This window comes from Salvelinus fontinalis, chromosome 4, assembly GCF_029448725.1.
Source record: "Salvelinus fontinalis isolate EN_2023a chromosome 4, ASM2944872v1, whole genome shotgun sequence".
In the NCBI taxonomy this organism is placed as follows: domain Eukaryota; kingdom Metazoa; phylum Chordata; class Actinopteri; order Salmoniformes; family Salmonidae; genus Salvelinus; species Salvelinus fontinalis.
Genome location: NC_074668.1, coordinates 61430990 through 61719347, shown reverse-complemented (window position 1 = coordinate 61719347; position 288358 = coordinate 61430990). Strand labels below are relative to the sequence as shown.

At 42.6% G+C, this 288358-nt stretch overlaps 10 protein-coding genes across 13 annotated transcripts in view; 6 read left to right on the top strand and 4 right to left on the bottom strand.

Annotated features, from left to right (window-relative positions):
• Positions 1-96242: 96242 nt before the first annotated feature.
• Positions 96243-110256, top strand: LOC129854144 (cadherin-5-like). Its single transcript, XM_055920897.1, has 12 exons — positions 96243-96956; positions 101539-101760; positions 101904-102183; positions 102279-102395; positions 102558-102725; positions 102914-103092; positions 103519-103769; positions 103865-103998; positions 104154-104263; positions 104364-104466; positions 106301-106546; positions 107382-110256. The coding sequence occupies exons 2-12, from the start codon at positions 101539-101541 to the stop codon at positions 107864-107866; spliced, it is 2295 nt and encodes a 764-aa protein (XP_055776872.1). The 5' UTR covers positions 96243-96956; the 3' UTR covers positions 107867-110256.
• Positions 110257-121904: 11648 nt separating this feature from the next.
• On the top strand, positions 121905-167628 carry LOC129854143 (protein BEAN1-like). 2 transcript variants are annotated; one of them, XM_055920895.1, is made up of 7 exons: positions 121905-122456; positions 123752-123826; positions 125002-125130; positions 145604-145818; positions 146080-146277; positions 147114-147255; positions 164215-167628. In XM_055920895.1, exons 4-7 carry the CDS (start codon positions 145776-145778, stop codon positions 164606-164608), a joined length of 777 nt encoding a protein of 258 aa, XP_055776870.1. In that variant the 5' UTR covers positions 121905-122456; positions 123752-123826; positions 125002-125130; positions 145604-145775; the 3' UTR covers positions 164609-167628. The 2 variants fall into 2 exon arrangements, with proteins under 2 accessions (XP_055776870.1, XP_055776871.1); XM_055920896.1 differs by lacking the exon at positions 145604-145818 and having other exon boundaries at positions 121906-122456.
• A 1094-nt stretch (positions 167629-168722) lies between these two features.
• LOC129854136 (uncharacterized) lies at positions 168723-171627 on the top strand. Its single transcript, XM_055920888.1, has 2 exons — positions 168723-169339; positions 169671-171627. The coding sequence occupies exons 1-2, from the start codon at positions 169004-169006 to the stop codon at positions 171009-171011; spliced, it is 1677 nt and encodes a 558-aa protein (XP_055776863.1). The 5' UTR covers positions 168723-169003; the 3' UTR covers positions 171012-171627.
• A 33-nt stretch (positions 171628-171660) lies between these two features.
• On the bottom strand, positions 171661-177423 carry LOC129854138 (thymidine kinase 2, mitochondrial-like). The gene is made up of 10 exons (XM_055920891.1): positions 177176-177423; positions 176455-176492; positions 176266-176340; positions 176086-176139; positions 175913-176002; positions 175672-175745; positions 175491-175579; positions 175318-175397; positions 175110-175190; positions 171661-173839 (listed from the first exon to the last, which is right to left on the bottom strand). The coding sequence occupies exons 1-10, from the start codon at positions 177348-177350 to the stop codon at positions 173753-173755; spliced, it is 843 nt and encodes a 280-aa protein (XP_055776866.1). The 5' UTR covers positions 177351-177423; the 3' UTR covers positions 171661-173752.
• Positions 177424-177485: 62 nt separating this feature from the next.
• On the top strand, positions 177486-180644 carry LOC129854141 (chemokine-like factor). Of its 2 annotated transcripts, none has more exons than XM_055920894.1 (5): positions 177486-178056; positions 178690-178837; positions 179298-179453; positions 179576-179671; positions 180040-180644. In XM_055920894.1, the coding sequence occupies exons 1-5, from the start codon at positions 178001-178003 to the stop codon at positions 180145-180147; spliced, it is 564 nt and encodes a 187-aa protein (XP_055776869.1). In that variant the 5' UTR covers positions 177486-178000; the 3' UTR covers positions 180148-180644. The 2 variants fall into 2 exon arrangements, 1 of the variants encoding a protein (XP_055776869.1); XR_008759241.1 differs by having other exon boundaries at positions 177487-178056; positions 179576-179753.
• Positions 180645-180795: 151 nt separating this feature from the next.
• On the top strand, positions 180796-186662 carry LOC129854140 (CKLF-like MARVEL transmembrane domain-containing protein 3). The gene is made up of 5 exons (XM_055920893.1): positions 180796-181157; positions 183457-183612; positions 184225-184320; positions 184773-184890; positions 185700-186662. The coding sequence occupies exons 1-5, from the start codon at positions 181038-181040 to the stop codon at positions 185729-185731; spliced, it is 522 nt and encodes a 173-aa protein (XP_055776868.1). The 5' UTR covers positions 180796-181037; the 3' UTR covers positions 185732-186662.
• Positions 186609-203474, bottom strand: LOC129854139 (CKLF-like MARVEL transmembrane domain-containing protein 4). Its single transcript, XM_055920892.1, has 4 exons — positions 202510-203474; positions 195653-195829; positions 190991-191089; positions 186609-189414 (listed from the first exon to the last, which is right to left on the bottom strand). Exons 1-4 carry the CDS (start codon positions 202693-202695, stop codon positions 189250-189252), a joined length of 627 nt encoding a protein of 208 aa, XP_055776867.1. The 5' UTR covers positions 202696-203474; the 3' UTR covers positions 186609-189249.
• A 761-nt stretch (positions 203475-204235) lies between these two features.
• Positions 204236-218901, bottom strand: LOC129854137 (cytoplasmic dynein 1 light intermediate chain 2-like). Of its 2 annotated transcripts, none has more exons than XM_055920889.1 (13): positions 218517-218901; positions 217670-217743; positions 217376-217492; positions 216989-217219; positions 213524-213690; positions 211369-211462; positions 211102-211237; positions 209958-210069; positions 209792-209851; positions 209128-209172; positions 208874-208991; positions 208126-208254; positions 204236-207494 (listed from the first exon to the last, which is right to left on the bottom strand). In XM_055920889.1, the coding sequence occupies exons 1-13, from the start codon at positions 218609-218611 to the stop codon at positions 207388-207390; spliced, it is 1485 nt and encodes a 494-aa protein (XP_055776864.1). In that variant the 5' UTR covers positions 218612-218901; the 3' UTR covers positions 204236-207387. The 2 variants fall into 2 exon arrangements, with proteins under 2 accessions (XP_055776864.1, XP_055776865.1); XM_055920890.1 differs by having other exon boundaries at positions 204236-207489; positions 218517-218899.
• Positions 218902-238170: 19269 nt separating this feature from the next.
• si:dkey-56m19.5 (skin secretory protein xP2) lies at positions 238171-244872 on the top strand. The gene is made up of 2 exons (XM_055920887.1): positions 238171-238406; positions 242577-244872. The coding sequence occupies exon 2, from the start codon at positions 242585-242587 to the stop codon at positions 244301-244303; it is 1719 nt and encodes a 572-aa protein (XP_055776862.1). The 5' UTR covers positions 238171-238406; positions 242577-242584; the 3' UTR covers positions 244304-244872.
• Positions 244873-286269: 41397 nt separating this feature from the next.
• LOC129854132 (NEDD8-activating enzyme E1 regulatory subunit-like) overlaps positions 286270-288358 on the bottom strand; it is a 6843-nt gene continuing 4754 nt past the window's right edge. Inside the window, exons 15-20 of the mRNA XM_055920881.1 lie at positions 288250-288289; positions 287929-288015; positions 287728-287820; positions 287472-287586; positions 287219-287268; positions 286270-287095 (exon numbers count right to left, since the gene is read on the bottom strand). Of these exons, the coding sequence (XP_055776856.1) occupies positions 286986-287095; positions 287219-287268; positions 287472-287586; positions 287728-287820; positions 287929-288015; positions 288250-288289 (495 nt within the window). The 3' untranslated portion in view covers positions 286270-286985. The remainder of the gene's footprint in view (positions 287096-287218; positions 287269-287471; positions 287587-287727; positions 287821-287928; positions 288016-288249; positions 288290-288358) is intronic.

Below are 288358 nucleotides of genomic sequence, written 5' to 3'. Positions count from 1 at the left end.
TTGTACTTTTTAACGCACTCTCCATTGTAATATTTTAATCCACCTCTGGGCAGCATGTGCTGGCACCGCCACCCGAGCAGCGGGGAGGGGTATAAGGGGAAGGGATAAAGGGGGGGAGGGATAAAGGGGGGGAATAGGGGGGGGTGACACCCATCCTCTTTCTTTCTACCTGTCCTTGTTTTGTATGTCTTGTTTTGTAATAATTGTTTTGTACCCAGAACTCTGGATCTTTTTATTTCTATCTGCTCTTTTATGTTTAGTTAAAAATTGTATACCTGCCTTTCATACCTATACACCATTCCTGTGTGTGTTCAATAAAAATATTTGAACGAAAAGTCATCTTAAATTGGAAAACTTCTGACAGACTTTTGGACTTCATAGCACTCCCAGAAAGGCATAAATTATTGAGTTGTCGTTAGTTTACGCACATGACTCTGCCATTTTGCGGTATAAATTCTGAATTGTGTATTTTGTATAATTCATTTCATACATTAGATTATACTGGACTAAGCATCATTTTTCATTAATCGAAATTTCGTGATATGGAACTTTTAAGTTCCATGTATATGAAAATATCTACATTTGTCAGTCCAAAATTGCTTTTTAATTCTGTCATGGAAATAATTGTATTTCCTATTACCAAGTCATCTATGCCTTTAGTTTCCCATGTGGACCAGTTTATCGGTGAATTCTGAAACGCTATCCAAGGATTGTTCCATTGGGGTGTGTTTTTGGAAGAGATATTGTTTTTTGTAGAATCCGTTTGATTTTCTGCCATATTGATGTAAAACTTTCCTTTTATTCTATGTGTTTTATTTGCCCATATAAAGTCTGTTGTGGCCAAGTATACTTTTTTAAAGAATGTTTTCGGTGAGATTATTGGTATTACCGAAACACTTTCCGAAACACTTTCGGAGCCATGATCGTCTTTCATATTTTTGAGTAATGGGATAAAGTTATCTTTATAAATGTGTTGTTTGTTGTCACTTATTAAAGCAACCTATATTTTTTTGTGGTCCACTTAAAGGATTGCTGTAGAGGAGTTATTATTTTTCCTATTGCCATAATTTTATATTTTTCCACGTTCATTTTAAATCATGAGATTTTAGAGTATTCAGAATATATTTTTAACAAGGGGTGCATGGAGTTTTCAATATTGGTCAGGTATATCAGGAGATCATGGGCAAATAAGTTTAGATAAAGCCCTATTCGTATGGGACTAGTATGACTATAGAACGTTGGTTATGTATTTATTACCCCAGCATGTCCTGTCACACCCTGATCTGTTTCACCCGTCTTTGTGATTGTCTCCACCCACCTCCAGGTGTCACCCATTTTCCCCATTATTCCCAGAGTATTTATTCCTATGTTCTCTGTCTGTCTGTTGCCAGTTCGTCTTGTCAAGTCAACCAGCGTGTTTTTTCCATGCTCCTGCTTTTATCAAGTCTCTGTTCTTCTAGTCCTCCCAGTTCTGACCTTTGCCTGCCCTGACACTGAACCCCCCTGCCTGACCATACTACCTGCCCTGACCTCGAGCCTGCCTGCCACTCTGTACCTCCTGGAGTCTGACCTTGTTATGATCTTTTGCCTGTGCATGACCGTTCTCTTGCCTGCACCTTGGATACTAATAAATATCAGAGACTCGAACCATCTGCCTCCCGTGTCTGCATCTGGGTCTCGCCCTGTGCCCTTATAACTCCATCTTTCATCGAATCAGATTACTTATTCATCACATTTGATGTTGCCAATTATTTTAATGATTACTTCATTGGCAAAGTGGGCAAACTTATGTAGGAAATGCCAACAACGAACAGTGAGCCATCATATTAATGTATGAAAACAAATAATGAAAGAAAAGCATTGCAAGTTTGAATTATGTAAAGTTAGTGTGGAAGAGGTGGAATATTATTGTTATTAATCAATAATGACAAACTTTCTGGCGTTGATAAGATGGAAAACTGCTGAGGATGTTAGCTAACTGTATAGCCACTCCTGTAATATTTTTAATCTGAGCCTAGAGGAAAGTCTTCATCCTCAGACCTGGAGGGAAGGCAAACTCATTCCGCTACCTAAGAGCGGTGAAGCGGCCATTACTGGTTCTAACAGCAGACCTATCAACTTGCTGCCAGCTCTTAGCAAAAATTGTGTTTGATCAAATAAAATGCTACTTCGCTGTAAACAAATGAACAACAGACTTTCAGCATGCTTATAGAGAAGGGAACTCAACATGTAGTGCTCTGACACAAATGACTAATGATTGGTTGAAAGATATTGATAATAAGAAGATTGTGGGAGCTGTACTGTTAGATTTCAGTGCAGCCTTTGATATTATTGACCATTACCTGTTGTTGAGAAAAAGTATGTATTATGGCTTTTCAACCTCTGCCATATCATGGATTCAGAGCTATCTATCTAATAGAACTCAGAGGGTTTTCTTTAAAAGAAGCTTCTCTAATGTCAAACATGTGAAATGTGGTGTACCGCAGGGCAGTTCTCTAGGCACTCTACTCTTTTCAATTTTGACCAATGCCCATGGCATTAAACAAAGCATGTGTGTCCATGTATGCTGATGATTCAACCATATACGCATCAGCAACCACAGCTAATGAAGTCACTGAAACCCTTAACAAAAAGTTGCAGTCTGTTTTGGAATGGGTGGCCAGTAATAAACTGGTCCTGAACATCTCTAATCTAAGAGCATTATATTTGGTACAAATCATTCCAAACTCTAGACCTCAGCTGAATCTGGTGTGGCTGTTGAACTAGTTGCGGAGACTAAATTACCTGGTGTTACCTTAGATTGTAAACTGTCTTGGTCAAAACATATTGATTCAATGGTTGTAACAATGGGGAGAGGTCTGTCTGTTTTTGGACACCACACTCCACAAAGCAAGTCCTGCAGGCTCTAGTTTGATCTTATCTTGATTATTGTCCTGTCATATGGTCAAGGGCTGCAAAGAAAGACCTAGTTAAGCTGCAGCTGGCCCAGAACAGAGCAGCACGTCTTGCTCTTCATTGTAAACAGAGGGCTGATATGAATACTATGCATGCCAGTCTCTCTTGGCTAAGAGTTAAGGAAAGACTGACTGCTTTTATAAGAAACAATGTGTTGGAAATTCAAAAATGTTTGCCTAGTCAACTTACACACAGCACTGACACACATACACTTACCCCACCAGACATGCCACCAGGGGTCTTTTCACAGTCCCCAGGTCCAGAATTTTTTGGGGAGAAAACGTACAGTATTATACAGAGCCATGAGTGCATGAAATTCCCTTCCATCTTATACTGTACAGCGCAAGTGAACAACAAACCTGGTTTCAAAAAACAAGCAACACCTCACGGCACAACGCCTCTCCCCTATGTGACCTACTTGTGTGTATGTACTGACATGTATGTTTAACTGATAGATGCACACACACACACACACACACACACAATACATGTTAATGTTTTGAAATGTATGTAAATTGTAAAGTATTTTGTCTGTAATGTATTTTTTATTATATGTCGGACCCCAGTAAGACTAGCTGTCATATAAGGGAAAGGGGAGTTTTCTTATTTATCAGGATGCCTACACCTCTGCTGTTACTACGGTAGGTGGCAGCATAGGCCTCTCCAACCCAGCTTCTCTTTAAATATTACATTTCTCCTTTTTTTTTTTTTTTTTTTTAAATGTAACTCTTGCTGGAAAACCACATCTGCTGACAATAAATGTTCAAGAACGTTATGCTTTTTTTGCAATCATGGAGCCCATGAACATTCCATGTAATACGTTGGATTTTGTTGATAAATTGGATTTTGTCTGATCCGTTTATCATTGAAGAACCAGATAACAACATTTTGCAGACATGTTATATGAGGGCGGTGGACACTCCATGGAATGGGAGAGTCATAGTATGAATACATAGTTATTATATACATTGAATATATAGAACATGTGAACATGTAGGTTGAGCAGACATTTAACAGAGAACACACAAAAAACTAAGAAAAGTAATTCCATGTACATTAAGGCGCTGTGCCTTTTTAGGACTTTTAATTATAACAACGATATAATCTTAGGTGTAATGGCAAACACGGAATAATAATGACTTTAAATCCTCTCCTAATCTGTCCAGAATTCTTATTCATTTCACAGCAGGTTTGCAAGTCTCAAAAATAAATAAAAATACATTGTAGTATAGATAAATGCTTCCTTCCCTCTCTCAAGCCAAACATATCCCTCTCCACCTCCCCCTATCAGTTTTCCTCCCCCGTTTACCACACCCAAGCTAAGCTTGTCCCTACCTCCCTTCCTCTGACACACTTACACCCAGCCATCCATGGACTTATTCATTCATTCTCAATGTTTTCCCACACAACATATGCATCCACACACCCATTCTCTCCCACCCTCCTTATACTCTTACTCACACTCCCATTGATGTACACACACACACACACACACACACACACACACACACACACACACACACACACACACACACACACACACACACACACACACACACACACATACACACCTGGATAGCCTTTAACTTTTCATTACTCTTGTTTGCATCTCCAAGTTGCTTCTTGTCTTATCCTCTGGGGGAAGCCACGGCTTATTGGATACGTGGCCCCACGTCGCTTTACCACCTGATTGGTTCGCTGTTGTACATAACTGGTCACTCACAGTCTCCTTATCGATTAGAGGCTTAGATTAAACTTTGTTGTCTGGTTTCTACACATAACCACAGTTTTGTCGATACAAAACGGAGCTACTCACACCTATGCATCCTATCGATACGCGCATGAGCCTCCCTCCTCAAAATTCACACCCCAAAATTTACACTATACTGTGTGCCAATTAGGAATGAGGGGGATGATTAGGTGGCCATGATGGAATGTGGCCGGGTTGGGAATTTAGCCATTACCCCAGGCTAAACATCCCTACTTTTAATAAGCGCCATGAGATTTAGAACGACCACAGAGAGTCAGGACACCCGTTTTAACGACCCATCCGAAAGATGGCACCCTACGCAGGACAATGTTACCAAACGTAATCAAGGTTTGAAATCATTGTTTTAGTCAAATATTATATCCGTTTAGGCTTCTTGCGGTCAATTTGCAGTAAAAAAAATATTTGTATTTATTTATTATGTTCTGGCCACCCGATCATACGCTCAATAAAAAAAATGGTCCTGCGGCTGAATATAGTTGATGCTCCCTGCTGTACAGGCTTCCTTCTTTTCACTCTGTCAGTTAGGTTAGTATTGTGGAGTAACTACAATGTTGTTGATCCTTGCTCAGTTTTCTCCTATCACAGCCATTAAACTCTGTGAGCGGTTTTCTTCCTCTCTGGTGTATTGAGTATTGACTGGGTGTATTGATACACCATCCAAAGTGTAATGAATAACTTCACCATGCTCAAAGGGATATTCAATGTCTGTTTTTTAGTTTTTTTGCCAACTACCAATAGGTGCCCTTCATTGCGAGGCATTGGAAAACCTCCCAGGTCTTTGCGGTTGAGTCTGTGTTTGAATTTCACTGCTCGACTTAGGAACCTCACAGATAATTGTATGTGTGGGGTACAGAGATGAGGTAGTCATAAACACCTTTATTGCACACAGAGTCCATGCAAGCTTTGTGTTAAGCAAATTTTTCCTCCTGAAATAATTTAGGCTTGCCTTAACAAAAGGGTTGAATACTTATTACCTGAAACATTCCAGCTTTTAATTTCTTTAAAATTTGTACAAATGTCCACAAATTCCACTTTGACATTATGGGGTATTGTGTGTAGGCCAGTGACAAACAATCTCAATAATACTTTCTGAAGGCACTGTATACTGTATGCTGATATTGTGCCAAGAGTAAATAGCTGCATGTAACTCAGCAGCTATGAAGAACATGAAATCACTTGACTGCCTGTTTGTGTCATGCTTATGTTTGCAATATTGACAACAAAGTTTGTACGAACATGGCAATACTGCATTTTGTGTAAAACATGTTAATAGCTGAATGTAGCCTAACTAGCCTCCTGAAAAATAACATGAAATCAAGCTTATGCTCAATAACCTCCTGAGGCATAGAATGCAATAGTTTGAACAGTTTTGTGTACAACATGAAGTTTGTAGGCTACAACATTGATCTGACAAAAGCGTCAAGGAGGGGGAGCTGCAGCGGAGCACTCAGCACAGCAGCTACTGTAGGCAACTGAGTGGGCACTCAGCACAGCAGCTACTGTAGGCAACTGAGTGGGCACTCAGCTACCTAAAAGAAAGTCCTGCACATGCGCAGAAATATTACGATTCTTTTGTCTGGGCAAAATGGGATACAGAAATTCCGTATCCGTAGCTATTCCGTAAAGTGTACTACTATAGGTGTCTTGTTAAAGCAACATTTTAAATTGCAGTATAAAGTCATCAACAGAAGTTCCACACGTATTTTAGAAGAGATTCCATATTTTAACTATTCAAGGTGACAGGAAAGTTGAGACAGTGACAAGATTATAATTGGTGAGAGATGTCACACTTACACCTTGTCATAAGTCTATCTGTATGTCGTTCCATTATGGGCACCTTGATGCTCTCAAATGACACCCAGATGAACTGTCTCACTGAAAATGTCTCTTTCCTGTACGTCATTCACTTTCTCCTAGTACTACTCATAAGAAACTGACACTCTGACCACATAGACACACGCCCCTCTCGAACAATGACAAGTGGCCATTCTTGAATAATCAGCTTGACAATACATAGTAAGATGTGCAAATGCAAACACAATCAAAGCAAAGAAAGACCTTTTATTTATCCACTGTTGATTTAACTACTGCCTGGCTCTCTTGTTCCTCCGTATTTACGCTGTTTAGACGCTTGGCGTGTTTTACTTTCATCTTCCTTTCTCTTATTCCCCCGGATTACCTACGTGGCCAGCTGTGTCGGATCAAAGTGCTCACCAGGCACACAGACTGAGGACCATTAATGTCTCTCCCAGATATAATATTGTGCTCATCAGGCTCGTCAGCTATGACATACAGGCCATGTCAAAGCCAATGGACGGTAGATGAAAGGACAGTGGGAGGGGGGTGCAGGAGAGGAGAACGCTGCCTGGGTGTTTAAAGAGGGATGAGTTTATCATCCTTTGCTATGGTCTCTCAGTCAATGCTCTATTCAACCCCTCTACTTTCGTTTCAGTGTGTGGCTCCTTTGCCTCTATTAGACGCCCACGTCTCAAAGTGTCATAGGCAGGAGAAGGAAACTGAAGAAAACAGAGGATGATTATTTATCTATGTAGTGAACTTGTTTTATACAGTATTTGTTGCTGTGCAATTATTTAACAATATCCTGGAACTGGCCCAACATAGGGTTGACATTCTGAACCAAAACAAACCCTAGCTTCTGTTTTAGTTGATATTCAATGTATTCTTCTTCGTTTTATAGATTATTTGCTCTCTGTTCGCTGCTAGCATCCAGAACAACACTTAATTAGAAGACATCTGGGTTTGTCATACTGCAAAGATGCACAGCCATTGAAAATGGCATGTTTATGCCAAATAATTTGACGGTTGCTTGAGTTTGCGACTTACCCATAACACTATGGATAATATCCACACAACAACAACAAAAAATGTGATGTTAAGCGACAGTATATGGAGGAAACCTTGTATGCAGACAGTCTGCACACTGTCTCGTTTGCTCTGCCTGCATCAACGTGACAAGAGGGGATTCAAAGTAATAAATAAAGATCCTTGAGTGAAAGTGAGAGTCTTGAGAGTATGTAAAGTCACAATTACCAAAAGATATGACAGATTGGCATGGTTCGGTCCTCCCACTCATGTCAGAATTGAAACCAATGAAAAGGTAAACAAGATAATTGGAATAAATAATGGTGGAAGGAGCAGAGCGGGAAAGAAAAGGAAAACTCGATATAAAGGTTTGTAGAAAACTATTACCCACATGCATCTCTACAATGGCATAGAGAATGTAAGGCTTAAATTATTCTAGATGCATCGAAATGCTCTCCATTCATCTTAAGGACTTAAATGAGCTACCAATGAGCTACCAATGTCAGAATAACTCAGAGTGGAACTCAGAGTGGAAATTCAGGGTCAGCAGAATATTTATTTATTGGAGAAAAGAGAGAGAATGTAAGAGGTAGAGTGGCCTTCTCACCAAGTGTGTTTCATTTGACCCTGACCACTATACCGCCAACTGAGCTCAGCTCCAGTTATAAGGGTAGTAAGCTGTAATATATGCCATTTAGCAGACGCTTTTAGCCAAAGCGACTTACAGTCAAACGTGCATACATTTTACATATGGGTGGTCCCAGGAATTGAACCCACTACCCTGGCGTTACAAGTGCCATGCTCTAATAACTGTGCTACAAAGGACCACACGCTGTGATGGCATAGCCAACCTACCCATCAAATCTCTCTCACTCTCATCACCTCAGCCCGTGGACAAACCTAGCGCCGGAACTGCATAGCTCACGTGCCAGACCCGGCCTCCTTTGTATGGAATGCCTTCACTGTCCAAACTGAATCTGTCAGGCTATTATTGCATCTCACTAAGGATATTTCCCGCTCTTTCACTCTGTCCGTTGGTGCATGGCTAGTCTACGTAGAACCCTTGCCACAGAGTGTCTACATGGAACCGAAAATAGTTCTACCTGGAACCAAAAAGGGTTTTACCTGGAACCAGAAATAGTTATCTTATGGGGATAGCCGAAGGACCCTTTCGGAAGCCTTTTTTCTAAGAGTGTAGAGCTATTCCTTCTCAGGAAAGGGTTCTACATGGAACTCAAAAAGATTCTACCAGTGTCAGAACTGCAGTTAACTAAATGTATTCTGAAAAATCATAGACACCACATACACAATATTCAACAATCTGCAGATTGGGTTGATTCTTTCTTTGGGACAGTGATTGTATATCTGCCTGATGCAATAGTCAGAACTTTTGCACAAGTAAGACTATTTGAATGCACTTGTTTTTAGCGTTCAGTGAAAATCCATTGAGTCCAATTAGTTTTGGACTATGTTTTAGAGTTGAAATGATCTAGTTGGGTCAATGTCAAAACAATATTATATCGTGCCAAAGCTGAGGTGTCAGCCCTGATAAGCACAGTTGAATAATGTGTATGTGGTGTCTATGACTCTTCAGAATCCATTTAATGCACTGCAGGTTTGACACTGATATGCGTGGAGATTGCCTTGCTGCACACCAGCTGACATTGAAAAATCTGCCATTAACCCATAATATACATGAGTGAAGTTCTGATCAGCACTTTAGAATGTAAATTAATGCGCATTAATCATGTCAGCCTCTCACTGTTGTTTTTTTCCAATATATCTTATATGATCGTATCAGTTCTGGGCTTTCATATATTCTAGTACTGTATATCTATAGATCACTCTTCCTATTGTCTTTCTCCCTGAGCACTGTGTCTGATGTCCCAGTAGGGACAGGGAGGTATTAGAGGATTTCCAGAGCAGGGAGAAACATATGGTTGGATGTGTTCTGTTTCGGGCATTATACTGAGCCGCTCCTGTAAGCTGCTTTCATCGTGGCCGAGGCTCAGCTGGAAGAAGCATCAGTGCTCCTCTAATGCGTGGTGTGCCCACAAAGGTGCCCGTCTTGTCTCAGCACAACTGCTGCTGGGCGCACAGGACTTAGGACGGAGTCGAGCTGGACAGGAACCATAGCTGGCATTTAGCTAAATAAAATGAGTGTTGTTGCCAGTGTCTGTATTTAGACCACTTGAGTCTTGACATGACAACTGGTCTACTCATTGGTCAATTGGTGTGTGAAGCACGGAGGCTTTGTCACCCACTAAATGTTGGTCAGTACCGACTCAGTTTACAAACACAATTATTGCACATACACTATTGGAATATCTTGCCGATTAAATGCAATTTAATAGTTGCTGTTTACGTACGATTCCCATCAATCCACCTTTTGAATCCTCATTGAAGAAGTTTGCAGTCTTAAAATGAAATGCTGATGTCTGACAGTGAGTGTCATTTCTGACAACCAGGCAACTGGCATAAATACTTCCTCTCCCCATAGAAGCTGTTAAAGAAAGACAACAGGGAGCAGATCCTTTCTGATCAAAGGGCAGACAGCGTTCCATCAAGCTTTCCACCTCCACATTCACCTGCCACTGTCTTCTCCATCATAGCAGTGAAAGCAAGAAGAAGCTGTTACAGATACTGTGCAGATATTGCCCTTCCAAACTGCAGAATCCAAATGATCAATACTTCCAGGTAAAATATACAACTAATTTCTCTCAATATAAAGCTGCCAGAATGCACTTCCACCTATTCCTTATCATTCCATTATTCAATATTGATTGTTCCCACATTTGTTGGCAATGGACACACATCAATACAGTAGTTTACCCATTTAATTCCACCCACCTAAACTTTGATGAGTTTAGGCCATAAGAATGTGCTTCACTGTATGAGGGAGGGAACGTCGCACAGCATGTGTACAATGTTCAGTATGGTGAACTGTAAGGTTACCTACAGGAAGTGATATTTAATTGCAGCCTCAAATGTCAGATCTTAAAAAGAGAAACCTATTGCACGTGGCATGTGCTTCTCACACAGAATTATTTTGTGAAATAAGAACACATCTTGCCATTTAATCAAGACTTAGCTGCCCTGAAACATAACAAGGTTGTTCTTTCCCCCACTGCTGAGAGAGACACAAGAAAGCCTGATTGAACCTTGAACGCAAAAACCCACCTAAACAAGCCTAAATCCTGGGAAAACGATCAGCGCTATGTTCACCGACAACCAAATTAAACATGTAAAGAAAATGACATTTTCCCTCAAATCAAACATGAAGGAGGTTTGATAATGTTGTGAGATTGTTTTGCTGCCTCTAGTACTTTAACGTGTGTAAGGCATCATTAAATCAGCAGATTATCAACGTGTTTTGGAGTCCAATATTCAACCATGTCCAAAAACTGGGTCTCTGTTGAAGTTCATGGTTCTTCAAGCAGGATAACAACCCCAAATTTTTATCCCAGGAATTATTCAAGAAGAAACGCTGTACTGTTCTGGAGTGGCCAGCAATGAGTCCAGATTTGAATCCCATCAAAAACCTACTGTATGACAAGATCTTAAAACAGATGTTGGTCGAAGGCATCCCCTAAACATTGAAGAATTGAAGCAATTTGCAGCTGAAGAATGTGCCAAACTGCCAGTAGAAAGGTGCAGCAAGCTCAATGATGGCTAGAAGAAGCATTTGTCTGCAGTTATCTTGGCCAAAGGCTCAGCAAACCAAGTACTAGCTCCGGGGGTGCCAATAATGTTGTCATTGTTTTTATTTTCTAAATATAAATATATTTTACTTAAGTTTCCCCCATATACATTTTAAAAATCCAATAACAAGATGTGGAGATCAATTTTTTTTTTAATGTTTCTATGTATTTTAGAAACATAAGGAATTATTTAAGAAAAGTGCAAGGGTGACAATATATTTGGCTGTGACTGTCTTTGATGTCAAACAAGAAGAGAGATACACTATAATAATTATACAGAATAAATTAAGGCAATTTAGCTGACAGAAAAAATGTATCCCTGTAACGGCAGATATCCTCCTCTTCGTCTGAAGAGGAGGTGTAGCAGGGATCGGACCAAGACGTAGCGTAGTAAGTGTCCATGGTTTTAATATAATAAACTGAACAAGACACAATACAAAATAACAAAAGTAAATCTAACCAAAACAGTCCCGTGTGGCACAAACACTGACACAGGAAACAATCATCCACAAACCAACAGTGAAAAACAGGATACCTAAATATGGTTCCCAATCAGATACAACGCAAAACACCTGCCTCTGATTGAGAACCATATCAGGCCAATATGACAAACCTAAACATAGAAACACAGAACATAGACTATACCCACCCAGCTCACGTCCTGACCAACTAAAAAAAGACTAAACAAAGGAAAATAAGGTCAGGAACGTGACAATCCCCCATATTAACGAGAACCTTAGATAAACATAATAATATCATGTCGGTATAGACTCAAGATCCAAATGAAAATTATGTTTTTTCTATTGTACTTCAACCTATCAATTAGAATATATCTAGATAATTAGAAAATAGAGGGGGAAATCAAATATGCAAGACAGGCAGATAGATTATTAATTTTCTTATATTTCCAGTATTTAGTCAAATTAAATCATCAACACTCTTATATAGACTGTGCCTTGTTTCACTTGTTTTTTTGGTGTGGGGATGTTTGTTGGTTCAAAGCTGTCTGTTTTAATTTGTTAGATGTGTTAGTGACCCACTATATCTACAGCGTGGTCTTCCCTACCCTAAACTCAAGATTGATTCTCAGCCCAACCAGAGGTGTGATTCCTGAGGAGTTGTGGTAATTTCTCCTCCTCCATTTATCAGATGACCTCTCCCTGTCTCTAGCTGCTCCTCTGTGGGTCACTGTTCCTCCCAGACATGCCTGCTCTCACTTCTCTGGCTTTCTGCTCACCTTTGATATCCCCCACCGCCTCACTCCTGTGTTCACAGGCATCAAAGCTTCCACGTCGTTGCCCAGCTGTGACGGAACCTCTCAGAAGTGGGACCTGGTGCCATGATCCTGGAGCCACAGGCACTGCAGCCTCAGAGCAGGCCAACCCAAACACCCACAACCTTCTCTGTCTCTGTACTGTAGCTGAACTGATCTGTGACTCACTGACACTGAAGAACAACAACAGAAAAGTTCCACCAAAGTATCTTTAAAGAGGACCAAAATGGCTGTCATTGTGGGAGGGTAATGCTGTATTACCCTGTGAGGAATAAGAGCACAAAAACATTTAAATCAGATTCAGAATAAAATAGACTTTATTTGTTTACATTCACATCACACACCACCTCCTTAGTTCAATGAAAGGATAATTAATTTGGGTTTTAGAGTCTTTTGTTAATCAGTGACTCAGGCGTAGCCACGTTGTCAGTGACATTTCAGTTGCAATGTGGAATGAGACCACCTTAGTTATAACTAATTAGCGCCTGAAAGTAGTCAGAGGATACACTGTGCTTCCGAGGCAAAGGCCTTATTATCATCTTGTTTATTCTCAGTGGGACTTTGCAAAGGACTTCTTGTCTTCCTCTATCACTTCACCTAGATAGCAGTGCCTTCAATGCAAAATTACATGCTCTGTTGCTCAGGCCAACAGACAACCAAGTCACTAATGTATCAGATGCAATCCAATCAAGTTGTATATATACATATATACAGTCACAAGGAAACCATCTCAATGAAATGCTGGGTTCACAACCGAGCTGTTGCTGTGTTTATGAGATGTTATTATCACCCGATGTTGCTTGTTAAATTCGTTGAAACGGTTCCCAGACCTTTATTCCTCTAGATAATATGCTGTTTATTTCCTGAGCTATAATGAACCCGTTTCTCTTCTCTCACCACAATGTATTCTCTCCCCCAGCACAGTGCTATGAACTCTGTCTGGTATCAGCAGTGGAGAAGGCTGAGGTGAGCCCTACGGGCTCCTACACCCCATATGTTGGTTTTACATGGTCTGATCTGATTCCGTCAGCGGGCATGTCCTTCACAGGGGACCAATGGGCCCGCACACAGGCTCTCTCGCCGGTCCCTCTGTCACCTTTCCGCCTGACCGGTCTCATTAGTAAATATACCGCCAGAGTTGGGCTCCGCCAATATTTTAAACAACTGGGTGGTAGATCACCTAGTGCCTTGTTCAATTTATTTTCTTTCTCCCAACAATGGCGATGCAGTGTCTTTGTGATGTGCCTAGTGTGGACGTGGACATTATTGATGCTTTGGGCTTTGAGCTTTGTGGGGGGGCTTACAGCCCACAAAGTCATAATGCTGTCAGTGGTGTTGTCCTTGGTGGGACGTTAAGAGTTCATCTGGGATCCAGGATCAAGCTCCTGTGACAACAGCCATCCTTTACAGTACATCACACAGGGAGGCAGTGTTAGATACTGGTTACTGGGGTTCTATACATATCACTATTGGAGCTTACGGAATAGTAAAAGATGACAGGAAAAGTCCAGTGTTCTAAAACTTGATCCCCAACAAGATGAGTTAATATACAGATTGATCTCAAATAGGCAAAAATAAAGAGTACAGGGATTCTTCAACTTCATTTAAGTCAATCTCTGTCTTCAATCCATCTTCAGAAAAATATCAAATATAGCATTGAAGCTGAGGTTATAGCTAACCAAAGCTGTATTAAGCTAGTTTACAGCTAGTGGTTCTGATTCTACTTTGCTTGCCTCTCAGGAGACCTAACTAAAAACCTAGCTATCGCTCATTCTACCTAGGAAATAAACACCATAGGTTCCATAAGTTCATCATTTAATGTATAAATTATTCCTTCTATGAGACAAGGTGTCTACTTTTGACCACAACTTTATATTTTGCTCATGCAAAATAGGTTATTTTCTTGTTGTTTTTGTTATTTTCCTCTAAATAGCTGTGTGAGAAATAGTATGACTTTACCCCCAAAACAGACACAGTTGGTTTAACTCACATACCAGCTAGTTCCACACAGTAGCTTGTATAACACATGTAGCCCAGATAGTCTACACACTCCAACACATAAGTGTAATAGTTACTATAATCAGGGACAATGGAGTATAGAAGGAGTATTGTGGAGACAGTGGTTTTCCAGTGTGTTTTTATCTAGGTCTACTTAGGTATCTACTGTACTAAACAGTATTACTTTATATGGACCCATCTCTATTATATGAAAACCCATTTGATATTTGCATGAACAAATAGCACATATTCAATTTGGTTCACATTATTTCCTTATCCTTGCTTTGACAGAGTGAAGATAAGTGCCAGAAGAACCATATGGGAGAAAAGCCTTGTAGCATTTGAAACTGTATAAAATCTCCCTTCTACAAGTCACATGAGAATCCTGTTGAATGTCTGAGTGCGCCCTCTTCTCTCTCCATTTCTCTCCAGCCCCAGCCTTGATGGTCGTTTCATATTCATGCTCAATTTCAGATGTACATAATTGAGGAGCGAGCATGCGTCTTGGGGGAAAGGTCTGCCCATGTACAAAACACAAATGGATGAATATTACAGGACTTTGAGAGTACACAGGTTCCGGCTGAATACACACAACACCCTGTTCCATCCCACTTCTTGCCGCCTTCTCTCCTGGAGTCATTAAAACATAGCAAGTGCATGTGACTGCAGTCACAACCTCAGTCAACACTACACCCTGCACTATGAGCTGTGAGAGCATATGCATCCAAGTCTACTTTGCCAATATGTGTTACGAGAGATTTTTCTTCAGTGTTGAACAAATCCCAAAAATGCAAGCTAACTTGAGACTGCATTATGGAAGGTGAACAAAGCTTGATATCAGTGTTGGGCTTCTGACGTTGCATTGAAGAAAGCCGGTCTGAAAACTCTAAGGACTGCAATGATGGTGCCAGAATCATGCTGGGAAGTAAGCAGTACTTTTAGAATAGAGAAAGGTGCAGAGTAAACAGCATCATTAAGATAAGAGGCTGGTGACGCAGATGGGGAGGCAGAGAGGCTAGTGTTGATGGCTACATTGCAGATCAGTGGAGATGGAGACACAGATCTGTAAGAGAGCCTGCTTTCACCTTATTGTCGGGAACCATAACATTAGCCTCTGCTTACCAGGGAGTGGTATGTTCTAATCGTTGCTCAAATCAAATCTGAAGCAGAGCTTGAATATAGGTGGGGACGTGGGAGGGCTATGTAGGGGTGTTGCTGGACTGGTGCCATGGTGTGATATGGCTCAAGAGCTTCTTCCTGCTTCATGAGAGTGCTATTTATCCTCTAGTGTATTCAACACCTCTGCTCAGACAAGCACTTTCCAAAGGGGCACTGACTCAACCTCGGCCGGGCCATTCTGATAACAGAGTAGGGCCAAGTTAAAGGGGGTCTGCGTCAGCTATTTTAAAATGGGAGCCTCGGTATACATGGATGGGATCAGCTGCTCGATCATACACCATTTGTTTAGCAAGGGGGAAGTGGTTTAACGATCCCCACAAAATAATATGTTTTAAATGCCTCTTACAGTTATGAGATACCATTGTCCTCTACATTTATTTTCTGTCCTCTGATACAGAGTAAATAATGCTTTCGCTGAGGGCAATTTACCAAGAGTGAATTGAAATGCCATGGTATCCAATTATTTTGTCACAAGACATCTCAAAAATTGGCCGAGTAACGGTTGACTCTCCAGAAGCCGATGAATGGTTATTGTACTAGCAGTGGATTTTCTGAGAGGCCCTTCCTTCTAAGACAGAGAAGGCCACTGAGGCTCAGTGTAGAGCCCCATACATAAAACTCATCACTTTCTTCAGCTCATTACCCTGTCATCTCAAATAAGGAGCTCTCATTTCCCCTCAATGATAAACTAATACCGGAGCGGGGAGAGGGGTCTGCCGGGAAGATGTATGGCAAAGCAATTAGTTAGCCTCAGAGTTACAACACATCCTCTCTACTGTATGTATAAAAAGGCAATCCCAACAAAGGGCCTTGGCCCTGCATTTTAATATTTTAGACGTTTAATGGTATGACATTACTGTCCCGGGACGAAATCCCTCTCCATTCTTTGTCGACAGTCTATAAAACGTGGAATCATGTTCAATTTAGCTAAACAACCTATAAATCTTCAGCAACAGCCCCCATTAGTCCACTCCTACATTCTACAGCAGCCTCTTATCGTAGTGTTCCGAGATTATGCCACATTAGACTAGAGTATGTGGCTGTCTACTGAAACATTTGTTACGTCAGGATCATCACTACATCCTTTCACAATAGAACATGGTTTATTTTCTTTCTTTTTAACTGGCAGAGTTCTTAAAAGCATTGTTCATTGTGAGATGCCCTTGATAATGTTTTGTGAATTTTTATTGTCACATTTTCTTTTCAGTATCTGAAAAGGTAAATATGGCTACAGTGATATTACAGTGATCCTGCGAGATTCTGGCAATTATGGATACCATTTGTATGTCTCTGCGTGCAGTATGAAGGAAGTTTGAGGTAGTCTCGCAACCCGATGTTGAGTAGCATTAGTGCAATGAAGTCTAAAGGTACGCTAGCGTATGTTACTATCCACAAGTTCATCTGACTCCGAGTACAGTATGTAGAAAAATGGCTTAATTGACAGAATCTCACAGTATCCCTTTAAACAACTGATGTAAATAAAGCATCAACTACACAATTGCAATATTTTCATTGGGAAACACAACGTGTCCTACTATATTTATTGTTAGTATGAGAGTGTGAATTTGTACCAAAAAAAACACAAGATGAATAACTGCTTTGAGCCTTTCTGGCCCAGATCCAAGCATGTGTGTTCTCTTATGAGAGTGATGTCAGATAGAAAGCTTAAGACAAGCATCACTTGGCTCTACCATCCCAACATTAAAGTCATCAAGGGAAATCTTGCTCTTCATCCTTTGACATGATGAGGGCTTCAGTTTAATGAATAAACAGCTGCTACCGTGTGTTTCTTTAAAATGGCTTAATACCTTTATGTCCTTCTAAATCATATGTTCCTCATTGCCTCCATATCTTTTTAAAATGTTGTCCAAAGTTTTTAGTTTTAGAAGCTTTGGGATTTGTGGACAAGACGGTCATTGGGACACTGTGCATCCAACCCAATGCTTGTTCACAAATGTTTTGTACCACCATCACTCTAGTTATCAGCAGTTTTCAATGCCTGATGAAATATGGATGTGTGTTCCTATAGGACCATGAAAGGAAAACGTTACGTGTGCATGTCCTTTTATAGTACTGGACCCTTGCCTTTAGCCTGTCGTGATTGAAGTGCAACAAGTGCCTTGAGGCTAAGTTAGGCATCGCTCCTCTCCACTAAAGCATCTGTGAAGATAGCCAAGTAGAGGCTACTGCATGTGAATTGTCACTCTCTGTGACAATACTGAAAACAGATTAAATATTAAATACAAAATGGCCTGAAACATTCTTCCCTTGGTCCATAGGGGATTGCCGCTATTTCATTATATATCTAAAAAAGATAAAGTGCCACTTCTAAATCATTGCACAACGTATAACAAGCCCCTTTGCTCATCCAAAGACCTGTCACGTCAGCAGTCCAGGCGAGGGGAAAGTCACCGTTAAGCCAGCTTTTAAGGTTGTTTTGTTATTTTCCTCCCCTGCAAAACTAACAAGGTGACATAAAATGATATACATTATTCAGCCATATGTACTTAGTCTAATGGAACAAAGTGAATGTCTTCTTTTCCCCCTCTTGTTCCCATCTTTACCTCGTGTAAAAGCGGAACGTAAGATGCAGTCACAGGGACTCCAACAAGTGTGGCATTCACGAAAGAGAGGGTCCAAAGAATGTCAGCTACACATTTCCCCCATTCTGCCAGAATCAGCACATTCCAAAATCCATTAGAGTTGCCTCTGAAAAGTAAAGATATGAACTTTTTCGGATGGAGCCCAACTTTGTGCTTTATCTCCATCACTAATGGGGCCATGGGTTCAGTCAATGGATTACATTTTAAAACTTTTAAATATTATCCACTGAAAAGATAGCATCATCCCTTGGACATTAAAATTCTTAATTCATCTTCTACTTTAAGGCTGACTTTGTGCAATACAGTTGGATAATGTGTTTATAAGGAGGAAAGCACTGTTCTCTATGCTCAGTATTTCTGATGCTGTGTCTATGCTGTATTAGTGGTAAAGATTGGTAATCTAATTCAATGCCTGTCACAGAATCTAACCACCACACGTGAGAACCTGTATCATTTAACAGCCTCACCTCATTATGTACGAGGCTAATTGTGTTGAATTGTACAGTTTACTTGATGATACTTCAGGGTATTTGTTTAATTTCTATTATTTCCTTTGCTATTGCACCTCACAGGTTGACAAATGTGTTTTGTTACGTTAATATTGCATGTGTGTGTGTGATAATAAGCTAAATTCCCACTGAGCTAAAGATTGTGTGAATATTATGGGTTCACGCAGTGTGTGTTTGAGTCACCAAGGCTGAAGGACTTTACAGATAGATAATATTGGTTACAAGCTGCTGTTTGTGTGAGATGTGTTCTTCATTAGTATAGTTCTGGGACCTTAATATCCTACTATCCCCCATAATGCCCCTAATGTCACGTTCCTGACCTGTTTTCTGTTGTTTTTGTATGTGTTTAGTTGGTCAGGGCGTGAGTTGGGGTGGGCATTCTATGTTATGTGTTTCTATGTTGGGTTAAGTGTGTTGCCTGATATGGTTCTCAATTAGAGGCAGGTGTTTGACGTTTCCTCTGATTGAGAACCATATTAAGGTAGGCTGTTCTCACTGTTTGTTTGTGGGTGATTGTTCCTGTGTCTGTGTCCGTTGCACCACACGGGACTGTTTCGTTTTGTTCATTCGTTTGGTTAGTCTGTTTCTGTTCGTGCGTTCTTCGTGTTATTGTAAGTTCTCATGTTCAGGTCTGTCTACGTCGTTTTGTAGTTAGTCAAGTGTATTTTGTGTCAGTGTTCGTCTCGTTTAATAAATTCATTCATGTCTTCATACCTCGCTGCGTGTTGGTCCGATCCATGCTCCTCCTCATCCGAGGAGGAGGAATTAGACGAACGTTACACCTAAATGCAGATGAATACATTTTATGCTGTCTTCATCAATCATACATCACAGTAATATGTTACATAAGCATGAAGGACACAATGTGCATAATTTATTCAATTCTAAAGACATGTATTCAAAGACATTCTTTGAAATTCACATGATTTATTTTTAATACAAATGTTGAATTATTTTGTTTACTCATTTCCTGCGCTCCTTACCAAATAGTTTAATCTCTACTATTTTCCTCCCAGTGGGACACCAATGATAATGTTTTCCTAGATAAGTATGCAAATTGACAATACAGACAATTGACTGTGCTGTTTTTATGGGCACACCATTATTATTATTATTATTTGATTTATTTTGATCAACTCTGTGGTTTGTGGATGAACCCAAAAATACATACTGGTTAAACAAACACTTTGGGGTGAGCTAGACGAGGAAACTGAAGTCCAATACAAAATCCTGTATTTAAATGACATTGATCACAAACGTATTCCAGAGGATCCATCAATTGCGTTTAATCTAATCTCTTTCTGTCAGGGGTAGATTAAATACACCCCTTAACGCATTCATTAGTAGTAGACAGCTGCTCTAACTCCACACACGCACGCACACACACACACACACACGAGAGGGCAAGAAACCAGAGTATGCATGGGGACAGATAATGGTCCATAGCCCCTGTGGCCTCCCTCTTTCCCCCAGCTGTACAGGCCTAATCACCTCAAGCACAGAGCACCCTTCACACTCTTATCAGAGGAGATCAGAAATTTCAGGTGAATCATTATAAGTTCTGTTAGAGATTCAGAGCGCTGTGGCTCATTCCAATTATCACTTTATTTCTCCACCCTGGCTGTCATTTTCAGATTTGGACTCCTTTATAAGCCTGGTATTAACAGGTGGAGGGATTCACATCACTACACACTTTTCGGACAATTTAATTCCAACATTCTATATAGTGAATTCACCTCTGCTTGTGTTGATTTTCCATCTATTGAATGAAATGGAAAAGTTTCTCACTGCACAGTTATTTTGCTGTGGAGAAATAGGGCAATGTAATGAAGATCTCGTACAACACTGTGTACTACTCCCTTCACAGAACAGCATACACTGGCTCTAACCATAATAGAGAGAGGAGTGGGAGTACACAGCGTTGTACGAGATATTCAGTTTCTTGGCAATTTCTCACATGGAATAGCCTTCATTTCCCAGAACAAGAATAGACTGACGAGTTTAAGGAGAAAGTTCTTTGTTTCTGGCCATTTTGAGCCTGTAATCGAACCCACAAATGCTGATGCTCCAGATACTCAACTAGTCTAAAGAAGGCCAGTTTTATTGCTTCTGTAATCAGGACAACAGTTTTCAGCTGTGCTAATATAATTGCAAAAGGCTTTTCTAATGATCAATTAGCCTTTTAAAATGATAAAATTGGATTAGCTAACACAACGTGCCATTGGAACACAGATGGTTGCTGATAATGGGCCTCTGTACGCCTATGTAGATATTCCATTAAAAATCAGACGTTTCCAACTACAATAGTAATTTACCACATTAACAATGTCTATACTGTATTTCTGATCAATTTGATGATATTTCCATGGCCCAAAAAATGGTTATTCTTTCAAAAACAAGGACATTTCTAAGTGACCCCAAACTTCTAAACGGTAGTGTAGGTAGGCTGCAATTTGAGTATATAGTTGCGCATGTTTAGCGGTTCACACACGTCCCTGTGTATTCAACAGAAGCACAACATAAGAAATTAATTAATGTCAGTATTGATAAGGGTGTGTGTGTGTGTGTGTGTGTGTGTGTGTGTGTGTGTGTGTGTGTGTGTGTGTGTGTGTGTGTGTGTGTGTGTGTGTGTGTGTGTGTGTGTGTGTGTGTGTACGTGTGTGTGTGTGTGTGTGTACGTGTGTGTGTACGTGTGTGTGTACGTGTGTGTGTGCATGTGTATGTCCATGTGTTGAAGGCATAGGGAGAAGGGAGCTATTGAAGTGTGACAGCCTTCCAATCAGGCAGGGCGACATGCAGGGCCTGTCGACGGGTCATCTCTATGGAAGGCTCAGTGGGAAGGCCAACACCTCTGATTAGGGCTGTGTCAGAGGAGGGAAGGGCAAAACAGCCATGAGAAATTAAATAGTAAGAATCCATAATTTCAGGACTGGTTGTATCCATTAAACCACAAATTGGATGCTACAGCTTGTCTGACTTGTTTAGTGAATGCTGACAACAAAATAAATAGGAAAGAAAAACACAAATGGCCTTTGATTTTTGCTTAACCTCCCCCATGCCTTGGTGGAGGTCTGAGAGAAATGTAGAATTACATGCAGAACCTATGTGTGGCTTAGCCACCTCAAGGCACACTTCATTTTGTGTCACATTCTAATTGGTAAACAGTATAGTGGGATATTGATCAGGCTTAAACTGCCTTCATTTATTACGTTGATTTGTAACTCAGGCAAATCTGTGCTGCTCTATGACCGGGAGGAAATCTATTTGAAATACCCCCTCTGACAGGACAACAAATGTGTGTTACTTTTTGGTAATTGCCTCCTTACTGATAAATTAAAGATAATTAGTTTAGTCCAGGCAATACCTGCCAACATATGAATCCTTGCAATGAAGAACCATATACATGTGTGCGTTTAGAAAAATTATGATATTGTCAAATATATATATTTTACTTTTGGAATGTGTATACCACATCACTAGTGTCCTATTTTAAAAGATCATGCCTTCACACTTCACAATTATGCTTGCTCGCTTTTGATTTGATAGTTATATTCAATACTTTTTGATAAATATTCATGAAGTCTATTAAAAAATTAAAAATCTAAACACACATATGGTTCTCCATCTGTAGGAGTTATACAGTATGTTCTCTGATTCTGTTCAACACTACAGTTAAGGCTCAGTGCTTATCAGAAAGAGGCTTGACAAAAGATGCTCAAAAGACAACTGTCACAACGGTTATCTGAGATCCATATAACCTCTTGTTCTCAGAAAAACAACATTCTTCACATTCCCAGTAAGACTGAAGTGTACTTTTTTACAACTGCATTAGTACTCAGTACTGTACAGATGTGTAACGTCTTTATTCATTTTGCTATTCCTTTACCCAACAAACCTTGTCCTTAAAGTGTGCTGTCCAATCATTATGAAGAAAAGGCTCAGAGCAGGTGCAGGTTTGTGTTTCAATATCCTTTCAGAGGCGACAGAAAGGGAGGGGGAACTATGGTGAGTGACTAGCAGGCTATAGATCACTCTGACATATTCAGATACGGAGCCTAGCCTGCTAGCTTCATGAACAAATGAAGTTACCTTTCAATTACACCCGGGCCAAAATGATTTATGTTTTTAAGTTTTAATTTCAATTAACCAACCTGTTTAGCCAATGTCCTGTTGTATACTCAAGTTAACAGCCAGGAAGAAAAACTCAATTACAGCTTACAACATGTTGATTTGGTATACAGAAATTGGCTAATTCATTCTTGTCTGGACACATTTCTCGCTCGCTCTCGATTACAGTGTATCCTTAAATCTACTTACAACGTCCACTGTGCATTGCAGGTTCATTCCACCCACAAATAATTCTTTTTTGGAGTAGAGGTTTTTATTTCCTAAATTAAACACTTCGTGTATTGAAAAGAGAGAGGAAAATAATGAGTGAAATAAAAAATGAAATTGTCTTCCTACGGGACAGGTGGCTATTAGAGAGAATGATAGTAAGCAATTGAGTTGTCTGATGGGGACTTACAACATGCAAAATCCTCTGCAAGTTGTGGAGAGTGAAATTGTTTTTCTCTTTTATGTGGAACCACAATTTCACAGCACATCTATAAAGGAGATGAGGGTTAGTGGCCTTCAGGTACACTACACTGACCTCAGCAGACCAATCCAAGCCTAGCCGAAATGCTTATGAAGGGGGATTCAGAGCTACATGTAATCCAATAAGATAGTGATTGCTTTTGAATACACAAGGAACTGATGAGTACAGGTATTCCCAAAGAGTATCAAATAATGCTGAGCCAATAGTGACGTGCGTATTGTAATCCAAAAGGCTATCAGCCAAGGAGTGAATTTTATTGAGAAGGTACCAATGGGAGTTATGTAATCGACTGAATTCAGCTTTTTCACTTACATTAGGAAAAGGAAAACATGGATGAAATTATAGATTTACCTCCTGTATTCTTCTCCCACTCACTTACACATGCTACTTCGCTGCAAATAGAACAGGTATGTAGTCATATTTAGATACAACAGTATACCACTAGAATAAACTTAACAGAAGTGTGTGTTTACATAGGTGACTCAAACAGTTATAACAGAAGTATTCAACATATGATTAATCATCTCTCTCAGTCAGATGCCAGAAGTTGACAGTGAAGTCCACCAAGCCATGCATCTCACGATAGCCATCAGGAGAACCAAGGCACTGGGTTTAAGGTTTATAGGAATACCAATTTAAATGATAACAACCAGAGGAGATGGGGCGTGTGGATGATTATACAACGGGTGGGTCTTATCCTGGATGCTGATTGGTTAAAACTGCATTTCAGCCAGTGTCTATTCCACAAGTTACCACCGGCTAAAGCTATGCTATTGAAATGCCTATTTACTCTGTTCCATCTGACTGCGCAATCCACTGTCTCATCAGCCCAGCCAGGCAATTTATAAACCTGATCTCCACTATAAAAAGCATCTAGACATTATCTCCTATTTCTTTTAGACTAGTATTTGGTTTTCAACAGCGGAGATTTGCTGTCTGTCTCTCCGACATTTGCAACACTGTTTCAATATTGAAATTCGATCTCCAGCTGTCCCGTAGTAATGAACATGTTGGGAGTTGGGATAAGACAGACAGGCAGACAGTTTTTCTCAGCAAGTCGAAATCATGAATCAGCTGAAATAATAGCTTGCAGTCTTTCCAGCTTCAGTTTGAAGTGATTGTGTTAGCTTTGTTGTTGGCTAACTCCTCTGAACAACAGTGTCCAATCGAGAGAGCACATTCTCTATACCTGGCGAAATAGTGCATCATTAGCTCATTGTTATGGATGTATCCAAATAAATGTCACTAGGAAACCGCTTAAACAAACGTGGAAGGATGAAATAGCATGAATACATTCGTCAAAATAATGTTTTTTTAATCAAAATATGTCACTCATTATTTGAATCCCCCCAATGCCTGTGTTTGGAGGATATATTGGCATGGTTTGCCATATCCCTCTCTCTCTCTCTCAACACCGAGAAGCCGGTGTTTGGAGAACATATTGGCACGGTTTGCCATATCCCTCTTTCTCTCTCTCTCTCAACACCGAGAAGCCGGTGTTTGGAGAACATTTTGGCACCGTTTGCCATATCCCTCTCTCTCTCTCAACACCGAGAAGCCGGTGTTTGGAGAATATATTGGCACAGTTAGCCATATCCTTCTCTCTCTCAACACAGAGAGGCCGGTGTTTGGAGAATATATTGGCACAGTTAGCCATATCCTTCTCTCTCTCAACACAGAGAGGCCGGTGTTTGGAGAATATATTGGCACAGTTAGCCATATCCCTCTCTCTCTCAACACAGAGAGGCCGGTGTTTGGAGAACATTTTGGCACCGTTTGCCATATCCCTCTCTCTCTCTCAACACCGAGAGGCCGGTGTTTGGAGAATATATTGGCACAGTTAGCGAGAGAGAGAGAGAGAGAGAGAGAGAGAGAGAGAGAGGAGAGAGAGAGGAGAGAGAGAGAGAGAGCGAGAGAGAGAGAGAGAGAGAGAGAGAGAGAGAGAGAGGAGAGAGAGAGAGAGAGAGAGAGAGGAGAGAGAGATAGAGAGGAGAGAGAGAGAGAAGTGTGGGAGAGAGAAAGAGAGGAGAGAGAGAGAGAAGTGTGGGAGAGAGATAGAGAGCAGAGAGAGAGAGAGGAGGAGAGAGGGAGAGAGAGAGAGACGAGAGACGAGCGAGAGAGAGAGAGAGAGACCCAAAGGCTGAAAAATGCCTGTCATCCTATTTCAGTTGTGCGGATTGTGCAGGCACATGATGAAATGCCATAAAAAGGACAGTGGGAAAAATAGGTCAGACGGATTGAGCTCTTGGCTTCATTCGCCAACATGTCATCACCTAAGGAGGAAAATGAAGAAAAATTGCCCTAACTAAATACATGCTTCAGGATAAAAAAAAAAAATTCTGTGCCTATTCTGGCTACATCCTGTTTTCAAACCATCTGCGGCTGTGCTTCATGGCCTCCAAGCTCAAGATGTAAATTCAACTGTTAGAGATTGTAGTACCATGGGACACTTACATTCTAGTAATTTAGCAGACGCTCTTATCCAGAGCAACTTGCAGTAGTGAGCACATACATTTTCATACTTTTTTTGCCCCATGTAAGAAACAAACCCACAACCCTGGCGTTGCAGGCGCCTTGCTCTACCAAATGAGCCACACAGGACCCATGATTTATGAATCCTGGAGGTGAGTTGGTAGGGCGCTAGTCATGAGATCAGAACGTAAGAGAGCTGCTTTGTTCCTACAGCTCTACAGTTATAAAATGCAAATGACATATGCATATGCAACAGAAAAAAGAAGAAGAAGGCCCTAACAAACAAATATCTTACCCTTGGATAGACCACATAGGGCATTCTCCAAGTCTCCACCTGTGCATCTAACAGGCTTACTTGTGCTAGTTTACATTTGAATCGAACTCTCACTGCAGTCTTACCCCACCCAGGTCCAACATCAGTTTGCTCTTTCATTCATTTCCCTCAGAACAAGAAATAAGAAAGTGTGTGTGTTCAGAGGACTGCCCTGGGGGTTGTTATTTCAACGCAGGCCCAATCCCCTCGCTGACGTCCTCCCACTCTCTATCACCTTCCCCACGTGGAATTCCATTTACCAACTATCCATTAAATATCACAGCGCCGCTATGTAGAGAGAGAACACCGCACAGGACCTCGTTCCACCAGCACGTTCAACTGTGTCAACAATTATTCGGACTTACTAAGGAAAGGGCCCTTTCTCATAACGTCAATAGATATTTCACTGAAGGCCTTGTCGGTGTATGAAAAAGAACAAGTGAAAGAAAAGCATGGTCTTGTGTTGTGAATCATCTAATTGGCTGTGGGTTTCAACTGCTCTAAGTATCAAACTGCAGGAAATGGTGTAGTCTCTGCCATCACATTTAAACCTCTAGAAACATGTCAATAATAACTGGTTATGAGCAGACAGCGAAGGGCTGAGCAGACAGGGGATGCTATCTCTCTCAGAGAGTTGAAGCATGAAAGATGACTGACAGGTTTCTGGCTCTTAGTATCTACAGCTCCCAGAGGGTGATATGGCATAGCAATAACAACCATAAATACATTGTATGGAGGAGGTGCCAGGCAAAGGATGGGTCCCTCAGGAGTTTCTCCCTACTCCCACCGTACTGTAGTCTACCTCTCCCTCTATCTATTGGAAAACAAAGGCAAATGTTGCATTACTGTGGGGCCATGGCAAGAGAATAGGTTCACTGGGGTTTGAATAACCCAAATAGAGTCTGGGTCACCTTCCATGCCCCTGCCACACAAAGATACACAGCCCAATGAGAGAAACACACTTTTGTCAGTCACACTTTAGTGCACTTTAATGATGGTCAGCCTACGAGGCGAGGGCCTTGTTCCACTCCGGCTGGCTTTATTTGTGATCTCTCTTCTTTTTACACATATCTGCCGATTTGACACATTTAAGTGCACTTAAACACAGATGACTGAAACAGATTGTCACTGTGCAATAAATAATATATCGGACATATTTGAAAAAGACAGGGACATACAAATCTTATAAAGACCATGTCAATCAACGCTGTGCATCACTAAAAGGTTAATTCAACATGAGCTCTTGGGATTAGTAAACAGTGATCAGATTTACATTATGGACAGCTTTTTCAATTGGACTTAATTGAAATGTCTACCTTTACACAGTCCCTATGTTAATAATGTGCAGCATCAATCATTAGATCTTTGGCACCTATCTCATTATCTGGCCTAACTCAAATGGTCTACCGGTTGGGTTTAATGTAAGGGAGATCCATCTGTTTTAATGAACCTGTATGCCGGTGGCTGAGGAGAGGAAAATCAGAAAGGTGTTCTCCACTCACAGCTGGAGGGAGGCAGCAATTAGATTCCCTGTGTCAGATTGTGTTAGTGGCATCGCACCAAGGAAACAGGCAACAGGGGGAGGAGCTCCTTGCTGCTCTGTTCAAATGAGAAACTCCGTGTTCCAAGTGATAACGTGTCATCCTGATGGCTGGTAGTGATAGGTTGGGAGGAGCTGCTCGCAATAGTAACAAAACATCTCCTGCAGCAGTCTCACCAGATGGAGAGTCATTCACAGTAAGGCTTGTTGACCAGGGATGGCCTCTCTACACTGACAGCAAACTATTTGCTCCTTTCTCCACACAAATAACATACATTCAGAACAAGTCAATCCATCAACAAATCAGCAGGTACCTGGCTTCTGGGACGTATTGGCCACCTGGCAATTCTGGCAGATACCAGATGGGCTGGACCATTTCTTTGTTGGTTGGGTTGGTCGAAATTGGCATTCACAAAAATATTTTTTTTTATTAAAAAGGCCTGTTAAGATTATATTTTTTAAAGATATTTGTGCAATTTGTCTTTTATACTAATCTGTATTGAGCTTTTGCCGCCCCCCCTAACAAGATGGGAAGGCCAGGTTTTCTGATAGCCTCAGCTGAGGTCACACAAACTCGCACTCAAAGTCAAATGTGGCATCAGCAAAGAGACCTGCTCTGACTCTGTCATCAATTAGACAGCCAAGATCATGGATCGTAAAAACGGAAAGAGTGCCTATAAATGTAGAAATAGCATATTCTACATTGTCACCTCACTCAAAACTTATTTTTGGGGCGGCTAAAACCATGATTTAGTCAAACAGTAAATTGCATTATTCTCATGATTCCTGTAATGAAAGTGTCTGCCCTGCCCCTGTGCCTCTTTTGCTGGGGCCTGCTGCTGTGATGAGGGAGCCACTCTCCTCTCCCCCATGCACTTGAGAGAAAAATGTGTTCTGATAGTATAACATTTCAAAATGCAATTGTGGGAAAAACACAGCTTTGGATGCTTCATTCCCTTTTCCCTGTAAAATAGAGGATGGTTTCAGCTTTCTGTAGGTATAATTTGTATTTCTCAACTCTCAATATTACGCTCAATAAAATTCGCAACGGCCATTTTGAGGGCATAGGCCTATGGGTAGTACAACAGTAAAAGCTACCAGCAGCGGGTATTATATTTAGAGTTAGCCATCTAGTTGTATTTTCCGTTTCCACTTCCTCAGGTGTTGAATTCCAAATTAATTAACCTTTGATTAGACAGGACAAACCCATTTTCACAATTTCTGATATATCATGAAAATAAATAAATTCCAGCACGCTTTTGGACTCATTCAACAGTTTTGACCTGATTAATTAGAATACTATTGGAAATTAATTTTGAAAGTTCCATTTTTACTCCTAAAACATAAGTTGAAAATGATGCTGTTGAAAAAACTTTTGATAAATAGCTCAATGTCAAAACACAGTTTAAAAATGTCCAAATCAATAATCAATATTCAGAACATTTTATCAAATCATGCTTTGTAGACAACAGGTGTAGACTAACGGTGAAATGCTTATTTACGGGTCCATTTCCAACAATGCAGAGCTAAAGATAAGACTGTATATATACTATATATATATAAATATAGTGAGAGTTTGTAATATATTGAAAACCTAAACATAACATTTACTACACATAAAGTATATGCCATAGGCTGGGGAACAAGATAATCACACAAACGGCATTGACAATCCCATTACACAACATAAACATCATGAATGAAAGTAATGAAAGAGACTTGCATGAAACGAGCGGTGCCTTGTTATTGTTTGTGTGTTGTTCTCCACAGACAGGCACATGTATGATTAAGGTCACTTGTAATGACATCACCTCCCCCAACACCTCCTCTGCCGCCACTGTGTGGCTGTTTATCTTTTCATACATTATCCATTCTGCATTATTTATATTCCTCAAACAGCGCCCAGCCATCATGCACCAGTGTACTGTAGCAGTGCTCCAATGCCACTATAACCTTGCCTAGCGTTGAGGACACAGAGACGGAGTGAGAGGAGGAGGAGGGGGCTCTCCACTGAAGCTGTAAAAGCCAAATCCCCAGCTGCCCTTTTGTGAACTGGGCCGCTTAATGCATTTTGAGTGTTTCTCCATGCCTACAAGTCCACATGGTGGAGAATGCTCACAATGGGCAGGTCAGAAGCCTCAGCTGACATCCCTGAAAGAGTCTTCACTGATTTGATCGCACTGGGGATAAGAGGGTTGCAGCTATGCCACTTTGGTTTGCTTTTCCCACTCTGTACCACAGAAATCTAAATCCCTATATGGCCAATTCAATAATCATTTAGTGTTATAAACTACTACATAATTTCGGAGACAATTCCATCACAACTCTGGCGTAGAATTTTATCACCATCAATCAGTGCCCAATGTCCATTACTTTCCATGTGGATTTTTTGTCAATTCATGAATTCAATGTCCAATACATGAATTCACAGTGAAAATGAGTTACCCCAAACCTGAAACTAAACATTCTGAAAGTCTGCATTGTTTTCTTTACAGTTTTTTTTCAGAGTTGATAACATTGGCCCTGCTTGGAAAGCACGGAAACACTTTGGCTCCTAACCACGCTTCTACTTTATACTCTCATAATGAACCTGTTCATAATCTCATCAGTCATCTTTAATCCTGCAGGAAGGTAATAAGGTGCTTCATTATCTCTCATCATATAGTCCAACACTGTTCAGAGGTCCTGGGTCTTTGTGTCCTGTCTTAGTCAGATATGAGTCATGCAGCATTCTGGTTGGCTGTTGTCTTGTGGCGACTCATACGGTCACAGATCAGAGCGATTATGAGTTGGCCTGATTTCAAGTGGCAGATCGGCCTCTAATCTGTCGCTTTGTGAAAAGCCTTAAGATAAAAATGAATCAAATGCATTTAATTTTAGCTTTATCCACTCACATTTTCCCAACCAGAGACAGTCTGGATGATTAGCATTTGAACTGCTGTCCAGTGGATCCTATTCTGTTTGCCAGTGTGGCTTTAAGTGTATTTAGTATTTGACAGAATGAAGCATTTCCAAAGTAATTACTTACATCCTTCACGGAAATGAGTTGCCACAAGCCCTAATACAGCAGCATATTGGGGAGATCAACAGACTTACTCATACTGTTAGTTACAGCAAACCTTGCCTTAGGCCTAGGGTCATGCAAAAAGTTCAGAATTAAAAGAGACGCCAGAGTCTATGATCAAACATGTTAGATAATTGGGTTGAAGATACTCTGACTGTTGTGGCCCAATTCATACCATTAACAATGGTATGTCAATGTCCTTTTTTAGAACATAATTATTGAGGAATCATTTAGGATAATGTCCTCATGTATTTGGTACCTCACATGGCGCAAAGATAGGGCATTTTTCTCCCATTCAAATGGAGACTATACGCTGTTGTTTGATGTTCTAAAATCAGGCAACAGTGTTTTGCACTGAAAATGACAAGCCATATTACTCACAATACACGTGTTACCCATACTGAATTCTCAATTTTTTACTTTGGTGCGGTTCTTTGTGTGTGTTATTGTCAGTTGCATTTATCAGAATGGGAAAAGAGCCAGACAAAGGGCAAAAGCCATGGAGAAGAATAAAATATTATTTGAATGCATGTTATAATTGCTACGTACATGCTCAGGTCATTGAACCTCTCATCTGGTTCGCCAGCTTCCCTCCAATCAGGTTGATGGTTTCTGAGTCTGAAAGGCAAACTTTTGGCCTGCATGTGGAGAGACATTATTTGCACCTCAATGTGACCTTTCCCCCACACCTTTCCTCCCAACGCTGCCTCCAAACAAGAGGGCAGCACAGTTTGAGGCCAGAACGTTAATAGAATCAGGCACAGGCTGAAGAAAACTGCATTCGCCCACACCACTCAGGTCCTCACAAGGTTAAAATGAAAAGAAGTTAACTTTTGCATTTGTTGTTACAGCTCTGTATGAAATGTTGCATGCAAATAACAACAATAATGAAAGATGATCTAATTCACCCAATTGAGTAAGTCGTTTAGTAGGTCAGTTCCACATCATCTAGTTGATGTGATATTAGTTAACTTGATATTAATTGGATGATAATGAATTTTCATGAATATGGTCAGAAACGTATAATTTGCTTTTCGATCTGCTGGTTTCAGTATCCAGTCAGTATCATTGCTAGGATGAACACTCAGAAGTGTTGCTAGTCAACTCTTCCTTAGTAAACTTGTAGAATGAAAAGGCTAAATACATACACCCACCTATTCAGTTTGCACTGTGGGTTTTGATAAAACTATATGTTCCCCCAGCAGGTAACAAGGAAAAGGTTATCATAAACTGCCTGTAAGTGCAAAGAGAAAAAGCAGTAGGGGAACTGAAAGATCGATGTGTGCTATTGAGTTTTTCTACTTCTGTCAGAAAAGCAAGGCAGTATTTTTGACATCCTCCTCAACACATGGCCAAGAGAAGGGGAAAAGCAATTGAAGGTCTCCTTCAAGCACTGGGCATTACTTTTATGTGTTTGTTAGTTTGTAAAGGGGGTCCAAATGGAATTGTACAAATGTTCACCGCAATGATGGCTTAAAATGCAATACTGGGGCCATGCAATAGAAAGGTGAGCGCTAACAGTATTGTAGCTTTGAGGGGTTGTGATTCTTATGCCAGTGGGGGACCATTAATATCATGGACATTTTCCAACTACGTTCCAATCAATCAAAACCTTTTTCCCCGCAGCTTTTATCCACAGACCTCCCATTAATCGTAGGATATTTTTCTTTCTTCTTTTGTAAGACAACTTTTCACTTTTTCCTCTTCCCTTTCACTAAACACTTGCTTTCAAAAGAATACTAAGTCATGTCTATTGTATTGACCTCAGCAACTTGCATGGCTAATGCTGTTCTTTAATTACAAGTAAGTATCCATAACTGAGTAGTGGGTATTATAAACACTGAAGTTGCATTACATTTTTTTGGGAAGAGTTTTAGAGTAAATCAATGGTTTGCTTTACTCAGTTAGAAGCAAAAGCTTTGTGCACGATCAGCAACGACGAGCCCTCTAGAACTAAATGCTTGTTGTTTGTCTTTTGTTTGCCAGTTGTGCTGTCTAACAAGCAGAATAACTGTGAAATTGGCATGGACCGTGTTAGATTGGACAGGTACCATTTGTTATGCTACAACCAACTAAAGCACACAATCAATTGGGTCCAGTACTATTCAAAGCTAATGAAGAGGCTGTACACACACCATGTTGACCTCTACTGACCTATTACTGTCATTTTACAGTAGCATGTATTTTTACAGGCCTCGCTCCTTAGCCCCTTACACACGATGTTGCACGTGAGCATGTTTACCATTACATGTATTCAAATCAGTTCAGAACATACTGTATAGGAAAGTGCACCAATTACGACAATTAAGTATGACGATGATTGTTGTTGTAAATGGCATGCCTGAGTGCTCTTTAAATAACTTGACGGTATCGCACTGTCTATGTCCTTTAGTCATTACTGCCAGCTGCATGTTAGGTAAGCAATGGCTGTATATATGAATGGACAAAGCCTTCGATCACGTGACACTATTCATTCCTATTTGAAGACTAAATAGCGCATTGAAGCCAAATGAAGTCGGTTAAGATGGCGTTTCATGAAGACACCACATGCGCAGTTTGAGCTACTCCAGGAAGTGACATTGCAGGCTGGCTCAGTGAGTTTTCAGCTATTATTGTGACTGTTGTATACATTCCACCTCACGCCAAGAAAAATAACAAACTGGCATTTAATGAACTGTACAAGGCTATAAACAAGCAGGAAAACTTACATCTGGAGGCTGCTTTTCTAGTTGCCGACAATTTTAATTCAACGTCATTAAGACATGTGATGCCCAACTTCAATAACACATCTCCTTCGCCACTAGATAAAGTCCTAGAACACTGTTATTCTACCCACAAGCAAGCATACAAGGCCCTCCCTCGTTGGCCAATCGGCAAATCAGATCCTGACTCTAGTCCCGTTTCCTGTTTCCAAGCAGAAGCTTAAATAGGAAGTACCTGTGACTCGCGCCGTTGAGAAATGGTCACCAGAATCAGAGACTATGCTACAGGACTGCTTTGCTAGCGCTGATTGGAATATGTTTTGAGACTCCACCGATAACATCGACGAGCTAACCACCTCCGTCACCGGCTAAACTAAAGTACAGGGCTACCACACAGAGGGCTACAGCTGGAGCCAGGAAGAAATACAATAAGTCCCGTTATGACCTCCGCAGAGTCCTCAAACGAGCAAAAGAACAATATAGGAATAAGGTGGAATCATATTACACAAGCTCCAACGCCCGCAGCATGTGGCAGGGGCTACAGTCCATTACGTATTGGAAGACCCAGCCGTGATCTGCCCAATGATGCCTCTCTACCAGACGAAATCAAATGCATTTTATTCACGCTTCGACAATAACAACATCATACCGGGTGTGAGGGCCTGCCACCGACCCAGAGGACTCAGTGATCTCGCTCTCCGAGGCCGACGTGAGTAAGGTCTTTAATCAGGTCAACACCGGCAAGACCACGAGGCCCAACGGTATTACAGGCATATTCACATTCTTTTTCAACCTCACCTTGCCACAGTCTGTAATCCCCACATTTTAAGATGCCCATCATCATTCCTTTTCCCAATAACTCTTAAGGCTTCATGCCACAATGACTACTGCCCTGTAGCACTCACATGTGTAATCATGAAGTGCTTTGATGATGAGACAATGAGACGGTGAGCACGCCCACATCAACGGAGCTGCAGTGGAGCGGGTCGAGAGCTTCCTCTGTGTCCAAATCACTAAGGACTTAAAATGGTCCACACACATGCGCACAATCGTGAATAATCTCTCAGGAGGTTGAAAAGGTTTGGCATGGGCCCTCAAATCCTCAAAATGTTCTACAGCTGTACCATTGAGAGCATTTTGACTGGCTGCATCACTGCTTGGTATGGCAATAGCACCACTCGCGATCGCATTATGCTACAGAGGGTGGTGTGGACAGCCCAGTACATCACTGGGGCCGAGCTCTCTGCCATCCAGGACCTCTATATCAGGCGGTGTGATAGGAAGTCCCGGAAAATCGTTAAAGACTCCAGCCACCCAAGCCATAGACTGTTCACTCTGCTTCCACACGGCAAGCGATACCTGTGCATCAAGTCTGACACCAACAGGCGCCTGAACAGCTTCTATCCCCAAGCCATAAGACTGTTAAATAAATAACTAAATAGCTAACACATTTACAGGTTGCTACACACTCACGCACACTGACACTCAATTCTTCATTGGCTCACTCACATAATATGCACATACATTTATACTGACTCAACACACGCACACCCACTCACATACAATCATCATATACGCTGCTGCTACTCTGTATATCATATATCCTGATGCCTAGTTACCTTACCTATATATATATTTACAGATAGAACCAGTATCCCTGCACATTGTAAATATGGTACTAGTACTGACTGACACGGTATATGGTATGCTTACTTACTTACTTCCTCGTGTTCTTCTCATTTCTTACTTTTATATCTCATGTGTTATTGCTCTACCTTGTGTTATTTTTAGTATTACATTGTTATTGATTACTGCATTTTGGAGTTTAGAGCATCCAAGAAAGGCATTTCACTGTACTTCTGCACGTGACATTAATACATGAAACTTGAAACTTACTGCCGACCGGGGTTCTGCAGGCTGCGATTAGCAACAAAATTATCCTTATAACATCTTCTGTGTGTGATTTTAAAATAATAAATTCAAGGACATACATCTGGTGTATTAGAAGCAATTATTGGTACCATGATTGTCTTAGAATTTTTTATTAGTTTTACATGAAGATTGCCATTGTTCCATTCACTATAATGGGGGATCCTGTTTTCTCTTAACAATGCATGCAGTTCTGCGGTCGGTCCTTGAACTTCTGTGGTTTCAATGAGAGGGGGAAGTCATTCTCCCCTGGAGGTAAGGCAGATTTCCTGAACTGCTAAACCTTTACCTGTTATAAAGAATCTATAAAGTTTTTTTAAAGGCTCTACGTTAGCTGTATAAATATGTCCTGTGCAGATTTGCTCTGTTGTATAACGGTAGGTGTTTTACAGTCCCTTTGCACACGTTCACCTATCAAGACACAGCCGTAGTAGTGATGTTTTAGCTCTATCATATTGTTCCATCATTCTCTGTGTGCAGGCTGGTCAGGGATGAAGCATTGGTCCGCAGCTGGAGTTCTTGCAAGTTCAGCAGGGCCAGTAGGATGGATAGGAGTGCCTCTCAAAGCTCATATGAAAGGCATCCTATCCCGTCCCTCTGACATTTCACATTTTGCACTCAAATCACCCACAGTTCTGCTGACATACACAACGCCAGCCAGTCAGCCCCTAGGAGACCAGAGGGCATCGCTCAAAGGACAACTCCCTGCTACCAACAACAGACACGTTTTCAGTGTGAATAATTTTTTATAATATTTCATATTATTGGGGGAAAACATCCAAACTTCTATTCTACAGGTGTTGATTAGTTACTAAATAAGTAGGTCCACAGGAAAAGGACTCAATCCAAAAAAGTATGTTCAAGCCTAAATGTATAAATGTATCATATCTAAGATATCAATTTAGTTTTGTTATTCTGTTCCATTCCAGATTGCCTGTACACTTATGTGTCTCCTAGACCGACAGCAATCAGTAAGATTCTTGTCATAAAATGTCATAAGCATAAATTACACCGCCTCACTCAGTGTTTTGATGTATATTAAATTGTCTGTGTCTAAATCGATCACTATACAAGGCTCTGTGCGGGTGCAACAACTCACATTACGGCTGCAGCTGTTTATACAATAGTGTCAATTTATAAGTGCTGTTTACTGGGGGATGCAATGTGCACCCATTTAGTCAAATGAAGATACATGAGCAAGGTAGCAAACTGAAAATACCACAGAAAGACAGGGGTCAGAAGTGAGGTTCCAGTTCAAGGGTTTTCTCCAATCTCCCTTTCTCCTGTGAGCCAATTGGAGAAAAGGTGCGTGACATCTCATTTGTAGAAGATTAAAAATGTCAGACAGGGTGGTTCACTTTACCATCACATTGTAAACATTTCTGACACACTGGTTTCCCTGGGAATCTAGTGGCATCTAGGGACCCAAAGACAAGTTGTTTACTTCATGTCTTACAGCTACTGCAATAAAACTGTCTGGTTTTTCATACCGCACTTTACAGAATCCAACCATCAGAGTTCCCTTTGCTGTGCAATTATTCTGGCCACATATGCATCTTTAATAACATACAATGAAAAGCAATCAAGCCGTGTGGTTTTCCTATAAAAAGCAAATATGACCAGATGAGAGAGGGCTTTTCATTGGTATTCTTTAAAACACATTTTAAAGAGTCTCTAGCATGTGTTGCCAAAATGTGCAACGCTTTCGATATTCTGCTTTCAACATTTTTCTCCAAGGTGTCAAAAAAGTGTCTTTCAACAGTGATACATATATAAATAACACTATACCATTGTACTCACGCACACACACACACACACACACATTCAAGCATTCCAACAGACAAACATTACACATTCACATATGAGCTGAGAGAAATGACATCGACAAAAATTATGATGTCGGGGTGAGATTTGTGAGGGCACCAGGGGCTTTTTGAAGTGAGAACCACAGTGAAGGTTCCAGAGTCCATCTGGGCCCAATCAGGGTTTGCGGGTCCAGGCTGTCGCCAGGGAGATCAGAAGGACAATCCCACAAGACATCTCACGATCACCCAACTCAAGTTGCATTCTGAGAGAGAGACGGTGGGAGAGAGGAAGGAGGGGTGCAGAATGACAAGCAGCCTTGCTAGTCTCTCAGGTTGTACAGCAGCGTTTTTTCAGTACTCGTTATTCATGTTCTGGGGATCCAAGGCCAAAAATATCACAGGCAAAAGCGCAGAATGAACAGCTTGACCATTGTGCCCAGCAGAAAAGGTGGCAATTAATCAAAATCTGTAGTTTTTTCCCTTGATTCCCCTTCGTCTGCTTTTTCTTATTTTAACAGGAAGTTGAGTGCCATGTAAAAGTGTATCGTTGTTAAATGACCAGCAACAGTCAAACTTTGCTCTGAATCTCTTTCTTCTCCCTGCAGCAAATAGCAAAAGATTAAGTGGTGGTCTTCTAGAGAAGCATATGGAAACTTGAATTGAAAAATGTCCCTCATTAAGCCTTCAGCCAACTGCTGTCAGAGTCAGACTGGCCCCGTGCTGGTGACCTAGGAGTTTGACAGCAGTCCGCTTTACTCAGACAATCTACTGTATATATCACTCACTTTGAGGCAATAGGCTGTGTGCTGGCAGGAATCGGCAGAGATTCAGCACTCGTGTGGATTAATTAATTACTCCAGAAATGTTAACAAGGTCAACCACGTCCTCTGCCGGGAACTGTTGAAGAGGTCAGAGCTTGTCATTAAAATGCCTCAGTCGATGCTCTTTTAGATTCAAACATTGAGTAACATTGAGCAGGGCTGTATTATATCACCAACATACAAAACAATATGCAACAACAAACCAACATAAATGGCAAACAGGCATCAAGGGTGTTGTTGTCTGCTAGTTTAAATTCAAAAGTGACGAATCTCTGGAAATGACAAGGCTCTCAAGCCTGGCCTCCGACCACTAAACCCACAACACATATACACAAATTCCTTCAATCATTGCATGTCGCCTCTCGGTTTCAGAAAAGTTATTCTGTTTACAAAAAGCAATTCATGTCATTACTTTGCCCCCAGTTTCATGTTGTACCAATACAAAGGATATCATGGAAAGTCACGGAAAGTGCAATGGGCAACAAAGCTACATATTCAAAATAACATAAATCAATTTCAAATCCAACAACCTAATTAAAGAACAATGTGTTCATTTAAACTGAAGTGAAAAGTAGATGTCTTTGTTCAATGTGTGCTGATGCTGGATGATAGTTTAAGCGTGATATAGGCAAACACCTTTAAAAATCCCACACAAGAAAAGTGAAAGTTGGATGTGTTTGCACAAGGTCAACCATACAGTACGTAACTGTCGCTGGAGGGTGTGCATGCTTTCTTTTTTATGTTCTTATTATTGAGTATGTGTGGGACCTTCACACCCACTAAGCAAGCTACAGCGGAAGCAGAGCTGCAAGCCCTGCAGAACCTTGGAGTGAAGCAGGCCAGGCTCATTGGCAGAAGGTGGCGAAACCGGCCAGACCTTTGAGGAAACATCTGTCCCGTGAGTGTGTCAGATCGAGCTGGAGACCCCCACAGCCCCATGGATCTCTGTAAAAGCCAACAGGCCCAGAGACACTGTGTTAATTCTCCCCACACTGATGTGGTTAGAAGGAGGAGAATGATGTCTTAGCAACGTGTGGGATAGTAGGGATTGGGGGAGGTAATTATGTAGGCAAGAGCAGCAGTGAATATGGAGATTTTCTCAAGGACAAAGACTTCTAGCTCTTCTATGCTGTACTGCTGAATACAGCGTGTTATATTCACATTGTTGTGGCCTTTTATTATGTTCATTTCACATTTCAAAACAGCAATTGTTTTTTCATCTCTGGCTTCTTGTTAGGCAGATGTACTTTATGCGTGCAGCATGTCTGATGTGGTGTGTGTTTGTGTATGTACGTGTATGTGTGTTTGCGTTTTGGCAGCGTTCTGGGAGTGTCCAGCTCAAAGACTAGCAACCACCAGTCTGTGTTGAGCATAAACTTTTGAAACGGCACCTGCTGTCTGATTGGAACCCAGCAGAGCAAAAGACAAACAGTGATAGTCTCCGGGTTTTTATGTAGGCAGGGTGTAAGGTCAGCTGACAGGAGACTGGCCCTTTTGCCATGAAAAGGTCAAACATATGAATGCTGTCTGGGAATTGAAAGGGAATGACCTGGACTGAGAGTTTAAAAAAAGCTGGTCTAGAGGTGAGGTGGGAGAAAGATTGGCTAGGCTATAGGCAATGTTTTTCTCCAGGGTGAATACATCACCTGTACACAGAACAGCAACGTACACAGGGTTATTTTTATTTACGTCAATAAAAGGTGAAAAAGTCCTGTGTGATATTTTTACAGTCAACTCTGCTGCTGTGTGTACACTTTCTAAAATGAAAGCAGACTTTAATTGTGATTGATCCTCAGTTGGTAGAGCATGACGCTTACAACGTCAGGATAGTCAGTTCGATTCCTGGGACCACCTGCATGTAGAATGCATGCACGCTTGACTGTAAGTAGCTTTGGATAAAAGTGTCTGCTAAAAATCATTACAATGAATATCACTCAATGAGAAATCCTTTACACAATATCTAACAATAACAATAAATAGCTATAGGCAGAAGCCTGAAAAAATACAATCATACTGGTTTCCAAACTGATTCTATATTGTTTTGACTTGGTCAACATCGGCTACTGGCAGGTGTAAACTTGGCCGACATTTACAGCACAGGAGTGACTTTGAAAAAGCCATTATTTCCGTTGCCGGTTCATGTTCCATGACACCCATGGCTGTTGAATCTTCCCCCCAGGAAGGAGTAGTTTGAGATTCCATAACAATGTGAAAAATTGTGATTTCCAAAGCCAGTCCAGTGGCCCTCTTAAAGGCACTAACGGGCCCATCGCTCTGATGTCCTTAGCCCGTCCTCCATCAACACAAGTTGACAGTGGAGCCTTGAATCTTGAAATATGCCCTTTCACACAGCTCCGGCTGGGGAGGGATCCAAGGATTCGCACATTTCCCAGGTTACATGGTCACAACAAGCCTTCCCGCTCTCTCTGGGGGAAAAGCAGAAACACGATTGAGCTGTTTGTCATTTCCATTCCCCACATCAATCCCAGCCGACGTGCCTTGAAAATGGGTGTGTGTGTTTGGGTGTTTTGTGCTTGAGAGAGAGAGGAGAGAGAGAAAGAGAGAGAGATAGAGAGAGAGAGCAAGCTGTTGGTGGTGTATGTGTGTGTAGGGGTCAGCCTGGAGCCTATTGTTTCTACTTGAATGCCATGGAGAAACTGGCTGATCTAGGCCTCAGTAAGGAGAGGGACAGGGGTCTGGGCTGCCAGATCGCTGCAGTGAAGGTGGCACAGCTCTCTGAGTCATTATAGAGAGGAATCCTGAGGGCTACAGCGAGGAGACAGATGGATGCTGAAGCCATGTCCAAGCCAGGATGAAATCTGCTTAAATGAGTTCTGGAAAAGAAATGTAATATGACCTAAAACCCCATGCACTGGAGGGCTTGTGCTCTGTTCAAGACTGGGCATCAACAGCAATGCCTTCTGAATGACTTAGAAATACAACATATAAGAATACATTCCTTGAATCCAAAGTGAAGTCTTAGCAGCACGGTGCTTGTAAAGAGTACATACAATTCAAGGCACAACTTAAATGATAACTTATGAAGTTATTATTGATGACTTATAATTCAATACTAACTCTCATTGATCAACTTCCAGTAAGCAAACTATAAACCCAGTGGTTTTCTGGCAATTGCCACAATGTTTTGACTTTTACAAAATGCAGACAACAATGGAGGTAGCAACCCAAAAGTTAACCGAGCAAAGTCATGAGACTCAGATAAGGAAATAAACGTATTTGGGGAAAAACTCCAAAATAATTCTAATGGATTGGGTTAAACAAGACAGGCAAGGCTGAATTCCATTCTCTGTCCCTTTTCCCTATCCAGTTGGAGAGACATTGGGATGTCTTGGAGCATGAAATTAAATATTAGAGACTGCCATCATTGAATTGTATCCCATTCTCTGGGAAAACCATGATGACTAAAACAGGAAAAGGGCAGGGAGGATTAACAGTTTAAGTCTTATTTACAGGAAGACAAAATGAGCCATAAAATGGCCTGTATCTCTGATGGGTTAATCAATGTAATGCATTTTAAATAGTGGCTTTCAGTTGATTCATCAATGCAGTGAAAGGCCATGCAGTGGAAGGCCATGAAGCTGAAACCACAGACAAAGAGAATTGGAACAAAACAATGGACCATGACAAAGTATACCTACTTTGGTATAGGGTTCCTATCCCAAAGAAACAATAAAAATACGTAGACCAACCCCAAAAGACCACAATCTGCTGGGTTAAAATATGTCTGGATCCCTCTATAAATTGTGTGCAGTGCGGGATTAGGGAGGCAAGGTGCAGGCCCTTATTTTTGTTTAAATATAAACATGGACTTAAATATGAACAACATTTGGGATCTGAAGCCCTAAGAGCAAGGTGCGAATAACGGGGGAGCCAGGGGGCGCCCAGCTCCCCTGAATGAGACGTTCGCTCGCCTAAATGAAACAAAAGTTACATTTTGGGTGGGTCTCTAAATAATGCTAATTTAACCATTCTCATATTTGTTTAAAAGGTAGTGGTAAATATTTTTTTACAGTGGTAAATATGAAGAAAAAAAAGCTTCCAAATGAAACAAACACCCCCACCTCACTGTCATGGTTTAAACCATTTATTTCTATGTGGCAGCACTGTCCACATAGAATTTCGGCCTCAGTTTAGCTCTTTTACGCATAGATTTTATTTTGTACTTTTTAACTTTCGCCATTTGTTTGCCATGCGTCCTTGATAAAAATAGCCTGTGCCTTTATTCCAATGCATTTTCAGAGATCTCCAAGATCCAGGATTTGTACAGGGTTTAAGTTCAATGTTCTAATTCAACACTGTCCTAAATGTCCTTAAATGTAAGGAAGGAAAGGCAGTGTTTTGTCACACGGTCTGTGAAGACTCCAAGCATTAACTCATGAATTATGGACAACTCCCGAATTAGGGTGTAAAACATGTTTTGATTCAACTCATGTATTATATTGAATGTAGGCTACCTGTTCTGCGTGTGTTCATGTATGCAAAATTGCCACAGCTTACAGGGTAGGCTACCAGCAGTGGTGTAGGCCTAGTGTAGGAGAAACTTTTACCCACTTTTTTCAGAAAAATGCACTGTTAGTAAAGGGAGCGTTATTTTTTTTTACCCACCAAGGTTTTTACCACTACATCACAGGATACCAGTAGGCCTATTAGAAGTTCATGGTAATACACATTGTGACCTAGTCTTTCCCGGGACAGTTTCAGACCCATTTCAGGTGTCCCGACTTTTTAGGCTACTAAAAATATGAATATGTCAGCAAGACACATTAATTAATGTAGGCCTAATCAAAAGCAATCACTGAATGTCATTAGGCACACTTCTTGGTGTTTTGTAACAGATGTCTATTTACATTCATCACTGGACTGTGTTTTTGTTTACAGTCAGTAGCAACAGCAAGACTTTAGATCATTAGAACACATTTGCCAAAGGCCACAAAATAGACCTGAATGGATTTCTGCAAATATGTAAATACCACGAGAGTCCTCTTACATTTGGGAACTTCGCAGTCTTATTGATCAAACAACCATGAAAAGGTAGGCTCACTCTCCCTCAGTTATGCACATCAACAAGATCAACAACTAATGCTAGCCTGAGCTAGATGAGCTAAAATCTAACGAGGGAACATTAGATTAACCCTCTCAAACTAATTCAGCTAGTTGGTAGTCAAAAATTGCACTTATAAATGATGGGGAATAGTAGCCTGCCCGTATCTCCTGCAGCTTGCCTGGCAACGCATGCTTGTCCCAACCTATGTTTTGACAACTGAATGGGAACTTCCCTGCCTGCCCACCCATTTAATCGATACCAAATAAATTTGATTGACAACTAAGGGTGCATTTGTAAATTGCCTCCAGTGTGTTAGAGTGCATTCTGCATTCAGATATACAAAGCGTTGTCAGATTGTTAGAACGCACACTGCACTATTGACACTGGATGCTATGGCTGAAGAGTATAGCTGATCCGAGCGTTCCTCACAATGGCAGTCAAGCACCCAAGCTAATTGGCTAAAGTTGGATAACTTGCTAGCTACTTCCAGACACAAATGAGAGAACACCTCACTCTGACCATTTTACTCGCCCTAGCAGAGCTGGTTAGGCTGTTTACATGTTATCTAGAGCGTTAGTGACTAACTGTGCTGCTGGCAACAATTTAATAACTTTTTTCCCTCTAAGTGGTTAGAGTGTTGGACTAGTAACCGAAAGGTTGCAAGATCTTATCCCCGAGCTCACAAGGTAAAAATCTTTCGTTCTGCCCCTGAACAAGGCAGTTAACCCGCTGTTCATAGGCCGTCAATGAAAATATGAATTTGTTCTTAACTGTAGTCAAATAAAGGTAAAATAAATCAGTTTTTGTCCAAAATATTCTGTTATTGAAACTGAACTCCATGGGTGGAGGCAGAAAACAATGTACCAGGCCAGCTGTGATTTACAACTTGATAGCAATTTTTTGGGACTAACTTACCAAGAAATGTGAATTGGTGAATTATATTAATGCATTGAACCGCATCCATTTATTCTGCCAACAGTACCTTACTGTACGTCATGGAACATTGAGTCAAATAGAAGCCATTTTTTAAAAACCTCATAAAGTTGGTTTTGTAGCATGAACTGGGAAATTGATATTTTTTACTGATATTATGATTGTCTGTTTGTTTCATATCAGCAAAGTAATTGCGTTCTCAGTTACACTTTAAATGAAGTCTTTATTATTAGGCCCATACATTTTTGGGGGGACTTTCTTCCCAATACATTTATTTCCTTATCTGAGTCTCATGACTTTGCTCAGTTAATGTTGGGTTACTACCTCCATTGTGGCAATTGCCAGAAAAACACTGGGTTTATAGTTTGGTTACTGGTAGTTGATCAATGAGAGTTGGTGTTTATTTCTGAGTCATCAGTGACATCTTCATAAGTTATCATTTAAGAGTTTAAGTAGTCAAAGTAGTGCCTTGAACTGTATGTACTTTTTACAAGCACAGTGTTGCTAAGACATTACACTGGATTCAAGGAATGTATTATTCAATCAGGGAAAGTATGTTGTATTTCGAAGTCATTCTTAAGTCATTACTGTTGATTCCCAGTCTTGGACAGAGCACAAGCCCTCCAGTGCATGGGGTTTTAGGTCAGAATGTCATGATGTAATTTGCACTCTGCCTAAGAGGTATCATTTCAAAGGGAAAGAAACCATTTTGTATATGACTTTGGTTAGATTTTTGGACTGTTAGTATTCATGGAACTTATACCACAGGAATTCCCAGTCATACATCATACACTTCCTGATTGGAGGGTGACCAGAGTAACCCCTCCTGTGTGGGAGGAGTGAGGGAGGTTTGGGTGAGGGAAGGCGCTCACGGAAATGGCTAAAAGTGCACAGGCTAAACTACATAGCCCCTTGAGTGTGCCGTGGCCATGTCAAATCAAATCAAATGGTGTTAGTCGCATGCGCCGAATACAACAGTGAAATGCGTACTTACGAGCCCCTAACCAACAATGCAGTTTCAAAAAATACAGATAAGAATATGAGATAAAAGTAACAAGCAGTGAAATAAAAAAAAGTGAGACTATATACAGGGGTGTACCGATACAGAGTCAATGTGCAGGTGCACCGGTTATTTGAGGTAGTATGTACATGTATGTAGAGTTATTAAAGTGACTATGCATAGATGACAACAGAGAGTAGCAGTGGTGTAAAGAGGGGAGGGGGGGGGGGGCACCGCAAATAGTCTGGGTAGCCATTTGACTAGATGTTCAGGAGTCTTATGGCTTGGGGGTAGAAGCTGTTTAGAAGCCTCTTGGACCTAGACTTGGCACTCCGGTACCGCTTGCCATGCGGTAGCAGAGAGAACTAGGGTGGCTGGAGTCTTTGACAATTTTTAGGGCCTTCCTCTGACACCGCCTGGTATAGAGGTCCTGGACGGCAGGAAGCTTGGCCCAAGTGATGTTCTGGTCCGTTCGCACTACCCTCTGTAGGGCCTTGGGGTCGGAGGCCGAGCAGTTGCCATACCAGGCAGTGATGGAACCAGTCAGGATGCTCTCGATGGTGCAGCTGTAGAACCTTTTGAGGATCTGAGGACCCATGCCAAATCTTTTCAGTCTCTTGAGGGGGAAAAGGGTTTTGTTGTGGCTCTGACTCAATGTGTTTACCTTCCACATCGTGGCCCATAGGCCTACTTTCCATCTCAACCCTTACAATGAGCTCAGACCAGACTGACTAGGAAGAAACCTCAATCAGAATGCATTTAAATATGAGCTACTGTATGTAGCTATAGTTACTCTCATTTGTCTATTCAGTTTAATCTCTCTCCAATCTCATGACTTTAGACAGTTCCCATTTTTTGTGTATATCTACTGTCTATTATTAGATTGACTAATTGTCACTTGTTACAGCACCACCCGTTCCATACTCATTTTTGCCCATCATTGATCACACAGCTTTCTGTCCAGTTAAGCATGATATATACTGTAGGTCATATCCACTTGATGAAAAACACCTGGATGTCATCCAGCACCCGATTAGAATGCTGGTGTGACGCCGGTCCTTTGAAAACTAAGGTCATGCCAGCGTGCACCATAGGAGCTCTCATCAGAATGCATATCGCTCCCATCATCTTATTTAACCTTAATTTTTAAATTCCAAAATGCCATCGTTTGTTTCCCAAGTGGAGGTGATGGTCTACCCACTGAGCAAAAACTGGTTGAATCAGCATTGTTTCCACATGACTTCAACCAAACAATTGAGATGACGTTGAATAAACGTGGAAAACTGATTGGATTTGCCAAAAGTCATCAACTTAAGGGAATTTCATATTTATTTCACCCAACTTTGAACCTAAATCCAATGACAGGGTGAATAATTATGTTGATTTCATGATGAATCCACGTTAGTTGGCAACTCAACCAAATGTAAATTAAAACTAGACGTTGAACTGACGTCTGTGCCCAGTGGGTGCTCTCCACAGACTCCAGCGGATGCAACAAAGCCCCTGCATCTACCCTTTAGGAACTTTGTATTTCTAGGGGTTGTGTTTCCTTCCTAACATGATTTGCAAAGTGACATCAGTGCAGTTTTTGTGTTGCTCCCTGCTCTGTCTGTCAGGATGAGTTAGTCGGGAAAATGTGAACGGAGAGCTCAAGCTCATCGAAAGGGAAAACGATGCTACTGAGCATTTTGTTGAACAAAATCACTTTGCCTTCATTTGCATAATAATCCAATTAATGTAATGGATTTCATGTAAATTACTGAAGACAAATATTAATCATTTGAATATATTCTGTACATGTATATCAGTGCAAAGTGTATATTTGCTAGACCCATGGAGTTCTCTGCAGATGATTGTTAATGACTAGACTGCCTCGCCGTGCTATTCTATCGTAGAAAACTTTTTGACAAAGTAACCCATCCACATAATTTTAAAACACATTACTCATGATAAATGTACTTTTCCTTTTTGGAATCCATTTGCTATCCATGCCTTTTCAGAGAATAAACTTAAATATGTGGTTTAATCATCTTGAGTTTAAACAGGTTGGGAGTGTCAAACATGATTGTAGGCACTGGGTGTGCAGAGCTTGGAAGTGGTAAGGGAAAATCACCTTTGTTTGCCTGAGCTGGGCAGGCTGTGAGAGCATAGCTTGTTCTCCTATTAAACCCCTAGACTCCTGGGTCTGATCACTGGAGCTCACGAATACAGTTACTGAGAGGCCTACGATGACGGAATGCAGGAAAGACAGACAAGGCTTTCCCTAACCCTGGCCCCATTGCAGAATGTCTGGGAAAGCCATCAGTGTCTCAACGTGAGTTCCCTCCACTGGAGTCTGTTACGGGGTAACTAGAAAGGGCCATCGTTTTACCCCATTTCAAGATAACACAGATCACATTATCATACAGGGTGGAGACTAGAAACTGTTTAATCAACTAAGCAGATTATTGTTGTGCATCTAATTATAAACCGATGTTCATCTCGGATGCTTAGGGAATAAACCTGATTATGGATAGAGAGAAAATTACCCTTTAAGCTAAGCAGATGTGTTCTTTTAAAATGGCAGACAGGAGAAAAACATATGAACTTAAGTAGGCTCTCATCACAGAAACATTTTAAGAAGATGACATCCCATAATTGTCTTCTAACCTAAATTATGGTTGTTTGTTTTATATATCCCTCTAGTACAACTACATCAATATTTCAACAGTATGAGCAGTAGTCATTAATTGTAATGTTTTATTATGAAGATACTGCCCCGAGGCTTACAACAATGTGATTGTTAACATGCAGTATACTGTAGTACAATAGACTACTACAAAGGAATTCACATCTACAAGATATGAACCATTAAGAAAAGCGAGACAAATGGGAAAAAGGTTGAAAAGATACCGCTGTCAACCAAAGAGAGCACCGTGATGTGTAACGTGCACGCTAAGAATCGGGAAGCAAGTACAGGGAGTGAATTTAATAGATAACGGAACATGGAACAAAACAAGAAACACGAGTAGCGTACAGACATGAAACACAAGAACATAAACAATAACGCCTCGGGAAAGAACCAAAAAGAGTGACAGATATAGGGGAGGTAATCAGGAAGGTGATGGAGTCCAGGTGAGACTCATGAGGCGCAGGTGCGCGTAACGATGGTGGCAGGCGTGTGTAACAATGTGTAAACTGGCAACATCGAGCGTTGGCGAGGGGGAGTGGGGGTAGACGTGACATGATGGGTCATATAATATCCTTCCTTTTCGTTTGTTGATATGTTTACTGCCTATAATGACCTCAGAATCATGTTATGAACTGGGACACAATCGCTCCATGAATCTGTTACGGATATAAATAATCTCAGACAGACACACATCAAGACATTCTGTCTCCAATTACAATACACAGTACTTGCATTGAGTCACCTTCAGCAGTGAAACCCATCATGTTCTGCCTATTCAATCAGGATTAGATCAGGCGTATGTTTGACCTACATGGACCAGAGCAGACACAAGACATGATGGAGGACAGGAGAATTCAGAACCCCAAGGCAAGGGCCAGAGTCAGAGTGTGGACATCTCTACAGCTCTACAAGGCTCTAGGGGGCTGACATCCACAACAAACAACTATACTGCATCAGTTGACCTACAAGAAAACAATAAACATACATAAACCAACAGTGTATTCAGTTAGTCAGAGGAAGGCTCTTTACACTTCTTCAATGTGTCAAAATGTGGGAAAAACCGTCAGGGATCGAATGCCTTGTAACTGGCGGTCATCAGAATGGTAAAAACAAGTAATTCACTAGGATGGAACCTAACCATTATTACCATACTATAAGACTTGACCTATTGTGGGGCCTCCCGAGTGGCGCAGTGGTCTAAGACACTGCATCGCAGTGTTAGCTGTGCCACTAGAGATTCTGGGTTCGAGTCCAGGCTCTGTCTAGCCGGCTGCGACCGGGAGACCCATGGGGCGGCGCACATTTGGCCCAGCGTTGTCCGGGTTAGGGGAGGGTTTGGCCGGCAGGGATATCTTTGTCCCATCGCACACTAGTGACTCCTGTGGTGGGCTGGGTGCAGTGCACACTGACAGGGTTGCCAGGTGTACGGTGTTTCCTCCAACACATTGGTGCGGCTGGCTTCTGGGTTAAGTGGGCATTGTGTCAAGAAGCAGTGCTACTTGGTTGGGTTGTGCACAGCTCTCGACCTTCACCTCTCTCCAGTCCGTATTTGAGTTGCAGCGATGAGACAAGACTGTAACTACCAATTGAATACCATGAAATTGAGAAGAAAAAAATATGTACAGTGTACATGTTGGTCCCATGTTTCATGAGCTGAAATAAAAAATCCAAGAAATGTTCCATATGCACGAAAAGCTTATTTCTCTCAAAGTTTGTGCACAAATTAGTTTATATCCTTGTTAGTGAGCATGTCTCCTTTGCCAAGGAGAATTTGACAGTACTGGCCTCACAACCGCAGACCACGTCTAACCACGGCAGCTAAGGAGCTGCACATCCGGCTTCACCTGCTGAGGATTATTTCTGTCTGTAATAATGCCCTTTTGTGGGGAAAAACGAATTCTGATTGGCTGGGTCTGGCTCCCCAGTGGGTGGGCCTATGCCCTCCCAGCCTCACTCATGGCTACACACCTGCCCAGTCATCTGAAATCCATAGCTTAGGGCCTAATGAATTTATTTCAATTGACTGATTTCCTTATATGAGCTGTAACTCAGTAAAATCTTTGCAATTGTTACATGTTGCATTTCAAGTTACAGTATAATTTTAACTCAACTGTGTGGAGATGTGCTCCCGGTGCCATAATGGGTTTAAATTATGCATGTCTCCACTGGCATTTTACAATGGGATTTGTCTACCACTAAGTTCTCATCTTTATAATCTTTGTCTTCAGAATAAATGCATTATGGAAATGTAGCTGAGAACATCTTGGTGCGGGGGGGGGGGGGGTATAGCAGCAGCAAAGTGTCTCAATTCAATGTTCCTGTAGGTCCTAAACACAATAGAACAGATACTTTATACAGAACCTGTGGCTCCATTTCCATCATCATCATCTCACTAATCAAACGCTTTCTAGCATTTACTCCCATTTAATTCCCACTTCTTAAAATCTGAAATAAACAAATAAAACTACCTCTGTGGTGTGTGGGATTCTAGTAGCCCGTGGAGGCGTTTTTGATGAGTAGCAATCTCTAGTTCCAATGCTGTGCTTTTTTGTTTACTGGTAGCCTACCACATCAAAAAACTTGGCACTGAATATAATTATTCGGTGTCCCAAAAAAATGCTATCAGGATTAGAATTTCACACAGAGGATTAGATTTTCAAACAGTTGTTTTTTTTCAAACAGAGAACAACTGTGAAAAAGGTTGAATAGGAGAGCAGAAAACCCCACGTAGGTTCCACGTATGTGTGCTAACACTGTACATCTGCAGCCAGGCTTTTTCTTCTTCTTTTTTTGGTGGTGGGTGGGGGGAGGGCTCCTGGGCCAAATTATGTCTCCCAAGCCTGCTTGAATTGCTCAGCTGCTACAACAAAAATAAAGAAACCACAATTTTCCACCCAGGGCTGTTTCCAAAAATAACAAATAAGCCAGGAGCCTTGCACTGGGCAGGCAGGGGCCTGCTCGGCTCTGAAGATTTGGGTTTCACAGAGTCTGGCAGGACGGGCCCCAATGCATTCGGTTCATATTAGTCTGCATTGTGGCTTGCGGGCACTGTGCTCTTCCAGGAAAAATGCTGCTTTTTAATCTCGCTACTGACCACACCCTTTGTGCCTCGTCCAGCTTTTACATTTTGTGCCTGGTAGTTCGAATTTCAGAAAGCGGCATTGGGGGATTTGGTCTGTGTGGAACAGTTAACTCTTCATTGTCTCAATGTGAAGCAGCTTTATTTCTACTGAGGCAATCCTTATCAGAGAATACAAGATTGTCATCAATGTGTCTTGCCTCATTTACTGACAATACATGAGTGCCATGATATATATGATATATCGTAAAGCAACACAGTAACTTTGAATCATCTAATCCCCAGCTTTCACACTGTGCTGTTCCCAGTTCTCTGCCTTTAATGCTACAGTTGGAAGCATGGAGTGATAGCCCAGCTGGCTTGTGGGTAATAGAGATGGTTGTTTTATAAATGTGTCAGGGGGAGCGAGCTAACATTTAGAGTCTTCATCTGAACACAAACTGACAGGCGTTGCTGCTCCATCTCCCCCACCTCCTCTCTGTAACATGCTCCCTAACAAAGCAGCAGGTTCTCTGTGCTTCCCTTCCAGACCACAATAAAATCTGTCGGATCTAATGCGATATGCCACATGGCTGCAATATAAAATCTGAGACAACTAGAATTTGTCACTGAACACCTACAGCAGATTGCCATGTTGTGCTATTGCTCCCAGTCGACTAAAATGAATACTATGATCCCTTCCATACGTAATTACCCACAATCCCCCATCGCCTTTTTAAAAAAAATCCTGTGTCACGAAAGGGTCAGACACTCTTAAATGTTCAAGACCAGTACGCTATCAAGGGCCAACCATGAGAGATGTTTTGAAAGAGGTGGGTAGCTAGAAAATAGTGCTTTATTGCACTCACTCATGCAGAAATAGACAGATACACACAACTTCCCTCACACTCTCATTCGCAGCACCTAGCAAAGCAAAACATACTCAATACAAAATGTGAGTCACCGCTGCAGATACAGCTCACCTGATTCTCAGATAAACAGATAAGACCCTCTACAATGTAATCTAACAATTCAGTTCCTTTCTGCTTTGAGGTCGTAACATATTTCCCACCTTCCCCTTGAAGATAGAGACTGAGGGCCCCTCATTCAGTTAGTGTTTCTAAGATAGATTGGGTGCTGAACACAGGTGCTGCTCAATACTGCATTACCTGTTTGTTTTTTTCTCCCCTGCCTCCCTCTGCCAGACAGGTCTCATCGGATCAGTGACAAAGTGACTCCGGACATGATCTTTCTCTAAAGACTCTGTGGGTGAAAGATGAGCTCTAGGAGTCAAATGGACATGCCGCATGCAGACTGTGGTTGTCTCCCTCTCTCTCTCTCTCTCTCTCTCTCTCTCTCTCTCTCTGTAGGGTGCTGCAACTTCTAAAAAGGGAATCGATCACATTAATGTCTATTTGTCATTTTTCTTAGTCAGCTTGTATATGTTTTTGAGCAGGTCTACTTACGAAAGAGGTCCTTCTTGTCCATATGAACACAGCCAAAGAAAAACAAGGGAAAGTTCATTTGGATCTTAAAAAACACACACACATAAACTAATAGAGGACGCACAGGAATTGAGTCCAGGCACGCACAGTCCTCTGCTGTGAAGGAACCAAAGACCACATCTCTGAATGTAAAAGAGCAGACAAGAGGCACAGTGTTTCTGAGCAGCCTACAGGGGCCTTATCAGTGCCTCTGAACTAAATAATCAGGGGATGTAATTGCACGCTCCAGCTGTAACCTGGTGACTCCTCCACTGTCTGATCAGCACTCTGGCCCCCACGGGAAGTGGGGCTTAGTCTAAGGAGAGGCCCCAGACTTACTGCCCAAGCAGTGGAAGCAGATGTGTCCCACCCCTCCTCCTCCCTTCTCCTCCTCCCATTCTCCCCCTTCTCCCCTTGCAGTAGAGCAGTCCTCCTCGTAACCTCTAAAGCTAGTAACCCTCACATTCCAAGATTCCTCCCTGCAATCACACACTGCTATATATGGACATGGATTAGACTGTCACTAGAAAAATCCCCTCACAACTAGGCAAGGGTTGTTTCTCATTAGAAATGTTCCTTGGAGCACATGTCACCATGGACCACATTTCGCCAAGCATATCTGTAATGCTGAATATTTATAGACGATGAACTGAATGGAAAATCTGTTCAAAATAAGAGAGCATCATATTTCTCAGTATAGCAGGAGAAGCAATACTTCATTTTAAAGCAAGAAAGAAATGTCTCAGCATCTGCCACTTATTTTACATGAAAGCCACAGAGGACAAGGGCAGTGCCTTTTTATCAAAATGTGAGTTTCCAATCTATTGAGGGACCCAGCCAGAGGCATAGGGGGGGAGGATACTGTGTGAGTATTTCAATGTGAAATTCCATCCATCCCTGATCCTAATGGTAGCTCATCTATATCAATGAGTCTCCTATTCGCTCAGCCTGAGAGATTTCTCCATTTTCCAGCGAAGGGGATGCTGTGAGAATCTTGATTGGAGAGTGACCTTCCACTGATTCATTGTCCTGGGAAATATATATTTGTAAGGCAAAGGACAACATTGTTTTTTCCCACCAAAACATTGAGGTAATGTTGAAATGAGGTTGTGGGTTATGTTGATCTTGGCTATACCATTCCCAGACATTTTTAGGGAGGGGAAGTCATTCCGTATTTCCCGTCAGCTAATAAATTCAATCTCTAGTAAAGCCAGTGCCAAATACCCCAAAAATAGTAACAACAATATTACAAGAAGCCTCACTAAGTGTTGAAGTTATTTTATTATTTTTTATTTTATGTTTTTTTGCCGGGTTTAACCCTGACCTCTCGGCATACCAACATCATTCCCACTGATCTCTTATGATGGTAAACTCCCATTGCATTACACAGTTATCTGTATCAGTCTCCAGCATAATTCCTATTCCTCAGTCTACAGGGTGATTCATAAAGGGGGCTATACTCCCACATTAAGAACAAAGCATGTTGTATGGGGAGTAATGACTCAATAATTCAATCATCATCACTGTAACTTTTATTACACTGACAATGAACCCAGTGTCAATGATGTACTGTGGTGTGAGCTGATGAAATCTCTAAACCACATTGAAAAAGGCACGAGTTTGTTCATAGAGGTAGCCTCCAGGTATACCTCCCCACACAGTGAAATACAGGACTATGCTAGCCAGTGTAGCTTAATGACCTCTCTGGGCCTGGGTCTGGATTGTGATGGTAATGTATGTCAGCGCTAGATGTGTGGGGTCATTTTAGCCACCATACTGCATTGTGTAGAATCTGTTACTTCCACAAAAATAAACAAGTGAAATATGGAAACATAATGGTAAGTGCAGTGGCACGACCTGAAATCTCCTTTCGACTGCATACCATCTGTGTCTGTCTCTCTCTCTCTCAAGCCCTATTCCCCCTTTCAAAGCTCAACCAACTGTTTTGTGTTTCTGTTTGTTTTTTTATTTACCTATCCTCATTTGAATTTAGTGTCATATCAGATATTATGCTGTATAGTCATGGTAACCTTAAACATACTGATGTACAGGTAGGTCCTGTGTAATGTACATTGTGTGTGATGTTTGTGTCAAGGTTATTGTTTACAGTGGCCTCTGTTTAGAGGGGTGTGCGTGATGTCAGTGTGTATTATGGGATGTGTTAGAGGACACTGTGCCACTGCTGCTGGTTACTGGTTAGTACTGATGAAAGGGGATGGCAGGGATCAGGCTGCAAGCAGACCTAGCATTAATGGGGCTGTGTGCTCCAGCCCCTCATTCCCCTCTCTCTCTCTCTCTCCCTCATTAGCCGCCAACACATGGGGACACACCTCAAATCAATACGCCTCCACTGGAGCCCCTGAGTATCTCTGCCCCCTCACAGACCCTCTCTGAACCCTCTCAGACCCTCTCTGAACATGCACATCCCTGGCTATAAATATAGCAGCTGGGTGGAAGTCCTAGCTCAGTGTCACAGCGGGGGCGTCACCAGCACAGAGACAAAACAACAGCCCAAACAAAGCAGCCTCTCACACACTCAGAACACCAGGCCAGGTTGTTAATTGTTCATGGGGATGTTCAGGTAGCACTGGAGGGGAGAACAGAGCAGTGAGACAGCAGGAAACAAAGAAGGCCCACCGCCTGTCTGTGCAAACTCCAGACGCTGATGAGATCTTAGCATGGGTATTAAATTCCTGTAATTGCAGTTGACCCTTAATCATATTATGCCTGGACTGATCTCCCCCGATACGAGCGTTCAGGTGATAATGGTTTCCTACAGATCACTGGATGCCTCGGCACAGACACATTCTAGGGATCAGATTAGCAGAGCAGATGTTCGTCTTAGACAAAAGGTGAAGAAGAGAATTATTAAAAAGTCAACACATATCTTAATTGGTCTTCTGTGTGTATGGCAACATATACATTAGGCTACAAGATATTCTCTTTTAAATAAATATTGAATGAATATTCAATATCCAATTAAAATGTCCACAAGATATAATGTAACGTTGAAAAAATTAGAGGTAGGTGATACTAAAGTACTTTGTTTACTGATTTTATCTCACTGAATTTGTATTTCCATCACCCTGAGCCCGCCACAGGTTGTATCAACTGTCTGTGCCGATGCAATTCCACAAATCAAGAAGACGTGATGGTTTTATAGTGTGTGTTCCTCTGTGCATCACGATGAGGGCTTAGTATTAACCAATGGCCTGCATGTCCTTTGTTGTGCAGGAATGGCAGAGGACTGCTTTCTCTGCTGGTAATAAAAAAGTTCCTACTGGATGACAGGGGGTGCGTGGACGTCTACAGGAGGAAATGGCTTATGTTTACCACCAACAGCCTTCTAAGGCCGTGTGTAAACATCTGCATTAAAATTGCCTCATTGTACATGGATTAGTGTTGTGCCAGAATTGAATTCTGATTGAATTCTTTCACCTTCTGGAAATACCATGACAATCTCTAGATTTGGGGAGACGGTGTACTGTAACGACTACAAAGCTTAAACAAACATATTATGAACAATGCATAATATCAAATCAGAGAAGAAAAGAAACACCACGTGTACGTTTAACCATTTGTTAGAAGAGATGAATGTGAAGTCTCTGCGTTAGGCTCTGCTCCTTCAGGGTAGCTCACCGCCAGAGCGAAGTGTCATATAAAGATGATAAAATACCTACAGGCAGTGAGCATGGTCTGCTCTAGCAATCACCTGCAGGAAGAAACACAGAACCCAGAAAACAGCAAGCATCCCGAGTAACCGCTAGTCCAGGAAGGCTATATGAAGAACAAAAAAATGTGTCTGTGATTGCCATCCCGAAAAAACAATCTACTCTGAAGATTTAGGATACCGGTAGATATGCTCTGGTACAGTATGCTCACTAACACTGTCTTCCTCAGGAGTGAGACAGGATGCAATGTTGTTTCCATATCCAATGAAAGGGATGATACATTTAGATGAGCTTTGAGTTGCATATTGGGGATGAAGGCCCTGTGAAAATGATTCATAATCTGTCTCGAAACTTTCAGCCTCAACTATGGGTGCAAGGACGCTATCTTTTGAGTTACCACTAGAAATGGCAAAAGAAAACATAAAGGAACTGTAAAAGGCTTAATCTGTGTGGACTGCAGCCAAATACTGTGGGCAGGCTCTGCTGCAGTGGTGGAATCAGGAGAACCCAGCTTTGACTCCCACTGACAGAATTGTCAGAATTACAAAATCTTCATTATGTTCATTCACAACAAAACAAATATTTTGCTAAATTATTTTCTGCTTAAACAGACTCTGGTTGGGGAATTGATTTATTTATTAGCCATAGATCAAATATATAAAATGTGTATGCTCTGGGTATGATTTATACTCCCATTTTGTGATATCCAATTGGTAGTTACAGTCTTGTCCCATCACTGCAACTCCCGTACGGACTCGGGAGAGGCGAAGGTTGAGAGCCATGCGTCCGAAACAGGACCCTGTCAAGCCGCACTGCTTCTTGACACACTGCTCGCTTAACCCGGAAGCCAGCCGCACCAATGTGTCAGAGGAAACACGGTACAACTGGCAACCGAAGTCAGCCCGGACATCCCGGCTGGCCAAACCCTCCCCTAACCCGAACGACGCTGGACCATTTGTGCGCCGCCTCATGGGTCTCCCAGTCACGGCCGGCTGTAACACAGCCTGGGATCAAACCCGGGGCTGTAGTGACGCCTCAAGCACTGCAATGCAGTGCGTTAGACCGCTGCGCCACTCGGGAAGCCAAAGTATTTATTTTAACCATCAATAACATATGAAAGCAGCTTCCATTGTATTAAAGCCATTAGACGCAGTTTATCATAGCACACTACGTTTTATTACGGCCGATATGTTCAGTACACATCACTGAATTCTGTATCAGAAAGTAGGCTGGCCCTCTATGAAGTCTTGTAGATCGATGCATTGCACTCTTCTTGTTTATAAAGCCCTCCTGTATAAACTTCCTCCGTATCTTAGCTCATTGTTATCTTATAGACGTACGAGATACCAGACCCGGTCTCAGGGATGGCTAACTCTGGAGATCTCTTCGATTTCCACTGAGTTGGGAAGATCTGCTTTTAGTTTTGTGTGGAATGACCTCGAATGCACTTTAAAATTGGAGGAATTGGTGCCTCTATGGCATTTCCGATGGCTGTTAGGTGACCTTTTCACTGAAGAATGTGTCTTTTTTTATGAGTGTGTTTTGCTTTCATGTATTGTTGTGTATAATAACGTGTATTGTAATGTTTATATGGATGTGTAGTTTAATGTGTATATTGTATTTTGATGTGTATTGTTGTGCTTAACAGGGCTCATCTAGAACAGAGACCTTGGTCTCAGCATTGACTCACTGTCAAAATAATGGTTAAATAAAATAATAACTATTTTGAGGACGTGATACTGGCTTTGTTCCTATGCTGTCTCATGGGGGACAACCATCAATAACTCCCACATTGAACCACATCCCTAAGACTGAAATCTTGTTTTTCTTAATGAGCAACAGAGAAACACATGCGGAATCGGTGCGTTCAGTCGCTCTTTGAAACAACAGTGTAACAGCTTTTTTATAACAAGAGGCTGCTGGTCTGCCTGGGTGTCAGGAGAGTAGTAGGGAGATGGTAGTAATGAGGGATTCACTCATTTAGCCCTCTTAACGAGGTTGATATTGACAACAACTTCTTACCCCAGAAGGAGTTTATTCCCAGCCTGTTATGGTAAGTGCTAGTCTTGCGTTGTTAATGTTGTGGCTAATATGCTAGCTCTGGTTTCAAATGAGATTAAGGCTGTTTTCTTTCCATTGCCCCACTCCTAGAGGAATAAGTATGAGCCGCCAGCCACAAGGATGACTAGATAAACAAAGATCGTAACCCCCTCAAGTTTTGGAATCAGATTCCAATTTGACCTTTGACCTGTTGAAATAGGCTTTGGGGTGTATTTGACCTCTTCTAACGCAGAGTGAAATACACACTGAGCTAACAAAGCACATGTTGTTCTAGTCTGTCTTCTGATTGCACCCTCATTATAGGAACGAGCAGAGAGAGGGAGAAGGGAGGAAGGAGAAGGGAGTTGGAGAGAAGGGAAGTGGGAAAGGGGGGGTGCCCTGGCATGAGAATTTAACAATTATGAACTGATCTATCAAGTTGAACTTAGAGAATTAAGAATTATTCAGTGATTTTGTGTCAGTGAAATGCAGTCCTGGTGTTTCCTTATGTGACATTTGATACAGAACATGGCACCGGGAAAAGAAATCAGCTGCTGTTTTCAGGTGGATTGTTAATTGATTTGAAAGGAACGTTTCCCTAGTTGTGCCAAATGTTTCTTCCCTCACATCCCATGTGACGCATCATCAGCAAGAGACTGTGCTTTCAAGCAGATGCCAGTAGACCAAGATGTATGTGTAGACGACGTCCCCTTCGAGGCGATGGCCTAGCATACAGTACGAGTGTGTTTCTTGCAATCACTGCTCACCACATTTCCTCCCCCTACCTTGAGAGCAGCATGACATCACTTGTTTATTACTGTAGGACACTATTCCCTACTTCCTTCCGTTTATTCTTTTGTTACTATACACAGCAGACCCTGTTCATGAGTCTAAATATAGCCAAACACCTCCCAGGCCATATTTGATTTTTAATTGGGTCTTCTCTGCTCACTGTGGAGATGAAGGCACAAAGCAATTAAGGGCCTGTGCTGGAATGCAGGTAGTACAGCAAGCTACTCACACAGCTACTTGTCTGCTGCTCACTGCTGGCACTCTGACTGCTTCTCAGGCTCACACAAACATCTGCAGCACTTGCTACAGCTACACGGTCTCTCCCTCCTCCCCCCAAAAAGTGAAGAAACGTTCTCAGATGTCTTTGGTCGCGCATCTATTTCCATCTATTTGATCTATTTCCTTTTTTTTCTTTCACATCCACGCTCGGTGTCTTGTGACATCACAGCCCGGGCTGTCATTGTCTGTACACAGCCCAGTTTTTATTTTGTGGTTATTTATCTTCTCGTTTATTGATCTGTCTTCTGATGCATCAAGAAAGGGTCCTTAGAGAGGAGAACTATAGATGAAGTCATACGTTTTTCCTATATCTGACTCCTTACGCTTCCCATCTTTCTCCTTCTTTCCTTCCTTACGTCATTCCCTGCAGTGAATTTCGGCGAGGGATGTTTTGTTCACAGGCAGAGCTGTGAGCTCTAGCCGTGACTCCATAAAGCAATCACGCCATGCAATCCCTTCCAAATGCAAAATTGCCTGGCGCTAACAAACACACTCAGGTAAAGAGTGGGTTCCTCAGCAGCCAACGAAATTATACAGGGCTCTTTGATTTGCAGAGATCAAAGACATCTCGTCTTTATTTGAGTTGAGATGAGAGAGAGGATTTCAGGAAATGGTTCTTACCAAACTGCACATTCCATGGCTTGACATTTAGTAGATATATTTACCACTAAAACTCCAATCAATGGATGCCAGTGGAACTTACATTCAGTCATTCGGAAGGAAAATACTTGGAAAAGTTGTGTTTATCCTTTCTCATGTAAAAAATATAGAACTTAATTCCTTGGTGGGTTATGAGAACAAATGTGAATAAAAAACCTTTAGAACACGATTTACACTACACCCATCTGTTCTGTAGGCTACAGGTATTTTCTCTAACCTTTTTTCTCCTCACGTTACTAGACTGCAGCAGTTGGCTGCTCAGTGCTCCCACTTCCTGTATTCTGACCTTTCTTCAAGTTAATCTCAGGTCAATACTGAGCAATTTGTCATGATGGTCATGTAAGGGACTTCTTTTAATCTGCTCTTTCCCCCCCCCCCCTGTTTTGAGTCTGTGTCTCTCCTCAGTCTGTGGGCCAGAAGGCCCCAAAACATGTTTCCTCTTCTGCACTTTCCACCAGAAGTGCTGATAGGCAGCAAATCTACAGGGCTGCTGAGAACAGAGAAAGAGAAGAGGAACATCGCCAGAGAATGTTGCCACAGGCAGGCAGGTGAATGTGGAATGTCACCTTGCCCTCAGGGGTGCCACCCTCTCCCTCCTCTCCTGTCCCTCATTTCCCTCCCTCCTCACCTCCTGTCCCTCCTTCTCCCACTAGAGGATGGAAGGACTAAGCAATAGAGTGAGCCGGAAATTCAAATTTGACGACTGTTTGGCTGCAGAGACAGAATGCTCGATGTCCAGCATATGTTCAAAGATTTGGTTAATAAATTATTCAATTAAATGAGTACCATCTGCTCTTGATGCTGCAGCAGAGAGAGAGAAGGGGAAGGAACCAGTATACCCGTACAGCTGTGTCTCCTAAACCCCAAATTAACCCACTCCTCATCCCGCGATCTCATTATGACCATGCGGCCCCGTGCCATACAGGGGACGGATGACTGACAACCGGAAATAAAGTACTGCATGAATTATTCATCCATAACCTTTGGCTGACAAAATTAGATTGCATACTTAACAACCCTGTCCACTGCTTCGCTCCATTTTGAGCTTAGCCAGGGTTAATTTGCACGCTAATGAATAAGATATAATGAACTTGGCTCAACAGAGGTTCATTCAAATTGTCCTTAAATGTTAACTTTTTCCTCACTCTTACTGTTCTGCCTCTCGAGGCCCCACAGTAATTCAGCTTCCACAATGTGTTTAATGCTCTCGTTGCTTTATAAGAGACCCCCAAAAAGGTTAATTGTGAAGCCCCAGAGAGAGAAGCAATTGAAATTCAGCTGTAAAATGTCCTTCCCGCTCTCATTATTTACCAGAATTGTTCATGTCTACGAGAAATATTTTGCAGTCCTTTGAAGACCAAACTGTCATACGTCAGATGTAAGGCAAAGTGACTGTATATTGAAAGTTGGATTCAGTCAAATGCTTGTATGAATTCTACAGAAAGGGCACAACAATTTCATCTGCAATCTATTTCAAATTAATTGTGTCATTAACCCTTTACACTTGTGGGAATTGGCCTATATGGATAGGGCTAAATTGAAATGTTTCTTACAGAAGAAATATGAAAAGCAAATGCATAAGCATAATAGAAAGGAGTCATGAGTGTATTCAGGTGTGTGTTCTGCGGGTGTGTTCTTCACAATAGACAAGCAAAGCATTTTCAAAAATGTCCCAATTAGCGGAGGAATGGGGGCAACTTCTTGACGCATGCAGTACTCAAGTTCCGAACAGCTGTCAGTCAAAACCCATTCAGCTCTATGAAGCTCAGAGCCTGAGATCTGAAGTAATTTATAGCATGTTACTGTACAGCCACTGCATTCCAATTTAGGCGCTTATCAATCGGCCATTTTCAAACCGTAAACGGGTACAACGGTAAAGGGTTAATACAAAAAGCATCAAAAAACAAGACTCACATAAACGTGCAATATTCAATGTTTTAAGCATTGTTGAATGACTCATCCATCGAAACAGTGTAATGCCTGCAGACCAAGTTCAAACTAGTGCTCTGAGATTGAATATGTTACTCTTATCGCCGTGTCAGTTACAGGAGAGGCTGGGTTTTGACAGGCTCCATCTGAAATATTGTTTGATGTATTGGGTTGGTTATTGAAGACTGGGTTGACTTGACGCTTGGGCTCAATTTTCAACCTCTCGCTCCATTGTCAGCCACTGGCACCCAATTCAGCTCTGTGCCAACGACAATGCTCAGAAATATCATCACGCTAACAGATTAGGCTTTTCTGGAGGTGAAAGCTATATATTAGAGACCATCGAAGCAGACGCAGGATGCCCATGACCACTTGAGCATGATGCTTCTGGGGTCCTGTCTGACAGTTCTCCTAGAGAAAATATATCTGTTTGATAGTGTGAAATAAGTAAAGCCCACAGATCCCTGGTACGTGCCTTGTGTTTTGGGTATTACATTTCAACCCACACCAGATCACTACTCTTCACTATGATCCAGACATTTGGTCTAAAGGATATTACACAGCACATAAAAGTCAACTGACAAAAAGTTGTACATCTATGAAGATAAAATGCACATGTGTTGTAATGTACTGTAACTACCTGGGTAACAAATGGGAATCAAATTCAGAAATAATGTATTGTTTTCATTGCAAGATGTTGCCATGTGTCATCCTGTTTGTTAATGGTGCTACAGTGCGGTAGACCAGTCAATATGGCAAGGCAAAATGCTACCGGATCTTCATTTAACGTTAAGCAGTGTTAACATTTTCTTCATATATGATTTCACGGTTGGCTGCGTATTAGCATGGAGGCCTTGGTTAGTCGGTGAAATAACCAGGTTTATAAATATGAGGTTTCCAGAGGAATGAGCCGACCATGTAGAGAACAGTGCCTCAGCCCTGATCACCACTGGCTTTACTCAGTCTGACAACCCAAACTGGTCAGAACACTGATTGGCTACTCTTTACCCCCCAATGCCCTCTGTGAGTCATGGTGTGGAGAGAGTAAGCATTTCCAATTACCTTGATGGTACAGTAAGATGTATGGATGAAAACCTATAGTTACCCCTCCCAGAGCTAACAGACGGAAGACAGACACTGCTTATTGTAGCAAAGAGTAATCATACACAACTGGATACCACATATCTAGTTACTGTATCTTACCTTGGAAACCTGTGGGATTCGGTATGATTTACTTTATATCGAGGCTTGAGAATTGTCCTGGAAAGTTTGAGTTGGCTAAGTTGTCTGACCTAAGGATGTATAGGTGTACCTACATGTATTAAAGCTGAAATGAAAAATCTGACATAACTGATGGGTGCATTGAGCACAGGGACAACACTCTGCCTCTCTCACCCAATATTGATTCAATGATATAAATATCCTACATGGTTTCAAAATGTTCTCAGTATATGCCATCCACCAACCCCCTTTCCCGGGCTCTGTCCTCTGACTGTGCTGTCTATGCTGTCTGTCCCTATTGAACACTTACTGCACGGAAACACCCGCCATACCTCCCCCTCTCTCTCCCCCACACACACACACACACACACACACACACACACACACACACACACACACACACACACACACACACACACACACACACACACACACACACACACACACACACACACACACACACACACACACACACACACACACCACACACATATTGATTTAAACAAAGGTGACTCGTCATCACTGCTGCAATGGCACCTGAGCTAATGAGAAAAAAGCTGTTTCTATTTCCAACAGGAATCTGTGGTAAGATGAGGACCACCAACCCATTTTCCTCTGGTTTCACAGAGAAATTGCCTGCCCTACCCCCCCCCCCCCCACTCCGTTTCTTCCCTCTTCTTTCATTTCGGAGGTTGGCTTTTCCAGACGTTTTACTGCCCCCTTCCTCTCTCCTCTGAAAGACCTGCAGTGTCTTTGTCGGCAGGTCATTTCTCTCATGATATAATATCAATATTGTTCTGTAGTGAGCAGCATGCTTTGGTCAAAATAATGGGCTTAACTATAACTTCCATGGAAACGACACTCTGGAGGTCGGTAAATAAACATTTAGTATGAATAACAGGGCTGGGGTCAATTCGAATTGAAAGCAGTCAATTCAAGAGGTGATTTGAATTCAAAATAAAGAAAATTAAATAACTTTTGATATAAATAGCTTTTATTGAGTAGTAATTGAAAATGTATGCAATTATTGACTTGTAATTTCAGTTTACTTCCTGAACTGACCGCCTTCAATTCGAATTTACCCCAGCTCTGATGTATAAATACATTTGGAAAGGGATACAGTAGAGAAAATAGGGTATGAAAACATACCATCTTTTTTGGTATGCAAATCTTTCATATCACATTGAGATACAATTAGGATTAAAAGTGTGCCATCAATTAATTAAAGGGTACCAAACACATTCTTCACAATGTCTCATTTGCTCACTAGTAACCCTACTAATTCAAATGCATAATGTATGCAGTAGTATCAAAATAAGTCAGTCAGACTTCTTTTAAATCAAACTGCTTCATTATTCCGGATCCATAACCCCTCACTTCCGTCCAGGGGGAGCTAACAGTTACCATTCTCAAGGTGGCTGTCAGGTGCTGGGGGTGAAAAGTTAAAGACGTCACGCCTGTTGACATCAATATAAACTGTGTCCTCTGATTCCTCTCATCATTAGAGGCATCCTGGCCGATCTTATGCATAGCAATCAAGATGGTGACGACGCCTCGAATTTTAAACACTAAGCTCTGTGATTCTTCTCTGGTCACCGCTCAGTCCCCGCGTGACATCTGCTCTCACAAACAATAGAAAGGTGAACGGAAAATCACAGAGTTGTCATCCCTTTGAAATCTAAATTCTGATTTCGGTAAAAATGGAGGAAGTGCAAGCTACACTCCTACTGCAAAGGAGAGTAGTGAAGTGAGTATTTCGGCTTATACTGACTCAGTGGTGCAAAGCACAGGAAATTGCCGCGTTGGTTGGCTCAAACCCTCTCTGTCTTTTACCTGGTTATCAGAAAACAGCAACATTTGTGAAATGAGGCACCGAGCATGAAGCGCCGTAACCAAAAGTGGCATCAGAAGTCACCTTGGTAACCGTGTCTGCCTGGCAAATGAATTCGTCTGAAATGCAATCCCAGTCTATAACTGCTCTACCAGAGTGGTCTTTCCCATCCATTTCCACTCACAGTGGACAGATATAAAAAAGGGTGAAGGGATGATAAGGTGAGATTGTGTGTGACCACTGCATTTACAGAACATGGTGGTGGAATTTGGTGTTGGCGCCAACATAAATGGCTGTTTTCCCACCTGACAGAAGAAGAAAAATAGAGTGACGTGCGAAGGAGAGACGTGCTGTTGGAACACTCAGTACGCATCTAATGACATCGCACACAGCAGGAGGAATAAGGGGGGATCATTTACCAAGAAGAACAAATGACAGGTAGAATAGAAACACACCTGGTAGTGAAGGTTGACAAATATTTGAATTGCAGACAAGAAAAGCCACATCAAAAACAAAGAAGACGATCTCATCTTTGGCTTTACACCCGTATGGAGAGTTGGTCCACACAGAACATAAATAAAGAACCTCACATACAGTATATAGTACAAAGGGGTAACTACTCTCTCACACACACAGATACATTTATACCGTCCACACACTGATCCAGGGGGACTCTTCTCTACCTCAGGTTGTTTCCACACGTTTACCATGGGCCATCTCTCAGGGGCAGTGTGGGAGGGAATCGACCACCGCCTGCCTCTTCCCTCTCACTGTGAGATGAGAGGAGCTCAGCTCTCCACCTCCGTAAAGAGCATTCACTCAGCCTCCCTGACCCTTTCTGTCTGAGCAATACCTGCTTTAGCCTTCCTGTACTCCTCTTGAGCCCTCCTTCCCTGCCGCCCCTCATCATTCCTCTGCTTTTGTTTCCACTCAGCACAATGTTTGTGCACAGTCCGGTTCTGTCTCATCTGCTCTGCCTCAAACTCGAGATCTGGAACTGTGAGCAAGGTGAGCAGGAAGGCCATTGACGTCTGTCTCCCCCACGGGCCTGCGTTCCGACTGTGTCACAAAGGATTACCCAGCAGCCCTGGAAGCCCAGGTGGCAGTGGAGCCGACGGCAGGGCGGGGACTGTGTGATCTTTCCCCTCTGACTCCCACTGTCAGAGCAGATGTCTCTGCCCACTGCTTACAGCAGGGTGATGGACCAAACCACTGAAGCTCCATGTCGCTAAAGGCTGGCCCTGCTCAGCCGCAGAGCTGAGTGTAAGATCATCTGTACATGTAGGCTATCGCGGCTGCAGCTCCACCAGCCACCAGTCAGCAATTAGCTCTTCTTGAACTCAAAGAGAGGCTGTGACGTTTCCACTCTGACTCAAGTTTCAAGTTTTAATGTCACATGCAGAAGTACAGTGAAATGCCTTTCTTGCAAACTCAACCAACCACTGTGTGGCTAGTGAGAAATTCAACTGTTGTTCTGAGGAAGCATATCCCAGATCGATGGAACATCTGTGAAGTCTCATAATGCTGCCGGAACAATTATTTTTTGTCCGGCTCTCTTCTGGTGTGCCTTGACGTCTGCTGCCACTAGTTATTGGGGTTGTGGAGGTTGAGCATGGATTTTTATCCATCCATTAAGCTGAATATGTTGGAGCTATTGTCAAGCTGCTCAAGTGTACTGTACTGTGTGGTCTGAATTGTGCAGCATTCAATTGCTATACTTTCTGATTAGTGGAACACAGAGAACACAGCTGCCTTGACTCTGTTTCCCTCTCTCTCTCTCTCTCTCTCTCTCTCTCTCTCTCTCTCTCTCTCGGACGTGGCTAAAAGTCACTCAGGGGAAGCAGTGGCTCTGTGGGAGGGGAAAGGAGAGGAAGGAGAGGGAGGAGGGTGGGTGACTGCTGCCATGCATGCTCCAGAGCAACGTGACCTTCCGGGTGGCAGTCAGACAGATGTGTCGCAACTGACAACGAGGACAATCCAAAGACAGAGACAGGAAACCGGATCCCAGGTTCACCTGAGTTACAATCTGACTTTCACATCCTGTCTCTGTGTGGATGACCTCAGGAAGCATTATGTCTAACCTTGAGCTCCACACAGCTGTGGGTGCAGGTGCACAGAAACTCTGCCCATACACATTCAGGAGGGAGGGAGGGCACTATCAAATGACTGACCTCAGTCATTGGCACACACCTGAGCATCATAATTCCTTCAGCTATAAATATGACTTTGAAATACTTGTTTGCTATAAAGTATATGTACACTTGACATTTAACTATGCAGTATACAGTACATGAAATTACATAAAACCTGTCAATGATGCTGTCCATGGCATGCTTCATTCACTTCCTACAGTATATGTAAATGACGTTTTTATGTTAGCTCAAGTGTATATGTACACTTGAAATGTAACTACGCAGTGTATATGAAATGACATGCAATCTGTCAATGATGTTGTCTATGAAATGCATCATTCACTTCGTACAGTATATGTAAATACAGTTTTTATGTTAGCTCAACTGTAACCGAGTGTGAGTGATAAATGTGAGCCTCTGCATCATCTGAAACGTGGTCAAAGGAGCACCTATCATGCGATGAACAGAATAGGAGAAAAGCAGCGGGGAAACGCGAGGGAAAAAATGGCTGTATTTGCTCTCTTTCAGCGGGTAGATTGTCCTTCACAGTTTGATGAGTTATGAAAGAACTTGTTATAAATTGGAGAGAACCAGGAGGAGGGAGATTCACAGCAGAGCGGGCCTCATAAATAACACACACCTGAGACAGAGGAGGGAGGGAGGGGGAACCAGGACACCCGACTGCTGCATATACATGGACTTTACAGGCTGTGCATGACTTCCAATAAACAGAGCTCAGGTTGGGGAGCAATCGATAAAGCACCACACCAGAACCGACTCTTGTCACATTGTCTCAGCCCATCTCCAGGGTATGACAGGCATTATCATAAACTCTGTTTCCGCGACAGCAGAACTGTGGACCCCCTGCTTCCCTAGCCACAGACATTAGGCTGACTGGCAGTTCACACCATATACTATATGTTGAACCAATAGAGACATGGGTCTAGTGGACAGCATTGTGTTAGGTTGTTGCCAAAACAGGCCTATCACAGTTGTGTTTCTAACTCTGCACAGGGAAAGGCGGCTGGATGGGGGGGGGGAAATTCTCATGTCTGGGTAGTACATTTAGCTGACAGCCATATTTTCCCCACTCCACTTCTTCATTTCCACCCCATCAAAATATTTAGACTTGCAGCCAAATAAGGAGAATGGAATAGTTGAAATATGGGCCACCGGATCGTCCCCTGCCTCCATTCCAGAGGTAGGAGGTCCATCTAGCACAGATGGGACACACATTCGTCTGTGTGGGAGACACTGCCTTGCTCTGGGGCTCAGTACATGTTTCACTAGTCGGTCTGACTGTCTGACCTGTGCCATCAACCTCGTACCAACACAGCATGTGAACCACCAAGGGGCAATGAGTCATACTGGGTGATTATGAGTCTCCATTTTCTTTTCTTTTCCTTGTTCATCTGTATAAAGACAGATCAAAATGAAAACTTCACACTCTCTCCACAGTATGAAAGGGAGCAATTAAAGCCCTCTCTAGTGCTATTCACCTGCCTGAACTCTGTCATTCTAGCTCTCTCTCTCTCTCTCTCTCAAAGGCTACGGAGGAAGCATACAAAGAAATAATCAGGAAGACTCTTCAAACCAGCACACATCATCACAATGAGTTCCACCAGACAGATAGGAGCATTCCTTATTATTTTGGATCACGTATTGTAAAACACCTAACGTTAGGTGGCTCTATTCAGTTTACCTCTTATCCAACAGGGACTCAGATGGAGCTGGAATGATGGAGGCAGGCAGTTTCCATAGCCAGCCAGGGTGGCGATGACTCCGAGAGATCCACTGCTCATTTTGTCCTTGGGCTAGATGACATCTGCCTGCTGGCTGCCACTGGCTGTCACTACTGACAGAGTGCTGATGGGGAAGGGGTTGAGTGGAGGGGGTCTAGGGTGTGAGGAGGGGAGAGGAGAGAGGCTGTTCCCCAGTGATCTCTCAACCCCCACCAGTCTACCCCACAGGCTTGTGTGTGTTTTTAATAAGCGGGCCAACGCTTTCACAGCCCTCAGATAAACAACTAATGAAATCCCTCTTTGCCTCTTAATCTAAATACCAGCGTGCACCTTGGGCTCTGGAGCAGACTCCTGGCAGGAGCCTAACCTGCTGCTAGGAGCCCTGCTATTACCTCTCTCAGCACGGCTCTGCTCAGCACAGCCCAGCACTTCACACAGAGGATAGACATGTGAAAGAGCTAACACAACAACACAGTCATCTCAGCCTCTACCACGAGCCACCATAACAAGGCTGACCAAGTACCATCAATAGACTAAGGAAGTCTCCCATAAACCTATAGGGAACACTGTGGCGATAAAACCATTTTATGGCTAGCTGCGAGAGTTTGCTTTGTTACTAATGGAGAAAGAGATGAAATAAGTATGTCAAGTCTAACAGCCTGGTCTTGTACCAAAGGCATAAAGGGGCTGTATATTTTTGCATGAATGACAGGTAGCGTGGCCTTAAATAATTCAGATGCACCCTCTCTCTAACATACTGAAATACACCCTCCTAAAGTCCCTGCTCACTTCTCCAGCTCACTCTCAGTTCCCTACTCTGTGCTGGAATCACTATTGGCAAATCGATCGAGGCAGGATTAATTGTAATTCAAGGTCTATTACCATCGGCACTGCCTGGTTTGGGTGCTGCCCACTGTAGGTGGGTGTGGGGAGAGGGAGAACGGCTGCACTGCAGGTGGCTCTGGCCCTCTGATTATTAAATAGCTTTTAGATCGAATTGATAAATCACTGGAACCTGTCTCACTGTATCTCACCAAAGATCTAAAAAAAACTGATAGAAATTAGTGAAAGGAAAGAAAAAGGGGTGGGAAAAACAAAAGGATTTAGAAAGGGTTTAGGTGACAGTAAACTATGGAGATATGCTGCCCCCATGAGGCGTGATGAGGAACAGAGCATTTAACAAAGGCAACGTTATTAAATTGTGCATGTTGATTCCAGCTGTCTCCCAGCCAGAATTTCTGGAATGGCTCTGACAACTCTCCGCTCTCTTAAATGTCACACTTCACACAGGCTATGTGATCAACTATGATTTCTATTTACCACAAAAAAAAGTCCTAGGATTAGGATTAGGTCTAGGATTAGCATAGCAAAGGCGGCCGCCTATTTGACCTCTGTTAGAGGGAAAGGGCATGGCTGGCTAGTGTGTGACAGTATGTCTGGCCACTAAGAGAGAAACTGTGTGAGTAGATTGGGTTCATTCAGCTCTTGGGAGTCCCACAGCCCACAGAGACAGTGTTGGGGATGTGCCATGGCTATACAATGGCATCATACTGTATCTCTGCCTCATCTGGGCCCCTTAGTTCACTCTGATTGAGTCAAGGGGTTTCACATGAGAGTTACAGACAGTTGGACTATGTATTGTAGTTAGATCGGCATGGTGATAGACCTGTGGATCTGAGCTTGCTAATAGGAAAGGTTTTACAGACAATGACAGCTTTGAGGGCACAATGACATTATCTTTCTCAGCCACGTTTCATATTGTTGAAACAGGTTCAAGGTTTGACATGGTGTTTCAAAAGGTGAAGCAAAATACACTGTGGTTTCACTTGGAGCTGTAAAATACCTCTTATATTTCAGCTGCTCTATTTGCTTTGAAGTACTAGGGAAAAGCTTAAATATTTGTTGTGTCTGAAGGATTGCACTGTTGGGTTCTCTGAACTATTTCAAAGAGAAACATTGATTTTGAAATGCACTGTTTTTGGATCTCAAACAGTCTCGAATCAAACGCTTGCCTCGTGGTAAAAAAAACAAAGCTTGCGGTGTGTGCTGTACCATTGCAATTTGTAAGATTTCGCTGCCTTTTGGGGCTCCATATTCTGTCCACAAAACAGCCTAAGCAATGCCCTATCCCGTGAGCAAAAACTATTTTGGTATTGCTGGGCTGATTACCTGCACTGCACAGATAAGACCAAAGAGTATTGTGGTGTATAGGGAATATACCTGGTAGAGTTGTTGTCTTTGGGGAGTGATGAACACTGCGATGAACACTCCATAACTCATTTTCATTAATGTATTGGCACAATAAAGACGGCAGAGACGACCAGATCTAAAATAAGAACAATAAGCAACAGGGACGATGACTAAAAGCCACACAATCCCAATCTCAAAACTAGGCTACATCCAATATAAAATGGCTGGCTGTTGCTAAATTCATTCAGTTTCTCTCAAGCATTTGCAAAGGCATTATTATTATGGCCATTTCAGAATGGTTGGGTCATAATAGAGTTCCCTCCACTGTTTTATTGTGGAAGGCAATCCGTTTGTTATTGGTTGTCTACACGCCTTTTTCCTGACTCGATTCATACATTAAACCAATGAAACCTTGGAGCCAAATTTCAGTTTACACAAAAGCGTATGAGAGTAAGTGGGGAAAGTAGTTCCATAGCCTTGCCAGCAGATAACACATCTGTAAGAGCTGCTGTATGTGTTGGTTTTAATGCATGTTGTACATGGAATGATTCATTCATGGATGAATAAATGAGACGCCATCTCCTTCTAACTCAGTTTAACAGTGTTCGTCCCTTAGGGGATTGGTGTCTTCGCTGTAGATTTACAGATAACACGCTTAGAATTCACTTACGAGGATATCTACTTCCTCCTGTGTGAGGAGTTGAGTTTATTACTGCTCCTCTGTGCACCACGTTTGTTGTCACATGCAACACTAAAGGCACACCTTCTGGGGTTATATTGAAATCCTGATTGGCTAGGAGAAAGAAACACTTTCACCATTTACATTTACTGCCACAGTCAGGCCCTCTCTGTTATACCTCTGTTATATTACATTGACATGATGCCCTTAAACTACGGAAATTAGATTTTCTTTGGGGGGGGCTGATTTACGCCCCGCAGATTAGTTCGTTTTTACATTTCCATTAGTCCCTGGTAAAGGTCACAGGAAATGTTGAATCACTGTGCCCCATTAGCTGGCTGTACATTATTTAAGCACTGCTGAGCCTCTAAGCATTGTGTTTTCCATTATACTTCTCATGAAGAATGAATTGAGGCACATCAATATTGTGAACTATGACTCTCTCTTAAGCTACCGTCATTTACAGAATTTCTGAAAGGAGCACATCAGGATATCACCATTTGGCTTTTGACAGAGTTTTCTGAATCTTGTCTCTGTTTCTGGACTTCAGTCTGTCTCCATCAGAGCAGAGTTTTCCTTTCTATCTCTTTCTGAAGCAGCATCAGGGGGCCATCCATCCACAGTGATCCCGAATAGATATTCAAATAAATAAAGAAGTAAAAGTGTTGCTTGGCAATGGCTCTATAAATTAGTCATTGTGTGTCTGCCGAGGCTGGTTGTTAGTCAGGGCGTTGTGAAAAGGAGTATCTGCTGGCTGTCTGGATGGTTGATGAATGGAGAGGAGGCCCCCAAGGAAGGAGGCGCTTAATCACAGAGTCAGTATAATTTGTGTCTGAGCAAGCCAATGACAGGCCTCATTTTTCCAATTTGTGTCTGAGCAACCAATGACAGGCTTTATCTTCGCAATTTGTGTCTGGGCAGCCAATGACAGCCCTCGTCTGCCTTTCTGTAACGGCGGTCCTTCTCTTCGGTCGAAAAGGAGGAGTATTGATCGAACCAAGGCGCAGTGGAGTTTGAACACATATTTATTAACGAAAAAACACGAACTTGAATAAACTAACAAAACAACAAACGGTGTAGACAGACCTATACGACGAACTCACATAAATACACGTAGAACGCACGAATAGAGAAAACAGGCTACACAAAAACAACGATGAACAAAACAAACCGAAACAGTCCCGTATGGTGCAAACAATTACACAGACACGGAAGACAATCACCCACAACGAACACTGTGACAACGCCTACCTAAATATGACTCTTAATTAGAGGAACGCCAAACACCTGCCTCTAATTAAGAGCCATACCAGGCAACCCAAAACCAACACAGAAACAGAAAACATAGAATGCCCACCCAACCTCACGTCCTGACCAACTAACACACATAACAACTAACATAAATAGGTCAGGAACGTGACACTTTCTCTACACCTGAGGAGCTGATACGAGAATTCCGAGCAGGAAGCCGCAGTGGTCGTGTTCGAATCGTCTGTCATTATTATTTATCTGGCTGTTCATTTATTCACTGTCCAGCATCACCTATACCTGTATCTCGTTGTTGATGCTTGTTCCATTTTGCCTTTGATTTTGTAGAGCGGTAGGGATGAAACAAGAGAAGTTGTTGTTGTTTGTTTTCCCTCTGTGCCACTGACAGGAGATGCTGTGGATCAGAGTATGCATCACAGTGAGCGGCCACTTCAGTCAACATCATGGTAAACAAGTCGAGCCATCATGTGGATGAGGGGCTGTGAAGAGGGGCCTGCTGGGTAGGCCTGCTGGGCACGGTTTGGACACTCCCCTGTGGTGGCTACCACTGAGGCCCAGCAGGGGGCGCTCTCTAAACAGGCCCCACTGGATGACAGTTGATTAGGTGTTCCCCGAGCGAGGAGCAGCACCACTGAGAAACTCCCTGGATCCCCTTCCTCTGTTCCATCCAACCCCCTCGAGAGGAGAGCTGCTGCCTCTCATTTACGGTCCGGTGTCAACACGCCCACCCTTTTCTGTACTGAGAGGGCCGGTGGGGATACTTCTTAGTTCCTCTGCTCTGCTGTCTGTATGAACAGCCCTGTCTTCAGTGGACATGCTAGTCCAGTGTAATACTGCAAGGTCTACTTGCATCATAGAGACTACATGTCAGATTATAGAACTCACAACAATAAATAGCAACATGGTGTACAACATCACACCTCAGAGTGCTAATGACGGCGCGGTAGTTGCCTACTTTTGGGGTGAGTGCTCAACTTGATCTCAGCCAAGCAACTCAAGTGTTTGCGCTTAAGACTGACCTTCTCTTTGAAGGAAGATCACAAGCAATATTTGCGAAGGAAACAAAAACCACTCAAGTGGTTAAAAAGACATGACACATTTACTGACATAGAAGAGGCTCTCTTAGCACAGGAGTCAGGTGTTCACATCCACTTTGGAAAAAGAACACGTCTGATTATCACCAAGATCAAAATGGTTTTATGATCCCAAAGTATGCTTGTAGTTGATGAGAGAGTTGAAAGCAAAGCCATGGCAGATTTCAAAAAATATATTCTCATTGATCTCTCGCACACAGACAAGATAATGCATTTCAGCACTTCAGCGTCATCTAATAGTAGCTTACATTTGTTCCTGTTTGGTAGGTCATTTAAACTATTCCCACTATGAATTGAAATTAATCTGAGAGCAAGCAGCAATTAAAAACCACATAGGCCTTTTTGAGCATTGTACATAATGTATTATTGATGATTGGGCATTTTAAAACAAATTACCTCCATGACTCAAAAACGCTTTGGACGGAAAGCAGAAATGAAGAGTTTGTTGCTCTTCGTATTGTGTTAGAGTAGTAGACGTCATCTCTCTGTCACTGTCACCAAGGTACTGGTGACCATCTTTGGAATGTAATCTAAAAATAACCAGATGTTGTTCCTATAAAGACGAGAACAAGGCTAATTGTTTTTGTATGTCTTCTTAATTTGGTGACTGAAACATTCTTCATGTTAGATTAGAATAAAAGAACAGCACCACTTGAACAAACGCAGGGGCGTCCAAGAACAAAGTGTGCCTGTTGTTTTCCAAGGCTTGTTCCTCGTCTCTAAATGCATCATGCCACAGCAAGTTGAGGGCCCATTTGCAGGAACACTGGGCTTAATTGTATTTTAATGTGGGTTCCCTATAACAGGTCAACGTCTCCCTCATTTCATCTCATCCAGCATAGTTAAACCATTAACCCTCATTAAGATCAATGGATACTGCTCAGGCAGGAAGGCAGCTAAGTGCTCTGCTTCAGCTTCTTCAAAAACTGCCTTGGGATCTTTCTGAGACACACGGTGGGAAGAATCACTCCTGCAATCACGTTGAACTAGTCAATCAGAGCAACATGCTCGGCACACAGTCAGTAATGAACGAAAGCCGCCCCCCGCCCTTAAAGCCCTCCCTCCTTCCCACAAACCACCATCACAGCGCAATCTAGCTAGGCCAATCAATCTGGCCCAATTGAAATGGCTGCTGTCTCAGTGACTGTCAGTCTGGTGAACCTGCCTGGCACCAGAACACTCACACTCAGGCAGAGAAGGGATCTACTCTACTACAGGTGAGTGAATCTAAAGGGAAGGATGTGACACCAGGCCATATAATACCACTTAACTGACTCAGGCGTTGACTTCTAAACACAAGGTTGAGTTGAATTTCATCTCCTCCCCCGGCCTCCCTTCTCTCTAAAGAGTTGCTGAGTTATCAAGGACGCCAGCGTGTGCATGAAAGGGTCGCTAAAGATTTTGTCTTGTGGCATAGTGTCTGCCTGGACTTGGTGTTAGAGGAAGGCCAGCTCCATTAAGAAGCCATTGTCCAAAGCCCAATGCCATTTCATTTGTCAGATACACCGGGTAAGTGCCTGTGATATATCATCTCCCATTGCCTCCCTGATAACAGGAATGACAACGAAGCACTTTAAATGCCCCTTTCCCAGAAGCCTCAGCTAAGGCCAATAACAAGCAGAGAATATTGAACATACACAAACACATAAGTGCTCACAGCAGGGTTAGAAAACAAGTTAAACCTTTCACCGAATTGATAGCTTTCAAGTGAGAGAGCATTTTACATGTAGAGGATAACTTCCATTTACCTGTATTTAAACGCTAGTTTATGGCATTTTGTCTGTTTAGAAAGATTCAAAGCCTTGGGAGGTAGGGGTGCTGAGGGTGATAGAGCAATCTCTGATAAAATCACCCCCCCCCCCCCAAAAAAAAAAAAATATATATACAGTTGAAGTCGGAAGTTTACATACACTTAAGTTGGAGTCATTAAAACTTGTTTTTAAACCACCCCACACATTTCTTGTTATTAACAAACTATAGTTTGGCAAGTCGGTAAGGACATCATTTTGTGCATGACACAAGTAATTTTTCCAACAATTGTTTACAGACAGATTATTTCACTTAAAATTCACTGTATCACAATTCCAGTGGGTCAGAAGTTTACATACACTAAATTGACTGTGCCTTTAAACAGCTTGGACAATTCCAGAAAATTATGTCATGGCTCTAGAAGCTTCTGATATGCTAATTGACATCATTTGAATCAATTGGAGGTGTACCCTTGGATGTATTTCAAGGCCTACCTTCAAACTCAGTGCCTCTTTGCTTGACATCATGGGACAATCAAAAGAATTCAGCCAAGACTCCTTGGGAGCAATTTCCAAACGCCTGAAGGTACCACGTTACTCTGTATGCAAGTATAAACACCATGGGACCACGCAGCCGTCATACCGCTCAGGAAGGAGACGCGTTCTGTCACCTAGAGATGAACGTACTTTTGTGCAAAAAGTGCAAATCAATCCCAAAACAACAGCAATGGACCTTGTGAAGATGCTGGAGAAAACAGGTACAAAAGTATCTATATCCACAGTAAAACGAGTCCTATATTGACGTGACCTGAAAGGCCGCTCAGCAAGGAAGAAGCCACTGCTCCAAAACCTCCATAAAAAAAAGCCAGACTACGGTTTGCAACTGCACATGGGGACAAAGATTGTACTTTTTTGAGAAATGTCCTCTGGTCTGATGAAACAAAAATGGAACTGTTTGGCCATAATGCCCATCGTTGTGTTTGGAGGGAAAGGGGGAGGCTTACAAGCCGAAGAAAACCATCTCAACCGTGAAGCACGGGGGTGGCAGCATCATGTTGTGGGGGTGCTTTGCTGCAGGAGGGACTGGTGCACTTCACAAAATAGATGACATCAGGAGGAGGGAAAAGTTGGTGGATATATTGAAGCTACATCTCAAAACATCAGTCAGGAAGTTAAAGCTTGGTCACAAATGGGTCTTCCAAGTGGACATTGACCCCAAGCATACTTCCAAAGTTGTGGCAAAATGGCTTAAGGACAACAACGTCAAGGTATTGGAGTGGCCGTTACAAAGCCCTGACCTCAATCCCATTGAAAATGTGTGGGCAGAACTGAAAAAGTGTGTGCGAGCAAGAAGGCCTACAAACCTGACTCAGTTACACCAGCTCTGTCAGGAGGAATGGGCCAAAATTCACCCAATTTATTGTAGGAAGCTTGTGGAAGGTTACCCGATACTTTGACCCAAGTTAAACAATTTAAAGGCAACGCTACCATATACTAATTGAGTATATGTAAACTTCTGACCCACTGGGAATGTGATGAAATAAATAAAAGTTGAAATAAATAATTCTCTCTACTATTATTCTGACATTTCACATTCTTAAAATGAAGTGGTGATCCTAACTGACCTAAGACAGGGAATTTTTACTAGGATTAAATGTCAGGAATTGTGAAAAACTGAGTTTAAATGTATTTGGTTAAGGTGTATGTAAACTTACGACTTCAACTGTATATATATATATATACTGTATATATATATATAAAGAAAAATGTACTATTTCACCAAATTAGTGACAAAAACATTCACCACCCCCACATCCCAAAAAAAGTCCCGCAGCCATGCAAAGAGTGTCGCAAATAAATAATATATATTTTTAAGAATAATAAATCATTTCACCTAATTAGTGACAAAAACATTTAGCAACTCTACCCCAAAACATCTTCCCGCGGCCATGGAAAGAGTGCAACAAATTATGTTTGAGAGCCCACTTAGTTTCTGCAACACTGTGCAGATGTTGTATTTCAGTCATGCACAGATGACAGGCTACATTAATAAACCTGTCGAGACAGCCTCCTTTCTGATGGCCTGCTGAGCACAAAAAGGAACAGAATGGACAGATTGTGGCCAACCACTTTCTGTTTGTAGTGATGGAGGACAGTTTGTTTGGGACCACTTATGGCGTCTAAACCACAGAGCTTCGGGTTTGTTTTGATCTTTTTGTTTCTCCCGTCTGGCCTTTCCTGCTGTGCTTCACAAATTCCAATTATTATTAAAGGATCAAATCAATGGCCCAAGCGTCTAAATCGCTGGTGGACTGGACAGCCTCTGGATTTCATTTTTCTCTATGATGGTGGGAGGCAGCTCCAGGGACAATTAGTTTACCCTGCTTTGCCCTCCAATGAGACGAGCGCTAGGAGCAAGTCTCTCTCCACAGTTTTTTGTGGAAATGACAACTCAGGACTGGAGCTAATGATTTTTTCATATTTTTTCTTTAACCTGAGGACTGTCTTGAGGTGCCCGAGTGTCACTCGATCCAAAATGACTCTCTGGGCTCTGCAGTGGACTTGTCACCTCTTGCCTTCTGCCTCCCTCTTATTGCCTTGTACTTTTGAGTGAAATGAAAGGCTGGTGGCAAAGACCAGCCATGCAAGCAAAGCACAATTCAGCTTTCAGAGACGGAAGAGCAGAAAACCACACAGTTCTTGCATAGAGAATGGAGAAGGCGGGCAGTGCTCCTTAACTGCACCAATGCCACTCTAAACACCTCGCTGCACGGATGAAATAGTTGTACAAGAGGACTGTATGACAGGAGCCTGTCTTAAAACAAGTTCAATCTACTGATGTATCTGTTAACAAAACAGATCCTCTTACGCAGCTTTATCACTAAATGTATTTACAAAACTTAAACATGGACAAGTCAAAGTGAGCTTCCTGTCTTCTGAATAGTTTTGCAGGGAATCAGTTACAGTAGGTGAAGAGTTAAACCCAGTACACCAGCTCCCACTGAGAACACTGCATCGTCTAGTTCCCCAGATTAAAGAGCCATCAGCACATCATTTGCACATCTAATAAGCCAGCAGTAAAATCACACACACAATGGCTGCTTCATTAATAGTCTCTTCAAGTGCTTTGAAACACAAGATTTTTTCATTCTGCTTATTATTCGCTTGAAATGTATCCCACTGAGAAACATTGCTGTTCTCTAAACTCAGACAGTTGTGTTTTTCTCCGCTGAAAATACAAAACTCTCACTAATTAGGACCTTGGTGACATATGGCAAACACTGTCGGGAGATTTGCCCCTGTTTTTCGGTGCATTTCTTGTGTGTTTAATGCACCTTGAGCCCTTACCAAAGGCACTGGGGGCGTTCCTGTTGCTGAGGAAAGTTATTTCATTAGTGTTATTAGAAAGTGGCAGAAATGTAAATTGGTAGCGATGAATTAACAACCCCTCTGGGAGGCGGAAGCCTAAGCTTGCTAATATGCAATTATGATAGCCAGCTTTGCATCTCCATCACACCTTATCTGAAGGTGTGAAACCAAGGAATGGAGGGGCAGGAGCCGGGGCCATCCCAGCATCGCTGCGCCACGCAGCCAGGGTGTGCAGTGTGTGTGAAGGGAGTCTCACTGTTAAGGCCGACTGGATTAAATGTTCCGCCTGTTCATTGAGAACAGTTTGCTTCCATGCCAAACAACAGCTACACTACAGAGCAGTGAGAGCTCTCTCCCTCCTGCAATGGAACTGAGTTCTCACTCAAAGTACCCAGCAGCTTACATCCCATAGCTCTCATACCCATACGCAAATTATATGTTGTACCTCATTCTCTCTAGACACTGTTAATGCAATATACAGTATACAAAAAAGTGGGTGTTAATAAGCTAGCAGTTGTAATATATGTTCATTTGCCATCATCTGTAGCCAAACCCTATGCATACTGTGGCTAGTCATAATAATCTACGCTTCGCTACAAAAGAAGATATCTGAAAGTGACAAGGTGTCTTCCTAATCATCTTCAACATTTCAATGGCATCATTTAGTAAACCTTGAATCCACTTTGACGTGGATGTTTTATTCTACTTCTGCTTTGATTAAAACACAATTAAACTATGTTGGTTGTGTTTTGTTCTGCCAATTGCAATTGTTTGCCATTGTGTTCTCCAGACTGCAGAACAGACTGCTGTTAGATGCTTTTGTATGAATATGACTTATTACACATACAATTGAACTGAAATTGATGTATCATGTTCTGTTGTCTCCAACAAAAGAGTTCATTTGTTTTACAGTTGCCAAAACAGACCTGACAAATTCTGGGCATTGCTTGACAGAAACTCGGCTGACGTTTCGAAGCCTGAAGTCTGTACTATAACTACATGTCTCCGGTTGTTGTTTATCTATTTTTCTCTGTCCAAATGACAAGCTTTTCAGGCAGGACTCCAACTGTTCTGAGCAATAGGCTAGTCCAATATCCGTGTGGTTGTTGATGGACAGATAGAACAGCATTCCTTATGAGAGCCCAGAAATTGTCTAACAAAAAGGATAAATGATGGTAAATTGCTGCCACTTTGCCTAGGAGTTATTTTTAGTGCTCAATTAAATATGATATCACTTTTAAATAGGCCGCATGATAGGCTTTGTATTACCAGCGAGTAGATCATTGTAGTAACATAGCTACTGTCAGTTTTTGTCAACTTTATTCTAGGCCTGTGTGCAGATTTATATCCCTGAAGTTTGAAAGATGAGCAGAAACCCTGCTGCAAGATACTTCTTATGTCAGTAAATCCTGTAGTTATGACTGACATGTCAGCAAATCCAATGATCTGGATTTATAGGGATTAAAATATACATTTTATTGCATTAGAACGGTGGGATCAGCTGCCTCCATAAAATGCAGTTAGTCTGAATTGCATCTGGGTAAATATTTTTCTCTTGACCAACAATAAAAAATGTGATATATTGCTAAATGCCAGGATTTAGCATCCGAGGGAACATCTTTTATCCTGCCTATTATGTCCTGGAGAATTAATATGGTGCATGTTCACAACAAATGATTCACAAGCTGTGCATTAAGCCACAAATGGGCCTTCTGTTTTGATATGATGTCATCGAACGCTGCCTTCGTTTCATTGCAATCATTTGGCAGCACGTATCTTTTCATCTCAAGCAAATGCTGACCCATATCTCTTCTGAACGAGCCGGACTTGGCCTTCTCTTTAACTCTGCCATGTTCAAACAGGTTGTATTCTTTGACTTGGAACAGTAGATCCTGCTTGAAGACCGTCCACTTTATATCCCCTCTTCCCTGCTGCCGTCTGTAGTGGTAAGCCCAACTCATGTTGGTAAGTGAGTGTGTGTTTGTGTTTTAGTCGGCCTTCTCCCTCCTGACTGGATCAGAAGTCCTCCTCTCTCTCTCTCTGGAAGTTGTGTGAAGTTTAAAAGGATTATGGCAGCACAACAATGATGCCCCCAGCTGTAGGGGCCAACTATAGCCCACTATACCAGCAAACCACGGAGTGATGCCTTTGCCGGTAGCTTTCAGGAGAGGGAGCATGAGCTGCCAGACGGGGCCAACCTTTTGGAGCTCAGGAGAGTTAAGTCCTTTATACTGGAGGTGCAAATAATAATAGTATGTCTTTTTACAAGCCAAGGAAATATAAATGCATGATTTGTGACAATTAAAACATTATTGGTGAATAACCTCACATAGAGTTGAGTTCTATCGTGTTTTATAAAACAGGTTCCTGGATCCTGGATGCTGATTAGTTGATATGCAAAATACCATGATGTTGTCCTCCCGAGTGGCGCAGCGGTCTAAGGCACTGCATTGCAGCGTTTGAGGTGTCACTACAGACCTGGGTTCGATCCCAGGCTGCGTTGTGACCGGGAGTCCTGTAAGGCGGTGCACAATTAGCCCAGCGTCATCCGGGATAAGGGAGGGTTTGGCCGGGGGAGCTTTACTTGGTGCTCTAATGGCTCCTTGTGGTGGGTCAGGTGCCTGCAGGTTGACTTCGGTTGTCAGTTGAATGGTGTTTCTTCTGACACATTGGTGCAGCTGGCTTCCGGGTTACGGGGGCCGGCGTTAATAAGCATGGTTTGGTGAGGACGAAAGACTCGACCTTCTCTTCTGACCCTATTGGGGAGTTGCAATGATGAAACAAGATTGTAATTGGGGAGAAAAATGGGGTAAAAATGTTAAAAAATACATCATATAAAAAAATTCCATGATGTTATAATCTCATAATTCAACTGTCCTGCAGCACAGGTAGGAAATTCATAAACTCCATCTCCATTGGGAAAAAGTGTCTACACATAATTTCTTCCATGCTACTATCTGGTTTGCAACAGTTGAGGTTTGTATAAACCTATGAGTCTGCCTCTACAACCTGTGCAACCATGTATAATTTTACAAATGCGATCTCCCGTGCCAGTAGCCTAGCTAGCCTAAGAATAATCATTCATTTTATATAACGGGTGGGTCTAATCCTGCATGGTGAATGGTTAAAACCGCATTCCAGACGGTGTCTATTCCACAAGTTACCACCGCCTAAAGTTTAATATGTTGAAATGCCTATTTACTCTGTTCCATCTCACTGTGCAATCCACTGTCTCATCAGCCCAGCCAGGCAATGTATAAACTTGATCTCCACTATAAAAAGCATCTAGACACTATCTCCCATTTCTTTTAGACTAGGATTTGATTTTCAACAGCGGAGATTTGTAGAAACCTTGCTGTCTGTCTCTCCGACATTTGCTACATTGTTTCAAAATTGAAATTTGATCTCAAGCTGTCCCATAGTCGGGATGAGACAGACAGGCAGGCAGCTTTTCTCAGCCAGTCGAAATCATGAATTAGCTGGCATCATTTTTATGGATATATATACAAAGTAATGTCAATAGAAAACAGGTAAAATGAAAAAAAGTGTAGCTAGTTTGCAGTTTTTCCAGCTTCAGTTTGAAGTGATTGTGTTAGCTTTGTTGTTGGCAAACTCTACTGAACAACAGTGTCCTGACAAAAGAGCACATCTTCTATGCCAGGAGAAATCGCACATTAGCTCATTGTTATGGATGTATCCAAATAAATATCACTACAAAACAGCTTCAACAAACACAAATGCAGCTACTTTGCTGTTATTCTGTCTGCACTGTTTGGCTGACTGTAAATTAACCATAGTTGGTTAGCTAGCAAGCAAGGGATAAGAACATCGTCAGCCAGTATGACAATGGAACATTTAGAACGAACGACTGGGTCACGTGTCTGGCAACCAAACCGATAGAACGAACGACCAGACAGCTTGGATAGCAACTATATCTTGTGTTTAGCAACTATATCTTATATCTTAAAATAAAATAAAAATATGAACATTTATCAATCATTATTTTAATATGTTGGTAACCTGTTGTATAAAAGAGATAATGCCCTCAAAACATTATCACTTAAATGGAAACCATAAGCACTCAAAATTCCATTCATTCATCAGAAAGAGCAAGATGGAATGTTCTGTTCCTGAATAATTTTTGAAACTAGGCACATCAGTTAAAAGAACAAAGTCTTATTTTCAATGACGGCCTAGGAACAGTGGGTTAACTGCCTTGTTCAGGGGCAGAACGACAGATTTTTACCTTGTCAGCTCGGGGATTCGATCTATGCAACCTTTTGGTGACTATTCCAATGCTCTAACCACTAGGCTACCTGCCGCCACAACTACACTGTATCTTCTAGCACAATGAGAGCAGTACAGTGAGAGCATTTCATGCAGACCATTCATAACCATTAATTTCTAATTTATATGTTGTGCAGTCAGAACTCCTAACCATTGCAGATCACACATTCATTTGTGGTGCAACAACCGGCTAAACCCGTTCTGGACTCTCTCAGGAACAATCTGGCTAACAGTCCCTGAATTCCGTCCAATTTGCCAGCGTGCCACTCCATGACAAGCAAACACATCAGTGATAATTATACAGCCCGGCACTCAGCCTCTTCAAATAAAACAGCCAGGGCCATTTTGGAGACGCTCCAACAGGGGCTAGGAATGTGCAGACAGGGACCCAGAGTCAGAAGAAAGCCGCTGATGAAGGTGCATCAGACACTTAAATGGTAGTCAATGTCTTCATCCAAGGATCCTCTGATTATTTACAGTGAAAATCAAATGGTTAAATGTCTCAACACTATCCCTGCTGTAAGCAGGACTGCCATAGATAAAATAACTGCAACACATTAAAGATGCTGTAATGGAAAATAAATCCACAAGATGGCGACTGCGGGCTTTGTAGAATTCCAGTGCATAATCTCATAATAACACATATGTCTGAAGTATTCATTTGTTTATCACCCTCTCTACAGTACAATAAACTGAGTCTTAGGCTCTGGTATTTCTGCATCTTGTTAAAAAGAACACAGCTAATGGTGTGGGATTGTAAACTGAATTGATTCATGTTGAGAATCATGCCAAGCAGAGATTAGTAACAACCATAGGGGTCCAACAATTATACTCCTTTAAATATGGGCACACACTTAAAAGAGGCCTACTGTATTTCACAAAGACATGATGGACAGCTCGCAAAGTAACCTTGGTTATTTTAAAAGGAAGTAACTAACTTCCCCACTCCCTCCCATGTCTTTTTTCATTCTTCCTTTTTCAGTGTGCTATTGAATTTATTTTCATGTGTGCAAGAACAAGGGGTATTGTTTCCTTCTTGTAATGTTAGAAGGGTGGGATGATGGAACAAAGAGAATCACCTAGACTAGACAGACACTCTGTGCAGCGGTTTAATCAGATCCCCTCAATGGGATTGAGGCCCAATTTAATCTGGAATAAAAGCGATTATCAGGTCGGAAGGTGTGGAGACTGGAAATTGTGGGGAGAAGTGGCTTTAGCCAAGCAATCAAGAGATGAGAAAAGATAAAGGGATTAAATATCTCATGATAATCTTCCACTTTGCATGGCCTGCATGGGTTTGTAGTCGTTTGGATTTTTCATTTCTATTGTCGATACCGTTGTTGATATGAGGGAAGGAATGAAAAAGAGGTAGTGCTAATGAAAGACGTATTCCGATTAGAGGAAAACATCACGTCATAACATCATAATACCTACAGTGCCTTCAGAATGTATTCACACCCCTTGACTTTTTCCACATTTGGTTGTGTTACAGCCTGAATTTAAAATTGATTAAATTGAGATGTGTTTGTCACTGGCCTACACACAATACTAAATAATGTCAAAGTGGAATTTTGAATTTTTACAAATTAATGAAAAAACTTGAGTCAATAAGTATTCAACCTCTTTGTTATGGAAAGCCTAAATACGTTCAGGACTAAAAATGTGCTTAACAAGTCACATAATAAGTTGCATGGACATTTTTAATGACTACCTCATCTCTGTACCCTACAAATATAATTATCTGTAAGGTCCCTCAGTCGAGCAGTACATTTCAAACACAGATTCAACCACAAAGACCAGGGCGGTTTCATTGGTAAATGGGGTAAAGAAAAAATAAGCACACACTGAATATCCCTTTGAGCATGTGGAAGTTATTAATTACACTTTGGATGGTGTTTCAATACACCCAGTCACTACAGATATGCAGTTGTCCTTCCTAACTCAGTTGTCAGAGAGGAACGAAACCGCTCAGAGATTTCATCATGAGGCCAATGTTGACTTTAAAAACAGTTAGTTTTTTAAGGACTGGGGAGTATTTCAGGATTTTTAAAAAATGGAATGGAGGTAAGCACAGGCAAAATCCTAGAGGAAAACCTGGTTCAGTCTGCTTTCCACCAGACACTGGAAGATGAATTCACCTTTCAGCAGGACAATAACCTAAAACACAAAGCTGTAATATACACTGGAGTTGCTTACCAAGAAGAAAGTAAATGTTCCTGAGTGGCCGAGTTACAGTTTTGACTTAAATCTACTTGAAAATCTATGGCAAGACCTGAAAATGGTTGTCTAGCAATGAGCAACAACCAATTTGACAGAGCTTGAAGATTTCTTTTAAAGAATAATGGGCAAATGTTGGAAAGTTCTTAAAGACTTACCCAGAAAGACTCCCAGCTGTAATCACTGCCAAATGTGCTTCTATGAAGTATTGACTCAGGGGTGTGAATACTTATGTAAATTAGCGATTTCTGTATTTAATTTTAAATACATTAACAAAAATGTCTAAAAACATGTTTTCACTTTGTCATTATGGGGTATTGTGTGTATATGAGTGAGATTTTTTTTAAATTGTATCCATTTTGAATTCAGGCTGTAACACATCAAAATGTGGAATAAGTAAATGGTTATAAATACTTTCTGAAGGCACTGTATATCACGCTATTCCTCTAAGCCTCTACTGACTCCCATTTAATCTTGGGATACTGTACTGAACACCTATTCACTCAACAAAGGTTCCCTTTCATAAACGAGCAACGGGTCAATGAACCAGCATCATATTCCGAGGTGTGCAACGAGGCATCTTTAATTTCCTGTTTCTGTTTCACTCCTCATGACCTCAAAGCATTGAGAAGGCTAGAAGATGTAACCTCAGGTCTACTGTGGCCTCTGAAATCCAACCACGTATTCACCAGGGAGCCAGGGGCCCTTCACGCTTGATGAATATGTGGAGCATATATACATGTACTATGTATGGTAGACTAAACAGTACCCAATTGCTATTTTTACTGATTAGCACCCATTAATAAGACTATTAATTCCAGCCCCTAAAAAGAAAAGCCCTTTCTTTGAGCAAGCCACACAACTCCAGTCCACAGGAGGAGAAAGAGGTCATTTCTACCACAGTCAGACTGATATATACCAGGTAATTCGTAATAATCGTTTACTGTTTTTGTTCCATATTTTAATTGATAAGTGTGTTAAGTTAATGATGTGCTTCCGACACTCTTCCTCGAGCTCAGTTTCTCAGACCCAATTTTATGCCTGAAATTGGGGACACAATGAGGCAGAGCGAGCGGGTTTAATTTTATTCTTATGTTTGGCATTCATTATGCATGAGTTTGTGTTTTGCATGGCTGTAACTTCATGGTGAGTGGGTAAATTGGAATGGAGTGCCATTCGCTCTTTCTTTCTTTCTCTCGCTCTGTATTTATCTCCCTCCCCTCCCCCTATGTCTCTCTCTCTGAGGGTAATCTGCTACCAACCCTGAGAGGGACAAACAAAAATGATTCATTATCCTCTCAAATAGCTTTTATCTCCTAGGCAGAACCATTTGATTATTTTCTATCAATGAGCTTTGCTATCAGCACGGCATCTTTGTGGATGCAAAAGAAGTCTTATTGTGCCATTAAAAATCCACTGTGTTCAAAAGCAATTACTCAAGTTAAAACAACTCCCTCTCTCAGGCAGAAACCAATGGGAGGCAAGAGCTTTCAATGTCTAGAATTAGGGAAATAATGACATTCATATGCAGTATTAATTAGGTATATTTATAGAGATAATCCACAATCAGTAGGAGTTTGGTTTATTTATGAATCATGCTTCAATTAAGACTGTGGCCTGCGGCTACTGACAAAGGGCTTGGGTATCCTGCCTCTGTCCATGACTGTGTCTGATAAGTCATTAAAAGCCAGCTCAACCTTTAATTCCCCAAGCTTTCGGGGACATTCACAGAAATATCAGCTCTCGTGATGTTTCTGTTTGTTTTCTCTCTATTGTGGCATCTCGTGTGGCATATAATAAACAAAATGTAACGGCTGTCGAAGTCGTTCTCCTCCTCAGACGAGGAGGAGCATGGATCGGACCAACACGCAGCGAGGTATGTAGACATAATGAATTTAATTATAATAACGAATACGAAAATACAAGACAAACTACAAAACAACAAACGACGTCAACAGACCTGAACATGCGAACTAACATAAAACGAAGAACGCACGAACAGACTAAACAAAACGAAACAGTACCGTGTGGTGCACAAACACAGACACAGCAACAATCACCCACAAACAAACAGTGAGAACAGCCTACCTTAATATGGTTCTCAATCAGAGGAAACGTCAAACACCTGCCTCTAATTGAGAACCATATCAGGCAACACATTTAACCCAACATAGAAACACATAACATAGAATGCCCACCCCAACTCACGCCCTGACCAACTAAACACATACAAAAACAACAGAAAACAGGTCAGGAACGTGACACAAAAACACTAGCCCTTTGCCTTGAGTCAAATGTAGAAAGGGTTGAAGTGTGGCTTTGGTTTAGGGCTGGGCAAAGCACTACAGCTTCTAAATCCATACATCTAAAAATCCACTTAAGAGGCACACATTTCCTCTTCAATTACCTGGGTCCAAAACGTTTTATTTTTCCTGGCAATATTGGTAAGAAAATGTAGGCTACAATGCTAAAGTGGATCAAAATCTGACACAAATCATTTTCCCGTTATCAGTCTTTGGATGTCCACTCTAATAACAGGCTTAAAAGTATTTTCTACGGATACCGTGGATGATCCCAACCTTCTATCAACAACAAGGGAATCCATCCTGGTCAAATTACTCCCCTGAACACGCCAGATATGCCAGCTGCTGTTGTGTAGCTATAGGATCAAAGAGCTCTCCAAACCTAACGTTTCCATTTCATTTATAAAAAGCTTATAGCAAAGTGAATCGGACTTGACTGAAGTGTTTCATTTGAAATCAAAGAAAATACTTTGTACTATCAAATACTGCCATTTTCAGCCTCAGTTTAGCCTTTATATTGTTGAGGTTCAGAGGCTACCCTGTGTTGGCTACAGTAAGCTACAGGATAATAATATGTAGAGGTAGAAGAGCAGTGCAATGAAGCTTGTAGATATTGAGATGAGCTGACTTAAAATAATGTGTATCACTGCTGTGAGCGGGGGCCAGGGATTTGTGTGTCAGTATGTGTGAGGATGATTGAGGGTAACCCCCCTCTCACTCTTCCCTTCCAGATGGAGTCCTCTTTACTCTGTGTTTTGGATGACTAGGCCACTAAATTGGGTTTTAAAGCTGAAGAAAACAAACGGTAGCGACCCTTTCGATATTGATTCAATCTTCTTTAATAGTCTGATAATCCCATTGCTTGTCATATCATCCTTGCATGAGTGACCATCATTTCAATTTTACAAGCCATCTCAGAGCAGATGAAATCAAAAAAAATAACATTGTCAACAACCTGTTAAGGAACTCTATGGAAATAACTTGTACTATTGAATATTTTAATTGGATATGAACAAGATTGGAGAGGTGATAATCTGATTTTGAAATGTCTGATTAATTAACTGCCAAGCCACTTCATTTGGCCAGGTAATAATAAAAATAGGTACATGTGGGAGACTTTGGTATCGGACAAGAGGATTCAAACAGATTGTAATGTAGAGGTAACTTTTGACCAGCAGTGGAGGAATGTTGTTGTTGTGCTAGGTCAATCCCACTTCCTCCTATTGAAACAGTAGCTACATCCCCCCTTAGAACCTTTAACCTTGATCTTCCTTGTTGAGAAAATGGAAATCCTTTGGATGGCACACAGCTGGCCAGCTGAGAACTTTTGTTCCCGCAGATACAGAGGCAATTATGCCAGTGACAGAGAGATTGTGACACAGTATGTGTCAGTCTGTGTTTGTCTATGATGGATACATTTTGGCTTACATGTTTTTGTCTGCATTTGTCTGTGACTGAGTCTGTGTGAGGGTGCATGTGTGTGCGTGCCTGAGTGTACGCATCAGTGTGCAATTAGACAGCAAACGAGCAAAATGCATATACTTTAAAGCAAACCACTTCCCACAACAGACGAACATAGCCTACGCTGAAAAGCTAAGAATTATGTTGCATCTTTGTTCCTTTTCCCAATCAGAAATTAAAAGGCCGGCTTTGTGGGCTGCCCAGCGCATTGGCCAGAGAGGTTATGTTGTAGAAATCAACTGCAAGATTGCAAATCTGCTCCCTAATTAAACGAGAGCAGATAAACCGCTCCCCGTTGCGGCCGTTTTGACAAGGTTCAAACACAGAACATGAGCTCCCGATAAGTCTGGGAGGAAGACGAGGCTTGACACTACGGAAAGGACTGTGAGGGCTGGAACTCCTTGATTAGGACTGAGCAGATGAGATTACCAGAACTACTGATTTTCACAATGTGTAATAAGACAACGAAAAGTATTTGTAGTGTAGCTGATGTGAGGACAGGGAAGTGAGTCAGGGCATACATTCTACAGTACAGACCTACAGTATGCATCATGGGAGTTTGGACGTCATGAGTTAAAGGCAGATGTGTGACTAACTACCCCAAATATTCTATACTGACTATTCAAATCAAATCGAACTTTATTTGCCACATGCGCCGCAAACAACAAGTATAGACTTTACCGTGAAATGCTTACTTACAAGCCCTTAAATAACAGCGCAGTTCAAGAAGAAGAAAATATTTACCAAGTAGGCTAAAATAAAAAGTTATAATAAAAAGTAACACAATAAAAATAACAAGGCTATATACAGGTGTCACCAGTAACGAGTCAGTGTGCAGGGCTACAGGCTAGTTGAGGTAATCTGTACATGTAGGTGGGGGCGAAGTGACTACGCATAGGGGGGGTCAATGTAAATTGTCCGGTGGCAATTTTATGAATTGTTCAGCAGTCTAATGGCTTGGGGGTAGAAGCTGTTGAGGAGCCTTTTGGTCCTAGACTCGCTCCGGTACCGCTTGCCGTGCGGTAGCAGAGAAAACAGTCTATAACTTGGGTGACTGGAGTCTCTGACAATTTTATGGGCTTTCTTCTGACACCACCGATTATATATCCTGGATGGCAGGAAGGTTGGCCCCAGTGATGTACTGGGCCATTTGCACTACCCTCTAGCACCTTACGGTCAGATGCCGAGCAGTTGCCATACCAGGCGGTGATGCAACCGGTCATGATGCTCTCGATGGTGCAGCTGTAGAACCTTTTGATGATCTGGGGGCCCATGCCAAATCTTTTCAGTCTCCTGAGGGGAAAAAAGGTTTTGTCGTGCCCTCTTCACGACTGTCTTGGTATGTTTGGACCATGATAGTTCGTTGGTGATGTGGACACCAAGGAACTTGAAACTCTCGACCCGTTCCACTACAGCCCCGTAGATTCTTCACGGGGGCCTGTTCGGCCCGCCTTTTCCTGTAGTCCATGATCAGCTCCTTTGTCTTGCTCACATTGACGAAGAGGTTGTTGTCCTGGCACCACACTGCCAGTTCTCTGACCTCCTTCCTATAGGCCGTCTCATCGTCGGTGATCAGGCCAACCACTGTTGTGTCGTCAGCAAACTTAATGATGGTGTTGGAGTCGTGTTCGGCCACGCAGTCGTGGGTGAACAGGGAATACAGAAGGGGACTAAGTACACACCCCTGAGGGGCACCAGTGTTAAGGATCAGCATGGCAGACGTGTTGTTGCCTACTCTAACCACCTTGGGGCGGCCCATCAGGAAGTCCAGGATCCAGTTGCAGAGGGAGATGTTTAGTCCCAGAGTCCTTAGCTTAGTGATGAGCTTCGTGGGCACTATGGTGTTTAACGTTGAGCTGTAGTCGATGAACAGCATTCTCGCATAGGTGTTCCTTTTGTCCATGTGAGAAAATGCAGTGTGGAGTGCAATTTAGATTGCGTCATCTGTGGATCTGTTGGGGCGGTATGCAAATTGGAGTGGGTCTAGGGTGTCCGTGAGGATACTGTTGATGTGAGCCATGACCAGCCTTTCAAAGCACTTCATGGCTACATGGGTGTGTGAGCCACGAGGCGGTAATCATTTAGGCAGGTTACCTTTGCTTCCTTGGGCACAGGGACTATGGTGGTCTGCTTGAAACATGTAGGTATTACAGACTCGGTCAGGGAGAGGTTGAAAATGTCAGTGAAAACACTTGACAGTTGGTCCCCGCATGCTTTGAGTACACATCCTGGTAATCCATCTGGCCCAGCAGCTTTGTGAATGTTGACCTGTTTAAAGGTTTTGTTCACATCGGCTACCGAGAGCGTTATCACACAGTCATCCAGAACAGCTGGTGCTCTTGTGCATGCTTCAGTGTGGCTCTGCCTCGAAGCGAGCATAAAAGGCATTTCGCTCGTCTGGTAGGCTCGTGTCACTGGGCAGCTCGCTTCTGGGTTTCCCCCCTTTGTAGCCTGTAATAGTTTTCAAGCCCTGCCACATCCGATGAGCATCAGAGCCGTTGTAGTAGGATTCAATCTTAGTTCTGTATTGACGCTTTGCTTTTTTTTTTTTTTCCCCCTTTTCTCCCCAATTTTCGTGGTATCCAATCGCTAGGAATTACTATCTTGTCTCATCGCTACAACTCCCGTACGGGCTCGGGAGAGACGAAGGTCGAAAGCCATGCGTCCTCCGAAGCACAACCCAACCTAGCCGCACTGCTTCTTTAACACAGCGCGCCTCCAACCCGGAAGCCAGCCGCACCAATGTGTCGGAGGAAACACCGTGTACCTGTCCCCCTTGGTTAGCGCGCACTGCGCCCGGCCCGCCACAGGAGTCGCTGGAGCGCGATGAGACAAGGATATCCCTACCGGCCAAACCCACCCTAACCCGGACGACGCTAGCCCAATTGTGCGTCGCCCCACGGACCTCCCGGTCGCGGCCGGCTGCGACAGAGCCTGGGCGCGAACCCAGAGACTCTGGTGGCGCAGTTAGCACTGCGATGCAGTGCCCTAGACCACTGCGCCACCCGGGAGGCCAGACGCTTTGCTTGTTTGATGGTTCGTCTGAGGGCATAGCGGGATTTCTTATAAGCATCTGGATTAGTCTCCCGCTCCTTGAAAGCGGCAGCTCTAGCCTTTATCTCGATGCGGATTTTGCCTGTAATCCATGGCTTCTGGTTGGGATATGTACGTACAGTCACTGTGGGAACATCATCAATGCACTTTTTGATGAAGCCGATGTCTGAAGTGGTGTATTCTTCAATGACATTAGATGAATTCGGAACATATTCCAGTCTGTGCTAGCAAAACAGTCCTGTAGTGTAGCATCCGCGTCATCTGACCACTTCTGTATTGAGCGGGTCACTGGTACTTCCTGCTTTAGTTTTTGCTTGTCAGCAGGAATCAGGAGGATAGAATTGTGGTCAGATTTGCAAAATGGAGGGCGGGGGAGAGCTTTGTATGCATCTCTGTGTGTGGAGTAAAGGTGGTCTAGGATTTCCCCCCCCCCCCTGGTTGCACATGTGACATGCTGGTAAAAATTTGGTAAAACTGATTTAAGTTTGCCTGCATTAAAGTCCCCGTCCACTAGGAGCGCCACTTCTGGGTGGGCGTTTTCTTCTTTGCTTATGGCCTTTTAGAGTTGGTTGAGAGCGGTCTTAGTGCCAGCTTCGCTTTGTGGTGGTAAATAGACAGATATGAATAATACAGATGAGAACTCTCTTGGTAGATAGTGTGGTCGACAACTTATCATAAGGTACTCTACCTCGGGCGAGCAATACCTCAAGACATCTTTAATATTAGACATCGCGCACCAGCTGTTATTGACAAAATCACACACCCCCCCACCCCTCGTCTTACCAGAGGTAGCGTCTCTGTTCTGCCGGTGCATGGAAAATCCCGCCAGCTCTATATTGTCCGTTTATTTGTTCAGCCACGTCTCGGTGAAACATAAAATGTTTTTTAAAATTATGTCCCGTTGGTAGGATAATCTTAATAGTAGGTCATCAATTTTATTTTCAACGATTACACGTTAGCAAGGAGAATGGAAAGGCATTGGGAGTTTACTCGCTCGTCTCTGGCTTCTCAGAAGGATCCCCGATCTGCGTCCCCTTTTCCGGCGTCTTTTCTTCACGCAAAAGGCGTGGATCTGGGCCTGTTCCAGTGAAAGCAGGATATCCTTCTCGTCGGACTCGTTAAAGGAAAAAGTTTCTTCCAGTCCGTGGTGAGTAATCACTTTTCTGATGTCCAGAAGTTATTTTCGGTCATAAGAGACGGTAGCAGCAACATTATGTACACAATAAGTAAAAAAATAAGTTAAACAAAACGCAAAAAAATACATAATTGCACAATTGGTTGGGAGAATGTAAAACGTCAGCCATGTTCTTCAGCGCCATCTTAAAAATATATATATATATTTTAAATGACCTTCTTTACAAAGTCTTCATCAAGGGTAGATACAAAGTCCTAAAGGCACATTCCGTATACTGTATGATTTCTGCATCTGATTTCTGATTTAAATTAGCTATGTTGGGAATAAAATATCAATTGAAATATGACAATTATAATATCTGTTGGTTTTATTGGTCCTGTAAATGAAAAATTACAGCATTTTTGACAAATGAAGAGCTTTCTCTTGTAGTTACCCATAATGCATTGCCTGTGCAGTTTGTTTTTGAGAGAAGGTATGAAGGGCAAAGTGCAACACCATGATGAAACGCTATGGCAATTTTAACTCTCTCAAGTCTAAAAACCTGAAGGGAATATATTCTGGGAATTAATGGTTTCAATATGTGAGTCTAAGGAAAGCAACATGAAAGTGTTGCCTAAGTCTATTTTCTCAAACAACTAAGCGGCTTTCTCTTTCATTTTTTCAGAGCATCGCTTCAGGTTTCTTCAACTCCCCACATCTCACTATCATAAAAAAACAAGCCAGTGTCAAATGCGTTTGGATTGTTGTCGGTGTTAACAGTGGAGTGCAAGCTTGTTTTTCGTTTTAGAGGAACTGTACCAAAATATAGTGAATTTGTGAATTATATCTTGGTCAAAGCAGTCAAATAAAATGTTTTATTACAGCACTACATCGTTAAAGTGGTTACCCGTTGAACTGTCAAGGTAACATGACCTAGATGTCATTTTTATTTTACACAGTTAGACATTTGATGTCATTACTTTCAGTGTTTAAAAACATGGCATTGTACATTGTATTCCTTACTGAATGTATCCAATTCCCTATTTCCACTCGATTGTATCTTTTACCTCGTTTTATTTAGAGTGAGCATCCAGCCACCACAGTCTAGCTGAGCTGAATTAACACTGATTGTATTGGAAGCATAACATTTTCCAACTTGAATACTTAACCAGTGAAGAGGAACGCTTCCAACATGTTGCATAATTTACCATGATCCCCCCCCCCCCCCCCCCCCCCAAACACCAGATCTAGAGTGCATTGTAGGCACCATCAGTAACCCCTGGAAGGTGAGAGGGGCACAACCCTCTGCATCAGGTTGGTGTCATTGAAATAACCTCTCGCTGGCTGGATTGACCGAGCCGAGGAGCTTGAAAAGTGACGAAAGTGGGGGGCAATCACAGAGTCAGGTAAAACCACGGGGAGAGAAAAGAAAAGAACCCTCTACAAAAAGCAGCACAAAATAATTCAGTGGGGTGTCAAATTTTGAAGAATGCATAGTGTTAGAGATGGGAGGGGGGATTTTTTTTATTTTGGGATGGGGGGGGGGGGTTATAAAGTTGGTTCCTTCCCATATCTCAGTCACACAGCACACCTCAGGCACATTCGCATTGAGATCAGTCAGATAAGTTATTGTAAACTGTACGTCACCCCCATTCTCTAAGGGGCTATACAGCGTACTGCTTGCCCAAAGCAAATGAACTATGACAAGAACCCTGCTATTTTTAAAGAGCACACTTCACAAGGCATTGACTCCCCTTCGCTGGCTGTGATGAACATCAAGGATCACACACCAAGGACTGGACAGGGTTAAACACTGTCTCAATGGTCAAGACATCAGTGTGACACAACCACTAGCTGACCACTTGAAACAGAAATTACTGCCAAAATGGAAAATGAGAAGAGCTTCCAGTAATATCATTAGGTCAAAGCACTGCTGCATTCCACGGAGCGTCCTCTGAGTCCTACAGAGAGACTTTCATTACATTTCCCAGACACATGAAGAGTATCTGAGTCTCTGCATAGGCTACATGGAAAATCAAGCTCCCTTTCCAAGAATCATCCCCTGGTCTGCATATCTCAGTCACACCTCTCACACTGTCACATGCAAGAGGCCAGTTCAGATCAATGTAAAGTAACACATAACATAGTTATAATATGTATGATTAAATATCTACTGCTCTGAGAAGTATGTATATATATAATTATGTCTATGGTCTGCATGGCATTTAGGGGGATTTAATTTATTCATTTTGAACTTTTTATTCTAGAGGCTGTGCCTTAAGCACGGTCCCCCCCTGGAACCCTGTAGATTCCCATGACTATATCTAATATCTAAACAGCTAAATAGCTATGTGCATAAAATCATATCTCTCTCTTTAAGTGCACAGCTATATACAGAATATATCTACAGAAGAAGCAGATCCCCTCCCTCCTACCAATTACAGCTAGAACCATGACCCCTGCTGTGACAAAGGATGGTGTAATTTTCTTGTAATACAGACCCCTATAATTATAATAATGGCTGCTTTCTTTTGAGAGTCCATTACCAGAAGGAAATACCTACAAGTAGCCATCAAATAATGATTTCAAATGTAAAGTGAGGTCAAAGCAGGTGAATAACGACAGAAGAATAGAACAGTAAGAGACACGGAGAGAGACAGGAGGGTGATTTGCTGCTCCCACTGCAGGGACGGCTACTTCATTCTAGAGCTACTTGTCTGTCTGCTGTCTGATCCACGAAAACGTTGAGAAGAGTTACGGTTGCCAAGCAGGAAAACAAACAAACAAAAGTCAAATAGTCTCTCTCTCTCTCTCTCCCCTAAGGTATCATCCTAGGTCTTCTGTCAAATAGGCTTTCTGTCTCTTTAAGACTAATCTCACTAAACTGACTGCCTCCCTTCAGCTCTACAGGGTACAGCTCCAGTCCAATTCCCCAAATTACAGATGATGCTCAAGGGACAAGCGAGAGAGTACTGGAGAAAGCCCACTCATCTCACTTACCGACTTAGACAAGATCTCAGAGGCAGATACGCCGCCGTAGCCCTGAAAAATGCAATACCACTATGTGGGAAATCTCATGGGATTAACGTCTATAACCTGTTTATCATAAACTTTGTCCCATAGGTATGAATAATGAATCTCTTTGCTTTCTCTCCTTCTTTTTGTGTTTTCATCAAGAAGGCGAGAGCAGAAATGTAATGTTTCTCACACCGCTCTGCCCCTCCACGCGCCACAGTCTGCCTGCCTCTTAACATGTGGCTGGTGCTCTCACCGCCTCCTCCAGTCACTTCAGCAGCGACGTGCGGCGCTGTGATACACGCATCGCATGCCTCCCTCTCCCCCCTCAGCCCAGGCTCTGCTCTTCAGGCTGCAATTAGGAGAGGAGAGGGACTATAACAGGAAACGTGACCAGGGGAACTGGGCTGATCTCTGTGGCCACTGGGCTGGCCTGGAAGTTCTTAGTCCTCTGAGAAGAGAATCTGACAGGTCCACAGCCAACAGCTAACATTACTAATGCTCTTTCACCCAGGATCTACCTGTGACTTATACCTGCCTTATACGAATTGGACGAGCTAAAAAGCAGGAGTTCAGAAAATAATTAATCTCTGGTAAGTCATTCCAGTCATTTATACTGTATGAATTGTTTTGTTTCTATTGTAATTTTTGTTACACATAACATTTTCTAATTTGTGTGGATATGTATAAAATGTATGATTTAAATACCACATCGATACAGTATGTTGTATCTTGTTGCGTCTCAAACTGATATAATCTATTACCACAACGGACAACAGCGACTGATTTGATAACATTAGCCCCGAGTGTAAGGCTGAACCCTCGAGACAATTTGATACCAGATTGACTATGTTGATGTGTGCTACACTAATACTCTGTAGCCATGAGGGAGAAATAAATCAAAAGAAATCCTGAAACCATCTGTGCATCTTGAGTTACACAGTAGTGTACAACGTATTGAGTCTTGTATTCTATGACGTAAGTGTAAGGTAACTCAACCTCAGATATCGTTTTCCTTTCAAAAGTAGGCAAACATAGCATTGTATTCATTTACCTATACCAGATTTATGACAGTGTTAACAACATTGAATTGTTTCGATACTGTACATAGATCGAGATGCAGGTGCTCCAGGACTAATTGTTGAGACTTGAAATGATGCCAATGAAGCCGAACATACAGCCGAACACTAGGATAGCAGTTCAACTCGTCAAATAACATCTATCGACGCTGGACTAATCCTTATAGCAAGTATAATGTCAAATAACTGTGGTGAAAGAGCTCAGAGAAGAGGTGTGATAGATAGACACTTTCTGTCAGACTCAGAGAACAAGTGCTGCCAGAGAGAGCCAGTGAGTCCAGTGTGATATTGGGTGGGTGAAGCAGGGCTGAGGAGACGGCTCATCAGTGACAGACGGAGTTTCCTCGAGGAGTGAGTAGGCAGACAGATTATTGGAAGCTGCTCTGTGATTAAAGCTGTTTTAATCTACAGTGGGCAAACACACACACCCACACACACATATTGTACGTCACTTAATTCTACAGTATCATCACAGTATTGAGGCTTGCTTGATAGTTGATCTTGGATAGACAGAACTCAACATAATGTGTATGCTGAGTGTTTGGCTTGATAGTACCAAATATTGCTTATTTTTCGACTAATGTTACAGTACAGTATATGATTAGAGATTTCAGGTGCATCAAGTCAGGTTGTATGAATATATCCATAAACTGATGAATTGATATGGATACTCCATATAGCTTTGTGTGCTACTTGGGGTTGGAACACCAATTGTCTCAGGCATACCCGCCTGTGAACTGTGTGAGTCATAGCCTACTAAGATGAATTCAAGCTGAATAATGTACAGCGTATTTCAAAATACAGTACCGTATTCCTGTTTTTTTCTACAAGATTAGCTGCATTATTGAAAACTTCAGAAAAATGTCTACATGGTCATCAAATCTGACATTTGCATAGACAGCATTTAAAATGGCACAGACAGAGAAATTGACTTACAGTTATCATTGAATGGCATTCAAATGAAAGGTCAATGGACTCGCTTTGAGGAGAACAAGAAACTGATATTCTGGATATAAGTTTGCCCATGATTTAAGAGTCAAAATGGGATTGATCCATTTGACCTAGGTATAGCTGAGGCCCTGAATGAAATACTTTACCATTGTCCGATAGCATCCTACCTAAACCAACTAATTTAACACATAAAAATCCCATTGTTGTCTCCTTAACTCTCGCTACTGCTCAAGAAATTGTCAAAGAAAGAGAGAGCCAGAGAGACTGAGAGAGAGGGGGAGAAAGAGAGAGGGAGAAGAAGACGGGGGCAGAAATTGAATTGCAGGAAGGGTGTGAGGCCACAGTAGCATTAGCTTAATGATGACCCTTCATTAGAAATGGGAATGTTATTTCCCAAAGGCATTGTGTTTACACTTCCGCTCCTTGATAACAGACCAGACATCATGACCTCACTGGGAGGACTCACTGTAAGTACCCAGTAACAGAACAAGGAGATATTTAAAAAATGCAATTTTGGACATAATGAGCCATCCATGACTACTAATACAGCTGCAAACAGTGACGATTGAGGATGTCTATCTCTAAAGTGCCTGGAGTTTTAAAAAGTTCTCTCCTTTAGGGGATAAACTTCAGGGCGTGGCAGGAAGGACATCGAATGACGCACAGTTAACACATACGATTAGGAGTAACAAGACAACCATATATAGGAAAGTTTGGTTGACTCTTTACGTTACAGCACAGAGTAAATGTTTTCCAACAATTTTTTTGATTTGTTTATATATACACTGCTCAAAAAAATAAAGGGAACACTAAAATAACACATCCTAGATCTGAATGAATGAAATATTCGTATTAAATACTTTTTTCTTTACATAGTTGAATGTGCTGACAACAAAATCACACAAAAATGATCAATGGAAATCAAATTTATCAACCCATGGAGATCTGGATTTGGAGTCACACTCAAAATTAAAGTGGAAAACCACACTACAGGCTGATCCAACGTTGATGTAATGTCATTAAAACAAGTCAAAATGAGGCTCAGTAGTGTGTGTGGCCTCCACGTGCCTGTATGACCTCCCTACAACGCCTGGGCATGCTCCTGATGAGGTGGCGGATGGTCTCCTGAGGGATCTCCTCCCAGACCTGGACTAAAGCATCCGCCAACTCCTGGACAGTCTGTGACACAGATGTGCTCAATTGGATTCAGGTCTGGGGAACGGGCGGTCCTTAGCGTCAATGCCTTCCTCTTGCAGGAACTGCTGACACACTCCAGCCACATGAGGTCTTGCATTGTCTTGCATTAGGAGGAACCCAGGGCCAACCGCAACAGCATATGGTCTCACAAGGGGTCTGAGGATCTCATCTCGGTACCTAATGGCAGTCAGGCTACCTCTGGCGAGCACATGGAGGGCTGTGCGGCCCCCCAAAGAAATGCCACCCCACACCATGACTGACCCACCGCAAAACCGGTCATGCTGGAGGATGTTGCAGGCAGCAGAACGTTCTCTACGGCGTCTCCAGACTCTGTCACGTCTGTCACCGGTCCTGCTGCTGGGTTGTTGCCCTCCTACGGCCTCCTCCACGTCTCCTGATGTACTGGCCTGTCTCCTGGTAGCGCTTCCATGCTCTGGACACTACGCTGACAGACACAGCAAACCTTCTTGCCACAGCTCGCATTGATGTGCCATCCTGGATGAGCTGCACTACCTGAGCCACTTGTGTGGGTTGTAGACTCTGTCTCATGCTACCACTAGAGTGAAAGCACCGCCAGCATTCAAAAGTGACCAAAACATCAGCCAGAAAGCATAGGAACTGAGAAGTGGTCTGTGGTCCCCACCTGCAGAACCACTCCTTTATTGGGGGTGTCTTGCTAATTGCCTATAATTTCCACCTGTTGTCTATTCCATTTGCACAACAGCATGTGAAATTTATTGTCAATCAGTGTTGCTTCCTAAGTGGACAGTTTGATTTCACAGAAGTGTGATTGACTTGGAGTTACATTGTGTTGTTTAAGTGTTCCCTTGATTTTTTTGAGCAGTGTATATATATATATATTTTTTTTTAGCCCTTTTTCTCCCCAATTTCATGGTATCCAATTGGTAGATACAGTCTAGTCTCATTGCTGCAACTCCCGTACGGACTTGGGACAGGTGAAGGTCAAGAGCCGTGCGTCCTCCGAAACACAACCCAACCAAGCTGCACTGCTTCTTGACACAATGCCCGCTTAACTCGGAAGCCAGCTGCACCAATGTGTCGGAGGAAACACCGTACACCTGGCAACCTTGTCAGCGTGCACTGCGCTCGGCCAGCCACAGGAGTCGCTAGTGCGAGATGGGACAAGGGCATCCCTGCCAGCCAAACTGTTTGGCTAACAGACAACGCTAGGCCAATTTCTCACCGCCCCATGGGTCTCCCGGTCACGGCCGGCTGCGACAGAGCCTGCACTCAAATCCAGAATCTCTAGTGGCACAGCTACACTGCGGTGGCCCAACAATCTCTAGTGGCACAGAATCTCTAGTGGCACAGCTACACTTGGGTGGCCCAACAAAGAAATTGACCTGTTCTGATAAATAGCTGAACACAAGATTCAATAAGATATGGAACAACAAAACGTGATGAGATATTTACCTGCCAAGTTCATTACCTCAAAGGCCAAGATAAGCCTATTGTCAGTGTGGAGAATATAAGATACTTTCTTATCTGTGCTGTATGGGGTTTTAATGAAAGTAATTTGATTGTAGTAGTTTTTGGACTTTAGAATATGATATTAAGCTATTTGGGAACATTTATGAACCATAATCCCCCTCATCTTAATATCCACTGCTAAAGGCTGGCAACAATAAGAGTGGAATAATCCAGATAAAGGATATTATCTGGGATGGACTGCTTTAATGCTTAGTTATCCTCTTGGCCACAAAGAAAGTGTCCATTAAAGAAAGTGTCCATTCAACTTTTCTAGTGGAAAACTCCCAAAAGTGCCAACCCTGCCCATTGGGCATGCCAGTCAAGCTTAATTAAACGCACCTGAAGTAATAGCTAAGCAATTGAAAGAAGACAAATACTTTTTGAGCCAGTTGTGTTGCCTGAGGCGTGAGTGGTCTCAATGGCCCGAATTTAATTCTCTGCTTCTCCCTTCCTTCAGATGATGAGACAGTCTGCATGGAGGCAGATGACAGCACCAGAGCTGTGGATGGGTCTCTTTGCCTTGGCTCTGACCCTCAGTCTAACCATGGCTGAACATATGGATCAGAGGCCAGCACTCCAAACCAGCCCAGTTCTCCACAGGCACAAGAGAGAGTGGTTGTGGAACAACCTTTATGTGGAGGAGGAAAGGCCAACCTACATCCAATACTATCTTGGAAAGGTATGTCGTTGTTTTACCATGTAGGTGTACTCTTGGAGGCTCAGGTGGAAAGCCAGAGAGTTGAATGAGGATATACAGTAATGATATATCTGATAGATCAGAATGTCTTATCTTAACATTGTCATCTGTTTTTCTATTTGTAGTTAAAGTCAACTAAGTCTGGTGACAGGACACACTATGTCATTGAAGGAGAAGGTGCCAACACAATCTTCAAAGTGGATGAAAAAGGAGACATCTTTGTCACTGAACGATTGGATCGAGAGGTGAAAAGCAAATACAATCTAACGGCAAAGCTGCTTGATGCCAGCAACAAGTTGCTGGAGAAAGAGGAAAAGTTTGTGATCCTGGTTACTGACATCAATGACAACGATCCAGTGTTTACTAAATCGTTCAATGCTTCTATCAAAGAGAGATCCAAAAGAGGTACAGGAGGTCAAATCCTAAACACAAGGATGATTATGCTGGATATTAAAGAATGCTTTTGCTAAATCACTTCTCTTTATTTCTTCCCTGTGTAGGAACTAAAGTGATAGAAGTCACTGCCACTGATGCAGATGATCCAACGACTGCAAATGGAGAACTTGTTTACAAATTATTAGAGGGGGGAGATTTCTTCAATATAGAAAGCACAACAGGTAGGAGATGTTCATTCATTTGATACGTCATGAAGTCCATTGTATCTTCATCTCTTTTCAATATTCTTTCCTAATAACCCCATATTCATTTACTGTTGTGTTCGTGTCTCTGAAGATGCACGAGTCATGAATCAAAGACTAAATGAATTTTCTTCATTTCAGGGATTATCACTACCAAGTATGAGAACCTGGACCGTGAGACCCAGAGTAGCTATGTGGTTGTGGTTCAAGCCCAGGATCTGAGAGGAATTAAACAAGGGGGCACCGCCACCACCTCTGTCAGCATCGCAGTCAGCGACATCAATGATAACATAGCCACATTTACCAAAAGTAAGGGCAAAAAAGAACATCCCTGACAGCTATACAGTTATAGCACATTGACAATTATTGGTCTTATAGGAGATAAACCTAAATATGAACGATTGTTACGGAATTCCTGGCAGCAAATTAGGGATTATTCTATAATCTCGTCCCTCAGAAGCTTCTCTTACTATCACGTAGAGTGTCTTTTTCCCTAGGTTCCTATGTATTTAGTGTGAAAGAGGACATGAAGCGGGGACAGAGAATAGACACCATGGTCCTGGAAGACAGAGATGAGATCCAGAATAAAGACCCCATCTTCACCATAGCACCTTCATCTGACATTTTTGAAATGGAGCGCAGTCAGATCAAAGACGGCAACCTCATGCTGAAACAGGTATTTCACTCGTCCTAAACTGTTACTTTTTTTTTTTAATCACAAAAAAACGATCCACATTTTTGTCTCTATAGTGCAACCAGGTTTAATGCTTTCCTAATCTGTCCTAAACTCTACTGTAGATATGAGCATTACCGAGTGATGCATAACACTAAACTATACAGTAGCAGAGACTAAAGAAATAAGACCATGCACTCTTTGAAGCACATATGAAAATGAATGTCCTTGAAAGACTCCTTGAAGACCATTATTAAGTAATGAAAATGAAACTACTTAAAGTATTCTGCGAAAAAAAAGTATTAGTACAGCCTGTACATTATAGATAACGATGTAGGGAATATGTATGAGAGTGACACATTTGCTGAAGATTATACGTATAGTACATGTACTGAGTCTTTTCCTTAAAGTTCCTTAACTACTTTTCAGGGACTGGATTATGAAACCAAGAGCAGCTACACGTTCTTTGTGCATGTGAGGGAGAACCACTTGCAGTCCCCTGCGGATAATAAGGACAATCCATTGATCAAGGCCCAGGTGACCATCCAGGTGCTAGATGTTGATGAGCAGCCAGAATTCAGCAAGAGCATCTACAACTTTAATGTCATAGAGGAAATGATGGTCAATAATATTGGAGTCGTTTCAGCCAGAGATCCTGATCAAGCCAACAAGGCCATACGGTACTCCAACACATTCACATGCTACTGATGCTAGAATTAACAGCACTTCTTTTCTGAGAGGTGATTTCCACAATGTTTCAATACGCCCTCTACAGGTATTCCATTGAGGACAAGGACAGTCCCATTGGTATCAACCCCATAACTGGACAACTTTTCACAGTGAGGAAGCTGGATCGGGAGCTTGTAGCCAATCACATGTTCCAGGTTAAAGCTAAGGAGGAACCAAATGGTATGACATTAGCCATAATCTTTAATCTCATTAACAGCAAATACACATGTATTGCGTAAAATGTAATTCATGTCCAATTTTTTTTTAAATCTTAATAACTAGTATGGTTTAGGTATTTCCCAATAATAAAATAATGTTTCCCATCTCCTCTTCAGGACTGGAATCTTTTGTGAACGTCAACATACTGGTCATTGATATCAATGACAACAAACCAGAGCTGTCCATTGAAGAGATATTCGTTTGTGAAAATGATATGGCTGGCACGGTAGGATTTTTTCCAGAGTTAGATGTCATCTAAGCCATCAATCATTAAACTTTTCTGAAAATTGCATTAAGTCTTTTTTAAATGTATTCCCCTCACACAGGTGATTGGGACCCTAAGTGCCACAGACAAAGATGATAATTTGCCCGCATTCAGCTTCACGTTGGGGAAGCCGAACGCCAACTTTTCAGTCATCAATAACAACGGTGAGAGAACTGATCATTTCTATGCATGAACACGTGACAAGTGGCACCTTTATTATGGCACCTTAAGCTGTGCCGGCAGAAACATTGTAGTAATGTTAAGCTGTTGGTTGTTGTGAGGGGCAGTGAAGTGGGTATAACAGGGAAAATGTGGAGGTGAATGGCTGGTTCAGATATGTACTCAGGATAGCACTGTGCTCCCCAGTGGCAGAGGAATCAGCCTGGGCAGCGCTCCGTTCTAAAGCTATCTGACGTCTGAACGTTCTCCATCTAGTCGGGTGGAAACGAGAACAGAAACAAACCGCTGAGAGTCCCTGAAATATTCATGATGTACAAGCTCTTTAAAACCAGCAGCCCTTCATTACATATTTGGAGAGCAACAGTGACGACCTCAGAGGCACTCTGGCTGGGGAACATTTTCAGTGCAGCGCTGGGGTGGCCTGGTCCAGTCTGTGCTGCCTCGTTGGCTGCACTGCATAATGAACTGATGTGACATTTCACCATGTAATGATCAGCCAGGAACACAGAACACTGGGAGTAGGCTGCACATTAGCCCAGTGCAACTAGAGAGAAGGTCATAGCAGCGGAAGACCAGAAGAACAGTGAGAAGTTGTTCTTACATTAGTGATGACGTGCATGTCAAGGCCATATCTCTAGCTTTGATGTACTGTATGCACTACAGTACATCCTTCATAGCTTCTATTTCTGAATGGTTATATACTGTAACTCTACTGAAATGAGGCCAACCAAATTGAACATAGAAACTGAGCATGCTCATTTTATATCAACATATACTGGCACCTAAAGCTCATGGAGATAATCATGTCTAATCCACATGGGACTAACCATGTGGAAAAGCCTAATTCCTATATCGAGGTTCGGAGCACATTCAATTATCCTGCTTTGAGGATTCTTACCTACTGCGATTTTAGGGATTTTGTTAGTGCGGAAAAGTTTCACTGACACATAAACCCTCAGATTCAACAGTGTGCTTATTAGACCTATATCTATCCTGCCCTGCCTTTCTAAAGTCCCTCGCTACATATTCATCGCCAGACCCACTGCTCCAGGTCATCTATAAGTCTTTGCTAGGTAAAGCTCCACCTTATCTCAGCTCACTGGTCACGATAACAACACCCACCCGTAGCATGCGCTCCAGCAGGTATATCTCACTGGTCATCCCCAAAGCCAACACCTCCTTTGGCCGCCTTTCCTTCCAGTTCTCTGCTGCCAATGACTGGAACGAATTGCAAAAATCACTAACTTTAAACATCAGCTATCTGAGCAGCTAACCAATCTGTAAATAGCCCATCCAATCTACCTACCTCATCCCCATATTGTTTTTATTAACTTTTTTGCTCTTTTGCACACCAGTATTTCTAATTGCACATCATCATCTGCACATCTATCACTCCAGTGTTCATTTGCTAAATTGTAATTACTTCGCTACAATGGCCTATTTATTGCCTTACCTCCTCACGCCATTTGCACACACTGTATATAGACTTTTTTTTCTATTGTGTTATTGACTGTACGTTTGTTTATTCCATGTGTAACTGTGTTGTTGTTTGTGTCGCACTGCTTTGCTTTATCTTGGCCAGGTCGCAGTTGTAAATGAGAACTTGTTTTCAACTGGCCTACCTGGTTAAATAAAGGTGAAATAAAAATACAAAAATTGAGTAGATGCAAAAGTCTGCACCAAAGTAAATTGTAGCTAAGAGCATTCCACCATTGGAACCAATGCTATGAAGATCCATGTAATGTATTCAAATGTCCTCCAAATTTAACCATGGCAAACCTCTAATAACTAACATTGTTTTATGTCCGCCTCTCCTAGACAACACGTCTAACATAGTGCTGAAACATGGAGGCTTCAGCATGGAGGACTCCGGGGATTATGTAATAGAAATTGGGATCAGCGATGGAGGCAGGCCTCCCATGAGCAGCATCACCTCTCTGCCTATCAAAGTGTGCAGGTGTGACAACAAGAGGATCCACACCCAGTGCAAAGCAGCCCAACTCAAAATGGGTGTCAGTGTCCACGCCCTTATTGTTATACTGGTGTGCATCCTGACTATTCTGGGTGAGTCAATCTCTCCTCTACCGTATACAGCCCTCTCCATTTTAACTGGCATTCTATTACACCACTGTCCCTGATTAAGACATGTTGTAAAATAGAGCAATCGTCTAAGACATAAAAAACAGGGATCATTAAACAAGGTACTTCAGCTCAAGGTGTTCTTGGGTCAAATCAAGATGTGTTTACGACACAAGGACAAGGATAGGATTTATTAACGATAAATGTGAAAAATTCACATGATGGGGGATGTGCAACTAATTTCAATCTATTGTTTGTTTATTTTTTGGGACAAAGTTGAAGAGTTTTACCTCAGTATCTGATTGGATAAATAACATTCAAGAATGCAGGACAAGAGAAGTAAATAGTGGAAGGAACGGGAAGCATTGAGCTGAATATTCTCTTTGATACTTTCTCTGCTGTCTTGGGAGAAAGCCATTTGTCATATTAGATGAGCCATGTGCCAGAGATGTTTTATCAAAAGCTCATATCTGAAGCAGAGAGCAATCGCACTGCTGCAGTAGGCTTCTACAAAAGCAGATAATGTGGGAAAAACATGAGAAGAATGGGAAGGCTAATGAGAAGATGATCAGTTATTCGGCTGTCTTGTTTCCAAAGACACAGAATGAAGTGATGATTAACTATTAAACATTGAAGTCATTATCATACGAATCCCAAAGAAATATACTGGAGACCCATTCGACAAAATATTTTCTCACACCCGATTTAATTTAACTCATGAAATATATATATATTTTTTCCACTTCTTTCTTTTTCAGTACTTATTAAAACCCCAAACTGTGTGACATGGATATTAAACATGTTTTCTTCCTCGTTCCAGTCATAGTGATCCTGATCGCTATGAGAAAACGTCACCAGAAGGATGCCCTGGTCACTCTGGGTAAGAGTGAGATCCACGAGCAGCTAGTGACGTACGACGAGGAGGGCGGTGGGGAGATGGACACCAACGGCTACGACGTGTCCATCCTGATCTCAGCTCAGAATGACGGCAGCATGAGGCAGGGCCCCAGCCTTTACGCCATGGTGAAGAAACCACCAACCGCGTGCAAGGGAGACATGGCCGTGATGATCGAGGTGAAGAAAGACGAGGCTGACCATGACAGGGATGAGATCCCCTACGATACCCTGCACATCTATGGCTACGAGGGGCCAGAGTCCCTGGCTGGTAGCCTCAGTTCCCTGGATAGTTCCTCCACGGGCTCTAACCTTGACTATGACTTCTTAAACGACTGGGGCCCTCGCTTCAGAACCCTGGCTGAGCTCTACGGGGTGGATGGGTCTGAGGGAAGTGACTCCCCGTATTGAGCACACTGAGCCTAAAGACCAGCAGGCAGGACGTCTCTCAGCTCTCTCAGCTCTTCCTTTGACTAAAAGCACATCGGGATTAACTTCTTCCACTAATCCGTCCAATCATAGCACACTATGATAGGGTTCACTCAAGCGTGTGCCAATTTTAAGTAATTCTCTCTTCTTCTCGTTCTTTTTCCTCTTCTTCTACCTCCTGTTCCTCCTACTCTTACTTCTCCTTTCCCACTCTTTTCCCTTGTTATTATTATTATTATATTATTATTTTAAAGAAATAGTGCTTTTATTTCCTTTTCTTTAATTTATTTGTTTCTGTCACGTGAATTTGACAACAAAGGGAAATAGATTTGGTGTAAAGAAAACCGTTAACATTCCACAACTGTGCTTCATTTATTTGTTTTACATTTATTTGAGGTTTCAGAGGAGATTAAGAAATGTGTTCGATTTTTTGTTCGATTTCTTGTCCGATTACTCACACAGAAATCTGTATACCTTAATTTTGATTGATTGTGTTTTTTTATGGTTGACTAAACCAACTGTAGCTATGTAGAGAGGGTGGGTCATTCAGTGAGTCACAGTGGCAGTTGTCTTTCAGACAGAATTACCCTTCTCACCAAGAGCTACTATTGTCCAGGGAGCCCGGCAGGAAACAATGATAACAGAAGCTCTGAAATAATTAAAGTCTATTCCCAGTTTATTTGACAGGACTCATCAACACATCAATTGTTGTGGATAAAGCCCAAGTCTCTGAGGTCCACTGTAACAAAAGTATTACAACCAACTCAGGAAATGTGAAGTAGCTCAATAGTCCTTTGGATGACCACAAAGTTATCTGAATAACTTTAACCTTTCATCCTAGAGCTACTGCTTCAACATCCCACTTCAATATTCTTCTTCAACATACTGCTTCAACATATTGCTTCAACATACTGCTTCAACATACTGATTCAATATTATTCTTCAACATACTGCTTCAACATACTGCTTCAACATACTGCTTCAATATTCTTCTTCAACATATTGCTTCAACATACTGCTTCAACATACTGCTTCAACATATTGCTTCAACATACTGCTTCAACATACTGCTTCAATATTCTACTTCATCATACAGCATGTGCTTCTGCTCCATTTGCTGAAACAGCTTAAAATAATGAGGGCAATCTACACAAGATCAAGTTTATCATTATCGCTATTGTCCTTCTTGACTGAAGACATTGCAAAAAGAGAGCAAAGGTTTACCCCTGTTTTCATTATATTCCATTTGCTTTCGAATGTGGACTGTTTGTTGTATACTGAAGATTTTCCTGCATGGCACCACTTCTCATAAACCATGGATACAATATGTGGAAGCCATCTTACCACTTCCCTGTCTGGATCATATACACGGAGAGCTGGACCCCCATCCTTTTTCAAACACCAGAGTCCGCCCCTACACATTACCCAAACAAAACACTGGAATCAGCTTCCTGCACATATGTATGTGAGGAAGCAATTTTCCTGTCCTGTTATCTTTTAAAGTAAACCAACACATTGCAGCCCGTTTTCCTGTTTTCCTGCCTGGGAAAAACCTTTGGATAGGGCAAAATAGATAGAGAACAATGTAAGAGCCATGATGGCTTTAACAACAATCAACATTTAATTTCTGTGTTGACCATCTACCAAAGATCAGTATGGTGAAACCTCGGCATACAATAGATGCCACTGGTAAACTGTGCTGTAATGTTATGTCTCTAGTACTCCATTTCTATATAACATACCTGATCTACTTCGTTCCATGCTATTAATGATCATTGTCTGCGCACAACTCTATTCTATTTCACAAGCTCTTACTGTTAGTGGTGCTTTTCTGTAAACCTTACGGCAATAAGTAACTTGGCAATACGGGATCCATGTTATCGAGATTGTGAGTACTGGAAATATAGTTGTCTACACTGTATATAGAAATGTGCCTGAATATTGATATTGGTCTCACTTCCTTTTGCGTTTTTTCAAAATTATTTTACTTGACACTGGTCTTTGTCTGCTGAGTGTAAGCGTAAAATATGTTGTTATTTTTTTTACACTTGTAGTGTAATTGATATGTAATTGTGCATTGATTGATGCTATATGTATGTGTGAGTCTACCTGTGTAAATACACTTCAGTGGGTGTCATTCAAATGCATTCCTTTTGTATGCAGCTAGGTCATTCTGTAGGAGAGCAATATGTGCCTTGGTTTATGATCATTCTCTCGATGGTGAACACAATCTTTTCTATGGTTTGTATCGTGTAAAACAACAACTTTTTATTTAGTACCAATTTTGTATGTGTAAAATAAACGTAGCACTCAAAAGTCCAAAAAGTGAGCTTTATTGTTTCAAAAAAATGCAAGAAGGAATAGAATAATATTATACTAAATGGAATTGAACTGACTAGTTTAGCATAGCATAGCTTTGATACTTGGTACAAACCATGGTCCGTTCTAAGTTTTGGTTTCTGTGTTCTTCTGTAAGATAAAGAACAGTATCATACTGCCCTTATAGCCATCTATGTTGGCCTCTTGTATTTGTAAAGTCATTATTGTATGAGAGGGTTATCTTCAGGTGAGGCTCAGTCTTCAGATCCAACAGCAGCTACAGTCCCTGAGGTCTAGAAAGTATATGGGAGGACTGGGTGTGTGTGTGAGATTGCAAAGATAACAGAGAGACTAGGGAAAATAACTCAGTGATGTCATGCCTCAAACTCCCGGGATTAAAAGAAAACAGCCAGCAGGGAACTTCCTGAAGCTTCACATGTCCTCACATTTTTTAAAAGGCCCAGGAAAGTGTTGGGCCTCTAAGGACCTGTGATATATGGTGAGTGCCACTGTGCATTTGGGCCATATGAGTCATTGTTACAAGACTGAGAAAGCTATGTGCTTAAAATACTTTGATTTGTTACAGTTGGGATCGGTATCATGGACCGGAAGACGATAACGAAGGTCTTCCTTGGAGTCTTCAAGAAATATTGCATCACAATTTCCAACGTTCAGAAGCCATGTGTCCCTTTACTATCCTCATTTGCACTGTGAACTGAGGCCGGAGGATTGTGGACCTTGAGCAAAAATCTCTTCATTACAGCACAGGAAGTCCAAAGGGGCAAATTAGAGGGAAAATGTGTCATTTTGAATGTTTGAATAGGCCACAATTTGGCAAAAAAACTATTACAATTCAGTTATAACTTACCTGTGGGTCAGTTACACTCAGCTATGGGTCAGTTTCGGCTCCCGAGTGGCGCAGCAGTCCAAGGCACTGCATCGCAGTGCAAAAGGAGTCACTACAGTCCCTGGTTCAAATCCAGGCTGTATCACATCTGGCCGTGATTGGGAGTGCCATAAGGCGGCTCACTATTGGCCCAGTGTCATCTGGGTTTGGCTGGGATAGGCCATAATTGAAAATAAGAATTTGTTCTTAACTGACTCGCTTAGTTAAATAAAGGTAAAATAAAAAATAAATATGTTTCAACAGTGCTGAACTGAATAACTGGCAGAAAGGTGTAGTTTGCCCAAGTGAACACTAGGGGACAGTAAAATGTTGCAGTGCAGGAGGTAACATTTTAGATCAACGGCAATGCTTTCACAGAGAATAGATTTACTCTCTCTATTGCCAGTGGAGGAACAATGTTGCTTTTTAGCCTGACCACTTGTTGATTTTCCATCAATTCAGTGTTTGCCGTCCAACATAAAAACATACACAACTCAAATTCTAAACAAACTAATTCCGAGACATGCTGGAACTATGTCATGCCTAAATCCTAGAACAATGATGAGCCACTGCCTTCAAACAGTCAATAATAACAAAAGCCAGGAGAATGTGATAAAATCTCTCAGGGGATATACCTTTTCCTGTCCAGTCCATACTGCTACGGAATGCAATTATACAGAATTAGTTAGGGTACGTCTCCTATTCCTGACCACCCTGCCCATTCATACCCACAGACTATCTAACCGCTCCACCTGTTTCCTATGTCTCAGACAACCTTTCTGTGTTTGCTGCCTAGCAGACACAAAGATAAATACAACAGCTGGGAATGAGGGGCACCAATACACACGCACACACACACACACACACACACACACACACACACACACACACACACACACACACACACACACACACACACACACACACACACACAATGACACTGAGATAAAAACACAATTCAATGCTAAATGTAATTGTCTATCTCTATATTCATGGTTTAAATAGTTATGTTGTTTTGGAGGTATTTTGTGCTACGGAGGAATGAGGATAAAGGAACCCAGGTCTTCTTCTCATTGTCACTACAACTACATAGATAAACATGGCTGAGGAAATATCCAATATGGCAGTCCCATTTGTACATGTCTGCATTGTTTTAAATAGACAGCTGGATGGCTTAAATTATCCCTCTTCTAATTACCCCTGCAAGACAAATTCCTCACTTAGGAGCGTGTGCAACATAAACACACTGACACTGCTGTGGTTCCTGTCGGATTAATGAGACAGGGGTATCAATTATTAACTATCAGGCCGCGACAACATCAGCGCATCTAAATTTGTTGTCACGTCAGCAACACCCTGGGGGCAACGCCCATCCGCTCGACCCGCACCCCAGCCCTTTGGATTGACAGATCAAACAGACACCGTGTGAACTGAGATGACACCAGCATCTGATCTGGAGATGTGGAGACAATCACCTGAGGGAAGAAGCCCTAGTACTGCCATACATGGTTGTTTCAGCCTCAGTGGACTAAAGGAGTTCTAATGGCTGAGATGAGGAACTAGGGGGAGTAATGGAGAAGTCCCATTACCCAATAAACACCACCAGGGAGAAATGGACTAGCTAGACCCCGAGACCATAGCCCATTCATACATACTGTAATCTTGTCCTTTATTTATCCAGCTAGTTGCAACTAGTTCCACAATACTCATGTGCTCCAGTGGTGCCCCAATTTAATAATATCAATAATAATACATTTGAAGAGCGCATTGACCCACGGTCAATTTGCAAATTTCATTACCTACTGGGATTGAGGTTGGTAGAAATACTCTGACAAAGATACAATGGTTCTCCCTCTGTTTTTAGGCAACTCGAATTTGTGGGTTCATTCAAATGTGAGCATAAATGCATGATAAACATATACATGACATGAGATCAAATATTAATACCATGCACCATGCTTGCTGAACAAATTAGCTCAATAAGATAGATAATCAATGCAGATCTTCAGTCCATGTGCAGCATGTTACATTTCCTGCTGGGTGTAACATAATGAAGCTGGATTGGATGGGATCTGAAATGACTGCGCATACATACAGTGCATTCGGAAAGTATTCAGACCCCTTGACTTTTTCCACATTTTGTTACATTACAGCCTTTTTCTAAAATTGATTAAATTGTTTGTTTCTGTCATCAATCTACACAAAATACCCCTTAATGATGAAGCAAAACCATTTTTTTAAATATTTTAGCAAATGTATAAAATAAACTGAAATATAACATTTACATAAGTATTCAGACCCTTTACTCAACACTTTGTTGAAGCACCTTTGACAGCAATTATAACCTCAAGTCTTCTTGGGTATGACGCTACAAGCTTGGCACAGGTGTATTTGGGGAGTTCTTCCCATTGTTCTCTGCAGATCCTCTCAAGCTCTGTCATGTTGGATGGGGAGCGTCACTGCACAGCTATTTTCAGGTCTCTCCAGAGATGTTTGATCGGGTTCAAGTCCGGACTCTGGCTGGGCCACTCAAGGACATTCAAAGACTTGTCCCGAAGCCACTATTCATTGTCTTGGCTGTGTTTTTAGGGTTTGGAAAGGTTTCGCCCCAGTCTGAGGTCCTGAGCGCTCTGGAGCAGGTTTTCATCAAGGATCTCTCTGTACTTTACTCCGTTCATCTTTCCCTCAACCCTGACTAGTCGCTGAATAACATCCCCACAGCATGTTGCTGCCACCACCATACATTACCGTAGGGATGGTGCCAGGTTTCCTCCAGATGTGACACTTTGCATTCAGGCCAAATAGTTCAATCTTGGTTTCATCAGACCAGAGAATCTTGTTTCTCACAGTCTGAGATTCCTTTAGGTGCCTTTTGGCAAACTTCAAGCGGGCTGTCATGTGCTTTTTACTGAGGAGTGGCTTCCGTCTGGTCACTCTACCATAAAGGCCTGATTGGTGGAATGCTGTAGAGATGGTTGTCCTTCTAGAAGTTTCTCCCATCTCCCTAGAGGAACTCTGGAGCTCTGTCTGAGTAATCATCAGGCCCTTCTCCCCCAATTGCTCAGTTTGGCCGCGCGGCCAGCTCTAGGAAGAGTCTTCGTGGTTCCAAACTTCTTTCATTTAAGAATGATGGAGGCCACTGTGTTCTTGGGGACTTTCAATGCTGCAGAATTTTTGGAGTATCCTTCCCCATATCTGTGCTTCGACACAATCCTGTCTCGGAGCTCTACGGACAATTCCTTCGACCTCATGGCTTGGTTTTTGCTCTGACATGCACTGTCAACTGTGAGACTTCATATAGACAGGTGTGTGCCTTTCCAAATAATGTCCAATCAATTGAATTTACCACAGGTGGACTCCAATCAAGTTGTAGAAACATCTCAAGGATGATCAATGGAAAAAGGATGCACCTGAGCTCAATTTCAAGTCTCATAACAAAGGGTCTGAATACTTATGTAAATACATTTGTAAAAACCTGTTTTCACTTTGTCATTATGGGGTATTGTATTATTTTAGAATAAGGCTGTAGCGTAACAAAATGTGCAAAAAATCAAGGGGTCTGAAAACTTTCCGAATGCACTGTACATGCTGAAGCCATCCCATGTGCATACATATGTCATCTGTCTCGATTTATTTAAGGGCTAGCCCTTCCTTACATAACGTTACATGCTTGCAAATGGCTCCTGATTAGAATTGATTTGATTTCATCTCTCCAAGGAGGAGGAGGTGGACTGAAGCAAAATGACAAGTGAAGGTCATGCAAGTGAAGGAATTTTGTTCCCTTGTTACATCCTCTCTTTGTTTCAGATTTGATCTCCCTCCTTATCCCACATCCTCTCACCCGAAACATGTCATGCTCATCTTTCATGCACAACACAACAATGTTACTTAGACAACGCTATTCATTTTAATTTTTTTACCTTTATTTAACTAGGTAAGTCAGTTAAGAACAAATTCTTATTTCAATGACAGCCTAGGAACAGTGGGTTAACTGCCTTGTTCAGGAGCAGAAAGACAGATTTTTACCTTGTCAGCTCTGGGATTCAATCTTGCAACCTTCCGGTTACTAGTCCAACGCTTTAATCACTAGGCTACCTGCCGTCTTCCAAATGACAATAAAGCTTTTCCATATTGGATGGCAGTCCTACATGGGAAGGAGTGTAACATAAACTTTCTCCCCTCTCGCCAACCGGAATGTATCTTCCACCTCAATGCCTTCCCAGAGTGCAATCAGATGGCCTCCTGTTTTCTAGTCTTTCACCTTCTCCTTACTCACACAGACTCTCAAATAGTGTACACATACAGTGCTAAGACACACACACTTTGTCATCCAAATGTACCAAATCTCCCATATTACTAGTAAGAAATAAATCCTCTGCCTCAAAAATCTTATGTATTCTCTCTCACACACACACAGTAAAATCCCTCCTGTACTTCGTATAATTTTCACATACTTAATCCATACAAAGTTAACAATGTGATGTGGTGACTGAACAGAGATTACAGATCAGATGGGCTGTGTGTGCCCTGAGCGGTCTGTGTCCTACCTGTCTCTCTCACGTGTCACTCCATATGGCGTCTGTCCACAGCAGCAGCAGTCCAGCTCCAGGGAGGGCAGGGCATGTCATCGCTAGCCATACTCCTCTGACCATATGGCCCCAGCTCTGAGTCTCTGGGGAGGAGAGAGAGAGTGTGTCTGAGTCCAAAAGCTAAATCCAAATCTTTCTGTATTATGTAAACTGCAGTTGTGGAAAAGTCCCATGGTACGAACCCCTGTAGAACATAGCCTTCATAGTGGGATTAATAAATATGAAGACTGTATGCTATAAATTATTCCGCTGTTCTGGCTAAGGGAATAACAATGTCCTGATATGACTCTGTCAGAGCACAGGCATCTGAGGTTATGGCGCTGAAATCTGACTAATCCTTCACTTTGTCTGATTTAAAGGGACCTGGTGAATTGATGTTAAAGCAATAGCTTTTGTTTACGTATATATCCCTGCCTGACACCTCAGTAAATAAAGTCGGCCTGCTCACATCTACAGTGTACAGCAACACACCATATGGGTATCTGTTTTGCTCTATATCCCCATCGGTGTGAACGTTCATTGTTGACGTGAAGCAAAGAGTTATACACTCTTCTTTTTCTGCCGACTAGGAATAAAGGACAGAAAATACACTTTAAAATCACAGACGGGCCAGTTGACATCAACAACTAACTACACAATTATCACATTTCTATGTCACCATAGAGAGATAGGCCTATGGGATGCATCTGAAAATACAGTAGGCCTATTCCTTTCTTAAAAATACCCTCACTCCTTCTTCCACTTACAGTATACCTCTGTTCTCCTTACTTTTCAAATCTACAACGACATTGCATAATCCATGATGACATTTTTAAATGCCAAGTAAACATAGTGCACCTTTTTTGCCTTTACAATAGCATGCTTTGGTGAAGGTATCCTTTCAGTGTTAAGTAGAGAGACTTTGCCGTGCGCCAACGGTAGTTTTACAGGCTGAAATATTTATAGCTGTGTGTGCTTGCTGATGCTGCTGTGGAGATGAAAAACGACTAGCAATGACTGAGCGGCATGCCCATCAAGCCCCCAGTCACCGCCTTACAATTCCCTTATCACAGCCCGCTGTATAGGCTACTGCCTCTCTGTCACAGCCAAAACACTGAACAAGGTGACAGTAGTCACCAACTAAATGCGAGATCATTACCTTGACCTCCACCATTGATCCTATCTCTCTGCTCAGAATGTGCCAGCGTTAATTAAAGCTCGTCCAGGCTGTGACACTGTGACATCCAACACAAAAACGTCAGACCATTACCTGAACACCACAGGAGGTTAGTGGCACCTTAATTGGGGAGGACGGTCTCATGGCAATGGCTGGAGTGGAATCGGTTGAATGGTATTAAACACATTAAACACATGGTTTCTATGTGTTTGAGGCCATTCCATCAACACCGTTCCAGACATTACTATGAGCTGTCCTCCCCTCAGCAGCCTCCACTGCTGAACACATCTCAGGAGGTGAGGGAAAGAGGTATAGATTATCTATCACTTTAAAGGAAAACTCCACCCAAAAACTATATTTTGTTATTTGTTTCATTATCCCATTTTTGATATTGTCCCAAAATGTTTTGCATGTCAGCAATCAGGTTTTCAAGACATATAACATTAAAAATACAGAAATAAATGTTTCATCATATTGAAAAATATTTTGGGCAGTCGAAACAATATTAATATGTTCCTATAACGGCGATGTTTGAGGATGTTGCTACAGTAGCCTATTGCCACGTCAAAGTGGTGGTAGGATACAGTAACCAAAAAACGTTTGTAACCACTGGCCTAGTGTAAGAAATTGTAATAGAGACTGGAAACTAGTAATAACTACATTTCAACATAAGCCATATTTTATACAAAAATACACATACTCCTCATTTCTCTTGGACATATGCTGGACTTATTAAGACACCAACTACAGACACACATAATTCCCCTCCCCCATAATAACCACAGAACACACCCAACCCATGGTTGGAGCTCAAGACAAAGAACTATCTCAGGAACCAATGGAACGTGGACACCAGGCCTGTTCAGGACTACCCAAGACCCAGATCGACCAATTGGAAGGCCAGACTCGCAGATCTACCTACTTTGCTTGTTGTCTATATAATACTGTACAATTCTTGAAACTACCTCTTTTCCGGACGGTTCAATAAGAATCAGACAGAAAGAGCCTTGCTGCAAGATTTTACTAAGATATCTTTACATGTGATTAAACGGCCTTATTATAAAATTATCCACCTCGTCCTATTGTCTCCTCTTGTTCTCCTGTCAACAGTAAACGTTTTACTAACACTAGCCCTAGACTCCACCAACCAAACATGAAACTCTTCAACAAATTTGTAACGCTCACAGAGAGCACGCATATTATTGTTTATGCTACTAGTGACATTACATCTACACAAAAAAAACGACTTATTGGAACATTGAAACAATTTACTGTATGATCTAAAAGTTACATTTAATTTCCAACCTGTGTTTGATGATTGCCATCTCTGGTATTGGCGCGCTTTTTATAGGGTGCGCGCAACATTAGACTAATTCATCATTGGCCTATAGGCTCACGTCAGTGACGCCGGTAATTATTCCGTTATGGATGAATGTTGTTACATTGCAAGTGATTCCTTTCTGGATAAGACAGTGACTGCAGTAATTATTTTTCATGTCGGATGTGTAAATGTTTGTTTGTCAGATGTTAGGTCTCTATCCAATTTTCGACAGATTTTCATGCGAATATTCTAAAATCGGCATAAAAACAATATGCACATTTTCCCACCAGAGAAGTGTTTCCATCAAATTGACTTGTTGCGGACACAAGGCTGTGAGGGATGACATAGTACACATAAAAATAACTTTTGCGGTTAAATTCCCATGTACCAAAAAAAAAAAGTTTCCATCGCATTTTGAACTCCTCGTGGTTTTATCCTACATTTTTGGGCGGTTTAGATAAGAGAATGCGCCCATTCTGGTCTTGGCATGTGCGTTCTGGCCAACAACACGCAGAGACAGTGCAGTGGGTATGCCACCTATATTATGAGATTATTATGGATATAAGAGCGAGATTATTTTTATTTGTCAAAACCAAGCATTGGTCTTTATGTCACCAGAATAAGACCTTCGATAGGAATTGGAAATGTGCACAAGTTTATCAGGTGCACTTTCACCACCCTGTGAAGTTCCTCATAATTGATTTCATCTATAGCGTAATAAACCAATGCAACTGCAGCCCACAACTCGGGGCGTTTCTGCATGTGGGTGCAGGAACGCCCTCTCTTGAGCATTGGTTCCTTCAAGAACACCGCCACTTCCTCTCCTCTCCCCCTTGAGCACACATCTTCATGCTTGTGTGACACTTTTGAATGTCAGTCAAAAGGGAAATAAAAGTATTATCTTAGTTTTTTTAACAGAACTGTGGGAAAACAGTGCACGACAGGGAGTTGCCTTTTACTAAAAGGTGGCGCAGTGGTCTAAGACACTGCATCTCAGGGAACGAGGTGTCACCACAGTACCTGGTTCAAATCCAGGCTGCATCACATCTGGCTGTGATTGGGTGGTGCACAATTGGCCAAGTGTTGCCAGGGTAGGCTGTAATGTAAATAATAATTTGTCCTTAACTTACTTGCCTAAATAAAAAATACTGCTGTGCCACATGGGAGCCCCAGTTTCACCCATCTCTAATAAACTGCATGCTTTCCTGAGTTGTAGTGGGAGGACAACATATCATTATGTGACTCCTAGTTTACTTAGATATGATTGTTATCATATCAATATATGCACATAAAGGTGTTTCTGCTGCCATAACTTCCATAATTAATTTTACAGACACAAAAAGATCCCACCTTGTCTAGCATATTTTGTTTTGTCTACATTTGGAAAGTTTACCGGCCTGTCATGACATTTTTTTTATTGGGCATGTACTTTATTTGCATAAAAAGTTGGATGTACTGTAAACCTGTTTTTTTAGGCTTCTTTAATGTGCCCATTTTGACCGGTCTTTGAAAAACCTAACTCTTTCTGTGTTTATGGTTTAGCCCGTTTTGGGAGTGTCTTTTCAGGCTATATACCATCCTCTAGTCATTATTTACATTTTAGTCATTTAGCAGATGCTCTTATCCAGAGTGACTTAAAGGAGAAAATGGGGTTAAGTGCCTTGCTCAAGGGCATTTCGACAGATAGTTCACCTAGTTGGCTTGGGGATTCAAACCAGATTCGAACCCTTTTGGTTACTGACCCAACGCTCTTATCTGCTAGAACGCTTGTTATACTTATTGCTCAGGTGAGTGAGTGGCAGGCCTGTTTAAGGCTATTAAGCATTTAGCCTTTTCGAGTTCAGTAGATTGGTTTGTATTGTATTTAGCTTCTTGTAAATATCATTGAACATTTTGGTAAATCACTTTTTGCACTAGACCTATCATCACCGGGCTGCACTCTAAATGAAACTGGCTGTATTTGCACCATATCTGTATTCTCTGGCTTCTCTGTGTTCTCAAACCCTCCTAACTGGACTGGCAGATCCCGGTATATGGTAACACAACGGATATGTTCTCCTCTATCAGATTACCTCTGCCCAGTGGTGGAAAAGTACCCAATTGTCATACTTGAGTAACAGTAAAGATTACGCAATAGAAAACTAGTAAAATTGAAAGTCACACAGTAAAATACTACTGAAGAAAAAGTCTAAAAGTATTTGTTTTTAAATATACTTATCTAAGTATCTAAAGTAAATGGATTACCTAAAATATACTTAAGTATCAAAAGTAAAAGTATAAATCATTTCACATTCATTATGAATTGAACCATTTTCCTGCTAAGCATTCGAAATGTAAGCAGTACTTTGGGTGTCAGGGAAAATGTTTGGAGTAAAAAGTACATTATTGTCTTTAGGAAGGTAGTGTTTTAGAACACCTACTCATTCAAGGATTTTTCTTTATTTTTACAATTTCCTACATTGTATAATAACAGTGAAGACATCAAAACTATTAAATAACACATATTTAATCATGTAGTAACCAAAAAAAGTGTTTTGGACTTGAGATTTTTCAAATAGCCACCCTTTGCCTTGATGACAGCTTTGAACAGGCTTGGCACAAACTTTCCCAAAAATCACAAATTCAATTTTTTTTTATCCTGGTTGAAAGATTTCCAGGAATCTTCGAACTGGCATTTCTGGAAAACCTGGGAAGTTTACTAGAATTTTGCAACCCTGCTTGCAAGTCATATTATGCTGGCTTGCAAAGTGATGTGTAATTCCTATTTGAATCCAGCCACAGTTATATCCAACAGTTGACATTTTTATTCACCCGCAACCTGCATTCATAATAACTTCCAGGGTCAGAAACAGTGTGAGGAGACCTAAGCTATCTAATCTGGAACAACAATTTCAGTAACAGGTGCAAAAAAAATCTAAATCTAAAAAATCAAAAATGCCTTTGGGTTTACAGTGCATTAATTTACAAATCCAAATAATATCAAGTTTATGGGATGGATACATTGTCCTTATGATGTACACATAATTACAATTTCCCTCAGCAGACACACATAATGGGAAGAACGTATCATAATATACATCATCAGCAAGCCTTTCTGGCAATGCATTATATCGCCAGTAGGGGGGGCCAACACACCTATCATGGAATATTTGTAATACCACACATCAACTTTACGAATTGTTTTTTTTATATTTTTATTTAATTTAATTAGGCAAGTCAGTTAAGAACAAATTCTTATTTACAATGACGTCCTTCCCCAGCCAAACCCTAATCCGGACGACACTGGGCCAATTGTGCGCCTCCCTATGGATCTCACGGCCGGTTGTGATACAGCCTGGAATCGAACCAGGGTCTGTAGTGACGCCTCTGCCACTGAGATGTAGTGCCTTAGACCGCTGTACCACTCAAAAATGTAACACATTCCTAATATTTTTTGTCTTGCCCATTCACCCTCTGAATGGCACACATACACAACCCGTATTGACTCCAATCTTCTCTTTTTCAGTATCCTCCTATGTAGTAATAAATGAATAAACAGTGAATAAAGTGGATAACAGTCGAAATGTGTGGATGTCAGAAGACAGTTCACAACATAATAGCCTTTGTCTGCTTGAGAAAACGGAAGAAATAAAATTAATACAAATACTGTAAACTTAACATTAAAACAGACAATTTTGGTGCTCTTACATCCTGGGACATTCATATTGTATTTGCCCGGTAATCTGCAATATGGTATCCATCCAACTACCCTTATGTCATTTGTAAACAAACGCCAGTGTTGGCACATGACTGTCGCTATCCTCTTGTCATCCAAATTAAATATCATGGCATTATAATACTGTATGTTGGATAACTGAGCGCTGCAAACGAGCTACTACGTTCGCAGCCATGGCGGGACATAGAAGATGCTTCTTGCTGCAGAGTGTTTGATTTGACGGCTTTTAAAGGCATTTTGTTTACATGCTCGATGGTTACACTGTGAATTTTAGAAAAACTCTAGTATTATCGAGTATCTACCGGAAGTTTAATGAGTGATATACATGCTATTTTGCCCAGGTGGACAATGTCTCCGGTCGACGGCACGCGTGTTTGAGTTTGAATTTGGACCAGGGAAAGGTGTTCTGAGGGTTTTCACACCAGATATTAATGTCACCGTAAGATATCGTAACCCTTTTAATCACGATGTTTTCTTCGAATTAAACAAGTAATATTTCTGCTGGCATTGGGTAGGGAGGCTATCCGAAATCGAAGGACAAGAAAACACCTGCATTACATGGGGATATTTTTATACCGGTTGGTGGGTACGTACTGTATCACTCTTTCCTCTTGTCCGATAAACTGTTGAATTTTGGTTTATAGACCTGTGATCTGCGTAGACTATTCCAGGTTGAGCAGTTGCTTTTTTAGTTATTCTGTGTTGTGGGTACACCTTTAAAGATGTTTCACCATTGAGATCATGGCATCCATGCGCCCTGCTTGGGCTTTCATAGAATGTTTCCAAAAAATGTATTGAAGTCATTCATATTTTCTCATTATTACGTTATTAGTTTGGTTCTTGTCCAAGGAAGGCCATGAATTGATGACTGACCCAAAATAGGCCAAATTGGGCTGTCACATAGGGCTCGCCCAAGATTGATGAGCATAGTGTATACAGGCACCAAGTGCTATGCACCTGCCCCTGAGGAGTATGTCGAATCTAGCTAGAGAGCATTGCATTTATCTTCCAAACATCCCCAGAATCTATATGGTACAGTACATGGAAACAGCTCTGTGTGGAACTATACTTGTCCAATTTAAAGGGACTATCTGCATTTGAAATGTCCATGTTACTGTACAGTAGGACAGCCAGTTTAGAGGCCCATCTGGTTTCATATGCAATGTAAGTATCTTTCCTAGTGCTCTATTAGTAGCTGTAGAGGATGATGCCAACCCACTGACTATGTTACATAATGTTCATGAGAAGTTATTACAATTCCATTGATTGTCCTCATTTCCATAATCCTTTTTGGGTTCTTTTTCAACATATTGATCTGGGTATCCAGAAACTGTCTGATACCGAGTTGGTTACACAACCAATCAACTTAATTTCTGCCTTTGATAAATAGAAAAAAGACAGAGCTGACAGTGCAAAATGAATGAATAAAGAACTATAGATTTTTCTGTGGGGGATATTAAAGTCTTATCTTGATCTTCACATTTTAGCTTGTCAATAATACTGTCACATCACCATAAAGGTTGGGCTTTGATGTTGTGAGATAACTGCCATGACTGTCTGAATATCTGATCTGTAGTCAGCTCTGATGTAGTTTTGCCTCAGACTGTAATGGTCATGGCAGCTTGTTGACCAAAGCCAATATGCATTACTGTCTTTGTCCCACATTCTCCTGGACCTGAAATACCAAGCCAAGCCATGGCTTGTCCAATCTCTGCATTAGCCTCATCGGGCCTGGGCAGAAATGCCAAAGAGGCATGATGTGATGTCAGTCAGCCAAGAGGGAATAACACCTCAGTCATCATAAAACAAAGTTGACAGGACGACAAAATGAGATTAATGCTTCCTCTCTCTCTGTTTCATTATTGCCCTGTACTTCGACAGCTCTAGCACTGCACACTCCCCTTGTCTGTGGCACCTCAAACGCCATTGAAGTTGTCAGGAACTACTCCAAAGCCTGTGAGTTTTCCCTGTGTTTTACATGATGTTCCAATGCTCAGTACAGTATTTAAGCATGGCTTCTTATACAAGGAATGCACAGGTTATATCATACATGAGTGTTGATATATTAATGTATGGTGTGTCTAATGTATAATACAGGACTCGTGGTCCGTGAACGGAGTGTACTAGAATCTAAGAGATTTTAGCTGCTGCCTGGAAGATGCAGCGTTATGTAAGAGCACTATGCACCTTTGGTTAGCGTGACATTATATACTCTGCTTTAAACAGGACATGAATGGCAGGGCTTTGTGATGGCAGGCAGTACAGTCATCCTTCATACAGTGTGCACAGAGTAAAAGTCTTCATATATGACTCACCTCATTTAATAATAAAGACACACATGCCCAATACTGTAAGTAATAACACACGTATAATACAGTGCTTGATTCATTTACATATTGATTTATTCTAAACAAGAAAATGACATGTACATTTCAAGATAACCAATCTGAAGCAGATTTCAGTGTTAATAATTTTCACCAAGTTACAAATCCAGTCTCCAAACGCCTTAATGTGATACTTTGGGATTTTTGCAATGAGGCCATTTTTCTACTTCCCCAGAGTCAGATGAACTCGTGGATACCATTTTTAATGCCTCTGTCTCTAGTATGAGGAAAGTTAGAGGTCTTTTTGGGGGCCAATGCTAATTAGCATTAGCGCAATGACTGGGAATCTATGGGTATCTGCTAGATACCCATAGACTTCCAATCATTGCACTACACACTAGTTAGCAATTGCGCTAGCTCTAGTTAGTAACTTCCTTCAAACTGCACGCAGAGACATAAAAATGATATCCATGAGTTCATCGGACTCTGGGGAAGTAGATAGATTCATTGCCAAAATCCTGAAGTATCCCTTTAATATTGCATGTAGAGGGGTCCTGGTATTGATCGGATCACTCAGACCCTGTGGTCATGTACCAGAAAAACTAATGAACACAGGGCAGTGTGGGTGGCCCCTTGGCTGCACACCACACACAAATACACACGCACACACATGCATGTGCCTCAGGCGTTATAAACAACAGGGAGCCTGTCACTCACATCACCCCCCCCCCCCCCTCTCTCTCTGTCTCTCTCTCTCTGTCTCCCTCCCCCCCTCACAATCTCCCTCCCTTCTGCCTGCCCTTGCAGATGAGGACATCGCCCTTCTGTGCAGAAGAGAGGAGCTCAAGTTCGGCACCTGCCTCATTAACCGGCTGTAATGTTACTATAAGAAGGACTGTGGAAGGGAGTACATGTTGATGAAACTAATCTGCTCAGGTAAGGGACATATCCTTGCATGTTTACTGCACATTTTCTACGTGAATTGTCTTAATGGTACTTGTCACGGTGTATACTAGACTGATTATCCACATAATATTATATGTGTAATGACTAAGAACATGTAACACTGCCTCTTTAGAGAGACAATAATAACCATGGCAACATATGTCTGGGATGTGATTGAGAACATCTGTTTCTGTCTTTAGTTGATTAAATAGTGTAGTTGTAAGCTGCCTCTGGCACTCCTCTTCAGATCATCAATTTCCCTGACAGAAATGCAGACCCCAAGGCCAATGTCCAGAGAACTGAACCACTTAAATAACAACCTCAGGTGTCTCAAATCTATAGTGACTTCCTGAGGTGGTAGCCATTAGTGTTAGCAGTGTTGATTGACATGATTTTATTATATCACTGTACGTACAGCGTTATGGGAATACACATCCCATGCTGTCAAAATGACACAAAATGCCGATTCCTGCTAAAAAAAATAAACAGATACATTGATATTACCAACACGGGTTGTCATCCATCCTCAAAATGTGATGTTCCAGGCCTAATACAGTGACACAAACATGGTTTGTACATCAGTAGTGACCACGTGTTGCCTTTTTGTGTTAAACATCGGCCTCAGGGAAAGACTGTGCCATTTTGCCTTTTATATAACACCATCTCTGAAATATGATCTATTGGCTGCTAGGTAGCCTCGGTCCTTTATAAGTACCTTTCCAGTGAACAGCTTGTCCCCTCGGCCACGGTGTGTTTACACCCGCCACTAATGCAGCCTGACCTTTCACTAAACTGTTTGCAGAGAGAGAAAATTGTGCCCACAAACGGCTGCAGTCAGTCAGTGGAACCTCGATACGTCATGTGGTCCCTGGCACTCTTCAGAAGAGCTCTAATGAGCCACCGAGGGCTCCTCAACCAGCCACAACATCTATCTCCTGACTGACTATTGGGAGAGGGCTGGGATCAGGGAGGAAATTGTTCCCGTTAAAGCTGGCCCTTGTGTGATTTTATGGCATCCGTATTCTACATACATAACCATTGACATTTGAATGAAGTAATATCAAGATGAGAGGAAATGTTTAAACTCTCTTCAAAGTATTTAGCATGTTTAGACTGCACACAGACTGTTGTGTTGGTATCAATAAACTAAGCTGTAATGGGAGTTTTCCCAGTGATGAAGGGTGGTTAAACATATACAGCCTTGCTGGCTGCTCTGACAATCATAGCTCCTCTCAAAGTAATACTCACCAATCCCTGCTCTCCTTCTAATCTATAATTCACAGCTCATCCCCCTCACACCTGAAATGTCACCAGCCCCCTAGGCTGTGGAAGGACTTTCGGTGGACGGACTCCCCGCTCTTGGGCAAGCTGTAAAAAATGAATAGAGAAAATAAATAGATAAAGAGAATGGAAAAGCAGGATCTTTTTAGGTTCCTCTATGGACATGCCACTATGCCCAGCACAGTCCTCTATGTTGACACTGTAGCTGAGGACTTTCTTTGATATTTTGTTGGGGGATCACCCATCAACATGTGGCTGGCCAAGTGTGTTGCTACTATTTCAGTACCTCAGTGTTAGGTGTAGAACTTCACTTTCCACAAACAGATCACTGAGAATGTCTTCGAGAAATGAATTTGCCATCTTAAAAATGTCTTAGTATCTGCTATCATGACATTCAGATTACAATCTTTATTTCTTAATGCATTTCCTTTTGAGGACCTATAATATAATACATGTGTTAATATTACAATTTGATATACTTTTACATTTAAATACATTCAATGGATGAATCCTCTCATCTTGATCAAATACATGTCTACTAATTGTATAATGTACTAATTCAGATATAACATGCTTCATGCTGTATGCCCAAGCATACTATTTGCATTGTTTGCAGTGAATAGATAACCTCCAGCATCCTGAATCTCCTGTTAACCTTTCATTAGTCACAGTGCAGATATCTGCTTCAGCTCTCAAATGAAAGCACTGGCTCTGTGCTCCCATGTCAAATTAAAGAGTGGAGTGGTTTTCATGGATACAGCACTAACCTCTTCACTTTGTTCTGTGTATTCTTTGTCATAGTCATTCACTTCCAAGAAGTATCTTCACCCCATACTAGTGTGGCAGCGACACTGTATTAAGTTGTTATTTTATTTCAGCGTTCTGATTGAGAAAAGGGGCTTCAGTGAAGGATAGCTCGCTGAAGGATAAAGGATACAGATGGGACATCGGGCTCTATCCTTGAGAAGGACACTTAGCCCAAATTGTTTGTCTAAATATCCAGCTGTAGAAGTGGATGATATGTAAATCCATCCATCTCCCAGTGGATCAGGGCATCTGTTGAGAAGGTAAATAAATAATGTAAAGAGTAGCAAGTGGCTGACTAATGCTGTCACTTTGCAATCAAGCCCCTTTCCTGATTTGACCTTCTCGTCACCGCTGCCAAGGCAGACCTATGACGGTGACGGTGGCTCTGGATCCCCCTGGAGTGATCCTGCTCACCCTGCTCATGCCCTGCTGGCTGTCTGTCAGAGTAGGGACATACAGGAACAGACAGGCTCGACGCTGTGGCTGCACTCCCCAGACCACATCCATCGCCACTGTAATGTACAGTTCCTCAACATCCACAACAACCGCCGCTCCTCTCTAGCAGGAAAACACCAGATCTTGTAATCTGTGTTATCTGGTCTGTGTGTACTGTCATTTGTTGGTGTGTGAATACCTGTTTGCGACTTGTACAATTTCTGAGATGTACAAGCTGGGATGATGATTCTATGCTGAGGGAAGGTTTCAACACAATCAGTTTGAGTTTGTTTGGAAAGACAATGCATGTAAATGTCAACGTACAACATCCAAACGTGAATGTGCAATCACACCAATCATATCATACGTACGCTCTAATTATAATGTGTTTGACCACAGGATGTAATGCTATGTAAACATACATTTGAGCAACACCTATTATGAGGCCTTTTCACAGACAAAAGTTGAGGCACGTCGTCTTTCCAAACCTTATTTCTATGGCCACTTGAGTTGTTCTCTCTTTAAACACTTTCAATTATCTGTACGTCAGAATGTATTCAATGATGTACACTGAGTGTACAAAATATTAAGAACTCCTGCTCTTTCCATGACAGACTGACCAGGTGAATCCAGGTGAAAGCTATGATCCCTTATTGATGTCACCTGTTAAATCCACTTCAATCAGTGTAGATGAAGGGGAGGAGACAGGTTAAATAAGGATTTTTAAGTATTGAGACAATTGAGACATGGATTGTGTATGTGTGTCATTCAGAGGGTGAATTGGCAAAACAAAAAAGTAAGTGCCTTTGAACGGGGTATGGTAGTAGGTGTCAAGACCTGCAACGCTGCTGGGTTTTTCACGCTCAACAGTTTCACATGTGTATCAAGAATGGGGGGTTCCTAATATTTGATATACTCAGTGTATTTCCTTTTTATCTTTTGATCAAAGAGCCAATCCTTTTGCACCCTTTGCATCTTAATAAGTATGATTGTTTATCCTAGCAAATCATGTCCTCAGAAAGAAGCACCTGTGTCAGTAAAAAACGGGACCGGATTTGAAACGGTCTGTTCCAGTTCAGTGCACAAGATCTACGAGTACAATGGTACCCATGATCCTTTGCTTATCCATCAGAAAGAACCCCATATTTTATGAATTATGAAAATATCAGAAATTGGCACATTTGCACATTTCTGTTGCATTTTCACTTGGTCCAAGTATGACCATCTATATGCATATTAGGAGATGTGATGAGATTTTAGAATATTGAGGGTGGGGATAAAATACCAAGATGGTTCTGCTTCAGTTCCCTTGTCACAGTAGAAAAAAACAACTATTAAAGGCATTGCAGGTGGCCAGATAGTGGTGGCAGATGTCAGGTGAATTCTCCCTGTGCCTTTTGGAAGGAAGCTATTTTCTTTGCAATTAGTGGCCAAGCTTTCTTAATGGCATCTAATAATTGCAATGGCAAACTGCTGTGGGGTGGAGTGAGTGAGACAGGAGGAGGATGGAGAGAATTGGTCCTTTATGAGTGCCTTTATTCACATTAATTGCTTTAGACATGTTCCTTTAATCGGTCACTTTGTCTATGCCTTGTCTATGCCTCACCATTTACAGCAAACATGATGAGAATGAATGTGTCTGTGAATACGATGCCTGGAAAATGGCTCCAGAACACTGTCGGCAGAAGAAACATTATTGTGTTTTGGTCTAACACCCCAAGCATCTGTTCCTCCACACATTGCAAAAGCAATGGGATTTCTCAAAGCGGGAAATGTGCTTACACATGCCATACCCAATTCACAGCTGTGGATACAATACACAAAGGTCAGTAGTGCCCTATGGCAAGCCTGCTTCTCCCTATACCCAGCTGTACCCTAGGGCCCAGGTTATAATTTACCCTTGTATTGTGTCACCCCTGTATGTTTTAAGTTCCCCAGGGTTTCAGATGAAGACCTGTAGTGTACAGTATGTTAGGTATGGACATCCGTCTTCCCGTCAGTTGAAAAGTCAGGGCAGATACAGTAGGGGGGGGATCAGGGGTTATTACATCAACTAGAAGCTGGGGTTATTGGAGCCGCTTTAACCAGATTAAGAGGCTGCAGTGCAGCTTCATCCCGTGGGCTCAGTGTGCCAGCCATGACAGTGAGTGGAATCAAAACAGCCAAATCCCACTGAAATGGGCCCTCCTGACCCACTAAACTCAGAGGTCTGGATAATGCAGGGCCAGGCCTCATTTATTTATTTATTTATATTTAACCTTTATTTATCTAGGCAAGTCAGTTAAGAACATATTCTTATTTACAATGACGGCCTAGGAACAGTGGGTTAACTGCCTTGTTCAGGGGCAGAACATCAGATTTTTACCTTGTCTGATTAGGGATTCGATCTAGCAGCCTTTCAGTTACTGGCCCAACGCTCTAACCACTAGGCTACCTGCCGCCCCATACCCTGGCTGTCTGTTTGTTTGGGAGGGGCAGCAGCCATGGCCCATACATGCAGGTTTATCCCTGGTACTCCTCTAATCTGGGTTAACTGACATGGGGAGAGCTCTCTTTAAATGGCCGCCCCTCCTCCCAAAGTGTATAATTATCTTAGAGGGATAAAGTGCAGTGAAGTCATGGGCTGTTTACTGTCCTTGACAGTGTTTTAGGACCGTGGTTGTCGAATTTTGGAAAAAGCTGACTATACACACATAGTTTAATAACAATGAATTTGAAATATACTGTAGTTCTGATCAAGAAGCGAAGTTGTATCTAATCGGCTAATGCAATGTTGAATGTCGTATGACCTTGAGCACTAAACCTTTCAGAGGCTTTGTGTGCCTGGAGTAATCAACTGTTCTTCAGAGCTCACTTGAATCACATGGATAATCATGATAACCAAAACCTGTCCCCCGCCCCGCCCCTTTCTGTCTCTAGCATGGCATCACAGTAAACCTGGTCCCCTGAGGAACTCTGTAGATGTGTAGCTTGCTGGCCGCCACGGGCAATCCAAACTGGTTTGATCCAGAATGAGTGCAGCTCAATTATTCACTCACTCCCTTTCGGGGTTCGGTTGTCTAATTTGTCTTTCCATGGATCCCCCTTAGAAGGATCTCCGTATGAAGTTTCCCACCGGCTGGAGCCTCTGGCAGAGCTGGATAAGGACAGGATGCCTGTGCTCTCAGACACCTCTAAGTCGCAGCCAATTATGGCGTAGCGGATGTCAGTTTTGACAGACTTATGCACTTTTCACCATTTCATATCTTCCTGACAGTTTCCACAACAGCTTGGAGTGAAGCAGCTTCCTTTACCTAAATCCACAGAGGCTGAATACTCCACAATATGAATGGAAATAAAGTCAGAGGCTAACCAAACTCAAGAGGACAGTGCATTTTCTTCTTCAATATCTCCTTATTCTTGTAAAGCCAGGCACGCTGGAGGGAGGCACAGCCAATCAATGATTTAATCTTGTGATCTTCTATTGAATTAATAGAATCAAAAGGCATCAACTTTCATTCTGCAAGTTCTTCCCTGGTCGCTGTGTTTTGGTGAGCCAATACCTGCCACTGTTAGATAACCCACTTGTAATGATAACAATTTATTCTGAATTGAAGTCTTCCATTTTATGACATGACCTAGCTCTTCTCCTACTTTGAGTTAGAATCATTTCCTGTAGCTGTTGTGTCATGCTGCTGCTCCTGTGATGTTACTGTTGCATGAGGGACATACAGTCCCACCCAGGTTTGGCCCTAGATTTGTACAGGAAATGACTCATTCATACCTAACCCCATTAAGCCACTTTAGACTGATGGTGTCTGGACTTCTGGGATAGGAGCACTGTCACACCTCCACCTCAATGGGAGACAAACTAATCACATTTCATTTTCTTGTTTTCACCATGGCAGCCTCAAGGGAATGGACAGACGCTTTATTTTCCACACCGTTAATGTCTGAATTGGTGAATCAATGGCAGAGCTACAGGGCTCCACTGTTTCAATGGCTCAGTGCTCAACATGTATCTGTGATGGCTCTATGTGTTATTGTCTGTTAAGGGGGATTTTTCCCTTTTCAAACGCTACTCTTCTGAAAAGTGTCCAGTCCAGCAGAAATGGGGTAGGGATTTTGAGTAATTTCAAACTGCTGCCAGGCAGATGAGCAAAAATATCTATTTTAGGATTCATCATGTATCTAATGTGAAATATGCAAAGACCTAATTCCTCTGACTCTAATTCTGTTGCAGTGATGTTGACTGATGGGATTGGGTTAATGGATCTAGAATAGTGAACTATGGTGATGCCGCGACATCACACACGTACGCACACATGCACGCACACACAACAACAACGGACCTCCTTGTAAAGGAGTAGGGTTGGATGTGGTAGAACACTGGTATAATAGTGATCATCTGTGCCAACCCTTCTGTGGTGTATTAATAGGTGAGGCAGAATGCACAGAGACTTATATCCTCTATGATCCAGTTTGACCCAGATATTCATTCCCCCTCCACGGCTCTGTGACCCACATCCAGTCAAATCCAACTTCCCTTCATGTATAATATTGTGGATGGTGTTATGCTGTGAAGGTAGCTGTCTTATAAAGGGCATTGTGCCCAGATACAGTATTAGGTCGCATCTCTGAGACAGATACAGTTCATTTGTTGTTCCATGCAGATGTTACTGTTTTGTATCACCTGTAATCTCAATGAACTGTTTCAATAGAATAAACTGAATAGTTAATGTGTCTTTGCAAAATAGGGGCCACTGCTATCTATCTCTTTCATGCATATCAGTTGGGATCACAGGAGGCTGCTGAGGGGAGGACGGCTCATAATAATGGCTGGAATGGAATAAATGGAATGGTATCAAACACATGGAAACCACGTGTCTGATATGTTCAATACCATTCCATTGATTCCGTTCCAGCCATTTCTATGAGCCCATCCTATCCAATTAAGGTGCCACCGACCTCCTGTGGCTGGGATATCGTATGATTGAAGGTGTGACAGGGCCGTTGTGGAAGAGACTGATGTCTATTGTGCTTTTGCTGTTCTGTGGATTGCTTGCTCTCCTTTTTACGCCAGCCTCTGGGTTTTAGAATCAGATCTCTGGTGCTTTGTCTTACAGCCAGAGAAACAGCCAAGACCATGCAGTAGGCAGGAAATGGGTCACACCATGTATTGTGTAAAACATAAAGCACACTGTGGTTTGCTGTCTTTGTCATATTGAATACAGGGGCTGACGATAACAGAGCTGGGTACACGTGTGTTTGTTCCTATTTCTTCATAGCTCTGTTTTTGTGTACTGTCAATTTGTCTGTGGGTCATATTTGATTGAGTTTGTGTGTGAGCGAGAGAAAAATAGAGAGAAAGAAGATAGATGAGAAAGAGAGATGAAAGAGAGAGCGAGATGGGGGAGGGAGAGAGATGAGAAAGAGAGTGTAAAGGAGGGGGATAGGGAGAGGGAGAAAGAGAAAGAGAGCGTGTGGGAAAGAGTGTGTTAGTATTTGTCCCCCTGGAGCTGTTGCTCTGTGCAGTCACAGTGTGCCCTGGCCTGGTCAGCAGCTGTCGTGTCATCCAGACTCCAGCCTGATTCTGATGGTGCATCAGTCTCATGCTAAATTGATTTGGGAGGGTTGCTGTGGAGATGGCTGCATGGCTGACAGACTGCCCAGTAACAGCAGTCCCATCCTAAGTCACAGTCAGGGAGCAACAGTGACATCTCAGCCCTGGAGGCTCCTTTTAACACTGAATGTGAAAGGAGGGAACATCACTGCGACTATCAGATCCATTATAACCCATCCATCAACCAGCCAGCCAGCCAACTGAGTCTGTCTACCACAGGGTGTGCGAATGACTTCTTACCACCCACTAGTAACATGCAGGCAACGGGTGAAATTCTAAGATATTATCACACACAGAAGCTGTTATATGGACCCGGCATGGCTTGGCTAGTATGTGTGGTATGTTCTTACTATAGTATGTATAAACAGGTGTAGTCAAGATATAGTATCTTAATTTGATCACTCTGTTGTGGCTGAGTGTTTTCTTGCACCAAAGGAAATTCAAATGAGCCTTGTGATAAATGCATTCACAGAAAACCAGCAGTTCTCTTACTTTCTCACTCGCTCAAACGCACCAGACAGAATAAATGCCCTACTACTGTAGGTCCTGCTACTGCGACATTCAAATGTACAAAAATGTATCTGAAATTCGGCCATATACATCAACAACCATAGTTTTATATATCCTGAACAAAAAGACGCAACATACAACAATTTCAATGATTTTACTGAGCTCATATAAGGAAATCAGTCAATTGAAATAAATTAATTAGGCCCTAATCTATGGATTTCACATAACTGTGAATACAGATGCATATCTGTTGGTCACAGATACCTTCAAAATAAGTTAGGGTCTTGGAACAGAAAAAACAGCCAGTACTGTATCTGGTGTGACCAGAATGTTGTCCCACTCCTCTTCAATAGCTCTGCGAAGTTTCTGGATATTGGCGGGATCTGGAACACGTAGTTGTACACGTCGATCCAGAGCATCCCAAACTTGCTCAATGGGTGACATGTCTGGTGAGTATGCAGGCCATGGAAGAACTGGGACATTTTCAGCTTCCAGGAATTGTGTACAGATCCTTCTGACATGGGGCCGTTCATTATCATGCTGAAACATGTGGTGATGGCGGCAGATGAATGGCACGACAATGGGCCTCAGGATCTTGTCACGGCATCTCTGTGCATTCAAATTGCCATCGGTAAAATTAAATTGTGTCCGTTGTCTGTAGCTTAGGCCTGCCCGTACCATAACCCCACCGCAACCATAGGACACTGTTCACAACGTTGACATCAGCAAACCGCTCGCCCACATGACGCCATACACGTGGTCTGCGGTTGTGAGGCCCAGTTGGACGTACTGTCAAATTCTCTAAAATGACGTTGGAGGTGGCTTATAGTAGAGAAATGAACATTAAATTATCTGGCAACAGCTCTTGGGGACATTCCCACAGTCAGCATGCCAATTGCACACGCCCTCAAAACTTCAGACATCTGTGGCATTATGTTGTGTGACAAAACTGCACATTTTAGAGTGGCCTTTTATTGTCCCCAGCACAACGTTCTTGATATGCTACACCTGTCAGGTGAATCGATTATCTTGGCAAAGGAGAAATGCTCACTAACAGGGACGTAAACAAATTTGTGCACAGAATTTGAGAGAAATAAGCTTTTTGTGTGAATGGAACATTTCTGGAGTCTTTTATTTCAGCTCATGAAACATGGAACCAACACTTTACATGTTGCGTTCATATTTTTGTTCGGTGTAACTTAATAATAACTGTCACACCCTGACCTTAGAGAGCCTTTTTATTTCTCTATTTGGTTTGGTCAGGGTGTGATTTGGGTGGGCATTCCAGTTTTCTATTTCTTTGTTGGCCGGGTATGGTTCCCAATCAGAGGCAGCTGTCTATCGTTATCTCTGATTGGGAAAAATACTTAGGCAGCCTGTTTTCCACCCTAGTTTGTGGGATCTTGTTTTTGCACAGTTGCTGTATAACCCTGCAGAACTTTACGTTTGTTTGTATTTTATTTATTTCTCTCTCTCTCTCTCTCTCGCTCTGTGTTTCAGAATATAAATTATCACGACAAGATAAACACTACATAAAGAGAGACCTAATACAACAACACATTACAACACAGCATGGTAGAAACACAGCATGGCAACAACATGGCAACACCACAACATGGTAGCAGCACAAAACATGGTGCAAACATTATTGGACACAGACAACAGCACAAGGGCAAGAAGGTAGAGACAACAACACATTACACGAAGCAGCCACAACTCTCAGTAAGTGTCCATGATTGAGTTTTTGAATGAAGAGATGTAGATAAAACTGTCCAGCTCGTTCCAGTCGCTAGCTGCAGCAAACTGAAAAGAGGAGTGACCTAGGGATGTGTGTGCTTTGGGGACCTTTGACTGGCAGATGTGGGTGTTGTATGTGGAGGATGAGGGCTGCAGTAGATATCTCAAATAGGGAGGAGTGAGGCCTAAGAGGGTTTTATAAATAAGCATCAACCAGTGGGTCTTGCGACGGGTATACAGAGATGACCAGTTTACAGAGGAGTATAGAGTGCAGTGATGTGTCCTATAAGGAGCATTGGTGGCAAATCTGTTGGCCGAATGGTAAAGAACCTCTAGCCGCTCGAGTGCACCCTTAGCTGCCGATCTATAAATTACGTCTCCATAATCTAGCATGGGTAGGATGGTCATCTGAATCAGGGTTAGTTTGGCAGCTGGGGTGAAAGAGGAGTGATTACAATAGAGGAAACCACATTTTAACCTTAGCATGCAGCTTTGATATTTGCTGCGAGAAGGACAGTGTACCATCTAGCCATACTCCCAAGTACTTGTATGAGCTCTAAACCCTCAGGGGTAGTAATCACACCTGTGGGGAGAGGGTCATTCTTCTTACCAAACCACATGACCTTTGTTTTGGAGGTGTTCAGAACAAGGTTTAGGGCAGAGAAAGCTTGTTGGACACTAAGAAAGCTTTGTTGTAGAGCGTTTAACACAAAATCCGGGGAGGGGCCAGCTGAGTATAAGACTGTATCATCTGCATATAAATGGATGAGAAAGCTTCCTACTGCCTGAGCTATGTTGTTGATGTAAATTGAGTTGAGGCTCCTGAATTCCTGCTTTCATGTGTCAAAGCCTGCAGTGCCCTGCTCATCAATTACCCATGAGCCCCTGTGTGAGTATCATACCCACCTGAGGTCCTGGCTGCCTGGTCTGGCAGTAGGTGACCGGTAGAGGAGCGAGAGGCTTCGTGCCAGGCCCGCGATCCGGACATCCTTCCTCACTCCACTGGTGATTTGACATGACTGCTTAATGACTACTTCAACCAAGGGCCCAGAATCAGACCTGACATTTGCTCAATACAACCGGAAGCCGCTCTACTTAGCGCCTGCCGACTAAACTGATCTGCTGCTGCTAACTCACAAACAGACCAGAGAGACAGAGACAGTACTACATGTACAGCCCTTCCTTTGTCATCAACAAAACCACATACTGAAGAAAAACACTTTGTGGGGAGAAGCAGACAAGATTTTCTTTCCTTAATTTTATATATTTTCCTTTATTTAACTAGGCAAGTCAGTTAAGAACAATGATGGCCTACACCAGCTAAATCCAGACAACGCTGGGCCAATTGTGCACCAGCCTATGGGACTCCCAATCACATCCAGTTGTGATAGTGCCTGGAATCAAACCAGGATGTGTGTAGTGACGCCTCAAGCACTGAGATGCAATGCATTAGACCGCTGCGCCACTTGGGAGCCAATGTTTCAGATTTTTGACTGTAACCCCAGTGTTACACTAGTCATACACCCTTATGTTATAGTGATGGGGGGGGCGGGGATCTGTACAGTTACATGTTTGGAGATATTATTTTTTAAGATATATCGTATCTTTTTGACAATATCGCAATATTATTTTTGCCCTAGTTGGCTGTGCAAAAAGACTAGTATTTTTCCTTCATAGCTTTTTCTTCATCTTCTTTTTAAATAGGGAGCCAATTTGTTTTCAACACTCCATGACTGATCAAAACTTGTTTTCCCATGTTTCTCTCTTGTCCGTCTGCAGCAGACATATGGTGAGCAATATGTTTGGAACATCGAATCGCAATAAAATCACAGTATCGCAATAAATATCGTATCAGCACTTAAGTATCGTGATAATATCGTGTCGTGAGGTCTCTGGCAATACCAGCCCTATTATGTTATATTATGGACATTGTGTTTCCATAGCTAGGGCTGACAGTAGGAAGAGCAGAATCAACAACCTCTGCATAATCCAAACAGTTGCTTTGTGAGAAGGTGTTAAATTTCACAGTAAGCCATTGTTAAGTAAATGCCAGCAGAAAAGTACCAGTGGCCTGGCTTTGGCTCCAAGTGAGAGCAGGTCCGCCGGAGCCATGGCCCAGTGAGACACGGGTGCTGGCCCGCATAGACGGAAACAGAGAAGTCTGAGCCTTTTTGTGTAAAACATTGGAGTAAATCCTTTTTGGAAATGCACCATGAGTGAACTGCTATGTCTTTGGTCTAGTTTGTACTTTTCAAAAAAGGGCATGGAATGTTACTAGTACACCCGCATTGTGTTTCTAATTATCCCTGGTGCCACTTAGCAACACTTCAAGGTGTACCAGTTGTACATGTTGGCTTTTTGAAGCGCAAGCTACTGCAGTATGTGCTTTGTAGTGTGGCTAAGATCGATTTCTGCTCAATGAAGCAGGCTCTCTACCTTACATTAGAAGAATGGATTGCGGGGAAAGCATTTCTAACAGTCTGTGGTTCTTTTCCACGCAGTGCTGTCCATCCCCCAGACTCGTCATACAGTGTCTGTCTTCATAAGACTTCCGCTCACCCTCTCATGGCATTGAAGGAACACATTTGTGATGAGAGGAGAAAAGCTGTCACCCGGGCAGAGACAGGGCAGTCCTTTCGCTCGTCCCCTCCACAGTCCTCTCCTCTTCTCTCACTCTTCTTTATGTGCCTCTCTTTTCTTCTCCTCTTCTTCTTCTCATATGTTGCAGTCTTTTGGTAAGCGCTGTAGACATCTGACATGTTCTCTTGTTACTAGAAGAGGGAAATGGTGTGTGTGTCCCTGCCTGTCGCTTCTGTTATCCCCATGCTTAGTGTTGCAACGGGAAGTTATATTACTGCAAACCTTCTAATTTTACAAGTAAACTACCAGAATTGTGGTATCTTTCAATGATTTTATGTAATCTATCGCAAGACATCTAGTGGCCCTTTTTGTTACTTCAGATTTGTACAGGTGTCTGTAATTATCTCTGGCCCTCTGTGGCCTTATCACCTTTTTTTGTGGGGGGGGGGGGGGGGGGGGGGGTGACAAAGCTGTTAAACATTATCCTAAATATAAACCATCACCTTTGTGAATATCATTGGTGTTAAATATGAGGGTTTCAGCATGAAATGTCCTTTATATTTTTTTTCACACACTTTTTTTATTTTACTATGTCAGTTTGTTGTCACTGTTTTGCCTTCAAACTGGTGGCAGTATCATCAACAGTTGGAAGAGTTGCAGAGTTAATTGAAAATAATGCCATTGTTGATTCAATGCTTTTTTCATTAGTTATTTTCGAGCTATTTTCGAGCTATTTTCTCTTGGACCATGTGGTCTATCAACTAGAAACTCATGGACAATATGGAACTATAAAAACGTATACTAAATATGAATTGAAACATTTTTGAAGTTATTGAACTATAAATGACCAAAGTTACGATAGATTGTCATAGATTTTCTGTTAATTACCGAAATTACTGAAGATTCTGGGAGCTTTGGTAAACTACCGCTATCTTCGCAACCCTACCCGTGCCACATGGGACACACTCAGGGAAATAAGCAAAGCGTTGTGTCACCTATTAAATCAAGTGACAAATCTGTGTGAGTGGGAGTCCCATGGTGGATCGTGTTGCTTGTAGGAGGTAGCAAGGCTTGTGTGACGTAAGACACGGAACTGCCACCTAGTGGTAGTCATTGTTCTGGCCTGGGATATCAGCCTGTCTTCCAGTCCCCGAGTTGTTTATTTCCTGCTCAGAGGACACCTTCGTCTTTGGAGATGAAGTTGGGATGTTGTTGTTATTGAAGCCTATGGGGATTGCTGATTTAAGTCAAAAATACTCTCATAGTCCTTTTCATTCATAATACCAATACATATTGTTAAAGGTGGATGTAGAGCTAGATATTTTTCTTCTTTTTAATGTTGTTATATTTCAGAATTGAAATAAATAAATATCGATATCCTTGAGGTCAGAGCAGAAATCAGGCATCTGCAGAATATCTCTGCTCTTCTCTGGCATACAATAGGTTCATCTTCTAGAGGCATGCAAGGTGACATTTGTGGTCCTCGTCACCTTGAGAGAATGCCCACGACGTCAGGGAGGACTGTTATCGTTGAACGCAGGGAGAGGAGTCCTTATCACCCCTCCTTCTATAGGGCCATATCAACGTGTTTTACACTCTCTCCACATAGCCATGTACCTCTCGTACTGGGTAATACACATGTAATACGACAGCCTTCATCTTCTCCTCACTCTGCATTCCCGCATGGCCCAGTGACCATCACCATAGATCACACAGGTTGTCACCTGCACAATGTACTCAGTGATGCATGTCCCTTATACATAAACATAGTGCAGTCATCTTCAGTACAATTTTATATATATTATTTATTTTAGTTAACCTTTATTTAACAGTTGCCGAAACACATCCAGACATCCTCTCAGGATCAGACTGACATCTCAATGTTATGGTCCCTCTAGCTTGTATAGAGTCTATAGACTATTTAAAGCAGGCCCTGTCACCGTCTATCAGTATCATAATAGTCACCTTAGATCCAGCAAGGTTTCACGTGGGTAGACAAGCATGTGGCCAACTGATGCACCGGATGGGGCCTTGGTGTGTGCCGTACATGTCAGGACAACACAGGCATTAGAGGGATTGTCTTGTATTGGGGTCATACAGGAACTTGCTGTGTGTCCTGAATAACATCCGCTGTTGCTGCAGTACTGTATGTTTGTCGTGTCCCACTGAATCAGCCTGGTGTCAACATATTGAACACGAGGAACTGCAGTGGACTTCTTCTCACAACGTTGTACATACCAATGTGATATGTGATGCATATGTTCAAATGGCTACCCGGTAAAGTGTGAATTGGCTTATAAAGAATTGACCAATTGCCATGTGTTCAAAAATGATCAGCACCTGCTTGGGTTGGTGCTGAAGATGTGTTAATTAGCTATGGTTCGTCTTCTGTGTTAAAACATCAAAAAAATCACACTGAATTCACACCAAAGTTGTGGTTATCATATCTTAAATCTGTCATTCGAGGGGGAAAATGAACTTCATAAGATTTTATAGATTTGTTTATTTGTGTTATCCGATCTCTCCTCTGAGAGAGACAGAGATGCTGGTTACATGTCATTTAATATTGTTCGGTTCGTATCCCACTGTTTTATATTACGCTCCTATAGCAGTGATGCTGTTCAACACTTCTTTATCCTAGCATCTCCTGAGAGTAAAGCCTCTGAGTTCCTCTGTCTAACCAGAATAATGTGCCATGAAAGATGCCCTCGCTCGGTTTTCTTCTCCCACTCTCTCTGCAGCTGGGGCCAGGCCTGCTAACCCCACAGGGCGCACAAACATCACACAGACACAATTTATAACAATCACCTCTCCCGCTCTCTCTCGCTCCCCGTGCCTCTCCTCACACACACGCACTCTCTCGTTCTCTTTCGCTCTCTCTCTCTCTCCCTTTTTCTCTCTGTCTGTTCCTCTCTCTCACACAATCTCACTCACGCACCACCGTTCATATTCCCGGAGTTATCATATTGAGGTTGATACCATCGTACAGTAGACAGTTCCACTGTTTGAGAACACCAAAGTCCTCTGAGAAATATATAGTGTGTACTACTTGGCTTTGTCTGGATTACAAAGCACTTGAGGAGGAACGGAATGATATTGTGAATTTAAATCACTTTATCGATGGGTCTGTTTAATGTTCAACAGAAAGACAGGGCAGGGGTGGCAGGATAGGAGTGGAGTCTTATGGGAGCAAACATAAAGACAGTGGGAAATGCTTTCTAATCTTATGAATCTTGACCAGGGAGTACACAGCTGTCATATAAACACAAAGGCACAAGGGGACAGACTACCACTGTTAGCAGTATTATCTGAGCATGAGGAAAGGACATTTGGACTAAATGTGGGCTATAATTATTGTAATCTGTGGTACAAAACTGGAATGAGTCCTGTGGGAGAAAGGGAGGGTGGATGAGAAAGAGAATGGAAAGGGAACGGTGTGTTCAACACCAATGCAAAGTTGAAGAAATAAGCATGAAACGGGAGTGATCGAGAAAAGGGAAGGATATGTTCTTTCATAAAAATAGGAGAAATTGAGAAAGAGATTAAGAGAGGGAGGGAGAGAGGGTACATTGATTATATACGGTACGTAGTCCTGGTGTTCTGGACTGGTGTGACCCTCTGCGTTGAGCGGGCTGGCTGTGTGCTCTCTGTGAGGTCCTGTGTCAGGGGCCCAAGGGCAGGTTTGGAGAAGGTCAACAAGACGTACTGCTGCATGGAGGAGCAGCAATCAAACACAATCAAAGTGCTCCGTAGACCCAGGCCCTGACAATACGCCATTCACTCAGCTCAACAGCAGACACGCGCACTTACGTACACACTTGCTCTCTTTCTGTCTTGCTCTCTCTCACTCTCTCTCACTCTCTCTCACACACACATACAAACAAACCCAGCTTCACCTAAGACATTCTCTGGAGAATCCTCCGCAGCACATCCTGTATCATGCACATGGGCAATATGACGTCCCAGACATGTGTCTCCCAATGTGAAGCACAGCCAGCTGGATGACCCAAGGCATCCATGGCGCATTGGCTACAGCACTGGGCCCTGGAAACATGGCCATGTGGCACTCTGCTGCTGCTGGTGCTCTCAGAGATGTCTTTACAGGCACAGCACTGCAAAATGCATCACTGACTGGATAGTAGGACTGAATCCATACTGCTGAATTCAGCACATACTGTATCAGGACTACCAATCACTACTACCAATCGGTAGGTACATGGTGTCAACTAGGAGTTTAGCAGGTGAATTACTTAAACAACAAACTATAATCCGACTCTTAACTATTTGGGCAGCCATGGCCCTCTCCAGTATGTGAGATTCATGAAGAGCAACAGCGGAAGTTTGCTCAAATTATGTTTCTTAAAGGCCTCTTAATGACAGAGCAAAGGCTAATTAGCATTACTGTTTTGGGCAGTGAAGAATCACACGCTGTATATATATGTATCTCTCTCTCTCTCAATCAGATATCATATCAAATAATACAGTTATTATTCAATAGTGTGTGATTGCAATGCATCACTGATCTTGTGATTGATTTTGATGTCTCTACTCTCTGCTCATTTATTTTCCTGGCCACCTTCTTTTAGATTAAACCAATCTTTATAAAGCATCAGCTCGGGGAAAAGAGTCCTGAGAAAGCATTGTGTAAGCAGTCCCGTGAATCATATATAACCATAATGAGTTGCCCTGTAGAATAATCCCATTAACCTACACTGTGATATCGCCCTTTATTGCCCTCAGACCTTTCTCTGCATTAACACTGACCTCAGACTTGTTCCAGATCAGTATTAATGGAAGACTGGACTTTATTTTGACACACCACAGACACTGTATATCAATTACCTTTAGGATAACTTCAGCTCTCCTTTCAATTAGGAGGAGAAACCCTCGGATGGAATTTCCCCCAAACCAATCTATCAATGTATTCATCAATTTAAGAAATCTGTTCATTTATGGTTCTGTAGTGTAAGACACAGCCTGTGGAATCATTATATTTGCATAGCTAGTTCACTCCCAGAGCAACAGGAGAGGAGCAGCAAGTAGTCCCTTGTTTTGATAACATCGTTGCAATGATGTCAATGTGCCCACTAGCCAATCAGGATGCCCAGCAAACCAAAATTGGTTCTGTGAATGTACCCAGAACATTCAATAGGTTTCCCCAAACGTTATAATAACACAAAAACTGTCCAGTTGTGCTGATGATTATACAATGTTTGTATAAAACATTCACCTGATGTTGCAAGAATGTTCCCAAAACAAAATGTTGTTATTACATAACCTGGAAACCTAATAAGAAACTTAGGGTAAAGTTCTGTGGTGGCTGTTACAGATGTTGTGCACAATATCTTTGTGAATGTTAGAACATTCCAAGGATATTTCATAAAACATTAAAAAAACATTTTGATATCATAAACATTTATTTGAATGTTTTTGGGATGTTATCTTCCTAATGTTAAAATTTAATGGCAATATAATTTTGTGGGAATGTTCCTGGTTTGCTGTGTGGCCACTGCAGGGATGCAGGCAGCTACAGTGCCTTTGGAAGGTATTCAGACCCCTTGACTTTTTTCACATTTTGTTATGTTACAGCCTTATTCGAAAATGGATTAAATAAAATAAAAATCCTCAGCAATCTACACACCATACCCGATAATGACAAAGCAAAAACAGAAATACCTTATTTACATAAGTATTCAGACCCTTTGCTATCAGACTCGAAATTGAGCTCAGGTGCATCCTTTTTCCATTGATCATCCTTGAGATGTTTCTACAACTTGATTAGAGTCCACCTGTGGTAAATTCATTTGATTGGACATGATTTGGAAAGGCACACACCTGTCTATATAAGGTCCCACAGTTGACAGTGCATGCCAGAGCAAAAACCAAGCCATGAGGTCGAAGGAATTGTCCGTAGAGCTCCGAAACAGGATTGTGTCAAGGCACAGATCTGGGGAAGGGTACCAAACAATGTCTGCAGCATTGAAGGTCCCCAAGAACACAGTGGCCTCCATCATTCTTAAATGGAAGAAGTTTGGAACCACCAAGACTCTTTCTAGAGCTGGCCACCTAGCCAAACTGAGCAGTCAGGGGAGAAGGGCCTTGGTCAGGGAGGTGACCAAGAACCCAATGGTCACTCTGACAGAGCTCTATAGTTCTTCTGTAGAGATGGGAGAACCCTCCAGAAGAACAACCATCTCTGCAGCACTCCACCAATCAGGCCTTTATGGTAGAGTGGCCAGACGGACGCCACTCCTCAGAAAAAAGGCACATGACAGCCCGCTTGGAGTTTGCCAGAAGACACCTAAAGACTCAGACCATGAGAAACAAGATTCTCTGGTCTGATGAAATCAAGATTGAACTCTTTGGCTTGAATGTAAAGCGTCACGTCTGGAAGAAACCTGACACCATCCCTACGGTGAAGCATAGTGGTGGCAGCATCATGCTCATGCTATGCAGATGTTTTTCAGCGGCAGGGACTGGGAGACTAGTCAGGATCGAGGCAAAGATGAACAGAGCAAAATACAGAGAGATCCTTGATGAAAACCTGCTCCAGAGCGCTCAGGACCTCAGACTGGGGTGAAGGTTCACCTTCCATCAGGACAACGACCCTAAGCACACCGCCAAGACAACGCAGGAGTGGCTTCGGGACAAGTCTCTGAATGACCTTGAGTGGCCCAGCCAGAGCCCGGACTTGAACCCGATTGAACATCTCTGAAGGGACCTGAAAATAGCTGTGCAGCAACTCTCCCCATCCAACCTGACAGAGCTTAAGAGGATCTGCAGAGAAGAATGGGAGAAACTCCCCAAATACAGGTGTGCCAAGCTTGTAGCGTCATACCCAAGAAGACTCACGGCTGTAATGGCTGCCAAAGGTGCTTCAACAAAGTGTTGAGTAAAGGGTCTGAATACTTATGTAAATGTTACATTTCATTTTTTTATTTTTTTGTATAAATGAGCAAAAAAATATAAATATATTTGCTTTGTCATTTTGGGATATTGTGTGTAGCTTGATCAGGGGGAAAACAATTTAATCAATTTTAGAATAAGGCTGTAACCTAACAAATGTGGAAAAAGTCAACGTATCTGAATACTTTCCGAAGGCACTGTACGCCAACACATAAACAGCGTGACGCAGTAGACTACTCTGCTAGATCTTCAAATCAACACACAATGCTCACTGTGGATTAAAAGATGAACATTGATTGTGATCAACACAAATATTTTATAACCTCAATTATGGCAGAAATTCCTCAGCAGGGAAGAGATGAATAGAGGCTAATATGATTAGCATTTAGACAATGGTCTCCTCATAAATAAATTGATTAGATTTCTTGTCTCCTGTTGATGGTCCCCAAAAAGATTTTCAGATGCCAAATGTGGCAAAGATAACACTGCAGCTTGTATTATCTCGGCTTGCACTTGGATATTGAATCTGTCTGTGTCACTATCTGTGTGGTGTTATTTGAGTACTTTTTATTTATGTTGTGTGCGCTTATTTTGGTTTCCCTCTAGTTCTGATGAAAAGGGTGAAGGGGATTTGAGAAGAGCCACTAATGGCTGAAGTTGGGTTTCTGCCTCCTGAGCTGACATGAAAGAGTTCCACCCCGTGTATTTAAAAATTCTAACGGGTTGAGGATTAAATATTAAACACTGCAGACTTGAGAATCTATTCCTCCGCTGAGGAATGAAAATCTTGGGAGTGTTCCTGACCTGCGGTCCACAGAGAGGTATGTGTATGATGAGAAATATCAGCTTACATGTTTCTCTCCATAGGGTCATGGAGGCAATGTCTCACATTGACATTGCCACAAAGGGTTTGAATGTGTTTTTTATCTCTACTTTCTCTAATTCTCTCACCACTCTCTTCTCTCTATCACCTCCCTCTTCCTCCCTCTTCCTTCTCTCCACACTGTCCCTCTTTTATTCCGTTCTTCCCTGCTTTCTCTTTTCTGTGGCTGGGCCCCACCTGTGGTCTGTGAACTGTGCAGTGAGCTCGAACCAGAGCAGTGCCCATGAGTACCCAGACTGCCGTGATGGGGGCAGCGAGGCCAGCCTGCTGGTGTCACCGCTGGTGGTGGCTGGCATCGTCATCGGCCTGGTGCTCTTCCTGTCCTGCGTTACCATCATCGTGGGCAGCCTGCGCAAAGACAGCCGTCTGCGCAACCCCCACCTGCGGGCCAGCTATGGTGAGTTACAGAGAGTTGTCCACCGATGAGGTCAGTAGGTGTGTTAGAGGCCCGTTCATTTATAAGCTTTAGTTTATCCGTTTTCAGTTGCAAGTGGTTTCATAGGTCTTATTTACAAATCCCTGGGACAAAATGTATGGCCATGAATTTTCTATGCTACTTTTCCCATAGCTGAATCAGTAGAAGATATCCAGTTCAGTCTTCCAATGAACACATTTCACCCTCATGGCATTAATATGCCACATTTGGCATTCTCCAGAGCTGGCATTTAAACCAACCAGTGCTCTTCTCCTGAAATCTCATCTAAAGGGACCATACTCTGCCTGTGGGGTTGATAACGGAATGGGAAAATAACAAAATATTGCACCAAACTGAATCGCACACACACACAGCCAAAGCCATGTCTGTGGAAGGCCACTTGGCCCAATGGACTGGGTCCCATTGTCAGTCCACACAGAGACAGCACAAAAAGCTCAAAGAGCATCCTTTGTGTGAGGACGCGGCCCCATTCTCCCTCTGCCTGGCCAAAGGCTGATATACCCAGATTATATCACACTGGCTTCAATCACAGCCCCTGTATCTTCAAGGAGCCACATGCCCTTAGCCTTATGTTTCATAAAATATTCTGACTGCTCCAGTGTAAAAACAGTACAGATAGACTGCAAAAATAAATATTTACTGTAAATCTGCTTATTCAGTTCAATGTAGGATCCCTAAACCATGAGATACATAATTCAGTTGAACTGAGCACAGAGCATATTTACAATCCTGACTGTGCTATAGTTCACTGAGAAAAAAGCTATTGTGCTGTATTAGACTGCCTTGTCTCTCCACAGCTCCGGATGGCTTTTCGTACGGCGGCTCCATCGGGGAGCTGAGGTCAACGTGTATCGAGGAGTTCCCTCCAGCGTTTGACTTTGATTCCTACGTGGAGACTCTATCACAAGTCAATGTGATGTATCCAGACTCCCCGCCTCAGTAAGTCATTTAACTCTACTGTATTACCACCCAAATGGCATTACCATCCTATTCATTCCTTTGGTCACCATCATGGCTAGATAAAGGGAGTTTTTTGATGGTGTATTTGCAGTTATCTTCATACATTGTGATAAATGATGGATGAGTAATGATCATAATCACCACTATGGAGGGTTACCTCTGGGTAATCCCCAGGGGGTGTGTGTGTGTGTGTGTGTGTGTGTGTGTGTGTGTGTGTGTGTGTGTGTGTGTGTGTGTGTGTGTGTGTGTGTGTGTGTGTGTGTGTGTGTGTGTGTGTGTGCGTGCGTGCGTGCGTGCGTGCGTGCGTGCGTGCGTGCGTGCGTGCGTGCGTGCGTGCGTGCGTGCGTGCGTGCGTGTGTGTGTTAGGATCTGACTATGATAATGATGCAGGACCATTGTGAAGGTACAAGGTAATGGAATGGAGAGATGGGCTGAGGAATAGAGAGCTGTAGTAAGGAGTAGATGTGAGAAGTGGTTTTAAGAGCTCTCTAATCAATCTGAAGATCACATTATCGTCCACCATAGTGGAGAGCCATAGTTGCTATTATGGGCTTTCTGTACTTAGTGCACTCTTATGGTTATATGATTGAAATGTAAAGGGTTTTGGAATATATAAAATATGTATTTCATTTGCATTCCAGTTTCCATGCGATAGCTGTGGTTCTCTAGCTCAATTAGTAGAGCACAGTGCTTGCAAAGCCAGGATAGTGGGTTCAATTCCTGGGACCACCCGTATGTAAAATGTATGCACGCATGACTCAGTCACTTTGGATAAAAGTGTCTGCTAAATCATAATGTATGTATCATACATTGCTCACCTTATCAGCAGCAAACAGTTGTGGGGATTGTGCTTGAAGATTCTTTTAAAAGCCTTTTTAGTTTCAATTTGCCAAGATGCCTGTCCTCTACCCTCCTAGTGTAGTCTTTGAAGACATACAGTAAGAAGACAGAAAGAGTAGGAGAGATATGAGAAAGAGAGAAAGAGAGGGAAAGAAGACTCCATTTACATACCAGCCTTACAATTCAGTTCTCCTGCATGCTTGCTGAGTTAGGTCAGGCCTCGGTAACCTCTCTGAGGTTGAGTTGAACCATGCTGTTGTGTCAAGTCGTTCATTAGAGCACTGTTGCACAGCTCAACTCTTTCATGGCTGGGTGCTCCGCCTCTACTCTAAACTCACCGCCCGGCGCACAGCCTGCTTCGCTCCCTGAGCAAGCTTCTGGTGCTGCTGGTAAATGCCACTGCTTTGCGGTGAAAGACTCCCGGTGTGTTTGATCTAAATGGCAGCCCAGCTAATTGGCGTCTTTAATAATTCAGCCGTATTCCTCTCTCTTGCAGTTTGGTCTGCCATCCTTTCTAAAGACACTTGTGATGATGCCAGCTGATAAAAGAAGGTGAAAGAAATGAGAGTCTAGAATACATTGATTGTAATACATGGCACAATAAACACTTTCTCACTACCTCTCTCAATGAGAGGAGAGGATCGCCTTAGGTTAGTGTAACAAAATGGAAGCAAGCTCAACCTGAGAACCAGTCTTGACAGTTGGTTTAAAAATGACTTGACAGATAGAACTCAATGTGTCGGGGTACTGATGGTGTTAAATCCGCAGGGGTCAATTCTGGGTCCTGTACTTTTTACTGTTTACATTAATAATATGACCTTGTCTGTAAAGAATTGTAACCTGCACTTGTATGCCAATGATACTGTTGTGTATGCTATTGCCCCACAGTTGACCAGGCTCTATCTGAACTACAGTCTACCTTCATCGTATTACAATAACTTTATGAAATGAGTATTGAATGCAGGTAAAACTAAGTAAATGTTGTTCTCTAGGGTGGATAAAAACAATTCTGATGATTTAAACATATGTACTTTGGATGGTGTCCATATTGATCGTGTCCCTGCTTAGAAATATCTGGGCATTTTGATAGATGAAAAGCTGTCTTTTAAAAAGCATATTGATGACTTAGTTAAGAAACTGAGAATAAAAATGGGCTTTTTCAACTATATTCAATGTGCGAGACTTGAGGCTGTGATTAAGAAGTTGGAGCTCTTCTCTGTCTGTATTAACAAGGACAACACACAGGTCTTTCCATCATTGTATGATTTTTTTTGTGTGCAAATGAGCTCAAGCTTACGGACAATGTCAAATGTGATGTAGCGAAGCACCTGAGTGAGTTGGGTGCGCAATTACGCAGGTACTTTCCCGAAAACGGATGACACAAACAACTGGATTCGTTATCCCTTTCATGCCCGGCCTCCAGTCCATTTACCGATATCTGAACAAGAGAGTCTCATCGAAATTGCAACAAGCGGTTCCATGAAAATGTTATTTAATCAGAAGCCACTGCCAGATTTCTGGATTGGGCTGTGCTCAGAGTATCCTGCCTTGGCAAATCGCGCTGTTAAGACACTTATGCCCTTTGCAACCACGTACAGTTGAAGTACTCATCACTGCATTCTCTAACCAGAAAACGGTTGGCTCTTTGATGTCCCGTAGGTTGATAAATTGCTATGTTTTCATATATAAAGCCCTTTTACAAAAACTCCCACTGTACCTAACATGATTACTAAACTTTAGACACCCAGTCTCAGGGATGGCTAACTCTGGAAATTCCTTTGGTCTCTACTGAGTTAGATAAATCAGCTTTTAGTTTTCTTGCACCTTATAGGTATAACAATCTACCAAATGTTCTTAAATTTGATGTTTTGGTGCCTCTAGGGCAATTCAGAAAGCTGATTGAGGACTGTACTACTGATGAATGTGTTTTTCTTTTTGCTTGCATTTTGTATTTATATTTTGATGTGTGTATTTTCTGTCATTTCTGTAATTCAGAGCTCATTTTTAAAAGAGACCTTGGTCTCAGTATGACTCCCTGATAAAATAAAGATCAAATAAAAATAAAATAATCAAAAGGTTGTTTCCTCACAGAGAGAGGTTAGGCTACGAAGCAGTTCTTTATTCCCTGTTTAGGTTCAGTGTGCTAGAGTCTAGTTAATGCACTCTTTCCTGACTGTGGTTGGATGACATAGGAGGAGGATGATCCTGACAGTCCTCTAAACCTCCACAGGCTCAATCTGCAGGTCTAGACATCCTGCCAGCCTCCACCACATCATCTCCACTCTGATCTCTGGCTGACACTACACCTGCTTACTGACTACTGGGCTGTGATTACATCCTAAACTGCTCCTGATGATTTCACTATCTTGGAATGACCCCATGTATTTCAGAATGAAGATAGAAAACAAACCTGAGAGGAAATTCAACCTTTCTGTAACTATTGTAGATGGACAGACTACTCTGTGGGTTTGGTTTGAAGCCACCCACCTTTCCCTCCCCTCCCTCAGGTATAAAGATGAGATAAGATAATTAGGTGGGTGCTTACATTTGTACTATTTCACATATGTGAATTGGAAATACATTTTTTGCATATCACACTTAAACACCCTCGGGGAGTGGGGTCAGAGCACAGGTCAGTCATTATTGACCGGGACCCTGAAACAATTAGGGTTAAGTGCCTTGCTCAAGGACACATAGATAGATTTTTTACCTTGTCGGTTACTGGCCCAACACTCCTAAACGCTAGGCTACCTGCCGCTCAGGACTCCAGGTGTGTGTGCGTGCGTGCGTGCGTGCGTGTGTGCGCGGTTTGTTTATCCGGCTCAATTCTGCCTGCTTGCCCTTCAAGGTTTGTTTCACAGAGTCACAATGTTATTTGCATTTATATGACAGTTCCATTAGTGCGGCGGCCCCTGTGTACGGCCCTGTGAGGGGCCTCTAAAGAGGGTGAAATTACCTCTCCCTCCAGAGGAGCCATCTGAAACATCAGGCCCTTTCCTGTTCAACAAAAAATTATGAAAAATATGGAATATAACATGCCATAGACAGGACTATTAATGTCACTGAATAGTGTGTAAGTCAGTTTGGCGTTATATCAATCTACTCAATTTCTGTATAGATAGTAATGTCCTGCCTCATTTATTCACTGGCCTTTTTCATCAGATAAACCTGTAGGTTACATACAGTATGTAAACGTAGGCTAAAGCCCCATCTATAACTGGTTCTATCATGCGTCTCTTGTCCTGATCTTATCCACATTCTGATTGTGCCCACATTTTTAGACAGTTGTAGAAGATTAAAAGACGGATTGTGATCAGGTCTTCCTGACCAACTCCGGAGGTAGTCAGGCACGTATTGTGTCTCAATATCTTAGTGTACATGGATCTGGACAGTGAAACCATTTAAATCACCATTATCCTGCCTTCTAAAATCATCAGTCAGGTGGCAACATTGACTTATGACATCAATGTGTCTTAAAATCAATAAATACATATATTTTTTTTAAATAAGGGAGGGACCAAGAAATCTGGTCAGAATTTGGACACAGTGGATGGATAAGAGACATTTAAATACCATGTGTAGGTGTATATCTGAAAATATTCAGATCAGGCCACAGGATGCATGTTACCACCAGGTATAAACAAGGCTTACAAGAGAGAGATTGAGTGGGCACGAGTGAGAGGAAGAGGAGGTTTAGCCAATCGTGTCTCTTCACATGAAAAACACAAGTCTTTGTTCTGCGCTAAATGCCAACACCAGGTTGTTGATAGCTTGTCATTTAATGAGACAGATATGCAAATGATCAACAGATTGTCAAAAACGGTGTTTATCTTTGCAGTGTCACAGCTACATCTAAGAAAGTCCTATGCTAACACAACGTATTTGATGATAAGACCAGACTGGATTACTAGCTTCTTCTTGGCAAATTGTCAAGTAGTGCTTTCAAGCCTTTAGAGAGCTTGTGTTATTATTGGTTTGGATGTTAGGCTCCACTGTTAGATGGGTTTAGTGGTGGTGGTGGTGGTGGTGGTGGTGGTGGTGGTGGTGGTGGTGGTGGTGGGCTTGGTTGTTGGTGCTGAACAAGCCACTCTGTCAATGCCGCTGCCTCTCATAGCCTCCATCCATCTCTGCTATGCTGTGGAGGGAGGGAAATCACTCCTCATATTAACAGAGGCATGATTCCTGTCTGAGGCCTAATGTGCCTTTATCACTCCCAAACTACGTCTTCTCAAGCTACATATTCTTCATTGCTGTTCCAATTAACGTGGGAAACATCAACCACACCACAGGAATGTTTTCTTATGTCTGAATTTAGGCTAAGATGTGTCAAAGATTGAGGTAGATTTAGATCATGAAGAATATCCAGTTGAAAATAGAAATATCTAAATGTGGGCTGAGGACCAGTGCATTGGAGAGGATAAAAGAGAGAGTGTGTTTTGTAGTGTACATTGTGTGCATAGTCAGGGATAGGAGGCAGCGGGGTGGATTGGATGGATGAAGTGAAAGGCATGTGATGCTGGGCAGTGCTGCCATTGCCACAGATGGCTGAGGGAAACTACAGAGCTTACACCACCTAGATCAGCAGCTCACCTGGGGAGCCCGTGAAGGAACTTGCTTCCGCAGAGAGAGAACTGGGCACATCCCAGCACAAATACCCACCCACACACACACCACACTGTTATATTATTTACATACAGTAACAGTCAAAAGTTTGGACACACCTACTCATTCCAGGGTTTTTCTTTATTTTTTACTATTTTCTACATTGTAGAATAATAGTAAAGACATCAAAACTATGAAATAACACATGGAATCATGTAGTAACCAAAAAAGTGTTAAACAAATCACAATATATTTTATATTTGAGATTCTTCAAAGTAGCCACCCTTTGCCTTGATGACAGCTTTGCACACTCAACCAGCTTCATGCGGTAGTCACCTGGAATGCATTTCAATTAACAGGTGAGCCTTGTTAAAAGTTCATTTGTGGAATGTCTTTCCATCTTAATGTATTTGAGCCAATCAGTTGTGTTGTGACAAGGTTGGGCTGGTATACAGAAAATAGCCCTATTTGATAAAAGACCAAGTCCATATTATGGCAAGAACAGCTCAAATAAGCAAAGAGAAATACAATCCATCATTACTGTAAGACATGAAGGTCAGTCAATACGGAAAATTTAAAGAACTCAGTCCTTCATGGTCAAATTGCTGCAAAGAAACCACTACTAAAGGACCCCAATAATAAGAAGAGACTTGCTTGGGCCAAGAAGCACGAGCAATGGACATAAGACTGGTGGAAATCTGTCCTTTGGTCTGATGAGTCCAAATTTGAGATTTTAGGTTCCAACCGCAGTATCTTTGTGAGACGCAGAGTAGGTGAACGGATGATCTCCACATGTGTGGTTCCCACCGTGAAGCATGGAGGAGGAGGTGTGATGTTTCCGGGTGCTTTGCTGGTGACAGTGTTAGTGATTTATTTAGTATTCAAGGCACAATTAACCAGCATGGCTTTTTCAACAGGACAATAACCAAAAACACGCCTCCAGGCTGTGTAAGGGCTATTTGACTACGAAGGAGAGTGATGGAGTGCTGCATCAGATGACCTGGCCTCCACAATCACCTGACCTCAACCCAATTGAGATGGTTTAGGATGAGTTGGACGGCAGAGTGAAGGAAAAGCAGCCAACAAGTGCTCAGCGTATGTGGGAACTCCTTCAAGACTGTTGGAAAAGCATTCCAGGTGAAGCTAGTTGAGAGAATGCCAAGGGTGTGCAAAGCTGTCATCAAGGCAAAGGCTGGCTACTTTAAAGAATCTCAAATATAAAACACTTTTTTGGTTACTACAAGATTCCATATGTGTTAATTCATAGTTTTGATGTCTTCACTATTATTCTACAATGTAGAAAATAGTAAAAATAAAGAAAAACCCTTGAATGAGTAGGTGTGTCCAAACTTTGGACTGGTACTGTATACACTGAGTGTATAAAACATTAAGAACACCTTCCTAATATTGACTTGCACCCCACACTCCCTTTTGCCCTCAGAACAGCCTCAATTCGTGGACTCTACAAGGTGTCGAAAGCGTTCCACAGGGATGCTGGCAGATGTTGACTCTAATGCTTCCCACAGTTGTGTCAAGATGGCTGGATGTCCTTTGGATGGTGGACCATTCTTGATACACACGGGAAACTGTTGAGAGTGAAAAACCCCAGCAGCGTTGAAGTTCTTGGCACAAACCGGTGCACCTACTACCATACCCCGTTGAAAGGTTCTTAAATCTTTTGTCTGGCCCATTCACCCTCTGAATGGCACACATACACAATCCATGTCTCAACCTGTCTCCTCCCCTTCATCTACACCAGTGGTTCTTAACCTTGTTGGAGGTACTGAACCCCACCAGTTTCATATGCGCATTCACCGAACCCTTCTTAATTGGAAAAATAATCTGATTGAGAGCTGCGAAGATATCAGCCATGTACGCTAAAATGAGAATGAACTCAGAATTTTTGAAGCAATCTGCATGACAATGTTGGTGTTCTTGCAAAAACAGGGCTAATTCCACACGCACGGCAAAAACACGATTCAGCACCTGTCCCCGGGATAACCACCGAACGTTAGAATGGTACAGAAGTACCTCGAATTCAGAGCCCATTTCTTTACACAGCTCACTGAAGATGCGGTGCCTCAGAGCACTAGTTCGCACATAGTTCACGCATTCCACTACAATTTGTAATACTTCTGACAGTTTTGGAGGCAAGGTTTTTGTTGCCAACGCATGCCTGTGCAGAATACAATGCGTAACAATGATGTGTGGTGCATCGGCTTTCACTAGCGCACCAAAACCAGACTTTCTTCCCAGCATGACTGGAGCTCCGTCCGAACAAACTGCAGAAACCATATCCCATGAAAGATTGTTGTCTTTGAAGAAGTCATCCACAAGTTTCTTCACATCGGCTGCCTTAGTTGTTGTTGTAAGAGGCTTACAAAATAAAAAATCTTCCTTTATCACGTCGTCTTTCAAATAGCGCACGAATACAGCAAGCTGGCTTAGATTGGAAACGTCTGTGGTCTCGTCGAGTTGAAGGCTGAATTTTGCCTGGCTTGAAATCAGATCTGCAACTACTTGAGCCAAGATGTCTTTGCTCATGTCCTCTATTCTGTCGCTGATGGTGTCATTTGAAAGAGGAATTTGGGATAACTTAACTTCAGCCTCTTTTCCCAGCATGATATTCGCCATCTTCAACACAGATGGTTCTATGAGTGTTTCACCAATGGTGTGTGGTTTGCCCTGCTTTGCGATCAGGTAAGCAACTTCGTACGATGCTGTGAGGATCGGTTTGTTGATGGGTACAAAGCCGAGAACAGGCAGAGTAGCCTTTTCATCGAATCTGGCTCTCTTCGTGTCATCACGAATCATATGAGTCGGATGTGTGTCTTGACCTCCGCCGAACCCCTGAGACTGACTCACCGAACCCCTGGGGTTCGATCGAACCCAGGTTAAGAACCACTGATCGACACTGATTGAAGTGGATTTAACAAGTGACATCAATAAGGGATCATAGCTTTCACCTGGATTCACCTGGTCAGTCTATGTCATGGAAAGAGCAGGTGTTCTTAATGTTTTGTACACTGAGTGTATTCTAATTTAAACACACACGCATGCATTCACACACACGCACAAACTCACACTAACATCTACAGGTATATGCACAATAAGGTATGCACAGCACATTCATAACCACACACTGTTGCTCTTGTACGTAGCTCTACAGGCATGGGCCTCTGACAGAGCCAGGGAGCTGAAAGAGTGAGCTCCCTGTGCCAGCCCCACAGTGCAGTGGACAGACCGGGCCATATGCTCCAGTCAGTGCTGTCATCTCTCTAGAGCTATAGGCCGGAAGCCAGAGGTCCTCCCTCTAGTGACCCACACCTCTCCTTGGGCTTTGGAGTACATTGTATACCTATGAAGATGTATATAGCGCTTTACGTCCAACTTTTTGACAGCCTAACGCACCTGCATTCATGTATCATAGTTGTGAACGCCTCTCCAGGCGTTGGAATGTAACACATTCTGTGTCATATGCACCACAGGTATTTCTGGAGAAGTCCCATGGTTCTCCATACTGTAGTTTCATCCTATGACAAATTATGCCCAATTATACAACTGTGCTCAGGGAAATGAATGTGTATGCAAACATACATTTACCTAATTTAGCAGAGTGATTTACAGGAGCAATTAGGATTAAGTGCCCTGCTGAAGGGCACATCAACAGATTTTCACCTAGTCAGCTCAGGGATTCAAACCAGTAACCTTTCTATTACTGGGCCAATGCTCATAACCGCTAGGCTACCTACCACCACATACAGCATGTAGATTATTGAAAACAGCAGTAGACTGCAGGCAGGATTGATTAGACAATCTAAACAGGGCTAGGCTGTAGCGGTGTTATATCTTATTTTGCTAGCTAATAATTCATTATTTGCAGCATGCAACACCTTGTGTTAGCATCCTAGGGGACTTATAGTTCCCATAAGGGGGGCGACTGCAACGTGCAAAGTATTCTCACCCGAATCAGAGAGGGGATTCTGAGCTTAGTGTAACACTCATGAAACCCTGGCATGAAAACAGCTAGGCCCTCAGGTGTCCACAACGCTACCATACCTGGCAAAGAAATTCTGGAGTCTCTCGACAAACGTCTGTATCAGCGTGTTGATTTAGAGCGAAAAGCCCTATTTTCAATGTTTATGTGGTGCTGGTAGTTTATTGCACCCTGAAGGGATTAATAACATTGCTGAGCTGTGTGATGAATATCAGACACACGTAAACAAACACACACACACACACACACACTTCTGCAAGCTGAGACTCTCACCCTCTTTCCTGGATCAGCATGATCATCATTTATTCATAAAAACGAGTAGGAAAAAAACCCGCTGAAAGTATCCAGGGCAACAGCTGATAACTTTATATTCCTTCTGACTAGAGTTGACTAACAATATGGGTTAGAAAAGATAGAGATATGTGGGTATTTGTCACGCCCTGACCTTAGAGAGCCTTTTTATGTCTCTATTTGGTTTGGTCAGGGTGTGATTTGGGTGGGTATTCTATGTTCTTTATTTCTAGGTTTTGTGTTTCTATGTTTTGGCCGGGTATGGTTCTCAATCAGGGACAGCTGTCTATCGTTGTCTCTGATTGGGAATCATACTTAGGCAGCCTGTTTTGCCACCTTAGGGATTGTGGGGTGTTGTTTTTTGTTAGCTCTGCGTAGCCTTCAGACGTGACGTTCCTTGTTCTTTTGTTCGTTTTTTTGGTGTTCGGATTTAATAAAGAAGCATGAACACGTACAACGCTGCACCTTGGTCTCATCCTTCCGACGAGCGTGATAGAACATCCCACCACAAACGGACCAAGCAGCGTGGTAAGGAGGACTGGACATGGGAGGACATCCTGGATGGCAAAGGATCCTGGACGTGGGAGGAGATCCTGGCCGGAAGGGATCGCCTCCCATGGGAACAGGTGGAAGCAGCTAGGAAGGCGGAGGCAGCTAGAAAGGGGGCCCAGCGTTACGAGGGGACACGGCTAGCACGGAAGCCCGAGAAGCCACTCCCAAAAAGATGGGGGGGGGGGCACACGAGGAGATTGGCTGAGTCAGGTTGGAGACCTGAGCCAACTCCTCATGCTTACCGTGGGGAGAGTGTGACTAGTCAGGCCCCATGTTATGTGGCTCTGTCTCCAGTGCGCACTCATAGCCCGGTGCGCTAAATTCCAGCTCCACGCATTGGCCGGGCTAGAGTGGGCATCCAGCCAGGACGGATGGTGCCGGCTCAGCGCATCTGGCCTCCAGTGCGTCTCTTCGGTCCAGGATATCCTGCGCTAGCACTGCGCACTGTGTCTCCGGTGCGTGTCCACAGCCCAGTACATCCTGTGCCAGCACCCCGCTGTTGCCGGGCTAGGGTGAGCATCCAGCCAGGAAGGGTGGTGCCAGCTCTACGCTCCAGACCTCCAGTGCGCCTCCTCGGCCCAGTATATCCTGTGCTGGCTCTACGCACAGTGTCTCCGATGTGCTCTCACAGCCCAGTGCGTCCTGTGCCAACGCCCCGCAGTTGCCGGGCTAGGATGAGCATCCAGCCAGGACGGGTTGTGCCAGCTCTGCTCTCCAGACCTCCAGTGTGTCTCCACGGCCCAGTGATGATCCATGGCACGAAGCATCCAGTGATGATCCATGGCACGATGCCTCCAGTGGTGATCCGTGGCACAAAGCCTCCAGTGATGATCCGTGGCACGAAGCCTCCAGTGATGATCCGTGGCACAAAGCCTCCAGTGATGATCCGTGGCACGAAGCCTCCAGTGATGATCCATGGCACGAAGCCTCCAGTGATGATCCATGGCACGAAGCCTCCAGTGATGAGTCATGGCACGAAGCCTCCAGTGATGAGTCATGGCACGAAGCCTCCAGCGACGGCCTCAGGTCCGGAGCCTCCAGCGACGGTCCCCAGTCCGGGGCCCGCGACGAGGATCCCCAGTCCGGGGTCGGCGACGAGGGTCCCCGCACCAGAGGCGCCACCAAAGTGGGGTGAGCCAGAGGTGGAGCGGGGTCTACGTCCCGCACCAGAGCCGCCACCGCGGATAGATGCCCACCCAGACCCTCCCCTATAGGTTCAGCTTTTGCGGCCGGAGTCCGCACCTTTGGGTGGGGGTACCTTCACGCCCTGACCTTAGAGAGCCTTTTTATGTCTCTATTTGGTTTGGTCAGGGCGTGATTTGGGTGGGCGTTCTATGTTCTTTATTTCTAGGTTTTGTGTTTCTATGTTATGGGTATGGTTCTCAATCAGGGACAGCTGTCTATCGTTTTCTCTGATTGGGAATCATACTTAGGCAGCCTGTTTTGCCACCTTAGGTTGTGGGATGTTGTTTTTTGTTAGCTCTGTGTAGCCTTCAGAACGTGACGTTCATTGTTCTTTTGTTGTTTTGTTTGGTGTTCGGATTTAATAAAGAAGCATGAACACGTACAACGCTGCACCTTGGTCTCATCCTTCCGACGAGCGTTACAGAATTATGTACAGTATTTAGTACAGCGTTTCCCAAACTAGGGGTCGCAACCTCATGTGGGGTCACCTGATTTGAAAATGGGGTTGCGAGATTTACTGGGGGGGGAAAGCGCTTGGTTCATAGAACCACGGTTAAGTAAGTAACCTCCAGTAGCCGTTATATGCGGTTGTAATAAACAGAGCGATTTCTGTTTTCTTCCTACAAATGTCGTTCTATCTTTAGAACGGTTTAAACTCCAAAATATTATGACCCCATCACTGAACGATAAGACTATCCAGAACACGTATGGGTTTTCTGTTTCCCTCTACGATGCCCACAAGCTACGCTGGTCTCATTAGAACAGGGTGGACAAGACCAGGCACTAAATCAGACTGGGGTGGAAAAAACATTATCAATGATTATGTTCTTTTCTACACAGAAGATCAAACAACATTATTGCCTGATGATCTTCTGAACTTCAATACGTTTTTGATGTCACTTCAAACCATACTTCCTTCAGATTGAAATAGTGTCATAAATAGTGTCACTGATATGTAATAGACTTTCATAGTCTTAAATAAAAAGGTAAACATTGGCTGTTGATTCCATCACTTTTTTTACATGGTGGTGTTGCAAAACATTTTTATGTCAAAATAGGGTCGCGGCCCCAAATGTTTGGGAACTCCTGATTTAGTGCTTTTGAAGGGCCCCAGTGCTCGACAGTGATTACTAGCAAAACAAATCCTTCTCTACCCACAACATCAGAATACTTCAAGTAGTCAGATGACACCTGGTCAGTTTGTTCTGATACTGCCCAGTTGTCTACACAGCTGTAACCAATGATGCATAAGAGTATGGAATACAATCTACTCGATAACAGAAAGTTACCAGAGAGAATTTGAACTAATAAGATAATGCAATATTTACTAATAAGAAATGGGGCATCATCCTCCTCTTCAACTCTTAGAAGAAAGTATTTGAGATAAGAAAATAAAGTAATTGAGAGATACTGTATGCATCACCACTGACTGCCATTTGTGTCATCACCTCTCAATAGTAAGTTGGCGTTTCTGTGCCCACTGCTTTAACATTGTTGTGTTATGCAGTCATTACATAACAGAGCATGTTACACATGCAGAACCAGAAGGAGGATTTTTTTGTTGTTGCTTTGGTTACACAGTTACAAAGTATGTCAAATGCTCTCACCTTTTTTACAAAGTATCTAAGATCACTCTCACCTTTTTACTTAAAATCGTTAACCAATCTCTTTCAATGTGTCGATCCAAGTAGAATAGGAAAAAAAGGTGAAAAGTTTTAGAATAAAGTCAATGTTGTCTGTCAGGTTTCACTCTGAATTTGTACTGCTATATGGCAAATTAATGGCCCACTGTAGTCTTGCATAGAAAATGGCCTTATAAACCATTTTTGTACTATAGCACCGGCTAATGGCAAGTCCTGTTTTTGTCTGTAACCCCGGATCATGTGAAATGTTTCTGTCCTGCTGTGTTCTGGGGACATTAAGTCTGTCTGAATGAGCCGGAGCGCGGCCGGAGTCTAAAATAGCTCTGCACGCAGGCAGACAGGCAGCACTCTGCAGCACAGTGATGGAGGGTGGAGGGAGCAGTGGCCGGGGAGTTAGTCAGCTACGCGACTCATTTGAAATCAAGCAGTCATTACTGAGGCTCCTGAACAGCACCTTTTACTGTCCCACTGAGCACAGAGCACCAGCAGAGGAGAGGACCCGCTACCTGACTCTGTATGAGTCTCTACGAGGAGCAGATACCTGACTGTATGTCTCTATGAGGAGCAGATACCTGACTGTATGAGTCTCTATGAGGAGCAGATACCTGGCTGTATGAGTCTCTATGAGAAGCAGATACCTGACTGTATGAGTCTCTATGAGGAGCAGATACCTGACTGTATGAGTCTCTATGAGGAGCAGATACCTGACTGTATGAGTCTCTATGAGGAGCAGATACCTGACTGTATGTCTCTATGAGGAGCAGATACCTGACTGTATGAGTCTCTATGAGAAGCAGATACCTGACTGTATGAGTCTCTATGAGGAGCAGATACCTGACTGTATGAGTCTCTATGAGGAGCAGATACCTGACTGTATGAGTCTCTATGAGGAGCAGATACCTGACTGTATGTCTCTATGAGGAGCAGATACCTGACTGTATGAGTCTCTATGAGAAGCAGATACCTGACTGTATGAGTCTCTATGAGGAGCAGATACCTGACTGTATGTCTCTATGAGGAGCAGATACCTGACTGTATGAGTCTCTATGAGAAGCAGATACCTGACTGTATGAGTCTCTATGAGGAGCAGATACCTGACTGTATAGGTCTCTGTATAAAGAGTAGCTCACATACTTTCATTTACCTCAAACCCATTTGAAACCATCCAGAATAACGTTTAGAACAGAATGGGGCAATGCGGTGGCAGAAAATATACACTGAGTGTACAAAACATTAGGAACACCTTCATAATATTGAGTTGCACCTCCATTTGCCCTCAGAACAGCCGCAATTCATCAGAGCATGGACTCTACAAGGTGTCGAAAGTGTTCCACAGGGATGCTGGCCCATGTTGACTCCAATGCTTTTGACAGTTGTGTCAAGTTGGCTCGATATCCTTTGGGTGGTGGACCATTCTTGATACACATGGGAAACTGTTGAGCGTTAAAAACCCAGCAGCATTGCAGTTCTTGACACACTCAAACTGGTGCACCTGGCACCTACTACCATACCCCGTTCAAAGACACTTACAGTTTTTGTCTTCCCCATTCACCCTCTGAATGGCACACATACACAATCCATGTCTTAATTGTCTCAAGGTTTAAAAATCCTTCTTTAACCTGTCTCCTCCCCTTCATCTACACTGATTGAAGTGGATTTAACAGGTGACATCAATAAGGGATCATAGCTTTCACCTGGATTCACCTGATCAGTCTATGTCTGTCATGGAAAGAGCTGTTATTCCTTATGTTTTGTATACTCAGTGTATATCTAATACACTTTATAGCTGGACTGATATGAGGTCAATTGTGAATGTTCCTACTGTTCAGCTTAGCTAAACCTTTTACTGGAAGCCCTGTGTAGAGGAAGTAGAACTCTCCTCCAGTCTATCATTAATAAAGACCTAATTTACTCCGGCTCCCAATACCTTCTCTCATCATTAAATCTCTGTGTATCACCCGGCCCAACCCGGAGGTGACAGGCTTAAGTAATCCACAGCCACAGTGCCATTTGCCTTGCTTCCCCACACCCGCTCTCTGAGAGGGTGATACTGTTTACAATTCCACAGATTCAATTATCGCACTGTATTTTCTCTATTCCCAGATATCCCCTGGGGTCAGTGTCGTGGTGGTAGAGGGCGATTTAGCGGTTGGTCTACACATATGATGATGGGCCGTGGCAAACGTATCTCACATAATGTTATACAAGCCAGTCGGCCTGACTGACACCATGTCAAACTCTTTCTCTCTTTCTCTCTCTGCTTATCAAATCAAATGTTATTTGTCACATGCGCCAAATACAATCGGTGTAGACCTTACTGTGAAATGCTTACTTACAAGCCCTTAACCAACAATGCTTTAAGATGTTAAGGAAAAAAGGTGTTGAGTAAAGAATTGATAAATAAAAACATAGAAAATAAAAGTAACAAATAATTAAACAGCAGCAGTAAAATAACAATAGCGAGGCTATATACAGGGGCTACCGGTACAGAGTCAATGTGCGGGAGCACCTGTTAGTCGAGGTAATTGAGGTAATATGTACACGTAGGTAGAGTTAAAGTGACTATGCATAGATAATAAACAGAGAGTAGCAGCAGCGTAAAAGAGGGGTCTGGGTAGCCCTTTGATTAGCTGTTCGGAGTCTTATGGCTTAGGGGTAGAAGCAGCTAAGAAGCCATTTGGACATAGACTTGGCGCTCCGGTACCACTTGCCGTGCGGTAGCAGAGAGAACAGTCCATCCCTAGGGTGTCTGGAGTCTTTGACAATTTTCAGGGCCTTCCTCTGACACCGCCAGCCATAGAGGTCCTGGATGGCAGGAAGCTTGGCCCCAGTGATGTAATGGGCCGTACGCATTACCCTCTGTAGTGGCTTGCAGTCGGAGGCTGAGCAGTTGCCATACCAGGCAGTGATGCAACCAGTCAGGATGCTCTCGATGCTGCAGCTGTAGAACCTTTTGAGGATCTGAGGACCCATGCCAAATCTTTTCAGTCTCCTAAAGGGGAATAGGCTTTGTCGTGCCCTCTTCACAACTGTCTTAGTGTTTGGACCATGATAGTTTGTTGGTGATGTGGACACCAAGGAACTTGAAGCTCTCAACCTGCTCCTCTGCAGCCCCGTTGATGAGAATTGTCCTGTAGTCCACAATGATCACGTTTGTCTTGATCACGTTGAGGGAGAGGTTGTTGTCCTGGTACCACAGGGCCAGGTCTCTGACCTCCCAATAGGCTGTCTCATCGTTGTTGATGATCAGGCCTACCACTGTTGTGTCATTTGCAAACTTGATGATGGTGTTGGAGTCGTGCCTGGCCATGCAGTCATGAGTGAACAAGGAGTACAGGAGGGGACTGAGCACGCACACCTGAGGGGCCCCCGTGTTGAGGATCAGCGTGGCGGATGTGTTGTTATTGTCTTTGTGTTACAGGGCCTCTATAAAGCCCAGCAGCTCTAGTAGGGTGGTTGTATGTGCTAGACAGACTTCCAGTGCACTGTGGGATTGTGGGTTATGTGAGAGCTGAAATAACTGTCCATTGGCAGGCTCTCCCATGGAAAGCACCAAACCAAGACTAGCAGCAGCCACACAGGATAAGAGCTCACAGTAGATGACAAGAATCTCCTCTAACAGGCCTGTTTCACCATTCAGATGTATATTATGTTTAGTCTTCTTATGCTAAACATTTCATTTGTGTTCATGTTGCTAACTACAAACATAGAATCCAGGTCCATCAGCATAGGCTAAATGAACACTTTGCCAACCATTGTTTGAAGGTTGGAGATATCCTCTTTTAAAATGTTATACCTATTTACCTGATATACTCTTCTTTATTCCAGCTATGATGAATGTGTGGGACCAGGTGCGACACAGATATACGTCCCCACAGACGACCCCCCTCCGTATTCCCTCACGGACCCCTGTCAGCGGGGCCACCAGCAGGCCACCTACACCAGCTTGGAGATGGAGGAGCCGTCTGCTGGAGCCTCTTGGGTGTCCGCCAGCAGCGCCGCCGCCTCCCACTACCCAATCGGACTGCACGAGCTCAGGCAGCAGCCAATATCCTCCATCTCCCTGTCAGCGTTCCCCCTGGAGGAGGCGCCCCCGTACGAGGTGGTGGTGAGCAGGCAGAACCAGCCCATCCCTCTGATGCCCATGGACCTGCTCAAACACCCCTCAGAAGACAGCCATAGTCCCCAGAGAGCCCGGGCTGTCGCACACAGGATCCTGTAGAGTTGACTGGGCTAGTCCTCTCCAATGCTCTTTGTGCAGACAGCCACACACACACACACACACACAAACACACACACACACACACACACACACACACACACACACACACACACACACACACACACACACACACACACACAGACACACACACACATACACACACACACACGCACCTCCCAGTCTGAGTAGGACAGCCTAACTCTCTTCTGCTTCTTCCAGTGTCCCTTTGTGCATGACAGGCAGTATCAAAAAGAGAATTACTTTCTGGACCGAAGCTGAAAGTTTGGGTTGAACCTAAACTAAGTCGGCGCCTTCCTCTCCTTCCCCTACCTCTTGGATAAGCTGTGTCCCCCAACTCTAAGATGTTACCCGCACCACTCCTCACTCTATATCCCTTTACTACTGGGGCACTGCCATGAAATCACAGGGCTACTACTGGTAAACTGGGGCTGGGAGTATGGTCTTTCTGTCCAGAGGGAATTCACTTCATACTGTAAATTGGTCTCAGGTTAGGAGGCATTCAAGCATTTAGGAAGCATTATCAAAGTCTGTTTTTAGTACACAAAAAACACTAGAGGTAACCTGAAGTGGTTTCACATAGATATTCTGTATGTACTGTTGGATTTTGTTGTGTTGTAATGGAATTGCTCTTGATAAAAAACACCATAGAAAGAATGACTAATTTCACATTCCATCACATATCCATATGGTTTTATTAATATTTTCTACATCAAAATAATATTTGATTTATATTTAGCTGACTTTAGGACTCCCACAGTCTGTAAAATGTCCAGTAATTTCAACTGATAAATATACCCCAGTGTTATACACTCTTAGAAAAAAAGGTGCTATCTAGAACCTAAAAGGGTTCTTTGGCTGTCCCCATAGGAGAACCATTTGAAGAACCCTTTTTGGTTCCCAGTAGAATACTTTTGGCTCCATGTCGAACCCTTTCCAAAGAGGGTTCTACCTGGAACCCAAAAGGGTTCTACCTAGAACCAAGAAGGATTTGCCTATGGGGACAGCCAAAGAAACATTTTGGAACCCTTTTTTCTAAGAGTATTGGTATTTTTTAAATAAATTATTTTTGTGGTATACGGTTTTATATGGTTTCTGGATATAAACACGTTCATATGAGCTGGAAATTCTGTCTATTCTCTATAATTAGGTTTCCCCTCTGGGGGCTGAGGTCCATTTAGATCCCAACTGCTCTGTTTCAGTCTCCAAACGTGCACTGCCACACATTCCTCTTCTCTCTCTCACTACTCCTCTTTTGTGAAGAGCTTTTTTGAGTGTTCACAAGCGAAATTACTATGAACGTGACCCATTCGCCAGTACAATATAGCTTGTAGCAGAGATACAATGGTATTTGACAATTGGTGGGAAGGAAAAATTATATTTGCACACAGTTTACTGTGATGAGGGATTTAATATACTTTAGTACTGACATTTTTGATATTATAATAAATAAACAATTCATTTTTTCAAAATATTATTCAGCCTAAACACATTGTATTTTTCAATATGCTGGAATATTTTTAATGCTTCCAAATTATTATTCAGTATTTCGTTTTTAGTTGTGAGTAGTCATTGTACAGATAAACTGTCTTCAGTTTAACTGTTTTTACATGTCTGTCATCCATGTATAAATGGTATAAAAATGACTGTGCCTGCCAAGCACTAAGTCTAAGACTGTTAGACTGCTTAACATTGTAGCCACAATAACTTGCAACTGATTAACAAATCAAGAGCTTTCCTTTTCCAAATAGCTTGTTATTTTTCAAGGCTTGTGTTACTTTGTTAAGTTATTCAGATAAGTCTATGTTCATCATTGAAACCCCAGAAAAAGCACACTCAGCGGAAAATGTGACATAATGTCCATATTTTGTGTATAAAACCGTATTTGTGGAGTCAATGACCCCGTCACCTTTGCATTTGGCCCCAGAACTTGGTATCTCTGTTCCAGCCCCCCTCTCTTTCTCATAGTCTCCCTCATGTATCTTACCAAATCCCTTATTGTGAAGTGATATCCTCACTGATGAACCCTTAAAGAATATTTTATATATAAATTAGTCGCATGATTGCATTGCTGGCATTGTGGATAAAAGTTATAAAGAGATGAGTATTTATTTAGAATAGCTTTAACAATAATGTGTATAACTGTGGAAAGACTACTATTAAATAGTTGTTGTGAGATTCAACCGAATGTAGATGTCCTACAACACAGATGCTTCGCACTAGACAGAAACGTCTAAAGATGAAAGATCAACAGGTTCTTTTTCTTGCGTTACATTCTTGTGCCAATCGTCATGGAATGGATTTGACTTTGGGAGAGTTTGTTAAATGGCTTTTAAAAACCAAATGCTGTTCTCATCACTTGTTAATACATAGTCTATGTGTGGTCGGAATTGTCATGTCAAGCCCTATAAATAAAGCAATGTTTGGGCTAAAAATGATGTGTTAATAACTTGACAATGAGCATTTGTGCTTATGGTTATGTAGCTACTGCAAATCTAGCGATGCTATACAATAATAATGATGGACTTGTGTTTCATCAACTGAAATCGAAAAGTGCAATGCAGTGAATAGTACAACGTATTAGATTGTGTGCATTGTGACACACACAGAGGCATCTAGAAATGCAACTTTACCTGCCTTTACAAGTCAGTAGAAATGCACTGTAACTGTGTTGGAAGACCTAGTCCAATACCTGTTGAGGTAAAACTGCAATGCGGTTCACTCTGGTCTTACATGCTGTTTTGTCTTTGTTGTTTACTTCCTTTTGGTAGCACAATAGGTACATGTCCAACATAAATGTGAATCAATGTGTAATACTGTATATGTACACTTCCAATGTATAGTTTCCCTTTAAGTCCCACTGTTGTGCACAACTGTCCTGTGTGACAAAGATGATTGTTTCCTATAATCACAGTCATCAACGTAAATCCATGTTTTGTATTAGAGCTTTTATTAATTTCTTATATTGGGGAAAGTAAATAAATTTGACCTCTATGATTTGAGTCGGTGTGACTGTTCGTTCTGGTTTTGCTACTCTGGGCATTGAAATCGCCTTCCCGTTTTACATGTAGGCTACACCTAGGAGTAGTAGCTGTAATATAAATAGGAGGAAGAACATTATTATTAATAAACATGGGGATGATAGAGGAGGGAGCTGGGGATGAGTATTTGTATAGCATCCAAAAGTGCAGAAACAGTGTAGCGCAATTATCTACATTGGCAAAATGTTTCCCTAAACGTTTTTTCCAAATCGAATCCTGCTATGTATAATGCATGGGAATATGTTGTGACATCCTGTCTGTTGACAGCCATTCATTCCCCTCTGATCTGCTCTGACTGTTGTGTTTGGGTGGTGGGCTAGCTAGCTAATGTAAATCAGACTGAGCAGATGGTCTGTGCCGTTGCTCTGCTCCTAATTACCCTCGTTGCCCAGTGCAAGGCACCTATTAGGGCGTGCCAGCAGAAAGCTAATTTCATCTAGTGCCACTGCACTCGAGATAATAAGTCCACAGCGTCCATTATGAGGCTTTGTGAATACTGCCCTCACCCAAATCTTATTGACTTAGGAGGGGAATCATTTAAACTGTGTTTTCCTTCCTGGTGAGACTGACAAAGCAGAAGAGAGCTCTCTGGAGCAGCTCTGGTCTCTGTAGCGAGTTAGAGGTCAGAGAGGTTACCATTGGTCAGGCGGACATAATCTGTTATAGAACCTCATTGATGTGTTTTACAGCGATGCTTCCAAGGTATCCAATCATCTAAATGCCTGAACAATCACCATGCCATTGCAAAATAGTTTTAACATTATCACTAGTCAACGGAACTATTCTCTAAATCAGGCTGTTCCAAGGTAGGGATGAGATGCCGCTATGCATTCATAATTCAAGGGTTTATCATCATTCTTTATCTCATTGTTTTTGGTAGGACATGTAACATCTATCACCTGCAGAAGCACAGAAAAACAACCCGATGGAGAGAGATAAACTGGAAGTTGATTCATTACATTACAGAGAAGAACTGATAGACTTTTCAGCATCATCTCAGGTTTGCGGCATGACTAGAATATGATATATTTTTCTTTCCTGTAGCACCATCTGTTGGAAGACGCATGTCTTCAGTCTAGAACGGATATGTTAAATGTTATCCTCTAGATGTCAGTCGTACTATGCAACACAAAGCCGATACTGAAGAAGAAACTTAATTAAGACATGGGCAAATCTAATGTCACCGTAACTTTAGCGAAACAGTCATGCTTCCGCATTTTGTCAATTTTTTACCTATTTGACGAGCCTTTCAGATCAAAAGTGTGCTATTGATTTCCTGTTATTTCTAAATCCGACAAGAACCGTCTAAACAGTCTTTTTCAACAACAAAAAAAACATGCAGGGTGGTGACGGTGACCAATATATAGCACGTAAAGAGGCTTTCGACGATTACCTAAATTACTATGATCAGATTTGGAGGAAGGGTAACCTGAAACTATGCCAAGAGAAACAGGTTACCGGGGAAGCTAGACGATTTTTGCTGTTAGAAACAGACCCCGGAGAAAGATTTTCTCATTTTGACTTCTACCTTACTGCATCCGAATGCGTAAAACAAGGCTTTAAAGATTGTCGAACATTCTTCAGTGCGCTCATTAAAGCCACAGAGGTGTTGGAGATGTTCTGTGTAAATCTGTTTCTTTACCCGTGGAAGAAGGAAATCAAGATTGTCAAGGTAAAAATATAAATAGTATGGTGTTCATATTTCGACAATTAGGCTTATTTTGTCTTGCGCAATGCACCCAAGAAAAAGGGGTGCCGGGGAGATGTCTAGATTTAGGCTAGGCTAGCCTAATGCACATGTACAAATTATTATTATCAGAGTAAGAAGTAATTAGAGGGATAATATATGACTATGATTTTACATTGAAATGCCATCTCTAATCACAAGCAACATATTCAAAGGTGCAGCTGTCACATCAGGAAGTGAAAGTAAACTGTATGAGGCTATATTATTTGCCAGGCTTGTGAAATGATGTGATAATTAACTCTTATCTCCCACTCAGACTTTCACTGGCCCCTTTGTCTACTGCATCCAGCCGGTCCTGACAAAGAGTGCCACGAAAAGTATCCTTGAAACAATAGGATATCATCTGGAAACTGACACAGAGTACCGACTCACAAACAATGCAGACCCTGAAACAGCCATGAAAATGGGTTTTGAGCTTTTCCTGGCGCGAACAGAGTGTGAGTACCTGTTGGAGCTCATGGGTCAGCGGTCACAGCCTGAGTGCCTGGAGATTCTACAGAGGAGAGCTGCACGACTACCTCACACCCAGAGGGCTGCCGAGGAGACAGAAAAGGAGTCTGAAACAGAGCCCTTACAAATGCAGAAAGAAGAGGAGAATGAGGATAAGGGTCTATCAAATGGTTGTTCCCTGGTAGACCCAGGACCAGTGGAGACAGATGAGGGAGACTTAACCGAGGAGAACCCTGTCACCGCTAGCACACCAGGCAGGCAACAGGATGATGGACAGATACCCCTCAACCTGGAGGTTCAGTCCATTGAGACAACACACTCTCCAGGAATCAGACCACCCAGGGCATTCTTGAACGATGACAGGTCTATCCTGGAGATTCAGCAGAATTACCCAGACCTTGCCATAAGGCAGAAGCCAATATTCAGTAAGCCACTGGGTGGACCTCCTGTATCGCGAAGGCGACTTATCAAAGAGAACACACCCGAGGAAGGTAGCAGTGCAGCCAATTTAGCTGGCAGTGATGTAAGTGGTCCCCAGTCCATCTCCATTCACACCACAGCAGCACCAAAACCCCATCTCACAGAAGCAGTCCCAAAACTCCAGCCTCCAGAAGATAAGGCCTACAAGACTACTGCCATGCTCCACGGACCAACTCCTCCACAGGTAGAAGTGACCAAAGAGGGTCAGGAGGCAGATGAGCTGACCAAGCTGGCTGAGAGGATTGGCCAACTTCATGTCCATGAGCACAAGATGGAGGAGAACCTGAAATACCCTGTAGAAGAGACAGCACCACCACATGCCAGTTGCAATGACCATGATGGGTCCCCTCACCAGGATTCTGCAGGGGACCAGAGCCATCCCCTAATGTGCCATCCCTCTCTGGTGCCGGTTTGTAACATCCCAGGCTGTAGCACCTGTGAAGTAGCAGACGGTCCCCACAAACACATTCTTAGTAGGGACACCATCAAAGAGCCACCTCACTCCATCTATGTCCCAACCAGCCACCTGGACCCCTCAGTGTTGGACCCTAGTGCTGCGGACCACCAGCCCTCCACAGGCCCTCAGCACCAGGACATGGAGGGCCCCATCCCTCAGCCCACAGAGGACGAGCTGCTTCAGACCTATGTCATGGTGGACGAGCCTTAGAGGAAGTAAGGTCATGATTGAATGTTGGTGCTCCTGGACCATCAGAACACACAGAGGGAAATTGATTGACAGGTCTGAAACATCACTTGCCACTAAGTTGTTTTGGTCTGGGGCGATTCAATCAGTGGAGGCTGCTGAGGGGAAATGGCTCATAAATGTCTGGAATTGAGTAAATGGAATGGCATCAAACCATGTTTGATGGATTCGATACCATTCCACTCTTTCTGCTCCAGCCATTACCACAAGCCCGTCCTCCCCAATTAAGGTGCAACCAACCTCCTGTGGATTCAATGTATGAAGGTGACAAGAATGACCTCGTTGAATTTAATGCGTCTTCTGTATTTTCTGGCATTTGCTTTGTACTGTTTCTCAGGTGATAGACTTTTAATACAATGTTAAATATGCTTGACCTAATTTATGAGGTGGAGGTAATGTTTCCACTGTGTCCTCCTACAGTGACAGTGCCTTACTGAAATGTATTCTATGCCAATCCTGCACTTACTTTCCTTGCTCAATGTCATTGAGACTGAATGCTTTGTAATGTTTATGAAAATGTTAGTCCAATTGTATTCAGAATGTTATGACCTTTAACTCATAAAAATGTGAAAAACTTTAATGGTCTTCAGAAGTTCAAGTGGATCATACAAAAGACAGTTACACTAACTTTATTCAGCAATATAGCATAAATTAACATGTTATTGTACAAAAATCACTTTTAGGCATTTATTAAAACTAACTCAGCGAAAGAGTACAATATTTAAACCCGATAACTGTTTACAACTAAGTGCAATTCCAGCCTGACAACATGTTCCTCTATATATTAGCAGTAAATAAAATAACAAAACACATAGCTATGTTAGTCAGCAGCCCCCTAAAATATATGCTTTGTATTACAGAGGTGGTACCGCTATGTCCCAGCAGTTGTAAAATGTAGGTATTATTTTAGGGCTGTCACCACGTGATCAACATTACGAAACCAACAATGCATCATGTTCCCGTATAGAGAGAATCCATCATGGTCAGTGAAACAAACAAAAACTGAAAATGTCTGAAAATGTACCGGTCAGAGAGTTGTTCTAAGACAGTGTGTAACAGTGGACAAGAAACTCCACTAGCTGATTCTGGTGTTCTCTCTTGGACTATAATAACCTGCTTACAGACAAGAAACATATCTACTGCCATTGTTGGTGCAGCATATATACATTGCCTTCAGAAAGTATTCATACCCCTTTTCCACATTTTGTTACATTACAGCCTTATTCTAAAATGGATTAAATCAATACAAATCCTCAGCAACCTACACACAATGCCCCATAATGACAAAGCGGAAAAAAACTGGTTAAGAAATGTTTGCAAATTCATACAAAATAACAAATACCTTATTTACATAAGTATTCAGACCCTTTGCTATGAAACTCGAAATTGAGCTCAGGTGCTTCCTGTTTCCATTGATCCTACTTGAGATGTTTCTACAACTTGATTGGAGTCCACCTGTGGTAAATTCAATTGATTGGACAAGATTTGGAAAGGCACACTCCTGCCTATATAAGGTCCCACAGTTGACAGTGCATGTCAGAGCAAAAACCAAGGCATGAGGACGAAGGAATTGTCCGTAGAGCTCCGAGACAGGATTGTGTCGAGGCACAGATCTGGGGAGGGGTACCAAAACATTTATGCAGCATTGAAAGGTCCCCAAGAACACAGTGGCCTCCATCATTCGTAAATGGAAGATGTTTGGAACCACCAAGACTCTTCCTACAGCTGGCCGCCCAGCCAAACTGAGCAATCGGGGGAGAAGGGTCTTGGTCAGGGAGGTGACCAAGAACCCAATCCTCACTCTGACAGAGCTCTAGAGTTCTTCTGTGGAGATGGGAGAACTTTCCAGAAGGACAGACATCTCTGTAGCACTCCACCAATCAGGCCTTTATGGTAGAGTGGCCAGACGGAAGCCACTCATCAGTAAAAGGCACATGACAGCCCGCCTGGAGTTTGCCAAAAGGCAACTAGACTCAGACCATGAGAAACAAGATTCTCTGGTCTGATGAAACCAAGATTGAACTCTTTGGCATGAATACAAAGCGTCTGGAAAAAACTTCTGGAAGAAACCTGACACTATCCCTAAGGTGAAGCACGGTGGTGGCAGCATTATGCTATGGGATGTTTTTTAGCGGCACGAACAGGGAGACTAGTCAGGTTTGAGGGGAAAATGAACAAAGCAAAGTACAGAGAGATCCTTGATGAAAACCTGCTCCAGAGCACTCAGGACCTCAGACTGGGTCGAAGGTTCTCCTTCCAACAAGACAACGACCCTAAGCAAACAGCCAAGACAACGCAGGAGTGGCTTTGGGACAAGTCTTTGAATGTCCTTGAGTGGCCCAGCCAGAGCCCGGACTTTAACCTGATCCAACATCTCTGGAGAGACCTGAAAATAGCTGTGCAGCAACGCTCCCCATCCAACCTAACAGAGCTTGAGAGGATCTGCAGAGAAGAATGGGATGAACTCTCCAAATACAGGTGTGCAAAGCTTGTAGCGTCATACCCAAGAAGACTTAAGGCTGTAATCGCTGCCTAAGGTGCTTCAACAAAGTACTGAGTGAAGGGTCTGAATACTTACGTAAAATGTGATATTTCAGTTTTATTTTTTATAAATTTTAAAACATTTTTAAAAAGCTGTTTTTGCTTTGTCATTATGGGGTATTGTGAGTAGATTGACGGGGACGGGGGGGTACTGAGTACTTCAGTCACACATTGCTCCCTGCTAAAATCTTCTCTCTGTTCTCCTCATACCGGTGGAGCATCTTCTGCAAGTCATCGTCCACTGGAATTACCTGAAAATATATAAATACACTTAGTATTCCAAACATTATGAACACCTTCCTAATATTGAGTTGCACCCCTCCCCTTTGCCCTCAGAACAGCCTCAATTTTTCGGCACATGGACTCTTCAAGGTGTTGAAAGCAGGGATGCCGGCCCATGTTGACTCCAATGCTTTCCCACAATTGTGTCAAGTTGGCTGGATGTTCTTTGGGTGGTGAGCCATTCTTGATACACACGGGAAACTGTTGAGCGTGAAAAATGCAGCAGCATTGCAGTTCTTGACAAACCGGTGTACCTGGCACCTACTACCATACCCTGTTCAAAGGCACTTCAATGTTTTGTCTTGCCCATTCACCCTCTGAATGACACACATACACAATCCATGTCTCAAATCTCAAGGCTTAAAAATCCTTCCTCTCCGTCATATACACTGAAGTGGATTTAACAAGTTACATCAATAAGAGATCATAAGTTTCACCTGGTCAGTCTGTGTCACGTATACTCCTTCTCCGGCGCTCAAGGTCGTCAGGCTGCTCATTATTAAGCACACGTGTCACCATCGTTACGCACCTCATCCGACTCAATCACCTGCCTGATTACCTTCCCTATATATATATATATATATATATATATATATATATATATGGCACTCCCTTTGGTTCTTTCCCTAAGCGTTGTTGTTTCATGTCTGTACGCTACTCGTGTTTCTTGTTTTGTTCCATGTGTTATTTATTATTAAAAAGTCACTCCCTGAACTTGCTTCCTGACTCCCAGCGTACACGTTACAAAATAACGCCTCACCAAAGGGGAGATCAGGGAGTTTTTTGTTGTTGTTGGTGAGTGTTGGTGACGTTGGGTCCGGGTGCCACTACCGGAGCAACCGGGGATGCCTTGGCCGGCTCGGCAGGGCTCCCTCGCCTGTTCCTTGTGTTATTTATTATTAAAAGTCACTCCTTGAACTTGCTTCCCGACTCCCAGCGTACATGTTACTGACTCACGTCAGGTGTTTTGTATACTCAGTGTATATACTCATTAAATGTTGTGAAACTGCCTTTACAGATTATAGTAATGTGAACAAAAACAGAGCTGTTTAACAATCATTTACCTGCCTTGCTAATCAACAACTGACTATTTCCCAACAATGAAAAACAAGGATTCCTTGACACCGATGACCAATACTCTGGTGCTCATCACAGGAGACACTAGGACGTATAAACAATGTTCCTCATTAATTGACCATTGTCACCCAAACGCACGTCTGAAAATGATTGATCACTCACAAGGACTGGAGCAGGAACATTGAAGGACGTCTTCTTTATCAGCCAGTCTTCATACAGCTGATGGATTGCCTCTAAATATTCCTTTAAAAAAAAGAAAGAAAGCGAGAAAGATAGTAGGATGAGAGATTAGGGCAAGAGACGAGTCTTACAACTCCTCTGAAGTGAGACCAAGAACAGTATTGAGATTTTGTCATTCTTCTACCCTCACCAAAGGAATGATCTTCTCCTCCTCCCTGCATCGCTCTTTCAGCCTCTCATGGCAGGTCTGTGGAGACGACTGGAGGTAAACTGAAACAGAGGAGGAACTAAGTGAACAAGGTTCTACCAATGACCCAACATCGTCAGAATAAAGTAGAAAACTTGTGTTTCTACACAGCTTACCGATAAGATCGACAGGAATGGCAATGTTCTGTGTGATCCACTCAAACCACTCACTAAGAACAGCAAAGTCCACCTCGGGCATCTTCCCACTGCAGAGAGCAAAATAGTGCATAAAATGAACTAGATTGGACACAAATGAAAACCAGCTATAAAGTGGTGTGAAATATACCATGTGCATTACCTTCTGAAAAGATTTTCCACAAAGATGTACTTGGCACTGTAGATGGACCTTTCCATCATTCTCACTGGGGCTGACTGGAATCAACAAACACAAAACAGACCATGTTAATTATGCAATGTAAAATACAAGTCTTTGTACTTGGTGAAAGAGAAATCTGTACTATTGATAGAACACATGCAACAGTAGTGAAACAGTAGGATACCAGTGCAACGTGTTCTGTGCAATGTTTTAGAGTACCTACCATTGTTGAGAGGTGTCGGTCCAGCATGGTTAGCTGAACATAGGTCTGTAGAGTGATGCCCCATCGAGTAGGGTCCTGGTACATCAACCCCTGCAGGAGGGGAGGAGATCTAACATCAGCATACAATATGTCATTTATCAAAATGAACCATCTTCTTTATAATGGTCACGTACCAGGGGGTTGTGCCCTCGAACATTCCTCCATTTGGAAACTGGCTCAGTCAGCACCTGAGAAATCAAAAGTCAAATTGTGATTTCATTTTCCCTTTTGTTTTACACACAGTGCAGCATAAGGATAAAAGGAAAATGAAGGATTGCTAAATGTTGAACAAGCGTGTTGCATTGTTTTTTTACCTCAATGTTACTGGTTTTGCTGAAATACTCTAGGCATGTTGTCTTCCCACTAGCAATATTCCCCTCTATAAAGATCTAAAGAAAAAGATACATGTGTTAACTTCTCCCTCAAGTATATAGGCTGCAAATGTCTTAGTATCAATTTCAAAGATTTTCATGGATTCAAAATGACAACGTATCAGTACATACCACTAACTTCTTCTCCTTCTCATTCCGCACCAGCTTTCCTTGGGAGAAGTAAGAGAACATTGTGAGATAACCTGACTTCTTGGTGTCAGCTTCAGTCAGTAGCTATGGTAAAGCAAAACTAATAAGGATGTTAATATAGGTGATGCAAGCATTGGGGATAGCTTTCTTCCCAGGTTTGGTTAGAACAAATTGATGAGCATGTAGCCTCACTGACAGTAGTGGTAGATAATAGCACTGCTCATGGATGGTTCGACAGGAATTGTACCAGGACCCTACTCGATGGGGCATCACTCTACAGACCTATGTTCAGCTAACCATGCTGGACCGACACCTCTCAACAATGGTAGGTACTCTAAAACATTGCACAGAACACGTTGCACTGATATCCTACTGTTTCACTACTGTTGCATGTGTTCTGTGTCTAATCTGCATTTTAGAAATGTTGCAGCATGTACTGGTGGTAGCTAAAGTGAGCTCAGAATATAAGTATTGTTTGTAAACAACATTTGTCACATTATATTGTAAACTCGGCTATTCAAGTTGTAAAAGTATGAGTAGGCCTATGTTGTTACTATATTCTGTTGTTCTGATGCAACATTGTAACACATCATTTGTAACATGACATTGTAACATTAGTCTACAACGTGTATCATTGTACCGCTCTGTATGGAAACAATGTTTCAGACCAGCGAATAAATATACCTTATGAATGGGCACCTACTTGAGACGTGCTGTGTATTGTTACTATGGGCTCTCGTCTGGCAGAGCTCACCGCGCGTATCACCAAATATTTTGCAGCGAATAGCCACTAATCGCTTTGACGTGACAGCAGCGTTAGAAGATAGTCGTATAGCAGATCTCCACAATTTGTTAATACAAAGACAGTTAAACGACATCTCGCATAATTATCTGAAACACACAGGGCTCGACTGTCACGTGGCATTCCAGTTCCGTGTATCAAATAACCTCTTCCTGGTCATGATATGGAGATTTTTCTATTTTTTCTATTGGTTGAAGCGCTTTATTTGTTCTGAGACCTGCGTTCCCTCCACCAACCACCATCATCATTGAGGGCAAAAAAAGATAGAAACTGATCCTCGTTCAGTGAGAGACTCATGTATAGATAACTACTGTTATCGTTTTTTATGCTAGATTATCAGTACAGTAATGATGAGGATCATTAAAATGCATAGGCCGATATGAGAAAGTCAATCAAATCTTTTCTGATTGTAATATTCTATGCAGATTGATTGACATTTTCAGAGCATGATTCATTTGGACAAGAGGAATACCTATGTAAGAATGTTGTTCATTGACTACAGCTATAGCTCAGCATTTAACACCATAGAACCCTCGTTATTAAACTCGAGATCTTGGGTCTCGACCGCGCCCTGTGGAACTGGGTCCTGGACTTTCTGACGGGCCGCCCCCAGGTGGTGAAGGTGGAAAACAACATCTCCATCCTGCTGATCCTCATCACTGGGGCCCGCAACGGTGCGTTCTCAGCCCTTTCCTTTACTCCCTGTTCGCCCATAACTGCGTGGCCATGCAACAACCACCCGAGCCACTGCCTGTTCACCCCGCTATCATCCAGAGGGCGAGGTCAGTACAGGTGCATCAAAGCTGGGACCGAGAGGCTGAAAAACAGCGTCTATCTCAAGGCCATCAGACTGTTAAACAGCCATCACTAACATAAAGAGGCTGCTGCTAACATACAGACTCAAATCTCTGGCCACTTAAATAAACGGACTTAATAAAGGTATCACTTGTCACTTTAAGTAACGCCGCTTTAATAATGTTCACATAGAGGTATCACTAGTCACTTTAAATAGCGCGACTTTAATAATGTTTACATATCCTACATTACTCATCTCATATGTATATACTGTATTCTACACCATCTAGCCTATGCCGCACGCCATAGCTCATTCATATATTTATATGTACACATCCATCCCTTTACATTTGTGTGTATAAGGTAGTTGTTGTGAATTTGCTAGATTACTTGTTAGATTTTACTGCATAGTCGGAAACTAGAAGCACAAGCATTTCGCTAGACTCGCATTAACATCTGCTAACCATGTGTATGTGAACAATATGATTTGATTTGTTTAGTGGCATGCAAGCAGTATGAAAAGGCCTAGTGTGTTTAACAGTGATGGGTGTGAAAACACTGCACACATTCTGAGCAACGGACTGTAATTTCCTGCAACTGAAAGGAAATTGCTTTTTCAGGAAGCACAAACTCTTTGCTGGTTCTTTGAAATGTAACAACATGACAGACGACTGTTCCAAAACAACCAGTAACATCCCTTCGTTAACCATGGAGGTTGATGCTGCTTTTCTCCGATCCTTGAGGGGTGTCCTTAAATTAGTAGAGATGGTGAGACATTTTTCATATGCATTTTTCATACTTTGATAAACCACTTGGTTTGGGAAAGAGTTATCACCGCAGATAAAGCCATACATCTGGAATGTATTGCACAGTATTATTATAGGATATTACATTTGCTTACTCTTACAGAGAGATTATAATGACATACATTATTTCCTAAATATGTTGTCTATGAGAAAGCTGAAGTGGAAGTGAATATCAGAGCTACAGTTCCTGTGAACTGTACAAACGTTAAACCCAGTAGTTGATGATGATGTTAAACACGATACTGCATGCCCTCTAGTAGACATTACATTTGAATAAATGAAAACTACCGGCATTTTCACAGCTTTTGGTGTGAAACAACCATTTCAATTTGTAGGATTAGACTTTTCTTAAATACTTTTGGATGGAAACAATCAAATAGCATTTCCTATAATTTCCTAAATGCCAATGCTCTCTGTTTCAGGGGACTATGTTTGTAGCATTTGTGTGTTTTGCGGTAGCATCCAGGCCCAAATACATTGCAGCTACATGCATGGAGTTTGTGATCACATTCTCCCTGCTTCTGCTGTACACACTGAAGTTGAACAAGAAGCTGACTCTGTTCTTTTGGCCTCTCGTTGTAAGGAACCTATTTAATTACAGTACATTATCTACAGTAGTTTTTTTTACATTGATTAACTGTTGTGAAAATGTCAGGCAGTCAAGCTTTCTGAGTAACTTCCATTGTCTTTTCTTCTTCAGGATTTGTTCAACTCACTGTTTGCAGCAGTCTTCATACTTATCCTGAGTCTGATAGCAGTGTCCACTTACACAGTGACAGGGACCCTGGGTGGAGGGGTGAGATAAAAACAAATAAAAACTTATCCTGAGTCTGATAGCAGTGTCCACTTACACAGTGACAGGGACCCTGGGTGGAGGGGTGAGATAAAAACAAATGTATTCCTTGTTGACCTTCTAATTGGGGGCCTTATAGAGCTGTGTTTCCGGGTGAAGCCTCATCTTACACACCCTCCTGTCAATAATGAACTGCCCAAAGGCATTACAATCCTTGTGAACATTTCCACTAACATTCATCTATACTGTAATCCCACATTTGGCACCCAGTACAACTAATGAATGAACTATTACAGAAATGTCAGCTACAATTCTATCTTGTAGACTATATCTGATATTAACACTAAGTCTTGTATATTTTCCCTATCCAGATAGTGGGTTTCATAGCAACAGGCCTGTGGTGTGTGGATGGTTACATGCTTTTCAAGAGGATCACATTCAATCAACCAAGAACAGCAGCAACTGGCACTGTGAAGTGAAGACACCACAATTGTCTCCTCCCATGCTCACTCTCTTATATGTCAGTCCTTGCATTTATACCTGTAGGTTTAAAGGGGCAATCAGCAGTTGAAACAATAACAAAGCTTGGCCCCGGCCCGTTTTAGTAAAAACCTGAAGGATATAAGGCTGGAGAAATGTAACCACTCTCAAATTCATAGACAGAGCAATGTATGCAAGGACTGACCATCAATGATATCAACATGATAGTTTTAACCATGTTTCAAGGCTATATAGTGTTTGTTTACATTTTGTTTGTTTACAATTATTGGAGTAAAACAAGCTTATATTTTGGGTTCTGATGGTGTATGACAGTTGAACTAAACTCATGAGGCATTTATATATGTCTACATATATCATTCATTTCTAAATCAAAAAATGGATGTATCAACTGCAGATTTCCCCTTTGTTTGTATAGCTTAATCCATGCAACAACACAATTATCATGTATATAAAATAAATACACCTTTGAAATCTAGGCCTGTATAATGTTTCTACTTTATTCTAAAGTACTGTTTCTATTGCATTTTGAGCTGTTTATGACGTTCCCATAAAGTTGGCCCATAGGCCTATAAAGTTAAAACATATTATTTATAAAACTCGAGGGATACATCACAACAATTTTAACAAATACATTACAGTATTTTAGTTTTGACGCATATTAGCATGCACATAGCCCAGTCCACCCAGCATAAGGGTCTTCTAACATCTCTCGAATGCAGATGTTGAGCTTTTGTGAACTACGTTTTCGCACTGTCATTATTTCCGTTTCCACTTCAAGAAGCAGCACGCTTTTTCGAGGCTTTGCATTTTCCACTCTTCCAGCCGGCTGGATCTGTAACCATTACTGAACTCAAACTTTATCTTTGCAATGGGGGACATCGAAGCTCCTGATACGACTGGACCGAGCCAAAGTGTCCTTCAAACTATTCTCCCAATCGCCAAAGAATTCGCTTCTTCACGGAAAGGACAACTTCTTATTGCAGAAGTGGTAACGTAGCATTTCAAAGAAGATATTAGTGTCTTTATTTCCATTGTTTCTTCCGAATACTTTTCTTCAACGCTGCCAAGACAAGCAGATGCGTAGAAGTTTAGATGACGGGGGCGGGGTGCACTCGATGTAACGTGTTTGTGCTTTTCAGTGTTACACATTTGAATGCTCAAAAGTAGGTTTTTGTTAGGATTAATTTATGCTATTGTATACCAGCTGTTTAGGTAAACTATATGGAAAACAACCATTGAATTCTGCTAATTTCTATTGTGGTCAATGTGTCCATCACACGGTTCTCATTTTGTTTTCGTCTAAGGCGCTAAAAAAGGATTTATGAATTAGAGTTAGCCACATATTTTTTTACTTTGGAAGAAGGTTTTAAGTTTACGACTGACTATCTTTTAATTCAGGTTAGATGTATACCAGTTATACGAAAGACAATGCATATGAATAATTTTAGAGACATATAGCCTGTAAACAATCATTCATATTCATGTTTACACAAGCAAGCAATATACCTTACATACAACTGCAATGTATTCTATACTTCATGTGGTCAGTCTACTGTCGCACTTCTGCTGTTTAAATGTAATGTAATGTAATGCTGTTTATTACTGTAATACTGGATATCTATTAATAGGTTTTGACATGATGTGCAGTAGCCTATTGTAGGGACACGTTTGCACATGCAATTAAACAAAAATGTTCATGGTAAAAATACATTTAAAAGAGATAGTTTGCTAAAATTACAAATGGTTGCAAATAAATTAGCTGCATTAATTCTTCAATAATTATGGATTATTTCAAAACTCAGATATCAGGAAGTGAAACAAGAGTGTGTCTGCTTAGATATCTTTACTGTAAAAGGGGTCATCACCAAGGATTTGAACCGATTGAACTCAAATATGTTGTTACCATGGACGCTCCTATGTCTGGCATGTGAGATTCAGTTCATGGATGTGCTGCATAAAGCAATTATCAATCTTCTCAGTCTCTACTTAACTGACACTGCTGGAGGGCATGTAGCCCAAAAGCTATACTGTATAGAATAGAGGGCTTTAGAGGGCTCTGGCTGACTGGCCCTATAAGGTAAAGAAATCAGTCTCCAAGAACAATGCAGCCTCTTTACACACACTTAGAATATGATCCTCTCCCCTGTTTGCGCTAGAAACCACACGGGTGCTACTATGACTTTAACCATTGGAAAACAATGGAAACACTCACGATAAAATATGAAATATGCTGGTTTTAGTAGTGGCTCAAGACAGCTGGAAAACATATGCAGAGATTTTCCTGATCGTAAAAGCTGGAATGACAATAATGCTGCTTAAGTAATTTAGTTTGTCGCTTGTAGCATTCAATTTACAAGAAATGTGTCGTGCCAGAATTCTCAGAAGCAAATGTTAAGATTCCAAGATTCCTGGAGAATTGACCTTGTTGCTTTACTATCTATCCAAGGACATATTTGTCAAGAACTGTTCCTGCTATGCAGAAACATAGCAGTGGGTGTCTGAGATGAAGAAACGTTAGTCATGTCAAGGTCAGACTAAATGTCTGATAAGCAGAAGCACAGTTCTGCTGTGCCTTGTGAAGCTATTCAATGTTATTCGACGACGAAACACATTCTAAGTGTAAGAAAGATGAACAGTGTGTTCAGGGTTGGTATCTATGAAAGCTGCAGTAGCAGTCTGTGTTGCATTTGGGGGAGTTCCCTACCCAAGTCGAGCCATGTCTGTGGTTTTGATGACCCAGTGTAACAAAGACAAGATGGTTCTCTGTGTAGAATAACAGTGCCTGGGCTTGTCTTGTCCAATGATGTTGGCCGGGGGAACTCAGGACAAGGGGATGTAGGGAAACAAGCACTATCACCAGAAATGCTTTACAAAGTAAACACAAACTTGTGATTCGTCGAGAGACTGCATGCTGATAATAAAGACTTATTCCGATCTTTGAAATCACAAAGACAGTTGCATCTTTCAGGATTTGTGCTCAACCAGACAAACATGTTTCATGATTAGCTAAAGTGAACAATTACGTTAACACATTTGTGTATAAACAAGCAAAAACTTTTGAATTCATGTACAGTATAGGCTTGTAGTGTATCTGTGAGTGTCTGTGTATATTGTTTGTCATTCAACAGCTGCATCTCCTTACAGCTTGAGACAGGAAATGTAATAGCTTCGGGGCACTGCAACATTTCTTGAAAGGGAAGTTTTGGACCAAAATAACTTTAGAATGCCTTTACTGCATTCTATTGGTCAATTTCTCCATCTCTCCCTCCCTCTGTCTTCTCCGCCAGGCTCTGTCCCTCATCGCGTTCATCTGTTTTGTTGCGTCCACGGCAGCAGCCTTTGTCACAGCACCCCTGATTGAGTTCCTGGCTGCCCTCTTCCTCCTTTTTGCCTATTCCACCAAATTCAATGAGCGATTTAAGGGATTCCACTTCCCCCTCATGGTGAGTATACACTCAGTGTACAAAACATTAAGAACACCTTCCTAATATTGAGTTGCACCCCCTTTTCCCTCAGAACAGCCTCAATGCGTCGGGGCATGAACTCTACAAGGTGTCAAACATTCCACATGGATGCTGGCCCATGTTGACTCTGACGTTTCCCACAGTTGTGTCAAGTTGGCTGGATGTCTTTTGGGTGATGGACCGTTCTTGATACACACAGGAGACTGTTGAGCGTGAAAAACCCACTACTACCACCTACTACTACACTCTGTTCAAAGGCACTTAAATATTTTTTCTTACCCATTCACCCTCTGAATGGCACACATACACAATCAATGTGTCAATTGTCTCAAGGCTTAAAAATCATTCTTTAACCTGTCTCCTCCCCTTTATCTACACCGATTGAAGAAGATTTAATGAGTGACATCAATAAGGGATTATATCTTTCACCTGGTCAGTCAGGTGTTCATAAAGGTGTCAGGTGTTCATAAAGTTTTGTCCACTCAGTATATTTATAGGCCACTTGGGTACAATAGGGATGGTAGCCACTGCTGACAATTATAAAACAAATGTGAAAACTACTTTTTAATTTGTATTATTTCTCTCTTTTAGGATTTTCTGCGCTGTGTAAGTGCGTCCATCATCTTTTTTATAATCTCCATAATATCAGTTTCCAAGTTCACAGATGGGGCCTCTAAAGCAGCAGGGGTAAGAAATGCTCTTTGACACTATCCACACATCTCTAATCTAGCCTATTCCATGACCAGAGCTGTGTCCCCTCGCCATTTACAGCACAGATGTCAAACTAATTCCACGGAGGGCCGAGTGTCTGCGGGTTTTCGCTCCTCCCTTGTCCTTGATTGATGAATTAAGGTCACTAATTAGTAAGGAACTCCATTTAATTGAAAGGAAAAAACAAAAACCGGCAGACACTAGGCTCTCCATGGAATTACTTTGATCCCCCCCTAATTTACTGTATACACATTAAACTCTGAAGTTAATGTTTAACTCAGAAGTCGTGTCTGGTTACTCCGCTGCATTACTTCATTGTGTCTGGATATCATATTATAGCTAGCTTCTGTCAGACACTTCACCCCCTTCTGGATTCACTAGCAGTTTCACATTGATATCAAAGGTTTTCTTCCCTCCACCCCCTTCAGGTGTTCGGGTTCATTGCCACCATTGTTTTTGCGCTTGATTTCTACTTCATCTTTAATGACCTGGCTAATTTCCTCAAACAAGGAGGGGACTCGGGTGACGACCCACCAAGAGCCTCAGGTAATGCTTTCTTTCAAATCATGTCTAGTATATAGTATGATCTAATTAACGTAATCTACATTTTGTCCCTAATGCTACAGCTGCTACAGTACCCCTCAGAAACATTCAGTCCTTTTCTTTTCTTCTCAAAAAATGGACACAGGAAATATAGAAATTAAAACTTGGTACTGACTCTCCATTCAGGGTTTTTGTTTCTGTCAGTTCTAAGGAAATGTGTTTGGATAGTTTAGGAAAACAACAAACTTGCAGTTTGCTGATAGCGCGTGGTAGAAATCATTAGCCACATTGTGGACCACATGGCTCAAGTTTACTCAGCCAAGGGTCACATACGTCAGTGGGGATCGAATACTCATGGAGTGTGTTTGTGGAGTCAGCACATCGTCTGTGAAAATCTGTGCAGATTGTTGGCTTAGTTCTGACCATGCTGAGCAGCTAATCTATTCAATAAACAAAACATGGTAACATCTGAATTCTGATTTCTCATTTGCCCTGAAACTATCTCAGCCCAATCTAGTTGTTACTATGTTATTAACATTTATATTAGCTCTTGAATCATCGATGCTGTCTACATGGTGACCGCAAATGTGTTTTTACCTATCATGAATAGCTTGTAGGATTATATAGGCTTTATATTCATTTGTAATTTGAATTCCTGATCATTGAACAAGGTCAGAGACATCAGCAAGACAAGGCATTCACTTCACTTCCCTCTTTGGAAGGGACAGGCAGAGAAGATGTGTCATACACAGACAGGCACAGCTCATAACCTAACTGTAAAAGTTTTTTTTTCTTCTGGTTTTGTGTTATAGAGTACAACGACTCAGACTCTGACTCAGACTGAAGAGGTTCTACCCCAGGGACCGTGTGTGTGTGTCCAATCTACCATGCCTGGCAGGAAGACATCCATTCTGCAGACATCAACGGCATCCTGAAGGATTCACATTTCATTTGAAACGGATGTGAAGACAGGTTTCCAATCTCAGTCTTTAGCGCTTTGGAATGCTGACACATACAATGATCAATTATGGTTACAGTATTATTTTCCAAATGTGCTAAAATTGCCCAAACTCTGAAATACATTTCTGAAGCTGTGAATGAACTGTGGTAGTTTTGGTGATGGCTATTGGTTTACAGTTGCTCAGCCTCCATAATACCAAGAGGAGCATGGGGAACAAAGGCAGATGACACTACATTTAAATGGAAGAATCTGGAGAAATTTACATAATTGAAAAGAGTGGCAGCTGGTTGGCTGGTTACACCATCTGTCCAATCATCATACTGGCTTTGCTTGATTTTTCAATTCCTGGTAACCTTTATTGAAAATGTTCCTGTATCTGATGTGATATCCTTGCATTAAAATCATTTTGTGAGAGATCCATGTTCACCGAGCTGAAAAGACTTACTGTGCATGGCACTTAGCGACTCTTACCGGACTGCCCAAATGGCCACTTCCTGTTTGAATTTGATTTGTCAGCGGAATGTTTTCTTTTCTACCAATTCCGAAAACTTTTGATAATGGAAAAGCACTATGAGACTATGAGACTTTTGTGATTGTGTTTGAAAAGTAAACTGCAAATGTGGTAGGACTGCATTCATTGATAAAAGGAAAACATTTTGGTGTACCAATTTAAAACGGTTCCTATTAAGGTTTTCTTACCAGGTTTGTACATCAAACATTTATCAATTTGCAGGTCATGTAAAGAAAAGAAAGGAATCAGTTGATTTTCAGCCATTGTAAGCTTTACTTTGTTTAATAAAATATTAAGACAACATTTCCAAACCCGTTTATTTTGAAACAACGTTGTCACCATAAACGATAGTTTTGTTAAATCTACAGAAAATTCTTTAAATACAACAATACAGATTTTATGACTGCCTCCTAGAGTACAATAAATACCTGTATCAGTTACAGAGCATTTAAGAAAATCAAGGTCAAACTTTAAAAAGATAAGAGCAGATAAGTCTTCATTTTAAGATAAGCCGTTTCGGGTGTTGACTAGTTCAAAACCTCGACACAAGTCAAAACCTATGCATGAAGCACTGTTGGTCGAGTTGTTTTAAGCATGTTAAAAGATATTGTAATATAAATACACCCAGTTCAAAATCTTAGGTTATATTTACAGAGTGCTCTAGATTGTTAAGGCCTTCTTGAAGCATCAACTTATATTGTTCCACTATAGTCACATCATTTCACTACTAGTTAAAGCAAGGATTACATATGCACTCACATGGTCTATTACTGTATGCTAGAGAATAATGTATTGCTAGATAAAGGAGATGGATCCACTACTGTGAAGTCGATGCATAATACACCACTTAAAACAATCAACCCAGTCCTTCATTGAATAGAGAGACATAAATGGAAACATTTGATTGTCTATTCTTCACACAAACCCACCCTCTCACACGTTTCAATCATAATCAACAGTTATTACGGTCAATTCATTCAAATGAAATCTGCAATTTGAGATTTGCAATGTTCCCGCCCTCGCCTACAAAGTCATTAATTTAGTTAGGCCTTAAGATTGTTCTCACAAAGAATATTGGTTCATCAACTCTTAAACACAAAATATTATCATTTTGACAAAGATGGCATCTTTTAAAACATTTGTAAGATGTCCCACAAGGTGCACTTCAGTCCATATAAAGCATCCACCATGAGCAGTTCCTCTGATGGTATCCTTACCATAATCCACATATACATACAGTATTACCAGCAGGGTCAGTGGAATACAGAACACCTGGAATCACAATGTTGTGTAGATGTAAACACACAATACTATTTCAAACAGAAAATCCAATGACCAGAACACAAGTCAACATTTCTAAAAGTCCTTTATCCTAGACACATTCAGTACAAACTTGCACATAAGAACAGACTTAGGCTACATCTCCATAATTGTGATCAACAAAAAAACACAGGAAGTTGCGAGGGTGTTTTATGAAATAAGGTATGTGATAATGTTTGCTGTATAAGATTAATAAGATCACACATTCAACTAAATACATTCATGGCAAAAAGTAAAACCACATTGGTGCGCCATTCTGTGAATGAGTATGCCATGGACACAATTATTAAGAAGGCAACATCTTTTGACAAATGTATGTGTTGCCACATTTAAGTTTAAAAAATAAATGATGAATCAGCCAATACCTGAGATGTGCTATGGACGCTGACCTCGACCTGCACCTGTTTATCAGTATTAAGTTCAATTACCAAACGTACCACCATGTTAGTAACGTACCACTGTCCAATTTGTCTGTCACTCACTAGGCCAGATATACTATAGGTACAACACCTATAAACGTCACATTTATACTCTTTAACCATTTACAAACCGCACCCATACCAACTACATTGCCTTCAGAAAGTATTCACACATTTAGTTGTTACAGCCTGAATTTCAATAAATTATCAAACATTTCTAAAAACATGTATTCACTTTGTCATTATGGGGTATTTTGTGTAGATGGGTGAGAATTTATTTTATTTTATCCATTTTGAATTCAGGCTGTAACAACAAAATGTGGAATGAGTCAAGGGGTACGAATACTTTCTGAAGAAACTAAATCAAGTCCTTCAATAAAAAAAGTCAAAAACGAATACCTTTCATTTTCCTTCAAAAGTCCATGTGGTTCGGTGTTGTGTATTAGTGAGATACACTGAGGTTGGTTACTTTACATCTTCTACAGAGGGAGACACAACTGAAATGTAATGACATTATGGAACTGAACTGTGTTGGGAATGTGTTTCAGGAGTATCTGAGTTCATAACCTTAATAACCGGTTGACCTGCCTTAACGAATAGGCCTAAGCCTTTGGTCCGTTTTTTACAAGTTCATGTTAAAAAATATATAAATCAATTGAATTCATTAAATTGTTGTTCTCATTGTGTGTCAGATCTGTAACGTTAAAAAACCATTCCATATCTAAACAGACAGTGCTACCTGTACGTATTGCAAGTAACATAACCACCAAACCCTGTACAGTACGTGCTGGCGGCCATACATACCAAGTCACACAGTTAAGAGCATTTACAAAACACTGGAGCAAGATTTCAAACCACGCTGAATTCAAAACCAGAAAAACACTTAATTAACATCAAGTCAATTCTCTTGATGACTGTTGACAGAAGAAGATCTCTGACCCAGTCTGTGTATTGGTACTCTCAGGGGGCTAGGGCTCTGGGTCCAGGCCTTGAGGGACTCTCGCCAAAGGAGACCCCCAAGTAAAGAGGCTGCAGTGCTCATCCATGGAGTGGGTACAGTGATTGGTTATGTCACTAGGGGGTAGTGCGAGAGAGGGTATGGTAGGATAGAAGCCCTAAATGTCAGTCTTGGTCTCAGAATGTCACCTCCATCAGGCCAGGTCAGGCCGTGCCTCCATCTCTCCCCGGGAGGCAGTGCGGGCTCGCATGTACTCACTGGTCTGGACCGCAACTGAGCGCCCGTCACCCATACGCCACCTCTTCACAGCCAGGAAGGTGTTCACAGCGTACACACACGTCACCAGGAAGCCAAATATCTGCACAGGAAGTTACAGAAACATGATTCAACACAACAGAATTCCTGTTACTATGAACTTAAAATAAATGTGGGTTTCCAAGTAGTACAGGAGGAAATGACACCTCCTTCTAGTCCTTCCTAATATTTCCAGTAGTTCCACACTACTGTATAATTACAGCAAGACATTTAGCTGATTAAACAGTAACACACAAAGTGTCTAATCTGTCTCCAAATCGCAGCCCTTTATACAGTATACGCCCCTAAAGAAATAGACAGAGTGAAATTCAACAAATACACCCCGCCCACGACTCCCTCCATCCCTCCCCAGAAGGAGAGCCCAGGGATTTAACTGGCCCCCTCCACGCTTGAAAAGCCCAGGATGTTTAATAGAAACTTCCTGCTGGGAACATCTGTACCATAAACGACTCAGCACAAATCCTCAGGCCACCGGCCGGGCGCCCGTAGTACACAGTTCTGCTGATCCAGCCTCATGCACAACCACAGGAATCAAAGGAGCAGCAGTGTGTGCGAGGGCGTGCATGCTTTCTTATGTGTAAAGAAACAAGCAAGCTTTGCCAGACAATGCATACAATCTGCAAGAGATCATGGAGCAAGCGGTACAAAGAACGAGAGGGAGAGACATCAAAATGAGTTTGAGGGTTACAAAGAGGGTTGATAGTCAAAGAGAAAGTGAAACAGAGAGAGAGAAACCAATGAGGTGTTACCTCTCTCTCTCTCTCCAACGAGGGAATTAGGGCTGAACTCCAGAGCAAACGTCCATGTCACGGCTCAGAGCTGACATGACAGGAATCAGAAATCAGCTCATAACCTCCAGGGGGGGACTGAGTCAGTAAATGGTGTGGATGTGGCAGCAGCAGGGTGGCCAATGGAGCCATGAACATTCACTGTGGCTCTGCTCACACATCATCAAGCTCTCAGCACACCCTGAACATGAACACTTTGCCTCTGGGCTGGCCAATTACTGCCTGGCCAACTGATCCTCAAACCTCTCACACTGTCAGACAGCTTGATGTGGCAGCAATTCTATTTTGGCTTTATTATACTGTAGGTGGGGACAAAATGCCATATTGACTTGGTGAAATCCAGTTCAGGCTATCTTCCACGGGGAGGCAGCAGTTAACAGGAAATGCAGTATAATGTGGACAAAGAATCTGATAAACAGAAAATCAACAGAAAAACTTCAGGGAGGCTTGTAGTCAATTAATAGCTAAATGTCGGATTCGATTTGAATATTGAACATATCTCTGAACATTTTGCAGTAAAGGTGTCTGATGTATATTTTAGATGCATATAGGCTACTCTTCAAACAACATAAATCTAGTGGGTCATGTAACACCAGCCACTGTTCTTTGCGTAGCACAATAATGGATCAAAGAACCCTTTCACAAAGAGGGGGGAGTTGGGAAGGGAGGATGAGGGGGTGAAAGGAGAAAGACCAGACCTCAGCCCATGTTTCAATGGTGTACATCTGAGACAGACTAATAAACAGGGTGGTCACTCTGAGAAGGCCCAGGTCATGGGTCACAGGGAGTGACCAGGATGAGGATGCAGTGGGGCGGGACGGGGCAACTAACCACTGCTGCGATATCGGCTCCGGACTTGTGGTTGAGAGCAGCCAGGACCACAGAAGCCAGGAAGAAGAAGACGGTGCTGGCTGCAGTGTTGACCAGGTCCTGTAGGGACAGACAGACAGACCATGCATATTAATTAACAGGTCATGTTTAGACTGATAGTTACTGTACATATTGTAAGTAGCCAGGAGTTAGTACTAGATTCTCTCAGCATGTTGTACAGAGACACTGTTGAGTAATGTTTGCCAAGAGTGTGCAAAACTGTCATCAAAGCAAAGGGTGGCTACTTGGAAGAATCTCAAATATAAAATATATTTAGATTCTTTTAACACTTTTTTGGTTAGTACATGATTCCATATGTGTTATTTCATGGTTTTGATGTCTTCCTTATTATTCTACAATGTAGAAAATAGTAAAAATAAAGAAAAATCCTTAAATGAGTAGGTGTGTCCAAACATTTGACTGGTACTGTATGCTCATGCTGTATTTCAGAATTGTAATATTTAAGTAACATATTTAGAGTTTCTGTCATATTAAAGTTGCATATTTAGAGTCTCTGTAACCAACATGACTGTCATACTTGTCACTCCTTCAGCTATCTGAATGTTTGGAATTGTTTGTGCTGTTCTCTTGTTCTCTGTTGATAGTAATTGGCGCTGAAGGCAGTCACTGAAGGTCCTAGTACAAGGACCTGAATCATTTACATGAACATCGGACACTGTCTCCGTGAGCTTTCAGGATGGGTTGTTCTGGCTGACCAGTCCTTCAGTGTATGCTTAATAAATGTTTCAGCATGACCGGGGCAATGCCCTCCTATGTGAATAGCTGCATAATGGGAGTCATAACCCACATCATCTCACATGACACCAACTATCCCCCACAGACTCACTGGCCAAACTAGACTCAAGACTGAACACTAGCCAAGCGAGACCCTCAAAACCAGAACACTGGCCAAACCAGACTCAAGTCTCCCTTTTTTGCACCAACACACATGTACAGCTCAGACCACCAAACCACACAAATGCTGGAATCAATCAGAAACTAATCAAGCCTGAGTCTCACACTTGGCTTCATATGTAGGGCAAATAAACTCTAATGCCTCACTCCCTGTATTTGCAGTCTATGTTTAGCAGGTATAGAGAGCGGGTCTGTGTGTGATCTGTTTGGCAAGATGTGTGAAGAGAAGGCAAACGGTGCTCAGTGGGATGTAAAACTGAAAAGTGCTGTTTATCCTGGGGTTTAATCTGTCTGATGTGTTTAATGGAAGCATTCCTACAGCAGCGCTAGCCTATCTTCTAGAGCTGGATCTCCCACTGGACACACCATCACCAACACCCTTAGTAATAGCACAGCATACACTGGTCCAACTGGTGTTACTGGACTGATTTCTCAGCGTCAATACTGCCACGCTCCCTCTACTACACACCCCAGATCCAACTCAGCCTAGGTCCAGCTCAGCCCAGATCCAGCTCACCCTAGGTCCAGCTCACCCTAGGTCCAGCTCAGCCCAGATCCAGCTCACCCTAGATCCAGCTCACCCTAGATCCAGCTCACCCTAGATCTAGTTCATTCCAGGTACAGCTCACCCCAGCACATTACTCTCAGTGAGAAACCATTCCCACATGCACAGCTGCGGTTTGTAAAGCAGTAGCAAAAGATGGAGCGCCTGCCTTTAAATACCCCAGTCAAACCGCTGCCTCACTCTCGCGCTTTCTGCAGAGTGACAAACTTCTCCAACCCCTCCTTCACCCTGAGCCCTGAGGCAGAGAGGCAGGCAGGCCGCTTAGACTTACTGGCTTCTCTGGGAGAGGTGGAAATGTCAGCAAGCTCAGCGTTTGGCAGAGCAGTCAGGGACTCTCTGGAAACCAGAAAATGTGAGTGTGTTAGGAGTGGTCTTTCACCGAGAAGGGCTGTCGAGGCTCCAAAGCAACATCCCCTTCAAATGGTTCTACCAAATGTTTTCAGCTGCGTGTTTATGCTGATTTAGACAAGGATCAAGGCAACAGGACACACGCATATCCAGACAAACTCTCTGAAGTGCGAGTAGACATCACATTGCAGAATACATTCAGTTCAACAATCTTTTTGGGGGGGATGAAATCGATAAAAAGAGAAGCATGATTACTGCATGTCTTCTGCTTGGGTGGCAAAATACAGGGCTTAAAAAACTGCAGTGAAAAACTTTTCCTGGACTCCCCTCTGAGATAACTGAGTGAAAATGAATATAATGTAAGAGAGGAGGGCTCTGCGAGCACAACAGATGAATCACAATAGCAAGCCATAATTTGCAGGTGGATTAAACGTGTAGGGGGAGGGAATGGACCCTGCTAGGTAAAACAGCATGGGGTCTGACAGAGACCTGCTTTGGAACAAACAGCAGAAGCTAATAATGCATACACAAACAGGATGGCATTGCACACTATTTCAACAGATGTCAAGATCCAAAGAAAATAAACCACACAGATACATCTGCAAGAGGAATGCACTGTATCGCATGTTTAATCATTAGCCAGCAAAGTAAATAAATAATGTTGCTTGTGATTTGCCACAGGTTCATCTATCAAAACAGAAACCTTCGCTCCATTCAATCCTGATTTCCATGTTCAGAAAGGATAAGGAGCTGGCATAGCAGGATCTGCAGTAAAGTGAGAGGGGATAACCTGCAAACCAGGTCGGCATATGCTCTCACACTCAGAAGGGAGACGACTGGATCTTTGACAATGTGCCAGGTAAAGAGTCCACCTCAGGTCCTCCACAGGCTGCCATTCCAGTCAAGCATGTAGTGAGATTTATGTTCCCAGCCTCCTCATTTTTGAGCAAAAACTTTCCCAGCATTGACTGGGCCAGCACTCGCCCACATTTAAAACTGGCAGTGTCTGTGTGCGTGGTCACCCTTCTCTGTGCTGGCACTCCCTGGCATGGCAGTTGCTAATTTGAAAGCCTTTGTGTGGAGAGACAAGAGAGACAGTCAGCTCTGAGACAATGTCTGATCGTTGTGGCCACGCCACAAAAAGAGAGTCAGTCTCTGCCAGCACAAGACAGACCAACAGCACAACGCCACCCAAATCCAGAGACACGGCATCACACAGTTCACCAGGGGCAGGGAAAGAAAAAGAACACTCATAATACTGAACTCACTCCCCTTAGCTAGCGCCAACAATGTATCTGAATAACCAAATGACCTCTAACCAAATGTGACATTTCCAGGAGCTTTCACTCAACAACTTTTTGTAAAAGTTACCTCAGAGAGCTTTATGATAAAGCCCATGGCTGTTCTCATTTTCTTAGGTGAGGGAATAGCTCCCCTGTATTCCCAAGACAGCAATAGACCATTACCAAACATATAATCAAGCACGGGTTTGACATGACAGTATCAAATAGCACATAATTGGAAGAACAGACCCTCCTCAGACGTTTTCCACATTTAAAAGTCAGCTCCACAAGGGGGTCATTTCAGTGTCACTGGAGTGTTTGGAGAATTACTTGCTCGGTTTACACTCAGTCAAAACTGCTGTGTAATGTCAAAATTCCTGGAGCCCACTCACATTGGAGAAGCTTTGAATGTCACAGATATAAATACAATGAAGGGAAAATGGGCCACTATGCTGAGGCCAAGTCCGCTACTCCAATCTAGAGCCAATAAGAGCCCTGGAGAGGGTAACAGCTCTCTTTAAGCCACAACCAAACACACATATGCACACAAAGCAACAGCCTCTAACTGACTCAAATAAATACAGATAACAGACGTTTCAACTGCCCACCCCCAAAGGCACAACGGCATAAACACACCAAATGACTTTTGTTTCTTCACACAAACGGTGTGCATAAGACGATAAAACCCCCCCAAATAAGTTATGACATCACATTCACAGACATTGATATATTTCATATGGAAGTACTGAATTATAGAGATACAAAGACAGCCATATGTTGTGTTGACATGGTGCAGTGTCTCTTTGAAGGGTCCTGCATAGCCCAAAACCAGTGGGCCTCAGGAGAAAAACACACAAAGCCTATTTAAAACAATATATAAAAACCCTGCTTCATTTTGCTTCCCTTGGCCAACAGTAAAAGCCAAAGGCACACCCCCGTATGCCTGTTTGAGGTAAAATACATAGTACTAAGTATACCATGCAATACGATAGTTATGGTTGGATTTAAACCACTTTAACTCAGCATCTATTTCTCTTTCTGGTATGCAGTGTGTTCTGGAAATAAAGCACAGAGCAGCGTTTCCATTTCCATCTGTAACACATCCAGTACCGGAGCCCAACGCTCTAACGATGTGTGTTTGTAGGCAAATAGTCAAAGGGGCCATGTTGGATTGGAGAATACCCACCACTAACATTTGCTATGACTGCATTTTTTTGACTCATTCTCACCCACATTTTATAGGCAAGTGCACATTCAGCAAATTCAGTTTACCCTTCAGTTCAACCAATCAACTTTTATTCAGTCACATATGTTAATACTTCATGTGAAGTTGCTCTTATACCTATGTAATAACACTGTATATAAACTAGTCACAACTTTAGCCTCAAAGCAAAGAGACCAACCCTTTAAGACCTCCAGAAGACGTGTCTATTGGCTTATCGACATCTGAACCAGACTCTTGCATCCAGTAAGAGGATGTGATTGGTCAGTGTGTGTGGGTGGTATACACACCGTCAGGCTCCAGTTGACGTGGGGCACTTTGGTGTGCAGACTGAGGCTGAAGATGAGGAGGAGGACGCCAGTGACTACAAAAGCACTGCAGCTGACAAACTCAAAGAAGTAGACCCCTCCGCAGGGTAGGCACAGCATGATGGTCTCTATGCAAATGAAGGCTATGAGGGCCAGGGCCTGCAGAGAGGGAGGAGGAAGAGGGACAGGTCAAGGACAACCTTAAAATAAGCTAGAAACATGCAGTCCTACAGTAGAGTGGGTAGAGAGTAAGTCGTTATACTACTACCCTCATCAACCCAAACAAAATCATTCAGTCAGACGGAGTACGACCAACGTGAAAACCACAAATTACGTATTTATATTGTTAATTAATAATGTGAGGCATGCCAGGGTTTAGCCATTTTAGTCATGATAACTATATATCAACTAGTGACACTATCCATGTTTCTTTCACCTTACTCCAAATCTTTGATGAGACTGAGGTGACTGGTGCTGGTGGAGTGGCATTGCCTTGGAAAGTGAGTGAGAGGAGCCCACAACCTCATTGTGAACAGTTAATTGATATATTTTCCCTCCCAATCATCACTCCACCACAGTGATGGAGGAGAACTCGGAGGTTAATGTGTTATTCAGGGGTTCCGTTGCAATCAGCCCGACTCTCCACAAACCAGCAGATTACAGGTTGGTCCGCGCGAGCCTGAGGGAGACGGAACCACCGCCATCACCACGCATACATATTCCAGGCTTTGTCCCATCTGGGCCGGCTCAGACCGGATCTAGTTGCCTGACAGATCTGAATAAAGAATCTGTTCCATCTGGGATAAAGGGCCCAGTCCAGCTTTTATCATCAAAAACATATGAGCTCTGTGATAAGAAGTCTGAGAATTACAAGCATGCTAATGCACCCGTGCACTCTGTACATTCACACCACCTTGAGAAAGCTAAAAGGTGACTAATGTAACATTCCCTAGGCACATCACACAGTCAGCGAGTGAGAGAGAGCACTATTTTGGTATCATCACCAAAAGTGACATCACACTCTCACGTATGGAAACCCTTTCCTTTCTTTCCCTCCCTCTCCTCCCACCACTTTTCAAAAATCCCCCTCCTAAGGGGAGCCTTCAGATGTCTTAAGCAGACGCTTGGTTTCACAGCTTTGACGAGGAATTCACATGACTTCTTGACAGTCTACGGCTCCCCACACGGGACTTGGACAGCCAAGCGTCTGAGGATCTGCTTACGGCCAGAACTCTATAAGTAGCAATACCAAGTCTGGGATTTAACCACGAGAATCCATCCCTAACAAACCTTATCAAGAAGCCATGAAAGGAGACACAGATTTGCATACACGTACACGTCATGCTGTTTCTATAATGTATGACCTGCTCAGATTTCTTGTCTGTTTTCCATGCTCTTCTGAAATGCAGATTGAGCGAGGCCTCTCTGCGAAGAGCCAACTCCTGTTTTGTACGGGTTAAATGGAAAGGGTGATTGACAGACAACCCTTTCCATGGCAACAGTGGGACTTGAATATGCAGATTCACCTCCTTTTTAGCCGTGATATTATCTTTAGACAGAGAAAAACCACTCACCTCTGTACAATTATCTGTAATAGCGTTGGAGACTATATGAAGCCTATGATTTATGTGTAAAGAATTACCATAATGAAGTTGGACAAACGACCAATCCATCTGTAATATTTTTTCAAAAATCATGAAAACAAAACATATTTTCCATAAAATATGTTGGCGCAGTGTCGAGGCCCAATCCATCCTGTCTTGTTCTGGGTCAGACACAATGCAGATCAGTAGCCACTCTTTCCTCTTTCCTCTCCATCTAAGTCCTATATTATCCTGAAGAACACGTTTTTGATACCTTGAGGATGAGATGTTCATCCATCTGACAACAACAGTTTTCTATGGCATTGAGCAATATTGTCAATGTCAGAAATTGCTGTAAAACTGGCATCTTCGTTGGCTGAGATAGGAGACAACTGCCACGATAAGTGCAGTGAGTAAATCAACGAGTATATTGAACCAGATGCTGATGGGAGCAGCAGGGAGGCAGCTGGTCGTGTTCCTTCTGACCAGCTCCCCTCCTCTCCTCCCTAGCCCCGGGCTGTTTTTTAAACCTGTCAGCCTGGTTAATGAACAGAACAGGGGACTGCAACAGGGCTTCTCATCACAACACTCTTCTGTTTCTGACACATACAGTTGTTGAGGCAGGAGAGCGCTTAGGCTACACTCCTGACAGGCTCTCTGGCTCACCACCCTTCACACATCTGCTGCAATTACAGCCTTGCGAAGGCCAAACACTGCACTCAACTCACTGTTTCTCACGCAGACACACAAGCACGTGCACAGTCACGCGCACACACACACAAACGTGTTATTATTCCAGACCGGCAAATCTTTGTCAACCCCACACTTACAGTAGGTACCTCAGTGAAGAATTCTTCGAGCCCATGTCTTTCTCTGTGGCAGCCAATTGAAACCCCATTAGGTGTGTGTTTGTCTGGGTGCACACAGAGTGACATTACAACATGGACGTGTCCAGATTGGGGGTGGATGCAGTGGACGAAGTCATCGCTGAGAGTCGTGATAAAAGCAGCCCTTCCCAGAAAATGAATGGAGGTAGGCATCAAAACACAGAGTGCACTCCAACAACCTTTGATCAGTGGTGTCCTGTGTATTTCCTTCCTGGCCCAAATGGCTCATTGTAATCTGTGCAAAAATGACATTTTTCTCCTGTTTCTTGATCCCAGAGATGTCTGTAGAGTCAGAAATTCCACCTATCATGTGTGTTTGTTGAAGACCAGTCAGAGAGAAACATTACAACAGAATACACAGTCTCTCCAGAATGGGAAGTGCAAGCTGACATGGAGCAGCATCTGGTAAATTCATTTAGCTCCATACACATCCTACAAAAAGGACCTTCAATAATATTAAACTTTCCCTTGTAAAAGCACCCCAAAAAATATCAACATTACAAGGTCCATTGACACAACTGAATAGCTATGTAACAACTTAATCCAAAAGGCAACACTCTACAAATGAGATGGAAATGGAGCTTTATTTTGGTATTATAAAGGCCACAGTGTAAATTACATTATAAACAGTACAAAAAGGAGGGGCTGTGAAAACCTGATTGGTAAGAGCTGATTGGGTAAAATGACTTGAGCTATGTAGAAATGCTTAGAGGAGATAAGATCCACAAAAGCCTGTTGTCACGAGACTTTTCACACACATGTAAAGTTATCATAGAGTGACACAAAGAAATGTTCTCTGAAGGTGATAGCACCAGTATCCTGGGGCTACTGCTTCTCCCAGTAACACCAGGTCAACCTCAGACCTTCAGTGTTGATGTAACAACAACCTCTATGGGACCAGAGACCAAGTGGGTGTGGCTGTAGGAACAGTTCCCATAGTAAAGTCATTAGGAGTGGTAAACGTGCTAACGGGAGGAGGGTTTCACCTCAACTTAACTAATGTGACATATACTGTACTACCAGGTCAACCTCAGACCTTCAGTGTTGATGTAACAACAACCTCTATGGGACCAGAGACCAAGTGGGTGTGGCTGTGACATATACTGTACTACACACAAAACCATCCCGATTTGACCAGCAAGGTTAGCACCGAACATTCAACTTTACTAGTCCACAAAGTATGCTTTTGATTTATAGCTGAAATCGTATGTGATTTTATGTAACTGAATATTGAGTAGCCTATTAGGGAAGGATAACTTATCATCATCAACCCTCCCTTTAAATGAGACTTTAGTCCATTATCACTAGTTTAATTGAGTTCAACAATACCAATCATCAACTCTGCACTAATGTGGATTGAACTGGGATGATCCATTTACATTGAGAGTGCTCTTGTTCAGGGAAAAACTGGGCACATTTGCAGATGAGTTACAATGAACGGTGTTTGGGGGATTAAATAGTAAAACACAAGACCTCAGCAGCTCCCTGTGAGGCCCTTCAAGTCAGTCAATCATTGTCCAGTGGCAGTGGAAAAGGCTGTGGCATACATGGACTCCAAGGTCAACTGACAGTCAAACCAGGCCTACATATGGGAGCTCTGAGATTGTAAAACTATTATGGTCAACCTTGAGCATATTTCCTGAATGAGCTGCCATGAGTAAATGTAAGGAATGTGTTATTAACTCCTCTGTACTATCGTTCAGAAGAAACCCCCTTACAGATGAAGCATAGCAAGCAAGGCTAATAAAGTAATACAGTGACTAGGTCCATAACGCCAACACGGCTTGGTTGGCAGACATGGTAAAGGTGAGATAAGGTGAGATAATGACATTGACATCCTGCCCAGTGCAGGTATTGAATTAGACTGGCATGACCAGGAAAGACTGGAAAGACCTGTCGCATTCACACCTGTAATGTCCCTGGGAGTTGTGGTGTCTCCACTGTACATTAACCCTGGGTAACTGTAATGAAAAACATGACTTCCTGTTTGACCTCAGTGTTTTGTTTGTTTTTATGTAACCTCTAGTTGGTCAGCTTTCTCCCACTATGACATTGTTATCACATGCTTATTGTCAGTCTCACCTGACCAAGCAGTGAACGTCCACCTGGGCACAGAGAGTTGCTCTCAGCACAGACTTTACACGCAGGCTACAGATGTCTTTCTCAAAGACAAATATCTCCGGTGTGTGTGATTCTCCAGGTACATCTCTCCCACCGTTCTCCTTGTCACACGGGTACTGTGGCTTTTCGGGCTTTGAATCTGGTGAATCCTCTGAACATCAAAACTCTTTGTACAATGAGTTCACTTAAAGAGTCAAGAGGATGTGTGTTTTGACCTCTGTACAGCACAACAGAAGCCAAATAACATTCTATAATTGCTAATGAAGCAATATTCAAACATGGCATCTTCTGAGTAGGGGGCTCAGGTTGTTTCCCTTGGCACTGTATGCACTTAATTACTTCCTTAGTTCCACTGGTTTTCCCGCACTGTGAATACAGTGCTTCATCTGTAGGCTATGTGAGACCACCATCTTTGACTGAACAGTTTGGCACCAAAAGAGGGGACAAAACTCTGGCCGAGACATTTCCTCTGCAACTGAATTATCATAGCTTTGGGAGGCATCATCATATTCCTTTGTTGTTGTGTTTTCTCCCTCCTAGACATCTGGTTTTAGGAGTACTGACTCAAACCCCACATTAAACTATTCTGTTTCCCCTTCCTGTAAACTGCTGAGAGAAATGTTGCTGATTTCGTGAAAATAAACAGTCATACAACTGTTATACACTACCGTTCAAAGGTTTGGGGTCACTTAGAAATGTCCTTGTTTTGAAAGAAAAGCATTTTTTTTTGTCCATTAAAATAACATAAAATTGATCAGAAATACAGTGTAGACATTGTTAATGTTGTAAATGACTATTGTAGCTGGACTGATTTTTAATGGATATCTACATTGGCCCATTATCAGCAACCATCACTCCTGTGTTCCAATGGCATGTTGTGTTAGCTAATCCAAGTTTATTATTTTTATTGTCGGAGTGCCTCTGTCCAGTGTCTGTGTTATTTTGCCTATCTCTATCTTTTCTTTTTATTGGCCAGTCTGAGATATGTCTTTTTCTTTGAAACTCTGCCTAGAAAGCCAGCATCCCGGAGTCGCCTCTTCACTGTTGATATTGAGACTGGTGTTTTGTGAGTACTATTTAATTAAGCTGCCAGACTTGTGAGGCCTCTGGTTCTCAAACTAGACACTAATGTACTTGTCCTCTTGCTCAGTTGTGCACCGGGGCCTCCCACTCCTCTTTCTTTTCTGGTTAGAGCCAGTTTGCGCTGTTCTGTGAAGGGAGTAGTACACATCGTTGTACAAGATCTTCAGTTTCTTGGCAATTTCTCGCATGGAATAGCCTTCATTTCTCAGAAGAATAGATTGACGATTTTCAGAAGAAAGTTCTCTGTTTCTGGCCATTTTGAGCCTGTAATCGAACCCACAAATGCTGATGCTCCAGATACTCAACTAGTCTAAAGGCCAGTTTTATTGCTTCTTTAAATCAGGACAACAGTTTTCAGCTGTGCTAAGATAATTGCAAAAGGGTTTTCTAATGATCAATTAGCCTTTTAAAATGATGAACTTGGATTAGCTAACACAACGTGCCATTGGAACACAGGAGTGATGGTTGCTGATAATGGGCCTCTGTACGCCTATGTAGATATTCCATAAAAAATCTGCAGTTTCCAGCCACAATAGTCATTTACAACATTAACAATGTCTACACTATTTCTGATCAATGTTATGTTATTTTAATGGACACATTTTTTTGGTGTGCTTTTCTTTCAAAAACAAGGACATTTCTAAGTGACCCCAAACTTTTGAACAGTAAAGAACTGGTTGATAAGGAATTCTTTCTAGCAGAGGATTTTGTCATTATTTGGGCTACTTCCATTGCAAAATCGCGTACTACCTTCATGTACCTCTCTGCACATTGATATGGTACTGTTACTCCCTGTATATAACGCCATTCTTGTGTATTATATTTTTAAACTCTGCATTGTTGGGAAGGGCTCGTCAGCAAGCATTGCACGGTAAAATCATAAACCAGTTGTATTCGGCGCATGTGAGAATACATTTGATTAGATTTTTTTTTGAAAGTGTAGCAGAGTGGACTGTGGGTGACCAACATGCAAAAATTGGCTACTACTATGTCACTGTGCCTAAAGAGGCAAGCAATCAATCAAAAACAGACAAGTACAGCCTACACACATACAAATGAAGCTCCACATCATTCAATTAAGCGTTTTCATATGCACATCTTTACAGTTCTTCAGTAGCCTAGTCAAGCAGTCTCTTGAATGATTTGACTGAATTATTTAACTCACCACTTCAACGGCCTTTAATATGCCAAAGTGTGACTTCAGGTACTCAAAGTCACACCTAATGCCACCCAAAACATTCCTTGAGTGTACGGGCTCGGTGGTGGGCTGGTATGGGCTACTTGCTCCCGAGATCATGGAAGTGTTGGAGGCCTCGCCATCAAACCCCTCCGCCTCCTCGCTGTTCCTCATGATGATTTGACTGTACGCTCCTACACGCACGGGCACTTTTATTAGAGAGTAGCGTGGTGGATTACTCACCGTGTAGCTTTGAAAACAAAAACAAAACACTTTTTGCAATAAGCGAAAGGGACAAAATAAAAACGGCTCACTTTTGATGAGACGATCGCACAACAAGCAATTTTGTGGCGTTAAAAAAAAAAAAGGGGGGGGGTAACAATGCTTATTCCGCGAATATTCCTCGTTGGTCAAATGCTGCTTCCAAAAAGAATGTGATAGAAATTGCGTTACAGTTGCGCACCAGTGTAAGGGGACTATTCTGGTTTGTTCTGCACGCACCGAAAACACCTATTCAGGGATTTGGAGAAACAGGCGAGCTACATGCCGCTCCTTTGTGATACTTGTATGTAAATAACAAAAATCCATCATGGCCAGATGAAACGAGACATGCCGTTTTTACACCATGGCTTTTGTGGCCAAAAGTTTTGAGCTGGAATACAAATTATATTACGGTCACTGTAAATGTAAAGTCTTCGCCCAAAAAACGGCACATTCCTGTATGCACACGCGTTCAAAAGTATTTAAAAGCTTGAAGACGCCCATTGGATATAGTAACTTCTGGTAGCCTAGGTCCCGGAGGCAATCTTTATTATCCCCGTTGATTTAATTGCAAATATTGAAGGGTTTTCCCGATGTGTGTATCATCGTTCGTTGATAGATACTGCGTAGGTTTTCCCCTGCCATGCAGGGCGCGGAGAGTGGTGGACTATGATCGTGACGTGTACACAGGTGTACACTGATGACGCTTTAGCAGGTAGGCCCATCATCTCTATGGCTAGGCCTACGGTATAGTGTTTGCAATAGTACCCCTATTACTGTAACATATTACAGTATTATGTTAATAGACTATGCAGTAGACAATAGATACCACTAGGCCACATATCGCCAAATAGGCCAATCAACATACATGAAACAGAACAATCAAAACAAATATTCACCCGAGACTTTTCAAAAAGGCATAATTCATAAAATAACTATAGACTACATTACTTACTCTGACCATCAGCGTAAGTAATGTCTACTAAAACTGATGAAAGACATTTAAACATAAAAAATAAAATAAAGACTGATCACTATCATCTGTTCAGCTCCAAAGTTTACTTTGGGTGGGTTCAGATGTAGGGCAAGGACAAATAAATCGCACTTACGTGTCCTACCGTCTGGAAAAACACTGCACTGCCATCTCATGGTCAAGGTCATGAGAAAACCTAAGTACTACAGATTACTGACAATCACTTGTTCACAAGGGACAAGTAAGTAGGGTGATATTTTTATTTCACTTCCACTTATAGTCCATTCACTTGCTACTCAGTGACAACTGGTAGGTTGAGGGGTTTGATCAAATGACTACCCAATATGTACCCAATAGTGTCACTTCTAGAATCCACACTAAATAGCAGTAAATTAAACAGTGAAACAGAGCAATATTCAATGTGGATTTTACTTGCCATCTACACACAGTATCATGATTTGAGACAAAGGGATACAAAAGTAGTCTGGATTCTTTGTTTTATTGAAGCCAGGGCTGACAGACACTTTTCCTTATCTTTGTCGGCACAAAAGCGAGATACCACATGGCTGCATACTGCATCATGTTAAAGCCATACAATCACACTCATTTGAATATGTCCAGGGCACAAACACAGTACTCCATGTGGTTTAAAGGTGTTTATATCCTGAATAAAATGGACTGTAAGCAAAAGCTTTTAAATCTCCTATATGTGTATATTTTCAAGGGCTGAAGGCATAGCACTAAGATGTATAGAGCAATCGCTTTTAACTTAAGCTTGAAAAATATGTTACAAGATCTGTTTTTCATTCAATCTTGGGGATATCCAATCATCAAAAACGTACATTTGGAAATCAAGCAGAGTGAGTACTTTTCCTTGATGTACTAGCCAAACATACAGATTTCTGTTTGGCTAATGCTGATGTTTAGTAACTATGTGGAGACAAACATCAGAGGAGTGAACGAGTTCATGAATTTCTAGGCTGTTACCACCCTAAAAGATATCTATCCTATATAATTTAAGCAAAGTAATGCTTTCAAACAGAAACCATTGTTGTGCAGAAAAAAATAGAACAGAATAATACTGAGACGCTCTGCAATGGGCAGGTGTGACAGAAATACACCTGGAAAACTAAAGAGCATTGACATGCATTTTAGATTTGGCTTTCTTAAAAACCTCCTAAAAGGTTGAAGTTTAAAAGTCTGGAGCAGATTTGACTGCCAGGGCCATGTTTGTTATACTGCTAATCCCCAAAATATTAACGCAATATTAAGTGTGTCATACTTGTAATTCATCAATACACGTTCTAAGCAGGCAGGAAGAAGTGTATGCATTCTCTAGTTTAAACAATAACATATGGGGGTTCATTACAGCCCTCTAATAGAAATTGCTTATTTCAACATAAGGAAATACTCCTGGGTGTCCCAATATTGTGCTTGAATTTCAGCAACTGAACTTAGATGCAAATTTCTGCCCAATGAAGATAAAATATAAGCGCTTCATTTTGATACAATCAAAATCCAGCCCGTTCTCATCTTATTCTTACCACAGATTGGTTCATGTAAAATAAAGTAGACTGCACACATCTTGGTCTTGTGATTTTTTCCCCCTTAGAGCAAAAAAACAAAACACGTATTAGCCTGGTTAAGTACACGGACCACCTTAGAATGTACTTTGGAATGATGGGTGTTCCACGCAGGGCCAGGGGAGATGGTCACCTGGAAACCAAATGAGACTATTTACACAAACAGAACACACCAATTGCTGCATCTTTGGTTCCAGGTTCCAATTCTATGTAGTTTCCGTTGTTGTTTTAAAAGCCAAGTAGCTGCTCTTACAGTTTAATAAATCCATGTTACAATTGCTGATCTGCAAATTAACCATAGCTAGACTGTATATAGATTTGAGGGTGATCAGTTTAGTTATTTCATTATGATTAAGCAAATAATATTACGATTTTTACAAATAATTTGATATGGTACAGTATTAGATTGGATGTAATTGTTCAAAAGTTTACAAAAAACATTGGCAGAACTAGGACAATTTAAAAACCTACTAAGGACACAAGCAAAGGCTGATTATATTGACTAAGATCTACACTGAGTAAAGGCAGGGTGCACAGATGGACAAATTGTGAACTGTGTGTACACTGAAGGCAAAAAGCCAACATTGTAAATGGGCACTGAAGATCACACAAAATATCTGTGGACAATGCAATTTCCTACTGGGCCACGATTTCTACACCAACATCATGTAGAAATTGTGAATGTTTAACCTGACCTGCCATATAGCTTGTATAAAAACATTTGAAACTGAAAAAGAACAGAGCTAAATTTCCTTTTTAAGGATAACCCATTACATTAAAATCGTAGTAATTGATTTCCAAATGCTTTGGCCGCACAAGTGAGTGGTTTAAACCACACCAGTGTTCATCTGGGGGACACAAACTCTAAACTTGTGCTTACTTCTAAAAATCTGCATCTAGATACCTTTACAGTTTATAAAATGAAAGGCATTCTCATTATTGCTCAAGTGAACAATGTCACCTAGGCCACAAAAGTAAGCTACATTTCTTTTGAAACCTTATGCAGACCATACTTATACAAAAAAAAAAAATTACTTGAATGATCGAACTGAAAAACATTTTACCGTTGGTGCTACAGTGCATTTCCTCTAAGTAGATAAGCAGCTCTACTATGACACAAATAGTTACTGAGCCAGGCACTTGGGAGTTATAGTAGGAAAGATGCTGCCCCCAAAACACCTCTAGGCAAAAGAGCATTCCTTGCAAACTCTACACTTGCCAATCCCAACAGTGCTCATTTTATCCCAGACATTTCTTCATAATTTTGTAAAATAATTGCATTTTGTACAAAATAAAACCAAAGCTTGAATTGCAATTTCGCTGATATTTACAGAATCCTTAAAGATGACTAGTTGGACCTGCCATTTTGTGGGCAGATGCCACTGTTTGCTTTTAGCAATGTGTATTTGTCACATTAGTGTCATGACGTCAGTGGAGTTTAACATGTTATGAGATATAGCTATCTAAACCCTTTTCTAATCACAAACAGTGCAGAAAAAGAATAAAGATTTTTTTTATATATAAATACATCAGTATCATATCTAACCTTTTTTACATACTACATACACTTGCAAGTATTTCTTTTTTTAAATTAATATATTTAGGGTTTAATTGTTATCACAACTGTTTTCCTTCCATAAGATTAGCTGAACAAGAGGCCACAGCACTTTTCCACTCTTTAAGCTTGTGAGAGATGGTGTATCCCCTAGCTAACGGAGGGCTCGCAGACCAGGGGATTTGGCTGCCTCCCAAGGAGTGTGCACGCATTACTTAACCTGACATCCCTTGCAAAAAAAAACATTACAATTGAAGTAATAAGGATAGATACAGCCAAGTCTTCAACTTCCTCCTTCTCCAAACCTCCACCTTTTGTTCTTTCTCCATATTACCAAAATAACCAATATATCTGATAGCATCTCAAACTCATTTGGCAAAACTACTGTCTGCTGACTGATATACACATTGGGAATTTGGTCTTATTTCGTTTTTTTTTTTTATGCTTGTGTGTTGGTTTTCCAGTATTTGCAGTGGCCAATGCTGTTGTTGCGTTCACACTTCGTTCTCTGTTGGTGTGTTGTTAGCTGTAACCATGGAGTCCGGTTTGCGAGTCATTCTATCCAACTCTGCCTGGACGTCAGTCAAAACCGGCTTCTGCCCTTGGAAAATAAAAGAGAGAACAGAAAGTAATCTCCTGTAGCTTCTGTGCCTGTACTAGAAATTGACTGTTATGGCCAGGCCAGCAAGCGGATGGAAACTGACGAGATGTGGTCCCATGCTAAATGACTTCAGTTGCATCACGTGGCAGGTGCACGCACACATGCAAAACCAATCCTGAGACATTAAAAAACATTCCATGCATATTATTTCAGTTTTATGTCATTAGCTGCACAAGGCCATTAGGACACAAGGCCATGCAAGTATGCTGAGATAATGGGTTAATACAACGTCATACTGAATGGACGAACAAAAACGAGAGAGATAAGCAATGAGCCGTGGTATATGCTTGGTGTCATTTGGGGTGGTTGTGGGACATTTTGCAGCCAGAGAATGACACATTGGTAACAGCTGTGGTGTCCCATGCATACAGGCCTTTCACTAGTTCCTCCAGTGGCAGAGGAGTTTAGGGAAACTCTTCCACTCCTCTAGGACCTGCCAAGAACTCCCTCTCTTTCAGGCTCTAGGGGTAAACCTCCAGACAACAGCATGGTCCAAAGGCAACAACAAGAGGCAGTTAAACCAGAGAGAAGCCAGTGACACCCTGGAGGGCCAGGCCAGAGGAGGCCATACCTGTTTTCTTGACAGATCCTGGAGATCCTGCTCCTGCAGCTCCGGTGCCTGGACTCCCAGGGGACCCAGTCTTTTTACTCAAAAGGCTGTTAAAGAAGTTGGCCAGCACTCCCTCGTTTGCTGCTGCTCCTGAGACACAAACACATGAGACGAGCATCCCTTAGGATCAGAACCATGATATTTAAATGAGAGATCTCTTCCATACAATTCAGGCACGTAACAGTTATTACTGTATGATCATGATATTCATAATTTCATCCTAAAAAAACATTAGTACACATACAGGATCATAGTTTAACTGGAACACCATTTACATAATTCAATGCACATGCATTCCTAGAAGATTAACTGTCCGTTTTTGTATAGTGTATTCAAATCCTTTCCTCTCCACATTGCTTTGCTAACAGCAACCAACAGGGTGGGGGTTGCAGGTCTCAAATAAATTTGGTTTAATTTAAGCGGATCTATTCACGCTGGCATGCATGGCTCCCCCACTGAGCTTAATGGAGAAAATGTCAATATTTCTCCCCAAACAATGCCAGCGGAGGGAGGTGTGCAGGAATCTATTGTTAATGAAATTATTTCAATAGCTACCTCAGGGGGGCAGTGGTTAGACAGCAGTCACACACTTCCAACACCCAAAAGAAGTGTTGCCCAAATGACTGCCAGTTCTCATACAACAGTTTCAATGATGCTCTGTAAAAATACAAATAAAGGGTGGGCAGTAAGTTCCAGTGGTCTAACTTACCCTTCATGTTGGGGTCAGGTTTCTTGACTGCGGTCATTGGCGAGACGCTGGCCACATTGGTACAGCCTGTACGGCCAGTGGGTCGAGGAGAGCCAGAAGCAGTCCGTCCAGGAGATTCCTGAAACACAGACAAAGAGTGGAGTAGTGAGGCAAAATTAATCATGGCTCCTACTGATGAGATGATTGTCATTCAACACGCATGTCAAGAAAATGTGGCAATGAAGAAAAAAAGTGGTTGATGTTATCACACTTACTGTTGCGCCTCTTGTTGGTGTGGCCGGCTGCTTGGCCAGCAAAGACTTAAGAACAGACAAAAATAAAAATGCTGTGAGACAAAATATTTTATTTTCACATTTTTCCTGAAATAATTTGTCCCATAAAAATTCTGCATTTGTAGCTTATATTTTCCAACCCCCATAACATTCCCAGAAACACTTCTTTACATCACAGATTATGGGCATAGTAGAAACAAACATTGTATGGATGGATACAGGTACCTTGACCTTACAGGGACTGACTGAAGCCCACTACAAAGAGGAAGCGCTCTTCGCCCTGAGGCAACCACGTGATCTCTCAGAAACAACACCCTTTCAACCAATTACGCTAAAGCCCTGGGAGTTCTCAGGCTTCTGATTGGCCCATGAGGAAGTGCAGAATAGGAACCCCAGGCTTTGAAGGAGAACTCCTGATTGGCCCGTGAGGAATTGCAGAATAGGAACCCCGGGCTTTGAAGCCTGGAAAAAGCTAATAAAACGAAACTGGCTCCACTATCCACAATCCTAGCTTTGAACAAAACCAATTATTTTTTTCTCAACTCACTACCATCTAGTGTGCATCTTTAGAAGAGATAACATGGAATTGCAAACATGAAAGGCATTCCAGAACTGTGTGATCTAGAATGTAAACAAACACACATACCTGTTGCTTCATAAGGAAAACCTGCTCGTCCTCTGCATTTACCTCCTTATCATGAACCAGCTGGAGAGAGAAGACATGAATGTCAAACCAAGGGAGATGCGTAAGGAACATTTGTAAAATTCCAAAAGTCCAAGACATGTTATCTGTAGAAGTCTCATGATCCTACCTTCCGTACCGGAGGCTTCATGATGAAGTCTTCAAAGGGGTCTTCAGGTCTCACCGTTGCGAAATTTTCATGCAAAATTGCAATCTTCTTCTCATTGTCCCATCCAGATGGACTAGGAAAAGAAAACAGTTTTGTTTGATACTCGAGCAATGACCAATAGTTTGTTACAATAACTTTCAAAGACAATACAGTACACGTTCATATAACTCCAGAACTGTCTACCGGTTAAAAGCCTAGCTTTTAATGGCGTTGGTCCAGTAACTGAAAGTTAGCTGGTTCGAATCCCTGAGCCAACTAGGTGAAAAATCTGTCGATGTGCCCTTGAGCAAAGCACCTAACCCTAATTGCTACTGTAACTCGCTCTGGAACTCGCTCTGGATAGGCATGTCTGCTAAATCAGTGGTTCCCAAACTGTGGAGGGGCGCGAGGGGTTGGCAGGGGGGGACACAATGGCCCGTCCCCTCCAAATTTAAAAAAAACATTTATAAATATTTAAACTCAGTCCAGCTTTAAGCTTACTCTTGAAAGTTGTAATAGTAGAATGCACAAGGTGACATTTCAATTGGGTAGTGCATCATCAGTTCCTCTTGTCATGTTAGTTATTGCATATCTTAGAGAGCTATTTATAACTTGTCAGAAATGTCCAGATCAACTAGACCATGTCAGCCAACATTCTTTTTAGTTTTTTTTAGCCCAAAGATGGTTGTAATTTTTTTGTCACTCAAATATCACGAATACACATTACATTGGCAAAACGTATAGAATTGCAAGAAAATTTGCTTTAAAACGGCAAAATGTTCTTTGCACCACATAACATAAGCTTTGAACCTACAACATTTTCTCCACCAACAAGAGGGGTGTGGAAAGTTTGTGTCATAAACAGTGCTTGTGACCATATAAATAGACATTGTGTGCTCGCTGGGGGGGTGCGAGGTGTTGCCCAATGCTGGAAGGGCCCCCCCCCACCCCCGAGTGAAAAAGTTTGGGAACCCCTATGCTAAATGACTAAAATTAAAACATTTAGATCTCCTTTTAATTTTTGAGGAAATTAAAGGGCAAATCACAAGATGGAAATTTATGATTTCATATAGTCTCTGTTACCTCAATATGTGGGCACTTAAAGCATAACTAAGCATTCACTTACATTAAAATAGCATCCTTCTCCACCACTAAGGCAGGCGTGGTGAACTGGAAGTCGTATATTTTGTGCACTATGTATTTATAGAGGAGGTCCAGGTTCTTCTCCTCTTTGACGGATGTGTACATCAAGGCAGCTCCATCTGTCAGGTGGGGTTAAGGAACATGCAGAGACATGATAGGGCACAAAATTAAATAGAACACATAAAATTGTATCTCCATGGTGGGGCCTGTCATTCTAAGGGAGAGTGTTGTGTTTGAGTAGAAAGGATACACTGTAAGCAGAATCGTCGGATGTGGGACTGGATGAAGTCGAAGTGCTCCTCTCTGAAGTCGTGCTCCTTCTCTAAAACACTGACTGCATCACACTGTGGAGAGAGAGACATTGTTTTAACACTGTACATTGCCATAATATGACATGAAATGTCTCTATTCCTTTTAAACTTTTGTGAGTGTAATGTTTACTGTTAATTTTTTATTCCACTTTTGTTTATCTATTTCACTTGCTTTGGCAAATGTAAACATATGTTTCCCATGCCAATAAGTACCTTTGAATTGAACTGAAAGAGAGATAGCGAGAAAGAGCGAAGTACACAGCAACAACTGGAGCAAGAAAACCATACCCTCCTGCGGAACATAAAATTGACTTTGCTCACTTCGCCATGCCCCCCTTTCAGTCTCAGCCACGACCCTCCCTCACTTCCGCTCTCCTCCCCTCCACTCACGTGCAAGTTCCCCTCCTCCCTCCAGGAAGGAGCAGTAAAAGCCTGCAGGCAGGCACCACCCTGTCTCTCACACACAGATAAACTTCCCCACAGTGACCACAAGATGGTAACCTTGACAACAACAAGGCGCACTGGCTGAGCATGACTCAGGGAATGCCAGGCTAGCTACTTCCTGAAATAAATAAAAATGGCAGTAGCAAAGACAGCAGGCCTGGTTAAATATGCAGGAGCCCATCATTAAATATGCATACCCAAGTGCAATCATCATTGGGACTTATAGGGATATTTTGCGATTTTAGCAATGATGTTCTTTATCTACTTCCCCGGAGTCAGATGAACTTGTGGATACCATTTTTATGTCTCTCTGTGTCCAGTATGAAGGAAGTTTGAGGTAGTTTTGTGAGCCAATGCTAACTAGCGTTAGCACAATGACTGAAAGTCTATGGTATCTGCTAGCATGCTTAATAATTTTACCTGTGTATCTGTCAGCGTGTAAACTGGCATTCATATTCCCTATAGCTCTGTAAACTGCAGCAGTTAGTGAGAACTATACATTACACTCAATCTGTCAATCAAAATCAATGACATAATGGATTTAGAAAATACAGCAAATGTCCTCCCGAATGGCACAGCGGTCGAAGGCACTGCATCGCAGTATTGCAGCGTCACTAATGCCTGGGGTTTGATCCCAAGCTATGTCACAACCGGCCATGACCGGGAGCCCCATAGGGCGGTGCATAATTGGCCCAGCGTCGTTCGGGTTAGAAGAAGGTTTGGCCGGGAGGGGCTTTACTTGGCTCATCGCGCTCTAGCGACTCCTTGTGGCGGGCCAGGCGCCAGCAGGCTGACTTCGGCCATTACTTGAACAGTGTTTCCTCCGACACATTGGTGCGGCTGGCTTCTGGGTTAAGCTAGCGGGTGTTAAGAAGCAGTTTGGCGGGTCATGTTTAGGAGCACGACTGTCTCGTCCTTCGCCTCTCCTGAGCCCGTTAAGGAGTTACAGCGATGAGACAAGATCGTAATATTATAAATTTGGGGAGAAAAATGGGGTAAAATTACACAAACTAAAAATGTAATCAAAAGAAAATACAGCAAATAGTCTTAAAATATGGAACACCAAATGACAGCTGTCTCTTCAAAAACATAGCACACTTCAAATCCAAAAAATTCCCTATGTATAGTGCCTGAAGAGGGGACACTTCACTAATGCTCTGAGTATATTCAACAAACTGTACTAAAGACAAAGATGAATTCCCCAGGAGTGAAATAACCATTTTCTCCCTAAAGGTAGAAGAGAAACAGAAAAACAGTGAGCAGTGAAAATAACACATTCACCCGTCCTTGTCATAACTAGCATGTGAAGTGCTGATGACTGACAACAGGGTGTTCTTTTAAAGCAGCCATTTGCCAGAAGCTCATGGACATGGAATAATGTGGTGCTTTCATGGACTGAAGATGCTGCCTCACGGGCAACACTAAAAACTAGCAACTCAAGACGGGGGATGATCAGGCACCAACCATGAAATGGACTGCCAGAGTGGAGAGTCAACGGTGTACTAGTTAGTTGTGGGCCCGTGTGGAATCTGAGGCTCAGTGTTATTTAAAATCTTTTAGTACAAAAATTGTCTATTCATTTCAATACTGGTGCCTAAAAATGGAAGGCTACTTCTTTCAGGTACCTATATTCAACCAGCCTCAACTTACCTTTGTGCAAACTATTAGCACTGGAATGCCCAAGTTGTGTGTGAGTACGTTTTCCCCGAGCGGTAGCACTACACCCTCGTCTTCCGCCCCTGCAGGGGGAGCCCGTCTCTGGGGAGAGGCTGGGTTGGCTCCCTCCGGCTCTGTGTACTCCTGGAAGGCCTTCACCACTGTGGGGCAGACAGAGGACGACCGCATTGGTTAGACCAGTCTCAATGAACCTTCTTCATTTGGAGGATCAATATTCTTAAACAAGATTTAAACACATGTTGTATAGAGAGCATATATTTTCTTATGACTGAAATAAAGCATGCAGGACAGCATCACAAATGGGTACTCCATAACTAGGGCCCTGAGTTTTTAAAGACCAAGTGACAAGAAATGGAGAAAAAAAATGCTGTCCCCATTCTTAATAGATGATGTTGAGTTTCTGCTTGCCTGTCCTGTAGGCTATGTAGGGAAGGACTGGGGTCTTACCCTTGGCTATCAAGGCACTCAGCCCCCCACACTCCCTGTTCTCCAGGCCCAGTCATTCTCACTGAGCTATAGAACTCGCTGCACCAGGTCTGTAGAGATGTGAGCTTATCTGACAGCAGCTCCTCTACTGCCTGCTCCACTACCAGACTGGAGAATAACTCCCACTGTGTTTTACACACAAATAACTAACCGTCTGCTGTAATCAAGCAGACAACAACCCATCCATCATTTATATATTCATGCCACTATGTGCTGTCGACTCCACCTCAACAGAATATCAAAATTATCATTAGCTTCTCCTAGACCTGCTACAGGACGCAACCCTAGAGACTGTAGTTTGTAGATATGTAAACAAGTGCAAAAGCTTTTAGTACGACGTGCCAATATATTTACACTCCAAAGAGCTTTACTAACATGATTACTAAGATAATGATGGATGCATATAATGCTACAGCAAAACACAAAGGCTAGGTCTATTTGCGTCTATTTTGGTATAAAGCAGAAGCATAACTCCCAATGGGACACTGCTGCAGGCAGCTGTGTTGGCAGTCTGTCCCCTGTATGCATCCCAGCACAGCAGCACTGAGTAGTGGTCTGGGAAGGCAGTTCCCCTTCCTCAGGAACCTGAGGAATGTGGTTACGGCTGACCCTGAGAGCCAGTGTTGCTACAGGACTGTCCTCCACCAGGAACAAAACAGAACAACCCTTAGGGTGCTGGGCTGCCTGGCCTCGGCCCTGTGATGTAAACTCCAGCTGATTGGGAGCAGGGATGGGATCAGACTGCCTGTTCAGGCTATGATCTGTGCCAGCTAAAGCTGCAGGGGGCCAGCAGAGCTTGGACACAACAGTCTCAACAAACAAAGACAAACCAAAAGATACAAATGTGCAATTTCCCTAGTGTAACACTACGGCATTTAGACTATTGGACAAACAATTGTCTCCAAAGAAATCAAATAACTGGTTGTACAAAAAAAATGCCTCCCTCACATGGTTTTCCTTTAAGAAACTTCTTAGGCAGGCACTTCTCAGCCATTGAGCAATGTTTTTTGTCCTTAGATATTTTGATAGACTGTCTTAGCGGGAGTGACATACATAGTTTTGGCCTACATTTCTTACACAACCCGGCTGAGCGGCAAAACGTCTTTACTGAGGTAAAAACAGTAAAGTGCCTGTCAGAAAGGTGCAAGTGGTCCCACTTCTAGCCTTCATCTGTACAGTTATAAATCAGACACCACTTTAAATCAGAAGGACAGACAGAGACAAGAGCGTGACTCATCCATCGTTCGACTTTGCCCACTTAACCGTTCTAGTACAAACATAGGTGGGGTCAAATAGCTTTACAGTGTAAGCATTAGCCTTGATATAATTTTATGAACAATGTGAAGCATAATTTCCTTTTTCCTGCACGACCCTTCAGCTTTGTGGCCTGTAATGCAGAAACATAAGACAGATATTACTGAATTCTGATAATGACAGTTGTGAATAGAAAAACTGTTGATCTGTGTTATTTTAGTGCATGATACAGCAAGGAATGGTTCTGCTACAGAGCACCATCAAGCTGCTCCAGTTTCAACTGAGCCAGAACATCCTGCCCACTCGATATCCCTTCCATGCTTAGACTCACTCTGGTATCAGAAGAAACCATGATGCAACACTGCTGTAAGAGCGCCTGGACCTGGACACCGGCCACCCCTCCTCCCTTCGGATATGTCGGACTAGTCCGGCATGTGCAGTGATGACATCATTACTGACATCCTGAAATATGAGCACTGTCTGGATGATATGCTACTCTGCTAGATTAGAAAGCTGGAACTGCTTGTAGGTGGGCGTGTATTCAACAAGAGTTTGGCAGGGAGCATATGCCAGCCTTGCTACCTGTGTTGGATATCAGCAAACACCATTCGCCAAAATTAGGCCTACACTACCGAACAAAGTAAAATGTATTTACTAGTACAACACAATCCACAATGAAAGAAAGGCTTGACTACTATGCAAATGATTTCCTCCCTATATTGAGAAAGACAAACCAAGTCTTCATCTAACAAAATTATATAATTTAGCCTACAGTATAGATTCAGCAAATCAGATTATTGGTCCAGTAGAAGCATTCAGGTTATGCAAAATACTTACAATATTTGCCGTAATGTGCTACCTTACCTCAAAGGTTTTTTTGCCTTCAGAAACATCATCCTTCTGCCACTTCCCCTTCCACACATTTCAGTTTGTCAACAGTTAGGCCTAGTGGTTCTCCAATCATAAAACTGACACTTAAATCCAGAGTAGTCATAGGCCTACAGTGGATTGATGACAAAAACAATGGTGAACCTATCCACTAGGTCTACTATATGTGCACATTAAGCATGGCATTGGTTTAGTTTTGATTGCAAAATCAAACCAATCTCTAAAGCATCTCCAAGTAGAGTAAGATTCAAAGACAGCCTGCTCAAGAAAACCTTAGATAACCCCAGGCTCTTGTAAGCGCCTGCAACTTCAGAGCACAAAAGAGCACTTCATGATCATTTCTAAAATTATCAGGAGGGCGCACTCAGTATAAGACAGTGATCAACAGAGCAGGCTTTGGTCATCATGACTGAACACAGCTGATAATCATGGGCCTTTCTGATGACCTACAAACTACCATGACCATGTGTAATTTTATACTTCATTGTCTGTGCTTTCTACTGCTGTTGCCTTTAGTTTAAATGAAAAACCAGCCAGCATCCAACTGTAGCCTAAATCTGCTGTGTAAGCATCCATATCGTTGGCTCTGTCTGGGATGTTCACTATGCTGCAGACACTTGCCAAACAAAACCATGTCATTAGCTCCACAAGCAACAAGCATCTCACAACATAAAAGGCAGCAATTATCATCACCTCTACTGTCTGACTGCCAAACAAACACAGCTCAATGTTAGGACTGGCCTTGGACAATCAACCCCACAGACACTGTCGCAGCAGCCAAGGTGAAGTAGATGATTCAGCACTACTTACTCCTCTGCTCCATCTCTCTCATCTCCTCCGGCGGGATCTTGAGCTTGTCCACATGATCACGCAGCACGCTGGCCCACTTCTGGAGCGACTCCATGATGGTCCAGGGTCTTGACATGTCTGCCACAAACACTGCCAAGCTGTCGTTCAGCGACTCTGCTGTCACTGCAAACTTTAGCAGGCCTTTGTGATACAAATCCCCATCCAGGATCCACACGTTACAGCGTGTAAGGTCTGCAAAAATACAGAGATGTAGTCACGCAAAAAATCACATGTTTTTTTTTATTTAACCAGGTAAGCCAGTTGAGAACAAGTTCTCATGTACAACTGCAAACATGTAGCCTAACCAATGTACACTTGTATTTTTTGCCACTGAAACAGGGAACGTACCATCTATGTCCTCATCGTGGACATTCAGATACAGATACTCCAGGCCTCTTCCTTTCTTATTGTGCTCTGCTCCTTGGAGTTTTGCCATAATCGTTGTCTTTCCTGACCCATCCTCACCTGAAACATTTCCGCACAAATGGAAATGTTATTATCATGTTATTTTTTATGATTTGGTTTATTTGACTGAAAACATGTATTATTTGTATAACGTTTTATGCAACCTCTCCTGAAAATATGCCACTTCGTCCTTTCGGTGTGATTAAAAGTTACTTAAGGCCATGGATTTACACTTACCAAACACCAATATGTTCTTCCCGGATGGCAACTTAGAACTTGAACGTGTTGAAACCTCACTGAGAATTGAAGTCCTGAAGGGAATAACAATGCAATTAGTTTGCTTGCTAGTTACCACATTAAATTAAAGTAGCCTAGGCCTAACACAGTCTACTGGTAGGTGTCTGTCTGCCCACCAAGACCGTTAGCTAGCTATCACTTGTTATGATAATTAGCCTACCTTGTCAAATGAGCGTTTGAGTGTCAGCATCAACATGCCAGGTGTCAAGTCACCCAGGTAACGTGAGTCAGCTGTCACTGAGCATAGCTAGCTAGCGATATCGTTTCTTAATTTTGTATATTTTATCAAATAAGTTTGACTGGCTTGGCAATATTAACACATAACTAGTTATGTAGGTGTAGCCGTAACTATCAAGGACCAACAACTATTCTGTGGCTACGGGTCAAGCTGGAAAGTAAGCTAGTTAAAGTTAACTACTGTACATTATTTGGTCCTGCACAGTCAGACGAAATTAACTTGGCTAATGAGCTAGTTACTATAACGCGCCTGTTAGTAGTATTGATGTGGTGTGAATATTGGTTAGCCTACCTAGTTATCTATAAGTTTGGCTCGTTTGTTATTGTAACTGGTTAGTTATGTAGCTACACTAACTAGTTAAAGCGAAGTTGCTGTAGCCTATCGTACGTTTGCTATTGTAACTACGAGTTAGCAAGTTAACTGTTTTGAAGGCATCCGGGACCGTTGATGAGGGCACCCGGCAGTGACAAAGCACATTAAACAAGTTAGTAAAAAAGCTTTTCCGTTACAGAAAATACCACATTGTAAATCACGAGTACATGAACTTGCCATAGGTTTTGTCCTTCCTCGTCTTCGTTGCTATTTTCCATAGTGTCGCCTGCCCCGGCTGCGCCCAGGAGCTTCTTCTCCAGAACGGGAGCCATCTTCTTTCTACAGCCACAAAGAGAGAGGCGCGATTTGGGCGCCCTAGAACCTTGTTAAAACTGTGTGCACGCGATTTTACATCGAAACAAATCCCGGAGCGCGGCTCATCTTTGATGGTGCATAATCTATAGTTTAACAACACAGAGAAGTAGGATACCTAACACATTTTGCTATCAATCAAGCACCAGATACAGACAATGGGTCAAAGCTGATGATAACTTATGGTGATAATACCTCACTCCTTTTTCTGTGGCCCAATCAAAATATCTAAAGTGGGCATGTGTACAATATTTTGCGCATACTAAACCGAGTGCATCTACTTAACTGTAGGTTTCAGACAGCCTCCTCCCAAAAACTACACCTGATTATATCATCATGATTTAATCAATTATTTACTGTAATCATGAAAGGGGAAAAAAATAAGACAAAGTAAAACAACAAGTTGCCATGAAAGTGTTGCGTAGGCTAATTGTGATCAGGCATAATAACAGAGAGCTCAGTACGCGTTGGCTTGCATGATGTCATCCTGCAAGACTTATTTTTTAAAATTGGCATTGTACACTTAACTGGTCCAGGATCAGTTGTGTAGCTAGGCCATAATGCATTTGGGTAAGTTTGGCGTGGAAAGAGCTGACTGCGCATCAGTTGCAAGACCTTAAGAACATTAACTAGATCAGCAGAACAGACCACAGAGCAGTAGACAGTCGACCGTATACCAGACAAGTAAAGTGATGCCACCTAGTGGAATCATAAGAAGGCAACATCTAGATTTAGATGTAGAGAGTGTATTAGTCACATGCACATGGTTGCAGATGTAAATGCAAGGTACAGTGAAAATCTTAAACTCTGAGCTCAAAGAGGAGGGGGTAGCTAATTGGGTGGCTATTCAGCAACCTGACGGTCTGGGGGTAGAAGCTATATTGGCCCGTCTTTCAATTTTTGCCATGATGCTCCTGTACTGCCCGCAACTGAGTGATGGAGGAGAAAATATTGTATTTGAGCCTTTCATTTATCTATATTTATATTTATAAGAAAATACACGCTGGTACAGTATTCACTTGTAAACTTAATAAATCAAATTGTATTGGTCACATACACATACACTGCTCAAAAAAATAAAGGGAACACTTAAACAACACAATGTAACTCCAAGTCAATCACACTTCTGTGAAATCAAACTGTCCACTTAGGAAGCAACACTGATTGACAATAAATTTCACATGCTGTTGTGCAAATGGAATAGACAAAAGGTGGAAATTATAGGCAATTTGTAAGACACCCCCAAAAAAGGAATGGTTCTGCAGGTGGTGACCACACACCACTTCTCAGTTCCTATTCTTCCTGGCTGATGTTTTGGTCACTTTTGAATGCTGGCGGTGCTTTCACTCTAGTGGTAGTGTAACAGTATAACTTTAAACCGTCCCCTCGCCCCGACACGGGCGCGAACCAGGGACCCTCTGCACACATCGACAACAGTCACCCACGAAGCAGCGTTACCCATCGCTCCACAAAAGCCACGGCCCTTGCAAAGCAAGGGGCAACACTACTTAAGTCTCAGAGCAAGTGACGTAACTGATTGAAATGCTACTAGCGCGTACCCGCTAACTAGCTAGCCATTTCACATCCGTTACACTCACCCCCCTTTCAACCTCCTCCTTTTCCGCAGCAACCAGTGATCCGGGTCACGGCACCAATGTAACAGTATAACTTTAAACCGTCCCCTCGCCCCGACACGGGCGCGAACCAGGGACCCTCTGCACACATCGACAACAGTCACCCACGAAGCAGCGTTACCCATCGCTCCACAAAAGCCACGGCCCTTGCAAAGCAAGGGGCAACACTACTTAAGTCTCAGAGCAAGTGACGTAACTGATTGAAATGCTACTAGCGCGTACCCGCTAACTAGCTAGCCATTTCACATCCGTTACACTAGCATGAGACGGAGTCTACAACCCACACAAGTGGCTCAGGTAGTGCAGCTCATCCAGGATGGCACATCAATGCGAGCTGTGGCAAAAAGGTTTGTTGTGTCTGTCAGCGTAGTGTCCAGAGTATGGAGGCGCTACCAGGAGACAGGCCAGTACATCAGGAGACGTGGAGGAGGCCGTAGGAGGGCAACAACCCAGCAGCAGGACCGCTACCTCCGCCTTTGTGCAAGGAGGTGCACTGCCAGAGCCCTGCAAAATGACCTCCAGCAGGCCACAAATGTGCATGTGTCTGCTCAAACGGTCAGAAACAGACTCCATGAGGGTGGTATGAGGGCCCAACGTCCACAGGTGGGGGTTGTGCTTACAGCCCAACACCGTGCAGGACGTTTGGCATTTGCCAGAGAACACCAAGATTGGCAAATTCGCCACTGGCGCCCTGTGCTCTTCACAGATGAAAGCAGGTTCACACTGAGCACATGAGCACATGTGACAGACGTGACAGAGTCTGGAGACGCCGTGGAGAACGTTCTGCTGCCTGCAACATCCTCCAGCATGAACGGTTTGGCGGTGGGTCAGTCATGGTGTGGGGTGGCATTTCTTTGTGGGGCCGCACAGCCCTCCATGTGCTCTCCAGAGGTAGCCTGACTGCCATTAGGTACCGAGATGAGATCCTCAGACCCCTTGTGAGACCATATGCTGACACATGCACATTTGTGGCCTGCTGGAGGTCATTTTGCAGGGCTCTGGCAGTGCACCTCCTTGCACAAAGGCGGAGGTAGCGGTCCTCCTGTTGGGTTGTTGCCCTCCTACGGCCTCCTCCACGTCTCCTGATGTACTGGCCTGTCTCCTGGTAGCGCCTCCATGCTCTGGACACTACGCTGACAGACACAACAAACCTTTTTGCCACAGCTCGCATTGATGTGCCATCCTGGATGAACTGCACTACCTGAGCCACTTGTGTGGGTTGTAGACTCCGTCTCATGCTACCACTAGAGTGAAAGCACCGCCAGCATTCAAAAGTGACCAAAACATCAGCCAGGAAGCATAGGAACTGAGAAGTGGTGTGTGGTCACCACCTGCAGAATCACTCCTGTTTTGGGGGTGTCTTACTAATTGCCTATAATTTCCACCTTTTGTCTATTCCATTTGCACAACAGCATGTGAAATTTATTGTCAATCAGTGTTGCTTCCTAAGTGGACAGTTTGATTTCACAGAAGTGTGATTGACTTGGAGTTACATTGTGTTGTTTAAGTGTTCCCTTTATTTTTTTGAGCAGTGTATTTAGCAGATGTTATTGAGGGTGTAGCGAAATGTAACGTTAGTTAGTTAGCTAGCTAACTTGCTAGCTGCCTTCCTTCAATGCTTGGCGTCACTGGCTTTAATGACAGACAAGACAGGGAGGGAGCTTATGCTAAAAGCCACCAAGCATTGAACTAAAGACTAAAGTTAGCTAACATACCAAACAGGTATGTTTCTAGACGATCCGTGTACGGTTCGCTCAATCAATATCTGAATTTAAACAACTAAGACGTATAATAATTTCGACTGCTTGAATTAAATTTTCTTAGGTCTTCCACAAAATTGAATTAATGAACAGAGACGGTGTGTGCGTAGAGGGGCTGCAAGAGGATGGATACGTTTACATTTGTCATTTTAGTCATTTAACAGACACTCTTATCCAGAGCGATTTACAGTAGTGAGTGCATACATTTTAATACGTATGCTAGCTGTTTTCAAAGTAAAAGCTTTAAAGTGTTAACGATTTGGAGGAAATCATATACTTTTACCAATTGCATTGGGAACAGGTTTTTGTCAGAGGCTTGAGGGAAACAAGCCCCCGTTCTGCTTTTCTGCTCAAAGACACTAATTTTGCTACACTGCAATACAATATATTACATTTATTGAACTTGTCATTCCAGCATGCTCAGTGTCCTTATATTTTTTTTCACTAGCACACACAATTAGGTTACCTTCTCAGCAATTCCTAAGAGGTTTTATGCACCTCTCATACATCCTGCATCAGTTTCTGATACAAGACCTAACATTCCAAACAAAAATTATAGATTGGATAGTGTGTCCTTTAAACTAATAAACGCTTACTACCAAACAGTAAGCTATGAGTTCACATTACCATGAAAGAGACTCATAGCAAACAGTCGATGTAATTCCATAGTAGAGACAGATGGTGACACTGTTCTCATAGTAATATTGCCTTCCAAAACGTGGTTCTTCAAAACCCTTATGATTGATTGCATATGATGTGCTTTGTAGAGCCTAGTAAGTGGAACTGAGCACACAAACCATAAAATGTTATACTTGAGGTGTATATGAAGTCTATAAACTTACCCTCAGCCAAAGTCCATCTAACAAATTAACAATCGACTGGTAGTGGTGATAAAGGAAGCATTTTCTCATGTTTCATGCCGCTTAACACTCTGCCTGCATGGGAAAGAACTTTGGTATAGAAAGGCTGCCAAATAGGTTGCTTATTCCCTAAGGCACATAAACAGCATCGGATGAGCTTGTGACAGTTGAGTTTACTGACTACATAATTGAATGGAAATTAATGTTTTCATGTCTTGGAAAAGTTAATTCCCTTTTAAGTGCAAATCAAATTGTATTTGTCACATGCGCCGAATTCAACAGTTGTAGACCTTACAGTGAAATTATTACTTACAAGCCCATAACCAACAATGTAGTTTAAAAAAAAATTACAAAAAAATATATAAATATAACAAATAATTAAGGAGTAGCAATAAAATAACAGTAGGGAGGCTATATACAGAGGTTCTGGTACAGGGTCAATGTGTGGTGGCACCGGTTAGTCGAGGTAATTAAGGTAATATGTACATGTAGGTAGAGGTAAAGTGACTATGCATGGATAATAAACAGAGAGTAGCAGCATAAAAATGGGGGTGGGGTGTGGACAATGCAAATAGTCCGGGTAGCCATTTGATTAACTGTTCAAGAGTCTTATGGTAGAAGCTGTTAATAAGCCTTTTTGACCTAGACTTTGCACTCCGGTACTGCTTGCCGTGCGGTAGCAGAGAGAAAATACTATGACTAGGGTGGCTGGAGTCCTTGGGATTTTTTTGGGGCCTTCCTCTGACACCGCCTGGTATAGAGGTCCTGGATGGCAGGAAGCTTGGCAGTTATACAGATGTAAGATCTTAATTTGATCACCCTGTAAATTCACCCTAGGACATTTAAAACACCTAGTGTATTTGATGTTTAAAAGGCTACTAAAGTTTGTCATTTCCATTTAGACATTTCAGACTTGATTTTCCCTTTTGAAAAATGTATCAACCGCTACAGAAATGTGCATTAATTATAGTCCACATTATAATTCAGAGATCCTGTTGCTGCATGAATTTTTTCCTGCTGTAGGAGACTGGCTCAAATTTAGATCCTACATCTGTATGCAGTAACAAAATATGTAACCCTGCTACCACACCTCTCTCTATTCATTAGCATGTTAATTTCATGACTGCACTTTTTTCAATACTTGTTTGATTGCATTCCACACCATAGAGATGAGAGGCCAGATCCTCCTCCTCATTGATGAGTTGTGTGATCTAATCTCTGATCACTGATGGCTCCTGCCCAATGAGAGTGATCAAGTTAAAGCTGGTTCAGTCCACTCTTAGGAGAGACAGAAAAACAGGTCTCACTCTTGTTTTGTAAGGTGGAATCCAGAACGTCCTTAATGTGTTAATACATTATTACACAGGTAATATCTGGCTTGTAATATCTGGTTCAGTAGTGGTTGGTCAAAGACTGTAGTCTAGCCTAGTAGGCTATTACAAGTGCTTGAAGTTAAAGGCACATTATGTAGTATCTTTCCCTTGTGGTTGCTAAACAATTTCCATATACAAGTATAGCTGAAAGAACACAAACACATGCTATTCATCCTTTCCTATTCCTCTTTTTCTTTGATTTACACTTGCAAAGACCCTTTCCCTCAAAACAAAATCTACTCCTGGGCAATAACACAAACTCCTCATGTTTCCTGTCTTGAGAACAAAATGGAATACTCTGCCATTTTCTGTTTCAACATGTTCTGATTAATATTTGCCTGTTCCCTGTCTTTCAACGATGCAGATGATAACAAGACAAGACCTACTGTACATGAAGAACTGTGTCATCTCTCGGGTGAACTGTACGCACAAAAAAGAGCAAGTTGTAGAATTTCATTAAACCTCACTCGTAATATTGGGCCATTAACACATAGAAGGCAAATAGCACAAAGGTGCCATATGTCAGGAAACTTAAAATGGAAAAGTAATATTGAGAGTGACCTTTTGGCCCGCTGTCACCTTTACAAACAATAACTAAAATGAAGAACAGTATGTTGAACCTATAGGAATCGGACACCATGTTCCTGAGTGTCACGTTCTGACCCTAGTTATTGTGTTAATCCTTTGTTTTGTTGGTCAGGACGTGAGCTGGGTGGGCATTTCTATGTGTTGTGTTTCTATGTTGGGTTAATGGGTTGCCTGGTATGGCTCTCAATTAGAGGCAGGTGTTTGGCGTTTCCTCTGATTGAGAGTCATATTAAGGTAGGTTGTTCTCACTGTTTGTTTGTGGGTGATTGTCTTCCGTGTCTGTATGTATGTTAGTACCACACGGGACTGTAGCGGTGGTTTGTAGTCTGTACCTGTTTCGTGCGATCTTCGTGTATTTGTAAGTTCTCATGTTTTAGGTCAGTCTACGTCGTTTTGTTGTTTTGTAATTTTCCAAGTGTTTTTTCGTGTTCGTCTTCGTCTTTAAATTAATTATGTCATCATACCTGCACATTGGTCTTCCGATCCCTCTCTCCTCTCCTCGTCTGAGGAGGAGGAAGAAGTAGACAATCGTTACACTGAGGGTTTATGGCACAAAGGGAGAGACAGTGGAAAACGCCACCCAAGTGGAAAACTGAGCCACTCTGTCTTAAGCACTGGGAGTTTAGAATTTTTTGCACACTTCTAATCTAAATCCAATGACACGGTGAAATGTGTTGTTGAATTCACGTTAGTTGACAACTCAACCAAATGTAAATCAAAACTAGACGTTGAACTGACATCTGTGCCCAGTGGGCAGGGTCTGCGTTTTAACGAGGTCCGGAAAGTTGAAGCTCATTTACTGCATTTCTATACAATTTCAAGACTCTAAAATGCTATTTGGAGAACAGCAAAAAGAAGCAAAAATGTAACATGCAAGCAACATCAGGACAAATTGGACACATCGCCTAAGGATTAGCTACGTCTGTACTCCTTACCACGCATGGCAAATATCAGAACTAAAAATCAACCAGATCATTCAAAATACTTTTTATGTACAGTACCGGTCAAAAGTTTGGACACACCTATCGATTCAAAGGTTTTTCTTTATTATTACTGTTTTCTACATTGTAGAATAAAAGTGAAGACATTAAAACTATAAAATAACACATGGAATCATGTAGTAACCAAAGAAAGTGTTAAACAAATCAAAATATATTTTATTTTCATCAGCCAAACTGATGAAGACAGCTTGGCTGTCGAAACATTGGATATTACATTTTTGCATCTGAGCTCCTAGAGTGTGTGGCTGTCACGACTTCCGCCGAAGTTGGCTCCCGTACCTGTTCTGGCGGTGCTCGGCGGTTGCCGTCACCGTCCTACTAGCCGCCACCGATCCCTTTTTCGTTTGTCTATTTGTTTTGTCTTATTAGTTTCACCTGTGTTCTGTTTTCGGTTAATGAGCCTCCCTGTATTTAGTAGGTAGACCCGCCCTTGTTTTGTGCGGGATTGTCTTTATTTTGTTACGTGTGTGCATTGTAGGCTGAGGTGTAATTTTCTTTCTTACACTTGACACCCTGTGGTTTTTGGGTTGTCAAGTTGTATGTTCTGCGCCCTCTATTGTTGGGCTTCATTTTTGTGTGTGCCTTAGTAAAGAGCACTATACCCCAGTGGAACTCTCTCTGCGTCTGATTCCTGCACCCACCTAGTCCCGCGTGACAGCAGCTCTCTTTATTTTCAAGTTTTCTACTCCGCTAGCCAGCACCTCGTCTAAATAGGTGTGCGTTTCCTTTTCTTCTAGATTCTTCAAAGTAGCCACCCTTTGCCTTGATGACAGATTTGCACACTCTTGGCATTCTCTCATCCAGCTTCATGAGGAATGCTTTTTCAACAGTCTTGAAAGAGCTCCCACATATGCTGAGCACTTGTTGGATGCTTTTCCTTCACTCTGCGGTCCAACTCATGCCAAACTATCAATTTGGTTGAGGTTGGGTGATTGTGGAGGCCAGGTCATCTGATGCAGCACCATCACTCTCCTTCTTGGTCAGATAGCACTTGCACAGTCTCTGGATGTGTGTTTTGGGTCATTGTCCTGTTGAAAAACATATTATAGTCCCACTAAGCGCAAACCAGATGGGATGGCGTATCACTGCAGAATGCTGTGGTAGACCTGCTGGTTTAGTGTGCCTTGAATTCTAAATAGATCACCGACAGTGTCACCAGCAAAGCACCATCACACCTCATCCGTGCTTCACGGTGGGAACCACACATTCGGAGATCATCCGCTCACCTACTCTGCATCTCACAAAGACACAGCGGTTGGAACGAAAAATCAAAAATTTGTACTCATCAGACCAATGGACAGATTTCCACCGGTCTAATGTCCATTGCTTGTGTGTGATGGCCCAAGCAAGTCTCTTCTTCTTATTGGTGTCCTTTAGTAGTGGTTTCTTTTCAGCAATTCAACCATGAAGGCCTGATTCACGCAGTCTCCTCTGAACAGTTGATGTTGAGATGTGTCTGTTACTTGAACTCTGTGAAGCATTTATTTGGGCTGCAATCTGTGGTGCAGAACTTGTCCTCCGCAGCAGAGGTAACTCTGGGTCTTTCTTTCCTGTGGCGGTCCTCATGAGAGCCAGTTTCATCATAGCACTTCATGGTTTTTGCAACTGCACTTGAAGAAACTTTCAAAGTTCTTGAAATGTTATAGTTTGAATGACCTTCATGTCTTAAAGTAATGATGGAATGTTGTTTCTATTTGCTTATTTGAGCTGTTCTTGACATAATATGGACTTGGTCTTTTACCAAATAGGGCTATCTTCTGTATACCACCCCTACCATGACACAACACTACTGATTGGCTCAAACGCATTAAGAAGGAAAGAAACTCCACAAATTAACTTTTAACAAGGAACACCTGTAATTTAAATACATTGCAGGTGACTACCTCATGAAGCTGGTTAAGAGAATGCCAAGAGTGTGCAAAGCTGTCATCAAGGCAAAGGGTGGCGACTGAAATATAAAATATATATTTTTATTTGTTTAACACTCTTTTGGTTACTACATGATTCCATATGTGTTATTTTATAGTTTTGATGTCTTCACTATTATTCTACAATGTAGAAAAGAGTAAAGTAAAACTCTTGAATGAGTAGTTGTGTCCAAACTTTTGACTGGTACTGTATTTTTGACTATTTCTAATGATATTGATTACTTTAAATGTCTTCTTCTCCTGAACCAAATTTGATATGTAGCATCTATGGATGCATGTCTTAACACATAATTTCCCAAGAGTCTATCTAAAACAACATGGCTGATACGAACCAATTTGCTAGCATTAATGTTTTTTCCTGTCCAACATTGCCACCATGCGGCCAAACTCAACAACCATACTCCACAGGTTATCTAGACTCACCTCCCTAAGCGTGTATGCCAAATTTCATATAAACATGTGCCCATTATAGCGCCACCGTGTGGTTTATCTAAATGTGCTTAGATATGTTGAGTCTTGACAGTGTTTGGAACACGTGTACCAATATTTGTCACAATAAGAAGATCCTTGTCTGATTTGTACGCATTCATGTGCGAGACCACACCCACGTGAATGTTTATTGGTCAAAAGTGGTGTGTTATTGATGCTCGTCTGGAAAATGTTGTGTTGAGAGACCTTGGTCCATACATGCCACATGTCAAGTTTTGTGCAGATCGGTCAATCCGTGCTAGAGGAAAAGCGTTTTAAGGGATTTTCACAAATTTGTAAATGGTGGAAAATCCATAATGGCGGACTTTATGGTTTCTTAAGGGAAGTGTTTTTCCTTGTGAGGAGAGGGACCTATGGACAAAAATTAATAATTCTGGGTCACACAGGGTGCGGGGGCTAACCTTTCAAAGTTTGCATTTTCAATCGCTTGTTATAGCGCCACCATGTGGCCAATTGGCATGGTATTGCATGAGAGGGTGTGGCCTTTGGGCCTTTACCATGTTGCAGTCCTGGGCCTTTTCATCTCACAGGAATTTGCATTTTTTTGTCACCAAAACAGCCCAAAAAATGTAATACATTGAACTAAAATATAAACGCAACATGTAAAGTTTTGGTCCCATGTTTCATGAGCTGAAATAAATTCTCATAAATGTTCTTGTGCACAAAAAATGTATTTCTCTCAAATGTTGTGCACACATTTGTTTACATCCCTGTTAGTGGGCATTTCTCATTTGCCAAGATAATCCATCCACCTGATAGGTTTCGCATATCAAGAACCTGATTGAACAGTATGATCATTACACAGGTGCACCTTGTGCTGAGGACAATAAAAGGCCACTCTAAAATGTCCAGTTGTCACAACACAATGCCACAGATGTCTCAAGTTTTGAGGGTGTGCAATTGGCATGCTGACTGCAGTAATGTCCACCAGAGAATGTAATGTTTATTTCTCTACCATAAGCCACCTCTAACGTTTTAGAGAATTTGGCAGTACGTCCAACTGGCCTCGCAACCACAGACCATGTCTATTGTGTACTGTGTGCGAGCGGTTTGCTGAATTTTGTGAACAGAGTGCAATTTGGAAATCTTTGTGCAATTTGAATGCACAGAGATACCGTGATGAGATCCTGGAGGCCCATTGTGGTGGCATTCATCCGCCTCCATCACCTCATGTTTCAGCATGGCCCCATGCCGCAAGGATCTGTACACAATTCCTGGAAGCTGAAAAGTTCTTCCCTGGACTGCATACTTACCAGACATGTCGCCCATTTAGCATGTATGGGATGCACTGGATCGACGTGTACCAGTTCCCGCTAATATCCAGGAATTTCCCACAGCCGTTGAAGAGGAGTGGGACAACATTCCACAGGCCACAATCTACAGCCTGATCAACTCTATGCAAATGAGTTGTGTCACTCTGCATGACTGATACTGACTGGTTTTCTGATCCACGCCACTACCTTTTAAGGCATCTGTGGCCAACAGATGCATATCTGTATTCCCAGTCATGTGAAATCCATAGATTAAAGCTAAATTTATTTATTTCAATTGACTGATTTCCTTATGAACTGTAACTCAGTAAAATCTTTAGAATTCTTGCATGTTCCGTTTACAGTTTTGTCCAGTATAATAATAATGTACGGAAACACATACAATAGGGTTTCACCAGCGTCACTGCTTGAAGCTCTAATGACCCCAGCCATTATAACATTGGTTGCTGTAGTGTCATTCATATCAGTTGATCTACAAACACAACCTATCAGCTATACAATTAGCTGTTTCACATTCACTCTCACCATGATTAAAAACGATAATTTAAAACTAAATATTTTATTACCAAAAGGAAAACAAAATAAGTTTACAGAACAATTTTTTGTGCAGTTAAAGCAAATTTCCTGCAATTCTACACCTTTAGCCATGACTTGTGCCAGGTTAGTGTGCTATCTGAGTGAAAGTGACTAACAAAATTGGGGCCTCCTGGATGTCAGGGTCACTGGGCACTCGCCCTGCCTGCCCAGTCGGTAATTCGGCCATGATTGCTACAAGTTTAGATAGCTAACTAGACTAATTTACTCATGTCTTTCTGTATTTGGCTAGGGAAGGCCATCATTGTAAATAAGAATTTGTTATTAACTGACTTGCCTAGTTAAAATAAAAAGATGTAACATGTTTTCACAGACATGGGCTAATTGAGTGACAAAACAAGAAAGCTGCTGCAACCAATTTTAGAAATTGCACCGTGTATATTTTTCTATTATAAACTCAGTAAGTTCAGACGCGACAGTTTGTTTTTTTGTTGAAAAAAATACTTAGACCTCGGTGTCCTTATATTGACTTTCTAAATGTAATCCGTTACAATTACTAGTTACCTGTCCAAAATTGTAATCTGATTACATTGTTACTTTTAGATTACTTTCCCTTAAAGAGGCATTAGATGACAAATGTTACCAATTGCAGGATTAATAAATGTTAACATAGCTGGCAATTTATTGATGTTTCATTTTACTTTATGGGTTGGTTATGTAGGCTTCATATTACAACTTATAAATTATATATTAATGTAAAGTCCAAAAATGGATGTAGCAACTACAGATTGCCCCTTTAAGTCTATCAAAAGTGTGTGAGTTTGAGCATGTGTCCATTAGGCCTATGGATGTATTTTTAAAATTTTATTAGCATTAATTAGATTGCACAATAGAAGCCCTACTTTATTCCACACTATGCAGATGTTGAAAGAGCGTGTTTTTTCCACTGGCTGTCCACTGGTTTCAAAAACAATGATTGATAGGCAGCTTGAACTTCTTGAATAAAAAAATAAAAAAGTGGGTTCAAATACATATTTAGATTTGTGAATAGTCATCCACAACAACAAAACGTAAGGCGCAAATAACTAAATGAGAGAGCAGTGAGTTACATCAATAATAAGTGATATCCGTATCGCCGTAGACTACGCCACTGCTGTCATCCTTACTGCCAAGCGTTTATTCAAGTTGGATAATCTTTGGATGCCGACAGCAGTCGCACCATTGGAAGACATAGCCTACAAAGACCTACAGTCCAAGCTATTTCTGCAAGCCATCAAACACATTTGGTGTGTCATCATAGTGGTCTCTGACTTGTGGTCAGACTCGCTCAGGTGGAACCACCTTAAACTTCAGCCTTTTTTCAATGCTGAATGTCATTGAGAAAACGAGTGTCAAAGATTCTCGCAAACATCCTTTATGAAATTAAAAGTATTTCTTGAAGTAATCATTTCAGGCTCCCAAGTGGCGCAGCGGTCTAAGGCACTGCATCTCAGTGCTACAGGTGTCACTACAGACACCCTGGTTTGAATCCAGGCTGTATCACAGCCGGCCATGATTGGGAGTCCCATAGGGCGGTGCACAATTGGCCCAGCATTGTCTGGGTTTGGTCGGTGTAGGCCGTAATTGTAATAAGATCTATTTTACTGACTTGCCTAGTTAAATATTTAAAAAAATGTTTACCAAATTTTTCAAAAGTATCTGTAAACATTTGCTGGTAACGTATTAAAGTAATTCCTTACATGTTGTAATGAATACTCAGGGAGAAAAAGGTGTAGATTCATGCGCAAGGCGCGGCAGGTGTTTCTTTCGCCGTCGCAGAAGGCAGGAATCGTGGTCACAGGCAGGCAATACACAGGTAGGCAAACAGGCAGGACCGAAGGCTATAACTGGTTCTCACGAACAAGCTAGGAAAAGGCTTAGTAGATTCAAAACTAACAATACCTCACAAAGGCACAAACAGAATGAACTGAACAAAATTAAAGACAGGGCTACGTTCAAGAACACAAGGTTGACTAAGAAAATAAATACAGAACCTTATAGTACCCTCTCCACTGATGTCCAGTGGGTCTGTTCGGGTGTCGACCCCGAGTAGCGGGACAATCAGGACGGTTACGGTGGAATGCCCGAATCATCTCTGGGTCAAGGATGTCCTGGTCAGGGACCCAGGACCGGTCTTCAGGTCCATACCCTTCCCAGTCCACTAAATAGTGGATGTGACCTCAGGCATTTGGAATCAAGGATGGCGTAGGAAGGTTCCCCTCCGACATCCAACGATGGGGGCGCACTGCAGGTTGAGACTGGAGGATGAAGAGAACTGTAGGTGACCGGTTTTAACAGAGACACATGGAAGGAGGAGGAGATTTTATACTGACGATGTAACTGGAGGCAGTACATGACAGGGTTGATGCGATGGGTTATCTTAAAGGAACCAATGAAGCAAGGACAGAACTTTTTGCAGGGTAGGTCGGCAGTGTTTTGTAGGTCGGTGGTGTCTGTCGGCAAAGCGTTTCTGGGTATTAAAGGCTTCCTGCAGATGCCGGTGAGTGGTCTCGCATACCTGCGCACTACACCAAAAATCAGTCGTCGACAGCTGGGACAGTACCAGGGATGAAAGCATGAGCGAGTTCTGAGCGTATTCAGCCCAGGCCATATACCGAATCCAGTCGTGTGGAGAGGCAGAACATTGTTGGCGGAGGTACTTCTCTATTTCTTTGTTCAGGCGTTCTGTCTGCCCGTTGGCCCGGGGATGGTAGCCGGAGGAGAGGCTGAGGGCGACCCCCAGTCGGTCACAGAAGGCTCACCACAGCCGGGAGACAAACTGGGGCCCACAGTCAGAGACGATGTCCTCCGGAATCGACGGAACACCTGCAGGAACATACTCAGCCAATTCCATGGCGTTAGGTAAATGAGGACCCAGACATTTAAAAAAAAATGGTCGGACAAGGATGGTGGTGTTACCAGAGGATTCAGGAAGGTCTGTGATGAAGTCAACAGCTATGTGGGACCAGGGTCTGTGAGCGATTGGCAAAGGTTGAAGCTTACCAGAAGAGAGATTACGAGGGCTTTTGGTTTTGGCGCAGACTGGACAGGAGAGTATGTAATCCCTTACGTCAGATGTCAGTGAGGACCACCAGAACTTACGGGCTAGAAGTTCGGTGGTTCATGTAATGCCCGGATGTCCTGACCCCAAGGACGTGTGACAGCATTACATCAGTTGGGTTCTAACAGCTGCTGGTACGCAACTCTTCCCAGCTGGTGTCTCAGGAGGAGCCGGGTCTGAGGTTTGGGCTTCTTGTATGGCAGAGTGAACCTCCCACTGTACCGGTCCCATAATGCAAAAGGAAGGAAGAATGGGTGTAGGGTCTGAGTTACTGGTCGGAAGGTCAAACTGGCGGGAGAGAGCGTCAGCCTTTACGTTTATATTTCCAGGGATGTAAGTAACGTGAATATGGAAGCATGTAAAGAGCCCAGCGGGATTGTCTGGAGTTTAACCTCTTGGCACCACTGATATATTCCAGATTACGATGATCTGTTAGGATTAGAAAGGGATGTTGTGCACCCGCCAACCAGTGGTGCCACTCCCGAGGGCCAGCTTGATGGTGAGGAGTTCTGTTCCCCACATCGTAATTCTTCTCAGCGGAGGATAACTTCCTGGAGAAGGCACAGGGATGTGATTTTGGAGGTGTTCCCACCCGCTGAGAGAGTATGGCTCCTACTTCGGAGGCATCCACCTCCAGGGTGAAAGGAAGGGTCGGATCAGGTTGGCGAAGGACAGGAGCTGAGGTGAAAAGGCGTTTCAAGTTGTTTAAAGCAGTCAGTGCGGTACTAGTCCATTGAAGGGTCCAGGCTGGTAATGGTAGTGGCAGTAGACCTGAAGTTCCGAATGAACCGGCGATAGTAGTTGGAGAACCCAATAAAACATTGGAGTTCCTTAACAGTGGTGGGTTTGGGCCAGTTACTGACGGCGGTGACCTTGTTCTCATCCATGCTGACCCCTCCAGGTGTCAGTACGAAACCGAGGAGGTATACCGAGGTTACATGGAAGGTGCTCTTTTCAGTCTTCACGTAAAGGTTATGGTCAAGCAGCCATTGAAGAACGTTTTGCACATGCCGTATGTGTTCCTTCAGGGAGTGGGAGTAAATCAGGATGTCAATGTAGACGATGAGAAAGCGGTTGATCATATCTTGGAAAACCTTGTTCATAAAGGATTGGAAGACAGCGGGGGCATTAGTAAGGCATGACCAGGTATTCGTAGTGCCCTCGTGCGGTGAATAAGGCAGTCTTCCATTCGTTGCCTTCACGTATACGGACAAGGTTATATGCATGTCAAGTTTTGTATAGATGTTGGTACGGCCCACTTGTTCAAGGGTCGCTGGGATCAGAGGAAGAGGGAAACAGTTCTTAACCGTGACGTCATTCAGGGAACGCTAATCAATACATGGACGGAGACCACCGTTCTTTTTTCCAACGAAAAAGACACTGGACGCAGATGGGGAAGAAGGACAAATATAACCGTTTGAGTGTTTCATCAATGTAGTTCTCCATTACCCCCTATTTATCCCGGAAAATGAGGCAAACACAGCCCGTTGGTGGGGACACTCCAGGGAGTAAGTCAATAGCACAGTCCCCTGGGTGATGTGGTGGCAGAGTGGAGGCGTTGATTTTGCTGAAGACATTGCTGTACTGTGTGTATTTAGATGGTATGGTGGGTGGCACTGCAGAGGCCTCAATGGTGGTGGCTCTGCACGGTAGGCTGAGACAACTGGTGAAGCAGGTAGAAGACCAGGAGAGTAGTTAATCTTGTTGCCACGAGATGGCAGGGTCGTGACGACGAAGCCAGGGGTGTCCGAGGATGAGTGGCTGTTCGGGGGATGAGAGTTCCATGAGTTGAATGGTTTCAGTGTGGGAGACTCCAATCTGGAGGGTGACGCTCTGTGTCAGGTGTGTAATGAAGCCCGTGCCCAATGGCTGCCCGTCCAGGGTGTTAATCCTTGAGGAAGGGGTGACAGGTGTTAGACCAATGTCAAGCTCTTCAAGCTGGTGATCGATGAAATTACCTGCTGCTCCCGAATCTATCAAGCCCTCTACGTACTTACTAACCCCCTTCACAGTTATCAATACTGGGATGGGGAATTGCTTCTGGGAGACATTAAGAAATAACACGCTTACCTGCATGGCAGTGGAGGGACCCTTCTCATCTCGCCGTGAGGGGCGAACATGGCTGAGTAGATGATCCTTCCCTCTACAGTATAGGCAGAGCCCTTCTTGGATTCTCCTTTGACGGTCGATACACGGGAGGAGCATGGCCATACTGCATGGGCTCTGGAAGACTCGGACGGGATGACGGAGTCATGGAAAGAGAACGTTTCGGATTCCTGGGTGGCAGAGTTCTTCAGCGGTCGGCGACGAGGTCGATGGAGTGAAATACGAATGTATTGATTTAAATCCTGAAGGTCACCTCCACCTGAAGTGCTGTTGGGCCCACTTCGGAAGATGCTAAGTAAAGCAGCCTTACTCCATCCACTCCCTGCAGCCATGGTGCGGAACCCGCGGGCATACTGGGCAGCTGAATTGCGTCCTTGTTGAAGTTCTATGAGGAGATCTCCTATAGGAAGACCGGAAGGAGAGTGATCAAATACATTTTTGAAAAGGGTGTGGAAATGGGTCTCGGATCCAAGTTCTGTGCTGTTGGCACTGGCCCAATCCAGGGCTTTGCCTGTGAGTAGAGACAACGAAATCCACCCTGCTCTTCTCCGCTGAATCCAATCCGTTTTTAGGTGAGGTTTTCTGTAATGAATACTCTGGGAGAAAAAGGTGTAGATTCACGCACAGAGCGCGGCAGGATTATTTTGCCTTCGCAGAAAGCAGGAATCGTGGTCACAGGCAGGCAATGGTCATACACAGGTAGGCAAACAGGAAGGTGAATCAAAACTAGGACTGAAGGCTATGGTTCTCACAAACAAGCTAAGAAAGGCTTAGTAGAGTGAAAACAAACAATACCTCACAAAGGCACAAACAGAATGAACTGAACTAAATAAGGAGCTGATGAGACCAGATGAGTAACTAACACAGGTGATATCAATGAACAAAAATGAAAGACAGGGCCACGTTCAAGAACACAAGGAAACAGGGCTACGTTCAAGAACACAACGAAGCAGAACACAGGGTTGACAAAAAAATAAAATACAGAACCTTACACATGTAACAGATTACATGTAATCCTTTACTCCCCAACCCTGCTCATATGTACTGTAGCTACGGCCCTGATGTCACGTGGTTAAATTGGCTTAAACAGGTCCTGGAGTAAAGGGACTGAGTTACATAATACTGCAAAATATTTAGTCATCCAACACAATAGCGGAAAGAACACATTTCCATTCTGTATTATTCAATTTGACCACGATTCTTTGTAGGGAAACTGTGGTGCAATAGATATATTCTAGTTGAACCGATACATGAGATTTGTTCTCAACTAGCCTACCTGGTTAAATAAAGGTGAAATCAACAAAAAAATATGAAACATAATATTGTAATTTCAACATTCCACCAGGAACCACCGAAGAATAAGGTCCTTAATATAGTCGGTTTCTGACTTTGATTGGGGGAGGAAGGGGTTATTGCTGTGTTATTGCCCTCTTTGTCACCACTCACCACACAGATAAAGACTAAATAAGACTACATCAGTATAATACAAACTTAAGTCGAAAAAAGACCTTTGTGTTAGTGATCACTTATGACGTGAAATAAGAGTGGGCATTCAAATGTGTAAACCCCATCTAATCTACAGAAGTATGCACTAGAGTATAGAAGAGAGGGGCTAAGTTGAGCCAAAGGGGTAAGTTGAGCCACCCTTGTTTCTAGGAAACCATGCACAACATTTATATTTTGACCAAATATTGAGGTCATCATTTTATGGAGTCTGAAGGAAGAAACCACATGGAAAAAGTGGTAAGCAAGTTAGGTCCAAAAAATGTATTTTCATCAAGTGAAATATTTTTTTTGTGTTAAGAGGTTTTATGATGCTTGTATCTACACCAAAGTAGATCATTTAAAGATTATTCTATACATCAGTTAGGGTCTCTATAAGCTTATATTTGAGGTCCTAAACCTAGTGTGAAAGTGCATCCTTGTGTAACTGGTGTGAAATGGCAGGCTAGTAGCATTTCAATCGGTGAAGTCACTTACTCTGAGACCTTGAAGTAGATGATTTCCTTGCTATGCTAGGCTTTTGTGGAGGGATAGATGCTTTAAGGGAGACTATTATCGATGTGTTCAGAGGGTCCTTGATTCGAGCACAGGTTGGCGCAAGGAGAGGGATGGAAGCAACACTGTTATATTGATGCTGTTGACCCGGATCACTGGTTGCTGCAGAGAAGGAGGAGGTCAAAGGGAGATGAGTGTAACCAGTGTGAAATGGCCAGCTCGTTAGCGGTGTGCGCTAGTAGCGTTTCATTGTCGCTGGGATATGAGGTAACAACAGTGCCTGGCCTATGTTAAAAGTTTTTTTTTTTAAGTACATTGTTTGTTAGGTGTTAAGCCTGTGTTAAAAGATTCTTAAAATTATTAAAAGACAAAAAAGTGATTGTGATTGTGTTGAATTGTGTATGGGGAAATAAAAATAGACCATTGGAGGCTGGTGGGAGGAGCTATAGGAGGAAGGGGTCATTGTGAAAGCTGGAATGGTATAAATGGAACAGTATCAAACACATTAAACATATGGAAACTGCATGTTTGACTCCGTTCCATTCGTTCCATTCCAGACATTACAATTAGTCCATCCTCCTATAGCTCCTCCCACCGGCCTCGTCTGAGATAGACAAGGCTTTAAATTTGTAGGTGGCTTAATTTACCCTGTCCTGCGGCTCAATTTACCCAATACCAGGGGTAAGTTGTGCTAAGAGAAAACAAGCTATTTTTTCCGTTTTCCAAACTGTAACGTTTACATGAATTCTGAATATTTCCAGGGATACACAACATCCTGAAATATATGTAGCCTAGATATCTTTGTTAGAAAGAATACTATATTTCCCTTGACAGAGTGATGCTGAATGTAAAAAATGGCTCAATTTACCCCACTTTCCCCTAGATTGCACGCAGTGGGTGGGATAGATTGTGATAGCGAATGATGGCTGGCAAACCTATAGGGGCACTCTTCAAAAAAGCACAGTCCTAGATTGCACCTCAGGGAACGAGGAGGGCTTTGGTGCAGCTTTCAGTCGCAAGATTCTTTCTATTATCAGTCCGTGCTCAGTCTTGCAAGGGAATACATCAGCTCCTCGACTCTCCTTACCGTTTGGGTTTAAGGCAGAAATCCAGGTTGGTGAACTTTGTATCTATATTTTTCAGCTTTTGTATGTTATTTTTTTTATTCTGGAGAAAATAAGAGAACATATAGAGCATGCTGTTGTGGTAAATTGGAGAATAGAGAATGGAGAAAGAGTTGGATAAGCTATCCTTTGTTCTCTTTTGTCCATGTATTTGCATTCCTACCGGTGCTTGCTAGATTTTCAGATTCAACATCTTCGAGCCATGATTTGCGTTTAATTATGTGGATGTTCCAAGGACTACTGGCTGGGATTTTAACAATTTGTCTGCGCTATGAGGAGTAGAAAAAATATATCCAGAAGCATCAGGGTGATAGGGCTGTGTGTGCCCAAATCAATTTATGTAATACATTAAAAAAATATATAAAGTGCAGAATAAGATGACAAATCAAGATTCAAGCTTAATATAAAAAATACAAACATATTTTCCACACGCCTGTGGAGCCCCACTAGACGGTATGGCTACATTAACGAACAGGGTAGATAGAGTGGAGTAGCGGTGTGTAATATGGTTGGGGGGATGGAGTCACTGCGCTTGTGCCTTCACTGTCGATAATATATCGTTTTAAATAATGACTTATATTTGTTCTATAATGACAAACATCAAAGACTGACATCCATCCAAACTATAAAATGTATACTTTTTACAATCAGGTGGGTTTCACAGTTAACTTAATTCTGTAGCAGGCTAGGATGTACGTTTCTCAGTGCCTTGCTATGGCAACAGGAGTTCTCTGCGCATTTTACTTCATCGTAATTAAAGGTGTCTTTAGCCATATTTGAGTTTTAAGACAAAATCACTCATGGCAGTAATCTGTGTGTGATCATATTGCTGTAATTGGTTTGTCCCTCACACCCCTAAACTGGTACTATTTCATCCCCTCGCCTATAGGCTCCATGTACTTCCCCAATATGTGAACATTGTCATGTGCTTTTGGCAGATGTATATTGAAATCTAATTTTGAAATGTCTGAAGGTTTTTCTTTCAATGTGTGTGTATAGGCAAATGTCATATAAACCGATTAAATTAATTGAGTCAAACACATTAAATAACCCCCGCAATTAACTTAATTCGCATGCTATAGCGACCCTCAAATATGGACAGTGATTGGGAGGAATATGAAAGCCTGTTTATCCGATAGTTTAGTGGAGGGGAACTATCGCTGCTCTGATATCAGCATGGATTTAGCTGTTTAGCCTACCGGCGCTGGCCTGGCACATGGCTCCCTCTGTCTGCATCCCTTCTTGATTGCCCCAATGCAGTACTATGGACAGCTCCTATTATGATCACGCCGGTGTGTGCTGCAGTTCAGATAAATATGCTATGTGGCAGTCGCTCTCTCACCCATCTGACGAAAAAGACAAATTAGATTCAACTATGTTTGTGACATTTTGGATATGGTCAAACGAAGTACTTGCGGAAAATGCCATAGTCTATTGTTACGTTCGTACTTAGTTTTGCCTCAAAGAATAGTATTTTTTGAGAACCGCCTGCATTTTTAACATTTTCCACATTTTGGCTTCACTTGATACTGTATGTCAGGCAGAAGAAACCTGTAACCTATAATGCCTGTTTAGTTTATCCATTCCAATGGTAAATATTGATTTCTTTGACAGCCAGCCTACTATTATTTTAAGGATTAATTTAGTACTATTATCACCAAACATATCTCTCAGATAACATTTAATTCCCAGTTCTCGGTTTTCTGATAGAGGGAAGGGAAGTTGAGGTATGTTGAAAACAGCTCTTCCTCTTACAAGCATGGCAATGGAATAAGATAAACACTCTTTTGTGAGTGAGACCAATGTGATAACCTTAACCCTACACACATACTTAAGCAAATAGTTTAGCTATATGTTTTTGTCATCAGTGGATGATGCATAGTACTAACTCGGAATACTACTACTCAGTATTATACCATGGCATTGTTGAATAGTCCTTTGTGATTGGCTTGAAGGGCATTCTAGAGCATGCATTTTTCCCCTTTATAAACTGGGTGGTTTGAGCCCTGAATGCTGATTGGCTGACATCCGTGATATATCAGACTGTATACCACTGGTATGACAAAACATGTATTTTTACTGTTCCAATAACGTTGGCGACCAGTTTATAATAGCAATAAGGCACCTCTGGATTTGTGATATATGGCCAATATACCATGGCTAAGGGCTGTATCCAGGCACAATGCGTTATGTAAAAGAACAGACCTTAGCATGGTATATTGGACAGATACCACACCCGCCCGGGCATTATTGCTTAAATAATACACAGGTATTTTTGCATGGTAGATTTCATTGGCTATCATACATTTTTAACATGTTTTGTTTGAGCAGCTTTTGAATGCAAAAGTCACATGATTATCCCTTACTTAATTCCAATGCTTTAGTGGTTGCAAGTAACAGGAGTGTGCAGAACACGAGTTTGTGTTCTGTAAAATAATATGTTATCTTATCCATGTACCCTGGCCTGAATCTTATCTAACCCTTGCACTAAACGATAGACCAAATCCAGACCATAGCCCCAAAAAATGTATCACCAACCTGTAGTTTTCAAAATACCATGGCATTGTTCAATAGTCGTTTCTGATTGGCCTGAAGGGCATTCCACATCCTTCATTATTTTCCACAGAACGAATAACCCCTCGTTGATTATCCCTTACTTATTTACAGTGCACTAGATAGCTATATCCCCCCTCTCTCTCTCTCCTACTCTCTCTCCCTCTCTTTCTTTTGGTTTGCTTGCAGTCATTTTAGATGTCCTGACAACAAGTGCTCAATAGGTTCCCAAAACCTATAGCTAAAAGCGTTTGTGTTTTTTTCTTTATTCTGTGAACTCAAGTCCCCCTTCCTCCTCTAACTGTGCCTCTAACCTGCTATTCTAAAAGTATACCAGTGGGAATAAGTGTACAACTAAAACAGACCATTATAGGGCAACAGTGGAATGGGAGGCTCACTTGGCACATAATAACATTATCTAGGACTCCAGAGAGGGTGTCTTGTCCTGTGGTTTATACAAGAGCACTGGATAGTTTAGAACTTGGAGTAGTTCCCATGCAGTGGTCATTTGTCTTTTAGCCAATAGTATTTGGCAGAGTGTGGTTTCCAGATTGAAATGACTTCCCCCTTTAAAGCCTGACTGAGTGCTTTCTCGGAGACAGGAGGCATGATTGCAATGCCTTGCATTTTCTTCAGCTTTAAGTTGGTATTGAGGTTTGTGGTGGGTAGTTAAAGGAAATGGATATATGCTATGCATATGTAACGGATGTGAAATGGCTAGCTAGTTAGCGGGTACGCGCTAGTAGCATTTCAATCAGTTACGTCATTTGCTCTGAGACTTTAAGTAGAGTTGCCCCTTGCTTTGCAAGGGCCGCGGCTTTTGTGGAGCGATGGGTAACGACCGTGCTTCGTGGGCAACCGTTGTTGATGTGTGCAGAAGGTCCCTGGTTCGCGCCCGTGTCGGGGCGAGGGGACGACGTAAAGTTATACTGTTACATTGATGCTGTTGACCCGGATCACTGGTTGCTGCGGAAAAGGAGGAGGTTGAAAGGGGGGTGAGTGTAACGGATGTGAAATGGCTAGCTAGTTAGCGGGTACGCGCTAGTAGCATTTCAATCAGTTACGTCACTTGCTCTGAGACTTTAAGTAGGGTTGCCCCTTGCTTTGCAAGGGCCGCGGCTTTTGTGGAGCGATGGGTAACGACCGTGCTTCGTGGGCAACCGTTGTTGATGTGTGCAGAAGGTCCCTGGTTCGCGCCCGTGTCGGGGCGAGGGGACGACGTAAAGTTATACTGTTACATTGATGCTGTTGACCCGGATCACTGGTTGCTGCGGAAAAGGAGGAGGTTGAAAGGGGGGTGAGTGTAACGGATGTGAAATGGCTAGCTAGTTAGCGGGTACGCGCTAGTAGCATTTCAATCAGTTACGTCACTTGCTCTGAGACTTTAAGTAGGGTTGCCCCTTGCTTTGCAAGGGCCGCGGCCTTTGTGGAGCGATGGGTAGCGATGCTTCGTGGGCGACCGTTGTTGATGTGTGCAGAGGGTCCCTGGTTCGCGCCCGGGTCGGGGCGAGGGGACGGTTTAAAGTTATACTGTTACACATATATTTTCAAACGCAACAACCTATCACACTTGTTAAGTAATTCTGATTTTATTATTCACTTTTAGGAGACACCATGGGAGGCAAGCTGAGCAAGAGGAAGAAGGGGTACGATGTCAGCGACCCAAAAGACAAGAAGGAGGAGATTACTGTGGCTGCTGTGAGTGCCGTTGAGGCCGTGGCCCATGCCGTGGAGAGCAAAGCACCAGCTCCGGTCGCTGAGTTGGCAGCGAAGACTGCTCCTAAGGTGTCTGCTGCGGTGGAGGGAGCAGTGGAGTCGACAGCGGTAGCCATCACAGAAGCGACAGAAGAGGCCCTGTCAGCTATAGAGGCAGTGACCAAGGGGGCCACCGCAGAGCCAGCGGCTGTACCAGATGAACCCGTGGCAGCACCAGCAGAACCAGCGACAGCAGCAGAAGAACCAGTGGCTTCAGAAGAACCAGCTGCAGCACCAGAGGACCCAGCGCCAGCTGCAGCACCAGAAGAACCTGCAGCCTCAGAAGAGCCAGTGGCAGCACCGGAAGAACCTGCAGCAGTAGCAGAGGAACCAGCCGCAGCTCCAGAAGAGCCTGCCGCTCCAAAAGAGCCCGTAGCTCCAGAAGAGCCCGTGGCAGCACCGGAAGAACCTGCAGCAGCTGAGGAACCAGCAGCGTCACCAGAGGAAACTGCGGCAGCACCAGAGGAACCTGCAGCAGCACCAGATAAAACAGAGGCACCGGAAGAACCAGCAGCACTAGAGGAACCAGCGACTGCACCAAAAGAGCCTGCAGTGGAAGAGCCTGTACCAGAAGAGCCTGCAACAGCACCAAAAGAACCTGCACCAGAAGAGCCTGCAGCAGCCCCAAAAAAGCCTGCACCAGAAGAGCCTGCAGCAGCACCAAAAGAGCCAGCAGTGGAAGAGCCTCCACCAGAAGAGCCTGCAGCAGCACCAAAAGAGCCTGCACCAGAAGAGCCTGAGGCAGCACCAAAAGAGCCTGCACCAGAAGAGCCTGAGGCAGCACCAAAAGAGCCTGCACCAGAAGAGCCTGCGGCAGCCTCTGTGGAGCTAGCTGCAGCACCAGAAAAGGCTTCTGAGGCTACAGAACAAGCCACAGAGGTGACAGCAAAGATTACAGACACTACAGAACCAGAGCCTGCTGCTCCAGAGCCTGAAACAGAGACTGTTACAGGGAAGGCCCCAGAACCTGAGGCTGTGGTCGAGGCACCAGTAGAGGCAGAAGCAGTTTCACCCTCCCCGGAGGAGGAGCCTGCATCAGTTGCCGAAGCCGTGTCAGAGTCAGCCACAGAGGCAGCCGCAGAGCCAGAGGCAGAATCCATCCCACAACCAGCCGCTGAAGAGCTCCCCCTACCTGTAGAAGAATCCATAGCAGAGCTTGAATCTGAAGCTGCTGATGCAGTAACTGAAGCAGCAGAGCCAGAGGCTGCCGACATCGCAGAACCCATCCCGGAGATCATAATTTCAGAATCTGCTGCACCTGCTGCTGCAGAGGAGGCCAGCGCTGAGCAAGAGGAGGCTGTGCTGGACAACAAAGAAGTTGTTTCCGCAGTGGAGGCTACTGCTGAGCCTTCTGCCCCTGAGGTCAATGGGGAGTGTCAGGAGCAGGCGGCCGAGCCGGCTGCCGTGTCTGCCCCGGAGCCACAGCAAAAGGAATGTGTCAACGGCATTGACAAGCCAGAGGATGCCGTTGAGGTGCAAAGTGACTGCGAATTACAAAAGAACTTGAACCTGACTGGCGACATCCAGATTCCTGAGGCAATCGGTGAGGCAATAAGTCAGGCTGTAGACTTGGTCTGAAGCTAATATAAATGTGATGTCCCTAATGATCCGAAAAAACCTCCAACACAGGCTTCTGAAGATAAATATAAAAATGTATTTTGTGGCAAAGGAGTTTCCGATTAACCAAAAGGAAATACAACCACTCAAGTGTAGAGAGGGGGAGTGAGATACATGTAGGAAGAGATGTGAGACATGGATGCAGTGTGCCACACTGAGTCTTTGTGCCATACATGTAATTGGAGAGGGGCAGCCTGTGTTTGCAGCATTTGTGGTGAGATAAAAGCCAGCGAAATTTGAGGGATGAGTATAGGAAAACCGGAAACAAAACTGGACAACAGAGCAAAAAACGTGACATTGGAAATGTTGAATGGAATGAATAGTCTTGTCTTTGTGTGGGAGGCTGATGAATATTAAAAATGTTTTTTTGGTATAGCATTCAATAATGATCTAATTTAGACTTTCACATATCCTTTCCTTAACTATATGAAAAAAATGATGGATGAAAAGTTTTGGCCTTTTATAGTGGTGCAAACAGTGAGGAATGTTTAGTGATGGCTTGGAATGGAGAATAAAAAAATAGTGTTATACCTGATTGTTCTTTTGTTCTTATGTCTTCAATATCAATTAGGCAAAAGTATACATAGGGCCTTATTGTATAATATACGGGTCATTTTAGTCAATTTTAACATGTTATAATTATTTCCACCGTATTTTAAGATACCTTTATGATTGATTATAATAAGTAACCCTTAGTAAACCCTAGGTGCAAAAAATGTAGATATTTTAAAACTGAAATCAGTCCATTGCTTTGTTGTTGTTGGCTGATAGATTGAGTGCACCAGTATTAGCAGTAGGAGACAGTATCTACAGAACATCATTAATTTCAAACTTCTACAGTTAAGTACAGACCAGGTTTCTTTTGGGTTAGGGGTCGACTGATTGTATTACCTTTAGAACAACGTCCCTAAGGTCTTCGGCCTTACAAATATTTTCTTTGGTGGAGCTTGGCTTGCCTGTGCGTTTCTTTGAAAAATATGACAATGTTAATGCATGCAGACAGAGACCATTTCATAGGTCATCTCTTCCTCTACCTCTTACATCATAATAACCCATCTCACTGGAACTTCAAGCTGTGGTAGGCAGGCAGCACCATAGAAATATAATGAATAGAGAGGCAAAAGACCCTGGCAAAAGATGCAGTAAAGAGGTCAATGGAACTTGACCCAAACAATGGAAATGCCATGGAAACACATGGGGGAAATATGCTGTCGGGGAAAGATCCCAAATCTCCTCATTGCCCCCTAGCAACATTTTCCTGCATTTAGGCTATTGTTTATATGTGTATTTCACACTATGTTGAGGTAGAAATCTGAATATAATATTTGTATAGATCGTCACCAATCAACAGCATTGCAGTTAAAAAACGACTTTGACTACCACCACAGATGTCTATATGCTAGCTATGCTACCAGCTCATACGAACGGGAGTTAGCATTTAGCAGTCACTTCTTCTAAACTGGAAAAGGAACAACTTCTAAATGTTATGCAGCAAAAACAGCCAAATATATCCAAATTGGAATTTAGTAACCATATTGTGGGCCTGTTACAATACATCAATCATGACGGATTTGATTAATATCTACTTTGTTATATCAGATTTGTTGAATGTGCGGCAATCCTGCATCCTTATTCTATCCCCCACTGTCTGTATTCCATTGACCTCTTTATTGCATTCATTTGACTGGTAAACTCACGAGCACACTCTCAATGGCTGTCTGGAATTGTGATACAATCATTTCCATGGTAATTTGGAATGTTCTGTCAACTGATGCTGGATTGCCATGGGGATGTAGAATGTTCATTCAAATTATGCTAACTGATGTAGCTAATACAATATAATGTATTTTTTGTAATGTCAGTGGGTTGACTCAACAAATCACAGCACAGTTTCAAGGGTACACTTCCTGCTTTTACTTCCTGGCATGGGTACACTCAAAATGGCTGCCAGTCAACCCATTATGCCATCAATGACTTGAATGGGGATGCCTGTTCTATTCATTCTATTTCTGTGGGCAGCACACACTCCCCACATTTCAGAGATAGAAATGGTGAGGGGGGTTGGGGGAGGGGTGTGCATTCTTGGAGGAGGAAGGGACTTTCAAGGGGGTGGGCGGGGGTGAGTGGGGGATGAGGGTCTGGGATGAAAGGAAGAGCTCTGACGCAATACAGAGGAGAACACAACCATTACAAATGAGCTAATCTCTCTTTTGGCTTGAGACATTTTATACTGTTTCAGGGGATGAAATTGGGCAGGTGGATGGAGAGGTTGGAAGAGAAGGATGAAACGGCCGTAGAATTTCACTGGCAGTGAGGAAATACAGGTTTTGACACCTACTTCATCGGCCCTTGCGGAATGCTCCTGAGCATGGTGCTTGCACCTACATCTTAAAAGAGGCGAGAGGGTATCTGTCATGTAGGTGCCAAAGCACATGCATTAGCACAAGAGAGTTAAATGGTATGTGTTTGTGGATGCACATTTTTGTGTGTGTATCTGTGTGTGTTTGTTCATGAGTCTGTGTGTGTGTTCATGAGTGTCTATGGCATATGTACTATATATGGAATCTCACACAGTATTTATAGACGTGGATCAAAATCGGAGAGAAGATTCGATGGAGATATGAATGGTTTCCAAGCATCTTCCAACGGCACCATAATGAGCTCCTCTACATAGCCACCCTGAATTCTCGCTCCGATTTCTTCAAGAAATACTCAGGCCCTCAGATTTATGAAAGGAATGTTCTTGAGAGCTGGGGGGTTGGGTGGATGGACACGCTGGGTTGTTTTCGCTCTCCCGTCTGAAGTGTTCTTGGGTTGTGCCAATGGGTTGTGTATATGAAAATAGGATAAAATATTTATCTCAGAAAACGTCCTGTAAATTATCATTATCTAAATCCCCCTTACGTTTCAATCGAGAGATCTTCAGTGAGATTAAAGTAAGCTTGACAAGCAACGGGGTTTGGTTGGGTTTGCATTATTCAAGGTTGCGTTGTTCTCCACAAAAACAAACCAGCTCTATTGTCAATATCACCTCTAAAAACTCCATTGTGACCAAGAGGTTTAAAACTTCCCCTGCTCCCCGAGCTAACCTTTTTTTAATATTTGCTCAAAGGAGGAGATAAAAATCTCCCAAACCCAATAGTTATGTAACCAAGGACTGGAGAAAAAAACACTGCATCAAATATGAACATATTTTTCTCTCATTTAAAGGATAATTCTTTTTGTAAACAACGGCATGTGTTTGCCAAGTTTTCATGGTTTCAGGCCGTTCTGAGGGGATGGGATCATAGTGTGGACATTTTAACATGAGGAATTCAGTTGCAGTACCCCCAGACTGAGGATATTACACTTGGGGGGTGAGGTTTTTCTCCTTTAAACAACCCATTTCTCTATCTCCCCCCCCTCTCTCCCCTCTCTCTCTCTCTCTCTCTCTCTCTCTCTCTCTCTCTCTCTCTCTCTCTCTCTCTCTCTCTCTCTCTCTCTCTCTCTCTCTCTCCCTCTCTCTCTCTCTCTCTCTCTCTCTCTCTTGCTCTCCCCCTCTCTCTCTTTCTCTCCCCACCCCACCCCTCTCTGTCTCTCTCTCTCTCTCTCTGTGCTAGGCTCTCAGTAACCTTTGGTTTGGGGTAGAGGCCCTGCTTGCATCTTGATTTAAAGACTGCCTATAAGTTGCATAGTTGTGCATCCCAGCTGCATTGCTTAGTTACTCTAACACTATGTGTTTTATACTAACGCTTTGGCACAGAACTGAAAGTGCTTTCCTGGTCCTTTTTCATATGTGGAAATGACCTCGTTTTCTTTTAGCTATTTCTCAGTGGTGCCTTTTAAAGAAAACAGGAAGGAACATGGGTACTTAACTCATATGATCATGAGTAGCAAGTAAAACAGCCAGATCCCCTCCACATTTCCGCATACAATAGCATGTACCTCTACAGAATACAAAGATGTTTTTTACATTAATATTGTTGGACACAGTCAGACAAGCGATCAGTGACTTGGAGAGAATGAGGAAGATACATTGAGACAGTAATTAAATTAAACCCAAACCAACATCCTGGTACTTGAGGCTGCAGATTCCCAACAACATGAGCCTGTATTAAAAACGGTGCATACGTAGAGAGAGAAGATAGATGCTGCTGCTCCCCCAACTCCAGCCCCTCAGCTGGGCGTATAGCTAATGGGTGTCAGGTGGCCACAAGGCAAACTCAACATTATTTATTATTCAAGCAGGAGGATCAGCCTGGTGGATAGATACATCCCAATATGAGTCCAGATTTTTCTCCTCATGCAAAAACACACTGTGGTGAATTTGCTATTTTCTTATAACCACATGATGTTTTCTTTTTTTATTTAAAGGGACTACTTACTTCCTCTGTATCTTGAGCCAGAACCGTTCCCTAAAAATGTCAGCTAAAGGAACCAATATGATCATTCAACACTAAAGGGTATTTCTCCTGTAAAAACATTTTCAGAACACTTACGTCAACTAATATGAGTAACCTATTTCCCCTCTCTGTATCTCCATCTCTCTATCTCCATCTGTCTCTGGTTCATCATTCTCTCCCAACGTGCTATCCATCTGGGCATCTGCGCTAATACTGTCATTATATGCGAGCCTGCAGAAGCCTATTAGTCAGACCTCAGTGGTAGTACAGATCCTTATTGATCCACAGGGTGTTAGCTCTAATAGCCACTGAAAGCTGCTGTGATTCCCTTCCTCTGTAGATCACTGGCACCTCTTTCAAGCTACTACTGGGGGTGAGCGGGCACTTTAAAGCTGACTATGCGCGCGATGTGTGTGTTTGTTTGTTCGCAGCTGTACGTGTGTATGCATGTGTGGGAAGCATAGTCCCAGCATGGGGTCTGTATGGGGGAGATCAGGCCTTTGTCACACTGTCCAACCCCCTTCCCTCAGCCATCAGCAGGCAGAAAAAAAGAGAATTGTATACTCCGACAATCATTCTGGGCCATTAAATGGAGTCAGGGGAACCTGGGAACCTCTACCCACAGCACAACCGTACAAGTCTTCAAGATGAGCTGCTTGATTCCCTCATTTAGATACTTAACAGATTTGTGTTTACACCAAATAATCAGTTTACTCAGATAATAATCAGTTTAAGTAACACCAAATAATCAGATTAAGTAACATCTAAAGGCTCATGTAGGGTGAATCTTTGATCCACCTCCACGCAGATGACACCATTCTGTATACATCTGGCCCTTCTTTGGACACTGTGTTAACAAACCTCCAAACGAGCTTCAACGCCATACAACACTCCTTCCGTGGCCTCCAACTGCTCTTAAATGCTAGTAAAACGAAATGCATGCTCTTCAACGGATCACTGCCCGCACCTGCCCGCCCGACTAGCATCACTATTCTGGACGGTTCTGACTTAGAATATGTGGACAACTACAAATACCTAGGTGTCTGGCTAGACTGTAAACAAACTCTCCTTTCAGACTCACATTAAGCATCTCCAATCCAAAGTTAAATCTAGAATTGGTTTCCTATTTTGCAAAAAAGCATCGTTCACTCATGCTGCCAAACATACCCTCGTAAAACTGACTATCCTACCAATCCTTGACTTCGGCGATGTCATTTACAAAATAGCCTCCAAAACTCTACTCAGCAAATTGGATGCAGTTTATCACAGTGCCATCCGTTTTGTCACCAAAGCCCCATATACAACCCACCACTGCGACCTGTATGCTCTCGTTGGCTGGTCCTCGCTACATATTCGTCGCCAAACCCACTGGCTCCAGGTCATCTACAAGACTTTGCTATATAAAGCTCCACCTTATCTCAGCTCACTGGTCACCATAGCAACACCCACCCATAGCACGTGCTCTAGGAGGTATATTTCACTGGTCATCCCCAAAGCCAACACCTCCTTTGGCTGCCTTTCCTTACAGTTCTCTGCTGCCAATGACTGGAACGAATTGCAAAATCACTGAAGTTGGAGACATATCTCCCTCACTAACTTTATGCGTCAGCTGTCAGAACAGCTTACAGATCGCTGCAGCTGTACACAGCCCATCTGTAAATAGCCCATCCAACCAACTACCTACCTCATCCCCATATTTGTTTTGGCTTTTCTGCTCTTTTGCTCACCAGTTTTTCTACTTACACATCCTCATCTGCACATATATCACTCCAGTGTAAATTGCTAAATTGTAATTAGTTTGCCACTATTGGCCTATTTATTGCCTTACCTCCTTACTGCATTTGCACACACTGTATACAGGTTTTTCTATTGTGTTATTGACAGTACGTTTGTTTATCCCATGTGTAACTCTGTGCTGTTGTTTTTGTCGCACTGCTTTGCTTTTTCTTGGCCAGGCCAAGCAAAGAGATGTATTCCACCCACTAATACTAAAATGTGCATTTAACATAGAAACATCTCTATTTTTAGGATTTGGTATTGAACCATGTTTATTAGAGGTATGGGTAACGCCATCTTGAATTGCCATAGTAACAACTGACATCAATGCGTCAATGGCAGGCTTGAGCAAATTGTGAGTTTTGTTGCATGTTGCACGTCATGATTTCACCAAGCAGGACACGTTCCTGTATCGTCTTTATTAAGTTGTCCCTGGACCAACAAGTCCATCAACCAATCAGACCATCGTCTGCCTTATGACATCATCAACATGCGCAAGATGTGCAATGCCCCCCTTGTCTACCCCAAAATAAATAATTATAGTGGATCTGACTGACCAGCTGTGCGCTGCTGCAAAATCTGCACTGGTATTCAACATGAGGTACATTTTCCTTTACCATTGACCTCAAGTCAAAACATTACAAGTACAATGTTACTAAACATTTTTCTTTTTTAGCCTTCTTTTAGACCACAGCCTTGTTATAGACCACCGCTTAGCATCGAGCTATCCTGCTAAGAGTAATGAATTTCAAAAAGTGAGCTTGCTAGCATTTAGCTAGCTATCACTAAAGTGCCATCCCATGCTTCTTATTAGCCTGGATTATGAGTGTGGCTATTCTGGATGGTCATATCACTGTGTATGTCCTGGATCTTCATATGACTCTGGTCGTCCCGGATCGTCATATCACTATGGTTGTCCTGGATCATCATAAAACTGTGGCGGTTCTGGATCATCACATGACTGTGGCAGTCCTGGATGATCAACGATTGCACGCCGTAATTTGGGTTCCATAAAAAATCCTATTACACATTTCTGCTCCTGTCTCCCGAATCATTGTTACCAACGTGACAGAATAATCAACCATTAATGGAGACAGAGGGAATGGCCCGTCCAACAACGCTGCGACTGGTCCGTCAGGCGCCTCCGCAACTTCGGCAGTTGCAACTGGGTCGTCCGAAGTCGCCACAATGGGTCTGTCCGACGACGCAACTTCAGCAGCTACAACTGGCCCGTCCGCCGCCGCCACAACTGGTCCGTCCGCCGCCATTGCTACTGGTCTGTCCGACGCCGCAGCAACTTTGGCAGCGGCAACTGGCCTGTCCAACGAAGACGCAACTTCGGCAGCTGCATTGGGTCCTGATCGACCCGCACTGAGTTCCTGTGATCGTTCTCGAGGCTGCTGTCGCTGCGCTGCTAATGCTGCACGTCGGGGGGGAGGGGGGAGGGGGTACTGTCACAGATCTCTCCGGAACTTTCATTACGCACACCTGTCCCCTATTCCCACTGATTAGTACTTGTATAAATGTGCCTTTTGGTTTATATTGGGCTGTCGATTATTGTTACAATGTCCGTTGGTTTGTGTGAGTAGCTGTGCTGTGTTTTGGCTTTCGTGCCATTGTGGATTGCGCAAATGATTACGGGTCTCGTCCCTTGTGTAAATTTATTGTGCGCTTGTGTTATTTTTTCGAGGTACTCCTCGCTCTTTTCTTTGGGTTTCAACCCTGTGTTTGTTTGGTCTTCGTACCCGTGCTTTGACACGGCACGCCATAAATTGGGTACAATAAAAACAACTATTACGCATTCCTGTGTCTGTCTCTCGAATTATTTATTCCAACGTGACAATGCTATCCACTGTGTCAACCAGTACTCCTTTCTACTTTTTACATTGGCAGTAAGAAATGATTATGGACATGAAATTCTTGAGGCATACATTATAACAAGTAGTGAAAAGCAAGAGACTCTTGAATTAGCACTGCACAAACTACGCCCATTGTTTCCTATCCCACCATTTAATAACATCATTTTTAAAATTCGTAATGTTATGTTCATTCCAAAACCTTGTAAGAAGCAAACAACCTGCAGTCATTTGAAATATTTTTCCATTTAATTCATACAGTAGCGGTTGTTTCAAGTCGTTTTACACTAATATATATTTGATAGCAGTATAGTTTCCAATTTAGTAATGTTGACAACACTGACAAAGGGGAGTGTGGAGTTTTCCTCTTTATAGGCTACATCTTCATTTAACACTGCACCCAAAGACTTCAGAATGATTGAGGTGAGTATGCCAAATCAATGAAACTAGTAACTCCAAAGCAATGGCCAGCCAGTGTTTTTAGGGAATTTCACTGCATTGTACTATATGCAACGAACCCCCTTCATCCTTGTGCTGTATTTTTAGATGTTTCGTGGTTGACAAAGTTACAGTATGTGCGAAATCAACGCATTGAGGCAAGTGTTCCCTGAACCGGATTTTCTCCTAATGTGGATGGTCGACTGTGCAAGTCCTGGGTCATTAGATGACTGGTTATGCTGGATCATCATATAAATGTGGCGGTCTAGGATCGTCATAAGACCATGGCGGTCTTAGATTGTCATGACTGTGGCGGTTCTGGATCGTCAAAGGAGTGTGTCTCCCCTTGTTCATCATAGGATGATTGTGGCAGTTCAGGGGCCTCATTCATAACCATTGGGTAAATTTAACACTAAATATCTGCTTGAGCCATTTCTGAAAAATCTGGCCATGTTCAAAATTATAGAGATTCATCAATTTGCCATACATACACCTGGTTAAATAAAGGTGAAATGAGGTTAAATAATAATAAAAAAAAACACGTTTCCTGTTATAAATCAGACCTACAAAAAATGGTGCGCACATGAATGAGCATTGAAAAATTCCCCTCATTCACCTTTTATGGTGACAATAACGCCCTTATTTGCTTTATAGTTTGGAATTATTGGAATTAGGCCTAGACCGTATCTAAAGGAAATAGCAATGGCGAACTTGGTCAAATGTCTTTGGAGGTGTTGGCAGAATGTTTAATTTTGCAGTGACGTTAGCTGTATCTGATTGTTTCTGAATCCTTGTGGACCTGTAAACAGAATTCAATTATGTTAGACTGCCCGCGAGTACTGATACATTGTCTACTCAGAAAGAAATTAAACTACAGTAGGCCCTACTTACAGTGGTCACTTACACACTTCAATGCAAAATATCAAATGTCTGTTCATCTGTTAAATTCTACTGTATTTTATAAACAGCGCTCCCTTTCGGATGCATAGAGCAAAAATTAGAAATGATAATAGTCCATCTAATAGGCCCAATTAAATGAGAGATGTGTATGGTAGTTTGCTGTATGGCTACTTCGGGGATATGAACTCATCATGCCCAGAAAAGGTGAGGAATTTATTCTGCAATGGTTTTAGGCTTATATGTATAATGTTTATATATGAAATATTAGTGTCATCATGTATTCCCCTTTTGCACAAGGCTATTAGGCTACTTTTACCTTCTTGCAATGCAAAACTTCAACCACTAGAAACTGTGAGACTCAAATCAAGTTCAGTTTTGATAAATTCCAACTTTTGTGTTTTTTTCTAACTTTTGCGTGAAAAATGGTGTATGAACATTTTTGGGTCTATTTTGTACATATGCAAGGTTTATTTATCAACCATGCTTACCCCACCTGTTTAGCTAAAACAAAACTATGAAAAAACACATATGGAATCATGTAGTAATCAAAAAAGTGTAAAACAAATCAAAATATATTTTATATTTGAGATTCTTCAAAGTAGCCACCCTTTGCCTTGATGACAGCTTTGCACACTCACACATATATGTTGATATATATTACACTTTTTTGGTTACTACATGATTCCATATGTGTGATTTCATAATCTTGATGTCTTCACTATTATTCTATAATGTAGAAAATAGTAAAAATAAAGAAAACCCTTGAATGAGTAGGTGTGTCCAAACATTTGACTGGTACTGTGTATATATATATATATATATATATATATATATATATATATATATATATTTCTTCTGTTTGCATGTTTTTTTGGCATTAATACGTATCACATATCAGTTTGCAAACAATGTAAAAAGAAATGTTATCATTGAGTTAATAAAGCCGCATACAAACATGGTCTCTTTTTTGTTTTCTTGAGGAAGGCAGCTCCAAAATGCAGGTGTTTCAGCCGAGCTCAGTGCTTTCTGTGGTGGTTGGGCAGCCAGCATAAAATACAGAGCGTAGGGGTACTTCACCACAAAATCTACAGGGAGAGCTCGAAAATTCAAGCCCCTTGGTTGCTGCCACAGACTTACATTAGAAGTGCCCATCCAAGAAGGCTCAAGGTCATTGGCCACAGATAAAATTACATAAAATCACGTTATATCTGCAGTAGCTGTGATTCGACTGATCATGTCAACATCATACTTCCAAATTCTTAGCTAGCAAGCTAGACAAGCAGTCATCATCATGCATCAAGTCGGCAATCTACTGACAAATCCTTTTCAATCCTTGTCATATGAAGAGAAACTGGAGATAAAACGTGTCAGTGCTCATCGGCCATTGGACATAAACATTACACAACAAGTTTGAAATTGCAAATTCAACAGCGAGTGCAAAGGAGCGCAGCCCCGGGTTTGATCCCAGGCTGTGTCACAACAGGCTGCGACCGGGAGACTCATGAGGCGGCGCACAATTGGCCCAGCGTTGTCTGGGTTAGGGGAGGGTTTGGCCAGACGGAATGTCCTTGTCTCACCCTGCTCTAGCGACTCCTTGTGGTGGGCAGGGGCCTGCCAGCTGACTTTGGTCATCAGTTCGTCAGTGTTTCCTCCGACACATTGGTGCGCCTTGCTTCTGGGTAAAGCGAGCAGTGTGTCAAGAAGCAGTGCGGCTTGGCTCTCGACCTTTGCTTAGTCCATAGGGGAGTTGCAGCAATGAGACAAGATCATAACTACCATTTGGATATCACGAAAAAGGGTGTAATGCCAGAAAAGCTTTAATACATTGGCAATGCTGTCAATCGAGGATGACTTCGGCTGCATTCATAACAACTGGAAACTCGGAACTGGGAAATCTCAGACTTCAGTGAGTTCAAGACAAGTGGGAACTCGGATAAAACTAGCTCCGATTGGGAAAACATGGAAAATAATTTTGAACGGTCATCCAACCTCGGAATTCCAAGTTGGGATTTCGGGCCTCTTTCTAGAGCCCACAATAAGTACCACCGCGCCACCTTCTTGTTCAAGTGAGCACAGTAAAACAAGGTGAGTCCAAAAATGTATTGTATGCTGCTGCATAAAGGATGTAATATGCCAGGAAGATATGTATACTGTAGCCAAGAAAGTAATACTAAGTGTATGTTGTGTAGTAAGCTGTTCGTAGCCCATGTGCCTCACTCTAATAATTTGGTCCCTTTCCTCCTTAGCCTACTGTTCTGACTTGATGGTGCATATATAGTCTACCGCCTGTTTAAGAGAAATAAAATCATTGAATATTGTAAAAGATTTCATTGTCTGCTTATATGCCCCCTTTATTTATCCTATGTTTCTGACTTGGTGTACAGGGAGAATACTGTAAGAACTGTCCATGTTCTGAATTCTGTTGCTGTACATTTCAAAAGTGCTGAACAAATAGTTATATTTTCTATGTTCGTCCTAGCTCGTTCATTAATGTCTTAATCAAAATTACGGATTGCCTCTTATCCGCTCGTCATTCCCTTATGCCGCAGTTTGTACATCTCAATTGTCAGTAGAAATCACATTTGTTTATGCAAGTCAGCCATATCAGCTATGTTTTTTAAAAAGGCAGTAAATGAGGCTGAATGAACTCTTTCACTGCCAGTCAAGGCTCTGCTGATAGCCAGCAGTAGCAGTGGTAGGGTTCACTTCATGCTGAAGAGAAAGAGCTGCTGTTGAGACAGCTTTATGTAGGCCCTAACAGTTTGTGGGTACCGTTTGTCACCGTTATAGTGCATAGACTAAAGTCCTGTGCAACAGTATGTTATGTTTTACTAGAATAATAGCTTCATACTGGTAGTAGCATGTACTGTATGTTGCTGTAAGGACCCCTGTATAGTTCCATGCAAAGGGAAAAAACTATGTTCTGTTTTTCAATGCAGAGTATTGACTTTGAGGAAACTGCCAAGGATTTCCTGAAGATTATCCTACTGCATCTCAGTTCTTCAAGCTGTACTGGAAAAGGAATGGCAAAACATGGGCAGATTTTGGACGTTGCCACAACCATGTTGATTCTGACACCAACAATTTGGTTGAATGGTAAGTCAATCCAAATTCACAAAGACCCTTTGTAATTTATTGTTGTAGCATGCAAACTAATCCTTGTTTTTTATTTATTTTACACAACACAAATATTACTAGAACCTGCTTCATGTTAATTTCATCATTTATTTCAGGTTAAATCTTAATACTATTTCATTCATATGAATTGTGTCCTAATTAGTATTGTAGTTAACATATTAAAATGGTTCATGCTTTGTAAATGCTTTACTAAATTGCTTATACATGTGGAATATTGCATTAATACATGTTAGCTAATGCATCTTTATTGTAAAGTGTTACCTATACATTTGCAAACACTCCCATAAAGATACGATTGTATAACAAAGTTACACAGTGCCTATAGAAAGTCTACACCCCCTTGAACTTTTTTCACATTTTATTATTACAACGTGGGATTAAAATTGATTTAATTGTCATTTTTTGTCAACGATCTACACAAAATACTCTGTAATCTCAAACTAGAAGAACAATTTGATTAAAAAAAAGATGAATGAAAAATCAAATACTAATATACCATGATTAGATAAGGATTCACCCCCCTGAATCAATACATGTTAGAAACACCGTTGGCAGTGATTACAGCTGTGAGTCTTCTTGGGTAAGTATCATACGAGCTTTGCAATATTTGCACATTATTTCTTTCAAAATTCTTTAAGCTCTGTCAAGGTGTTGAGGAGCATGGCTAAACAGCAGTTTTCAAGTTTTGTGCAGCGACTCTCCCCTTCACACAGCTGATTCAAATAATCAAAGCTCGATGATGAGTTGGTTATTTGAATCAGCAGTGTAGTGCTAGGGCAAAAACCTAAACGTGCAAAAACAAAAGGTTGGGAAACTCTGCTGCAGAGAATGTTGTCTTTCTGGCAGGTTCTCCCATCTTAGCCAAGGAACTCTGTCGTTCTGCCAGAGTGGTCGTTGGGTTCTTGGTCACCTACCTGACCAAGGTTCTTCTTGCCCAGCCTAGAGTTGGCCGTCAGTTTGGTCGGATGGCCAACTCCAGGCTGGGTAATTCCATATTTTTCAATTTCCCAATGATGGAGACCACTGTGCATTCTAGAAATTGTTTTATACCCTTCAGCAGTTATATGCCAGATATATGCTGAAATACAGTGCAGACATTGTTAATGTTGTAAATGACTATTGTAGCTGGAAACGGCAGATTTTTTATGGAATATCTACATAGGCGTACAGAGGCCCATTATCAGCAAGCATCAGTCCTGTGTTCCAATGGCACGTTGTGTTAGCTAATCCAAGTTTGTAATTTTAAAAGGCTAATTGATCATTAGAAAACCCTTTTGTAATTATGTTAGCACAGCTGAAAACTGTTGTCCCGATTAAAGAAACAATACAACTGGCCTTCTTTAGACTAGTTGAGTATCTGGAGCATCAGAATTTGTGGGTTTGATTACAGGCTCAAAATGTCCAGAAACAGAGAACTTTCTTCTGAAACTCGTCAGTCTATTCTTGTTCTGAGAAATTAAGGCTATTCCATGCAAGAAATTGACAAGAAACTGAAGATCATGTACAACGCTGTGTACTACTCCCTTCACAGAACAGCGCAAACTGGGTCTAACCAGAATAGAAAGAGGAGTTCTAGGCCTCGTTGTGCAACTGAGCAAGATGACAAGTACATTAGCGTGTCTAGTTTGAGAAACATGCCTCAAGTCCTCAACTGGCAGCTTCATTAAATAGTACCCGCAAAACACCAGTCTCAACGTCAACAGTGAAGAGGCGACTCCGGGATGCTGGCCTTCTTGGCAGAGTTCCTCTTTCCAGTGTCTGAGTTCTTTTGCCCATCTTAATCTTTTCTTTTTATTGGCCAGTCTGAGATGTGACTTTTTCTTTGCAACTTTGACTAGAAGGCCAGCATCCCGGAGTCGCCTGTTCACTGTTGACGTTGAGACTGGTGTTTTGCAGGTACTTGTGGGATACGGAGATGGAAAATGCTAACAAAATGTTTCTACTTCTTGAAAAGCAGACTGCACAGTGATTCTGTATTTTCTGTATGGGCAGGATTTAGCTTCTGCATGGTGTAGGAGGCAGGGCTGTGCACGCCACACATGTTGATGATGTCACAAGGGTGCACAATGTTCTGATTTGTTGATTAATTTGTTGGTCCAGGGACAACATAATAAAGACAATCCAGGAATGTGTCCTACTTGGCGAAATCATGACGTGTCTGAAAGTGAACAAATGCTGCCATCGGGATCTGCCTCAACAACTTTGACAACTTATGTTGGTATTTATAATATGTGCATTTTAGAGTATTTTTTCTGATTGATAAGTTGTATCTGTGAAATGAACTTCTGATAACAAGCTGAGTTGACAGTCAGCCAAAAACGAGGCAAGGTAGCTACAAAATAAAATGCTCATATTGACAATATGAAAAGCATTTGTCATTGGTATTAGCTGACAGATAAAATGAACTGGCTACAATGTCTAATTTGATTTGTAGCTAGCTAGATAGCCAGCCACAAGACAGGGCTGCTGCAGAATTTCTATATACCAGTAAAATGTATGATACCCATTTAATTATTAGCTAGCTAGATAACTAGCTACATGGCTAGATATCTCATTATGTGTCCGTTTATATATGATATGATTCCTAAAAATAATAAGCCTGCTGGCAATTTATTGCAATAATGAATGTTCCCTAAGCCTGAAGCCTAACCCTTATGCTGATAGCTAATAGCTATGACTTATGAAAGCTCAGTCTGGTAGTCAGCTTGGTAAATAAATCATGTTGGTCTAGCTGGTAACTGTCAATGATGTATTATTGGTGTGTACTGTTAGGCCTATCCAGTATATACTGTATATTAGGTCTAAATACTATATCTCTTCATCGCTCTCTCTCTCTCTCCCTCTGTCTGTAGGACACTGGTGGACTGTCAGCTCTCAGACCTTCATGAGGAGGACGACACTGTCACCTGTGCACCAGACAGTCAATATAATCTGTCCCCACAGTGTCAAGGACAGACAGGGGCTGGAGAGACTGGACAACATGCTGCCAAGGCTGCAGACAAGGCTGGGGGACAATCACACCCTCACTCTCACAGCCTAGCTGAGCCTAGGTGAACTTCAATGTACTGGATGACTATTCTAGAAATTGTTGGCTTTGTTACAGGAAAGATAGAAAGGAGGATATGACGTGGTTTGTTTGTGTTACACCAGATTGCAAGGGAAATCATTTATGCATCGTAGGGGATCGAAATGTTATTAATTTGTGGTACACCAGTGAATGTGACTCAATGCAGACATAGGCACTAGGAAAGGGACAACTAGTCTTCACCCAGTGACTCGGATTGTCACTGGTCATTTCGCCTTCCTTGCATGCTTTTAATTTGTTGCCATTCTGACTGTTTGTGTATTAGGCTAAACGCCTAATGGAATGTATGTACAGAAGAAATTGAAGTTGTAAAAGCCAATTATTGTTATGATATGCCTTATTCTTATCATGTTTTTCCATTCCAATTTTCGATGTAACTTGCACTTAGTTTTCAAGTTTAAACGAGACAATGTATTCCCCTCAATAAAGTTCTTTCAATAAAGTTAATGATTTATTAATATTATATTACTTGTGTGTGTCTTTACTTATCATATCATACGACTAAATGACATTTGTAACTTGTTTGGGTGCAGATATGTGTATTATACACAAACCCCATAAGAAAGTGTCTGATAACGGAACATTACATAGAATTCTAGAAAAAGAACACTGTTTACTAAAAAGGCTGTAACTCATTCACAGTAAAATGTATTACTATTCTGATTTCACATTTTCAAACCTTACAAAATAAAGAAGACTCAATATGCTCTAAAATGTTCTGTCTCTTCATTATTAAGTTGCATAAATGGCAGTTGTTTGGGAAAAAAGTGTTGATTGATGCATCAAGGGAGAATGGGTGTGTCTCTTTGTTAACCCTATCAATCCCAAGGCCTCAGAAAAAAATGGCTATTCATTTATCTGACTTTAATTTATCTGCATGTCCAGTCCTTATATTTAGCCTCACAATGAAATGTTTTATCATTTTCATTTCAGGACAACCAGGGCTACAAGTAGAACACAAAACAAGTTGACATAAACAGTTGCATTCATGAGTTTTATTGACAAATGTAAAAATGAAAATAAAATAAAAAACGTTAGCCAATGCAAAAATCAAATACAAATTAATTTATATGAATGCTGTAAGTACAGGAATTGTTTGCTCAGTGTGAAATTAATATCCAACTAATCAGTGACAAATGTGTGGAGTTTGGAGTTTGTGACAGCAACTACTGTATGTGAGCTTATTGCAGTATAACCAAAATGATGTCCTGGGATTTCCTGTGATCTATGTATATAGAAGAACCCCTAACCTTCTAATGACTATTGTGTAGCTTGTGAGCATCATAGAGCAAAACATGTGCGTGCTTGTAAGAGTCTCAGCTTGTCATAGACAGCTTTAACTAGTTTGTACTTCAAACCACTTTGACTCTACAGATGTTTTTGTAAAAATGACCCGGCTCACATCGGGATCCGCCCTTGTCTCACGAACACCATTAAAACTCAGCACCCATTAATCACGCAGACTAATGGTACCAGCGGATGCAGAATAAATAAATGAATAGAATGGTATAACCCAGAAGTCTAAAGCTGTGTTTGAATCAGAGAGCACATTTTCTATGCCAGGTGTAATCGCGCCTCATTAGCTCATTGATATGGATGTATCCAAATAAATGTCACTAGGAAACAGCTTAAACAAATGCAAATAGAGCTACTTTGCTTTTATTTTATGCACTGTTTGACGCGACTGTAAGTTAGCCGTGGTTGGCTAGCTAGCAAGAAAGGGATAAGAACGTTTCCAGTCAGTATGGCAATAGAACATTTAGAACTAACGACTGGGTCGCATCCATAGATACAGAGCAAAAATACTGAACGACTGGGTCGTGTCTCTGGCAACCGAACCGATAGAATGAACGACCAGCCGGCTTGGGTAGCAACCCTAGATTTGTATCGGCACAATGTCTTGTGGAAGGATGAAATAGTATGAATAAATTCATCAAAATAAAGTTTTTACTGAAAATATGTTAATCATTATTTGAATATGTTCTTAATGCGCTCTAAGCCGGTGTTTGCAGGATATATTGGCACGGTTTGCCGGCCCAAGACGAACAACACCCGTGTCAATATATCCTCCAAACACCGGCTTCTCGGGCATTATCACTTAAATAGAAAATGACTCCAGTTTAAAGTTACCCAGTAAAATACTACTTGAGAAAAAGTCTTAAAGTATCTTGTTTTAATTGTACTTAAAGAGAGACTGCCCCTAAAAAACAACTAATCCCTTTTCTAAAATTGAGTTTGGAACCTGAGTGAGTCACAATGAGTAAATTCCCCCTTTTGCCATGCTGCTAGTGCAGGGGTACTCCGGGCACAGGAAAATTCAGTTGGTGGTACAGTAACCTAGCCTGGTGGAACCAGTCTGGTCGCTGTGTTCACCATTCTATTTCACTTCTCATTTTCGGATATCTGAAGTGAAATACAAAGGTGAACACAGCAATCAGGTTGGTTCCACCAGGTTAATCATAACCACCATTGATAATGTAATCAGTGGTCTGTGTGTGTGTGTGTGTGTGTGTGTGTGTGTGTGTGTGTGTGTGTGTGCGTGCGTGCGTGCGTGCGTGCGTGCGTGCGTGCGTGCGTGCGTGTTGCTCTGGGAATCTGGCAAAGAATTCACCTCCAGCCTGCTTACCAACTGTCATCGATGGGGAGACTAGAATTAGGTACGTTTAGTATGACCTATTCAAACTTAAACTTAATACCTGTTTGTGAATGAGATATTACCGATCCTAACTCCCATTGGTAATAGAACAGTGACTATGTGTGTATGTGTTCACAGAAACATGTATAAAGCCAGCACATGGAGACTTGATGCAAGATGCTGTGATGAAGTCCAGACTGACAGACACGCTTGATGCTGATGTCTCTGAATGAAGAGAGACCTGGCACACGGTATAAACATTTCACTAGACCCAACTTTTACTTGTATTGTCTTTTTTTAAATTGAATGGTATCAGTCAATATGGGGAGGGAGAACCCCTGTGTATTCTGCACCAGGATCAGGGAACTCCTGTTGTACACGGGACACCACTGACATATTTTCCAAGGCAGCCCCATTACCACAAGAAAAATGCTGTTAGGTACAGTATCTGTATCGGCTGGGAATGACATTTGTACTCTATATTAGCAGAACACTGCTTCTATTCTACATTTGAAAGTTATCAAAACCCTTAGTTTAGAATATCTACATAAATTCAGCTATTGCATTCTTCTCATATTGCTATGTAGGCTACTGACCTATTCAACACTTCCTCCGGCATCTCACCATGCATCTGCCTGTAGTTATTGAACTCAACCTGCAGGAAGTTTGTTTGTTGGCATTGAGTGGGGGGAAACAGCTGTGGGAAAGGTTCTGACAGATGGGCGTGTCTTGGAGGTGGCTAGGACACCCAAGATACACCCACATCAAACCACACCCCCAAGCCAACTCACATTTGGCTTCTCTTCCCTTTAAGTACAATGGTGGAAAAAGTACTGAATTGTTATTCTTCAGTAAAAGTAAACGCTACACATCAAATTCCTTATATTAAGCAAACCAGACGGCGTGATTCTACATGGAACCCAAAAGGGTTCTACCTGGAACCAAATAGGTTCTACCTGGAACCAAAAATGGTTTGTCAAAGGGTTCTCGTATGGGTACAGCCGAAAACCTTTTTTAGATTCTAGATAGGGCCTTCCTCTAAGAGTGTAGCGGAGTAAAAGTAAAAGTTGTCAAAAATATAAATAGCAAGGTAAAGTACAGATAACCAAAAAAATGACTTAAGTAGTACTTTAGGTACTTTACACCACTCCATATCACTTGATGTGAAATCTGACACGCAATACTCACTCACCCTTAAAATAAAGAAATCATTTACTAAAAGTCAATGCCCTTGAAGACTATTACGTCATGCTTTTTACGCCTGCTATTGCTGCCTGGTGAACAATGGTGGAGGGTATGTGAGAAGCCACCACGTGTGTGTTTTAGATGAAAGATTAGATGAAAGATGAACATTCATTCTCTGGTGGGTCACCTTGATCCAAATTGCTACTGTGGGGCCAGCCAGACCACAGAAGTACACAGCATGTGTTTTTGCCCTTCAGCGTAGAGAACAACTTCCTGGTAACTGCACAACTGAACGCATACCATTACCATCATGCAATAATGTGGATGTGGCCGTGCACAGTCATCAAAATGCACAAACAAGTTCTTCTAAAAACTGAGAAGAATGACAAATCCTTTCATTGTGGGTTGCTTGAGGCTCAAACATGACAAAAATGATTGGAATTCAAAATAAATGCTGAATAAATGCAAATTGTGTAGCTGCATACTGACAGAAAACAATTTAATGTTGATTAATGAAAGGATGGTGTTAGAAAAAAGCCCCAATATGGTCAATCTCCTTCCCTCCACATGACTGTTAAACTAATATATATGAAATTACATTGGATTTCAGGCCTGTTGTGGTGACATGGCTACATCACAGTCCCTGCTTACTTAAGACAGCCATACCAGAGAGCCTGTCCTGTTCCGGTGAATTATTTATAAATTAGATGACTATCGGTGGGTAGAGAGAGAGAGGGGTGGGAGGGGTTGGAAAGAGGGCAATAGGAGACAGAGGACAAGAGACCATCTCTGTTTGCAATGCACATGTGTGTTACATTAGAGAGGGACGAGGAAGACACAGGACATGGAAGGAGAGAGAGAAAATATAGAGGGAGAGAATCTGCCCCCACCTCTGCAGCGGCCCTCTGCTCCTGCAGTTAAAGGCAGTGTATCAAGATCTATGATCCCAACCTGTCACAGCAGCAGCCCAGGCAACAGACGCCTCGGGCCATTTCCACAGGGACTGTGTGTGTGCGTGTGTTTTTGGTTTTACAATCTTTGTGGGGACCAGAAGTCCTCACAAGGATAGTAAAACAAGGAACATTATGAAGTGGGGACATTTTGCCAGTCCTTCCGAGGAAAAATGCTATTTTAGGCATAGGGGTTAGGTTTAGGGTTAGAATTAGGGTTAGGGGTTAGGTTTAGGGTTATGTAGGAGTTTGGGTTAAGGTTAGGGGTTTGGGGTTAAGGTTAGGTTAAGGGTTAGGGAAAACAGGATTAAGAATGGGAATCAATTGTTTGGTCCCCACAAGGATAGCAGAACAAACGCGCGCGTGTTTGTGTGTGTGTGTGTGTGTGTGTGTTTCCGTGTACTTGAAAGAGGCAGGCCTCAAGATCAGAAGAGGCCATTCCTGAGAACAAAACAGCCATTCACTTTGCACAACGGTAGGTACAGCCTTCTCTTTAGGCAACAGACACACATACTGTACTGTACACACCGACTCACCTTCCAACCCACCCACCCACGTGCTGCTGTATTCACTAATATGGGAACTGTGTAAATTGAAAGTTGATAACAGCTATGACAGGTTTCTGGGGATAAATCACCAGTCTTTATCCGACTCCATCTCCTCCTTCCTTCCTCTACTGTTAGTAGAAAGGAGAGGTTGAACTCAGAGCACGACAACAGCACAGCGGCAGTCTGAATACCCCTCCATCATGAAATGCAACATTCTCCCAACTGTGAAGGGCAAATTGTGCAGAGAAGGCACTGATTTGGTAGCAACATTATTCCCAGTTTAGTCATTTTATCAACAGCATTGACACCTGTATACAGTATGTGCCAAGATTTACACTCTGAGCACAGATAAACTGGAGGCTCATACAACCCACTAGGCACACACTGGTTGAATCAACATTGTTCCCACGTCATTCCAATGAAATTGCGTTGGACCAGCGTGGAATCGACATTGAATTGACGTCTGTTCCCAGTGGGAAGTGACTTACTGTAAAACCTTAAATTTAGCTGTATGGAAACTCTGTAACGAGTACGCTAGGAGTCGGGAAGCAAGTACAGGGAGTTAATTTAATAATAAATGGAACAAAACAAGAAACACAAGCAGCGTACAGACATATAACACAGGAACAGAATCAATAATGCCTGGGGAAAGAACCAAAGGGAGTGACAGATATAGGGGAGGTAATCAGAAAGGTGATGGAGTCCAGGTGAGTCTCATGAGGCGCAGGTGCGCGAAACAATGATGGCAGGTGTGCGTAATAATGAGTAAACTGGCGACAATGAGAGCCAGAGAGGGGGAGCAGGAGTAGACGTGACACTTTCAACACCTGTCTACAGAATCCTTGTTGATTGGCATGTTGAGGTGGGATTTTCTAGAGTCATATCTTTCAAGTACCAGGCAAAAGTGGGATGACCACTTTGAGTTCATTTTATGTATTGGGTGTTGTGTGTTCAGAGTCATGTCAAAGCCATTGCTTTTCCCCTACATGGAGCCGTGAATACCCCACAATATCATGTTACAGGATTTGTAACAGCTCTAACTGGTTTGTGTGAATTCAGACCACTACAGGGCCTCTCCTACCAACTGTCTCAAAATAGCCTGCTGGGGAGAAAAAGGCATTTGTCACTCCTAGACATAGTATGGTGACATAACAACTGACAATTTAGTGGCCTAAATGAATCACAATAAGCCTAAAGGGACATTTTGTCTGTGCTACGCAAGACTGGATTGGAATTTCTTCAATGAACTGAAAACCATGAAGCAAATGTTATTATGTTGCGTGACAGAATCCATGTCATATTAAAAGCAAGATGGCATCCATAGAGTTGTTAACTAATTGAAATGGTAACGGTCAAGCTATGGCATGCATCACCGTAATAGATATAGTATACATGTAGGATTTACTGTACTGAACCACCCTCACACCAAGGATATTACATCAGTGGTGAAAATCCTTGAAGTTGTGGGGTGACAGCCTTCATTTAACTATGAACTACTCTAAGTTACTATGACAGTCCCCCTTCTCCTGGCCTTTCACCTCGAGCTAGTCAAATAAAGTATCACACTCGCTCGCTCACACACGCACACACACACACATACACACAAACAAAATAATAGGTTTCGTGAGGGATTTAGTGTGCCACATTGGCGACATCTTAAGCAGCTTAAACACCATCAAGAATTTCTGCAGAATAACAGACATAACTTACATTTCTTACCACCATTGAAATAGGCAGGAACATTAAATACATATTTATCCATAACAAGGGATACTATAAGACTGGTATCCTTGTTCAGCTATAGGCTCAAGATGCCAAGACAATGTGGTTTCCCCACAGCTGATACCATAAACCAGTTAGAGACTTTTCTTATTTGGCAGATTGAACATGTAAACATGAATTCCACATCACCATTGTTATGGTTTCCGAGGGATAGGCTCATAACAAGGAGAGCCTCAGTTTCTCCAAAACGACCTTGCTAACTCCCACTTCCTGTCGTTTGAAGTTGCCCCTGGATATTGTGTTAACAGAGATTAGCGTGTTGATCCTAAAGCGTGCCGGTCTCTGTGCATGACTAGGGGAGCCCTGCTGAGAGCAGCCAGGCTCATGTGGCAGTCCACAGATGGGCCGCAGCACAAGTCACAGAGCCATGGGATAGCAAGAGGGGCGCGGACGGCAGCAGGGGAGGGGCGAAGGGGTCTTGGAGGGAAAGAGGACTTCAGAAAAGTCCCTCCTCAAGATGAAGCCTCGGCTACGGTGGGGGCCCTATAAAATCCGAGATAAGGAGAACGCGGACGGAATCAAGGAACCCTGTAACGGTCCTGACCTGTTTTATGTTGTTTTTTGTATGTGTTTAGGTCAGGGCATGTGTTTTGGGTGGGCAGTCTATGTTATCTGTTTCTATGTTGGTTTTGGTTGCCTGGTATGGCTCTTAATTAGAGGCAGGTGTTTTGCGTTCTCCTCTAATTAAGAGTCATATTTAGGTAGGGTGTTCTCACTGTTTGTTTGTGGGTGATGGTTTTCCGTATCTGTGTTATGTCTTGCACCATACGGGACTGTTCGGTTGTTCGTTTCGATGTAGTCTGTTTCCTGTCCGTAAGTGTTACTTTTAGTTATGTAAGTTTATGTTCAGGTTTCGTCTACGTCGTTTTCTTGTTTTGTATTTTTGAAAGTGTTTTGTTTTTTCGTGTTGCCATCGTCGTGTTAAATAAAAGATGGCTTATTTCCCTAATGCTGCATTTTGGTCTGATGATCCTTCTCTCCTCTCCTCGTCCGAGGATGAGGAGAGCGACAGCCCTTACAGAATCACCCACCAAATTAGGACCAAGCGGCAAGGGAAAGCTCGACAGGGCAACAAGGACTTCTGGACTTGGGAGCAGATATTGAATGGAGAAGGTCCCTGGGCTAAGGCAGGAGAGAATCGCCGCTCTCAGGAAGAGAGGGAGGCAGCTAAAGCCCAGGAGCGGTGGTTTGAGGAGGCAGCAAGGAGACGTGGCTGGAAGCCCGAAAAGCCATGGGAGCAGCTGGAGGCACTGAGGAGAGCAGAGGCTACCGGAGAGAGGAACCGGAGTTATGAGGGAACGCGTCTGGCACGGAAGCCCAAAAAGCCCGTAAGTAACACCCAAAAATTTCTTGGGGGGGGGCTAAGAGGTAGTGGGCCAAGGGCAGGTAGGAGACCTGCGCCCACTTCCCAGGCTTACCGTGGAGAGCGGGAGTACGGGCAGGCGCCGTGTTACGCAGTAGAGCGCACGGTGTCTCCTGTACGAGTGCATAGCCCAGTGCGGGTTATTCCACCTCCCCGCACTGGCAGGGCTAGATGGGGTATTGAGCCAGGTGTCATGAGGCCGGCTCAACGCGTCTGGTCTCCAGTGCGTCTCCTCGGGCCGGCATACATGGCACCTGCCTTACGCATGGTTTCCCCGGTTCGCCTACATAGGCCGGTGCGGGTTATTCCACCTCCCCACACTGGTCGGGCGACCGGGAGCATTCAACCAGGTAAGGTTGGGCAGGCTCAATGCTCAAGAGTGCCAGTACGCCTCCACGGTCCGGTATTTCCAGCGCCACCTCCACGCCCCAGCCTAGTACCTACAGTGCCTACACTGCGCACTAGGCTACCAGTGCGTCTCCTGAGCCCTGTTCCTCCTCCACGCACTCTCTCTGTAGTGCGTGTATCCAGTTCGGTGCCTCCAGTTCCGGCACCACGCACAAAGCCTCCTGTGCGTCTCCAGAGCCCTGTACACACTGTATCTTCTCCCCCTACTAATCCTGATGTGCTTGTCCTCAGCCCGGTGTCACCAGTGCCGGTACCTCGCATCAGTTATAGAGTGGGCTTTGAGAGTACAGTGTGCCCTGTCCCTGCTCCCCGCACTAGTAGGAAGGTGCTTATCCTTAGCCCGGTGCCTCCAGTTCCGGCACCACGCACCAGGTCTACAGTGCGCCGTATCCGGCCAGAGCCATCCGTCTCCCCAGCGCCATCTGAGCCATCCGTCTCCCCAGCGCCATCTGAGCCATCCATCTCCCCAGCGCCATCTGAGCCATCCGTCTCCCCAGCGCCGTCTGAGCCATCCGTCTGCCATGAGCTTGCAAAGCCGCCCGTCTGCCATGAGCCTGCAAAGCCGCCCGTCTGCCATGAGCCTACAGAGCCGTCCGCCAGACAGGAGCCGCTAGAGCCGCCCGCCAGACAGGAGCCGCTAGAGCCGCCAACCAGACAGGATCTGCCAGAGCCGCCAACCAGACAGGATCTGCCAGAGCCGCCAACCAGACAGGATCTGCCAGAGCCGCCAACCAGACAGGATCTGCCAGAGCCGCCAGCGAGCCATGAGCAGCCAGAGCCGTCAGCCTGCCATGAGCGTCGAGAGCCGTCAGCCTGCCATGAGCGTCGAGAGCCGTCAGCCTGCCATGAGCGTCGAGAGCCGTCAGCCTGCCATGAGCGTCGAGAGCCGTCAGCCTGCCATGAGCGTCGAGAGCCGTCAGCCTGCCATGAGCGTCGAGAGCCGTCAGCCTGCCATGAGCGTCGAGAGCCGTCAGCCTGCCATGAGCGTCGAGAGCCGTCAGCCTGCCATGAGCGTTGAGAGCCGTCAGCCTGCCATGAGCGTCGAGAGCCGTCAGCCTGCCATGAGCGTCGAGAGCCGTCAGCCAGCCATGAGCGTCGAGAGCCGTTCAGTCAGGATCTGCCTGAGTATATCAGCCGGGACCTGCCCCTTGTCCCGGTGTTGCCCCTTGTCCCGGTGTTGCCCCTTGTCCCGGTGCTGCCCCTTACCCCGGTGCTGCCCCTTGTCCCGGTGCTGCCCCTTGTCCCGGTGCTGCCCCTTGTCCCGGTGCTGCCCCTTGTCCCGGTGCTGCCCCTTGTTCCGGTGCTGCCCCTTATCCCGGTGCTGCCCCTTGTCCCGGTGCTGCCCCTTGTCCCGGTGCTGCCCCTTGTCCCGGTGCTGCCCCTTGTCCCGGTGCTGCCCCTTGTCCCGGTGCTGCCCCTTGTCCCGGTGCTGCCCCTTGTCCCGGTGCTGCCCCTTGTCCCGGTGCTGCCCCTTGTCCCGGTGCTGCCCCTTGTCCCGGTGCTGCCCCTTCTCCCGGTGCTGGCCATTCATTTAGGGGATGTTAGTTTTAGGGTGGTCATTGGGAGGGAAAGACAGAAGCGGGGAGTGACTATGGTGGTGTGGGGACAGCGTCCAGAGCCGGAGCCACCACCGTGGTCAACTGCCCACCCAGACCCTCCCCTGGACTTTGTGCTGGTGCGCCCGGCGTTCGCACCTTGAGGGGGGGGGTTCTGTAACGGTCCTGACCTGTTTTATGTTGTTTTTTGTATGTGTTTAGGTCAGGGCATGTGTTTTGGGTGGGCAGTCTATGTTATCTGTTTCTATGTTGGTTTTGGTTGCCTGGTATGGCTCTTAATTAGAGGCAGGTGTTTTGCGTTCTCCTCTAATTAAGAGTCATATTTAGGTAGGGTGTTCTCACTGTTTGTTTGTGGGTGATTGTTTTCCGTATCTGTGTTATGTCTTGCACCATACGGGACTGTTCGGTTGTTCGTTTCGATGTAGTCTGTTTCCTGTCCGTAAGTGTTACGTTTAGTTATGTAAGTTTATGTTCAGGTTTCGTCTACGTCGTTTTCTTGTTTTGTATTTTTGAAAGTGTTTTGTTTTTTCGTGTTGCCATCGTCGTGTTAAATAAAAGATGGCTTATTTCCCTAATGCTGCATTTTGGTCTGATGATCCTTCTCTCCTCTCCTCGTCCGAGGATGAGGAGAGCGACAGCCCTTACAAACCCAGACAATAAAACGGAATTCAACAATATTCAAAAATGTGTTGAAATTAGTAGGGAATCACCTAAATGTATAAAATAATAAAAATAAATGCCCAAGTTTATCAAAAGACATAAACAGAATGCATCAGTGATTGATATTTCCCACAACTTTCTGAAGAGGCAACGAGTGTACTGTATATGATGCTCGCAGCTAACTCTTCTGGTAGATGGAAAGGCTTTCCCAAAAACATTCTCTATTAAATGCCAATTACAAAGAATCCTATGCTTGCCTGGCATAACGATATCATAATTATTATTGATTATTGATCATTATTTGCATCAATCCTGTAGGTATGTGTTATGCAAACTCTACCACATGTGCCCTACAAAAACACTGCTAAACAACAGCCTCTTGCAAGGTGCCACTGGAATTAAAGGGCAACTACACCTCAAACGTGGTCTCCTGATGTGGTTTAAGCATTGTTGTGGACTTAAAACATCCAATTTAGTTGTTTTTCTATAAAAAAATTAAATGGGTGATTTTGAGAGCGAAAACCAGAAAAATCTAGGGGAAATGGAAATTTTGAAAAACAAAATGGCGAAAACGGAATTTGGGAGAAAAAAATTGCGGAATCAGGCAACAAAAACAACAAAATTTTATAGGGCCATAGGATCACTGCGCTTCCTCCGTCTGTGGCTCCCTCATTCACCCTCCTCCGTGCCTCATTAAAGCTCTTACTCCCCATTCTGAACCCACCGCCCTCCCACCGTCACCTAACCCTCCGCCTACGGCAGTGCCATATGCCTGCCATTCTGTTATTGGCAGAGACACAGGATCCGGATAAAATTCAACCCACTAATCTTAATAGGAGAAGCCAATTGCATTGCCTGTGAGGAAGCAAACTCAAAACATCTTGCCACATCACCTATATATTATATTATTTTCCATACACTGTGCACACTGTACCATTTGGATCATGCAAGCTGATGAGAACTCTTGGAGTAAGTACAGTTTGTGGTTGGCCTTCCCAGCTGGTAATCTGGGCAAAATGAGATCCAGGGTGTGTGGTGTGGTAACCACTGCAAGTGCCACGCTGCCCATTTTCCTTGAGAGGGAGGAGCTCTGCTCTGGTGGAGGGAGGCCATGCTGGTCCCACACAGCGGAGCTGGGCTAAATATTCCTGTGCTCTGGGAGAGCAGACAATAGGATTACTGGCCCTGCCTTGTGCCTTCCTGCAGGCTGCCTGCCTATACTTAGCATTGGGCAAACTGCTCTTTCAGAGAGAGCAGACCAAACCCACATGCTAGGCCTGTATAGTGTGTACTGCTCTGCCTCCCCAAACATGCAATGCCACTTTAAAAAACTAAAAGGACCATTCCATCTAAAAAAAAAAAAAAAGTTATATTGATGTCTTTTTAGAAGAGGGGTACTGAAATCAGGAATTGAGCCCAGTGGAACACCTTAGGGGTTATCTAATAACCTGTCAATATGAACTCAATATCTGATCTATGGTATAATTCTTGAACCAACCATTGTTATGGCTTTCATATTCCTCCTCCTCGGACGAGGAGAGGCGAGAAGGATCGGACCAACACGCGGAGTGGTTAGTGTCCATAATTTATTAGCATCGAACTGAACACTATATGAAGCAAGATAACAAATAGAAAATCAAACCGACAAACAGTCCCGTGTGGCACAACGACTACACGGAAGACAAACCCACAAAACACACGTGAAACCCAGGCTGCCTAAATATGATTCTCAATCAGGGACAACGATTGACAGCTGTCTCTGATTGAGAATCATACCCGGCCGAACACAAACATCCCAACATAGAAAATCAAACATAGACAAACCCACCCAACTCACGCCCTGACCAACTAAATAAATACAAGAAAAAGGAAAACCGGTCAGGAACGTGACAACCATTTAGCTTTAAAGTGATGCTCCATAACTTTTGTATAATTTCAGGCAGTAGTTTTAAAAATGGTGCTAACAAGCCAAATGGGGTCCCCGTTTTTTGTGTACTACGTCATCCAATTGTGTACTACGTTATCCATTTCGTATTATATGCTACGTTCTGCACAATATATACAGTGCATTCGGAAAGTATTCAGACCCCTTGACTTTTTCCATGTTTTGATACATTACAGCCTTGTTCTAAAATGGATGAAATAAAACATTTTCCTCATCAATTTACACACAACACCCAATAATGACAATGCGAAAACAGGTTTTTAGAAAAAGTACATAATACTTTATTTAAATAAGTATTCAGACCCTTTGCTATGAGACACGAAATTGAGCTCAGGTACATACTGTTTCCATTGACCATACTTGAGATGTTTCTACAACTTGATTGGAATCCACCTGTGGTAAATTCAATTGATTGGGCATGATTTGGAAAGGCACACACCTGTCTTTATATAAGGTCCCACAGTTGAAAGTGTGTATCAGAGCAAAAACCAAGCCATGAGGTCGAAGGAATTGTCCGTAGAGCTTCAAGACAGGAATGTGTCGAGGCACAGATCCGGTGAAGGGTACCAAAACATTTATGCAGCATTGAAGGTCCCCAAGAACACAGTGTCCTCCATCATTCTTAAATGGAAGAAGTTTGGAACCACGAAGACTCTCCCTAGAGCTGGCTGCCTAGCCAAACTGAGCAATCGGGGAAGGTGAGGTGACCAAGAACCCAATGGTTACTCTCACAGAGCTCCAGAGTTCCTCTGTGGAAAGGGGAGAACCTTCCAGAAGGACAGCCATCTCTGCAAGACTCCATAAATCAGGCCTTTATGGTAGAGTGACGGAAACCACTCCTCATTAAAAGGCCCTTTTTGGAGTTTGCCAAAAAGGCACCTAAAGGACTCTCAGACCATGAGAAATAAGATTCTCTTGTCTGATGAAACCAAGATTGAACGCTTTGGCCTGAATGCCAATCATCAGGTCTGGGGGAAACCGGCACCATCCCTACGGTGAAGCATGGTGGTGGCAGCATCATGCTGTGGGGATGTTTTTCAGCGGTAGGGACTGAGAGACTAGTCAGGATCAAGGGAAATATGAACAGAGCAAAGTACAGAGTGATCCTTGATAAAAACCTGCTCCAGAGCGCTCAGGTCCTCAGACTGGGGCAAAGGTTCACCTTAAACAGGACAACGACCCTAAGCACACAGCCAAGACAACGCAGGAGTGGCTTTGGGACAAGTATCTGAATGTCCTTGAGTGGCCCAGCCAGAGCCCAGACTTGAACCCGATCGAACATCTCTGGAGAGACCTGAAAATAGCTGTGCAGTGACGCTCCCAAACCAACCTGACAGAACTTGAGAGGATCTGCAGAGAAGAATGGGAGAAACTCCCCAAATACAGGTGTGCCAAGCTTGTAGCATCATACCCAAGAAGACTTGGGTTGTAGTCGCTGCCAAAGGTGCTTCAACAAAGTACTGAGTAAAGGGTCTGAATACTTATGTAAATGTGATATATATTTTTTCAATACATTTGCTAAAATAAAATGGGAACTGTTTTTGCTTTGTCATTATTGGGTATTGTGTTTTAGATTGATGGGGGGAAAATACATATTTAATAAATTTTAGAATAAGGCTGTAACGTAACAAAATGTGGAACAAGTCAAGGGGTCTGAATACTTTCCGAATGCAATGTACACTGTATGTATATAAAAATGTATTTGAATGATATGTTCCAAATCCAATTTGTACAATATGTTACGAACTTGTTGTGCTTAAGATCCTGGACGGCATCTTTAAGTTCCTGATCAACAGATTGAAAACAGGAAACAATGCACAGCTTTAATGTTAGAGACTGTTGCCTAGGCAAAATGTTGATGTCTTATATCAATATCTACTTCAATTGCCATAGCGCTAAACATAAACCATTGTTTGCTGACAAGCCCTTGCTCCTGCTGTAACGATTAACCCAATGGCCTGATCCCTAACACTGTTTTCTGCTGCATTCATTTTATGGTGCAGAGGAATATTTGATCTGAGTGGCGGAGTTGCAACCAGTATGCAAAACAAGGCTGGTCTGTTGAAAACCAAATCCCAAAAAGAGTATTATGCCCCCAAATTCCTCACACTAGTCTAGTTTAGCAAATCTGACTGAAAAGAGAGAGGAACATAATGAATATTCATGACAGCTTGTGATAATGATGAATGTTTGAAGGTGTTAGAAAGCTATTTCTGGTATGCAAAAGCTATTCCTGGTATGCAATCATAGATCAATGCCGTTAGGGAATTGTGTACCTACAATTTCTTAGTCTTAGGTTACCACTTCCCTGTCATGTGAAATATTCTGTGGTTGTTTTAGGAGCTTACTACAACATGAGAAATAGACTACGGTCTCCACTAGAAAGACACTATGGCACCAGAAAGAATAGATCATTATTTGGCTGTGATGTTCTGTCTTCCTCTTGATAATCATTCACACAGAGGGATACTGATTGAGTCCAAGGTGTTTGCGTCACACGACTTCAACTAATATGACTTCGAAGTTTTAGAGAGTAGAGACAGGACTGAGAGAAGAGGGGAGTTGATGACCTCATCTGTTTTTAGTTTTTGTATTCTGGAAAGTACCACCCACCATTTTATCACATGTTCAGTGGCAATTTGTTTAGCATAGTTTCATCCAATGTCACACCAGGAATGCTATGTGGAGAGAAAACAATCACTAATTTTATTTGAATGCTTTTCCAGACTCTAGGACGAAAACAGAGCACAAAGCCAAAGCAAAAGCAATTCCACAGTCATTGAAATAACGTATTTGAAGCTGAACAGTGCCCTATCCGTGCAGTTAGAATGAGAGCGGGGTTGTGAGAGGACTGAAGGCTTCGACTGAGGGCATGAGAAGAGGGGGGGATAACCAAAAGGACAGGGAGATGAGAATGAGAGGGGGAAAGAGGATAACAGAGGACAGAGAGAGGCAGCCATTCGCTACCCTGTCCTTGGCTGCTGTTACTCTGTCCTACACTGATCAAGAGAGACATGGTGGCTGAAAGCACTTTGGTAGTCTAGACAGAGAAGCAACACCACTCCGTCAGTGACCCCAGCACCTCCCTACATCATTGCAGACCATGCACACTATTACATGTCCCTGCAGCAGGGGAGAGGGAAGAGAGAGGGGAGGCACAGGGTTCAACGTGTTTTCAGGGCTGAGTATCTCCCACCCGCCCATCAGGGGAACTAGACCGACGGGTCCCTCTCTCTAACAGGTAGAACCAGCATGACTAAGCTCTCTCTGGGACTTAACCCAAATTCACAGCTCAATCTCCAATGTAAAACTGTCAAGGAAACAAGGTCAGAGCCCGTCTCTCGGCACCGCTCTCGAAAACACTTGTGACATTTTGGAGGAAGGAAAAAAAACTGGCTTTCCGAGAGACTGGCTCTAGATGTACCTCTACAGAAAGCCATCTCAGTTGGTGTCTGGGCCGAGGGTACATCTCTTCAGACTGAAACACCCGGTTCCCAGTCAGATACACAATAACGTCTTTCCGAACAATGACACAACTTATCCCTCAGAACTTTGCAATAATAGCTGGCTCGACTGGCTGACTTTACCCTGACCTCTGGTTGAGACTTTTGAGGGAAGGCGAGAGGGTTAGAATGATTTAAAGGGATACTTCGGGATTTTAGCAATGAGGTCTTTTATCTACTTCCCCAGAGTCAGAAGAACTCATGGATACAATTTTTATGTCTCTGTATCCAGTTCAAAGGAACTTTGATGTAGTTTTGCGAGCCAATGCTGACTAGAGTTACTGTAGCGTCATGACTGGAAGTCTAAGAGTATCTGCTAGCATGCTATCCACAAGTTCATCTGACTCTGGAGAAGTTGATAAAGGGCTTCATTGCCAAAATCCCACAGTTTCCCTTTAATTATGGGCTTCACTTTCAAATCATAGTGAAATGAGCTTACAACTCATTAGCTTCTTCTTAGCCGCTCGTAACAAGGCCTATTTACATTCCGTTAAACTATTCATTCACATTCCATCGTTTTGCAAGGTGAACACTGCCAGTTACATGGAATGCAGTACATGCTGTAGTGATGAGGCATCCTGTGTTTTTCTTCAAAGGGCCCCTGTGAGGAGGAGAGAGAGGGGGAGGGAAGCGAAGGGGAGTGGAGAGAGAGAGAACGACAGAGAGAATACATGCATAACAGGGTAACTGTTGCATCAGCAAATCTTCTCAGGTTGCCCTGTTTGGTGTGTGTGTGTGTGTGTGAGAGAGTGTGAGTGTGAGTGTGAGTGTGTGTGTGTGTGTGTGTGTGTGTGTGTGTATGTGTGTGTGTGTGTGTGTGTGTGTGTGTCTGTGTTCTTCAATCTCTAGGAATCTCACTCAGGTGTGTGAAATATTATCTCTCTCTATACTGTAGCTGCCCCAATAGCGATGGTCCACAGAGACGCTCGCCAGCCATCAGCCAAGCTCCTGCTTATGAGATGGTACCAGGGTGCAACCTCTGCTCACATTGCTTTGGACTCCCCCTTGTGGTTAGAGGGGGGACATGAATATGTAGGCCTACATGTGAACCCCCAACTGAGAATGTTCCCTTCCTCCATCATACCACTTCCTCTTTCTTTCTCTCTCTCTCTTTCAAACACACACACACACATGCCTGCACGCACGCACACACACTCTCTCTCCCACTCTCTGTCTCCATCTCTCACCAACATCTCCAGCCCCTCCCTCTACTCTGTCAAGCTGACTGCTGCATTGTGGGTCTCTGCGGTTTGCATGGTGTATCATCCTGGCTGCTGCTGACACACACACACACACGCAGAGCACAAAGACATAGACCCTGACACACACACAATACAACCCACAAAAGCACACATCCACATAATGCTTTGTGTTCCACATAAGTGACATGCTTTAGAGTGGCTGTAGGGCAGCGAGTGGGAAGGCCCTCTGCCATAAGACTCTCATTACCACCCCCTCATAAGGATTTCATTCCACATCTTTTCCTCTCCCTGACTTAATAGTAGATATGAATGATGAATCTGACCGTCCATCCTGTTTCTGAGCAACACAAATAAAGCTCAATAGAAAAGTGCCAATTTAATTACACAGAAGAATGCTAGGAATGCTGGGATCTGAGCTTGAGGACCCAGAGGCAAATTCAAGGGAGCTGATTTACTCTATGTGAGGGAAGGAGGACATGGGGCCAGGCAGAGAGAGAGCTAAACAGTTGGGTCATGTGGGGTTTGATCCTCACACTGCAGTCAGAGTTGCGCCTCGGTTCTTGTTGAGATTATGGCCATTCCTATGGCCCCTTGGAATGGACATGGCCAATATCACTGGTCTGTTCTCAATCAGGATTCTGATTGGCTAATCTCAGTTTCTGATTGGTTCATCCTAGTCCCATCCCTACTCTCCTATTAGCGTCACTACATTCAGACTCCTCAGTTTACTCTTGCTCTATCCTAACCTTATCTCTCTCTCTCTCCTCAGATACACAAACATCCCTTTCTGAGTGTGCATCCATGGCTGTGTCAGCCTTTTGTCTCCTGTGCCTCCTTCCCTAACCTCGTGGAGCACCGGGCCACGCCACTTATCTGTGGAATTCGCCGTGCCCCTCTCCCCTCTCATCAACACCTCCTTGTGGAGCTAGCCCTTGGCCAAAACAGGCCCTGGCCTCAAAGGCTGTCTGCTCTATGTTTAGATAAAGGCTTTCAGCCCAACTTCTATTTGTTCTCACATTGTCAGAGAAGCTCATCTGGATGGCTTAAAGAGAGGGCAGACCAGTAAAATGACATTGTTTCAGAAGTGCTCTGAAACAATGTCTGTCATTCACCTCGGGACATGCCACAAATAATTCCCCTGGAAATTCTTTAAATGGCTCGCGTTGGTGAGATGTTTTTGAACTCTTTGTGTTTTGAATGTTGCAGTCAAAAAGAACAGGTGTTGCTAATGAAGAGAAACAAGTCTTGTTTTGTGTAAGCAATGGAGGGCGAGAGGAGAGAGGGAGTGAGCGACCCATTTGAGGCACACAGATGGGAGCGTATGAGAGAGGTGCTGATAGTGCTGCTGGTCAGCTTGGCCTTGGCTGTGTGGAGGAGACTGAGCTTCCCCTGTAGAAGCCTCTCTCCTGCCCGCCTGCTGGCCTGGGTCCCCCAGCTGCTCAGGCCTCCTCTGAGGTTCTCTCCCTCACAGGCCTCCAGAAACTTTCCACATAGCAGGGAGGCGCAGCCTTGCTCCCGGGGTCGCAGAGTTCGCCCCATGAGGAGTTGCGGTGTGCACCCTCAACTGCACCCTCAACTCACCCTCAACTGCCTGCAACCTTGGAGTTCATGGAAAAATACACTAATTTGTCAGTCACCTTTGAGCTCTTCTGAAAAGGATAAATGAATTGTATACCAGTGGGTGCTGTTCATTAATATTCGATACACCACTTCTGTTTTACTGTGGTGGAAAGATTTCTATCTGACATGTTTTTCTTTCAAATGGAATTCCGAGCCGTCTCCGGGAGATCTTAGTGGTGGCAGATAAAGTAAATGCCAGAGAGTGGAGATAAGACTGGCACCTTATAATAAACATCTGTCCAGGACATAAGATCAAGCTCTCGATTCAAACGGTTTATTCCTAAACTCTTAACAGGCACGGCCATAGCCTACGCCAAAAAACGAACCCGTTAAATACACAATCACCAACAGTTATCTATCACCCATGCCCAGCCCCCCTGCGGTTCCACCAACCGTAAGGACGCCTGGCACCGAAATATTCCAGGCATTCCTTTGATGGGCAGACAGCAGGGGGGATTGGCCTGCTGGACTTAGCGAAACCTAGATAACTGGTACTGCACCAACATACAATAAGACCATGTCGTAACTCAGGCACACATACCTGTCTATGAGGGTTGCTACAACACGGTTCCTGAGTTAATGACACACTAGACATGGACAACACATGCCATCATTAATACATTTACAAAAATAAACACAGCAGTAGAACACACACATACAGACATATACACACACATACAAGCACACATATACACACACCATAGAGCAGTGCTCCAACCCACCCTAAAAAAAATCCCCCATACAAAGCAGGTGAGAGGAGAACTGGTTGCACTGTACTGTGTATATGTTCAACTGTACTTTATGTGGTTCCACAGTATACCATATATACATTACACCAACAGGATCAGGGCCTCTTACACCCTGTCCTGTATATACAGTATGTCTACAGTATGTATACATCAGAGGAGGCTGGTGGGAGGAGCTATAGGAGGACGGCTCATTGTAATGGCTGGAAGGGAATCAATGTACTGGAGTCAAATGTTTGGTACCATTTTTTTTTTGACCCCATTTTCTCCCAAATTGCTAGTTTGCTGCAACTCCTCAATGGGCTTGGGAGAGGCGAAGGTCGAGACATACATCCTCCGAAACATGACCCGCCTAGCCGCCTACTTAACACACTGCTCGCTTAACCTGGAAGTCAGCCGCGCCAATGTGTCGGAGGAAACACTGTTCGACTGACTACCGGTGTCAGCTTGCAGGCACCCGGCCCACCACAAGGAGTCGCTAGAGCGCGATGAGCCAGAGAAAGCCCCACGGCAATACCTTCCCCTAACCCGGACGGCACTGGGCTAATTGTGCGCCGCCTATTGGGCTCCCTGGGATCGAACCCCAGGCTGTAGTGGTGCCTTAGACCTCTGCGCCACTCAGGGCCCCTCATTCCATTCCATTGATTCCATTCCAGTCATTACAAGGAGCCCGTCCTCCTATAGCTCATCCCACCAGCCTCCTCTGGTATACTCCTCTGGTATACATACACCACACCTCTGAGACTGTAACTGCGAGGTCTGGAAATAAAAAATAAATGAAAACACACAAACAAACAGTCTTAAGGTGACTGCAAATGGGAGACACAGTCTTACTTTGGAATGAGACACCTTCAAGGTATAGGGTGGTAACAAGTCGGCTTGTACAATCTTGTACAAGATAGTACTGTTTTACAGGAGTTAAATTAATGCAAGTCATTTTTGTTTCTAAAATTATAATGTCCAAAAATATAGTCACGTTTTTATATTATTAAAGGCCTGTACGTCCTAAAACATCTCTCTGTGATGCTACATACAGTATAGAACACATTGCAAATTACATAAAGCACTAAAGAACCTCATGGACAAGATGATCTCTCTCGGATAAGAGGATCTCTGTTCGTCTCCACACTGTGGTTTTGTTTGAGAATAAATGTGATTAAAACCAAAGCAGTCGTTCCAGTCATGTGCATAAGACATGTTGGAGGCACCAGGAGGAGGTGAGAGAGCCCTGTGGATGGACTGTGTGTGTGTGTGTAATACGACACCTACCACAGGCCCCGTGGGGCTGATCCAGAGAAGAGGTGACTCTGAGCCTGTCTGGAAGGCCCCTCTGAGGGGATGAATGGGGAGTAAGACCTGGGCAGACAGGAAGAGGCAGGAAGAAACAATGTTGCATTTAACACAAACTAAGAATCCAAATTTAGTTTGCTGTTGCATCAGTCTGCTGTATTTTAGCCTGCAAATGTACAATACCACCTTAATTGGGGAGGACGGGCTCATAGTAATGGCTGGAGCGGAATCAGTGGAATGGTTTCAAATACATCAAACACATGGTTTCCATTTCCACCCCTTAGCAAAACAGAAATAAAGAGAAGTGGATGTTCAACCAGTCTCTCCCCTTCCTTCCCCAGAGGGCGAGTTGTGAGAGTTACTCTAGAGTACCTGCATGGGCTGGGTGATGTTGTGTGTTTTTACTGTTTCACTGCAGTCTAACGGTCTATCCTCATCACCACATCCTAGTAAGGGGGCAGGTGGACTGGGTGGGGGGGAATCACGCATGGGCTCACATGCTTTCCCCCAATGTTAAAGGTGCATGAGCCGCGCCCCTCAGTGCACCCCCCCCCCCCCCCCCCCTCCTGATTTGGCAGGCTAAACTCCTCCTGGGAGAGGGAGGTTCCACTGTGTGTTACATAAACGCACTATATAAAGCACGGGGCTGACAGTGACAGGCCTCCACAGTGCCTATCTTCATACTCACGTTCAATATGGGCTGTAACATACACACTGACGATCCCACCACAACATGACTGGGAGCTACAGTATATGATGACCGTTGGAGTGAAATACAGCCTCAGAGGCATTATAACCTTTCTGACATTGATGGAACTTTGACCTCTTTGTGAACAAACGGCATATCCACATCTATCAGTCCACAGAATTCTCCCTGAAAGACTCCCTGAAAGACTCATGTGAGGGTTAATTCTTCCCAATCCCCTGCAGTCTTACAGCAAACAGACTGAACGCTCTACTCAAACAGCCATGTTTAAATACAGCAAAGCACTACTGGCCCCAGGGAAGAGAGCACAGCGCTGGAGCCCAGCCAGACAAAAATCCAAAGTTATAATCACCAGGGATCAGCAAAACCACCCCCTTCTCTCTCTCTCTCCCTCTCAGAACCAAAGCGGTCTTTCACAGAATGCCAGTAAAATAACACAGCAAATCATCACTGGCACTGCAGCCTTTCTGCAGAGTCAATGTTCCTGATTCACAGATAGATTTTTGAATTAACGGCCAGACCACAGTAAAGCAGCGGACTCCTGTATTGTCCGGCCTCCACGTTGACGGGAGATAACACTACTCCCAAGCTGGGATACTGGATCCTTGATAGTGGAGTGTGAATGGAATAGAGACAGACTATACAAGGCCAGATGTGTGTGGGTGTACAGTATATATGTGTGTGGGTGTATGTGCATAGTGCATACAAAAAGAAAGAGGGTGGGAGGGATTAGTAGGAGGGTGAGTGAGCGGGTGGGTGGGTGGCTGTTCGTATCACCAGAAAGGCAGAGGAGGGAACGAGTCTCAGTTTCAGAGACGCAGCTTCATCCTCAGAATACCTTCCCAACCTTTAACCTCTGAAGGAAGATGAATCTATGGGAAATGTGCAAGAGGTTCTGTTTTTATATTTAACCTTTATTTAATCAGTGCAGCTACATAGGATGTGCATGTGTTCTACAGGAAGCATCAGAGCATACGCAACTCAATTAAAGGGATTCTTCGGTACTTTTGTGTGCTTTTTAGCCAGTAGTTCTGAAAGTAGCGCTCATGAGCCAAAAATGGTCACCGAAAATGGCGTACTATGTCACATACATTTTAAGTCTGAAGTTTACATACACTTAGGTTGGAGTCATTAAAACTCGTTTTTCAACCACTCCACAAATGTCTTGTTAAAAAACGATAGTTTTGACAAGTTGGTTAGGACATCTACTTTGTGCATGTGTAACAATATAGCTTCCGTCCCTCTCCTCGCCCCGAACCAGGGACCCTCTGCACACATCAACAACAGCCACCCTCGAAGCATCGTTAACCATCGCGCCACAAAAGCATCATGTTGTGGGGGTGAGTTGCTGCAGGAGGGACTGGTGCACTTCACGAAATAGATGACATCATGGGGGGGGGGGGGGGATTTGGTGGATATAGTGAAGCAACATCTCAAGACATCAGTCAGGAAGTTAAAGCTTGGTCGCAAATGGGTCTTCCAAATGAACAATGACCCCAAGCATACTTCCAAAGTTGTGGCAAAATGGCTTAAGGACGACAAAGGCAAGGTATTGGAGTGGCCATCACAAAGCCCTGACCTCAATCCCATAGAAAACTTGTGGGCAGAACTGAAAAAGCGTGTGCGACAAAGGAGGCCTACAAACCTGACTCAGTTACACCAGCTCTGTCAGGAGGAATGGGCCAGAATTCACCCAACTTATTGTGGGAAGCTTGTGGAAGATGAAATTGTTAAACTTGGGTCAAACGTTTTGGGTAAAGGCAATGCTACCAAAAACGAATTGAGTGCATGTAAACTTCTGACCCACTGGGAATGTGATGAAAGAAATACAAGCTGAAATAAATAATTCTCTCTACTATTATTCTGACAGTTCACATTCTTAAAATAAAGTGGTGAGCCTAACTGACCTAAAACAGGGAATTTTTACTAGGATTAAATGTCAGGAATTGTGCAAAACTGAGTTTAAATGTATTTGGCTAAGGTGTATGTAAACTTCCGACTTCAACTGTACATACAGTTGCGGTTTTGGAGCAGTGGTTTCTTCCTTGTTGAGCGGCATTCAGGTTATGTCGATATAAGACTTGTTTTACTGTGGATATAGATACATCTATACAGTTTCCTCGAGCATCTTCACAAGGTCCTTTGCTGTTGTTCTGGGATTGATTTGCACTTTTCGCACCAAAGTATGTTCATCTCTAGGAGACAGAACGCGTCTCCTTCATGAGCTGTGTGGTCCCATGGTGTTCATACTTGCGTACTATTGTTACTATTGTTTGTACAGATGAACATGGTACCTTCAGTCGTTTGGAAATTGCTCCTAAAGATGAACCAGACTTGTGGAGGGCTACAGTTTTTTTTTCTGAGGTCTTGGCTGATTTCTTTGGATTTTCCCATGATGTCAAGCAAAGAGGACCTGAGTTTGAAGGTAGGCCTTGAAATACATCCACAGGTACACCTCCAATTGACTAAAATGTTGTCAATTAGCCTATCAGAGGCTTCTAAAGTCATGACATTTTCTGGAATTTCCCAAGCTGTTTAAAGGCACAGTCAACTTAGTGTATGTAAACTTTTGACCCACTGGAATTGTGATACAGTGAATTATAAGTGAAATAATCTGTCTGTAAACAATTGTTGGAAAAATTACTTGTGTCATGCATAAAGTAGATGTCCTAACCGACTTGCCAAAACTAGTTTGTTAACAAGACATTTGTGGAGTGGTAGAAAAACGAGTTTTAATGACTCCAACCTAAGTGTATGTAAACTTCTGACTTCAACTGTACACAAGAAGACCATCTTGAAAACGGATCATGTCTGTGTTTATTTTCCAGTATGTCTGTTATCATTAGTACAGACTGTCACAATAGAGCAGCCTGATGCGCCTATCTAGCAAGACACTAGCAACTGGCGGGCCCTGTGAGATAAAGGCTCCACAATGAGCATTTAAGGTAATTGAAGCCATCTCTGTATGTTTGAAATGTCTCCACTGTCATGCTGGCGTGTTGACACAGCTGTGCAGAGCACTGGACACACCAGCTAGGTTTTACTGATGTTCTCAGCTGGGCTCATGCAGTCACTGGAGCTGGGAAACAGATCCTTGAAGAGAAATAAACTGCCGGAGAGACATATCAGAGGCTATGCAGATTATAAAGCCTAGCTGCGTAGCTCGAGGAAGATTGGCAAGTGACATGAAACTGGCTGAGATAAAATCAGGTTTGTACTTGAGACAGATGGCCTTAAGGGCCAGATGATTAGCAACTCAGATCAAGAGATGTGATAAAATTGCAACAGTAAAATAAATATCCTTAGCCGAGAGAGGTGCTTCCTGCCTAGAGCCCATGCAGTCCAACCCCAACTGTGCGTGTAGATTAGATTCAGGGCTGGTTAAATAAAACTGCCATTCCATACACAATAATCTTAGAAGATGAAACTTTGTTTGGGAAATGGGCTAAGTACATTTTGGCAGGCCACTCGAACACCATGATCTGCACCGTCCTCCTCAGGAAGGAGGCGGGGGACTTACAAGGAAAGAAATCTACCAGGGGCAAATTTCCACTCAGTTAAATCCTGCAGGCAAAACACAAATGAAAAACATGTCAGTGCCCTCTCTAAGCAACCAACCAACGCATATTCAAAAGTAGCCCAGTTATGTAACAGTGGCCTTCAGTATACCAACTCTCTTGTTATAGGGCCCTGGCTGGCTGCAACACAAATCAGATCATATGTAGGCAATGAAGTGGCCATAATTGTTCTCAATGTTTCCAGAGACTGGGACATTGAACAAGAACATAGTGACTAATCAACATAACTGGTTTAGGTATGCTTCTCTTTAACATTTTATAGCTAATGATGTCTGGTAGTGGGTGCTATATAGTCAGAACTCAGGAATTATTCACTCAACACAATGATCCTGAGTGTGCCTACCGTAAACATGTTCTTCCTGCCGACATGGAAAGATCCCCCTCTACTGAATGTAATCGGAATGGGATTAAAAGAAATTGCTCACCTTTTCATATAAATAATGAACTATGCAGGAATTTATGTGCTGCAACAAAATACAGAGCATTTTTTATTAATTGGAGGAGAAAAAAAAAAACAGCCGTACTCCCAAGAAATCTTTATGGTGAGTTTCTGCTCCAAGTGTGTAGTCAGCAGAGTGCCTGCTCACCACAGAACACACACTGCATTTTGTGACAAACACCACTCCACCAATGCTCTATAATCTTAACTGGGGAAGGAACCAAAACAACAACATATTACACAGCTCTTAAGAGGATTTTTTATTTATAGAGACACTTGTGTCATGTTGGGGTTATTCTACCAGTCAACAGGAAAAGGTAACGATTTTTTTTCACAGCGTATATCACCATCGGGCCAATGTCTTGGGAATTGTGCCCAATCACAGTCAACTTTGGGCAAATTAGGGTAGTAATTTTGCTTGTTTATCATGAAGCTCACATGATTGTCATGTCCAACTCAAAATGAGCTGACTATGTGACCACTACTGCTGGCCATGTAAAGTAGCATGTCCAGACCGTTTCCCATCAGGGCACAAGATGTTGGAGCACAATCAGAGTTCCTTGGGTACCTAATGTACAGGTACACCACATGCATTTACCTCAAACTTCCTTGTCTGTTTAGTGCAGGATATCTTTAGAGGAAATAATTCAAACCCTGGGACATTTCTTGAATGGTTTGAATTTGGCAGGTAAATTATTAAAATGTACTAATAGGTGCAACACTTCATGTGTGAGAATAAACCAGCCAGAACACAAACATTGAAAAGTAATCAGAAACAGTCCATCAGCATTTCCATCTTTCTTTCAGCCACAACATAATAATAATACGTGGAAACATACAGTATGAACAAAGTGTTCCAACTACACAAACTTCCAGTTATTGCTGCAACATTCCATTCTTATATTTTACAGAGGGGTTAAGTGCATGTCATTAAGGAGGAAAATTACTTTTTCTACAGCTGAAACGTGGCAGTTGTCTGGGACATGGCATTGTAGATGAACGTGTTGTTGAAGGGAACAAACTGACGAGTGATGATTTTGATAGCCTCTTGTGCAGCAGATCCTAAGGAAACACATTGAAGACGGTACATTTGGACCAACTCCAAGAAAACAACATGTTTATCCCATAACAAAAATAGCACGAGGATGCTAGACCATAATAGGATCCAAGTCCTGTAGAACTCACCTCCCAAAAAGGATGCCACTGTGTGTGGTTCAGAAGCACCATAGCGACAGCTGTCGAAGAGCAAAGTGAAATGACATGTAGATTATTTAATCATGTTCCTCTCCTTGATGATAACCTCATTCCCATTTTACAGTTCATGGAAATATTGTGGCTAAATTACAAATATAAACTGAAGGGAGGTTTTGCAGTGGGCTGTAAAATGACCATTCTCTCTGCAGAGAACAGTTGACTGGACACTATGCACAAAACATACAACTCGTGGATGTAGTCATCTTTCACATTGACGTTCAGGCTGTACTCCTGCAGAAGGCTGTTCACACACAGCTTCAACTTGCTAATGTCTTCTTCTACTTGGTAATTGTAGACACCTTCAAAAAGGAGGAAGAACATATCACATATCTGGAGATTGGCAGTTTAACATTGCGGAACACAGTTTAGTTATGCTGTGTGCCAGGTTGTGTGTGACAGACAGTTGTGTTGGGGGCAGAACTACGCCAGCCTAGCCGTACCTGGGTAGCGGGAGTGCTGCTGATAGAAACGGTCCACAGAGCGCAACATAAGGTACAACACCATTTCCCCATCTGCACTGTCCATGCAGGAGGCTGAGGAGAGAGAGCATAATCTTAGTATACACTACCAACACACATAATCAAAGGGACTCAAAAACAAAACATTAGCCAAATCAAGGTGGGCGTCTGTGTTGTACTTACTGATCTCATCTTTATTGACCGTCTCCACGCTGTATTCTTCAGCCAGAGACCTGCAGCGCACCACCCTCAGGAAGGCAGCGTTCTTACCTGCAGACCGAAACACACAGCACAGGGCCAGGGCTCAACCTACTGCACAGTGTTCCCTTTCATCATGGGTTCATTAAAGTGCAGCCACACTACTGTATGACAAACAACACCTGACCGACATGACGCTTTGAGTTACTGTTAAATGAGTTAGAGTATTCAATTTACATTCCTGCCATATTACGTGTCCTGTTCACATTATATGATGGTTGTGTGTGTACTTGTCAGAATACTCACAGAATAGTTTGATGTCCTGCTCAGATATGCTCTCTGAGGGCTTTAGCAAGAGAAAAGACAGAAGTCAATCCAATTAACTAGATAATATCAGAAATCAAACCTTTTTACA

What these genes read in the sequence shown, in the direction of transcription:
- LOC129854143 (XM_055920895.1), top strand. Translation starts at nt 145,776, where the DNA reads ATGAAAATCTTGGGAGTGTTCCTGACCTGCGGTCCACAGAGAG. An exon ending in CCACCTGCGGGCCAGCTATG is followed by an intron (nt 146,278 to 147,113) that starts GTGAGTTACAGA and finishes GTCTCTCCACAG; the next exon opens with CTCCGGATGGCTTTTCGTAC. An exon ending in TATCCAGACTCCCCGCCTCA is followed by an intron (nt 147,256 to 164,214) that starts GTAAGTCATTTA and finishes TCTTTATTCCAG; the next exon opens with CTATGATGAATGTGTGGGAC.
- LOC129854139 (XM_055920892.1), bottom strand. Translation starts at nt 202,695, where the DNA reads ATGAGGAACAGCGAGGAGGCGGAGGGGTTTGATGGCGAGGCCTCCAAC. An exon ending in TATTAAAGGCCGTTGAAGTG is followed by an intron (nt 195,830 to 202,509) that starts GTGAGTTAAATA and finishes CCCTCTCTGCAG; the next exon opens with GCCCTGGCCCTCATAGCCTT. An exon ending in GAGCCGATATCGCAGCAGTG is followed by an intron (nt 189,415 to 190,990) that starts GTTAGTTGCCCC and finishes CTTCCTGTGCAG; the next exon opens with ATATTTGGCTTCCTGGTGAC.
- si:dkey-56m19.5 (XM_055920887.1), top strand. Translation starts at nt 242,585, where the DNA reads ATGGGAGGCAAGCTGAGCAAGAGGAAGAAGGGGTACGATGTCAGCGAC.
- LOC129854138 (XM_055920891.1), bottom strand. Translation starts at nt 177,350, where the DNA reads ATGTCGTTTAACTGTCTTTGTATTAACAAATTGTGGAGATCTGCTATA. An exon ending in GCAAAACCAGTAACATTGAG is followed by an intron (nt 176,140 to 176,265) that starts GTAAAAAAACAA and finishes TTGATTTCTCAG; the next exon opens with GTGCTGACTGAGCCAGTTTC. An exon ending in AGGAGAAGATCATTCCTTTG is followed by an intron (nt 175,191 to 175,317) that starts GTGAGGGTAGAA and finishes TTTTTTTTAAAG; the next exon opens with GAATATTTAGAGGCAATCCA.
- LOC129854144 (XM_055920897.1), top strand. Translation starts at nt 101,539, where the DNA reads ATGATGAGACAGTCTGCATGGAGGCAGATGACAGCACCAGAGCTGTGG. An exon ending in TCCAATACTATCTTGGAAAG is followed by an intron (nt 101,761 to 101,903) that starts GTATGTCGTTGT and finishes TTCTATTTGTAG; the next exon opens with TTAAAGTCAACTAAGTCTGG. An exon ending in AGCTAAGGAGGAACCAAATG is followed by an intron (nt 103,999 to 104,153) that starts GTATGACATTAG and finishes TCTCCTCTTCAG; the next exon opens with GACTGGAATCTTTTGTGAAC.
- LOC129854136 (XM_055920888.1), top strand. Translation starts at nt 169,004, where the DNA reads ATGCAGGGTGGTGACGGTGACCAATATATAGCACGTAAAGAGGCTTTC. An exon ending in AGGAAATCAAGATTGTCAAG is followed by an intron (nt 169,340 to 169,670) that starts GTAAAAATATAA and finishes TCTCCCACTCAG; the next exon opens with ACTTTCACTGGCCCCTTTGT.
- LOC129854140 (XM_055920893.1), top strand. Translation starts at nt 181,038, where the DNA reads ATGGGGGACATCGAAGCTCCTGATACGACTGGACCGAGCCAAAGTGTC. An exon ending in AACTTCTTATTGCAGAAGTG is followed by an intron (nt 181,158 to 183,456) that starts GTAACGTAGCAT and finishes CTTCTCCGCCAG; the next exon opens with GCTCTGTCCCTCATCGCGTT. An exon ending in GATTCCACTTCCCCCTCATG is followed by an intron (nt 183,613 to 184,224) that starts GTGAGTATACAC and finishes TCTCTCTTTTAG; the next exon opens with GATTTTCTGCGCTGTGTAAG.
- LOC129854137 (XM_055920889.1), bottom strand. Translation starts at nt 218,611, where the DNA reads ATGGCTCCCGTTCTGGAGAAGAAGCTCCTGGGCGCAGCCGGGGCAGGC. An exon ending in CCGACGATTCTGCTTACAGT is followed by an intron (nt 211,238 to 211,368) that starts GTATCCTTTCTA and finishes CCCACCTGACAG; the next exon opens with ATGGAGCTGCCTTGATGTAC. An exon ending in GAGAAGGATGCTATTTTAAT is followed by an intron (nt 210,070 to 211,101) that starts GTAAGTGAATGC and finishes TTCTTTTCCTAG; the next exon opens with TCCATCTGGATGGGACAATG.
- LOC129854141 (XM_055920894.1), top strand. Translation starts at nt 178,001, where the DNA reads ATGCAACAACCACCCGAGCCACTGCCTGTTCACCCCGCTATCATCCAG. An exon ending in TCCTTAAATTAGTAGAGATG is followed by an intron (nt 178,838 to 179,297) that starts GTGAGACATTTT and finishes TCTCTGTTTCAG; the next exon opens with GGGACTATGTTTGTAGCATT. An exon ending in TGTTCTTTTGGCCTCTCGTT is followed by an intron (nt 179,454 to 179,575) that starts GTAAGGAACCTA and finishes TTTCTTCTTCAG; the next exon opens with GATTTGTTCAACTCACTGTT.